General features: G+C 43.9%; 4 protein-coding genes, 1 long non-coding RNA gene and 2 other non-coding genes across 12 annotated transcripts; 5 read left to right on the top strand and 2 right to left on the bottom strand.

Annotated features, from left to right (window-relative positions):
* Positions 1–9,762: 9,762 nt before the first annotated feature.
* On the top strand, positions 9,763–32,509 carry LOC101175895 (transmembrane protein 180-like). The gene is made up of 4 exons (XM_004087392.2): positions 9,763–10,059; positions 24,253–24,407; positions 27,667–27,750; positions 32,224–32,509. Exons 1-4 carry the CDS (start codon positions 9,967–9,969, stop codon positions 32,348–32,350), a joined length of 459 nt encoding a protein of 152 aa, XP_004087440.1. The 5' UTR covers positions 9,763–9,966; the 3' UTR covers positions 32,351–32,509.
* Positions 32,510–76,071: 43,562 nt separating this feature from the next.
* LOC105739461 lies at positions 76,072–85,130 on the bottom strand. Its single transcript, XR_001115384.2, has 3 exons — positions 84,413–85,130; positions 83,395–83,518; positions 76,072–76,547 (listed from the first exon to the last, which is right to left on the bottom strand). It is a non-coding gene; the product is annotated as an uncharacterized LOC105739461 (long non-coding RNA).
* A 90-nt stretch (positions 85,131–85,220) lies between these two features.
* On the top strand, positions 85,221–144,202 carry METTL9 (methyltransferase like 9). 2 transcript variants are annotated; one of them, XM_030799813.1, is made up of 5 exons: positions 85,221–85,643; positions 98,979–99,169; positions 104,210–104,419; positions 111,252–111,436; positions 141,976–144,202. In XM_030799813.1, the coding sequence occupies exons 1-5, from the start codon at positions 85,479–85,481 to the stop codon at positions 142,176–142,178; spliced, it is 954 nt and encodes a 317-aa protein (XP_030655673.1). In that variant the 5' UTR covers positions 85,221–85,478; the 3' UTR covers positions 142,179–144,202. The 2 variants fall into 2 exon arrangements, with proteins under 2 accessions (XP_030655673.1, XP_030655667.1); XM_030799807.1 differs by having other exon boundaries at positions 141,973–144,202.
* On the bottom strand, positions 126,321–139,963 carry IGSF6 (immunoglobulin superfamily member 6). 2 transcript variants are annotated; one of them, XM_030799828.1, is made up of 6 exons: positions 139,315–139,963; positions 133,931–134,290; positions 131,067–131,173; positions 130,321–130,371; positions 129,846–129,926; positions 126,321–128,362 (listed from the first exon to the last, which is right to left on the bottom strand). In XM_030799828.1, the coding sequence occupies exons 1-6, from the start codon at positions 139,379–139,381 to the stop codon at positions 128,303–128,305; spliced, it is 726 nt and encodes a 241-aa protein (XP_030655688.1). In that variant the 5' UTR covers positions 139,382–139,963; the 3' UTR covers positions 126,321–128,302. The 2 variants fall into 2 exon arrangements, with proteins under 2 accessions (XP_030655688.1, XP_030655685.1); XM_030799825.1 differs by lacking the exon at positions 126,321–128,362 and having other exon boundaries at positions 129,289–129,926.
* LOC115831765 lies at positions 128,825–128,931 on the top strand. The gene has a single exon (XR_004027260.1). It is a non-coding gene; the product is annotated as a U6 spliceosomal RNA (small nuclear RNA).
* On the top strand, positions 129,061–129,167 carry LOC115831771. Its single transcript, XR_004027267.1, has one exon. It is a non-coding gene; the product is annotated as a U6 spliceosomal RNA (small nuclear RNA).
* A 6,486-nt stretch (positions 144,203–150,688) lies between the features above and the next one.
* OTOA (otoancorin) lies at positions 150,689–253,425 on the top strand. 4 transcript variants are annotated; one of them, XM_030823134.1, is made up of 29 exons: positions 150,689–150,956; positions 165,111–165,205; positions 165,516–165,544; positions 165,637–165,667; positions 165,785–165,812; positions 168,361–168,448; positions 171,832–171,963; positions 174,623–174,858; positions 178,988–179,091; positions 185,237–185,337; positions 187,606–187,745; positions 197,567–197,690; positions 202,181–202,396; positions 207,120–207,287; positions 209,049–209,189; positions 211,264–211,322; positions 211,509–211,626; positions 214,980–215,053; positions 218,588–218,723; positions 220,285–220,475; positions 222,924–223,017; positions 228,564–228,693; positions 233,029–233,216; positions 237,219–237,374; positions 244,556–244,698; positions 244,974–245,110; positions 245,623–245,720; positions 249,749–249,944; positions 253,166–253,425. In XM_030823134.1, the coding sequence occupies exons 2-29, from the start codon at positions 165,115–165,117 to the stop codon at positions 253,234–253,236; spliced, it is 3,420 nt and encodes a 1,139-aa protein (XP_030678994.1). In that variant the 5' UTR covers positions 150,689–150,956; positions 165,111–165,114; the 3' UTR covers positions 253,237–253,425. The 4 variants fall into 4 exon arrangements, with proteins under 4 accessions (XP_030678994.1, XP_030678993.1, XP_030678995.1 ...); XM_030823133.1 differs by lacking the exon at positions 150,689–150,956 and having other exon boundaries at positions 165,114–165,205; positions 187,606–187,787; positions 253,166–253,244; XM_030823135.1 differs by lacking the exons at positions 150,689–150,956; positions 165,111–165,205; positions 165,516–165,544; ... (1 more) ...; positions 165,785–165,812; positions 168,361–168,448 and adding an exon at positions 171,059–171,176.
* Positions 253,426–264,522: the final 11,097 nt, after the last annotated feature.

Genomic DNA, 264,522 nt, shown 5'->3' with positions numbered 1-264,522 from the left:
TTAGCTGGGCGTGGTGGCACATGCCTGTAATCCCAACTACTTGGAAGGCTGAGGCAGGAGAATTGCTTGAAACCCGGGAGGTGGAGGTTGCAGTGAGCCGAGATCACGCCATTGCACTCCAGCCTGGGCAAAAACTGCGTCTCAAAAGAAAAAAAAAAGTTTTCCTAAGAGGAGGAGTGATTTGAGGCTGGGGACTTTGGCTTTTTGTTATAAAGCCTTCTGTAATCTTGCTTTTTTAGCTACTTGCACATTAAAAATAAGGGAAATTGTAGGGAAGGAATTATAGACTCAAGCTACTTTTGTCTTTCTGTATAAAAAAAGACTTGGGTAATTTGGAAGAGGGGAAAAACTCATCCTAAATAATTCTTGTGGGTAATAAAATTCAGGGTGTCTCTCTGCCTCCCATCTTTGCTCAAACCAGCGTAACCTAACCTCACGCTGATGCTGTATCAAACAGCACTTGACTTCAGGGTTACCTTACACATAGGCTGTAGGCTACTCTGGAGAAGTCTTGCCAAGGACAAGACCTCCCACTGTGGAGTTGTTGCCTGAAGTTTTACCCTTCAGTCCTTAAAGGAGACTGCTGAATAGAGTGGAAAGCACAAGGGACCTAGAGTGAGAAAACCTAGAGTTCTCGCTATACTCAGTACCAGCAGAGAAGCCTTGTAGCAAACAGTTTACAAGAAAGATGATTGTTTGCCTTGCTCACAGAGCTATCTGAATCAGAGAGACCCTGAAAGCAAGTATTTTGTGCTCATTTTAAATGTAGTAAGGCTGTGTGCTTGTGATGTATACTGTAGAAGTGCAGGTACCCTTGAGGACCAATTATGAGCATCACAATAAATAATCATAGTAATGGATTATGACCCATTGAATAAAAAAAGAAAGAATCCATGAGTCCATACTGATATAAATACATGGGAGAGAAAAGAAAACTCTTTCTTACAGTAGGATGCCAAGCAAAAAATGTAGAAGGAATAACACTGTTAGAAAATAATAATAATAATAAAAGAGGAATGGTAAACTCACAAATCCCTTTCTTCAAAAAGGCAAAATGTTACTGGCACACCTGTAGTCCCAGCTACTTGGGAGGCTGAGGTGAGAGAATTGCTTGAGTCCAGTAGTTCAAGGTTATGATGAGCTATGATAGGTGACAGCAGAGAAAGACCCTGTCTCAAAAAAAAAAAAAAAAAAAAAAAAAAGGCTGGGTGCAGTGGCTCATGCCATAATCCCAGCTCTTTGGGAGGCTGAGGTGGGTGGATCACCTGAGGTTGGGAGTTCAAGACCAGCCTGGCCAATAAGGTGGCCCATCTCTACTAAAAATACAAAAATTAGCCGGGAGTGGTGGTGCAAGCCTGTAATCCCAGCTACATGGGAGGCCAAGACACAAGAATCCTTTGAACCTCGGAGGCAGAGGTTGCAGTGATCCGAGACCGTGACACTGTACTCCAGCCTGGGCAATAGAGTGAGACTCTGTCTCAAAAGAAAGTGAGGTCCCCTGTAAAGCCTCTTCTACTGCCCTAGTTGTCCATCGAGATATTCAGAGTTCAAGTAAGATCACTTCAAACAAACTGTCTTAATCACTAAAGATAGAACCCTTTGGAAAGATAGCAAGTTGGATTTAGGAATTGCCAATGGTGATTTGTGGAAGCTAAAGGGCTAGAATCATGCAGGGGCATGATTTTTTTTTTTTTTTTTTTTTGAGACAGTCTCACGCTTGTCACCCAGGCTGGAGTGCCATGGCATGATCTTGGCTCACTGCAACCTCCACCTCCCGGGTTCAAGTGATTCTCCTGCCTCAGCCTCCCAAGTAGCTGGGATTAAAGGTGCCCACCACCACGCCTGGCTAATTTTTGAATTTTTAGTAGAGATGGGGTTTCACCATGTTGGCCAGGCTGGACTTGAACTCCTGACCTCAGGCAATCCACCAGCCTCAGCCTCCCAAAGTGCTAGGATTACAGGTGTGAGCCACCACGCATGGCCCCCTGCACGATTCTTATCACTGATCCGCAAGGTTGAAAGTGCCGGGTGTTTGCTCCATGGAAAACAGAAGCTCATTTTGACTTCAAATGCGTATTGAAATGTTCTTTAACAATTCTCCATTTTTTTTTTTCTTTTTCAGAGTCTCACCATGTGGCCCAGGCTGGAGTGCATTGGCACCATCTCAGCTCACTGTCACCTCCGCCTCCCTGGTTCAAGTGATTCTCATGCCTCAGCCTCCTGAGTAGCTGGAATTACAGGCATGTGCCACCACATTCGGCTAGTTTTTGTGTTTCAAGTAGAGTCAGGGTTTAGCCATGTTGGCCAAGCTGATCTCAAACTCCTGGCCTCAAGTGATCCACCTGCCTCAGCCTCCCAAAGTGCTAGGATTACAGGTGTGAGCCACCGCGCCCAGTCAACAATTCTCCTTTAAAAATGAAAAGAAAAGAAAGATATGGAGAATTAAAGTTATTGAGGGTCAGGCGTAGTGGCTCATGCCTGTAATCTCAGCACTTTGGGAGGCCTAGCTGGGCAGATCATGAGGTCAGGAGTTTGAGACCAGCCTGGCCAACATGGTGAAACCACGTCTCTACTAAAAATACAAAAATTAGCTGGGCGTGGTGGCGCGTGCCTGGAATCCCAGCTACTTGGGAGGCCAAGGCAGGAGAATCACTTGAACCTGGGAGGCGGAGGTTGCAGTGAGCCGAGATCATGCCACTGCACTCCAGCCTGGGCAACGGAGTGAGACTTCCTCTCAAAAAAAAAATAAATAAGTGAATAAATAAAGTTTTTGATAGTTTAAAAAAGCAAAAAACCCCACAAACTTTATGTCTTTTGGTGTGTTATTGGGTTGTTTTTAAGGACACTATTTAAGGAAACTTCTTTTCCCCTGGAAAATCTTGAACAAAAATTGCATTGAAAAACTGGTGTCAGTTTTCCATGCTAAATTTGGAGGAGTTTCCATTGTTCTTTTAGAGTCTACTTAGTCATAGTTTAGAAGCAATCATAAATAACCTCTTCAGCGACATTAATATTATTTGGTTTAGTAGGTTAGTAAATAACCACCCAAGTTGATTCCAAAAGGAGAATTTATGGTGTTCCTAATAATTCACCATTATTTAATGAACTTGCCCAGCCTAACTAACCATTGCACCACTTTGCTACTATTTAATTCTTTTTGTTTGTTTGTTTCTTCGTTTGTTTTTGAGACAAGATATCACTCTGTCACCCAGGCTGGAGTACAGTGGCGCTATCACAGGTCACTGAAGCTTCAACCTCCCAGGGCTCAGGTGATCCTCCTACCTCAGCCTCCCTGGTAGCTGGGACTACAGGCATGTGCTACCACACCTGGCTAATTTTTGTATTCTCTGTTGAGACAGGTTTTCACCATGTTGCCCAGGTTGGTCTTGAATTCCTGGGCTCAAACAATCTGCCTGTCTTGGCCTCCCAAAATGCTGGGATTACAGGCCTGAGTCACCATGCCTGGCCAACTTTTTAAGTTTTCTATATAAAATATTTTGTGATAAATAATATCAGATTCAGAAATCCTTTGTCTTTGGTTGTAAAGATAAAATGCTCTTGTTCTCCTGTGTTTTATTGCTATAGTAAAGTCATGTAAGGAGAGTTTTTAGGTAGCAATGGGGGCTTTAAAAAAATTGTAAGTGGTGATTTTCAGTTTGATACTTACAGAAATAAGTATTTACTATGATGACAGTAATCTATTTTTTAAGGAAAATTTGTATTATTTTAATTATTTTTATGTACAGAAAACTCAACAGTGTACATTTAACCCAGTTTAGTGGCAAGTTCTTTAGCCTTTGCCCTTTCAAGCTTGGCGATATGAGCCACAGACTTAGGACCTAGGACGTTGCCGCCCCAGTGACGGGGGATCTCATCGTATCTGTCGTTGTAATTGAGATGACAGTAATCTAAAGCAAAATATTAATGCCTTCTTTTGCAGAAGGAAATAAGAAAGATTTCTACTTCATGCAATATGTAAAAACAAAGAGAAGTTCAGAATGTAGACTTTTTTTAATTTTTAATTTTTTTTAATTTTATTATTATTTTGTTGAAACAGTGTCTCTGTTGCCCAGGCTAGAGCGCAGTGGCACGATCTTGGCTCACTGCAACCTCCACCTCTCAGGTTCAAGCATTCTCCTGCCTCAGCCTCCCGAGTAGCTGGGATTACCGGCACCTGCCACCACACCCGGCTAATTTTTGTATTTTTAGTAGAGATGGGATTCCACCATGTTGGCCAGGCTGGTCTCAAACTCTTGATCTCAAGTGATCTGCCCGCCTCGGCCTCCCAAAGTGCTGGGATTACAGGCGTGAGCCACCGTGCCTGGCCAAGAAGTTCAGACTGTAGAGTTTTTCATAATGCCATTGAAACCTTATATTCTTATGTTTCGGACAGGCTGGGTACTTAAATCTTTGAAAAAAAAATTGAATCCAACTCTCAGAAAGCTTATGGCCTTTTGCAGAATTGTAAGTTTACAAATACCTGCCATGCGACTTAATGATAGATCAGATTAGAAAGGTGCGTCATGCTTCTTGTTTTAGCATGCCTGAAATAAAACTAAGAAAAACAAGAGTCCCTAGGTTTTGGTAGGCTAAATTTGTGTCTTGGCTTTTGATTCTACTGTCTCCCTTGTTTTTGACTCTTTTAGTAACCAAGCAACCTCTAGCCTCAGTCTTCATTCTCAGGGATGAACTTCTTAGAGTGAAGTCTTCACTGGTAGTTCCCAGCATTTTGAAATCTGAGAATTACTTTTAAAGTAAAAAATGTTGGCTGGCCTCCACACAATAGTAGTTTTGAAGTGTTTGGGAACTGCATCATGACGAAAACAATCAGATTTGTATTTTTAATCATTATAGCAGAAGCTACAAACATTTTAAGAATACAAGTACACATGTGGACAAAACATTCTTTATTCTGTAGACAATGCTTGGTATGCATATGGGTTTGATAACCCATTTTTGATAATTCTAGGACCCTGCCACTCATAGAATTAGTCTTTTTTTTTTTTTTTTTAATTTGAGACAGGGTCTTGTTCTGTTGCTCAGGCTAAAGTGCAGTGGCAAGATCATAGCTCATTGCAGCCTCCAACTCCTGGGCTCAACCAATCCACCCGCCTCAGCCTCCTGAATAGCTAGGACTACAGATCTGCACCACCACACCCAGCTGAATTATAATCATTCTTGGGTCTACTTGGTGCAAAGTGAAGTGTAGAGACCTTAAATAATTTGGTCATTTGCGCCAAATGCCGACTTCCTCTGTCTGACTTGCCCTCTTTTTCCCTGAGAAATTTGGCAGTGTAGACCGAACTGTCCGCTTAATTCTGTTCCTGGATCTACAAAGTTAAAGCAGAGGCCCAAGGATTACTCAAGCAAGTAACATCCTTTGAGTTATCTGAATTTGTGTCTGTTTTCTGACTCAATAAGATGCCGAGACCTGGCTAAATACTCAAGTAAGCCAGGAATAGAACAGAAAGATCATGGTATTCTCTTTAAACTATAGTCAAGATTGAAAGGAAGATGAATCTATGCCTTCCTCTTGCTTGGTTAGCCTTTTCCTGTTTTCCACTTAAAAAACTCAAAGGGTAAGACAATAGGCTAGATTTAAGAGAGGCCCGCACAAGGATCTCAGCAAGCATCAGAATATGTTATTTCTGTACCCATTGTAGTGATGTCCTTGCGGTCAAAGCTACAGAAGATCAAGAATAAGTCTTCAAATGCAAGTCTGTACTACTGAATGAACAACTTTATACTAAGATGAGGGGCTTATTTTCTTTTTGACTTGAGCAAAAGGCTGTCACCTTGTTGTTCTGTTTCTGTTGCACCCTACCAAGTAAGGAGGATAATAATGGCATAAACATATCTCTTTGACACTAGTTAATCATGTCCAAGCTCTTGGATGAATCCCACTTTATTTTATATATTTTTTTGAGGTGGAGTCTTGCTCTGTTGCCCAGGCTGGACTGTAGTAGTGCCATCTCAGTTCACTGCAACCGCTGCTTCTGGTGTTCAAGCAATTCTCCTGCCTCAGCCTCCCGAGTAGCTGGGACTACAGGTGGCATGCCACCCCACACCCAGCTAATTTTTGTATTTTTGTGGAGATGAGGTTTTGCCCTGTTGGCCAGGCTGAAATCCCACTTTATAAGTTCGAAGAGATAGATAAAAATATAAGTGGAGTCATACTCTATGCAAACTAGGTTTCCTGGCGAGCATCTCAAAAAATATTGAGTGAATAGATAAGGAAATAAGGTGTTAAATCTGGTGACATACTCACAGCTCGTAGGTTTGAACTCTTATTTGACTAAAATAAATACTGGCCAGCAGTGTTTTGCGCCCCCATCCACTACTGTGTGCAGTGAATTTTAACCTTTTTTTTTTTTAAACAGAGGGAAGAAGACTTCCTCTGCATGGAAAACGACACTTGTAAATATCAAACCCATTGCTTGGGCATACTCTATGATGACATTAGGGACTGAAATGCTGAATTCTGTCTTTGGTTTCTACTATGTGAAACTTTTTCTACGTCTGTACAGGATTTCAGAAGTGGCCTTTTATCAAGCCCAGGTGAGATGGAATCTTTACTGTCCCTTCACATAGGACAGATCTCCTTCCTTTGAGGGAAAGAGAGATTTTTATTTTTTATTTTACTTTATTTTCTTTTATTTTTTTTTTTTTAAGACGGAGTCTTGCTCTGTTGCCCAGGCTGGAGTGCAGTGGCACGATCTCGGCTCACTGCAAGCTCCGCCTCCCGGGTTCACGCCATCCTCCTGCCTCAGCCTCTCGAGTAGCTGGGACTACAGGAACCCGCCACCACACCCGGCTAATTTTTTGTATTTTTTAGTAGAGACAGGGTTTCACCGTGTTAGCCAGGATGGTCTCAATCTCCTGACCTCATGGTCCGCCCGCCTCGGCCTCCCAAAGTGCTGGGATTACAGGTGTGAGCCACCATGTCCCGTCTTTTATTTTATTTTTTGAGACAGAGTTTTGCTCTGTCACCCAGGCTGGAGTGCAGTGCATGATCTCAGTTCACTACAACCTCCACCTCCCCAATTCAAGTGATTCTCCTGCCTCGGCCTCCCAAATGGCTGGGATTACAGGCCCATGCCACTGTGCCCAGCGAATTGTTGTATTTTTAATAGAGACAGGGTTTTGCCATGTTGTCCAGGCTGGTCTCAAACCCATGACTTCAGGTGATCTACCCACTTCGGCCTCCCAAAGTGCTGGGATTACAGGTGTGAGCCATCGCGCCCAGCCAGAAAGAGAGATTTTTAAAAGACTGCTATGTAAAACGTAAAGGCATTAGAATTTAAAGAGTAAGCTTAGGTTGTCTGGAAAATTAATTTATATGGAAAAATCAGTATTATTACTAAGATATCCAGTCTCTGTCCCTCTCTTTTTTTTTTTTTTCTGAGACTGCTCTGTTGCCCAGGCTGGTATGCAGTGGTGCAATCATAGCTTACTGCAGCCTTGGCCTCCCTAGAATCAAGCAATCCTCCTGGCTCAGCTTCCTGAGTAGGATGACAGGTGTGAGCCACTACATCTGGCTATTTTTTTTTTTTTTTTAAAGAAATAGGGGTCTCAGTATGTTGTCCAGGCTGGTCTCAAACTCCTGGGCTCAAGCAATCCTCCTGCCTCAGCCTCCCAAACTGTTGGGATTACAGGCATGAGCCACTGTGCCCAGTCCTAAAATATTCTGTTTTGAAAAGGCCCACAGTATTCACAAATTGTATTGTAACTCATTACCAATTAGGTGGTCAGGCTGGAAGAGTTCATGGTTTTAAAACCCTTATATTTTATAATGTTACTCATTTATTACCAGTAATAACATACTAATTAGATTTAATTTGAAATGCCAAACATTGATATTTTAACCTTTCCTAAAGAAATTACGTAAAACTATGCCTTGGTGTAAACAGGCCGTCAGCCTTTGCAGGAGCATGGCCCTGTGTGCTGTTGTTGGAAGGCAGTCTAGCACAAGATTGAAAGCACATGCTGTGGGTTCGTCTACCTTGGGTTAGACCCTGGCTCTGTTGTTTATTAGCTAGGCAAGTTCCTTAACTTCTCTGGCTCTCAGTTTTCACATTTGTAAAATCAGAGTAATAATAGTACTTGCCTCAAAGGTTTTTTTTTTGTTTGTGTGTTTGTTTGTGATGGGAGTCTTGCTCTGTCACGCAGACTGCAGTGCAGTGGTATGATCATGGTTCACTGCACCTTGACCTCCTAGGCTCAAGCAGTCCTCTTACCTCAGTCTCCAAGTAGCTGGGACTACAGGTGCACACCACCATGCCCAGCTAATTAAATAAAAAAAAACTTTTGGCTGAGCATGGTGGCTCACACCTGTAATCTCAGCACTTTGGGAGGCTGAGGCGGGTGGATCACCTAAGGTCAGGATTTGGAGACCAGCCTGGCCGACATGGCGAAACCCCATCTCTACTAAAAATACAAAAATTAGCCAGGCGTGGTGGCATGCGCTTGTAATCCCAGCTACCCAGGAGGCTGAGGCAGGAGAATCACTGGAACCCTGGTGGTAGAGGCTGCAGTGAGCTGAGATTGTGCCACTGCACTCCAGCCTGGGCAACAGAGCAAGACTCTGTCTCAAAAAAAGAGAATTTTTTTTTTAAATTTTAGAGATAGGGCCTCGCTATGTTGCCCAGCCTGGTCTTGAACTCCTGGGCTCAAGCAATTCTCCTGCCTTGGCCTCCCAAAGTGCTGGGATTATAGACATAAGCCACTGTACTCGGCTAGGGTTTTTAAGGATTTGATAAAATAATGCACGTAAACACTTATACAATGCCTGAATACAAAGTGAATGCAAGCCGGGTGCACTGGCTCACGCCTGTAATCCCAGCACTTTTGGAGGCCGAAGCGGGCAGATCACGAGGTCAAGAGATCGAGATCATCCTGGCCAACATGGTGAAACCCTGTCTCTACTAAAACTACAAAAATTATCTGGGCGTGGTGGTGCGTGCCTGTAGTCCCAGCTACTTGGGAGGCTGAGGCAGGAGAATCACTTGAATCTGGGTAGGCGGAGGTTGCAGTGAGCCGAGATTGTGCCACTGCACTCCAGCCTGGCAACAGAGCAAGACTCTGTCTAAAAAAAAAAAAAAAAAAAAAAAAACAAAGTGAATGCACATTGGCTTTTGAGTAGTATTTGCTGTTATTAAATTTTTTAGTGGTTCTGAAAACAGTGAGCTTTTCTACTGATCACCTTTGGTTACTTCACATAAGTTAAAAAAAAAAATCAGGGGTCATTTTTGTCTTATGCTGAGGGCAGTAGTTTGTTCTGCTACACTGAAACAATCCTGTGTGATTTTTTTCTTCCTAAATAATTTTAATTTATGGAATTAAAATTATGGAATTGTTCTTAATGACCTGACTGGATATTTTCCCAACAACTCTAAGGCCGAATGCTGTTCAAGTTGTCATATTTCTGTCTTGTACTGTGTCCCTTTCTATGCAGCAGCCTTCCTGCTCCCGTGGTTCCCTTGGAAATACTATCAAGAAGGTGACTGGCTTAGTCGACTTCACCTGGTGGTATCATTATGTGCTTTTGATAGCATGCTCACCTGTGTCCAACAAGCCCAATGTAAATTGTTTGCAGAGATTTTCACTAGACATGAAAGTCGGCTTCAGCTTATTAAAATTAACCAAGTGGCATCACTTGTGGGCTCTACCAGTATCCTTTTCTGTGGCCTGATCTCTAATAACATGGAAAATTTTGCCCCATTTCCAGGCTGTTTCCATCGTCATTGCTTTCCTTGCTGCTGCCAGCCTTTACGCTGGGATGTATCACGTGAGGCGTTTCAAACCTAAAAGAAGCCCCGAAGAGAACCTCCTCTTGGAATCTGAACAGGATCTCGCCTGGACTCCTGTCATTTTATCCATGAGACAGATCTTGCCCCAGAAGTACTTTTACCTTTTTCTGATCATGAATTTCTTTCAAGTCTTTAATTTAACCTCTTCAGCAACTTCATGATGATCTTTGCAGATATTCTTATTCCCAGAGATGTACTATCTTCTTCTATAAGGAGCATTATGTATGGGGCAGGCTTTATTTGCCCACAGGTATGTAATAGTTCTTTATGTTATTTATGATTATTATAATTATGTTCTCTATGATTTATAATTTGTGATAATTTTTCCTGCAGGGATTAGAGATTTAACTCTTAGCTGGGTGATGATATTAGAAACCTGATTTCATCAGTAGTTTGAAAAAGTGACACAGTTTTTTGTTTGTTTGAGACGGAGTCTTGCTCTGTCGTCCAAGATGGAGTGCAGTGGTGTGATCTCTGCTCACTGCAACCCTCGCCCTCCCGGGTTCAAGCAGTTCTCCTGCTTCAGCCTCCTGAGTAGCTGGGATTACAGGTGCCCGCCACCAAGCCCGGCTAATTTTTGTATTTTTAGTAGAGACAAGGTTTCACTATGTTGGCCAGGCTGGTCTCGAACTCCTGACCTCTAGTGATCCACCCGCCTCAGCCTCCCAGAGTGCTGGGATTATAGGCATGAGCCACCGCACCCGGCAGACACACAATTATTAAAACACCCAAAGATTCAGAGCTCTAGATAACATACAAGATTCGGTAGAAACATAATGGAAAAAAGAGACAAGGTCGAGCCCAGTGGCCAATGCCTATAATCCCAGCACTTTGGGAGGCTGAGGCGGGTGGATCACTAGAGGTCAGGAGTTCGAGACCAGCCTGGCCAACATGTGAAACCTTGTCTCTACTAAAAATACAAAAATTAGCCGGGCTTGGTGGTGGGCACCTGTAATCCCAGCTACTCAGGAGGCTGAGGCAGGAGAATCGCTTGAACCCAGGAGGCGGAGGTTGCAGTGAGCCGAGATTGCACCACCATACTCCAGTACTCTAGCCTGGGTGACAGAGCAAGACTCCGTCTCAAAAAAAAAAAAAAAAAAAAAAAGAGACAAAAGGAAAAAAGGAAAGAGACCCCAATGAGAACCAAACAATGTGATATTTTAAACATTTTTTGCTGTGGAATTTTGTTCCTCTCAGCTTTCTCCTTTAAGCCTCAGCAGAACTATGGAAGAAAACAGCTTCCTGTGAGCATGTCATTTTGCTTTATTTGGGTGTTTAAGATTTCTGTGACCATCACATGGAAGAAGAGTTAGTTGATCAAGTTTCAAAACACTTGGCTAAAAGCCTGAGTCCTGGAATCTCAGAGCACTATTAAAATTCCATGGTCATGACCATTATTGTAGAGGTCATGTCCTCTTCAAAAAATATACTGGTCTGCTGCTTATTATACCATTTGGAGAGCTGATATGTTGTTCCCCTTAACCTAAATATGTCCTCTAAAAATATGACTTTACCTCGCCTGTGATACAGGTTTTTCCTATTTTCACAAATGATAAGCAAAACATCTCAGCAATACTCTTCAGGGAACAGGTTATTCTAGATAGACTAGTTTTTACTGTTTACCAGCTTTCAAAAATCATTAAGCCATTTGGGATAGAAATAGTTCTAAAATGTTTTAAGTGTTGCCACAATTTATTTATTTATTTATTTATTATTTAGAGATGGAGTCTCACTCTGTCGCCCAGGCTGGAGTGCAGTGGCACGATCTCCGCTCACTGCAAGCTCCACCCCCCAGGTTCATGCCATTCTCCTGCCTCAGCCTCCCGAGTAGCTGGGACTACAGGCACCCGCCACCATGCCCGGCTAATTTTTTTGTATTTTTAGTAGAGATGGGGTTTCACCGTGTTTGCCAGGATGGTCTCGATCTCCTGACCTCGTGATCTGCCTGGCTCGGCCTCCCAAAAACTGCTGGGATTACAGGCGTGAGCCACGGTGCCCAGCCTATCTTTTTATTTTTTTAGAGGCAGTGTCATGCTCTGTCACCCAGGCTGGAGTGCAGTGGCACAATCATGGCTCACTGCAGCCTCGATCTCCTGGGCTCAAGCTTGCCTCCTGCCTCAGCCTCCTGAGTAGCTGGGACCACAGGCATGCACCACCATGCCCAGCTAAGTTTTTTTATTTTTTGTAGAGACAGTGTTTTTCAAGACCAGCCATGTTGCCCAGGTTGGTCTTGAACTCCTGGGGTCAAGCAGTCCTCCCACCTTGGCTTCCCAAAGTGTTGGGATTGCAGGCATGAGCCACCGTGTCCGGCCCACCACAATTTCTTAAGCAAAGTATATAGAATAGAATTTGCCTGTCTGCTATTATCCCAAGGTCTTTATAATTACCGTACGTGCCATAATAATGGTAACCCACAGTTTTGAGTATTTACCATGTGCCATGGACCATTGCCAAGTGCATTGTGTACATTACTTGACGTGATCCTCATAACAATCTTGGAGGAAGAGATTCTTATTCTTACAGACGAGAAAAGGGAGGTGGTAACTTTAGAGCTGTGTACTTTAAGATTCTGTCTCTAAAATGTACTGTGCTTACATCATTTATTTAGCAGAGTATATCAAATGGAATTTCATGTCTGGCTTATCAATATAGTCGAGGTACTGTGTGTGCATGATAAAATGATGTTCTCCTTTCAAAGCAACTTGAAGTTTGTCAGGCTGTTTCCTCCTCTGTTTAACCACCCAGAATGGGAAGCTGTTTGAGTTCCTGTCTCTGCTTATTATTTGCTATCATATTCTAGGCTATATATACTTTCTTACTTTAAATCATGTATAATACCTGCCTATAGTTTTTCCTCTTCACCAGGTTAAAAAAAAATTGTTAAATTCTTATGTAAACCTGGGCGTGGTGGCTCACGCCTGTAATCCTGGCTCTTTGGGAGGACGAGGCAGGCAGATTGCTTAAGCCCAGGAGCTCAAGACTAGCCTGGGCAACATGGCAAAACCCTGTCTCTACAAAATATACAAAAATTAGCCAGACGTGGTGGTGTGCTCCTGTAGTCCCAGCTATTCAGGAGGCTGAGGTAGGAGGATCACCTAAGCCTGGGGAGGACAAGGCTGCATTGAGCCGAAATCACAGTTCTACACTCCAACACAGGCAACAGAGTGAGACCCTGTTTGTCTCAAAACCAACAAACAAAAACTCGTGTATAAATAAAGAGTAGGCTGGGCGCAGTGGCTCACGCCTGTAATCCCAGCACTTTGGGAGGCTGAGGTGGGCGGATCACGAGGTCAGAAGATTGAGACCATCCTGGCTAACATGGTGAAACTCCGTCTCTACTAAAAATACAAAAAATTAGCCGAGCATAGTGGTGGGCGCCTGTAATCCCAGCTACTCGGGAGGCTGAGGCAGGAGAATGGCATGAACCTGGGAGGTGGAGCTTGCAGTGAACGGAGATCGTGCCACTGCACTCCAGCCTGGGTGACAGAGCGAGATCTCTGTCTCAAAAAAAAAAAAAAAAAAAAAAAAAAAAGTAGATTTTTTTTTTTCTTAACTCAGCTCAAGGACATCCAGGAAAGGTAGATTTTTAAAAACAGTTTTGTTGAAATGATTCACATACCATACAATGCCTCATTTAAAACATACAATTCAACATATGTAATATATTCATGGAGTTGAGCAACCAGCACTACAATCACTTTTAGAACATTTTTATCATTCTGAAAAGAACTAGTCAATTTTTGAGGGGTTGAAATTCTTGAAAGTACAATCCCATTGCACTTTCCCCTCATCCCTTGGTTACCATCAGTCTACCTTTTGTCTCTAGGGATTTGCTTGTTCTAGACTTTCATATAAATTGAGTCATATAATATGTGGTCTTTTGTGACCAGCTTCCTTCACTTAGCATTTTTTTACACTAGATGTAATTTGATGTACACTTAGCATGTTTTTAAGATTGTAGTATGAGTACTTCATTCTTTTAATGACTTAATAAGTCATCGTATGGATATAACACATTTTGTTTATCCACTCATCAGTTGATGATCATTTGGGTTGTTTCTGCTTTTTGACTATTAACAACTAATGCTGCCATGAACATTAATGTACAGGTGTTTTGCACAGATATATATTTTCATTTCTTTTGGGCATATATCCAGGAGTGGAATAGTTGTGTCACATAGTAACTCCATGTTTCACATTTTGCGATACCAACAGATCATTTTCCACAATGGGTGCACTATTTTACATTCCTACCAATAATGTACAATGGTTCCAGTTTTTCCAAATCCTAACCAATACTTGTTATTATCTGTGTTTTTGATTATAGCCATCCTGGCGTGTGTGAATGACATCTCATTGTGGTTTTGATTTGCATTTGCCTGATAGTTAATGATGTTGTGCATCTTTTTATATGCTGTTGGTCATTTGTATATGTTCTTTAGAGAAATGTCTATTCAGGCCAGGCGCGGTGGCTCATGCCTGTAATCTCAGGACTTTGGGAGACTGAGGCGGGTGGATCACTGGAGGTCAGGAGTTCAAGACCAGCCTGGCCAACATGGTGAAACCCCATCTCTACTAAAAAATACAAAAATTAGCCGAGCATGGTGGTGGGCTCCTGTAATCCCAGCTACTCGGGAGGCTGAGGCGGGGAGAATTGCTTGAACCCTGGAGGTGGAAGTTGCAGTGAGCCGAGATCATGCCACTGCACTCCAGCCTGGGCGACAGAGCAAGACTCTGTCTCAAAAAATAAATAAATAAATAAAATAAAAGAGAGAAATGTCTATTCAGCCCATTTGCCCAGTTTTTAATAATTAGGTTGTCTTTTTATTTAGTTTACTAATACTCTTGAGTTGTAATAGTTCTTCATATTAATATACGTTTGATGCAATCTGTTATCAGATATTGTTTGCAAAATTTTTCTCCTGTTCTGTGGGTTGTCTTCTCTCTTTCTTGATGAGATTGAGAAGTATGAGTGTTCCTACTTTGTTCTTCTTTTTCTTTTTTATTTAATTTAATTTTTTTTTGAAACAAGAGTTTCAGTCTGTTGCCCAGGATGGAGTTCAGTGTAGCCTTGACCTACACTGCTCACTGTAGCCTCGACATCCTCAGCTAAACCAATCCTCCCACCTCAGCCTCCTGAGTAGCTGGGACTACAGGCACACGCCAGCACTCCCAGCTAATTTTTAAAAATTATTTTTTGTACAACAGGTGCTGGAGAGGATGTGGAGAAATAGGAACACTTTTACACTGTTGTTGGGACTGTAAACTAGTTCAACCATTGTGGAAGTCAATGTGGCAATTCCTCAGGGACCTAGAACTACAAATACCATTTGACCCAGCCATCCCATTACTGGGTATATACCCAAAGGATTATAAATCATGCTGCTATAAAGACACATGCACACGTATGTTTATAGCGGCACTATTCACAATAGCAAAGACTTGGAATCAACCTAAATGTCCAACAATGATAGACTGGATTAAGAAAATGTGGCACATATACACCATGGAATACTATGCAGCTATAAAAAATGATGAGTTCATGTCCTTTGTAGGGACATGGATGAAACTGGAAACCATCATTCTCAGCAAACTATCGCAAGGACAAAAAACCAAACACCATATGTTCTCACTCATAAGTGGGAATTGAACAATGAGAGCACATGGACACAGGAAGGGGAACATCACACTCTGGGGACTGTTGTGGGGTGGGGGGAGGCGGGAGGGATAGCATTAGGAGATAATACCTAATGCTAAATGATGAGTTAATGGGTGTAGCACACCAACATGGCACACGTATACATATGTAACAAACCTGCACATTGTGCACATGTACCCTAAAACTTAAAGTATAATAATAATAAAATTTTAAAAAAATTATTTTTTGTAGAGACGGGGCATCACTATGTTGCCCAGGTTGACCTCAAACTCCTGGTCTCAAGTGATCCTCCTGTCTTGGCCTCCCAAAGTGGTAGGATTCTAGTTGTGAACCACTGCACCCAGCCTCGTTCTTCTTTTTCAAGATTGACTTGGCTATTCTGAGTCTCTTGCAAATCTATATACATTTTAGAATTAGTTTGTCAATTTCTACAAATAAGTCAGCTGGAATACTGATAGGGATTGCACTGAATTTGTAGATCAGCTTGAGTAGTATTGCCATATTAATGATGTTAAATCTTCTGATCCATGAACATGGGATGTTTTTCTATCTATTTAGATTTTTAGAAATTTCTTTCAATATTTTATAATTTTCCCCTTCTTTTGTTAAATTTATTCCCAAGTATTTATTTGTTCATTTATTATTGATTTATTGAGATGGCGTCTCACTCTGTCTCCCAGGGTGGAGTGCAGTGGCGTGATCTCGGCTCACTGCAACCTCCGCCTCCCAGGTTCAAGCGATTCTCCTACCTCAGCCTCCCAAGTAGCTGGGACTACAGGCATGCACCACCAAGCCCAGCTAATTTTTGTAGTTTTAGTAGATATGGGCTTTCACCATGTTGGCCAGGCTGGTCTCGAACTCTTGACCTCAAGTGATCCACCTGCCTTGGCCTCCCAAAGTGCTGAGATTACAGGTGTGAGCCACCATGCCTGGCCCTTTTTTTTTTTTTTTTAATCTTTTAGAGACAAGGTCTCACTTTGTCCCCCAGGCTAGAGTGCAGTGGCATGATCACAGCTCACTGCAGCCTCAAACTCCTGGGCTCAAGGAATCCTCCCGCCTCAGGTTACTGAGTAGCTAGGATTACAGGCATACACCACCATGCCTGGCTGACTTAATTTCTTGGTAGAGATGGAGTCTCGGTATATTGCTCAGGCTGGTTTTGAACTCCTGGTCTCAAGCAATCTTCCTGCCTCAGCCTCCCAAAGTGCTGGGATTACAGGTATGAGCCACTGTGCCTGGTCATTAACAGGTTTTAATATAAGCTCCTGTTTTTGTTTTTCATGCTTTATTTGATATTTGGAAACATTTAAGAGTTGAAAGAAAGGCAGGATTTTTCTTGTAGCTTTATTGTAGTATGATTGACCTACAAAAAAAACTGCATATATTTAAACTGTATAGTTTGATACATTCCAGCGTATGTACACACCATGAAACCATCACCACAATTGAGATGGTTAACGTATCTATCATTCCCCAAAGTGTCTTTCTGCTTCTTTGTTAATCCCTTCCTTCTGCCCTTCCCTAACCTCCCTAATTCTCAGGCAACTGTCGAGCTACTTTCTATCACTATAGATTTGTTTGAATTTTATAGGTTTTTATATAAATGGAATCATACAGTAATGTACTATTTTTTGGTCTGGATTCTTTCAGTCATGTTGTGAGTATCCATATTTAATTCCTTTTTATTGCCAAGTAGTATTCTATTATGTGGGTATACCATAATTTGCTTATTTTTTTCTGTTTTTTTTTAATAATTCCTCCCCCCCACATTTTTTATCATTTCAACTTTTATTTTAGATTCAGGGAGTATATGTGCAGGTTTGTTATGGGGGCGCATTGTGTGATGTTAAGGTCTGGGGTATGATTGATCCCGTCACTCAGGTAGTGAACATAGTACCCAATAGTTAGTTTTTTAACCCTTGCCCCCTGCCTTTCTAGTAGTCCCCAGTGTCTGTTGTTGCCATCTTTTTGCCATGAGTACCCAATGCATATCTCCCACTTATAAGAGAGAACATATGGTATTTGTTTGTCTGTTCCTGTGTTCATTTGCTTTGGATAATGGCCTCCAGCTGCATCCATATTGCTGCAAAGGACATGATTTCATTCTTTTTATGGCTATGGGATAGTCCATGGTGTATATGTGCCATATTTTGTTTACCCAGTCCACCGTTGGTGGGCACCTAGGCTGATTCCATGTCTTCACTATTGTAAATAGTGCTACAATGAACAGGAGAGTGTATGTGTCTTTTTGGTAGAGCAATTTGTTTCCTTTTGGATATAAACCCCGTAATGGGATTGCTGGGTCAAGTGGTAGTTCTGTATTAGGTAGTTTGAGAAATCTCCAAACTGCTTTCCACAGTGGTTGAACTAATTTACATTGCCATCAACAGTGTATAAGTGTTCCCTTTTCTCTGCAGTCTATCTCTGTTGTTTTTTTTTTTTACTTTTAGCAGTAGCCATTCTGATTGGTGTGAGATGGTATCTCATTGTGGTTTTGATTTGCAGTTCTCTGATGATTAGTGATGTTGAGCATTTTTTCATGTTTGGCTGCTTATATGTCTTTTTTTGAGATGTATCTGTTCATGTCTTTTGCCCACTTTTTAATGCAGTTGTTTGTTTATTACTTGTTCAATTGCTTAGGTTCCTTATAGATTCTGGATATTAGACCTTTGTCAGGTGCATAGTTTGCAAGTATTTTCTCCCATTCTATAGGTTGTCTGCCTACTCTGTTGATAATTTCTTTTGCTGTGCATAAGCTCTTTGGTTTAATTAGGTCCCACTTGTCAATTGTTGTTTTTGTTGCAATTGCTTCTAAGGATTTAGCAATAAAGTATTTCCCAAGGTTGATGTCCAGAATGGTGTTTCCTAGGTTTTCTTTTAGGATTCTTATAGTTTGAAGTCTTACATTCAAATCTTTAATCCATCTTGAGTTAATTTTTGTGTGTGGTGAAAGGTGCAGTTTCAGTCTTCTGCATATGGCTAGCCAGCTATCCCAGCACCATATTTTGAATAAGGAATCCTTTCCCCATTGCTTATTTTTGTTGATTTTATTGAAGATCAGATGGCTGCAAGAGTACAGCTTTATTTCTCAGTTCTCTGTTCTGTTCCATTGGTCTATATGGCTGTTTTTGTACCAGTACCATGCTGTTTTGGTTACTGTAGCCTTATAGTATGATTTGAAGTCAGGTAATGTTCCTGGCTTTGTTCTCTTTGCTTAGGAGTGCTTTGCTGTTTGGGATCTTTTTGGTTCCATATGAAATTGCAAATAGTTTATTCTAACTCTGAAAAATGATGTTGGTAGTTTGATAGGAATAGCATTGAATCTGTAGATTGCTGTGGGCAGTATGGACATTGTAACAATATTGATTCTTCCAATCCATGAGCATGGAATCTTTTTCCATTTGTGTCATATATGATTTTTTTCAGCAGTGTTTTATAGTTCTCCTTGTAGAGATCTTTCATCTCCTTGGTGAGATGAATTCCTAGGTATGTTAATTTTTTCTGTGGCTACTGTAAATAGGATCGCATTCTTGATTTGGTTCTCAGCTTGAACATTATTCATGTATAGAAATGCCACAGATTTTTGTACATTGATTTTGTATCCTGAAACTTTACTGAAGTCATTTATCAGTTCCAGGAGTCCTTTGGTAGAGTCTTTAGGGTTTTCCATGTATAGAATCATATTGTCACCAAAGAGAGAGATAGTTTGACTTCTTCTCTTCCTATTTGGATGCAATTTATTTCTTTCTTTTGCTTGATTGCTCTGGCCAGGACTTCCTTCTTTCATCTCTTGATGGACATTTGGGTTGGATCTGGTTTTTGGCTGTTACAAATAAAGCTATGAACATTTTTTGTCTTTGTATGGATATATGCTTTCCTTGCTCTTGAGTAAATACCTAGGAGTAGAATGGCTGGGTTGTATGGAAGGTATATGTTTACCTTTCTTTTTATTTTTTTTTTCCTGTTTTTTTTTTTGAGACAAAGTCTCATTCTGTCACCCAGGCTGGAGTGCAATGGCGCAATCTCGGCTCACTGCAAGCTCCGCCTCCCGGGTTCACGCCATTCTCCTGCCTCGGCCTCTCGAGTAGCTGGGACTACAGGCGCCCGCCACCACGCCTGGCTAATATTTTTTTGTATTTTTAGTAGAGACGGGGTTTCACCGTGTTAGCCAGGATGGTCTCAATCTCCTGACTTCGTGATCCGCCCGCCTCAGCCTCCCAAAGTGCTGGGATTACAGGCATGAGCCACCGCACCTGGCCGGTATGTAGTATCTTATTGTGGTTTTGATTTACATTTTCCTAATGACTACTAATGATGTTGAGCATCTTTTCATATGCTTACTTGCCATCCATATATCTTTTTGGTTATTTATTCAAATAATGTGTCTTTTTAAATTGAGTAATTAGTCTTCATAGTATTGAGTTGTAGGAGTTCTTTGTATATTCTAGGCACATGTCTTTTGTCAGAGATATATGATCAGTAAATACTTTCTCTTAGTCTCTCTTGGTTACTAGTTGTTAAGAGAAGTATGGCCAAAAGATTTTAACAGTCATTTTTCTTAAGCCCTCACAAAACACAGGTCTTTCTATTGATCTCAATAAAAAATTATTATAAAATGGAAATCCAGGTCGGGCCCAATGGCTAACACCTGTAATTCCAGCATTTTGGGAGGCTGAGGCAGGAGGATTGCTTGAGGCCAGGAGTTTGGGACCAGCCTGGGCAACACAGCGAAATCCTGTCTCTACAAAAAATAAAACAAAATCCAAAGTTGCTTTAAATTTATTCTTAATTTCTAGAGAATTAACACATGTAAATTATTGTGGTAAAAAATCACAGCTTAGCCGGGCGTAGTGGCTCACGCCTGTAATCCCAGCACTTTGAGAGGCCTAGGTGGGTGGATCATTAGGTCAGGAGTTCAAGACCAGCCTGGCCAAGATGGTGAAACACTGTCTCTACTAAAAATACAAAAAATTAGCTGGGCATGGTGGTGGGTGCCAGTAATCCCAGCTACTTGGGAGGCTGAGGCGGAGAATTACTTGAACCTGGGAGGCGGAGGTTGCAGTTAGCTGAGATGGTGCCACTGCACTCCAGCCTGGGTGACAGACTCTGCCTCAGAAAAAAAAAAAAAAAATGACAGCTCATTGGAATCTATTGTTCTTGTTATTCATTTGGCTAAGTCTCTTTAACACTTTATTGGATAAAATAATGAAGGGTGAGCACTATGTTTTCATTTTCTCTTTCTCTCTCCATCCTTCCTCCCTCCCTTTCTCCCTCCTTCCTCTTCCTCTCTTTCTTTCTTTCTTTCTTTCTTGCTTTCTTGCTTTCTTGCTTTCTTTCTTTTCTTTCTTCTTTCTTTCTTTCTTTCTTGCTCTCTCTCTCTTTTTCTTGAGACAGTCTCTCTCTCTCTCTCTTTTTCTAGAGACAGTCTTGCTCTGTCACCCAGGCTGGAGTGCAGTGGCATGGTCTCAGCTCACTGCAATCTCTGCCTCCCAGATTCAAGCAATTCTCCTGCCTCAACCTCCCAAGTAGCTGGGATTACAGGCATGTGCCACCATGCCCGGCTAATTTTTGTATTTTTAGTAGAAATGGGATTTCACCATGTTGGCCAGGCTTGTCTCCCAACTACTGACCTCAAGTGATCCGCCTGCCTCGGCCTTCCAAAGTGCTGGGATTACAGGCATAAGCCACTGCACCCAGCCCTCAGGCTGGTTTTCTTTTTGAGGAATTGAATAAATAAAGGAGAAAAGGATGAATAAATGCTCTGTCTCCCTAATAACTGTTGGTATAGGTCTGTCACTCTTCCACATTACACTCCCCAGAGAGGCAAAGGAGTAACTGGGTTAAGAGCATGGATCTGCAGTCGGCCCAGGAGGAGCCTGGCTCTCCACTTACTAGCTGTGCAATCCTGGGTAAGTTACTCAACCTCTCTGTGCCTCAGTTTCCTCATCTGTAAAATGAGGATCAAAATAGTACCTACTGGTCTGGGCACAATGGCTCCCAGTACTTTGGGAGGCCAAGGTGGGAGGGTTGCTTGAGCCCAGGAGTTTAAGACCACCCTGGGCAACATAGTGAGACCCTGTCTGCATAAAAAATTTAAAAAATTAGCCAGACATAGTGGCACACACCTGGAGTCCCAGCTACTTGGGAGGCTGAGGTGGAAGAATCGCTTGAGCCCAGGAGGTCAAAGCTGCAGGGAGCCGTGATTGTGCCACTGAACTCCAACCTGGGTGACAGAGCAAGACCCTGTCTCAAAAAACAAACAACAGCCGGGCGCGGTGGCTCATGCCTGTAATCCCAGCACTTTGGGAGGCCGAGGCGGGTGGATCACGAGGTCAGGAAGTCGAGACCATCCTGGCTAATACGATGAAACCCCGTCTCTACTAAAAATACAAAAAAATTAGCCGGGCGTGGTGGCAGGCGCCTGTAGTCCCAGCTACTCGGGAGGCTGAGGCAGGAGAATGGCGTGAACCCGGAAGGCGGAGCTTGCAGTGAGCCAAGATTGCGCCACTGCACTCCAGCCTGGGTGACAGAGTGAGACTCCGTCTCAAAAAAAAAAAAAAAAAAAAAGAACAACAACAACAAAATAGTGCCTACCTAAGGAAATTATTATGAGGGTTAAATGAATTACAACATCCAAAGTACTTAAAACGGTTCCTAGCACAAAATAAACCGTCTAGAAATGTTAGCTCTTACTACGTACGGCCAACTCAACGCAGCAGGTATCTATTAGACTTTCACTGTGAGCACGGCACTGCCTTTATCCCTCTGTTTTGATGTAGGCTCCTTTGGCATAGGTTTGCCAACACTTATGTTGGAACACACTGTTGAATGGGGAGCCAAAATCTTTCGTCTGTAGAAGGCTTTTAGTTAAAAAAAAAAAAGGCAATCTTTCTCTTTTCTTTCATGATTTTTGTAATACTACTCATCATTGGCTTATATCTTTTTATATATTGGACACAAGAAAAATAGCTACCAATTATTAAGTGCCTTATATGTTGAGTATGGTGCTAGGTAAGAGAAGAGAAATGGAAAAGAGCGAGAGTGAGAGAGAGAGAGAAAGTTTGTCTTGGTGGGGGAGATGCCTCTTAGGTAAAGTAACTTGTCTGTGAAGAAATAGCTGGTAAAAGTAGCAAAGCTGGAATTTAAATCTAGGGACATGTGATTTCAAAATCTTTCACTTTTTAGCCAGGCATGGTGGTGCATGCCTGTGGTCAGCTACTTGGGATGATCGCTTGAGCCCAGGAATTTGAGACCAGGCTGGGCAGCATAGTGAGACCTTGTCTCTAAAAAAAATCTTACACATTCCACTCTACCACATATTTCTTACATTATTAACTTCATGTATTTTGTATGTTTATGTACTAGAGATGGAGAAACAGCAGCTGCATTTCAATATGTGGAAATGTGTTACTTTATAATATTATAATAATATTTAAGAATATAATTGGACTTGTTGGGGTGTTTTCCGTACTTCCTCCTACAGAACTCTAAGAAATGCCTTGGACCACATCAATCACTGATCCACTGTTTTTTAGTATCCGGAAAATGAACTCTTGCTCCTTGAAAGAAGAAAAGTAAGTCAAAAAATCAGTCAGGGGAAAAAAACCCTTATGTTTGTTAAAGAACATCTGTATTCTACTTACATCATTCAAAATTCTCTTCTAATTATAATGCACATACTTTTGGTTAGTGAAAACTTTTCAGGGATAAACAATGTGTGCTTTTTTATTGAAAACAAAGTATCTTCTGATCTTTGTTAATGTATGTATGTATATTTAGCATAAACTTTTTAGTCTAGAACAATGAACTTTTTCACTGATAGCAAGAAATGCAAAAAATCTAAGTCTGAGCTCTTAAAATGAATCTGTTATAATGATAAAAATATATAAAGTTAGGCAGGACACAGTAACCAGGAATGCTAACTCTTGTTTACCTCTGATGCTTGATTTTAGGGTAAAAAGTACATTTCAGGCAAGATGTGGTGGCTTACGCCTGTAATCCTAACATTTTGGGAGGCCGAGGCAGACAGACCACTTAAGCCCAGGAGTTTGAGACAAGCCTGGCCAACACGGTGAAACGCTGTCTCTACTAAAAATACAAAAGTTAGCCAGGCACAGTGGTGCTTGCCTGTAATCCCAGCTATTCAGGATGCTGAAGCATGAGAATAGCTTGAACCTGGGAGGCAAAGGTTGCAGTAAGCCAAGATCACACCACTGCACTTCAGCCTGGATGACAGATTTGAGACTGTCTCAAAAAAAAGAAAAGTTACTATTCATAATCAATTTTTGATATATATGGATAATAATGGCATTTCTAAGCAAGATAGTTTTAGTTGTGTGTTTCAATTGATACTATAATTCAGAAGCAAATTTATTTATTTATTACATATTTTTTGAGACAGGGTCTTGCTCTGTCACTCAGGTTGGGGTGCAGTGGGTGTGATCATAGATCATTATAGCCTCAACCTCCTGGGCTGAAGCAATCCTCCCACCTGAGCCTCCCTAGTAGCTGGGACTACAGCTGTACATCACCACACCTAGCTAATTTTTGTATTATTTGTAGAGATAGAATTTCACCATGTTGCCCAGGCTGGTCATGAACTCCTGGGCTCAAGCGATCCTCCTACCTTGGCCTTCCAAAGTGTTGGGATTATAGGCACGAGCCACCACACCTGGCCAGCAATTTATTTTGCAATAAGGTTTATTTTGTCATTAGCAAGAGTAAGTAAGCTTAATAATGCATGGAGTTCCATCTTAACACAGTGCCATTCTGTTTCCATTTCAGTGCCTCGTACTTATCAGTCAGTCCTGGCTGAAAAAGTTTGATTACTATAAGATCATCTTAATTTCTTTCTATGTAGAAGGAACAGCCTCTATTGTCATGTTACTCCTGAGAAAGCAATACTACTACTGTTTGGCTCTTTATCTCACTATTATCATGTAAGTAAATGCTGGTTCCAGTCTCAAAATTACACTAAATTTTACCATTTGCCCTTTCAAGCAGTGAAACATTTTTGATCCGGACTGAGTTTAATGTTCATTTCTAGGCAAGGTCATTGTACCTTTCTGACAAATTGTATGAATGTTAATGGCTTGTTTTTTGAAGGAATTTCATACATTAAATTTTGTAGTAAACTTACTTTTTTCAACCTATTAAAAAATTTACTTGGAAGGCTAAGGTTGGAGGATTGCTTAAGGGCAAGAGTTTGAGACTAGCCTGGGCAACAGAGTAAGACCCCGTCTCTAGAAAACATTTTAAAATTTTTTGGTGGCACATGCCTGTAGTCCCAGCTACTCTAGTGGCTGAGGCAGGAGGATCATACTTGAGCCCACGAATTCAAGTCATAGTGAACTATGACTGCACCACTGCACTCCATCCAGCCTAGGTGACAGTGAGACCCTGTCTCAAAAATACAGCATTTAGTAAATACTGCTGCCACGTATAAAAGAGGCTGAGCTTCTATTTCTCCTTCAACTCTTCCTCCTATTTCTGCAACCTCTCCTCCTCCCCCAAGCACCCACTTTGCCTCCATCACAGGCATCTCAAATTCCGCAGGTCCAAATCAAGGATCTTGCTGCCAGATCTGCTCTTTTGCCATTATTTGCCATCTGGGGAAATGGCTCTGCCATCTATCTGTTTGCCCAAGTCAGAGACTGAGAAGTTGTCTTTGCCTTTTCTCTCTTCTTTGACCCCTAGGTCCAACACACTGTTAATTGTTAGCAGTTTTATCTCCCTAATGTGCCCTGAATATGTCTCTTTTCAGTTCCACTGACATTCCTATAGCTCATTTCTCACACGGAATAGGATACAGTCTTCCCTTATGACCCCCTAGTTTATAGTCTCCAGTTTCTCCAACTCCCTCTCTCATATTGCTTCTAGAATAACATGCTCTTCCTTTGCTTAATAATCTTTTTTTTTTTTTTTTTTTTTTTTTGAGATGGAATCTCGCTCTGTCGCCCAGGCTGGAGTGCAGTGGCGCGATCTCGGCTCACTGCAAGCTCCGCCTCCCGGGTTCACACCATTCTCCTGCCTCAGCCTCCCAAGTACCTTTAATAATCTTAAGTGGCTTCTTATTGCTTTCAGGGTATTTCAAAATGATGATGTGATGTCTTGTTATATAGTCCCTCTTTATCTTTTCGTCTTCATTTCTTTCTTTTTTTTTTTTTTTTTCTGAGACAGGGTCTTGCTCTGTTGCCCAGGCTAGAGTACAGTGGCACAAATATGGCCCACTATAACCTCCACCTCCCAGGCTCAGGCGATCCTCCCACCTCAGCCTCCTAAGTAGCTGGGACTACAGATGTGCACTACCATGCCCAGCTTAATTTTTATTTTTTGTAGAGATAGGTTTTTGCCATGTTGCCCAGGCTGGTGTTGAACTCCTGGGCTCAAGCGATCTGCTCACCTTGGCATCCCAAAGTGCTAGGATTACAGGTGTGAGCCACTGTGCCCAGCCTTCATCTTCATTTCTTGTTACTCCTCAACCTACACTGTACTCTCTGACATACAGAAATACTTTGCAGTTCCTGGTCGAGATACCTTTGTGTCTAGAAGATGCAGTTCCCTGTGCCTGGAAAGCTCTTCTCCATTTCTTGCTTGGCCCTGTCCTCATGTGTCTTAGGCCACAGCTCGGGTACGTGCTTCTCTGGGAAGCCTTCCCTGATTTCCTCATCTGGATTAGGTGGCCCTCCTATATGGCTCCAGTGCCCTATGCTTACTTCTGCTGTGGTGCTTTTCCCTCTACCTGCGACTATCTGTGGTCCCCTCTGGATTGAGTTTATTGTGAATAGGGTCTAGTCTCTTATCACTGCGGCCCATTACCTACTGCAGTTCCTGTAAATAGCTGGTCCTTAGAAAATGTGTTTTAGGCCAGGCGCAGTGGCTCATGCCTATACTTCCAGCACTTTGGGAGGCTGAGGTGGGAGGATCACTTGAGCCCAGGAGTTCAAGACCAGCCTGGGCAACATGGCAAAACCCTGTCTCTACACAAAATAAAAATTTAGCCAGCTGTGGTGGTGCACTCCTGTAGTTTCAGATATTCAGCAGGCTGAAGTGGGAGGATTACCTGAGCACAAGAGGTGGAGGCTGCAGTGAGCTGAAATCACGCTACTGCACTCCAGCCTGGGCAACAGAGTGAGTCCCTGTCTCAAAAAAGAAAAATAAAAAAAGAAAAGAAAAGATAATGTTTTTGTTTTTGTTTTTTGTTTTATTTGAGATGGAGTCTCATTCTGTTGCCCAGGAGTGCAGTGGCGTGATCTCAGCTCACTGCAACCTCCACTTCCCAGGTTCAAGCGATTCTCCTGCCTCAGCCTCCCGAGTAGCTGGGACTACAGGCCCCAGCCACCCTGCCCGGCTACTTTTTGTATTTTTAGTAGAGACAGGGTTTCACCATGTTGGCCAGGCTGGTCTTGAACCCTGACTTCAAGTGATCCACCCACCTCGGTCTCCCAAAGTGTAGGATTACAGGCGTAAGCCACTCATTTTGAGTGAATGAATTAGTACATTCTATTCCAGGTCCCTGCTGGAACAACTTGAGAAAATTTTCATGAAGACATATTTGCATTTTGAACAAACTGGTACTGGAGACTGTAATAATTGACTCAAATGATTGAATCCCTATGAAACTTCAAGACGTTAGAACCCCATGCAGATAACTATTCTATAAGTCTGTAAGGGTGGCCCCGGCTGTACAATATGTAAAATGATATTTTATAGTAATTTTTAGAATGAAAATTTTTGTTTGTTTTTTTCACTTAAACCATCCCCCTCATTTTTATTCTTCTATCATAATTAAAATGCTATATGTCCTTTCTCAGTTCTTAACGTATCCTATTTCTGATATCAAGAGAAAGATGTCTGTGTGATTAATTTCCCTGGCATGTCCTATCCTTTAGAATCTATTAATAATTTAAGCAGATCAAATGAGTTTAGTCATTTGCAATGAGGAAGAAGCATAAAAATCATTTTTAAAATTCCCAAGTGAAAGTCATTATTTCATTTTTAAAAGAGAATTACATATTCATAGATATATAATATTTGGGAGGATAGAAGGGTTTGCCTAATATAGCTTTACTTTTATACTATATCATTTCCTTTTATCTTCTTGCAAATCAAATGCCAACTTTCATTTTATTCTTTTTTAACGAAAGCTGTGCCTCCTAGTTGTAAAATTTTCATATGTGTTTTAACATTTCTTTCTAGGGTTATCGTGCAAGCTTCGGTTTCCTTGTTTACCCTGCCACTAGCTGACGTGGTCGATGCAGATTTACTGAAGTTTAATCAGCAGTGGTATATTTATTCAAATGTTAGCTACAAAAATATCACATGTAGGCAGGACCTATCAGAGTCTCCATATCTCAGTTATATTGCCACTACAAATCACATATCTGAAAGACAATCATAACAGGCATCGCTAGGAACCAGGGGGCAGAATATAATCAGATATATTCATGCTTGCTTGCCCTGGGCAACTTTTCCCCATTTCTGAAATGACATCACAGTTTTTCATTTCTCAGGTTCACATAGCCAATATTACAACAGGGTTAAATATCAGAAAGCAAAGTGAAATCTCAGTTAGCTGTATGTTCTACATATGGCAATATGCCTTATTACAAGGGACGATTAGGCAAAATGACCTTTACTCTGTGACATTGCAAGAATTAAAATTAAAAATCAAGGTCCATCTTATCCTTTCTTACTTGAAAAAGCCTAAGCTGATGATGAGAGGTTCTGTTCTTTGGTATGATTGTAAGCACTTTAGATCAGCTATAAAATGTACTTGATTGGCAAATATTTTCTCATACGTATCCTATTTTGCAGATTAGAGAGGAATGTATTATTTTAAGACAGAGGCACATTCTTTTTTTTTTTTTTAGATGGAGTCTTGCTCTGTTGCCCAGGCTGGAGTACAGTGGTCAATCTTGGCTGACTGCCACCTCTGCCTCCCAGGTTCAAGCGATTGAGTAGCTGGGATTACAGGCATGCGCCACCATGCCTGGCTAATTTTTTTGTATTTTTAGTAGAGACAGGGTTTCATCATGTTGGTCAGGCTGGTCTCAAATTCCTGACCTGATGATCTGCCCACCTTGGCCTCCCAAAGTGCTGGGATTACAGGCATGAGCTACTGTGCCCGGCCAGACAGAGGCACATTCTTTATTAGTTCTGTCAAAACATGTATACTGCAAATCCTCTTCTGTTTATTTGTTTTCAAGACAGGGTCTTACTCTGTTGCTCAGGCTGAAGTGTGGTGGTATGATCATAGCTCATTTCAGCCTCAAACTCCTGGGCTCAGGGGATCCTCCAGCCTCAGTCTCCTGAGTAGCTAGGACTATATAGGTGCACACTACCAGGCCCAGCTAATTTTTAAATATATATATATGTTGTAGAGATGAGGATCTCATGTTGCCTGGGCTGGTCCTGAACTCCTGGTCTCAATCGATCCTCCTGCTTGGCCTCCCAAAAGTGCTGGGATTATGGATGTGAACCACTGCGCCCAGCCCCCTCTTTTATTTTTAATGCAAATTAAATTGAGGAAAGATTTGCCAGCTACCTGGATTTCTGTTTGTATAATTCCTTTCCTGTTGCAGGGTTTTGTTGCTAAGTTCATATTTGGGGTGATAGGCAAGGTGGTGAGCTCCTTACAGTCCAGGGTCCTGTCTTCACTTTTGTCTCCTTTGTACCTGGAAAACTGACTGGCTCAAAACTCCTTCTGTTGAATGAATACGTAAACAAGCAACAACTTCAGTAAACAGTTTTCACCTTTCAAATTCCTTTTGAATTAGATAGGTTACAAATAAATAAAATATCTTGAACAGTGAGAAAGGGAAAGGCATTAACATTTACCAAATGCCAGTGTCCAAATGAGCTTGTATGACTGTTTGCTCATTCAGGTCTTGCAGCAGCCTTGAGTGTTAGATATTATTGACTTGACAAATATTTATCGATTTATTCCTTTGTGTCAGGCAATGTGGTAAATGCTGAGGATTCAATACAGTGGGTCTTGTAATGAACTCTCCAAGTTATCTGATGCTCTTCCTTCTCTCTAAAATGGGGGTCTCCAACCCCTAGGCTACAGACCAGTGCCGGTCTGTAATAATATTAGAAATAAAGTACATAATAAATATAATGCACTTGAATCATTTCAAAACCAACCCCCCTGGTCCGTGGAAAAATTGTCTTCCATGAAACTGGTCCCTGGTGCCAAAATGGTTGGAGGCCATTGCTCTAAAATTACTTATTCACATGTGTGCAGTAGGTTTGTGACCAAATGGCTACTCTTGAGGACACCTATACTTTTCTACTGCCATGATTCAGGGTATCATTACCAAGGCTCAGTGTTTTTTAATTCAAATCTATTAATGTCAGATGTACTTGTTACTGTAATTCCAAAATTTAATTGTACTTATATTTTACAAACTTAGGAAATATATATGTGAAATGAAAGTTACTTTTATGAAAATTAAGTTGAATGCTTTAGAAAGACTCAATATTGAGTTGTAGGGTCAAGCATTGTGGCTCACACCTGTAATCCCAGCACTTTGAGAGGCTGGGGCAGGAGGACTGCTCAAGGCCAGAAGTTTGAGCCAGCCTAGGCAACATACAAAAGAAGAAGAAGGAGAAGGAGAAGAGAAAAAATTGAGTTGTAAACAATTACTATCACATTTGATGCAGTGGAAACTAAATGTTTTGAGGGGAAAGTCATAGAAGTCTAAAGATATTTCGTACTCAGTTTGCTTCATGAGTGACTTCAGGTTCTCTTTATAACTGATAGTAGAAACTGTCTCTCATGTAATATGGATCCTGTTTATACAAGAAAGATGGCCCAGCACTTTTTTTTTTTTTTTTTGAGATGGAGTCTTGCTCTGTGGCCCAGGCTGGAGTGCAGTGGCATGATCTCAGCTCACTGCAAGCTCCGCCTCCTGGGTTCACACCATTCTCCTGCCTCAGCCTCCCGAGTAGCTGGGACTACAGGCTCCCGCCACCACGCCTGGCTAATTTTTTGTATTTTTAGTACAGACAGGGTTTCACCATGTTAGCCAGGATGTTCTCGATCTCCTGACCTCGTGATCCACCTGCCTCGGCCTCCCAAAGTGCTGGGATTACAGGCGTGAGCCACTGTGCCCGGCCAGCCCAGCACTTTCATCAGTGGACCTATACTCAATGGAAAACCCAGAGAAAAGATTTATGAATGAGTATAGTTAAAATGGAATGGTTACTGTCTCTTCTTTTAAAAATGATTTTTTTGCTTGAGCCAACTGTCTCACGAATCACGTCAGAGAAGACAAAAACCAGTGAGCAAAACCGGACATAACCTCTGCTCTTGTGGTACTTACAGTCTAGTTGGGGAGATAGACAGCAACTGTATTGTCAGACAATCAAAGTTATCCCCATTTTCATGAAACTAAGACCTTGCAGAAATTAATGTTCCCATGTTCTGGTTAATGTAACCAGCAGACTGAAGAACAGACAATTAAACCCAAGCTCTTACCATCAAATTAAACTTCCTCTCATTCTCAGACCTTGTCTCTCTTTTATTTTTTTCCCTCCCTTTCTTCTTTTTTCTCCTTCCCATTTTCTTTTTTCTCCTCCTGAGTTGCAAGGTTTCCATCATTAGTTGAAATGTGACAAGATTTCAGTTTATTCAGTCAATGCACTTGATTTATTTTATATGACCTGATTATTTAAAAAAGTTATATGGAGGATTCTTATCAGGAATACATTAAAGTAGTCCTTAATAAAACTTGGTCAGAAAAACTTAGGCATGAATCCCAGTTTTACCATTTACTAGCTGTGTGACTGTGGATGAGTTAATCTGCTTTCCCATCTCTAAAACATAGCTGGTAATATCTCACTCATGGGATTGTCGTGGGATTTAGATGAAATAGTAAGAGCCTATAACAGAGTACAGGGCACAAACAGCACTCACTTAACAGGCCTGTAAGAGACGAGCTGTGTCTTCCCTTTGGATCTTAGTTTCTTCATCTAAGACACCATCTGAGACACCTTCACTGCTAGGTACGGTGTCTCACACCTATAATCCCAACATTTTGGGAGGCCAGGGTGGGAGGATTGTTTGAGTCCAGGAGATCGAGACCAGCCTGGGAAACATAGAGAGACCCCATCCCCCTCAAAAATACAAAAATTAGCCAGGCGTGGTGGCGCATGCCAGCAGTCCCAGCTGAAGCTGAGGTGGGAGGATTGCTTGGGCCTGGAAGTTCAAGGCTGCAGCAAGCCGAGATTGTGCTACTGCACTCTAGCCTGGGAGAAAATGTGAGACCCTGTCTTAAAAAAAAAAAAGTTAGGTTCTGGCCGGGCACCGTGGCTCATGACTATAATCCCAGTACTTTTGGGAGGCCAAGTTGGGAGGATGGCTTGAGGCCAAGAGTTCAAGACCAACTTGGGCAACATGGCAAGACCCTGCCTCTAAAAAAAAAAGTTAAGTTTTTCCCACCATGGCACATGTATACCTACGTAACAAACCTGCATGTTCAGCACATGTATCCCAGAACTTAAAGTAAAATAAAAAAAAAATTTCAAAAAAGAGTTAGGTTTTTCTAGTTTTATAATCCTTTATAACTAAAAGGTTAATATTTTATGATACTATACTTTTTTTTATTGTCTACTTAGGATCAAGGAAGACTCCATACACAAAGAAATTCCTGATTCAAATTGTATATATGGATATATATATATATACACACACACACACACATGTAATTTGTATGTGATATAGACCCATGCTATTTTTGTCTGTTCCAGGTCACCCCTTCCCTCAGTGGTTTTTGGCATTAATGCTTTGTTTACCAAACCTGCCCAGTCTTTAGCGCCCATGGTGATACTCTCTAGGCTAAACCAGTATGAATATGGAAACACAAATAGCAGGTAAAGTAAAAAAAAAAAAAAGGCTCTTGAAATAATGTAAAAGAAACATGAAAGCAAACATAGCCTTTAACGTTAATTACTAAGCAATTATCTTGACCTTTGTATATTATTAGTCACTAACTTGTATCATGAGTAAGGTATAATAAAAAGTATTAGTATCAAATGGACTTTCATAGGAGTATCTTTAAGTATCTTCTTTAAATTATGTACATGCTAAATGTCTTCACACTAAGCTACATATTAATTACTTTATCTGAGTTATTCATTCATTTACTATTTCATTTTACAAATGCTTTCAAGTGCCTGCGATTATAGTCCAGGTACAAAGGTCCTTTGAATACAGGATGAATACAAACCTTCTAAGGGGCCATACAGATTACACAAAACTGATAAGGGACCACCAGAAGTATAATGGGACTGCGGTAATTCAGAGAAGAGATTCCTACCTCGTCTGCCTACGGTCAGCGTGTACTTCACAGAAGAGGGTTTCTTCAGCTGAGTTTTGGAGGCTGAGCGGGATTTTTCTCCTGAACATGGAGGAATGTCATTCCAAGTAAAGATGTCATTCCAAGCACAGCAAATGGAGGAATGTCATTCCAAGCACAGCAAATATTTGGAAGCATGCATGAACTTGCCATAAGCTATTCATTTATTCATCCAATAAATATGGAGATCCTACCAAGTGCTGAGCTCTGTGATATGGCAGTGAGGTGTAGCAGTAAACAAAGCAGCAAAAATCTCTGCCCTCACAGAGCTTACATTCTAATGGGAGGGAGGCAGACCAAGAAATGAAATAAGTAAAATATATAGTATGTTAGATGGTTATGAACTCTCGGCAAGAAAGAAAATAGGAAGGGTTGGCGGAAGCTGCATTTGTTTTTTTTTTAAATTTAGAGACAGGGTCTCACTCCGTCGCCCAGGCTGGTGTGTAGTGGTATGATCATAGCTCACTGCAACCTCAAACTCCCAGGCTGAAGTGTAGCGGTGTGATCATAGCTCACTGCAGCCTCGAACTCCCAGGCTGAAGTGATTTCCTGCCTCAGCCTCCTAAGTAGCTGGGACTACAAGCACGTGCCTCCATGCCCTGCTAATTTTTAAAAGTTTTTAGGAGAGGTGTGGTCTTGCTGTGTTGCCCAGGCTTGTCTTGAACTCCTGGACTCAAGCGATCCTCCTGCCTTGGCCTCCCAAAGCACTAGGATTACAGGTGTGAGCCACTGTGCACAGCTAAAGCTGCATTTTTAATTAGAGTGATGGGGAAGGCCTCACAAAGAAGGTGACGTTTGAATAAAGACCTGAAGGAAGATGGCAGGGAACCAAGGATGCTCTCTCAGGGAAGAATGTTCCTGAGAGAGAACACAGCAAGTGCAAAGGCCCAGAGGTGCAGTGTGCCTGGCATTCTAGCTGGCAAGGAGGCCAGCATGGCTGGAGCAGAGTAAGCAGGAGGGAGGGAGGCAGGAATGGGGAGGGAGGCCAGATTGCATAGGGCCTTGCAGCCCTGTTTGTTACTTTGATTTCACTGTAAGGTGAAGGAGATGGTGAAATAGTGAAGGATTAATTGACTGACCTAATAGAGTTTGTTTTTCAAAGCAGTCTTAGATTCACAACAAAACTGAGAAGAAAGTATAGTTTCCATATACCCCTGTCCCCACACATGCACAGCTTCCCCCATCATCAACATCCCCCACCAGAGTGTTACCTTTGTTACAATCGAAGAACCTACACTGACACATTATTAGAACCCAAATTCCATAGTTCACATTAGGGTTCATTCTTTGTGTTGTGCATTCTGTGGGTTTGGGCAAATGTATAATGACATGCATCTATGATTGTAGTATCATAAGGAATAGTTTCACTGCCCAAAATGTCCCCTGTGCTCTACCTATTCATCCTTCCCTCCCCACTGACCCCTGGCAACCAGTGATCTTTTTACTGTCTCCATAGTTTTGCCTTTTCTAGAATGTTATCTAGTTGAAATCATATAGTATGTTATCTTTTCAGATAGGCTTCTTGCACTTAATAATATGCAATTTAAGTTTCTGATATGTCTTTTTATGCCTTGATAGCTCATTTCTTTTTAGTGATGAATAATATTCCATTGTCTGGATGACCCACAGTTTATCCATTCACCTACTGAAGGGCATCTTGGTTGCTTCCAAATTTTGGCAGTTATGAATAAATCTGCTGTAAACATCTATGTACAGGTTTTTGTGTAGACATAAGTTTTCATTTCATTTAGGTAAATGCCAAGGAGCATGATGGCTGGATCACATGGTAAAAGTATGTTTACTTTGGTAGGAAACTGCCAAACTGTCTTCCAAAGTGGCTATACCATTTTGCATTCCCACCATCAATGAATGAGAGTTCCTGTTGCTCCATATTTATGCCAGTATTTGATGTTGTCAATCTTTTGGGTTTGGGCCCATCTAATAGGTGTGTAGTCGTATGTCATTGTTTTAAATTTGTAATTCTCTGATGACATATAAGCATCTTTTCATACACTTATTTGCTATCTGTATATCTTCTTTGGTAAGGTGTCTATTCAGGTCTTTTGCCCATTTTTAAACCAAGTTGTTTGTTTTCTTCTTGTTGAACTTTAAGAATTTTTAGTATATTTTGGATAATAGTCCTTTATCATATCCTGCTTTTGCAAATAGTTTTTCCCGTCTGTGGCTTGTCTTCTCGTTCTCTTGACAGTATCTTTCACAGAGCAGCAGTTATTTTAAGTTTAGCTTATCAGTTCTTTCTTTCATTGACCATGCCTTTTGTGCTGTATCTAAAAAGCCATCACCATACCCAAGGTCACCTAGATTTTCTCCTGTGTTATTTTCTAGGAGTTTTCTAGTTTTGCATTTTATGTTTAGGTCTGTAATCCATTTTGACTTAATTTTTGTGAAGGGTATATGGTTTGGGTCTAGATTCATTTTTTTGGCATTTAGATATTCATTATTCCTGCACTCTTTGTTGGAGACTATCTTTTCTTCATTGTATTGCCTTTGCTCCTTTGTCAAAGATCAGCTGACTATATTTTTATGGGTCTATTTTGAACAATGGAACTAAGTAGTCCTACTGTTCTGTTCTTTCATCAACACCACACTTCTTGATTATTGTAACTTTATAATAAGTCTTGAAGTTGGGTGGTGTCAGTCTTCTGACTTTGTTCTTGTCTTTCGATATTGTCTTGGCTATTCTGGGTCTTTTGCCTCTCCATATAAACTGTAGAACAAGTTTGTCAGTATCCAAAAAATAACTTACAGGGATTTTGACAGGGATTGCATTGAATATATAGATCAAAGAAGAGCTGATACATTACAATATTGAGTCTTCTTATTCATGAACATGGATTATCTTTCCATTTATTTTGTTCTTCTTTGATTTCTTTGATTTTTTTTCTTTTTTTTTTTTTTAGATGGAGCTTCACTCTTGTCGCCCAGGCTGGAGTGCAATGGCACGATCTCGGCTCACCGCAACCTCTGCCTCCCGGGTTCAAGCAATTCTCCTGCCTCAGCCTCCCAAGTAGCTAGGACTACAGGCATGTGCCACCACGCCTGGCTAATTTTTGTATTTTTAATAGAGACGGGGTTTCACCATCTTAGCCAGGCTGGTCTTGAACTCCTGACTTCATGATCCACCCACCTTGGCCTCCCAAAGTGCTGGGATTACAGGCGTGAGCCACTGCACCTGGCCTGATTTCTCTGATTGATTGATTGATTGATTTTCAGAGATAGGGCCTCATTCTATTGCCCACGCTGGAGTGCACTGGTATGATCATAGCTTACTGCAACCTCAAGCTCCTGGGCTCAAGTGATCCTCCCACCTCAGCCTCCCAAGTAGCTGGGACCACAGGTGTGCACCACCATGCCCAGCTAAACTTTTTTTAGAGATGGGGTCTTGCTATGTTGCCTAGGCTGGTCTCAGACTCCTGGCCTCAAGTGTTCCTCCCACCTGAGCCTCCCAAAGCACTGGGATTACAAGCATGAGCCATGCCCAGGCTGATTTCTTTAATTAGAATTTGTAGCTTTCCTTATATAGATCTTGTACTTATTTTGTTAGACTTATACTGAACTATTTCATTTTTGGAGGGTGCTAATGTAAATGGTATTGTGTTTTTACTTTAAAATCCACTTGTTTATGGCTTGCATATAAGAAATAGATTGACTTTTGTATGTTAATCTTGTATTTTGCAACCTTATTATAATTGCTTATTAGTTCCAGGAGAAAGTTTTTTTTGTTTATTATTTTGGGTTTTCTACATAGAAAAGGATATTTTTTGTTTGTTTTTGAGACAGAGTCTTGCACTGTCACCCAGGTTGGAGTGCAGTGGTGTGATCTCAGCTCTGTACAACCTCTGCCTCCTGGGTTCAAGAGATTCTCTTGCCTCAGCCTCCCAAGTAGCTGGAATTACAGGTGCCTGCCACTACACCCAGCTAATTTTTGTATTTTTAGTAAAGATGGGGTTTCACCATGTTGGCCAGGCTGATCTCAAACTCGTGACCTCAGGTGAGGTAATCTGCCCATCTCAGCCTCTCAAAGTGCTGGGATTACAGGTGTGAGCCACTGCATCAAGCCAGATTTTTTTTTTAAGCTTTTCTTACAACCTTTCCTCCATTCTTTTATTTATGAACATTTTCTTTTCTTTTCTTTCTTTTCTTTCTTTCTTTCTTTCTTTCTTTTTTTTTTTTTTTTTTGAGACCGAGTTTTGCTTTTGTTGCCCAGGCTGGAGTGCAATGGCGCGATCTCGGCTCACCACAACCTGCACCTCCCAGGTTCAAGCAATTCTCCTGCCTCAGCCTCCCGAGTAGCTGGGATTACAGGCATGTGCCACCACATCTGGCTAATTTTGTATTTTTAATAGAGACGGGGTTTCTCCATGTTGGTCCGGCTGGTCTCCAACTCACGACCTCAGGTGATCCACCCACCTTGGCCTCCCAAAGTGCTGGGACTACAGGCGTGAGCCACCATGCTGGGCCAAACATTTTCAAATATACAAAAAAGTTTTAAAAGTTGCACAGTAATCTACATTCAACTATTTATAACCTACTGTATTAATTTTATCATGTATTAATTAATGTATCCATCCTTCTGTCAATTAAACCATCTGATTTTCCTCACAACTTTTTATTATAAAATTTTCCAAATATCAAAAAAGTTTAAAGAAAATTACAGAGAAAATACATGCATATACCCACTTCTTAGATTCATCAATTGCTGACATTTTACCATATTTGGTTTATCTGTATCTCTGTGTGTATGCATATTCTGTTCTCTGGACTATTTATTTTTATTTTCTATTTTTATTTTTAGAGATGGGATTCTGCTTTGTCACCCAGGCTGAGAGTGAAGTGGTACAATCATAGCTCATTGCAGCCTCAAACTTATTTATTTATTTTTTTAGAGATGGGGTCTTGCTGTGTTGTTCAGGCTGATCTCCAACTCTTGGCCTCAAGTGATCCTCCCACCTCAGTCTCCCTAGTTGCTGGGATTACAGGTGTGAGCCACTGTGCCCAGCCACTTTATATGTTGAAGTTTGTGTCATGTCATGACATAAGGTGCTTTCTCATTCTTCTTTTTTTTTTTTTTTTGAGACAGAGTCTTTCTCTGTCGCCCAGGCTGGAGTGCAGTGGCGTGATCTCATCACACTGCAAACTCCGCCTCCTGGGTTCAAGGGATTCTCGTGTCTCAGCCTCCTGAGTAGCTAATTTTTGTATTTTTAGTAAAGACAGGGTTTCACCACATTGGCCAGGCTGGTCTCAAACTCCTGACCTCAAGTGATCTGCTTGCCTTGGCCTCCCAAAATGCTGGAGCTGGATTACAGGTATGAGCCATCACACCTAGCCTATATATTTTTTTTTTTTGGAGACAGGGTCTTGCTGTGTCTCCCAGGCTGAGTATGGTGGCGCAATAATAGCTCATTGCAGCTTTGAACTCTTGTGCTCAAGGGATCCTTCTGACTCAGCCTCCCTAGTAGCTGGGACTGCAGGTGCATGACACTGTGCCTGGCTAATTTTTAAAAATTTCTGTAGAGACAAGGTCTCACTAGATTGCCCAGGCTAGTTTGAAACTCCTGGGCTCAAGTGATCCTTCCTCCTTAGCCTCCCAAAGTGCTGGGATTACAGGCATGAACCACCACACACCGTGCCCAGCCTTGACTTACTTTTTAACAGCATCTCTTGGGGTGCTGTGTAACGAATAGACTGAAAGGAGTTAGGAGAAGTCACATGGAAGAACCTGTTGATTAGTGGCATGAATTACAGCACAATCAATGGCAGCTAGAGGGGGTGAGGTTGAAAAGGCAATCAGGGCTGATGATGTGAAGGATCTGTACACTGGATTTAGAAGATGTATGGGCTTTTAATCCTATACATTAGGGTTTCACAAATATGATGGATTCTTGACATTTGTTATATGAGTACTCTATGTACTAATATTTACTCAATATTTTTCTTTAAATTTATTTTAAATCACTAACTTAAAACAAATCTTTTTTTTTTTTTTTTTTTTTTTTTTTTTTTTTGTGAGACGGAGTCTCGCTCTGTCACCCAGGCTGGAGTGCAGTGGCGCAATCTCGGCTCACTGCAAGCTCCGCCTCCCGGGTTCACGCCATTCTCCTGCCTCAGCGTCTCCGAGTAGCTGGGACTACAGGCGCCCGCCACCACGCCCGGCTAATTTTTTTTTTTTTTTTGTATTTTTTTTTTTTTTTTTTTTTTTAGTAGAGACAGGGTTTCACCGTGGTCTCGATCTCCTGACCTCGTGATCCGCCCGCCTCGGCCTCCCAAAGTGCTGGGATTACAAGCGTGAGCCACTGCGCCCGGCCTAACTTAAAACAAATCTTAAGTGCCATAAGAAAAAGCATCCATAAAATCATTCATTTGGTAGATTCTAATTTTTCTAATGCCAGTAAAATAAAAAGAAATGGCCGGTGGCTCACTCCTGTAATTCTAGCACTTTGGGAGGCCAAGGCGTGATCACCTGAGGTCAGGAGTTCGAGACCAGCCTGACCAACATGGTGAACCCCCATCTCTACTAAAAATACAAAAGTTAGCCAGGTGTGGTGGTGGGTGCCTGTAGTCCCAGCTACTCGGGAGGCTTAGGTATGAGAATCGCTTGAACCCAGGAGGTGGGGGTTGCAGTAAGCCAAGATTGCGCCACTGCACTCCAGCCTGGGCGACAAGAGTGAAACTCCATCTCAAAAAATAAAAAGAACTATTATGTATCATGTAAAAATTATCATGTGTGCCAGCAGGGGTCCAGATGCTGTACTTTGGGAAAGACCACCTTAGGTAAAGGGAAATCACTGAAGATTTGAATGCATGAGACAAACATCATCTGGGCCAGGCATAGTGGTTCACACCTGTAACCCAGCACTTTGAGGCTGAGGCAGGTGGATTGCTTGAGGCCAGGAGTTCAAGACCGGCCTAGCCATCGTGGCAAAACTCCATCTCTACTAAAAATACAAAAATTAGCTGGGCGTGGTGGCACGCGCCTGTAGTCCCAGGTACTCGGGAGGCTGAGGCACAAGAATCGATTGAACCAGAGAGGCAGAGGTTGCAGTGAGCTGAGATGGTGCCATTGTACTCCAGCCTGGGCAACAAAGCAAGACTCTGTTTCAAAAATAAAAAAGAAAGAAAGAAAAACATGATCTGAATTTTGTTTTAGAACAATCTGTTTATGGTGTAAAAGAAGCACTGAAGGCTTAATTATTAAATGGAAAAATGAAGGCTTAATTACTAGTTGCCTACTATACCATAAGTGCTCAGAATATGAAGATAAATAAAATAGGTTGCTGCCACCAGCTGTCTACAATCTAGTAAAGGAGACAGACATGAGAGATTTTTGCAGCACAAAATGGTAGATACTATGATTAGAAGTATATATAAGATATAATGGTGGCTAAAAGGTGGGCATGATCATCACTGTTTCGGGAACCAAGTCCAGGAAGGCTTCACAGAGAAAAAATGCTTCAGCCAGGTTTCAGTGGAGGCATAAATACTGTGCATGGGGCCGGGTGCCATTGCTGATGCCTGTAATCCCAGTGCTTTGGGAGGCTGACGCAGGAGGATCCCTTGAGGCCAGGAGTTTGAAACCAGCCTAGGAAACATAATAAGATCCCATCTTTACAAAAAATTGAAAAATTTGCCAAGTGTGGTGGTGCACAGCTGTAATCCTAGCTACTTGCTAGGCTGAGGTGGGAGGGTTGCTTGGGCCTGGGAGTTGGAGGCTGTAGTGAGCTATGATCGTGCCACTGCACTCCAGCCTGTGTGACAGAGCAGGATCCTGTCTCAATAATAATAATTATAATAATAATATGTGCATGGAGATTGGATGTACCCAGTGAAGAGAAACAGCATAGACATATGTGCAACGCATAGATGTGTAAAATGATACAGCATCCATTCAACAAATATTAACACCTACTATGTACCAGGTCCTGTGCTAAACCCAAAGGAAAAAGAGGCAAAAGATGCAGCCCCCACTCTGAATAAGCTCACAGTCAATTATAGTGAGAATCTTAATGTTGGGTGCTAGGTGCTATTACAGATGTAAGTGTGGGCTGTTGAGGGAGTGCCCACTGGCTTAGCGTACAATTCAGACTGAGGAGAAAAGAAATGATCTCTCTAATGAATTTTGAAAATTCACAGTAGCAGGGAGTCTGTGCAAGCACAGAAAGGCATGAGGTTGTAGGACATGATTGGAGGAATGGCTGATGGTTTAGTAGTAGAGCTTGAGAAGCATAGACCTGATCCTAAAAGGAAAGGAGCATTATAATTATTAAGCCAAGATGTAATAATATCAGATTTGCCTTTTAAAAGATAACCCCGGGCTGGGCATGATGGCTCACGCCTATAATCTCAGCATGTTGGGAGGCCGAGGTGGGTAGATCTCTTGATCTCAGGAGTTCAAGACTAGCCTGGGCAACATGGCAAAAACCCATCTCCACAAAAAATGCAAACACTAACTGCGCATGGTGGCACGCACCTGAAGTCCCAGCCACTTGGGAGGCTGAGGCAGGATAATTGCTCGAACCCGGGAGGTGGAGGTTGTAGTGAGCCGAGATCGCGCCACTGCATTCCAGCCTGGACGACAGAGCCAGACCCTGTCTCAAAAAATAAATAAGTAAAAATAAAAGATTACCCTGAAGTGTGTTTTGAAGGGATGTTAGCTGGATTGCAAAGAACAGTTAGAAGGCTAACAAAGTGATTTTATATGAGGAGTGCTGGTTCCACTGGTTAATATTGTGCATGGGGCCAGTGTGGTGGCTCACGCATGTAATCCAAGCCTTAAAGCAGTGGAAGACAGAAGGCAAGAGGAGACTGACATGGGAGATTACGGAGTCAGAATTGCAGAACTCAGTGGTATTTCATTATAGAGGCATGGCTCAAAATTGGGTAATTGTGGCTAAGAAATGAGTATCTGAATGAAGCAAGTGAATGTGGACTGTCCTGGACCACATTTCTTCTGTAGAATGTGAAGGAATTCTTCCTCAGACTCATCTTCTCCATCTTCGAGGTGACTGTTTTCCACCTGAACTGGGGACATTGCTTGAAATCCAAGTAGCAGTAAAAGCCTCAAGCAATATTGTAGTAGAAAACCCTGGTGACAGTCAAGTGTGGTGGCTCTCATCTGTAGCTCTCATCTTCCAGCACTTTGGAAGGCCAGAGCAGGAGGATCACTTGAGACCAGGAGTTTGAGACCAGTCTGGGCAACATAGCAAGACCCCATCCCTACAAAAAAAATTGTTTTAAATTACCTGGCAGTGGCCGGGTGCAGTGGCTCACGCCTGCAATCCCAGCACTTTAGGAGGCCGAGGCGGGCAGATCATGAGGTCAGGAGATCGAGACCATCCTGTCTAACACAGTGAAACCCCATCTCTACTAAAAATACAAAAAAAATTAGCCGGGCATGGTGGCAGGTGCCTGTAGTCCCAGCTACTCGGGAGGCTGAGTCAGGAGAATGGCGTGAACCTGGGAGACACAGCTTGCAGTGAGCCAAGATCGCGCCACTGCACTCCAGCCTGGGTGACAGAGTGAGACTCTGTCTCAAAAAAAAAAAAAAAAAAAATTAGCCAGAAGTGGTGGCACATGCCCATAGTCCCAGGTACTTGGGAGGCTGAGGTAGGAGTATCACTTGAGCCCAGGAGTTCGAGGCTGTAGTGAGCTATGATCTCACTACTGTACTCCAGCCTGGGCAACAGAGTGAGACCCTGTCTCACAATCAATCAGTCAATCAGTCATTAGGCTGGGATCCATGGCTCATGTCTGTAATCCCAGAACTTTGGGAGGCTGAGGCAGGCAGATTACCTGAGGTCAGGAGTTTGAGACCACCCTGGCCAACATGGTGGAACCCCGTCTCTACTAAAAATACAAAAATTAGCCGGGAGAGGTGGTGCGTGCCTATAATCCCAGCTACTCAGCAGGCTGAGGCAAGAGAATTGTTGGAACCCGGGAGGCAGAAGTCACAGTGAGCCAAGATCATGCCACTGCACTCCAGCCTGGGCAATAGAGCGAAACTCTGTCTCAAATAAATAAATAAATAAATAAAATTAAAACCCTGGTGGCTAAAAGAAGACAGGAACAGAATCTGGAATAGAAAAGACCCAAAGCCCTGTATTTCCTGTTATAGCTTATTTGCTGATAGATGTTAGAGCAATGGAGGAATGGCGAGTGTGGTTTTAACCTATCTCTCTGAATTTTCTTTGTATTCTCAAAGAACATGAAGGCCCTAAAGCAATAGTTCTTAACCTTGTTGCACATTAGAATCGCTTGGAGCTTGAAAAAGTCCTGATACCCAGACCATACCCTAGACCCGTTAAATCAGAATGTCTGGGGGGTGAGATCCAGGCATAAGTATTTTTTTAAAATATAAAGCAATACTTCATTTCCTTTATTACCTAGTTGTATGGTTAAAAGAAGAACAAATACAGTGGAATGGAATACTTCATATGACTTCATGTGAAAAGTACTTCATTATACAATAAACAACCCTCATGCATTTCAACACTGCCACCAGTAACACTGAAGACTCCCAGTTCTATTCATGTCTGATCATCACTGCCCTACACCCCACCCCCAGCTCCTGCAAGCTTCAACAGGCATCAGTATTTTTCATAGCCCCTGGCTTATTCCATTGTGCAGCCAATGTGGGAATCTAGAGATTGACTTCCTTGGAAACAGAGGCTCTAGAGACTAATTCTTGTTGGCTCAGCTATAGACACGTTGGCAACCAGACACGTTGGCACACTAGTCTCATGGTACTATAAGCATTTTTAGAGGTATAAACTCAAACAGCACACTCAAGTGTCATTTATCTTTGAGTGGTAATTTAACAGTTGGCATTTGGTGGCCTCACATAGCTAATGCTAATCTGAAAGTGTCCGACTGAAGTCCACAGGTTAATTGCACACTTAGCAGGATATGGTGTGATGATGAGAGAATTCTTTGAGATTCGCCAGTGTAAAAAATTTAGCAAAAATGTGGCTGGGCATGGTGGCTGTCACCTGTCATTGGATCCCTTGAGTCCAGGAGTTCAAGGCCAGACTGGGCAACATGGTAAGACCCTGTCTCTACAAAAAATACACAAATTAGCCAATTGTGGTGGTGCACACCTGTAGTTCCGGCTACTCAGGAGGCTGAGGCAAGAGAATTTCTTGAGCCTGGGAGGTCAATGCTGCAGTGAGCTGTGATCGCAGCACTGTAGTCCAGCCTGGGTGACACAGTGAGATCTTGTCTCAAAAAAAAAAAAAGTATTCAGCAAAATATATATTTGACATAAATTTCATACCTACGAGTAAGTTTTCTAATATCCAATTATGATTTTAATGTTAACATACTCAGAACTGTATCACTCAGGGGTATGATTCTTCCCACTGCCATTTTCAAAAGATGGTCTATGATTCCTTGATACAGTTACAGAAATGTTGGTTCTGCAGGGAAGATTATTTTACTACATTTTATAGATTTATTTATTTAATAGTGACCCAAAGATATACTATCCAGCAGCCAGTGAATGTAATGGTTAAGTTTGTTGTTAATGGAGATCTATAACTGGGGTAATTAACTGGGCAAGCAAACCAACATATAATCTCTTCTAATTATCTGGGATAAGGTACTTCATGTAGTAAAGTTAAAAATGGGTTGTCTTAATTGTTTTATACATCCAACTCATATTAAAATTTGTGGCTGTGTGCAGTGGCTCATGCCCGTAATTCCAGCACTTTGGGAGGCCTAGGTGGGCAGATGACTTGAGCCCAGGAGTTCGAGACCAGCCTGGGCAACATGGTGAGACCCCATCTCTACAAAAATACAAAAATTAGCCAGGCGCACACCTGTAGTCCCAGCTACTCAGGAGGCTGAGGCTGGAAAATCACAAGCCCAGGAAGCAGAGGTTGCGATGAGTCAAGATCATGTCACTATGCCCCAGGCTGGGTGACAGTGAGACCTTGTCTCAAAAAAAAACAAAAAAAAACTTGCAACACAAGTCCACATTTTGCACAAAGAAGAAACAATGACAATGAAGTTCTAGTATATGAAAGGAAATGGGCTGTTCCTTCCACTCGGCCCACTAAGCATGCTTGCATTCTTTCTTCAGCAAACATTTTTGAGTGCCTACTGGTATTAGCACTGAGCTGAGAACTGGGATACAAAGAGTCCTAATACTTTTTTTTTTTTTTAAGAGGCTTGCTGTATCACCCAGGTTGGAATGCACTGGCATGATCATACCTCACTGCAGTCTCTTGGGCTCAAGCGATCCTCCCACTTCAGTCTCCCAGGTAGCTAGGACACAGGTGCATACCACCATGCCTGGCTAATTTTTTTTTTTTTTTTTGAGATGGAGTCTCACTCTGTCACTCAGGCTGGAGTGCAGTGGCATGATCTTGGCTCACTGCAACCTCCACCTCCTGGGTTCAAGCAATTCTCCTGCCTCAGCCTCCTGAGTAGCTGGGATTACAGGTGCGTGCCACCACGCCCAGCTAATTTTTGTATTTTTTGTAGAGACAGGATCTCACCATGTTGCCCAGGCTGGTCTTGAACTCCTGGGCTCAAGTCATCCGCCAGCCTCAGCCTCCCAAAGTGCTGGGATTACAGGCATGAGGTACCCCACCTGGCTCTTAAAACTAATTTTAAAATTGCTTTTTGAAAACAAGTGCTTTCCATATTTACTAAAGCAACAATCTGGAAATTCTCAGGCAAGAACTGGCTCCTGCTTGTTTAATGACCTCTTTTCATATTAGGACTAAATTGGTGGTTTTATGCCATGTTAAAGATTAGGCTACTTAGGGAGAAATGAGCTAATCTTATGTATTATGCTTGGGGCTGGTGGACTTTGTTCTTTCAAAATATCAATTCTGTATCATACTCTTGATTCTGCTGTAGCTTTGAAATGCTCCCTTGTAAGTTTCTTATTCTTTTCGCTTGTTTGTTTTTTCTTTTTAAAGGCATGGTCTCACTGTGTTGCCCAGGCTAGAGTGCAGTGTCAGGATTATAGCTCACTGCAGCCATGACTTCCGGGGCTCAAGCAATCCTCTCCTCTTAGCCTACTGAGTAGCTGGGACTATAGGAACATGCCACCATTTCCAGTTAATTATTATTATTATTATTATTTTTTGGTAGAGAAAGGTCTCACTATGTTGCCCAGGCTGGTCTGAAACTCATGGGTTCAAGCAATCCTCCCTCCTTGGCCTCCCAAAGTGTTGGGATTGTAGGCGTGAACCACTATGCCCAGCTGTAAATTTTTGTATTAATGTTTTTACATATTATTGACCTATAAAGCCATTGAAGCATAATGCCTTGAAAGAAAAGCAAAATAATAATAATAATAATAATTTAAAAAACCATCCTCTGAATTGCTCATGCAGCCTACTATTGGGTCAACTAGAAGAGCGAGGAATAGCCAGCAGTTAGAACATTCCACATATTCTGAGTGTCAAATTTTATTACTTTGGTAAGACATGACTTCCCCCTTTCAACGCTATGGATTTTTTGTTTGTTTGTTTTCAAGATGAAGCCTTGCTCTGTCACCCAGGCTGCAGTGCAGTGATGCAATGTTGGCTCACTGCAACCTCTACCTCCCAGGTTCAAGTGATTCTCCTGCCTCAGCCTCGCGAGTAACAGAGATTGCAGGTGCGCACCACCACACCCAGCTAATTTTTGTATTTTAGTTAAGACGGGGTTTCACCATGTTGGCCAGGCTGGTCTCAAACTCCTAACCTCAAGTGATCTGCCTGCTTCAGCCTCCCAAAGTGCTGGGATTATAGGCATTAGCCACGGTGCCCAGCCAGCACTATGTATTTTAGAAGACAATATTAAAAAACATGCACAAATTACAACTCCAAAAAATTGTGTACATATAATCATATTCATTTGTTGGGATTGCTGAAATGAACATTGGGATAATCACTGTGTCTTTGACAAGGTTCTTTAAATTAAGTCCAGTTGCTAACTGTAATGAACATGAGTACTTTTGGCATTCTAAATTATTAAGAATATTTGGCCCAAAAGATTATGGCTCATGCCTGTAATCCCAGCACTTTGGGAGGCTAAGGCAGGAGAGTCGCTTGAGCCCAGGGGTTTGAGACCAGCCTGGGAAACATTTTTTGTAGAAACAAGGTCTCACAGTTGCCCAGGCAGGTCTTGAACTATTAGATACTTGATGGGATTTGTCAAAGGCGATCCCTTCCAGTTGAGAGTGTCTTAACTCATTTCTAAAACATATGACCATCTTCTTAGAAACTGAGGTTTTTCCTTCTGATAAATTTGTATTAGAGACACCATTTTATTTATTTTTATTTTATTTTATTTTATTTTTGAGACAGAATCTCGCTCTTTCACCCAGGCTAGAGTGCAGTGGTGTGATCTCAGTTCGCTGCAGCCTCCGCCTCCTGGGTTCAAGTGATTCTCCTGCCTCAGCCTCCCAAGTAGCTGGGACTACATGCACGAGCCTCAACACCCAGCTAATTTTTTTTTTTGTACTTTTAGTAGAGACAGAGTTTCACCATGTTGGCCAGGCTGGTCTCAAACTCCTGACCTCAAGTAATACGCCTGCCTTGGCCTCCCAAAGTGCTGGGATTACAGGCATGAGCCACAGCGCCCCACCACCATTTGATCTTGAAGAGATTTTTAGTTCATATCTAAGTAAAAAAAACCTCAGCTCCAAACTCACTAGCTGTGTAACTTTGGGCAATTTAATTAACCTGTCTAAGCCTCAGTGTCTTCTTCAGGGGTGTTGTGAAATTAGTAGCAATGAGGGAAATATTCCAACAGGGTGCTATGGATTAAATTTTGTCTCCCTAAAATTCATATGTTGAAGCCCTAAACCCTAAAGAGATGCTATTTTGAGATGAGGCCTTTGGAGGTGATTAGGTTTAGTTGAGGTGATGAGGGTGGGCCTGCATGATGGGATTAGTGTCCTCATAAGAAGAGACATGAGGCTGAGCGCAGTGGCTCATGCCTGTAATCCCAGTGCTTTGGAAGGCTGAGGCGGGTAGGTCACAAGGTCAGGAGATGGAGACCATCCTGGCCAACATGGTGAAAGCCCGGGTCTACTAAAAGCACAAAAATTAGCTAGGTGTGGTGGCGTGTGCCTGTAGTCCCAGCTACTCAGCAGGCTGAGGCAGGAGAATATCTTGAACCCGGGAGGTGGAGGTTGCAGTGAGCTGAGATCTCACCACTGCACTTCAGCCTGGGCAGCAGAGCGAGACGTCTCAAACAAAAAAAAGAAGAGACATGAGAGAGCTCTCTTTCTCTTTCTCTCTCCCCCCATTCCCCCTCCTTCTCCCTCCCTCTCCCCCATCCTCTTCCCTCCTTTTCTCTCTCCCATACAAGAAGATAGTTTCCCCTCTACAAGCCAGAAAGACAGTCCTCACTAGAATCCAACCATGCTGACACCCTGATCTCAGACTTCCCGGCCTTCACAGCTGTGAGAAATAAATGTCTGTTGTTTAAGCCACCTAGGCCGGGTCTTGGGGCTCACAATATAATCCTGGCAGTTTGGAAGGCCAAGGTGGGAGGAGGCTGAAGCCCAGAGTTCAAGACCAGCCTGGGCAACGGTGACATCTTGTTTCTACAAAAAATGTTTAAAAAAATTAGCAGGGCTTGGTGGTGTGTGCTTGTAGTCCTAGCTGTTTGGGAGGCTGAGATGGAAGGATCACTTGAGTCTGGGAGATTGAGACTACAGTGAGCTATGATGGGTCTACTGCACTCTAGCCTGGGTGACAGAGCAAGGCCCTCTTAATAAATAAATAAATAAATAAATAAATAGCTACCCAACCTGTGCTATGATATTTTGTTATGGCAGCCCAAGCTAAGACATAGGGCCAGGCAAATAGTAAGCCTGCGATGCATCTCACACCATTATTCTTAAAAGGGACATGTCAGGCTGACCCCAGAAAGGAGAAATTCCCTCTCTATTCTTGAAGTAGCAACAGTTTATAGGGACTCAAGTTTTCTTGACACGAATTCAAAAGAAACTATACGGACATATTCACGTTACTGACGTTTTTCTGGCCTTGTCCATTCTGAGCTCCTCTTTTTTCTGCAGAGGTGCTCACTGATACTGACTTGGTGTCCTTGAAAGGATTCTCTCTATTTCTCTCTTTTTTTAAAAAAAAAATAGAGATAGGGTCAGTCTTGCCATGTTTACCAGGCTGGTCTAAAATGCTTGGCCTCAAGTGACCCACCTGCCTCAGCCTCCCAAAGTGCTGGGATTACAGGTATGGGCCACTGTGCTGGGCCAGGGTTGTCTGTTTTTATATGAATGACCATAAAGTTATTTCACTGATGCCATCAGGAAGCAACCTTATTAATTTTATTTATTTTTGAGCTGATGTTGATAGCAGAAGAGTGGAAAGGAGCCAGACTTTGCTTTAGTCTCGTGATGTAGAAGATCCTAAAGATAGGATTCAAGGTGAGAGTATGATCATTTATATGGCTCTCTTCATCTCACAGAAATGAATTTACCAATAATTTGGCAGGTATAAGCTAGGAAAATGAAGTAAAGGGCTCCAGACAGTAATATTTTAGAATTCTGTTACCTGCGGGTGGATATTTTTTTTCCTTTGAGAATAGAAGATTAGGCTGGGTGCAGTGGCTCATGCCTGTAATCCCAGCACCTTAGAAGGCTGAGGCAGGCAGATCACTTGAGTCTAGGAGTTTGAGACCAGCCTGGGCATCATAGCAAGACCCCGTCTCTACTAAAAATACAAAAAAAAAAAAAAGTAGCTGGTTGTGGTGGTGTGTGCCTGTAATACCAACTACTCAGGAGGCTGAGGTAAGAGAATCACTTGAACCCAGGAGTTGGAGGTTGCAGTAAGCCAAGATTGTGCCACTGCACTCCAGCCTGAGCGACAGAGCAAGACTCTGTCAGAAAAAAGAAAGAAAAGAGAGAGAGAGAAAGGAAGAGAGGAAGGGAAGGGAAGGGAAGGAAGGAAAGGAAGGAAGGAAGGAAGAGAGGAAGGAAGGAAGGAAGGAAGGAAGGAAGGAAGAGAGGAAGGAAGGAAGGAAGGAAGGAAGGAAGGAAGGAAGGAAGGAAGGAAGGAAATAGAAGATTAGTTGGGCATAGTGGCTCAGCGCCTGTAATCCCAGCACTTTGGGAGGCAGAGGTAGGCAGATCACTTGAGCCTAGGAGTTCAAGACCAGCCTGGGCAACATGGCAAAATCCCATCTCTACAAAAAATACAAAAATTAGCTGGGCATTGTGGCATGCGCCTGTAGTCCCAGCCACTTGTGGGGCTGATGTGGGAGGGTCACTTGAGCCAGGAGGCAGAGGTTGCAGTGAAGTATGATTATGCCACTGCACTCCAGCCTAGGTGACAGAGTGAGACTCTGTCTCAAAAAAACAAAAAAGAAGATTGTGAGCAAAAATTGAATGCAATTTTTTTCATAAGCAGAGGTGTAATGGTTATTATTACAAAAGATGATATTAAATATATTTATTTATCTCTTTGCCTCCACCAGAATGTAAGCTTTGTTGAAGGCAAGGATCATTGTTGATTTATTTACTCTGTATCCCAGGCATCTAAAACAGTAAGTGTGCAATAAATATTTGTTGAATGAATCAAAGCATAAGCAAGGCTTCAGATTCATTTTTCTATCAGAGATTCATTTAAAAATGTTAAGGAAATGAGAGGTAAAGACATCCTAAAGGTGTAATACTCAAAGTAGTCAGTAGGTTCATTGATACCCCAGAGGAAAATATATAATATTATAGAGGAAAAGAAATTCTCTGAAATCATGGCATCTCTCCTAGCTTGGAATAGCATTTTAGCAGAAAGACCAAAGAACTCTTCCAAGAAACATCAAGTGATTCAATGAAGTAGTAGAAAAATCACCAGTACTTTAAAGTAGATGAAGCCATTAAAATAGTTGCAGCTTCAGTAATCATCATGTAAGCCTGTAAGTGGTGGGTCTTAGACCACAACATCGTAGTTATCAAATTGCTTTATTCATCAAAATGTTCATTCTCCTGGCTGCCCTTGAACTTCCCGCCTAAATCTCTCTGCAGGGTTGTCATCATGCTCATGCAAGGCTTTGCCTCTGCAGATTATCAGAGGTGTACTCCATGCCCCTCTCACCAAGAAAAAAGGGAGAAAAAGACAATTCCGTCTCAGAGATAGAAAATCTCCCAGAGAGAACCCCTGGCAGCTGGAATCCATTTTTTTTTTCCCTGAAGCTGGAATCTGTTATAACTACAGAACACTGAAGGATAATGGGGTCCTGCTGCTAAGCAAATGCTGGGACAAAAAGCACAGAGGTGCTGCAGCCAGGCAGAGACGGGGCTTTTCATGAAACCCTGTGTCTCTGAGCACATATTATAATAATTCTGTGACTAGCCGCTCGTGGCCATGGCTCCGTGGCTTTTTACCCTGTTTAAAGGTCTTGATCAGGCCACTTCCGTTTTTAATGTTTGAGAAATGTCTGATTTATGCTGCTTCAAAGTGGAACTTGGGTTTCTATTACCTTTTTGGCACCTTGCACCCATTGTTGGCCTAGTTCTGCTGTCTCGTCTGTCTTGTGGTTCCAATCAGTAAACAAAGTCCAGGAGAGGCGTCATGCTTGTGAACACCTCCAACATCAAGTTCAAAAGTACAATTGTGACCTTGTCCTGTCGTTCTCGGAATCTGGGCTCAGCTGTTTCAAACCTCCTGTGTCTTCACTGGTAGTGGTCAATTAGAAATCACTGAATCCTTTCCCTAGAGTGGTCAGAGGCAGCCAGTTTGTGGTAATTTGGGCACAAGTGCCAATTGGAAAGGTGCATTATTCAAACCACTTTGGCTACAAGTGACAGAAATTCAATGCAGGTTAGCTTAAATAAAAAAGGAATTTGGGCCGGGGACAGTGGCTCATGCCTATAATCCCAGCATTTTGGGAGGCCGAGGCGGGTGGATTACCTAAGGTCAGGAGTTCTAAACCAGCCTGGCCAACACGGTGATACCCTGCCTCTACTATAGATACAAAAAAGTTAGCCAGGCATGGTAGTGCACGCCTGTAGTCCCAGCTACTCGGGAGGCTGAGGCAGAAGAATCACTTGAACCTGGGAGGTGGAGGTTGCAGTGAGCCAAGATCGCGCCACTGTACTCCAGCCTGGGTAACAGTGAGACTCTGTCTCAAACAAACAAACAAACAAACAAAAAAAAAAAAAAGGGAATTTATCAGCTCCTGTAGCTGAAAAGTCAGGCAGAGTTGGATCTCAAATTATGTCATTAACTGGTTTCTCTGACTTACCCTTTGTGTTGTGTATAAGCTTTTCATCGCATGGCAGCAAGATACCCCCATGTTCACATGGGGCTAGCAGCCCAAGGTGGTGAGGAAACATGCACTTTTGTTCCAGTAGCACAGAAAAAGTCCCCAGATGGACGCTAATGGGCACTGTATGTATAAGTCAAGTGCTCATTGCTGAGGCAGTAGTTGTACCTTGACACATGGAGTCCTCTGACCAGATCTGGGCATGTACCTGACCTTGGGGATGGAAGTGAGGCAGTCCAGCTCCACCAACTCGTAAGGACTGAGACAAGTTTACTAGGGAAGAGGGGAAAGGGTGTTTCTTACAGGAAGAAATGCGGGCAGACAAAACACCATATGCCCCTTAACTTAGGTTTTCCATAGATAATTGAGGTGGAGCAGAAGTGTAACCACATTTTGACAGCATCATCAGTATGTGGTGAGTGGCCCAGCCTTTGACCCTAGCCTCTGTGGTCATCTCAGAGCCCCAAAAGTAGCAGCAGAAGAGCAGAGCGTGGGTAGGTAACCATCAGTTCTTGGATAAGTGAAGGGTGATCTTGAGGAGCAGTGGGTGGGAGGGATGGCCAGGCCTAACAAATGCCATCCAGTTCAGAGCACCAAGGACATTCCCAGCTATGACTTTTATCTTTTATCTTCTTCTTCTTCTTCTGGTTTTGCTCTGTCACCCAGGCTGGAGTGTAGTGGCATGATCTCGGCTCACTGCAACCTCTGCCTCCCAGGTTCAAGCAATCCTCCCACCTCGGCCCCCCGAGTAGCTGGGACTGCAGCTGAACGCAACTACACCCAGCAAATTTTTGTATGTTTTGTAGAGATGGGGTTTCACCATGTTGATCATGCTGGTCTTGAAGTCCTAGGCTCAAGCAATCTGCCTGCCTTGGCCTCCCACAATGTTGGGATTACAGGCATGAGCCACCGTGCCTGGCTCCAGCTATGGCTTTTAGAGGAGGAGGTAGTGGTGGCTGGAGGTTTTGCACATGATTCTAGGCAGAAGCCTCCTAGTTAATGCCTACTTGTCCTTTAGAACTCAGCTCAAATATCTCCTCTGGGGAACATTCTCTGGCCTCCACTTGCCCAGCATGAGCCAGACCCTCTAACAATGAGCTCTCATTTAATACCTTGTTTTTCTATCATAGCACTTTCTACAGTCATCTTATATAATCATGTGTAAATCAAACTTATGACTATTTAAATAAGATCTATCTCCCACACTAGGAGGTAGGTAGGCTCCATGAAGATAGAGACTTTAGCAGTTTCACCTACCATTGAATACCCAGTATTTAGTCCAGTGCCTAGCACATTAATAATCGCATGGGACCTATTTTTTTTTTAGATGAATAAGTTATATATAGAGGTTCTGGTAATAGCCATTGGTTCTAGTATGAAAATGTAACAAACTGCCTCCTCTTCTTCTATCATATAGTTTGACTTTTTCACATCTTTCCTCAATTGGTAGAATAAAGTGCTATTTTAGATAACCCATGTCACCAAAAAGAAGCTGCAGACTGGACAATCAGCCTCTAAGTAATCAAAAGCCCCCTTTTACTGTGCATGATTTAAATGAAAAAATACAATCTATCTGGAATGTAACTGAGAACCATAGGAATCTTTGGGCTTTGTGAAAGTTCTCAGCAGAAAATCAGGCCATGTCACCTCTGAATAATATTATTAACCCTGGTTTCCTCTTGTAACCTCTAAGTGTGTTGAATGGAAGTAAGTTTAGTACTAGAAAGGAATGCACAGATCCTACCACTTTGTTTAAAACCTGTTGGATGGGCCAGATGCAGTGACTCACCCCTGTCATCCCAGCACTTTGAGAGGCGAAGGCGGGGGAATTGCTTGAGGCCACGAGTTTAAGACCAGCCTGGGCAACATAGCAAGACCCTGTCTCTACAAAAAATTAAAAAATTAGCTGGGTGTGGTGGCACGTGCCTGTAGTCCTAGCTATTTGGGAAGCTGAGGTGGGAGGATCACTGGAGCCCAGGAGTTCAAGGCTGCAGTGAGCCATGATTGTGCCACTGCACTCCAGCCTGGGCAACAGAGAAAGACTCAGACTCTAAAAAATAAAAATAAAAACCTGTTGGATGGTAATTTCAAGACTAAAGTATTACAAGTACACACATGTATGTGCCTATCCTTTGTGCCCTTATCCCCATCCTTGGTCCTCTGTTGTAGCTGTTGCATTTTTCACCAGGCATTGTGATCACAGGTTGACATGTCAGCTTCCTCTGGTATGAGCAACTGGAAGGTATGGATGACTCAGCTATCCATAATTTGAAAGAATCAAAATTGTTTGACAAAATATCTTACTTTTTTTTTTTTTTTTTGAGACTGAGTCTTACTCTGTCACCTAGGCTAGAGTGCAGTGGCACAATCTTGGCTCACTGCAACCTCTACCTCCCAGGTTCAAGCAATTCTCCTGCCTCAGCCTCTGGAGTAGCTGGGATTACAGGTGCTGCCACCACACCCGGCTAATTTTGTATTTTTAGTAGAGATGGGGTTTTACCATGTTGCCCAGGCTGGTCTCAAACTCCTGACCTCAAGTGATCCATCCACCTTGGCCTCCCAAAGTGTTGGGATTACAGGCATAAGCCACTGTGCCTGGCCAAAATCTCTTATTTTTTAAATGGTTTCATAGGTAAAACTTCTCCGAATCCTTTGTTAAACAAATTTGAATTAATAAGAAGCCATTGGAGAAACTATGTTCTCTATCTTTTTTCCCCCCTAGTGCACTTTCAGATCTTCATGATGCTATGTTTAGTTTGATTTGCCTGGTCCCACTGGGCATTGCAATAACTCAGATTCTGGCGTGGAGCCCATTTTCAGTCAGAAACAAGACAGACTACATGGGGACTCTTTAAGGCCAACACCGGCTGTTACAGGATTCAAACAAAACTTCAAGTGTTTGTTCTTATAGTGTTTACATCGTGCCAGAAGGCAAAACTGTTCATTTTAACCTTTAATTTGTTTAGAAAACAAAGCAAATAAAACAGAGAAGAAATCCTACAAGTTTTAGAGCTTTTTGACTCTCTAATTAGAAAGTTAAATATCAGGTGTAAGGCCTGTCTGTTGACTGTTTCCAAGTGGTCTTGTAGCTTGGACACAGCTGTAACTCTTCATCAATGAATTTCCATATGTGGATTGGTTTGGGTTTCCCAGAGCCCGCTGGGAAAATCAACCACATGGGCTGTGCATGCCACTTCCTTTTATTTTATTTATTTATTATTATTTATTTATTTTGAGACAGAGTTTCACGCTTGTGGCCCAGGCTGGAGTACAATGGCGCGATCTCGGCTCACTTCAACCTCTGCCTCCCAGGTTCAAGCAATTCTTCTGTCTCAGCCTCCCGAGTAGCTGGGATTACAGGTGCCAGCCACCACGCCTGGCTAACTTTTGTATTTTTAGTAGAGACGGGGTTTCACCATGTTGGCCAGGCTGGTTTTGAACTCCTGACCTCAGGTGATCCACCCACCTCGGCCTCTCAAAGTGCTGCGATTACAGGCATGAGCCACTGCACCCAGCCTATTTTTTATTTTTTTGAGAAAGAGTCTTGCTCTGTCACCCAGGCTAGAGTGCAGTGGCACAATCTTGGCTCACTGCAACCTCTGCCTCTCAGATTGAAGCAATTCTCATGCCTCAGCCTCCTGAGTAGCTGGGACCACATGGGTGTGCCACCACAACTGGCTAATTTTTTTAAATTATTTTTCTATTTTTAAAATTTTTATTTTATTTATTTATTTTTCAGAGACAAGGTCTCGTGCTGTTGCCCAGGCTGGAGTGCAGTGGTGCGATCACAGCTCACTGCAGCCTCAATTTCCCGGGTTCAAGAGATCCTCCCACCTCAGCATCACAAAGTGCTGGCATTATAGGCATGAGCCACCATGCCCATCCCCTTTCATTTTTTTAAACCTCATGCTGCTTCTCTGACCAATTTTATAAGTGAGACAACAGCTTTTTGTTTTTCATTAATACTGCATCATCATCATCTGTAGATTCACCTGTGATTTTATAGTGGAGAAGATCACCACACAACGTGATTTCAAAATAAATTATAAACTATTGTAATCAAGACAGCATGGTGCTGACATAAAAACAGACCAGTGGGCTGGGCACTGTGGTTCACACCTATAATCCCAACACTTTGGGAGGCCGAGGTGGGTGGATCACCTGAGGTCAGGAGTTTGAGACCAGCCTGGCCAGCGTGGTGAAACCCCATCTCTACTAAAAATACAAAAAATTAGCCAGACGTGGTGGTGCATGCCTGTAATCCCAGCTACTGGGGAGGCTGAGGCAGGAGAATCGCTTGAACCTGGGAGATGGAGGTTGCAGTGAGCAGAGATCGCACCATTGCACTCCAGCATGGGCAACAAGAGCGAAAATGCCATCTCAAAAAAACAAAAAAACAAAAACAAAACAAACAACAACAACAACAACAACAACAAAACCCCAGACCAATGGAACAGGATAGAAAACCCAGAAAAAAACACAGGCATTTACAGTCAATTGATTTTCAACAAAGGTGCCATGAACACACAAGAGGGAAAGGACAGTCTTTTCAATAAATGGTGATGGGAAAACTGGATATCCACATCCAGAATGAAATTGGACCCTTTGGCCAGGCGCGGTGGCTCATGCCTGTAATCCTAACACTTTGGGAGGCCGAGGCAGGCAGATCATGAGGTCAAGAGATCGAGAGCATCCTGGCCAACATGGTGAAACCTCGTCTCTACTAAAAATACAAAAATTAGCTGGGTGTGGTGGTGCGTGTCTGTAGTCCCAGCTACTCAGGAGGCTGAGGCAGGAGAATGACTTGAACCCGGGAGGCAGAGGCTGCAGTGAGCCAAGATCATGCTACTGCACTCCAGCCTGGTGACAGACGGAGACTCCGTCTCAAACAAACAAACAAACAAACAAAACCCCCCAGAAATTAGACCCTTACCTCTCACCGTATATAAAAATCAACTCAAAATGAAGTAACAACTTAAACATAAGGCCTGAAACTGTAAAACTACCAGAAAAAAAACAAAAGAGAAAGCTGCAGGACATTGGTCTGGTCAATTATTTCTTGGGTAGGACTCCCAAAGCATAAGCAGCTAAAGCAAAAATAGACAAAAGGGATTAGGTCAAACTAAAAAGCTTCTGCACAGCAAAGGAAATAATTAACAAAGTGAAGAGACAATCCACAGATTAGGGTAAAATATTTGCAAACTATATATCTGACAAGGGGCTAATATCCACAATATATAAGGAACTCAAAACAACTCAATAGTGAGAAAACATGACTAAAAAATGAGCAAAGGATGTGAACAGATTTTCTATTTCTCAACAGAAGACATATGAATGGCCAACAGATATATGAAAAAAATGTTCCACATCTCTAATTATCAAGGAAATGCAAATTAAACCACAATGAAGGCCAGGTGTGGTGGCTCATGCCTATAATCCCAGGACTTTGGGAGGCTGAGGGCAGGCGGATCAACTGAGGTCAGGAGTTCTAGACCAGCCTGGCCAATGTGGTGAAACCCTCATGTCTACTAAAAATATAAAAATTAGCCAGGCATGGTGGCGGGCGCCTGTAATCCCAGCTACTCAGGAGGCTGAGGCAGGAGAATCACTTAAACTTGGGAGGTGGAGGTTGCAGTGAGCCGAGATCATGCCATTGTACTCCAGCCTGGGTGACAGAGCAAGACTCCATCTCAAAAATAAATAAATAAGTCCACAATGAGGTATCACCTCACACCTATTAGAATGGCTATTTTGGCTGGGCACAGTGGCTCACGCCTGTAATCCCAACACTTTGGGAGGCTGAGGCAGGCGGATCATGAGGTCAGGAGATCGAGACCATCCTGGCCAACATAGTGAAACCCTGTCTCTACTAACATACAAAAAATTAGCTGGGCGTAGTGGCGGGCGCCTGTAATCCCAGCTACTCAGGAGGCTGAGGCAGAGGAATCTCTTGAAGCAAGGAGGCAGAGATTGCAGTGAGCTGAGCTCATGCCACTGCACTCCAGCCTAGGCGACAGAGCAAGACTCCGTCTTAAAAAAAAAATGGCTATTATCAAAAAAAAAGAGGTCAGCATGGTGCCTACGCCTGTAATTTCAGCACTGGAAGGCTGAGGCGGGCAAATCTGCTTGAGCCCAGGAGTTCGAGACCAGCCTGGGCAAAATTATGAAACCCAGTCTCTACAAAATGAAATAATAATACAAAAAATTGGCCAGGCATGGTGGTCCATGCCTGTAATCCCAGCTACTCAAGAGGGTGAGGTGGGAGGATCACCCAAACCCAGGAGTTCGAGGCTGCAGTGAGCTGTGATCAAGCCACTGCACTCTAGCCTGGGCCACAGAGTGAGACTTCTACCATGGTCAGTTTCAAGATATCAATGTGATATCACTGAACACAAATTTGGAAATTGATGAGTAGTCACATACCATTATAAAGTATTTCCACCACGCTGTCTCAAAAGAAAAAAAAAAATGACAGGCCGGACGCGATGGCCCATGTCTATAATCCCAGCACTTTGGGAGGCCAAGGTGGGTAGATCACTTGAGGTCAGGAGTTCAAGACCAGCCTGGCTCACACCTGTAATCCCAGCATTTTGGGGGGCCAAGGTGGGAGGATCACTTGAACTCAGGAGTTCAAGATCTCAGCCTGGGCAACGTGGTGAAACTCCATCTGTACAAAAAATACAAAAATTGGCCAGGCACGGTGGTTCATGCCTGCAATCCTAGCACTTTGGGAGGCCAAGGTAGGTGGATTGCCTGAGCTCGGGAGTTCGAAACCAGCCTGGACAACAGTGTGAAACCTCATCTCTGCTAAAAACACAAAAAATTAGCCAGGCGTGGTGGCGGGCGCCTGTAATCCCAGTTACTCAGGAGGCTGAGGCAGGAGAATTGCTTGAACCTGGGAGGCAGAGGTTGTGGTGAGCCAAGATCATGCCATTGCACTCCAGCCTGGGCAACAAGAGTGAAACTCCATCTCAAAAAAAAAAAAAAAATTTAGCCGGGCATGGTAGTGCACACCTGTAGTCCCAGCTACTCTGGAAGCTGAGGCAGGAGGATTGCTTGAATCCAGGAGACTGAAGTTGCAGTGAGTGGAGATCACGCCACTGCACCCTAGCCTGGGCAAGTGAGACTCCGTCTCAAAAAAAAAAAAAAAGAAAAGAAAAAGATCAGATTATTTGGGAAATTCAAGACCAGAATTAGAGAATAACCCAGATTTATATGGCACACTCTTAGGGTCAAAAAAAAGGGAATTCAATTTCAGTGATTTTAAAGAGGTTTTTTGGAAGTATATAGTAGGCAAACTCATAGGCATCCAGGAACAGGAAATCACGGTTAAGCTATACAAGGACTGGAGTGGGAAAGCAGGGACTGAGGTGACTTTTGCTGTTTCTGACACCTCTGCTTCATTTCTCTGTCTTTCTTTTTCTTCTTCTCCCATTTTTTTTCTTTTTTTTTTTTTAGATAGAGTCTCACTCTATTGCCCAGGCTGGATGAAGTGGCATAATCTAGGCTCACGGCAACCTCTGCCTCCTGGGTTCAAGCCATTCTCCCACCTTAGCCTCCCAAGTAGCTGGGATACATGTGTGCAACTGACCACACCCAGCTAATTCTTTTGTATCTTTAGCAGAGATGGGGCTTCACCATGCTGTCCAGGCTGGTCTCGAACTCCTGACCTCTAATGATCCACCCACCTCACCCTCCCAAAGTGTTGGGATTACAGGCATGAGCCACTGCACCTGGACCCTTCCCCCACCCCCCCCAACACATGAGTTCAGTTGCCCACCTTCATCTAACTGATTCAGATTCTCTGTGTCTGTTCAGATTTTCTTAGCCAAGAGTGATCATCAGCTCAGATGAGACATGTGTAGACATTGGTGTGCTAGAAATGCTTAAAACTGACTCTTTGAAAAAAAAATTATGCATTCTATACATATGTAACTTACTATAAATTTTACGAATCAACAGAGTCACAAAATCCAGACTGTGAATAAATGCTTGATTACTATTCAAGTCACTCCTGTCATTGACCAAGGAGTGTAGTTCCAACCTAAATGTTGTTTTATATTTTTGTTTATCTTAATGAGTAAGACAAAAGTGAAACAATGAAGACCTACTTCAGAACTTCACTTTGTCACTAGTGATGTGAGCAACTTCTTTGCTGAATTAAATGATAGGTTTTGAATACTGGGAAGAATATTTCCTTAATTTGTTGTGCATTTGCAGTGTAATGGCTAAAGAAATGACAGTTTTGGGTTCAATCTTTACAAGCATCTTTTTTACTACTTTCTTAAGTCTAGACCCGGGGTAGGCAAACTATAGCCTGTGGGCCAAATCCAACCTATGGCCTGTTTTTTTGTACAGCCTGAGATCTAACCACCAAAGAAGCAGAGACTGTACGTGCCTCACAAAGCCTAAAATATTATCTGGCTCTTTATAGAAAAGGTTTGCTGACCCCCTTGTTCAGTCAATTAATAAACCAACACAATAATTTATACTGATTTCCATTGTATAAATACTTCTACCATGGCCAGTTTCAAGATATCAATGTGATATCACTGAACACAAATTTGGAAATTGATGAACAGTCACATACCATTATAAAATATTTCCACCAGGCTGGGCATGGTGGCTCATGCTTGTAATCAAGGAGTTCAAGACCAGCCTGGGCAGCATAGTGAGAACTCTACAAATAAATACATAAATAAAAAATAGCAGGGTGTGGTGGCATGCACCTGTAGTCCCAGCTACTTGGGAGGCTGAGGCAGGAGGACTGCTTGAGTCAGGAGTTCAAAGTTGCAATAAGCTGTGATCACACCACTGCACTTCAACATATATATATCAGATATTAATAACGTTTAAGAGCATAAATAGGCCGGCACAGTGGCTCATGCCTGTCTATAATCCCAGCACTTTGGGAGGCTGAGGTGGGTGGATCACTTGAGGTCAGGAGTTCAAGATCAGCCTGACCAATATGGTGAAACCTCATCTCTACTAAAAAAAATACAAACATTAGCCAGGTGTTGTGGCAGGCGCCTGTAATCCCAGCTACTTGGGAGGCTGAGGCAGGAGAATCGCTTGAACCCGGGAGGCGGCGGTTGCAATGAGCTGAGATCGCACCACTGCACTCTAGCCAGGGTGACAGAACAAGACTCCGTCTCAAAAAAAAAAAAAAAAAAAAAAGATATAGACATGTTGGCCGGGCATGATGGCTCATGCCTGTAGTCCCAGCACTTTGGGAGGACAAGGTGGGCGAATCACTTGAGGTCAGGAGTTCCAGACCAGCCTGGCCAACATAGTGAAACCCCCATCTCTACTAAAAATACAAAAATTAGCCAGGCGTGGTGGCAGGCAACTGTAGTCCCAGCTACTCGAGAGGCTGAGGCAGGAGAGTTGCTTCAACCCAGGAGGTAGAGGTTGCAGTAAGCCAAGAGCATGCCACTGCACTCCAGCCTGGGTGACAGAGCAAGACTCCGTCTCAAAAAAAAAAAAAAAAAAAAAAGAAAGAAAGAAAGAAAGAAAAATATAGACATGTTATCAGGCACAGTGGCTCATACCTGTAATCCCAGCATTTAGGGAGGCGGAGGTGAGAGGATTACTTGAGCCCAGGGGTTGGGGACCTGCCTGGGCAACATAGCAGGACCCTGTTCTCCCAAAAGGAAAAAAAAAAATAAAGATATAGATATGTTAAAAGTAAAAAGACTTTTTTACTTTTTTAGGTTGGGTCCAGTGGCTCATGCCTGTAATCCCAGCACATTGGGAGGCCAAGGTGGGCAGATCACTTGAGGTCAGGAGTTTGAGACCAGCCTGGCCAACATGGTAAAACCTCATCTCTACTAAAAATACAAAAACTAGCCGGGTATGATGGCAAGCCCCTGTAATCCCAGCTACTCGGGAGGCTGAGGCAGGAGAATTGCTTGAACCTGGGAGGCAGAGGTGCAGTGAGCCGAGATCACGTCACTGAACTCTAGCCTGGGCGATAGAGTGAGACTCAGTCTCAAAAAAAAAAAAAAAAAAAGTGAAAAGACTTTAAAAAAATAACAGGCAAGGCCGGGCGCGGTGGCTCACGCCTGTAATCCCAGCACTTTGGGAGGCCGAGGCGGGCCTATCACAGGAGTTCGAGACCAGCCTGGCCAGTTGGTGAAACCCCATCTCTAATAAAAAGACAAAAATTAGCCGGGCACGGTGGCAGGCACCTATAGTCCCAGCTACTCCAGAGGCTGAGGCGGGAGAATCGCTTGGACCTGGGAGGCAGAGGTTGTAGCGAGCTGAGATCATGCCACTACACTCCAGCCTCGTGACAGAGCGAGACTCTGTCTAAAAAAAACAAACAAACAAAAAACAGGCAAACGCACTAAGCAAAGCTGCAGTAACTGTATTCATAGTAGACAAAGTGGACTTCAGAAGAAGGAATGTTATCAATGATAAAGAGGAAGGCCATATTATGAAAAATGGGTCAATTAATCAAGAAGATAAAATAATCCTAACCATGTATGTGCATAACAACAGAGCGTCAAAATTCATGAAGCAAAAGCTGATAGAAGAGAATGGAGAAATAGACAAATCCACAATTACAGGTGGAGATTTCAATACTTCTCTTTTAGAAATTAACAGAAAACACTGGGCAGGGTGGCTCACATCTGTAATCCCAGCACTTTGGGAGGCTGAGGTGGGGATGATAGTGTGAGCTCAAGTGTTAGAGACCAGCTAGGGCAACATAGTGAGATTCTGTCTCTACTAAAAACAACAACAACAGCAACAACAAATTAGTCAGACATGGTGGCAGGTGCCTATAGTCCCAGCTACTTCGGAGGCTGAGGCAAGAGAATCATTTGAGCCCAGGAGGTTGAGGCTGCAGTAAGCAGTGATCACGTCACTGCACTCCAGCCTGGGCAACAGAGCAAGACTGTGTCTCAAAAAAACACACACACACACACACACAAAACACCAAAATCAAACAAACAAAAAAATAAATCAATGGAACAAGTAGACAGAAAACCAATAAGTATATAGATGTAAGCAATACTCTAACAAAACTTGACCCAATTGACATTTATAGAACACACTGCCCAACCACAAGAGAATACATATTCTTTTTCAGCCAAATGGAACATTTACCAAGATAGATCATCTTCTGGGAAATAAAGCAAACCATAACAAATGTAAAAGAATAGTAACCATATAAATATCTCCTTTGATCACGATGGAATTGAATTAGAAACCAATAAGAAACATACTTGGGAAATTCTCAGATATCTAGAAGTTTTAAAATACACTTAGAAATAACTCATAAATCAAAGAGGAACTCACAAAGGAAATTAGAAAATGTTTTGAATTGAACAGAAGTTTTCACTTCTGTTCAAAATTTATGGGATGTAACAAAAACAGTGCACAGAGGGAAATGTTTGGCATAAAATGCTTATATTAGAAAAGGGTCTTGGCCAGGTGCAGTTGCTCATGCCTGTAATCCTAGCACTTTGGGAGGCTGAGGCAGGAGGATCACTTGAGCCCAGGAGTTTGAGACCAGCTTGGGAAACATGGTGAAACCACATCTCTACAAAAAATACAAAAATTAGCTGGACATGGCAGTGTGTGCCTGTAGTCTCAGCTACTTGGGAGACTGAGGTGGGAGGACCACCTGAGCCCGGGAAGGTCAAGGCTGCAGTGAGCTGTGATCACGCCACTGCACTGCAGCCTAGGTGACAGGCAAGACCCTGTGTAAAAAAAGAAAAAGAAAAAGAAAAACAAGAAGAAGGGGCTCAAATCAATGATCTATCCTTTTATTAAGAAGTTAGAAAAATGAGAAAAAGAGCAAATTAAACCCAATTTAAACAGAAGGAGGAAATAATAAAGATCAGAAACCAATAACATTTAAAAAACAAAATCAATTATGCCAAAGCTGTTTCTTTGAAAACACCAATAAAAGCGATAAACATCTTGCTAGACTAGTCAAGAAAAAAAGAAGACATGAATTTCCAGTATCAGAAATGAAAAAAGAGGCACCAGTCCAGATTCTGCAGATATATAAAGGGTAATAAGGAAATATTATGAAATCTTTATATCAATAAATCTGACAACTTAGATCTTTTCCAAGAAAACTCCAGACCCAGATGGTTTTACTGGTAAATTCTACCAAATATTTAAGAAAGAAATAATACCAATTTAACACAAACTCTTTCAGAAGATTGAAGAGAACGCTTCATAGTTCATCTTATCAGTATTACCCTGATACTTCAAAGACATAAGAAAACACAGACCAGTATTCTTCATGAATATAGATACAAAAGTCTTCAACAGAATATCAGCAAATCTAATCTAGCTAATATGAAAAGGAAAATAAATACAACTAAATGGGGCTAATTGTGGAATGCAGTGTTGATTCAACACTCAATGTTGAAATCAATCAGTGTAATTTACCATATCAACAGAAAAAGAATAAAAGCCCCAAGACCATCTTACGTGATGTAGGAAAAGCATTTGATGAAATGCAACATCCACTCATGCTAAAAACTGTCAGCCCACTAAGAGTAGAAGTGCAATTCCTCAACCTGACAAAGTCCTCTACGAAAAAATGTGTGGCTGATATCCTGCAGAGGTGATATTACTGAATGCTTTTTTCCTAAGATTGGGAAAAAGGCAAGGATGTTTGTTTTTTCTACTTCTATTCCAAATTATACTGGAGATCCTAGCCAGTAAAATAAGGCAAGAAAAATAGATTAAAGGCATACAAATTGGAAAGGAAGAAATAAAACTCTATTAGGAAATGTTTAGCAAAGTCACAAGATACAAGGTCAATATATAAAAATCAACTGTATTTCTATATACTGGGAATGAACAACTGGAAATTTATATTATTTATTTATTTATTTATTTGAGACGGCATTTTGCTCTTGTTGCCCAGGCAATGTCTGGGCAATTGTCGTGCAGTGGCGCGATCTCGGCTCACTGCAACCTCTGCCTCCCGAGTTCAAGCGATTCTCCTGCCTCAGCCTCCCAAGTAGCTGGGATTATAGGCATGTGCCACCACACCCGGCTAATTTGTATTTTTAGTAGAGATAGGGTTTCTCTATATTGATCAGCCTGGTCTCGAACTCCCTACCTCAGGCGATCTGCCCACCGAGACAGTATCTTGCTCTGCTACTCAGGCTGGAATGCAGTGGTGCAATCATAGCTCACTGCAGCCTCAATCTCCTGGGCTCAAGTAATCCTCCCACCTCAGCCTCATGAGTGGCTGGGATTACAGGTGCATGCCACCATACCCAGCTAATTAAAAAAACAAAAATTTTTTTTTTTTGTAGAAATGGAGTCTCACTATGTTGCCCAGGCTGGTCTCAAACTCCTCGCCTCTGGCCAGGCGCGGTGGCTCATACCTGTTAATCCCAACACTTTGGGAGGCCGAGGTGGGCGGATCATCTGAGACCAGGGGCTCAAGACCAGCCTGGCCAACATGGTGAAACTCTGTCTCTACTAAAAATACAAAAAAATTAGCAGGGAGTGTTGGTGCACGCCTGTATTCCCAGCTACTCAGGAGGCTGAGGCAGGAGAATTGCTTGAACCTGGGAGACTAAGGTTGCAGTGAGCCGAGATCACGCCACTGCACTCCAGCCTGGGCCACAGAAAGAGACTTAGTCCCTGCTCCCCCAAGAAAAGAACAAAAATGAATCTCAACCCATACCTTGCACCAATGATTTTAGACCTAAATGTAATATTTAAAACCATACATCTTTTAGAATAAAACATAAAAAAAAATCTTTGTGACTCTGGAATGAGAAAATTTTCTTAAATATGATACCCAATTGCAAACCGTAAGTGAAAAAGTTAGTAAGTTTGATTTCAAAATTTAAAACTTCTGATCTTTGAAATACATGGTTAAGAAAATGAAAAATGTGAACCACAGACTGGAAGAAAATATTTACAAAACAAAATGCCTATCTGATAAAAACTTCTATGTAGAATATGTGAAGAACTGTCACAATTCAATTATAAAATGACAATCAACCTAACTTAAAAAATGGCGGGCTGGGCACAGTGGCTCTTGCTTGTAGTCCCAGTACTTTGGGAGGCTGAGGTGGGAGGATCACTTGAGGCTCAGAGTTCAAGACCAGCCTGGGCAATGTAGGGCGACATCATCTCTACAAAAAATTAACAATTAGCTAGGTATTGTGGCATACACCTGTAATCCCAGTGACTCAGGACGCTGAGGTGGGAGGATTACCTGAGCCCAGGAGTTCAAGGTTGCAGTGAGCTATGATGATCATGTCACAGAACTCCAGCCTGGGTGACAGAGGAAGACCCAGTCAAAAAAATAATAATAATAAAAATAAAGGCAAAGTTTGTAATTAGGCTTTGTTTCCCTACCCAAATCTCATCTTGAATTGTAATCTCCATAATCCCCATGTGTCAAGGGTAGACTAGGTGGAGGTATTTGGATCATGAGGACAGTTTCCCCTATACTGTTCTCATGATAGTGAGTGAGTCTTAGGAGATCTGCTGGTTTTATAACCATCTGGCATTCCCTGTGCTTGCACTCACTCCACCCTGCTGCCCTGTGAAGAAGGTGCCTATTTCTCCTTTGCCTTCTGCCATGATTGTAAGTTTCCTAAGGCCTCCCCAGCAATGTGGAACTGTGAGTCAATTAAACTTTTTCCTTTATAAGTGACCCAGTCTCTGGTATTTCTTCATAGCAGTGTGAGACCCAGCTAATACAGTTTGTATTCCATGGATGACTTGAAAAAACAAAATTAAAATGGGCAAAGATTTGAACAGACAGATCTTCACCAAAGAAGATATACAAATGGAAAGTAAGTCCATGAAAAGATTCTCAACATTATTGGTCATTAGGAAAATGCAAATTAAAGCCATAATGAGTCACCCCTACATAACAATTAGAATAGCTAAAATAAAAACTGAATACCAAGTGCCGACAAAGGATGTGGAGCATCCAGAACTCTCATACATTCCTGGTAGGAATTAAAATGATACATCTACTTTGAAAAACAGTTTGGCAGTTTCTTTTAAAGTTAAATATACAGCTGACATATGATCCAGAAATCCCACTGCTAGCTTTTTTCCCAAGAGAAACAAAAACTTATGGCCGGGCATGGTGGCTTACGCCTGTATTCCCATTTGAGACCAGCCTGGCCAACATGGTGAAGCCTCACCTCTACCAAAAATACAAAAATTAGCTGGGCGTGGTGGTGGGCACCTGTAATCCCAGCTACTTGGGAGGCTGAGGCAGAAAACTGCTTGAACTTGGGAGGCGGAGGTTGCAGTGAGCCGAGATCGCGCCACTGCACTCCAGCCTGGGCCACAGAGCAAGACTCTGTCTCAAAAAAAAAAAAGAGAAAGAAGAACTTATATTCACACAAAACATGTGCACAAATGTTTATGGCAGCTTTATTCATAATCACCAAAAAATGAGAAACAACCCAAATGTCTTTCAACTGGTTAATGGGTAAACAAATTGTGGTACATCTACACCATAGAATGCTACATAGCAATAAAAAGACTCTTTACTGATACAACAGTATGGATAAATGTCAAGTGCATTGTGCTAAGTAAAAGAAGTCAGACTCAAAAGACTATCTACTGTATGATTCCATTTATATGATGTTCTGAAAAAGGAAAAACTATCAGCATAGAAAACATAACAGTGGTTGCCAGAGCCTAGAAGTGTAAGAAGGATTGATTATAAAGGGGCACAGGGAATTTTTTTAGGTAATGGGAACATTTTGTATCTTGATTTCAGTGGTGATTACACAATTATATATATTTGTCAAAACTCATAAATTGTACACTACAGAGGGTGAGTTACTTGACTTAAAAAAAATTTATAGATCATTGGTCAGGCATGGTGGCCCACACCTGTAATCCTAGCACTTTGGGAGGCTGAGGCGGGCGAATCGCTTGAGCCCTGGAGTTTGAGACCAGCCTGGGCAACATAGCAAAACCCCATCTCTACTAAAACTACAAAAACTGAAGTGGGAGGATTACTTGAGCTTGGGGAGGTCAAGGCTGTGGTGAACCATGATCGTGCCACTGCAATCCAGCCTGGCTTACAGAGTGAGACCCCGTCTCAACAACAACAAAAAATTTACAGATCGTAAACACTGTTTTCATTTCATTTTTAGAAGGTTGTCCCCAAATAATTCAAAAATTCCATTTAAGAAATGGAGCAGGCTGGGCGCGGTGGCTCACGCCTGTAATCCCAGCACTTTTGGAGGCTGAGGTAGGCAGATCACTTGTGGTCAGAGTTCGAGACCAGCCTGGCCAACACGGTGAAACCCTGTCTCTACTCAAAATACAAAAATTAGCCAGGCCTGGTGGTACATGCCTGTAGTCCCAGCTACTAGGGAGGCTGAGGCAGGAGAAAAGCTTGAACCTGCGAGGCAGAGGTTGCAGTGAGCCGAGATCGTGCCACTGCACTCCAGCCTGGGCGACAGAGTGAGACACCATCTCAAAAACAAACAAACAAACAAACAAACAAACAAAAACAAATGGAACAGAATAGAGAGTCCAGACATATATGAAAAATTAATATGAAATGTGACTTTCTTTTAGGTTATCTCAACATATTATTTAAAAATAATTACCTTTGGGAGGCTGAGGTGGGCAGACCACGAGTTCAAGAGATCAAGACCATCCTGGCCAACATGGTGAAACCCCGTCTCTACTAAAAAATACAAAAATTAGTTGGGCGTGGTGGTGTGCGCCCAGCTACTCTGAAGGCTGACGCAGGAGAATCGCTTGAACCCGGGAGGCGGAGGTTGCAGTGAGCTGAGATTGCGCCACTTCACTCCAGCCTGGCAACAGAGCGAGACTCTGTCTCTAAATAAATAAATAAATAGCTCATTAAAAATAATTTTAAGACGTTTAAGGCCGGGTGCAGTGGCTCACGCCTGTAATCCCAGCACTTTGGGAGGCCGAGGCGGGTGGATCACGAGGTCAGGAAATCGAGACCATCCTGGCTAGCACGGTGAAACCCTGTCTCTACCAAAAATACAAAAAAATTAGCCAGGCGTGGCAGCGGGCGCCTGTAGTCCCAGCTACTCAGGAGGCTGAGGCAGGAGAGTGGCGTGAACCTGGGAGGCGGAGCTTGCAGTGAGCCGAGATCGCGCCACTGCACTCCAGCCTGGGCGACAGAGCTAGATTCTGTCTCAAAAAAAAAAAAATTAAAAGATAAATAAATAAATAAATAATAAAAAAAGACGTTTAAGTACTTTTTAATTATATAAATTACATATTAGTTTTACCCGAAGATTCTGAATCAGTATACCTGAGATAGCCAAGGAAGCTGCATTTTAACCAGCAGCACAGGTGATCCTGACACTAGTGATCTGAGGCCTGTTTTATAAAACACTAAGGCGCTGGCCAATATGGCGAAATCCCGTCTCTACTAAAAATGCAAAAATTAGCTGGGTATGGTCGCGAGCGCCTCTAATCCCAGCTACTTGGGAGGCTGAGGCAGGAGAATAACTTGAACCCAGGAGGCAGAGGTTGCAGTGACCCGAGATGGTGCCACTGTACTCCAGCCTGGGTGACAAGAGCTAAACTCCATTTCAAACCAAACCAAACCAAATCAAACAAAACCAAAAGGCGGCTGGACACAAGAAGAATTGTCTTGGGCCACACATAGAATACACTAACACTTGCTGGGCATGGTGGCTGACGCCTGTAATCCCAGCACTTTGGGAGGCCGAGGTGAGCGGATCACCTGAGGTCGGGAGTTTGAGACCAGCCTGACCAACATGGAGAAACCCCGTCTCTACTAAAAATACAAAATTAGCCAGGCGTGGTGGTGCATCCCTGTAGTCCCTGCTACTCGGAGGCTGAGGCAGGAGAATTGCTTGAACCCAGGAGGCGGAGTTTGTGGTGAGCTGAGATCACATCATTGCACTGCAGCCTGGGCAACAAGAGCGAAACTCCATCTCCAAAACAAAACAAAACAAAACAAAACAAAAACCTCTAAGGCCAGGCGCAATGGCTCATGCCTGTAATCCTGATACTTTGGGAGGCTGAGGCAAAAGGATCCCTTGAGGCCAGGAGTTTGAGACCAGCCTGGGCAACGAGGCAAGACCATCTCTGCAAAAAAAATCTTTTTTTTTTTTTTTTTGAGATGGAGTTTCACTCTTGTTGCTCAGGGTGGAGTGCAATGGCACAATCTTGGCTCACTGCAACCTCCACCTCCTGGGTTCAAGTAATTCTCCTGCCTCAGCCTCCTGAGCAGCTGGGATTACAGGCATGCACGCGCCACCACGCCTGGCTAATTTTTTGTATTTTTAGTAGAGACGGGGTTTCACCATGTTGGCCAGTCTCGAACTCCTGACCTCAGGTTATCCACCCGCCTTGGCCTCCCAAAGTGCTAGGATTACAGGGGTGAGCCACTGTGCCCGGCCTGCAAAAAAATATTTTACAAAAGTAAATAAACACTAGGAGGCAGTAAAGCATTGTGGTGAAGAATGAGGGTTCTGCAACCCGACTGCCTAGTTTAAAATTCGGCTTCGGCCAGGTGCGATGCTGTAATTCCAGCACTTTGGGAGGCTGAGGTGGAAAGATCCCTTGAACCCAGGAGTTTGAGACCAGTCTGTGCAATGTAGCAAAACCCCGTCTCTACAAAAAATACAAAAATTAGCTGGGCATGCCTGGGTATGGGTGCGTGCCTGACATCCCAGCTGCTCAGGAGGCTGAGGTGGGAAGATCACTTGAGCCTGGGAGGTGGTGGTTGCAGGGAGCAGAGATCATGCCACTGCACTCCAGCCTGGGTGACAGAGAAAGACCCTGTCTCAAAAAAAAAAAAAAAAAAAAAAAATCCTGCCTCAACCACTTATTTATTTATTCACTGCAAAAGCAATGGAAGCTTTCTCTGCCTTGGATTATTGTCTATAAAAAGGTGGTAATAATAGTATCCACCTCATTTGATTGTTAGGAGGATTAAAAGAGATGGCAGGCCAGGCGTGCTGGCTCACGCCTGTAATCCCAGCACTTTGTGAGGTCAAGGCAGGTGGATCACTTGAGGTCAGGAGTTTGAGCCCAGCCTGGCCAACATGGTGAACCCCCGTCTCTGCTAAAAATGCAAAAGTTAACCAAGCGTGGTGGTGCACGCCTGTAATCCCAGCTACCCAGGAGGCTGAGGCAAGAGAATTGCTTGAACCTGGGAGGTGGAGGTTGCATGAGCCGAGATCGAGCCATTGTACTGCAGCCTGGGTGACAGAGTGAGATTCTGTCTCAAAAAAAAAAAAAACATAGATGGCATATGGAAAGCACTAGCACAACGTCTGGCACTTAGTGGTGCTGTCACTGTTCTAAGTGACATGCAGTACCCTTGCAGTGCTGTTGTAGGAGGCTTTCTTTCATGGAGAGTAGGCTGTGGCCCAGATCTAGAATGTCATGGAGTAAAAATATATCTATTTCCATTTCATTTCTAGAGTTTTTTTTTTTTTTTTTCCCCTCTCAGGTACTTCACAGTAGACCGGGCAAGCCTTACACTATGAAACAGAGCAGGGGTGTGTGTGTGTGTGTGATGAACATACAGGAGTAAGAAAGGCAAGGATTTTGATTTCAGGTCATACGAAGGTGATAATTTGTCAAGCACATAGTTCTCAAAAGAAAAGATCATCTCCATTTATAAATGTTGTCACAGGTATGGTACTGTTTATAATAAATTCTTGTTTTATGGAGGATTATGGGACTCTGAATTTGTGAGACTTGGTTTCTTAAAGAAAATTATACCACTTCTGTTGCATTACTAAGTACAGATGTATTTATATTAGAATGTGGAAAAAATTCACATAATTCATAATTCACCAAAGAAAGTAAGCAGGTGATGGTCCATATCTTTACGCATGGGTGGTCTTGATTGATTAGCATTTATTTACTTACTTTCTTTTTGTTTTTTGAGACAGTTTTGCTTTCTCACCCAGACTGGAGTGCAGTGGCGTGATCTCAGCTCACTGCAAACTCCCCTCCTGGGTTCAAGCGATTCTCCTGCCTCAGCCTCCCGAGTAGCTAGGACTACAGGTGCGTACCACCACATTCGGTTAATATTTGTATTTTTAGTAGAGACAGGGTTTCACCATGTTGGCCAGGCTGGTCTCGAACTCCTGACCTCAAGTGATCCACCCACTTCGGCCGCCCAAAGTGCTGGGATTATAGGTGTGAGCCACCACTTCTGGCCAATTGACTACTATTTTTAAAGACAAGGTAGTTGGGGTTATGTGATTTTTCCAAGATCACATGGAAAGTGTAAAGGAAGTAACTAGAATGTGGCCTTCCTGCCTCTTGATGTAAATCAAGCATGTCCAACCCATGGCCTGTGGGCCACATGCGGCCCGGGATGGCTTTGAATGCAGCCCCACACAAATTTGTAATCTTAAAACTTTATGAGATTTTGGCCCGGTGAGGTGGCTCACACCTGTAATCCTAGCACTTTGGGAGGGCGAGGTGGGCAGATCACCTGAGGTCAGGAGTTCCAACTCCTGACCAATATGACAAAACCCCATCTCTCCTAAAAATGCAGCGCATGGTGGTACGTGCCTGTAATCCCAGCTACTCGGGAGGTTGAGGCAGGAGAATCACTTAAGCCTGAGAGGTGGAAGGCAGAAGTTGCAGTGAGCCCTGATTGTGCCACTGCACTCCGCCTGGGCAATTGTCTCAAAACTGTCTCAAAACAAACAAAACCACATCATGAGTCTTTTGCAATTTTTTTTTTTTTTTTTTTTTTTTTTATGAGAAGGAGTCTCTGTCACCCAGGCTGGAGTGCAGTGGTATGATCTTGGCTCCCTGCAACCTCCACCTCCCAGGCTCAACCAATTCTCCTGCCTCGGCTTCTTGAGTAGCTGGGACTACAGGCGTGTGCCACCATGCCTGGCTAATTTTTGTATTTTTAATAGAGACAGGGTTTCACCATGTTGCCCAGGCTGCTCTTGAACTCCTGGCCTCATGTGATCCACCTGCCTCAGCCTCCCACAGTGCTGGGATTACAGGCATGAGCCACCATGCCCAGCAAGGGTTAGTATATTCTATGTGTGGCCCAAGATAATTCTTCTTCTTCCAATGTGGCCCAGGGAAGCCAAAAGATTGGATACCCCTGACCCCTGATGTAAATGTTTACTCCAATTTTGATGGTAAAGATAGAGCTGGTGGCCAGGCACAGTGGCTCACATCTGTAATCTCAGCACTGGGAGGCCAAAGTAGGCCGATTGCTTGAAACTAGGAGTGTGAGACCAGCCTGGGCAACATGGCAAGACTCCATCTCTATGAAAAAATACAAAAATCACCCAGGCATGGTGGCACGTGCCTGTGGTCCCAGCTACTCGGGAGGCTGAGGTGGGAGGATCACCTGAGCTTGGGGAGGTGGAGGCTGCAGTGGGCCAAGATCACACCATTGCACTCCAACTTGGGTGACAGAGTGAGAACCAGTCGTCTCAAAAAAAAAAAAAATACATACACACATACATATATATATATATATATCTCCCCATAAGTGTATATACACACCACATATATACGTCATGGAGCCATATATGTATACATACGTATATATGTGTGTATAATAAATTTGAGGGGCTAGGCGCAGTGGCTCACACCTGTAATCCCAGCACTTTGGGAGGCCGAGGCGGGGGGATCACCTGAGGTCGGGAGTTTGAGACCAGCCTGACCAACATGGAGAAACCCCATCTCTACTAAAAATACAAAATTAGCTGGGCATGGTGGCACATGCCTGTAATCCCAGCTACTTGGGAGGCTGAGGCAAGAGAATTGCTTGAACCTGGAAGGTGGAGGTTGTGGTGAGCCAAGATCATGCCATTGCACTCCAGCCTGGGCAACAAGAGCGAAACTCCGTCTCAAAAAAAAAAAAAAAAAAAGATTTGAGCAAAGACATGCAAAGTCACCTTTAAAAAAGACAGGTCCCCCAGCAGCCCATTTTTTTTTTTCCTCCCATCACATTTAAGTCATGTGTATGGGATCATGAAGGAGGTGACAATTTGGGATTTTGTCAGTGTATGTTTCCGAAAGTGAATGGTTCACAGCTGACGAGTATCCAACAGAACCAGTTACACAGAAGACTGAGGAGTGGCTGTCATGGCTGTGATCTCACATGATCTCACATGTGAGTGCATGATCTCACATGATCTCAAGTTTTCAGTCTGAGACCTCCTAAGGCAAAAAGAAAAAAAAAAAAAAAAGGCAGGCCTCAAGCCAAGACTTGACTTCAAATTGACTGAAGTATAACGTAATTGTAGAAATAACAGCTCATTGTGGTTGGAGGGTGAGGAGGAGGTTGGTCAGCCATAAAAACATAATTTTTGTAATTTTTTGTAGAGACAGGATTTTACCATATTGCTCAGGCTGGTCTCAAACTCCTGGGCCTAAGCAATCCACCTGTGTCGGCCTCCCAAAGTGCTAGGATTACAGGCATGAGCCACCATGCCCAGCCTATATGTATGTTTTAAAGTGTGGTTCTCAGGCAGCAATTTTATTTCTCTATTTCCAGAGATTTTTCAGGGCAATTTTATGATTAACTCCATATACAGCTTAATATGTCAAAAAGACCTGACTTAAATTTTTTTCTTGAAACAGCCTTTAACATATGTCAAAAATATAATATATTCCTGATACTTGTGTCCAAGCAGATATAAGTTCTAAATAGGGCAAAGGATCTAACGAATGCTTGATGTCCTCAAATATGCTATGATTTACCATCTGTCAAGATGAAAATACACTCATGTATATGCAGCTATTTAAAGTATCATAGGCTGGGTGCAGTGGCTCACACCTGTAATCCCAGTAATTTGGAGGCTGAGGTGGGTGGATCACTTGAGGTCAGGAGTTTGAGACCAGCCTGGCAAACATGGCAAAACTCCATCTCTACTAAAAATACAAAAATTAGCTGGGTGTGGTGGTACATGCCTGTAATCCCAGCTACTCGGGAGGCTTAGGCAGAATTGCCTTAACCCAGGAGGCGGAGGTTGCAGTGAGCCAAGATGGCACCACTGCACTCCAGCCTGGGAGACAGAGCAAGCAAGAAAGAAAAGAACGGAAATAAATAAAAGAAAGAAATAAAGGGAAGGAAGGAGGGAAGGAAGGAAGGAAAGAGAAGGAAGGAAGGAAGGAAAGAGAGAGAAAGAAAGAAAGAAAAGAAAGAATCATAATGGGGCCAGGCATGGTGGCTCATGCCTGTAATCCCAGCACTTTGGGAGACTTAGGTGGGTGGATCACGTGAGGTCAGGAGTTGGAGACCAGCCTGGCCAAAATGGTGAAACTCTGTCTCTACTAAAAATACAAAAATTAGCTGGGTGTGGTCGTGGGTGCCTGTAATCCCAGCTACTGGGCTGAGGCAGGAGAATTGCTTGAACCAGGAGGCGGAGGTTGTAGTGAGCCAAGATTGTGCCATTGCACTCCAGACTGGGTGACAAAGCAAGACTCCATCTCAAAAACGCAAAATAAATAAAATAAAGTATCATAATGGGCTGGGAATGGTGGCTCATGCCTGTAATCCCAGCACTTTGGGAGGTTGTGGTAGGAGTATCACTTGAGGACAGGAGTTAATGTTGTCCTGAAAAGGTGGGCTTCGGAGGGAATTGAAGGAGAGGAAGTTGAAGAGGAAGCACTAGTCCACATAGCAAGATCCCATCTCTGTGAGAAAAAAAAAAAAAAAAAGTACAATAATGGAGAAATTCCAGCACATGAATCAAACAGGATGTTGCAGATTCTAAACACGAATCCAATGTGCTGTCAAAACTGTACAAGGATAACTTAGATTTTTTTTCCTGAAGGCTTCCTTCATTGAATAATTATAATGAACATTGTAGATGTGGTAAAAATTATCTGTAAATATGTCTCCTTATGAAAGCAAAAACTGGATATAATGAACCTAAAGCAATTTGTTTAACTTGTAAGCTGTCTGTCCAAAAAGTAGCAAATTTGGCTCCACTGTCATTTATAGTTTTGGTTATAAAAATGGATTTATGTTGGACGGAGAACAGCATGCTCTATATTCACACATAACAAACTACACTTCATTGTGGTTCCTGAGCAAAGCCAGCTTCTCCATGCCCTCTGGGGTGGTGTGAGAGGGGGAAGCTGGAATCTGAATGGGAAAAATTCTTCATGGTGGGGGAGAGCTGCTAGCCTCTGATGCCTGCTGCTGTCACATCTCAAACTTCTCCAAAAGACTTGAGCATAGAAAGCTAATGAACTTAGGCTGAGCACGGTGGCTCACGCCTATAATCGCAGCACTTTGGGAGGCTGAGGCAGGCAGATCACTTGAGCTCAGGAGTTTGAGACCAGCCTGGGCAACGTGACGATACCCTATCTCTCAAAGAAATACAAAAATTAGCTGAGTGTGGTGGCATGTACCTGTAGTCCCAGCTACTCAGGAGGCTGAAGCAGGAGGATAGATTCAGCCCAGGGGGGCTGCAGTGAGCTGTGATCATACCATTGCACTCCAGCCTGGGAGCAGAACATTACACTGGTCTGAAAAAAGAAAAGAAAAGCTAATGAACTTAGAAATAAAATTTCTATTGTAGAAAAACTTAATAGCTGTTATCAGTATTGACTTTGTCAATTTCAGGAAACTGTATAGCACAAAGAATTCTTGGTAAGTGGAGACCATAAAGGGAAATGAAAACTGTAGTGGGAGTCTTACAATGCCACAGTTTTGGTGATCTGATAGCCAAATGCCTTTCCTCTGATTGAATGAGTTGTGCACACAATAAATTTGACGAAGATCCTGGGCTAACTTGTAAAACAAGCTCAGATTAGCTGTGGCTATTAAAAAATCAATCATAGTTTTCACCAGAGAAGGGAGATAGTTCTGTCTGACTTTCAGGTTGGTTGATTGCTCAAGTATCCTCTTTCATAAATGTATTCTTCCTCATTTTCTGATCAGTTTTGATTGTGCAAAAAGAAAACAGTGGTTTTATTTTACGCCAGCAGAGATGTGGTTATTTTGTAGTATGTTTTACAAACTCTTTAAGATCACTTATGTTTATGTATATACACATTTGGTCTATTGTAAAATATTTACATTTTAAGTTTTAAAAGATTTCTCATAATACAGTACTTTCCCCCATGTATTTTATATAAGCCATAAGTTTTAATGTTTCATATTTATAAAATAAGAAGCCTTTATAGTTTCAAAATAAATACCCACGGTGAATTTGGTGGAGAGGAAGCAGTCATTTAGAAGACCAAGCCCACATACATACAAGAGACAGCAATTAAGAGGCCAAGGACAGGGTTGTTTTGAAAGGATATTTAAAACTAGATGAAAGATATTTGGATCTTCAAAAACGCCCTAGAAACTGAATGAAAGCAACAGCCTTCTGTCTTTTATCAGAGCTCTGACTCATAGACCTGTTATTGGAAGGACATTATTTAGTTGAAATATATATTTAAAAATACTTGTATACCTTTAAGTAGCTTATACTGTATGTGAAGATGTCTTTTAAGGATTCAGAAGCACAAGCAGAAGGATCTGTATAAACACAGAAGTGGGCTGGGTGTGGTGGCTCACACCTGTAATCCCAGCACTTTGGGAGGCCGAGGCCGGGTGGATCACCTGAGGTCCGGAGTTCGAGACCAGCCTGATCTACATGGAGAAACCTCGTCTCTACTAAAAATACAAAAAAAATCAGCCATGCATGGTGGCGCATGCCTGTAATCCCAGCTACTCAGGAGGCTGAGGCAGGAGAATCGCTTGAACCTGGGAGGCAGAGGTTGCAGTGAGCTGAGATCCCGCCATTGCACTCCAGCCTGGGTAACAAGAGTGAAAGTCCGTCTTGAAAAAATAAAAATAAAAAAAAAGCACAACTTAGGTGGTACAAAACATGTGTATCAAAATGCCTAATTTAGAGGCCAGGCATGGTAGCTCATGCCTGTAATCCTCGCACTTTGGGAGGTCGAGGCAGGCAGATCACTTGAGTCCAGGAGTTCAAGACCAGCCTGGGCAACATGGCAAACTGTGTCTCTACAAGATAACACAAAAAACTAGCTGGGCATGGTGGTGTGTGCCTGTAGCCCCAGCTACTTGGGAGGCTGAGGTGGGAGGATCGCTTGAGCTAGGAGGCGGAGGATGCAGTGAGCTGAGATTGTACAACTGCACTCCAGCCTGGGCAACAGAGACCCTGTCTTAAAAAATAAAAATAAAATAAAATAAAATGCCTAATTCACATAGTTCTGTTGGAGAAACTGATTCGTTTGGTGGAGCCCAGGATTTAGGTTGAAAGACTCTCCCTAATTAATTTGTCTTATAGTAGACTAAGTTTAAAGTAGATGGCTGTTCATCTCTTGGACTGCTTAAATAACTTGTGCAAGGAGAGCAAGGTTTACATCTGCCTTATGATTCCATAATAACCACCACAACTACTATTTGAAAGATGACTATATATATATAGGGGATTGTGCTGACAGCTGTCCAGGCAACTCATTTCATTTTCTCCAGGATTCTGTGAGTGTATGTGAGGGACACTGGGATTCCTCACATTCTAGAAGGCTCTGATGAGCAGTCTGAGGTAGCAGGTGGGACTCTACTCCAGAGGTGGAGCTCGGACACTGGAGTGGACACTGGACCAGATTAAGAACTAGCCAAAACACGGCCTGGGCGAAAGTAGCTTTAATCAGACATGCTCACCAGTGTGCCATGTCGATTTACCACTGCCATGGCAACACTCGACAGTTACTGTCACTTTCCATGGCAGTGATCCAATGACCCAAGAGTTACTGCCCATTCCCTAGAAATTTCTGCATAAACAGCTCTTTAATCTACATGCAATTATTTATTTATTTATTTATTTATTTTTTGAGACAGAGTCTTGCTCTATTGCCCAGGCTGGAGTGCAGTGGCATGCGATCTTGGCTCACTGCAACCTCTGCCTCCCAGGTTCAAGCGACTCTCCTGCCCCAGCCTCCTGAGTAGCTGGGATCACAGGCGCCTGCCACCAAGCCTGGCTATTTTTTGTATGTTTAGTAGAGACGGGGTTTCACCATGTTGGCCAGGCTGGTCTCGAACCCCTGACTTCGTGATCCATCCACCTCAACCTCCCAAAGTGCAGGGATTATAGGCATGAACCACCGTGCCCAGCCTCCCACTTTTAGTTTCAAGTAGAGGCTGGGTATAGTGGCTCTCGCCTATAATCCCAGCACTTTGGGAGGTTGAGGCAGGCAGATCATGAGGTCGGGAATTTGAGACCAGCCTGGCCAACATGGTGAAACCCCGTCTCTACTCAACATAGAAAAATTAGTCGGACGTGGTGGCGCATGCCTGTAGTCCCAGCTACTCAGGAGGCTGAGGCAGGAGAGTCACTTGAACCCGGGAGGTGGAGGTTGCAGTGAGCTGAGATTGTGCCACTGCACTCCAGCCTGGCGACAGAGCGAGACTCCGTCTCAAAAACAAAAAAAAGTGGGTATAAATATGGCTGCAAAACTACCCTCAGCTGCTACTCTCTCCCTATGGGGTAGCCCTGCTCTGCAGGAGCAGTCATGGAGCTGTAACACAGCCTCTTCAATATAACTGTTTTCTTCTACCTCTGGCTTGCCTTTGAATTCCTTCCTGATAAAGCCAAGAACCCAGAGGGCTAAGCGCCACTTTGGGGCTTGCCTGTCCTGCATTATCTCCATTTCTGTTGTCACAATTATTGGGGATACCTGTAGTCCAGGAGGAACTTGGGAAATCTGGAAGCTTTCAAGTTTGGCAAGGGGATGTCAAAATGACCACAAAGCACATTTCCTCAGGGCAGCTTTCCCTGAACACTCTCTTTCCCTCATGCCCTCCACCCCTAATAAAGTCGGATCTCTCCAAGTTCTCGTAACAGTATACAAATCCTTTCTTGCTCTCAGCAGTTTGTAATTATGTATTCAGGTCTGTCTCCTTACTAGACGGTAAGCTCTATGAAGGTGAGACATTGTGTTTATTTTGCTTTCTATTCCCGTAAATCCAGGGCCTGGTATATTCCACGTACCCAATAAATATTTATTGCATATGTGAAAGTGGCATTTCTTTGTCTTTCTGTTAATATTCTTGACATAAACTCAAACAGATGTGAGACTGATGAAGGAGGAAATCATGGGAGTTCAGAAGGTTCTGTAAGCAGGTGAAATGCTCTGGCGGGTACTGACTGGGTAAATAGGTGAGCCAGCTGGAAAGAATTTTATATATCAGGGGGGAAAAGACTTTCCTACTAAAAAGACAGGCATCTTTGACAAGTAGGTAACTTGAGTTTACTCCCTGATTTTTATTTTATTTTTTGAGACATGGTCTTGTGCTGTCACCCAGGCTGGAGTGCAGTGCTGTGGTCATGGCTCACTGCAGCCTCGACCTCTCAGGCTCAGTTGATGCTCCTGCCTCAGCCTCCTGAGTAGCTGGGTGTACAGGCACACACCACCTCACCTGACTAATTTTTGTATTTTTTTTTTTTTTGGGGGGGGGACGGATAGACACAGGATTTTGTCATGTTGCCCAGGCTGGTGTGGAACTCCTGGGCTCAAGCCATCTGCCTGCCTCGGCCTCCCAAAGTGCTGGGATTGTAGACATGAGCCACTGCGCCCACCTGATTTTGCTTTTAGGTTTGAAATTTTTTTTTTTTATAGTTCTGTGTTTATTTGTTTTACTTTGTTTTTGGAGACAGACTTTTGCTCTGTCACCCAAGCTGGAGTGCAGTGGTGCGATCTCAGTTCATTGCAACCTCTGCCTCCTGGGTGCAAGTGATTCTCATGCCTCAGCCTCCCAAGTACCTATACAACCATGCCCAGCTAATTTTTGTATTTTTAGTAGAGATGGGGTTTCAACATGTTGTCCAGGCTGGTCTTGGATTCCTGGCCTCAAATGATCTTCCCACCTCGGCCTAGTTTTGTGTTTTATATTTTTTTCCCCATTCAGTTTGAAATGTCATGAGGATAGACACATGTGTGAAGACAGACACATTATTAAGAGATGCTGTCATCATGGGTTCTAAGAGAATGTTTTATGGAGAGTAGCTTTGCAGAGACCAAAGTCTCTGACAGATTATCAGACATTAGATTCTTAGAGGATGGCCACCTAGATCCCTCACGTGGGCATTTTACATTAGGACTGAGCATCTTTATTATGATAACTTTGGTTGATGTTTTACAGTTTAAAAAACTCTCAGATCATCTAATTCTCACAAATGTCTTGTGAAGCAGACAGCTCAGAACCATGGCTCTTAGTTTACAGATGAGGAAAGAGAGGCTCAGATGAGGTTGATTTACCCAAGTTAAAGTGAAAACAAATTAACATTTTTTGAGTGTTTACTAAATGTTGAGGCACTTATTAAGCCCTTTATATTGAGTATATAACATGATATTCACTGCATCCTTATGAAATAGGTAACCATTATTATTATTTCCATTTTACAGATGAGGAAACAGACATGTAGAGGTCAAGTAATTTGCCTCAAATTGCATAATCAAGAAGCATAGAGCCCAGCTTAAAACCCAGATAGTCTGGCTCAAAGTGCAGATGATAAACTACTATGCTAATGAGTAGCATTGGGAGTTCTCCAGTGAAGCACACGGTGTTACTTGTATTTGCTACTAACGTCTTTTTTTTTTGAGATGGAGTCTCACTCTGTCACCCAGGCTGGAGTGCAGTGGTGTGATCTCGGCTCACTGCATCTTCCGCCTCCCAGGTTCAAGCAATTCTCCTGAGTCAGCCTCATGAGTAGCTGGGATTGCAGGTGTGGGCCATCACCCCTGGCTAATTTTTTTTTGTATTTTTAGTAGAGACTGGGTTTCACCATATTGGCCAGGCTGGTCTCAAACTCCTGACCTCGTGATCCACACACCTCAACCTCCCAAAGTGCTGGCATTACAGATGTGAGCCACTGCACCTGGCCAACTACTAACATCTTCTAACCCCTGGTTCAATTCTGCTACTTGAGGCTCTGTTTTTTTTTTTTTTTTGAGATGGAGTTTCACTGTGTTGCCCGGGCTGGAGTACACTGGCATGATCTCGGCTCACTGCGGCCTCTGCCTCCTGGGTTCAAGCGATTCTCCTGCATCAGCCTCCTGAGTAGCTGGGATTACAAGCATGAGCCATGGTGCCTGGCCTAGGCTGCTAATTTTTTTTTTAAAACCTATCTGCAGTTTTGCCTGGTCACCCAAGCTGGCGTGCAGTGGCACAATCTCAGTTTACTGCAACCTCAGCCTCCTAGGCTCAGGTTGATCCTCCCACCTCAGCCTCCTGAGTAGATGGGTCTACAGGTGCATGTCACCATGACTGTCTTATTTTTGTATTTTTTGTAGACATGGGGTTTCACCATGTTGCCCAGGCTGGCCTTGAACTCCTGGGCTCAAGCCATCCACCTGCCTTGGCTTCCCAAAGTGCTGGGATTACAAGCATGAGCCACGCTGCCTGGCCTATGAGTTCTTTTTAAATCATTATCTCTTCAAGGAGATAACAATCATCAGTAGATTTTGTATAGATCCAAACTCTCTGCTTGTGGATTCTCTTAACATGATACTTTGTAATTGAAAAGAGAATATGAAAATGCCAAGCTTTGTAACTTCAAAGAACAACAATAACAAAAAGCCTTTGCCTAGAGATCTAGATAGGAAAGTGATCCCACCGAAATTTTGGGCTTGTGTACAGGGCTGTGACCCAAGTGGGACACCTGGGGTCAATGAGCAGAGTTCAGGGCAGAGGGTCATTTGTGTGTCTTTTGAATATCACTAACTGCATCTCAAGATCATGTTAGAACGAGTATTGGCTCCTATTTGGCTTTTTGTGTTATCTTGCCTCTTCCCGTCTCCATTATGGATAATTGAGGTTTTAATATATGGTAGTGACATTCTAGTAGATGAAGGAAGGGGGCTGTCCCCAATGGGCAATCTGAACTTCTGCTTCGTATATTTACTCTTGCTGTTTTCCTTCCTCCTCATTTGTAATTCAGGAGGCTCTCTGAGAAGAGACAGCAAAGCTTCTTAGATGGATCGAAAGACCACGAGCTGGGACACCAAGTTCTATGAAAAGGTCAGCTATTGAATTTGCTCTGCTACCTTCAGGCAAATCATTTGATCATCGGATGCTCTGGTTTCTTCCTGTGCCTGCTAAATGTAAATAGCATGGGTTTGAGTGTTTTGTGGTTATTATAGAGTATTTTAAATGTATGAGTGATTTATTTTTCCAGGCCAGCTGCTCAGATATAAAACAAAATCTGCTCCTTTGAGCTGTTAGGCTTTGTGGCAGTTAACTGACCCCAAAATCCTTCTGACTACAGCAGCCATCTATTTGCTTGTTCATCTGACAACATTTTGCAGTCTCTGAGCTACAGCTATGTGGTCTCACTCTATAGCTGGGGCATACCTTTTTGTCTCCTTTGTCTTCAGAAAGGAAATATGCCATTTTATGCACTCCTGCTGCTTTCACCCCCACTTTAAAAAGATGAAGGCTTCCTTTTGTGAGAGTTGCTTTGTCTGTTACACTGATCCTAAGAGACAGGAAGGAGAGGTGACATAGTAAATAAACAGTTATTGGACTTGCTACCGTAGTTCCTTTTTGATGATTTGGGCCAGGACCACTAGAGGTTTGAATTAGATTTAGTAAGGCTTGGGCTCTTCGGGGTTTTGGCAGGAAGCCGTCAGGGAATATATTGGAAAGAGAGAACACAAAATACCGGCCCCTACCCACCCTGTGCCTTTTTGTTTGTTGTTACAGCCTGTTACATTAGGCAACAAGATATCCTTGTTAGCCAAAGGTGTCAAGCTGAGATTCTCAGAAGCTAATAAAAGAGCTGTTGGGCCGGGCGCAGTGGCTCACGCCTGTAATCCCAGCACTTTGGGAGGCCAAGGCAGGCGGATCACGAGGTCAAGAGATGGAGACCATCCTGGCCAACATGGTGAAATCCCGTCTCTACGATAAACACAAAAATTAGCTGGGCATGGTGGCGCGCACCCGTAGGCCCAGCTGCTCGGGAGGCTGAGGCAGAAGAATTGCTTGAACCCGGGAGGCGGAGTTTGAAGTGAGCGGAGATCGAGCCACTGCACTCCAGCCTGGAGACAGAGCGAGACTCCACTCTGTTTCAAAAAAAAAAAAAAAAAAAAAGCTGTTAGGTAAGGAATGATTTTGTTCCCCATCTGTGGCTCACCACCCCACTGTTTCATAAATGAAAATCTCTGATGTGCAACATTGAATTAACTAAAAGGCTTACTTCTTTTGTTTTGAACTTAGACACATTTACATTATTTCTGGTGCAGTTAAATTAAAAGCACTTCCCAAACAAACCTAGGAAAGTATTAAAGTTAGGGACCCCCACGAAATGTTACTTAATTGTGGCTTGGATAATAGCAGGAAGAACTGCAGACAGGAACACAATGTAACTAACCCTTCAGTTCTGAAATGTTGCTAGGTCTCCTCGTGTTATAAATGATCAAATAAATATCCGGGTTAAACACTACTCCCAGAGCTGAGTTCACTCTAAGAGTGTTGGGTCCAACTTCCCTGTGCTAATTCAAGGAAACAAGGCAGGCAAGGAGTCTAACTTGAGGTCTTCATTCTTGGGCAGGGCCATCAATACATCTAAAACATTACTTGTGGGTACCCCAGCTGCGGTAGCTTCCCCAAAAGGCAGAATTTTCATTCATTCCTTACAGAAACACGCAGCCAGCAACTTCTCAGGCCTGGGGAACGGGGCAGGCGGGTCGTGGTGGTGGGGAGAGTAGAGGAGGGAGTCTGGTAGGTCGGTTCTAAATGTAAACTGGAAACTATGCATCCGAGCGGGTAACCAGCACTGGCAGCATTCGTCTCCGGGAAGAACCTGTGTGTGAGTGTCAGGATGCACGAAAGGAATGACTCCCCTCTTTGCGGCCCCGGGGTTAACTGCACGACCCTGTCAAAGTCCCGCCGTGGAGTGGGATGAGGGTCGAGAGGTAACGACTAACGCGAGGAAAGACTAGAGGTCCTTCCAGCACCACCTTGGAAGGGCAGGGAGGCTGCAGTTACCGCCTTCGGAAGTGAGCTCCTCAGCCCTCAAAAAAATTAAAAGCACCTCCGCCATTACTAGACGCCGAGGCAGGGCCGAGGCAGGGCCGGGACATGAGAACGCGCCCCGGGCGGATGCGCACTTCCTTTGTCCCGCCTCCCAGCGGCCCTCTCATTGGACGGAGGGAGGGCGCCGGGAGAGAAAGCGCCGCGGCCGCTAGTAAGTGCTCCGGCTGGAAACTGGTTCAGGGGGCAGCGGCGTTCCGCAGCGGGAAGGGAAGGGGGAGGTGCCGAGGCTGCGCGCCGGCTGCTCCTCCCCACCCCCAGCCTCTGCCCTGAAGGGGGCTGGATGGGCAAGTCGGACGCGATGGCTCGAGCTCGGGCGGTGGCGGCGGTGGCCGGAGGCGGTGGTGCCTCCTCCTCCTCGCCCCGGCGCCAGCGGTGATCCGAGCGAGCGGCCGCGGCCCCCGATGAGACTGCTGGCGGGCTGGCTGTGCCTGAGCCTGGCGTCCGTGTGGCTGGCGCGGAGGATGTGGACGCTGCGGAGCCCGCTCACCCGCTCCCTGTACGTGAACATGACGAGCGGCCCGGGCGGGCCGGCGGCGGCCGCGGGCAGCAGGAAGGAGAACCACCAGGTACTGGCGGGGGCCGGGGCCGGGGCCGGGGCGGGGGCGTGGCGGCCCGGCCTTCCCGCGCTGGGCCCGGCTATTGTGCGGGGCGGCTCCGCGAGGGGGCGGCCCGGCCCTCGCCCCTCCGCCTCGGCCCCTCGGAAAGTTTTCCCCGCGCCTTCCCCGCCGGGCGTCGACTCCGCCAGCCCCGGGCACCCGGCCGCGGCCCCGCGAGAGCCTTTTGTTCGCGGCGCAGGCGGGGCATGGCCTCCCGGGCCCGATCGTGAGCGGCCCGGAGCCCCGCATTGTTCCGGGGTCCCGGGCGGTGACTACGGACCCCCGGCGGCGGGACTGGGGAACTTTGGGGCCAGAGCGTGGCCCGCCTGGCACCGAGGCCTGAGACTGAAGAGACCCGGCCAGATCCATTACCCCCGAGAAACAAAACGAAAAGCCAGCCCCTCTTTTTGTCTCGTTGAATCCCAGAACGTACAAAGGGTCGTAAAGAAATGTAACTGTACATTGCGAGCCGTCGAACTCTCCAGGCTGATTGGGGTGACATTTCTCCCTAAGCTCTTAAAAAATGGGTTTGACAGGTTGTCGCTCCCATCCTACGGAACCTTCCCCTCCTTCCTAGCAGAGATCTCCTTTAAACTTGGATTTAGTCAGTCTGCTGGAAAGATTGTGTGTGATGAGGAGGAAGATTATGCAAGTTTTACAGGAAGGGTTTTTAAAACAGAACGGGACGGAAGGGAGTTTTAGTTATGCATCGTGAGCGTTGCGCTGCGACCTAGTAGGTAGGCTTTTCATTAGCTCAGTCTTGCGCCACTTAAACGTGTACAGGTTAACTGTGGAATTAAGTGAGATATTTCGTATATGACCTTAACATAGTTTGCAGTTAATGTTAAATTCATTGAAAAGAGGCTTTTGAACTCTGCCAGAGTGTTGGCTTGTCATATCTAGCATTTATAATACATTTTGCTTTTCCATAGAGCATTAACTATTCCCTATATCATCTTGTGTCTCATCATTTTCATATATTTCTAATTTTCCTACATTACTTTTTTATTATGCCAGGTGTTCAGATAATTTACACCCAGGTTGATTTCATGTGTTTTAATGAAGGTAGAGAATTGTTTAAGAAGGAGATAGAGCAATTTAGAAAAATAGGATTTAGTTTTTAGTAATATTTATATTGGGCTTTTTTCTATTTTTAAAGGAATCCTAAATTTCTGTAAATTTTTTTGAAAGCCTCCAGCCATCGCCGTTTGTTAGGTGCAATATCAGTATCATTGATTACTTGTATGATATGATTAGGAATGTATGTAAACTTAAATTGCAAAACCACATTTATTCCTATGGATTATTTACTTACACTAGTTCATTCTTATAGAGACAACTCAAAGTACTGTACCGTTAACTGTACAGTTATCAGAATGTCACATACGGAACAATGGTGTAGACAATGAACTAGAAATGTCATTTTTAACCAGTTGATAGAAATAAGGTCCTGGATAGGAGAAAAAGCGATTTATCTCCATTGATGTGTGGGATTATGGTTGAGTCTCTTAGCTATTGGTATTTATAACACTTACCATGATTACCCCACTGCAGCCACTTGATAGGTTTTCAGTGCTCATGAAAGAATTGCACTTATTTTAAAAATTGAAACACTATTTCAAGAAACACTGTGATTTGTATGGAGGCGGAATTGCAGCTGTAGACATAGCCTCAGAATATCTCCCAGCAGAGGATACTTTCTAATTGTGTACCTTTTAAAAGCTGAATCTGTTAAGATCTAATGAAAACTAATACTGGTTTCAGATACATTTATTTAAGATACCTTATTTATATTCTGCGTGTGTGTGTGTACCCCTTCACTAACAATTCAGCAGATAATTTCTTTAGGGTGAAGACTTAATATGGTGTTTTCTGAATATTTGGGGGACGGGTCAACTCTTTTCCTTAGAATAATGAATCCAGACATTATTGTGACATGAATACATTCATATTATGAAAATAATCGTCCATGAATAAAGATTAAAATGAACAGAAGAAAGGTGTGTAGAAACCACCATGAGATAAAGTAGGAAACTGTCCTTTCTGCACTGTGGCTGAGTTGATAATTTGTTTTCCACTTAATATTCCAGGATCCTGGGTTTGCCTTAATAACTTCGTTGCTTGTGAAGTAACTGTTTTTCCTCCTTCAGAGTAATAGTTTTATACAAGGTCTTCTAAGTGTTCAGTTGGGTGTGTGAGTTCCATAGCCAGCCACATCTGGTTCTTTTGGAGTTGCATAAAAGTAGGGTTGTGGATTTGATTGAACCATACTTAGCAGAAGGTTTCCTTCTGGTTATTTTATTAAGGAATTTTTTTTTTTTTGAGACAGAGTCTCGCTGTCGCCCAGGCTGGAGTGCAGTGGCACGATCTCGGCTCACTGCAGGCTCCGCCCCCCGGGGTTCACGCCATTCTCCTGCCTCAGCCTCCCGAGTAGCTGGGACTACAGGCACCCGCCACCTTGCCCGGCTAATTTTTTGTATTTTTAGTAGAGATGGGGTTTCACTCTGTTAGCCAGGATGGTCTCGATCACCTGACCTTGTGATCCGCCCGCCTCGGCCTCCCAAAGTGCTGGGATTACAGGCGTGAGCCACCGCGCCTGGCCTTTATTAAGGAATTATGATGGAGGATTCTGTGGTTAAAAGAGAGAACTTGGGCAATGTTTATTCGTTAAAAATGGCTATTTTGTTAGTATAGTTTGGAGAGGCAAGGCTCCTTTGGGCTAAAGCTGCTCTAAAACTGTAGTAGCAGTGCCATTTTAGTAACTTGGTTTGGTGTGCTAGCTTCAAAACTGGGATTATGTTTCACTTTGGGCAAGCAAGAAGCAGGGTTTCACTTAGAGCAGGGAAGTGGCTGGGAGGCCAGACTGGTCTCACAGACTTATTTTATAGCCTATGAAATAAGAATAGTTTTATATTTTTAAATGGTTACCAAGAAAATATCAAAATAACATTTTGTAATACATGAAGTTTCATTTATGAAATTCAAATTTATTTCAGTGTCCACAAATAAAGTTTTTTTTTTTTTTTTTGAGATGGAGTCTCGCTCTGTCACCCAGGCTGGAGTGCAGTGGCCCAATTTTGGTTCACTGCAACCTCTGCCTCTGAGGTTTAAGCAATTCTCACGTCTCAGCCTCCCGAGTAGCTGGGATTACAGGTGAATGCCACCACGCACAGATAATTTTTGTAGTTTTCAGTAGAGACGGGGTTTCACTATGTTGGTTAGGCTGGTCTCGAACTCCTGACCTCAAGTGATCCTTCTTCCTGGGCCTCCCAAAGTGCTGAGATTACAGGCGTGAGGTACTACACTCAGCCCACAAAAAAAGTTTTATTGAAAGAGAACTACCACATTCATTTACCTGTGGTCTGTGAGCTCCCTGGCTACAAAACAGCAGCATATTTGCTACTGTATGGCCTGCAAGCCTAAACCATTTACTACGTGGCTTCTTACAGAATAAAGAATTTTTCCAAGAGAAATTTCCAGCTTCCTTAACAAACAGCTTTTTTTTTGGAGACAGGGTCTCACTGTGTTACCCAGGCTGGAGTGTAGTGGCACAATCTCGGCTCACTGCAGCCTCGACCTCCTGGGTTCAAGCGGTTCTTGTGCCTCAGCCTCTCAGTAGCTGGGATTACAGGCATGTGCCAGCACACCCGGCTAATTTTTGTAGTTTTAGTAAAGACAGGGCTTCACCGTGTTGGCCAGGCTGGTCTTGAACTCCTGGCCTCAAGTGATCTACCCCCATCGGCTTCCCAAAGTGCTGGGATTACAAGAGTGAGCCACTGCACCCAGCCTCCAACAGCATATTCTTAATCACAGGTTGCAGGGTGGGTAGATTGACTCACTGGGAAGAAATAGAGGCAGGCAGTGAGAAACTAGTAGATACCGTCACTTTTCAATGTCGGCAGACTCAGAATTTAAAAAGACAACAACAAAAAACTTAGGATCTATTCTTTTTGATGCATTGTACCTAGTGCTTAAAGTTAATGCAACTATTATGGAGCTACTGAAACTTTGAAAGGACCCTTAGGCCCCAGGTTCTTGGTAATAATAGCCGTTCAGTAGCTTCTCAATTGATGGAGTGAAAAAATTGTTACAGAACTCGCTGAACCAAACCACAACGATTTCTCCAGGTGACATACTGCAAGGTTTTTTAAAAGCACAGATAACATTCAATATCCGGAATTATTAAGGTGTAACTTAAAATTGCAAGTATGTGTATATTTTTGTGACTTATTTTTTCACTTTTTTTTTTTTTTTTTTTTTTGAGGCGGAGTCTCGCTCTGTCGCTCAGGCTGGAGTGCAGTGGCGCGATCTCCGCTCACTGCAAGCTCCGCCTCCCGGGTTCACGCCATTCTCCTGCCTCAGCCTCTCCGAGTAGCTGGGACTACAGGCGCCCGCCACCACGCCCGGCTAATTTTTTTTGTATTTTTAGTAGAGACGGGGTTTCACTGTGGTCTCGATCTCCTGACCTCGTGATTCGCCCGCCTCGGCCTCCCAAAGTGCTGGGATTACAAGCGTGAGCCACCACGCCCGGCCTTCACTTTTCTTATATAAGCTCAGAACTGTGCTATGCCACAAGTGATGAAGAATTCAAGAAAGAATTAGAATCCTTTTTTCCCCCAAATGAAAAAATACTTGGACAGCATAGCCAGAGCCAAACACTGTGCTAAAGGACAGAGTGTTTCCTGTCCCTTTAGTCCTCACTTACCTTGTGGAGGCAGACTGGAGTCAGGCATGAGTTAACAATGCTTCAAGGATAGTCAGCCAGCTGAGCCGGACAGACACTGATGGATTGGCGTCCTTCTCTGAACTGCCTTCGAGAGTCCGGAGGCCTTTGCAGCTGAATACCAAAGAGACTTCAGAAAGGATTTTTTTCCTTCCTCATAATCTGTGTTGAAACCCCAAGTGTTTGCTTCAGTTTCCAGAACACTAGAATCTCTTTCTTGTGCTGGATATACCAGGAGTCTTTATGTTTCCATTTGAAGGTGACCTAGAAGACCCTAATAGCTTCCAGTAAAAAGCTCTGTTGTGTAGACCCTCTGAAGCTTTGTTAAAATTTTAGGATTATCCTGTCCTATGGGGAGTGAGTATTTAGTATTTGCAATGAGGATTGCCGGTAATTTGTTATTAAATCAAAGCTGAAGCAATTTAATCTGTTTTAATTGATTCCCCTCATGGATATGAGGGTGCCTGTCACTCTACACATTGAAGTCTGACATAAAGAGGTTATTGGGTTAGGTTTATATTGTTTGTGGGAAAATGGTGAATGGTCTGAATATTTACGCCTATGTTGTGCTTAAATGCAAGGTGTGCATGGTGAAATGTCTGGACTGAGTTGATTGCATTGTAAAATCTTAGAATGTGAATTTTGAATCCTTAGCTGTCAAGATCTGTTGATGGAGTTGGTCTGGCCAACTCAGAAAAGATTCTGTGTTCATAGACCCTGAGCAGTGGAGTTTTTCTGATTGTTTTTGGTAGCCCTGAATGCCTTGGGTCTTTGAATACCCATTTCTTTTGAGAATGGCTGGATGCCCAGACCTACAGTGTGGTTTTTAGGCATTCCCTTGAACTGTACTTCTCCTCTGACCAGCCCTTGCCTTGGAGAGAAAGGGGAAGGAAATATGAACAGCTACTGGCCTTCAGTTGTGTGCCAGGCACTTCAAATGTATTATCCCCAGTAGTCCACATAGAACTCTTGGAGGCTGGTGGTATCATCCGCACTTTACATACAGAAGAGTGAGGCTGAGAGAGAGAAGAGACTTGCTCACCAGCACAGAGTTAATGGATGATAGAGTTGGGCTTTGCACCCAGCTTTGGTTTCAAGGCAATGCATTTTCTACTGCTTTATGATGCCCCTCCTAGTAAACCTTGTGTTGTCTGAGGGATGGTAAAAATAGGCTTGCCTTCATTTTTTTTTTTTTTTTTTTTTTTGAGAAACAAGTTCTTGCTCTGTCACCCAAGTTGGAATGCAGTGGCCTGATCATATCTCACTGCAGCCTCAAACTCCTGGCCTCAGTACATCCTCCTGCCTTGGCCTCCTGAGTAGCTTCTAAATTTTTTGTAGAGGCAGGGTCTTGCCATGTTATCCAGGCTGGTCTCAAACTCCTGGCCTCAAGCAGTCCTCCTACCTCAGTCTACCAAAGTGCCGGGATTACAGGCGTGAGCCACTGCTCCTGGCCTAGGCTTGCCTTCTGAATAGGAAACTGCCCTCATTCTAGTGAGGCCTCTGTGTAGACACTGAAGTTAGGTAGCTGTGTGCACAATACTAGTCGAAGATTTTGCAGTTTGTGAAGTAGGTGAGAATAGGACAGCTGCTTGAAGTTCTGGCCTTTATCTGGTTTGTGCGTGCTTTTTTTAAGGCTTAAAGTAGAAAAAAGATTCTTACATGTATTGTCTTTTTTTCCTGACATCAGCCATTCTCGTAATTTTCCATCACCAATTGGGTGTTTAATTGTTCAATCCTGTTCTGACACTAACTACCTGGAGTTAGGGTCACGCTTTACAGAGTTAAGGGCTCAGTCCCACAAGACTGCCCTCACTTCAGAGGCCAGCTGCAAGTCCTGGGTCCCCAGGCTACCAGTGCTTTTGTCCACCTTGAACAAATTTGGGAGTTCCCACAGCTCTACCTTCACCCTACCCCACCCCACCCCACCCCACCCCATAATTTCCTATAATAGAATGACTCACAGAACTTAGGAAAACACTTAGGGGCCAGGCGTGGTGGCTCACACCTGTAATTCCGACACTTTGGGAGGCTGAGGCAGGTGGATCACGAGGTCAGGAGATCAAGACCATCCTAGCTAACATGGTGAAACCTGGTCTCTACTAAAAATACAAAAAAATTAGCTGGGCGTGGTGGCATGTGCCTGTAATCCCAGCTACTGGGGAGGCTGAGGCAGGAGAATCGCTTGAACCCTGGAGGCGGAGGTTGCAGTGAGCTGAGGTTGCGCCACTGCACTCCAGCCTGAGCGACAGAGCGAGACTCCGTCTCAAAATAATAATAATAAACCACCTAGGTTTACTGGTTTATTACAAAGGATACAATCGGGGAACGGCCAAGTGGAAGAGGTGCATAGAGTGAGGTGTGGGAGGTGGTGTAGAGTTTCTCTTTCCTCTGATGAGCCACCCAACCATCTATCAATGTCTTCAGCAACCTAAAAGCTCCCAGGACCCCATAGTTTAGGGGTGTCATTACATAGGCATGATTAGACTCAGTCTTCAACTCCTTTCTCATCCTTGGAGATTGGAAGGTGGGGCTGAAAGTTCGAACCTTATACCCACATCCTGGTCCCCATCCTGAAGCTGTCTGGGTCTCCCTCCCCTATCAGGAGTCATCCTGTTAGCATACAAAAGATACTTTTATCACCCTGAGATTCCCCAAGGGTTTTAGGAACACTCTATCAGGAACCTGGGACAAAGATCAAATATGTATTTTTTATTATACCACATTATCTAAAATCAGCCAGTTTTTAAAATTACTTTCTGACTGCTAGTGTGCTTAAATCCTTTGTATTTTGGGAATGTTGTATTTTGGATATGTTATATATCACATGTTTGATTAGTTGATAAACTCCAAAAATAATTTCAGAAAAACTTTTAACCATATTCTTTGGTCTGATTAGCAAATATAATTTTATAGGAAGATTGCATTCCTACTTTGAATGAGTGATTCATCAACCAAGGTTATATATAAATGTTAGGAGGAGTTCATGGGCTTAATGAGAAATTTTTTTTTTTTTTTTTGACAGTCTTGCTCTGTCACCCAGGCTGGAGTGCAGTGGCACAATCTGGGCTCACTACAACCTCCACCTCTCGGGTTCAAGTGATTCTTTTGCCTTAGCCTCCCAAGTAGCTGGGATTATAGGTGCCTGCCACCACGCCTGGCTAATTTTTGTATTTCTAGTAGAGATGGGGTTTCACCATGTTGGCCAGGCTGGTCTTGAACTCTTGACTTCAAGTGATCTGCCCACCTTGGCCTCCAAATTGCTGGGATTACAGGTGTGAGCCACTGTAGCCAGCCAGGAAATTTTTAAGACAGTACGACCTAATATTTAATCACTTCGGTTGGCGAATACTGTCAGACATGCATTCAAAATGCCTGGCAGCCACCTGATTTGGCTGTTTACTGCCTGGCCAATTATTAGTATCTTTGCAGTTATGTTGCCAGTAGGGAGAATATTGCTATTTACTGTAATTTTTAGATGTTATGTTTAGTTATCACATCCTGTTCTGTACTTGGCATCAGCAGATGACTGAATGGAATCATTCTCATTTGATTAGAGTTTGTCATTTAAAAGATTCCCTTGTTTATTTAGATCAAACAACATTTGAGTGAGCTTTAAAGGCAGATGCTAATAAGATGCTTTTTCAGACATGGTAGGCTCCAGCCAAGGAGTCCAGCCTCACAGTAGAGTGGGCGTGTAGTCCTGTCAGTGTGTGAATTTAACGAGCATAGTACTTTGTTCTTGCCTGTGCACCTTTGTCTCTGTAGTCTTTAAGGACCACACGTTTAAAGAACTCACCTGCGGCTGGGCGCGGCGGCTCAAGCCTGTAATCCCAGCACTTTGCGAGGCCGAGGCAGGCAGATCACCTGAGGTCAGGAGATCAAGACCAGCCTGGCCAACATGATGAAACCCCCCCCACCGTCTCTACTAAAAATACAAAAATTAGCCAGGCGGGGTGGTGGGTGCCTGTAATCCCAGCCGCTTGGGAGGCTGAGGTGAGAGAACCGCTTGAACCTGGCAGGCAGAGGTTGCAGAGAGCCTAGATCGCACCACTGCACTCCATCCTGGGCGACAGAGCAAGACTCCGTCTCAAAAAAAAAAACAAAAACAAAAACAAAGAACTCATCTGCTTGAAAGTACACAGGAGCCTACAGACAAGCCACCCAGTGTTGCTAGCTCAGCGTAGCCTTTTATCTAAGCTGGTTGTTTGGAGAGAGGTGAAACCAGGAGTCTTGCCCATTGGGTTAAAGGGGTTCCTGCAGATTTTCTCTCTCCTTGGTATTTCACCTTAAGGGCAAGGTGACTGCTCCTTTAAGGCTCTGAAGCTCCTCGCCAAGATCATAGTCACATTACTTGTTTCCCTTGGTTTCTGATTTTATTTTCACTCTGGAATGTAAGTTCTCTGAGGCCAGCGAGTCCATCTTTTAATTCAGTCAGCTGGAGTCCCTAGACCATAGTTAAGCTGGGATAGTGGGAAACACTACTGGAGAGTCAGTACAGTGACATTTTGTGGGTAAGTCCATGTATGGGTTCTCAAGCAGTGGCAGTTTTGCCTCCCAGGGGACATCTGGCAATGCCTGGGACATTTTGGGCTGTCATTTGGGGTAGTGCCACTGTAACCTGATGGGTAGCCACTAGGAATGCTGCTAAACATCCTACAATGTGCAGGTCAGCCCCTTTAACAAAGGATCATTCAACCCCAAATGTCAGTAGTGTGAAGGCTGAGAAACCTTGGCTTACAGGACTTTAGTTACTATCTAGACCAGATTATCTTTTCTCTACACACATGTATTTCAGTTTAATTGGCAGGATAGTCCTGCTTTCTTTTCTTTAGCAGACACACTGGGTAGAGTTAAGTGAAGAGAAGCTTCTTTGAAAGAAATGCTTATAAAACAACATGTACCTGGAGCAGGAGCTTGAATCAGCTGGAGCTGCTTGGGGACCCTATGCTTCCCATTTGTTCAGAAATTGCAAGGTGGTAAATGAAAGGTAAAGCACTTGGCTTGGTGCCTGGTGCATGATAGGTGCTCAGTTGGTGTCTTCCTTCATTGCTTGCTTCCTTGCTTGTGGTAATGCAGTTTTGTGGTGAGTGGGTAGCTTTAACCACTGTTTGCAAAATTAGGTTTAAGCAAGGCCTTGCGAGTTTGAGAAATTGACAGAAACCCCATGGCAGCAGTCTCTGTGGTTATCCTTATGTTTCCTCTAGGATTTTGTTAGAAACTCCAAATTATGTTTAGGCTGCCTGTTGATGAACATTTATTGTTTGTCTGTATCTGTGCCAGGTGCTGAAGCCATTTATTTTCTCTGCCTTTATGAAGCTCTCAGTCTACCTGGGAAGATAGACAGTGAACATGCGATTGTCTACAATTATTCAATTCAGAGACTGTAAATATTACCAAAGGGACAAATGGGGTGTATGAAAGGGTATTAGAACAGGGGGCCTAGCCTAGCCTTTCCTAGGTATATTTTCCTTCAAAAAGAAAATATACCTAGGAAATATTTAGGCTGAAGTTGAACGAACCAGGTGAAGAGAGAGTGGTTTAGGTGGTGGGAAATGTCGGGGGGCAGAGCAAATATCATGTGAGACAGCCACGGGAAAGGGGCCTTCCAGAAAAAAGAACGAAGGGGTGGAGCAGTGTGATGGAGTGAGGGTCCAGGGGTCATGGGTTGGTAGGGAAAGTCATGAGGTGAGGCTGCAGACACAGAATGAACAAAAATCATGCAGGGCCTTGTAAGCCATATTAAGCATTTTGGATGTTATCCTAAGATTCCTGTTAAGCAGGGTAGTGATGTGATCAGATTTGCATTTAAAATTTGCATTTTAAGAGGTTTGCTAGGTTACTTACGTTTTCAGGCCACTTTTAATATCTGGAAGATCTAACTGCCACCTACGTATTTAGGGAGGGGTGTGTGTGTGTGTGTTAAAAAAACAGCTTTATTGGGATATAATTCACATACCATGACATTTATCCTTTAAAGAGTACAATTCATTGATTTTTAGTATAATCACAGAATTGTGCAGCCATCACCAGTATTAATTTTGGAACATTTCATCACCCCATAAAGAAACCTCATGTCCATTAGCAGCCACTCCACATTGTCCCAGCTCCCCAGTCCCTGGCAGCCACAATCTACTATCTACTTTCTATCTCTGGATTTGCATATTCAAGACATTTCACGTAAGTGGAATTATACAGTATGTGGTCTTTTGTGACTGACTTATTTCACTTGGCATAATGTTGTCAAGGTTCATCCATGCTGGAGCATGAAGCAGTGCTTCATTCCTTTGTATGGCAGAATATGCTATTATTTTATATGAATCTATTATCACATCTTGCTTATCCACCATTTGATGGACATTTGACTTGTTTTCACTTTCTGACAATGCTGCTGTGAAATCAACATTTGTGTCATGCAAATGGTCAGAAAGGACATACGTTTCACCTTTCTTTTTTAAAGAGAAGAGCTTTGCTCTATTTTTGTTCTGTAGCACATTCTGTTCAATAAGCAGTTTCTTTCCTGAAAGACCTGTGTGACAGTAAGGGTTCAATCACACATGTTAATGTTGATGAATTGAGAAAAATGCTATTAAAAACTTGAGTTTTCCTCTTGGTGCTTGAAAGCACTATTTGCAGCTAATGGGTGCCAGTTCCTTCTTGGTTCTGGAAGTCAGAATCTATTGTTGTTCTAGTCCATTTACAAGTGGGTGCCAAGGAATTCTTAGCTCCTCTGTTTCACTTGAATGACTTCTCATCCACATTAATAGGATGTACCTGATTGCCTGTTATCAAGGTGATGGCTTTCATCTTGATTAGCCATTTCAGAGAATAAAAATAAATAAAAGTCAGAGTGGCCTCCATATTACAGAGTTCAGAACGTGCACCAGGAGGTCATGAGTATAATAAAAAACGGTTTATGACCTGCACTGGAGCATAACTTCAGGCACAAGAAATATTAAGAATTAGAAAATCATTAAGCAAGAACATTTTCAGACCAAGGGAAAAAAATGTAGGCAGTGAATGTAAAAAGCTTCATAGCTCGTCATATAGAGTAGGAAAAATAAAAATAGTTTTATGTATAAAGTCCAAGCAGTTTTGATAACTGCGATGAAATGGCAAATTAGCACAAATCAGTCCACAACTGGAAAGGCTTGGTTTACCCAGTTTAGGGAACAGAGTTTGTAAAATGATTAATCTCTGAAATTTAATGTGCCTGTTTGTGTTGATTTGTAACTAGTTCCTTTTAACGTTAGCATCAGGAATGTTACTTAAGATTTCACTGAACATTTAGTAAGTAAGCTTAGGATGACTGTAAAGCTGGTCCACCAATTGTGCAAGCACTTATGGGACGTCTACTGCTGATAAAAGGTCATATTTGTCAGGGGGAAGCAAATTACTCTTGGCCAATTGACTGGGAAAAATTTGTATTTCATGGCAGATAATGGGTTAATAATAACTGATATACTTTGTAGTTTCATCACTGTACTTAAGGGGCTTACTCTTATTTCTCAGGCTATGTTAGAGGAATCTCATTGCTATTATTATTGTAGGATTCTCACTACGTGCTTTGTATTATGTTGAGGGCTTGCCTACGTTATGTTGTTTAATCCTCATCGTACCCTACCAGGATATATAGACCCCAGTGACGTCTCTAGTCTACAAATGAATGGAGGCTCAGAAATTAAGTGATTTGTCTGAGCTCACATAGGAAGGGCAGAGCCGGGACTTGATTGTGGGGCTGTTGCTAAAGCTGAGGTACAGTCTGCTTCCCCACCTCTCTGGTATGCTAACTCATTTATTATGAAAGATTAAATTTCATCTACAGGTGAAGCTCTTTGAATTTTGTTCTAGAATGTGGATTCTGGGTAGAGCTGATTCCTGGAAATCTGGTTCTTAGCATGTTACTACTTGGTCTTCTCATTGATTGCACTATGACCTTAAGTAACTTCTTAATCTTTGTTGAGCACATGTTGCCTCTGTAAGAATGTCATATGACCTATTTGTAAAGCATACCTCAAGATTTCTAAAGATCTCTTTTACATAGCCCACAAGAAGAAAGGCAACTTAATCTGGTCACTGGAGTGTTAAATTCTGTTGCTTACTTTGCTATTTGGGTTTGTTTGGTGATTTTGAGTTAAGGCATTGGATTATGTGACTGTTTTCTTATCTAAAAACAAGGATACTGCTAGCTGTTTGCCTTCTGATGTTGAATCTCAGTGAAAGAGAGGCCAGCAGAGCTTTCTAAATCTCGGGTACAGTGACTGAAGCACTGGGCTGGGAGTCCGAGTGCCTGAGCTGTGGTCTGGTTCTGCTGCCTACTAAGCTGAGTGACCCAAAAGCCTCTCCACCCCTCCCTCACCCACTCTACCTACCTCGAGGGCTGTAAGAGAATTAAACGAGAAGTCATGTCTGAAGAAGTACTTTATAGGTTATATGAGTATACGAAATGGTTATTCTCAGAGTATCATGAGATGGTAATATTTGGAAATCTTAGATTTGATTTAGTCTTCTGGTTTTTTGTTTTTGGATTTCTTAGGTGACACTTCAGTTGTGTGTTTTAATTTTTGTTCTTCTTTTTTTTTTAGTGGTATGTGTGCAACAGAGAGAAATTATGCGAATCACTCCAGGCTGTCTTTGTTCAGAGTTACCTTGATCAAGGAACACAGATCTTCTTAAACAACAGCATTGAGAAATCGGGCTGGCTATTTATCCAATTATATCATTCTTTTGTGTCATCTGTTTTTAGCCTGTTTATGTCTAGAACATCTATCAATGGGTAAGTGAATCTTGGACATTTATTTTTTTCTTTATCCTTAGGTTTACAAAAGGAAAAACACGAAAAGTTATCTTGTTCAACATGTTGACTACCTGAGCTACAATACTTCTACTAGTCAGAACCTTGGCAGTTGGTCCAGCGTTCTATCTTTCTGTGGTTCTGCCCTTTAAATTCACCATAACATGACAGCCTCATTAGTATGTGTATTCATAGCGGGAGTTACTTAGGGTAGTGCTTCTTGGCTTTGATGTACATAGGAATCACTTGGGGGTCTTGTTAAAATGCAGATTATGAGTTAGTACGTCAGGGGCTAGGCCTGAGAGTCTGCTTTTTTTTTTTTTTTTAAGACAGTCCTGCTCTGTTTCCCAGACTGGAGTGCAGTGGCGTGATCTGGGCTCACTGCAGCCTCCGCCTCCTGGGTTTAAGTAATTCTCATGCCTCAGCCTCCCAAGTAGCTGGGATTACAGGTGTGCACCACCACACCTGGCTAATTTTTGTATTTTTGGTAGAGACGAGGTTTCTATGTTGGCCAGGCTGGTCTCTCACTGACCTCAAGTGATCCGTCCACCTTTGCCTCCCAAAGTGCTGGGGTTATGGGTGGGAGCCACTGCGCCTGGAGAGTCTGCATTTTTAACAAGCTCTTAGATGATGCCAGTAATGCTGAATGCTGCTGGTTCTTGACCACAAAGTAGCAAGACTCCTGGAACCAAGCCCTGAAGCTGAGGGCTTTACGCCCTTAGGCTGAAAAGTAAGATCTTTGCCTTAAACATACTTCGCAGTGGCAGATTTTTTTTGGGAGATCTAATTAGTCAGCCCAACAGTGGATGATGGCTTATTTTGAGTGAAGAGTCCTGCATCTGTTTTTAAATAATGTCTAGGTTCACCAGAATTTTATAAACTTACTATGGAATTCTCTGTCCCCAGAGTGGTTCCCTCATATAAATCCATAGAAAAAGCTTTAGGAGTTTTTTTTTTTTTTTTTTCAATCCTTTCTTGGCTGTATTTTCAAGCATTCCTAAGGACCTAGACTCTAAAATGCCAAAGAGAAAAGCAACAGGCTCAATGGTTAAAAAGCCTCATTGGACCACTCAAACCACTGGTTGGACCCACTTTTCTTTTCCCTTGAGGTTTGGAGCCAGTTTCTACTGACTGTCTGGATCCCCAGTGTATCATCTGGTCCTTAAATATGTTTTCAGGCACTGCAAGCCATTTCTCAAGATTTCTCAGTTGATTTTCTTCATTGTTTATGTGAAATTGCCATACTTTTGCTTTGGCAAACAGTTGTTATTTTTATATGGGTGGTTGAGTTGATACAACTTGGTCTGACATTTTGTTCCTTAAATTGGTTATATTGAATTTCTGTTCTATACCATTTATTCTTCCTTTGGAATTCAGATGAGTCACTATAGCAGAGATTCTTATCCTTTCTGGGGTCCTGTAGCTCTTTGAAAGTGATAAAAGGTAGGAATCCTCTCTTCAAAAAGTGCTTACATCTAACATTTTGTGTATGATTTTGGGGGTTTTAAACTTTTATTTCCCCTTTCCTCTACCCATAAGACCCTGGTTAAAATTCCCTGCTCTAGAATTTCACAGTTTGATCAAAGAGGCAATGCAGTTAATAAACCCCTTTTGGCTTCCCTTACTTAAAACTCTTCTGCTTTTTCCTTCTGATACCCACCCTGCTTTCAATCCTTCTTGCCTTGTGTCCCATTCTCAGCTAAAAACTAAATTTTAGGGCCCATCAGTACTTTCCAGTCATGGCAGTGGGAGATTATTACTACAGGTGGCCATCTCACAGAAATCATTACTGTGGTACTGTCTTGTATTACCTTAAGATACTTATCAAACTTCCTTTATTTTGGAAAGGAGAAGGCCAAGTAAGGAAAGACTTAATAGATGCTCCAGAGTTTATTTTATAAGGAAGAGGCACATCTCTCCGTAGACTCTTAAGTCTAGAGAGAACTTAGATTGTGACCAGGGAACCTAGGATGGTTATTAAACACTAAAGTTAAACCCAAATTAGAGGGTCATATCTCTTCATGGTTTGTGTTTATGGGAAACTTTGTATTGGGCTTGGTATTTTAGGTGAGACTGTTCTTCATTGTGCGAGACTGCCCGCCCCCCTACCCACTGCAGGAAGTCTAACTTTTCTGGCCTTGCCCACTAAATGGCAGTAGTACCCCCAGGTCCTTGTGATTACTGGAAACTCTCCTGTCTACTCCCATTGCCCCCTAGAGGGCAAAATCAATCTTGGTTGAAAAACACTGGGCTTGATGGATTTTGATTTATTTTTTGACAGTGTTAATCTTTTTGTAGAGCCCCTGTTGCTAATGTTCTTTGGAAATAGGACAATGCTTCCCCTCTCTCTCTAGTGCCTTCTTTCTTTCTTTTTTGGAGACAGGGTGTCGCTCTGTTGCCTAGGCTGGAGTGCAGTGTCACAGTCATGGCTCACTGCAGTCTTGACCTCCTCAGGCTCAGGCAATCCTCCTGCCTCAGTCTCCCAGGTAGCTGGGACTAGAGGCTCATGCCACCGTGCCTGGCTAATTTTTGAATTTTTTGTAGAGATGGAGTTTCACCATGTTGCCCAGGCTGGTCTCAAACTCCTGGGTTCAAGAGATCCTCCCACCTTGGCCTCCCAAAATGGTGGGATTACAGATGTGAGCCACCATGCCCAGCCTCTAGTGCCTTTAAATGTAGACCAGTCAGATGAACTTGTGAGCTCTGAGCTCAGGTGACCTCTTGTTCTAGAATTTTATAATTATCATGTCAAGATTCCTCACATCCCAAGAAGATGGCTTGGGAAGCATGCTCTGAGAAAATTTAAGCAAAATAACTATTTTGTGACTTACTTTTGGTCCTGTGGCAAGTCAGCATCAGTATTTGAAATTCGCCTCCCCTCAGCCATGCTGCCAGTAGCCTCTTTCTGCTGTGACTGGTTTCTGTGTTAAATTTTGTACAGCTACTTCAGCAAGTTCAGATTTGCTTATTTTCTTACTGTAATATATGAACAATTGAGGATTAAAACAACTTGTCTTTTATGAGACGTGATTTTCTTTGGTAAGCAGTTGTAGTCGGTAGCATCACGTTTAGTGGTCTCTGAGGTCTTTCTCCAATTTTTTAGCATTTCTGTGGGGCAGAAGATTTACTGTGAACTTGGTTAAACTCTCCTATGGCCTTAATGGGAAAAGGAAGGGGGACTTTGTTACATGAACTCCATTATTTGTGTTTTTTCCTAAAACTGGTCTTACCTTGGGCACCATGTTGCATGCGTCTTTCCAGTCACTGTATAGCAGCAAACATTCTGTACCTTATGATTGTTTCCAGAGAGCAGCAGTACAGAACAGGTTTCCCAGCCACTTCCTAGACCAGTGGTCCCCAAACTGTTTTCTAGGGTCTGAGGAGGAAGTGCCTCAGGAACTGCTTCAGGCTGCAGAGAAAGGCCTGGGAGTGGGCTGGCCACAGCTCCTGGGCTCCCAACCTCATTCGAACAGCAGCAGCTCTCTTAGGATCTTATGTTGTCTGTGAGTTTCACTTCATTTAAAGAAAGGGTTCTGCTGCTTAAAGGAGGGTTGAGAATCCCTGTCCTAGATAAACTAGAATTTCAGAGCTAGAAAACAAGTCCCAAATAGGGATTGCGTTTTATTTCCCAGGGTGATGCTTCCATGAGACTTGGCTGGACCTGTAGTTGCTTTTCTGAGGGTTCTCTTCAATCTCCATTTAAACTCCCCTCAGTCTCTTTTTTCAAAGGCATCACTATAGTTTTGAGTGTTTTCTAGGACCTTTAGAAATAATAGGACCCAGACAGTTGTAACCATATAAACTGACATAAGTATGAACCTACTTTAATGCATATTAACCAACATCACAAGGACCACTCTTTTCCCTCTTTTATCTAGTGTCTCTTAAAAATCTATTATACTAAAGCTCTTTTTTCCTGATCCATGGTTTAGTTCCATATTTGAAATCACTTTTTTTTCCTATTTGGTTTCTCTGCTACTGTGGTCTGGCTGTGTTAGCTTGTCATCTTTTTCAACTGATAAACATGTTTTCTGTTATTCCTTCCACTTTTCCTTCCTATTTTGACTTAAGTTCTTCACATTCATCTCTTACTTATTTCTTCTTCCTTCCCCTGTCATCCTTTCCACTTTCCACCTTTTATTTCCCTCCTCCCACCTTTTATTTCCCTCCTCCCATGCTTTTTTGGGGCATTATTTGCAGCTCCAAAGACAAATGGTATCTGGAAGCATTTTCTTATTTTATTAACTTTGTCTTCCAATCATAGAAATGATATAAAAGATAATATCTTTGCTGGGCACGGTGGCTCATGCCTGTAATCCCAGCACTTTGGAGGCAGAGGCGGGTGGATCACGAGGTCAGGAGATCAAGACCATCCTGGTTAACATGGTGAAACCCCATCTCTACTAAAAATACAAAAAATTAGCTGGGTGTGGTGGCGGGCGCCTGTAGTCCCAGCTACTTGGGAGGCTGAGGCAGGAGAACGGCATGAACCTGGGAGGTGGAGCTTGCAGTGAGCGGAGATCGTGCCACTGCACTCCAGTCTGGGCGACGGCAGAGCGAGACTCTGTCTCAAAAAAAAAAAGAAAAAAAAAATTAGGCCAGGCGCAGTGGTCCATGCCTGTAATCCCAGCACTTTGGGAGGCCGAGGCGGGTGGATCACCTGAGGTCAGGAGTTCGAGACCAGCCTGGCCGACATGGTGAAACCCTGTCTCCACTAAAAATACAAAAAATAAGCCGGGTGTGATGGTGCACGCCTGTAATCCCAGCTACTCGGGAGGCTGGGACAGGAGAATCGCTTGAACCCAGGAGGCGAAGGTTACAGTGAGCCGAGATCATGCCACTGAACTCCAGCCTGAGCGACAGAGGGAGACCTTGTCTAAAAAAAAAAAAAAAAAAATCTTAACCATGTAATAAGTGATTATGGTTGTTGGTGCTGAGTCACTCTATTCACTTTGTGTGTGTATGGTGAGGGGTGTTTAATTTGCATAGACACTTCCATTTTTGTCCTTTTTTTTTTTTCAGGTTGCTAGGAAGAGGCTCAATGTTTGTGTTTTCACCAGATCAGTTTCAGAGACTGCTTAAAATTAATCCAGACTGGAAAACCCACAGACTTCTTGATTTAGGTGCTGGAGATGGAGAAGTCACAAAAATCATGAGCCCTCATTTTGAAGAAATCTATGCCACTGAGCTTTCTGAAACTATGATATGGCAGCTTCAGAAAAAGAAATACAGGTATAATTTTCTTGGTTTTAGATGCATTTCTTCTTGAAAGTACATTATTTAAAGGATATGAATCAAAAATGATCTTCCATGATTAGAAATTTAAGAAATCATTTCATACATAATTAACTGGAAATGTAGAGAAATAATCTTCTGGTAGCAGTATTTTTCTGGAGCAGAGGGGTTGGCACTATAGGGAAGAAAAGGACTAGCGAGAGACAGCTTGGAAAAGGCAGATGAGAAGAAGGGACTTCTTCCCTAATCAGAATCTGGCATTCTCAAAAAAAATTTTTTTAAGTAGTGGTAAAATATACGTAGCATAGAATTTACTATTGTAACTATTTTTAAGTGTACAGTTCAGTGGTATTAAGTACATTTACATTGTTGTACAATCATCACCACTATTCATCTCCAGAACTTTTTTATCTTCTGAAACGGAAACTCTGTACCCAATAAAGAGTAACTCCCCATTTTTCCCTCCTCGTAACTCCTGACAACCACCATTCTACTTTGTCTATGAATTTTGACTATTCTGGGTACTTTGTATAAGAGGAATTACATACATTAGCGCCTTGTGACTGGCTTATTGCATGTAGCATAATGTCTTCAAGGTTTACTCATGTTGTACCATGGGCCAAAATTTTCTTTTCTTTTCTTTCTTTTTTTTTTGAGACGGAGTCTTGCTCTGTCACCCAGGCTGGAGTGCAGTGGCACGATCTTGGCTCACTACAACCTCTACCTCTCAGGTTCAAGCAATTCTGCCTCAGCCTCCCAAGTAGCTGGGATTACAAGCGTATGCCACCATGCCTGGCTAATTTTTTTGTATTTTTAGTAGGGATAGGGTTTCACTATTTGGCCAGGCTGGTCTCGAACTCCTGACCTCAGGTATTCCAGAGTGCTGGGATTACAGGTGTGAGCCACTGCTCCCGGCCCAAAATTTTCTTTAAGGATGAATAATAATTTGCTGCATGCATGTACCACATTTTGTTTACCCATTTATCTGTCAGTGGATACTTCGGTTGTTTCTACAATTTGGCTGTTGTGAATAATGCTATGAACATGGGTGTACAGATACCTACTTGAGCCCCTACTTTTACTTCTTTTGGGTATAGACCCAGAAGTGGTGTTGCTGGATCACATGGCTAAGTCTGGGTTTAATTTTTTGAGGAATTGTAATACTTTTCCATTGCTGCCGCACCATTTTACGTTCCCACCAGCAATGTAGTACAAGGGTTCCAGTTTCTCCACTCCTTGACAATACTTGCTATTTTCTGTTTTGTTTTGCTTTTAATGTATAGTCGTCAGTGTTAATCTTGGTTTTAAGGTCATCTGGAGCTTGAAAGACTAGGAAGAAGGGCCTTTTTTTTTTTCCTGGAGACGAAGTTTCACTTGCCCAAGCTGGAGTGCAGTGGCGTGATCTCAGTTCACTGAAACCTCCACCTCCTGGATTCAAGCAATTCTACTGCCTCAGCCTCCTGAGTAGGTGGGACTACAGGCACATGCCACTATGCCTGGCTAATTTTTTTTTTTGTATTTTTAGTAGAGACAGGGTTTCACTATGTTGGCCAGGCTGGTCTCAAACTGCTGACCTCGTGATCTGCCTCGGCCTCCCAAAGTGTTGGGATTACAGGTGTGAGCCACTGCACCCGGCCGGAAGAAGGGTATTCTTATTTCAGTATGATTTATTGATTGGGAGATTTCTATATATTGACTCAGTGCAGAATCAGGGAGGTAGAGCTGGAGTCAGCCTCCTTCTCTGGTATTTTTGGAAGTCTGGTTAGCCTTAGAAAGAAAGGAGAAAGAATTATGTAATCACTCACTTTCCTATCCACATGTTTCTACTTTTACAGATTAATCCTAGAGATAGAGCATCAGTGTAGCTTTTGGAGCAGGACCGGTTTGAGCATTTGTAAAACATGGAAATTTTTAGCCTGGAGAAGGGAAGATTTCTGTGAACAGATACTCTGTGGGATTTTTATATGGAAGGAAAGGAATAGGTATAGTCTCTGATATAACAGGCACAGCTACGCCTTAGAAGTTGAGTTACAGCTTAAGGAGATCGACCTTCCTAGCTTGAACTATCTAAGTCCTTATCACTGTCAGTGTTTAAATTGCTGTTAGGGTTGTTATAGGAAGAGACATAAGGAAGATGTGAGTTTGAACTGAGTGATTGGAAAGCCCCTTAGCTTTAGCAGTCTGTCTCAGATAAGGTTCTGGTGGGTCTGCATGGTAATAATGGACATGTTTTCCTTCAGTTAGAAATTAATTCGGCATTTCAAAACTTGGCATGCTTTGACCTTTTTTATAACAGTGGCTTAAGTCAGGCTGAATTCCTAATCTGATTCCACTTCCCCCCACTTAAAAAAATCCATGCTTTGAAGTGGGTCGAAGAGGAAGGTGTTAAACCCATCTTCAGATGATTGACCACCCCAGCCTTCTTCTGCTTTGATGCTAAGTGCCTAAATGGAATTTTCAGTGAAACTTCAGATGTTTGAATTAGTAATATATCTGGAATGTACATGGTATGTAAAGATATCTACTACATAAAAAATACTTGGTTTAATTTTTTCCCTAATATACAGCACATAAGCCAAAAATCTGCAGTTTGACCTGCATGGGAAATTCATACTGATTGGCATTCCTTTCATAATATTAGTATGAAGTGAAAACATTTTCACAAAAGTGGTAAATTTTGTGACTATTGGTGCAGTTTGAGGTTTTAATGAGGAAGTAGTATCTTTATTTCCTAAGTTTAGAGGTCTCCAAATCCAAGATAGCAAGGCAGACTTTCAGCTTAATTTTACGTTTTTTTCTTCCTTTTGAGATTAGAGCTATTTTCTGTTTCTCTTCAATATCTGGGCCATGAAAAACAGGCTTTTTATTAATTAATATATATATTTTCAGAGACGGGTCTCTCTCTGTCACCTGGGCTAGAGCATGTGACATGATTATAGCTCACTGCAGCCTTAAACTTCTGGGATCAAGTGATCCTCTCACCTCAGCCTCCTCAGTAGCTGGGACTACAGGTGCCTGCTACTATATCTGGCTAATTTGAGAGAGAGAGAGTGTGAGTGTGTGTTTTTGTGTGTTGTGTGTGTAGAGACAGGAGTTTCACTATGTTGACCAGGCCAGTCTTGAACTCCTGGCCTCAAACAGTCCTCTTCCCTTGGCCTCCCAGAGTGCGGAGATTACAGGCGTGAGCAAAACACACCTTTTTAAATAAAGGTTCTGTAATTTTTTTTTTTTTGAGACAAAGTCTCGCTCCATCACCCAGGCTGGAGTGCAGTGGCACAATCTCAGCTCACTGCAACCTCTGCCTCCCGGGTTCAAGTGATTCGCCTGCCTCAGCCTCCCAAGTAGCTGGGATTACAGGCGCATGCCGCCGCACCCAGCTAAATTTTTTTATATTTTAGCAGAGATAAGATTTCACCGTGTTGCCCAGGCTGGTCTCGAACTCCTGAGCTCAGGCAATTTGCCCGCCTTGGCCTCCCAAAGTGCTGGGATTACAGGCGTGAGCCACTGCACCCAGCCAAAGTTTCTGCATTTTAAAAATAGGTCAATAAACAGAAAATGGCCAAGTTTTTCCTTTGTATTCCTAAGTTGTCATTGTTTATGCCAGAAAACCCAATTGTAAAACTAAAGGATGTGGTTGTGATTTTTACAGCAAGTCAGTAAGTTTTCTTTATGTTGTTAGTGTTTCATTTTTTATTTAGGATTTATCAAAATACTGATTGCTTATTTCCTAAGTTTAGAGCTCTCCCAACCCGAGATGGCAAGGCATCTTTTCTTTTTTTTTGGGAGACGGACTCTCGCCCTGTTGCCCAGGCTGGAGTGCAGTGGCGCCATCTCGGCTTACTATGCAGCCTCTGCCTCCTGGGTTCAAGCAGTTCTCCTGCCTCAGCCTCCTGAGTAGCTGGGACTACAGGCGCACGCTGCCACGCCCAGCTAAGTTTTTGTATTTTAGTAGAGATGGGGTTTCACTGTGTTGCCCAGCTGGTCTTGAACTCCTGAGCTCAGGCAGTCTGCCCGCTTTGGCCTCCCAAAGTGCTAGGATTACAGGTGTGAGCCACCGTGCCTGGCCTTTTTTTTTTTTGAGACAGGATCTTGCTTTGTCGTCCAGGCTGGAGTGCAGTGACACAATCATAGCTCACTGTAACCTCAAACTCTTGTGTTCAAGCCATCCTCCTGCCTCAGCTGCCCAAGTAGCTTAGCTAGGACTACAGGCATGTGCCACTATCCTTGGCTATTTTTAATTTTTTATAGAGATATGGGGTCTTGTGTTGCCCCAGCTGGTCTCAAACTCCTAGGCTCAAGCGATCCTCCCAAAGTGCTGGAATTACAGATGTTAGCTACCGCACCTGACTGCTTTATCATTCTCTAAGGAGAAATATATTTTACATCCTTCTGGAAGTATTAACTCATTTTCTTGAAAATAATAATCCCCTGAATAGATACCCTCATTCTAGGTTTAGAAATACTGTTTTAGAAAAAGGAAAATTCTGACAACTTGTTAGGATTCCTGGGCTAATACGCAGTTTTAGTGGGGCTAAGCAATTTGTCTTCATCAATGGAACTGAGTGAGTTTACAAATAAAAATCACAAAACAGAAGTAAGAATGCACTTGAGCTTCTATAGGTATAGATTTAACTGTCTTAGTGTCAGTCATCGTTTCCTGTTATGAGCATATATTTCTCTTCCAAAATTACCAACACAGACGCTACCTATCTGAAACTCATTCTGAGGTAGATTTAGTGAGATTATTCTAGATTAGAACATGCTGATGATGTTTGGCTTCTGCTTCATTGCAGATAGACATGAGATTTTTTTGTTGTTTTGTTTTTAAAAATCAAATAATGTAATTTGTGTTTTACAATTTGTGTCTTTAAATTGGCTGCTTAGCTAAGGCATTAATATATACAAATAGTCCTTTATTCATTTCAATTTTTTAGAATGGGAATTGATGACATTTTTGTTCTGAAAGTAGTCTTAGTAATGTTTGGAAACTCTTGGAATGAGCTAAATTGAGTTTCCAAAATTACTATTACAGTTGACTTAGTACAACAAAGTGATTTTAAAGCCCGAATGCCCTACTTATTTCAAACAGTATTTAGCGCAATGAAACACCTGCACCAGTAAGGAATCTGACTAGTCCCTGGAAGTTTGTTAGCCTGCTATTTGGAAGAGGCTTTAGTTTGACAAAAATGTAGATTGAAAAGAAAATGCAGCTAAGTGCTTTGTGTTTTTAAAATTCTGCTATTCAGAAATGCTATAAATATCATTATGCTAATGAGGTTTTCAAAACAACCCTCATTATACTTTTAGAATTTTCTGAGCTATCTTACTGTATCTGCTCAACATTACTGAAGACTTGTTTACCAAAGATCCTTTTTTTTATGTTTCCTTTTTTACCTGTCTCTATCATAACATGTCTCACCTACCACATTCTGATTGGTATAACCAAGCAGGAGTAAGTAATTTGTAAAATTGCCTAATTGTGTGGCTAACAAAGACTCTTGATATAAAAACTCCCTGTTTCTAGAGATAACAACATTGTAGAGGACTGAAAATGTTCTCTGTGTTCTGTGTGTGTGGATGAAAGTGAGAGATTGTGGGTCGAGAGTGGTTTTTTTTAAACCATGCTCTTAGTGTTAATAGGATGTCCTGGGCTTTATCTTTTCTGTATAGTTTTTGTTTTGTTTTGTTTTGAGACGGAGTCTGGCTCTGTCCTCAGGCTGGAGTGCAGTGATGTGATCTCGGCTCACTGCAGCCTCCGCCTCCCTGATTCAAGTGATTCTCCTACCTCAGCCTCCCAGGTAGCTGGGATTACAGGCACATGCCACCACACCCAGCTGATTTTTGTATTTTTAGTAGAGACAGTGTTTCACCATGTTGGCCCGGATGGTCTCAATCTCCTGACCTCATGATCCACCTGCCTCGGCCTCCCAAATTGCTAGGATTATAGGCGTGAGCCACCGTGCCCGGTCCTTTTCTGTATAGTTATTCAGATAGGAAGATTCTCAAGTATGAAATATGTCTTTCCTGGGAACGGAAATGTACTCAAAGGTCATAAGTTATCAATGGAAATTATTTTATACCACTCCCAGCCATTTTTAAGAATAGAAGGGATCCTAGGAATAGAAAACATTAATTATATGATGTATTTTTTGATTAAGTTCCAATGAATGGTAAAAAGCAGGACTCTTGTTCATTAACTGATATTCAAGAATTTGATGTTTTAGTTTCATAACTGTATCAGGGTACATCTTCATACTTATTAAACATGATTAGTTCTTGTAAAGGAAACTTCGTATGTGTTGAGATTTGGAAATAGGTGAAATGCTAAATTTAAAGAAATATGGGCCAGGCGTGGTAGCTCACGCCTGTAATCCCAGCACTTTGGGAGGCCGAGGCAGTCAGATCGCTTGAGGTTAGGAGTTCAAGATCAGCTTAGCCAACATGGTGAAACCCCGTCTCTACTAAAAACACAAAAATTAGCTGGGCATGGTGGCACCTGCCCATAATCTCAGCTACTGGGGAGGCGGAGGCAGGAGTATGAACCTGGGAGGCGGAGGTTGCCATGAGCCGAGATTGCTCCACTGTACTCCAGCCTGGGCAACAGAGTGAGGCTCTGTCTCAAAAAAAAAAAATTAATTAAAAAAAAAAAGAAATATGGTTGCTATTTTTCTCTTCCTTGGCCATGTCATTATTGCAAACATAAATTATAACAGAATATTTTGAACTTAATTTAGAAGACAAAGTTAAAGCCTTTATTGTCATCTCAGTTATTTTTAAAGATGTCTTTAGAGGGACTTTATGTTAATGCAGTTATTTCCGATTTTTCTAGAGTCCTTGGTATAAATGAATGGCAGAATACAGGGTTCCAGTATGATGTCATCAGCTGCTTGAACTTGCTGGACCGCTGTGATCAACCCCTGACTTTGTTAAAAGATATCAGAAGTGTCTTGGAGCCAACTAGAGGCAGGGTCATCCTTGCCTTGGTCCTCCCCTTTCATCCCTATGTGGAAAACGGTAAGTGTGGTCAGTCAGGCTAGCTCTTACTGAGGATAGCTGTTTATTGGTATTTGTGATTTTGTGCTGTGTACAATTAAACATTGTCTAGTATTTCTTATAATAGTCTGCAGTTTAAAGTAATCCAGTTAATCCATGTAAAACACCATCTTGGTTAATGTTCACCTTAAGGTGGACTTTATAGGGATCTAGCATTCCCCTTGCAGTGGTAATAATTAATATTTAGCTGGGTCTGACTGCTTGAGATTGAAAGCCAAAAATGCTTCTGTATCTCTGGTTTTAAATGGAGCTTGAACCATTTATTTATTAGCTTTACAACTGAATCGAGCAATAAGCAGTGCCTTTAAATCTGGTCATATATACTTGCTGAATGTCATGGCTGTTTTGTTTTCTGTTTTGCATCTCTTGTGCCAGACTCTAAAAATGATAAATGCTCTTACCTGTTTTTTTCTCTTTTGAAGACCATGTGTGTTGCAGCATGTGTCATTTCTTTCTGTAATATTTGATTTTTTGATTGCATGGTCTTGCTCTTCAGCAATATTGAATGAAGAATATGTTAGAAGAAACGGGTTGATTTCATATCACTTCATAGTTACTGTGACTTCTGGCCTTTCTGACTTAATGCCACATTAATTTATAGTTTTAGTTTATGTGGTTTGCATTTTAGGTCATCTTGAAAGTTACGATTTTAAGTCTCCTGCATTTTCATAAGTTAATGTACATTAATATAAGATTATTTATTTTATGAATAATACAAGTTACTATTTAAAAATCTTTAGTATTTCTTTTTTTTTTTTCTTTTTGAGACAGAGCCTCTCTCTGTTGCCCAGGCTGGAGTGCAGTGGCGCAATCTCGGCTCACTGCAACCTCTACCTCGTGGGTTCAGGCAATTCTCTGGCCTCAGCCTCCTCAGTCCCAAGTAACTGGGACTACAGGCACATGCCACTATGCCTGGCTAATTTTTGTATTTTCAGTAGAGATGGGGTTTCACCATGTTGACCAGGCTGGTCTCTTAACTCCTGATCTCAGGTGATCCTCCCATCTCTGCCTCCCAAAATGCTGCGATTACAGGTGCGAGCCACCATGCCTGGCTGAAAAATCTTTAGATTTTCTATTTTACTGCCTCGATTGACCTTGACTTCAGAAACTCTTAAGAGCTCGCAGACATTTTGAAGAAATCTATTAGGATTTTGCAAATGTCATCATTATCAAATAGGAAAATCTATATCTTAAGCAATAATGCCCGTTTCATATAACCATTGGATTCTGTGTGGATTTGTGGTGTCACAAATTAATTTAATTTCTTGTCTGTTATTTTTTCTCCCCAGATCTTAGTGCCTTCAGATTTAATGCTTGTCTTAATATTTACCAAATGGTTTCAGATTTGTGTTGATAATGGGGAAAATGGGGAATTCTTTCGATATAGAAGGGTGTGGAAAAGAGCAGAGAGAACAGATCTCCCCTTTCTCATCTTAGATCTCCATTTTTATGTTCCTGTTGTCGAGTGGTTTGTCATGGTAAAGAAAAAATGCTTTTAAATGTGAGTGTACATATATCATCTATATGTTGCAAAATGTCCTCCTTCGTGATTCAGCAACCTGATCTTAATTCAGTGCTACTCCTTCCTGTGTAATTAAGCCTTAGCTCCAGCTCTCTGCATTGCGCTCACTAGTCATCAGGTTGGAAGGTCCTGGGTTCCTGTGTCCTGTTGGGCAACCACATGATAGAACTTTAATGTTACTTCCTGGCATAGCAGGAGATGAAAGAGCAGGGGGAAAGAAACATCAGTCTAACCACGAATTTTATTTCCTTGTGTTTCTGATGCTAAAAATGGAGAGGAAGTCGAACTAGACAAGAGGGAAGTCTCCATGAAGTGTGGAAAACAAGCTCCTTGATTGTGGATGTGCAGAGCTGCCTGTTGAGTCTGAGGAGTCTGGCACGTGACACACTGCAGACCTGAGACAAGAAGCCTTGTTGCTATGGGTGACTTTTAGTGACCTATAAATTTTGCAGGCGCACCACGGCACTCTATTATTGCTTTCTTTCTCTGAGTCACTAATTAGATCCTGATGATTTCCATGTGAAACCGTGAGGACTGGGAGATGCAAAATGGTCTTGCTGTGTAGATTCATGAATGCTGAACTGTTGGAGGATATCTGAGTGTGCTTTGCATGCTTGGCTTAATTTGTTTTTTTTTTTTTAACTAAAAGTAATTGTAGGTGAAATGATTACTTAGGTAATTGTTTTGGTAAATGGCTTGAAGTTGAACCATAGCAGTTTTGCTATTTGGAAAAAAAAAATGAAAAAAATATCATTCTAATTTCAGTTTATTTGGTTTACTGACCCAGTTTTGGCTAGGGGTTATTGAATCTAGTGAGAAATATTTTAAGCACCCCCCCAAAGAAGGAAAGATATGAAGTCAGGAGAAGGATAATTATATTGTAAAAATAAAAATTTAATGACGTTTAATTTTTCAAAATTGTAATTTTTATTAAAAAGTAATTCAGTAATTAAAAAAAATACTTCAAGCAACTTACTAGAGGGTTTACAATAAAAAGTTTCTTGGCGGCCGGGCGCGGTGGCTCATGCTTGTAATCCCAGCACTTTGGGAGGCCGAGGCGGGCAGATCACGAGGTCAGGAGATCGAGACCATCCTGAGTAACAAGGTAAAACCCCGTCTCTGCTAAAAATATAAAAACAAAATTAGCCGGGCATGGTGGTGGGCGCCTGTAGTTCCAGCTACTGGGGAGGCTGAGGTGGGAGAATGGCGTGAACCCAGGAGGCGGAGCTTGCAGTGAGCCAAGATTGCGCCACTGCACTCCAGCCTGGGTGACAGAGCCAGACTCCGTCTCAAAAAATAAACAAAACAAAGTTTCTCATCCAGTCCAGTTCCACAATCTTGTTCAGGTTTCTTGAATATTCTTTAAAAGATAGTCTATGCAAATGTAAGTATGTATGTACGTTAAAAAAATTATACAGGCAGTACCCAATTATAAATAACTTCTGTTGCCTTTTTCCACTTAAGTGTATCTAGGAAAGTAGTTCTTACCAGCACATATGTCTCCACATGGTTGTCTAGATTTAAGCTGTAGATGTTGGAGCTGGCGTGGACTGGTTCATGAGAGCTGATTGTTGTTTTGGTAGGAATTTAAGTGAACTGGTTGTTAAACATGGCCATTATTGAAATTGACCATGATAGGAGTATTTACACTGTAGAAATTGGCAAACACTGCAAATAGCCATTTTATTCTCCAAGCTGGTAGTTACACATTTACCAGCACACCACTAGATGTATAACTTTACTAGAGGAGGTCTCTAGATAGCAGTTTGCTTTGTAATGTTTAAAAACAAAACACCCTCCCCTGCCCTCCCCCACTTTTTTCTTTTTCTTTTTTTCTTTTTCTTTCTTTTCTGAAAGGGACTTGCTCTGTTTCCCAGACTGGAGTGCAGTGGTGCTATCACAGCTTACTGCAGCCTTGACCTCCTGGGCTCAAGCTATTCTCCCACCTCAGCCTCCTGAGTAGCTGGGACTACAGGTGCATGCCATCACACCCATCTAACTTTTGTATTTTTTTGGTAGAGAGGGGGTCTGGTGGCGTTGCCCAGGCTGGTCTTGAACTCCTGGAATCAAGTGATTGGCCTGCCTTGGCCTCCCAATGTGTTGGGATTATAGGTGTGAGCCACTGCACCAGGCCTTTTTTCTAACTTTAATGAAAATATTTCTACTTTAAATATGATGCTAATTTTTTTTTTTTTTTTTACTTGAACTTGCTGTTGTTTGGCTTGAGATGGTTTTTTTTTTTTTTTTTTGGAGATGGAGTCTTACTCTGTCACCGAGGCTGGAATGTGGTGGCATGATCTTGGCTCACTCACTGCAACCTCCGCCTCCTAGGTTCAAGTGATTTTCCTGACTCGGCCTACTGAGTAGCTGGGGTTGTAGATGTGTGCCACCACTCCCGGCTCATTTTTGTATTTTTAGTAGAGACAGGGTTTCGCTATGTTGGCCAGGCTGATCTTGAACTCCTGACCTCAAGTGATGCCCCCACCTCAGTCTTCCAAAGTGCTGTGATTACATTTCCCTCTTAAAGTTGTGTTATAGACTGCGTGTTTGTGTTCCTCCCAGATACATATTTTGAGGCCCCCACCCCCCATTGTGATGGTATTAGGAAGTGGGGTCTTTGGGGAGGTGATTAGGATTAGATGAGATCGTGAGAGTAGAGCCCTCCTGAATGGGATGAATGCCCTTTTAAGAGTTCTGAGAGACCTTGCTTCTCTCTGCCTTCTGCCATGCAAGGATACAACAAGAGGTCAGCAGCCTGTACCTAGAAAGAGGGTCCTCACCAGAACTCAAGGACGCTGGCACCTTTATCTCAGACTTCCAGCCTCCAGAACTGAGAGAAGTAAATTTCTATTGTTCTGTGTCTGGAATTGGTGGGTTCTTTGTCTCACTGACTTCAAGAATGAAGCTGCAGACCTTTGCGGTGAGTGTTACAGTTCATAAAGGCAGCGCGTCTGGAGTTGTTTGTTCCTTCTGGTGGGTGCATGGTCTTGCTGGCCTCAGGAGTGAAGCTGCAGACCTTTGCGGTGAGTGTTACAGCTCTTAAAGGTGGCACAGACCCAAAGCATGAGCAACAGTAAGATTTATTGCGAAGAGCGAAAGAACAAAGCTTCCTCAGCATGGAAGGGGACCCAGCAGGTTGCTGCTGCTGGCTCTGGTGGCCTGCTTTTATTCCCTTGTCTGGCCCCACTCACATCCTGCTGATTGGTCCATTTTACAGAGAGCTGATTGGTCCGTTTTATAGAGAGCTGATTGGTCTGTTTTGACAGAGCACTGATTGGTGCGTTTATAAACCTTTAGTTAGACACAGAGTGCTGATTGGTGTGTCTGCAATCCCTTAGCTAGACACAAAAGTTCTCCAAGCCCCCTACCCGATTAGCTAGACACAGAACACTGATTGGTGCATTTACAAACCATTAGCTAGACACAGAGCGCTGATTGGTGTGTTTACAAACTTTTAGGTAGACACAGAGTGCTGATTGGTACATTTACAAACCTTTAGCTAGACAGAAAAGTTCTCCAGGTTCCCACCCGACCCAGAAGCCCAGCTGGCTTCACCTCTCAATGGCACTGGCTGCGGGACTTTGCAGCATCTAGCCTGAGCACTCCGACAGCCCAGTGGGAGCTCATCCCCTGATCAAGCCTAGCAGGCGCCGGCTGGTGGCGCCAAGTGCGGGGCCTGCCAAGCCTGCGCCCACCGGGAGCCCGCGCCCCCTCCCGCCTGTGCCTCTCCCTCCACACCTCCCTGCGAGCAGAGGGAGCTGGCCCCGGCCTTGGCCAGCCCCAGAGAGGAGGCCCCTACAGTGCAGCCATGGGCTGAAGGGCTCCTTGAGCACGGCCAGAGCCGATGCCATGGCCGAGGAGGCGCCTAGAGCGAGCAAGGGCTGCTAGCACGTTGTCACCTCTCAATCCCCCCTCTAAACAGGATACCCCCAAATGCTGTTGGGAATTTGGCCGATGACCGCTCTAGCTACTTCCTGCTGGATAGGGGCGAAGAAGGGGCCCTGCAATTGTAGCGTCCTCCAGAGGGGAACTCTTTAGGCCAGTGGAAGGGCCAGCGGGTTGGTCCAGGGGTCTTCGGTAGAAGTTGTTAGTTGAGCTCATTTGGGGTTCCATTTGTAAGACCATCTATAGCTTGATGGCCTCCATTCTAGAGGAAACAAATTTGACAAGAAGGTTAAAATTACAGGGCCCAAAGGTGAGTAACAGCAAGATGGCTGCCACAGGACCTAGAAACGGGAGAAGCCATGTTGCCCAACTCCAGAGGTTGGTATAAGAGTTTGAAAGGTGGTGTCTGATTTCAGAAGCCTTTTCCTGTAAACGCTGTGCGGCATCTCATACTATCCCTGACTGGTTAGTGTAAAAACAACACTCTTCCCCTAAGAAGGTGCAGAGTCCTCCCTTCTCAGCAGTGAGGAGGTCTAGGCCTCAGCGGTTTTGGAGAGTCACTGTTGCCAGAGAGTCTATTTGGGATTGTAGAGTATGGATAGATTTTGTTATTTCTTGCAAACTATCTGAGAAATCCTTTGATAGTGTGTAATAGTAGGATAATGAAGTAGATAAACTGGCTATTCTGGTTCCTGTAGCAGTAGCCATTCCTAACCCTATAAGTAGGGGTATTAGTTGTATGGCTCTGTGTTGACGGACTTGAGCTTTGAAGAGTACTGATGGGGTCTGATTTCCACAAGATTAGAAGTTAGGATAATATATGTTTACACTGTTAACTTTTAGCAAACTTTACTTTTGTTGAAAACCTTGTAAGTTTGGGATTTCAATTATTCTTTGCTGTTAATAAGACCTCGTTTAGTCTATATTAACTTAGAATTGGTATAGATGGTTCCTTCCTGATTCTGTAAGTACTTTAAGGTTTAGCTGAGTGCAAACAGCTCGCAAGTTTGAGCAGACCAATTCTTAGGCAATTTTCCTAACTCTGTTTCTACAAGAGTTTCCTTATCATTTACTGAATACTCATTGTATCTTTTTTCCGTAATCGCCCGGGAGGAACCATCTGTCGTCCTGTCCTGAAGGGAGTTCCTTCTATGTCTGGTCTTGTTAGGTAGCATGGGCACAGTAAGATGGCGCCGGTTCCGGGTTCTTCACCCCCGGTTCCCGGTTCTCCACCCCGCGAGCCTGCCAAGAGAAGGCCTATCAGGGAAGAACACCTCCTGCCTTTTACTCAAACCCCACCCCTAAGCCAATCACCGATGCCCACGTGGCCCCACTGAGTATAAAAACCTGGCACCTAAGCAGCTCGCCCCTTCTTCCTTCCTTCTCCTCCTCCATGTGGTGTCACCTTGGTGCCTCCAATAAAATCTCTTGACCGCGACCAGCGTGTCTTTGGTTTGAGCCCGATCGGGTCCGACTCTTTCAGGTCAGACCTTTGTATGGTGATTAATTAAGATTTAGAGCCCCTGTTAGGAAACCTGCTGGATTAAGGATTTTTGATAGGAAGGCTATGGGTTGTCAGTGGCCTCAGTGCTTTCAGGCTATGCCCTTGTTTACACTGACAACAAGGTGGTATTGGAGTGTTATAGGGTTACAGAGAAGACCTTCAATTATCAATTATAGGTTTTAACTTTACCCTGGCTTTTAAAGGAATAGGGTACACTGTTTTTTCTTTACTACTTCCATCTCTCTTTCTCTTTGACTTTTTCTCTCTCTCTCTGACTCCCTCTTTGTCTCTGTCTCTTCCCTTCTCTGTCTCTTTGACTTTGTCTCTTTCTTTCTCTCTGACTCCCTCTGTCTCTTCCTCTCTTCCCTTTCTGCTGGTCTTTCCCTGCCTCTGCCAGCCACTTATCCTACTGTTCTCCCCTCTCCTTCCCCTTTTGATGGCTTTGGCAGTGTAAGACTGCCACCTCCTTGGGTTTTTGCACTGCATGCAATAACTCCATAATTGCCTTGTGGTATTTAATGGGGGTTCCCCCAGAGGTTAGGAACTCCCTTTCTTTCCATATTGCAGCATGGGCATGTAGGATTACGTAAGCATACTTGCTATCTGTATACACATTTATTCTTTTCCCCTTTTCCAGTTCTAAGGCTCGGGTAAGTGCCGCTAGTTCTGCTAACTGGGCACTGGTCCCTGGAGGAAGAGGCTTACTTTCAAGTACAGTGGCATAACCTGCCCTTTGTATTCCATTCTCCACAAATGAACTTCATCGGTATATAGGTTAAGGTCAGGATTAGCTAGGGGGCCTTCTAAGAGATCACCTCAGGCGGCATAAGTCTGGACTATAATTTGCTGGCAGTCATGCTCGTTTGGTTCCCCATCCTCTGGGAGAAAAATGGCAGGGTTGAGGGCCACGCATGTACGTATTTGAAGCACTGGTCCCTCAAGGAGTAGCGCCTGGTATCTAAGCAGGTGGTTGTCCGATAGCCATAAACTTCCTTTGGAACCTAGTATGCCACTTACATCATGAGTAGTCCAGACAGTGAGATCCTTTCCTTGTATTATTTTGATAGCCTCTGACACTAAGATGGCCACTGCCGCAACTACCCGTAAACAGTGAGGCCAGCCTTTTGCTACTACATCAGTTTCCTTACTTAGTTATGCCTCTGGTTGTGGCATTGTCCCACAAGTCTGAGTAAGGACTCCAAGAGCTATCCCTGCTCTCTCTATGATGTATAAAGAGAAGTTTTGTTGTGTGGGAAGGTTAAAATCAGAGCTTGTACTAGGGCCTGCTTTAAGGTTTTGAAGGCTGTTTCTGCCTCTGGTTCCCATTCTACTAGATGAGTATTTCTCTCTGGGTCTCCTTGATTAGAGTATAGAGGGGCCTGGCTATCTTGCTATATCCGGGGATCCATAGTCGGCAAAAGCCCGTGATTCCAAGGAACCCCCGCAACTGTTTTAATGTCTTAGGGCGAGGACAAGCCAGTATAGGCTGTATTCGTTCCTTGCTAAGGGCCCTGGTCCCTCTGGCTAAGATCAGGCCTAGATATTTGACCTGCTGTAGGCAAAGCTGGGCCTTTGACCTTGACACCTTGTACCCTTGATTAGCTGGAACGTTCAAGAGCTCTAGAGTAGCCTGCTGGCACAAGGCTTCTGAACTGGTAGCCAAAAGTAAATCATCCACATACTGAAGGACGAGAGTGCCTGGACTTGAGAAGTGGCCTAGATCTTGGGCCAGTGCCTGACCAAACAGGTGAGGGCTGTCCCTAAACCCTTGGGGCAAGACCGTCCATGTAAGTTGGGATGTGTGGTCTGTGGGATCCTCAAAGGCAAAGAGAAACTGGGAGTCAGAGTGCAGGGGATACAGAAGAAGGCATCCTTGAGGTCCAGAACAGTGCACCATTCTGCTTCCTCTGGTATTTGAGAGAGCAGGGTATAGGGGTTCAGTACGACTGGATATAGAGGAATTACTGCCTCACTGATGAGTCTAAGATCTTGCACTAGTCTTCACTGACCATTTGGTTTTTGTACTCCTAGAATTGGTGTGTTGCAGGGACTGCTGCATTTCCATACTAAGCCTTGAGCTTTTAAATGTTTCACAGTATCCTGTAATCCTTTATGAGCTTTAGGCCTTAAGGGATAGTGCCTTTGATAAGGAAAAGTGGTGGGGTCTTTTAGCCTGATTTGGACTGGGCAGGCATTTTTTTGCCCTTCCAAATTGCCCTTCCAATGCCCAGACTTCAGGGTTGATTCTCTCCTCAAGTAGGGGACAACAAATGGGTAACTTGTTGCCCATATTCATGTAGATAATAGCTCCAGCTTTGGCTAATATATCCCTCCCTAATAAGGGTGTGGGACTTTTAGGCTTAACGAGAAAGGCATGTGAAAAGAGCAAGGTCTCCCAGTTACAACTGAGAAGATGGGAGAAATACCTGGTTACAGGCTGTCCCAGGATTCCTCGGATGGTAACAGACCTTGAGGACAGTCGTCCAGAAGGAGATTAACACTGAGAAGACCACGCCAGTGTCCATGAGGAAGTCAATTTCCTGGCACTCAATGGTTAAGCGTAGCTGGGGCTCAGTAAGGATGATGACGAGCTGGCGCTTGCCCCGGGCACCCTCAGTCCTGTTGTTGGATCATCCAGTTGGGGGCTTCTGACCCAGAGAACCTTTGTCTTCTGGGGCAGTGCACCTTCCAGTGATTGCCTCAGTATAGTGGACATGGACAAGGGGGCGGCTTGTTTCTCATTGCACAATCTTTCTTAAAGTGTCCTTGTAACCCACATTGATAACAAGCCCTACCGGGTGATTGGCCTGCCCCATTTTCTGTCCTCTCTGAACCACCAAGGTTTGTTTGTCTGAAGGCCATGACTAAGGCTGTGGCCTTTCTCTGATCTCACTTTTCCTTTTGGGCCTTTTCCTCTTGGTCCCTATTATAGAACACTGAGGTTGCCAGGTTTAATAATGCCTCCAGATTTTGTTCAGGGCCCAGGACTTGCTTTTGGAGCTTTCTCCTGATATCTGCAGCCAATTGGGTAATAAACTTAACTTTTAGGATCAATTGACCCTTGAGTGATTTGGGTGACAGGGGAGTATATTTTCTTAAGGCCTCCCGGAGCTGCTCAAGGAAGGCAGAAGGATTTTCTTCCTTTCCCTGAGTTATGGTGTACGTCATTGAATAATTCATGGGCTTTTTCCTAATTCTCCTTAGTCCTTCTAGAACGCAGGTCAACAGATGTTTACGACACCAGTCCCCATGATCTGCGTCAAGATCCCAGTGGGGATCCGTACTGGGGACAGCTGGCTGACCAGTAGGGAATTTATCCCTTTCTTCAGCTGTCATTCTATCATTTACTTGACTAAGATACCAGGTATCTCCAAACTCTCGGGCTGCAGCTAAAGCCATATTCTTTTCATTAAAGGCCAGGGTTTGATCTAACAGTAGCATGACATCTCTCCAAGCGAGGTCAAAGGTTTGCCCTAGACCCTGTAGGACATCTATGTACCTATCAGGATCATCTGAAAACTTCCCCAGGTCTGCCTTGATCTGCTTTAAATCAGAGAGGGAGAAGGGGACATGTACCCGGGTTGGGCCAAATTCCCCTCCCCTTACAGCTTGAAGGGGACATAACCGGTAGCCGGTAGCCTGGGGGGGTTTGTGGTCCTTTGGAGATTTCTTTGCTTATTTCCTTCTGGGCAGGGGAGATTAGAGGAGGATTATCATTGATAGGAAGGGGAGCTATAGGGAGTCTAGGATATGGGGGTAAGCTGAGAGGTCCTCCTGTGGGATGTAAATTGCAAGCTTTGTATAGTTGTGTATTCTCCTTCAATGAAAAAAAAGCTTGGACATAAGGTATTTCCCTCCATTTGCCCTCCCTCTTACAGAAAAGGTCAAGCTGCAGGATAGTACTGTAATTTATACTTCCCTCAGGTGGCCATTTTTCCCCATCAGAGAATATTGGGGCTAGGCCATAGTGCAGAAAAAAATGAGCTGCTTCTTTTTCAGGGTTTGCAGGTCAAATTGGTCCCAATGGCTTAGGATGCATTTCAAGGGTGAGCCTGTTGATGCCGGTTTCCCATCTGAAAGACAAAACCGCCTGTGGTTTTGGTTTGTTTTGTTTCTCCCGCTGCCCAAGAACCTGCAGTGGTCCCTGGACCCTGCTGATCAGAATAGTTGTGCTCACTGAAGCAGCAGTAGAAACACTAGTTTTCCTCCCAGACCACAAGGAGGACCGAGGAAGGCCGGATTTAGTGGCCCTTACTGATGCATTCTCGAAAACCTGCACCCTTGCCTGTCCTCCTAGACCACAAAGAAGACCGAGAAAAATTGGATTTAGTGGCCTTTACTGATGCACTCTCGAAAACCTGTTAGAGTCCTAAGCATTCTCCTGTTAGTATTGGGACCTTACCTGTGTCCTATAAAGATATTGTGCCCCAAAAATGAAGTGGAGGGCCATACCCTGAGGGAGGGAAGGGATCTCCAGGGTTGGAAGAGTGACACCTTTTGTCCTCACTTACATGAATAGGAAGGATACAATTTCTGAGGCTCCCCATATCCTAGCTTCAGGAATAGCATTTGTTAGGCCTGCTTGTCTAAGGAGGGATCCTAAAATTCCAGAGTTCCCCCTATGACGGGGCTTTGGGCAAAAATTATGTCTTTCTGATTGGTGAGCCCAGGTGCCTAAAGAAGGGAATAGACTCCTGGAGTTTATACTAGAAATCATTCTCAAAGGAGAAACTGGAAAAGCACCAGAGACAGGGAGTGATTTTTAGAAGCAGGACTAGCCTCAGAGACTCTGAGAGGTGAGAGGAAGTTTGTCTAACAGGCATTAGGACCCAGGAGGCAAGGGTCAGGGTAGATAGAATAGATGGGCGAGTCTCGCTTGGGCGACATGACTTTGAGAGTTCTGCTCATGGCCGCAGGGCCAACCAACTTGTTGTCGGGACCCCAGAGCTGAATGGCTTTCCTCTCTGTTGACCCTCGGCTCAGCCCAGAAGTACAGGAAAAGTGGAAGCTGGTTCCAGGCCAACCAACGCTCCCAACTCTGAAGAGTCAGGGGTTGTTAGCCCTTTGCCAGAAAGCCTGACACCCATGTCTTTAGCCCGGCAGCCACGCTAGTCACTCTTAACTGGCCGACAGGTGCCCGGTATTTAGCCCCCGAATTCCAAGGAAAAATAGGACAGAATAGCAAGTGAAAAGGGTCCGATAATTCTCACCACTTGGCGATAGACGATAGTCACACCGCTTGGCAATAGGCGATAGTCCCATCTGGGTCGCCAAAATATGTCTGGAATTGGTGGATTCTTGGTCTCGCTGACTTCAAGAATGAAGCTGCAGACCTTTGCGGTGCTACAGTTCATAAAGGCGGCATGTCTGGAGTTGTTTGTTCCTTCTGGCTGGTTCGTGGTCTTGCTGGCCTCAGGAGTGAAGCTGCAGACCTCTGCAATGCGTGTTACAGCTCTTAAAGGCGGCACGGACCCAAAGAGTGAGCAGCAGCAAGAATTATTGCGAAGAGTGAAAGAACAAAGCTTCCACAGCATGGAAGGGGACCCGAGCGGGTTGCCGCTGCTGGCTTGGGTGGCCTGCTTTTATTCCCTTGTCTGGCCCCACCAACATCCTGCTGATTGGTCCCTTTTGCAGAGAGCTGATTGGTCTGTTTTGACAGAGCACCGATTTGTACATTTACAAACCTTTAGCTAGGCACAGAGTGCTGATTGGTGCGTTTAGAATCCTTTAGCTAGACACAAAAGTTCTCCAAGTCCGCTACCCGGCTAGCAGGACACAGCGCTGATTGGTGCATTTATAAACCATTAGCTAGACACAGAGCACTGATTGGTGCATTTACAAACCTTTAGGTAGACACAGAGTGCTGATTGGTGCATTTACAAACCTTTAGCTAGACAGAAAAGTTCTCCAGGTCCCCACCCGACCCAGAAGCCCAGCCAGCTTTTCTCAATGGCACTGGCTGTGGGACTTTGCGGCACCTAGCCTGGGCACTCCGGCAGCCCAGAGGGAGCTCGTCCCCCAATCAAGCCCAGCAGGTCACAGCCAGCGGCACCGAGTCCTGGGCCTGCCGAGCCCACACCCACCTGAACCTGCGCTGGCCCACGAGTGCTGCGCGCAGCCCCCGCTCCTGCCCGCGCCTCTCCCTCAACACCTCCCCGCGAGCAGAGAGAGCTGGCTCCGGCCTCGGCCAACCCCAGAGAGGGGTCCCCACAGCACAGCAGCGGGGTGAAATGCTCCTTGAGTGCGGCCAGAGCAGACACCGAGGCCGAGGAGGCGCCAAGAGCGAGTGAGGGCTGCTAGCACATTGTCACCTCTCAATAAGCCACTCAGTCTGTGGTAATTTGTTTTTTCAGCTCTAAGTAAAACAAGTTGTTTCAGTATTAATTCTTTTTTAATTGTCATAGGAAACCCAAATCTAAACAGAAAGTTACAGCTTAGGCTGGGTGTGGTGGCTTATGCCTGTAATCCTAGCATTTTGGGAGGCCAAGGTGGGCAGATCACCTGAGGTCAGGAGTTTGAGACCAGCCTGACCGATATAGTGAAACCCCATCTCTACTAAAAATACAAAAATTAGCCAGGCGTGGTGGCGGGTGCCTGTAATCCCAGCTACTCAGGAGGCCGAAGCAGGAGAATCACTTGAACCCTGGAGGCAGAGGTTTCAGTGAGCCGAGATCACGCCATTGTACTCCAGCCTGAGTGTCAAAAGCAAAACTCCATCTCAAGAAGAAAAAAAAAAGTTACAGCTTAATCCTTTTCTGGATGCTCAGATAGCAGGACAATACTGTTGGGGTTTGTTGAATGGTCTATATGGAAAGGGGTGAAGCTTCATGGTGAGGGACTGAAGTATACCACATATCTCAATTTAAATGCTGAAGGAACATTTTTCTATAGAAACATTGTTCAATTGCATTTATAGAAAGGCATTTGAGGGCCTACCGTGTACCAAGTGGAAATACGAAGATAAATGAGAATCACGCTTTCGCTCTTAAAACACAGAATAGTACACAATATAGATAGAAACAGATAATGGCAGGAAATTGTGGTAAGAAATATGTTAAAGTAAGTACTGAAGAATCAGAGACGAATAGATATGTTAGCCTGTGGGTGAGTTAGGGAAGGTTTCATGTTGAGGTGAGCTGTGTTTATAGTCTGAAGCATTTTACCAGGCTGAGGGGAACAGCATGTGCAAAAGCATGAAGGTGTGAGTAAGGTTCGTGTGGGGGTGGAGCAAGTTCAGTATGACCCACGGATAGTTTGCAAAGAGGCCTTTGATTGTATAGTGTAGCACTCAGTAAATATTGTTGGCACCTGAAATCAATGACTGTACATTCCAAACTGATCTCAAAGCTATTTCCTTTTGGTGTGGGTTTGGTTTTGTTGTTAATTTTGAAATATACTTTTGAACACTGAAATCTCTGAAACTGCTAGATCTCTAGAAGTGTAATTGGGAAAGAAACTTGCTTGTAGCTTTAACAAAATAAGAAACTCTTCCCAAATAAAACTTATTTTGAAGTTTGAAAATAAATACTGTTGGTGAGATAGATGGATAAATGAATGAATACTGTGTATACACCAGATAGTCTTATATATGACCTAGAGGAATGGAACTCTGCGAAAGTATATTCCATATTTCAGCTTCAAAATCAATCTTTGAAACACGGTCCTTGCTTACATGGGAAAGGCATATTGTGAGTCAAATACTAGTTTATCGTAGGATTTTGTCTCCTGGTTAGACAATGAGCAGTGTATTTTCAGTCCTGGAATTCAGTACCAAAATGTAATGACTCCCAGAAATGAAAAGTAAATGATCGAATTCAACACTTTTGTTCATTTCGATGATATTAGTGCTTGCCCTTTTTTTGCAGTCTGGCTTAGAAGCTTATTACTTTACCTGAGCTAGTGGTCTCAGAGTGGGGAAGTACACACTGCAGAGTACACAAGACAGTTTATTTTTGAATATGGCAGGAAAATATTAGCATTTTTTATTTATATTGCTGCTTATGCCATTGTTTAATTTGTTTTTGTGTATAAGGTACAAACGTACATATTCATGCATATACTGTATACAAAACACATGTGGCCCCACACATATACACATGTGCACTCACATGTATACACAGATACACACAAAAAAATGAGGTTCCATGCCACCTCCTTTCCCCTGCCCATTTTTCTGGGCACATATGATCAGGAAAGTTTGATATCACTGATTTAAACCATCAATGCAAAAACACTTTCGAAGGAATCTTAAAATATTTAACAATTCTAAGTTTTATAAAGAATGCACCTTAGGCAATACCAGTTTAAAAGAAACACTTTATTTTATTTATTTATTTATTTTTTTTTTTTGAGACAGAGTCTTGCTCTGTCACCCAGGCTGGGGTGCAGTGGCGTGATCTCAGCTCACTGCAACCTCCGCCTCCTGGGTTCAAGCGATCTCCTGCCTCAGCCTCCCAAGTAGCTGGGATTACAGGTGTGTGCCACCACACCCTGCTAATTTTTTTTTGTATTTTTAGTAGAGACGGGTTTCATCACGTTGGTCAGGCTGGTCTCGAACTCCTGATCTCGTGATTCACCCGCCTTGGCCTCCCAAAGTGCTGGGATTACAGGCATGAGCCACCACACCCGGCCTAAAAGAGACACTTTAATGAAATAAACATAGTAGGTTGTAAGGTTGTAATTTGTGTCTAATAATGAATGCATACTTATGGGCACTTTAGATTTTTTTGTACCAAAGTAGCTTTCAGAGGACAATTTATATCATGTTTTCTTAGTGAAGTGGTAATGAATTCCATAAATATCCTTGTACCATGCCTCTTATCTGACATTTCCCTCCTAAATTGGTTAAAAATCAGTATTATAGACTGGGTGTGGTGGCTCATGCCTGTAATCCCAGCACTTTGGGAGGCCATTGCAGGCAGATCATCTGAGGTCACGAGTTTGAGACCAGCCTGGCCAACATGACGAAACTCCGTCTCTACTAAAAATACAAAAAAAAAAAAAAATTAGCCGGGTGTGGTGGTGCGCACCTGTAATCCCAGCTACTTGGGAAACTGAGGCAGAAGAATGGCATGAACCCGGGAGTTGGAGGTTGTAGTGAGCCGAGATTGCACCACTGCATTCCAGCCTGGGCGACAGAACGAGACTCTGTCTCAAAAAAAAAAAAAAAAAGAAAAAATCAGTACTACAAATGTGCTTGTAAAGTAGATGTGTTGCCCACATCTTCCCTGGTGCTGTTATTTGGCACAACACTGACATCTAGAGTCAGTTGTGGCTTATTTGTTCTGAAGTTTCCTCTGTTTAACCTTCAGCTTTGGATTTTCTGTATTTTGGCTTTTATGGTCTTACTCTAGCCACTGTTCTATTCTCATTTTGCTGATAGCATGATGTAAGTTACTTTGCATACCCTGGCAGGCAAATGTGCATTACCCCATTGCCCCATTACAACATCAGAGGAAATAACTTTACTAAGGTGCTTTTCAGAATGAATGTCTCTAACTCAAATTTTGTCACGTTGTCCCTCCCAACTTACTTGAATTGTGCCATGATTTCCACAAACCATAAAGGTGATTCTTCCACTCAAGACTGAGGCACATGGTTTGGTTTCAGATCTTCAGGATGGCAGTCATCGCACATCTCATGTTGAATGAAACAAACTCAGGATACATGTTTAAAATAGAATTTTTTTTTCTTGGCAAATTTGGAAGGTATTTTTCAGTTGCATTTTGTTGGGTTTTAACATTTTGGTAATGACTATTAGTTATAGTTTCCTTACATTCTGGCATCCTTCTTTATAGCCAGTTGTCTTTTCTGTTTACCTTTATTTTTTTTTAAGACCTGATGATATATGTTCATTAACACTGCCATAGCTCCTGGAGTTGGATTTTCAGTGACTTAATTGCAAATTAAAACCTTTCTATGGTCTTTCATAGTTGGAAAGTACTCTTCTGTTTTCATAAGTGTTGTTATCTTTCTCCTGCAATAATAAATAAATAGAAAGCCATGTTTAAGGTTATGTAACCAATGAAGCCAACTGCCAAGGAACATGCAAACCACTGGGCCATCTTGGATTCTGGGTCCTAAGTGCCCATACGGTAATCTTAAAGGCCAGGTTACCATTTTCCCCACCGTATTTAGAGCAGGATGTGGGAACTGAAAAATCCTTTTTTTTTTTGTTTGGATGCTATTGTCAAAATTGTGGCCGGGAGCTTTACAATTCTTACTTCTAAGACTGCCTTCAGGCCACATACCTTGGCCTTGTTGTTGAAAACGTGTCCCAGCCTCAGAAAGAAAAATGATTTATAATTACTCAGCATGGCATCTCAGTAATTAGACCACCTATCATCTTTAGGTATTCATATATACACTGGAGGATGAAATGACTACTTAGACAATATTCTTTCCTTGGCAAAAATCCTTTGTGAAAGTTAGATTTTTAGCGCTTGCTTTGGCAGCACATACACTAAAATTGGAACAATATAGAGAAGATCAGCATGGCCCCTGGGCAAGGACGACACACAAGTTCGTGAAGTGTTCCATATTTTTTTAAAAAGAAAACAAAGTAAAAGTTGGACTTTAAAACATCGCCTTATTTCAGTCTCCTGATGCATTTGCCCTCTTGGCTGCTGTTTAAGAGGAAAATATCTTTACTAGTTTATCAGTTCAGCTTATTTTGTGCTCGCTTTGGCAGCACTTACACTAAAATTGGAATGATACAGAGAAGATTGGCATGGCCCCTACACAAAGATGACATGCAAATTTGTGAAGCATTCCATAAATTTTAAAAAATAAATAAAAATAAATTAACCTTATTTTGTATACATTTTAGCTTATTTGAGCTATCTCATCATGCATCATGGAAACAAAGTATCTGTTCTATTGGCATTAAGATAACATTTTGTTTGAAGAACCTGTTTTATATAGACTTTAAAGAAATACTTTCAGGATGTATTATAGATATACATGTATTCTTCTTTTCAGTTCAACTCCAGACACCGGAGAAATACTTGTTTTTTAGTATCATTAGCTGCCTCTTTTCTAATGTGAATTTATTTTTGCCTTATAAGTAACAAGTAATTTTTTTCATAATTTGACCCACAAATGTTTGCAGTATCTACTGAACGCCTACCACTGCATGCAGGATACTGTACAGAGTAGCTTTTAATCCATCCTTTTAAAGTATCATTGTCTGTATTGAAAACATTGCTCGTGTCTAATGTGTTTCTGAAAGTTTCCATGTCACTAAGATGCCAGCCTGGGGCGATTTAATATTGTATCAGATGTCTTTTGTTATGTATTTATTAAAACAGGTTCTATATAAAAATACATTTCTTGTGAAAGTTCTCTTTCAGACTCTTCTGAAGGAAAACATGGTTCTTGACAGCTCCTTGGCAGCTTTGTTTTTTCAAACATGCTTTATATCTGTATTTACATTTTTTTTTTTGACATTTTACACTTACAGATTGCTGATTTGTTTCCACATGTCTCTTATGGTATAGTTCTTGAGCAATTTCCTGAAAAATACGCCGAGCACTCTTCTTCTATAAAGACAAGTGAGAAAAAAAAAATTCTCTTTTGGGAATATAAGCGATGATAACGACACATCATCAGAACTTTTCTTGCTCTATTGCCACCGGTCCCAAAAACTAACCCCTCCCCCAACACATCTGTGCTTACAGTTAACTCTTTTGTATTTGAGAACTTTAAATAGAATTTATGGTTGAGAACTGTCCAATTTAAGTCACAGTTTACCCCTTGAGATTATTTTGTCATTGAGTTTCTCAACAATAGGAAACAGTGTCTGTAGTTGAAAGTTACCTTGATATTCTGTTTAAACTTAACATTTAAATATTTAAAAGCTAAAAAATATTTCAGTTTTGAAATAGTTACAATCAGCCACAATTTAAAAAATATTTTGCAAGTGTTGGTCTGTACCTTTTGTGAGTCTTCTTTTATTTCTTTGTTTCTTAGAGGGTTGGATTTTGACTGCCAAGAAGAGAAGGAAAGTCTATGAAACATTTTATGTACTCATAACAATGGTGGCAGGTATCTCATGCCCTAATAAGATTAAACCAACTTAATATTTAAGTGATATACAATGAGAGTTAATTTTTACATCATTTTTGAGATACTTTTACTCCATTAAAAACTAATTGAACAAACTGATGTTGATCGTAGGATTTCTAGTAATCCTAACATAATGGTATATACATCTCTCTTCTTATACGCATAGCCAAAAGGTATTCTTTTTCAATAACTTTAGCCCTTTTTGAAGATTTTAAGGCGGCTTTTAGTCTCTTCATCAACCCATTTTTGTTCTTAAAGACTGTTCTTAAGGCTTTCGTAGATAACAGTAATATCTCGCCCTCCACCTGCCCACACCTCACCCCTACAGCAGAAAGATAGTATAGTGGATGGCTCTCTTCTTAATCCCATGCTACTGGGCTTTAAAGAGAAAACACTGCAAATTATGTCCCCTGGCTAATAATTTCAGTGATGAGAATGTATGATGCCTTCTTCGAAAGACCTCTTCTGCAGGTGGTGTTCCCTGCAGATGCACAGGAAAATATTAATTAGGGAGCTCTGGCTGAGGCCCATAACTTGTGGAGAGATAGAAATTATTTTTCTTTTGATAATATTCAAGGATATAGGGACATTCCATGCAAGAAGATTTGACTTACTTTGGAGAGGAGTATGAAGGCCACGCATACACCAGTCACATAGACAGAGAGCAGTGATACAAGAGCTGTCAGGAAGCTCCGCAGTTCCTTGCTGAGCAGCTTAATTTCTTAATGACAAAAACAGAAAGAAGCACATTCATTATTAAAGCCTATTCTTTCAAATACATGTATAAAGTATCCTTGACACTGCATGTTAGAGGTGAAATGTGAACTTGCTCTGCTTGCCTATTCATATAAAAACTAGACCTCAAAAGGTACTCAAGTATGTGATAGTTAAAGCCAGTTCATCAGTTCTTTAAATCTGTTAAACCAAAAATGTTACTCGTTTTTAAACATTAAAAAAATTCAACCAACCATTTGTCATATTGCTAAGCATCACTTTTTAGATAAAGGATTATTTGAAGTTAGATAAACATTTCCAGACAGTTTGTTCAAGGGCATCTAAAATCTCTTTTGGTAGAAACAGTTTGCCAGCATCATCAAGAGTCTGCCTATGTGGTTAAGATATTTTCATATGTATTTGTTAAGGGTGATATTTATAGCCTTGGAACTAGTATACATAGCTGAAGAGTCCATCTGTGAAAGAACCTGGGAAGGCCATACATTGAGGAGCGCAGTGCTCACTGCATGCTTGAAAGACAGGCACTTTTGCCGAATGTGCTCTTCTTTCTGTATGATAAAATTCTGGAAATAGTTATTGAATCCATTTTCACGTTTGGAATTTCTCTCTCCTTGCAGAGATCGTCTTGTGCTCTGGGTAGGGATTAAGTAACATGCCATGTCTTCAATTACCTGACTATTTGGAGTACAAAATACAATTAGATTTGTACTTACTGTCTGAATAGCCTGTACGTTCCAACTAAATATCCCATAGAGGAGACTGGGTGTGATGGCTCATGCCTGTAATCCCAGCACTTTGGGAGGCCGAGGTGGGCAGATCACTTGAGGTCAGGAGTTTGAGACCAGCCTGGCCAACATGGTGAAACCCATCTCTACATCTCTACTAAAAATACAAAAATTAGCCGGGCATGGTGGCGCATGCCTGTAATCTCAGTTACTCAGGAGGTTGAGGCAGGAGAATTGCTTGAACCCAGAAGGTGGAGGTTGGTTACAGTGAGCTGAGATCACACCACTGCAGTCCAGCCCGGGCGACAGAGCAAGACTCTTGTCTTAAAAAAAAAAAAAAGAGAGAAAGAAAAATCCCATAGATGCTTATCCTGTGAATGCAGTTTATGCAGCATACATTTTTATTTGTGAAACTAACAAATTAACCACATCTATACAACTTAAATAAAAAAGCTTCCGTGCGAAAATAGGAGTTCTGTAGAAGAGACGGGAAGTTGCCATATCTGCCTTAACACTTTCAATTCTGCCTTTCACTTTCACTTCACTTTATATAAGCCTTGCAGTTTTGAGACCTTCATGCTTTTACAAGCCATTTTCCATTTGACTAACATGTTTTTAGAAGGCTAATGCAGTGGGACATACAAATCTCTAAAGCTGTGTGTGTTTTCATATCAGTAGCTAACATTTGTTATTTGCTATATGCCAGGCACTATTAAAAATGCTTTAAGTGCCTTAACTTATTTATAATTTAGCTGACAGATGAGAATAAACTAAGGTTAAATGACGTTTGAATATCAAAAGCCCATTAGAACCCTAGTAGTTTAAAAGCACGGGTTATAATACTGGATGATCTCCCTTCCTCAGAGTCCTATTTTGAAATCGAAGGGCTGGTTGATTTTGAGTTCATGTTTTAACAATCTCAGTGCTCATCATACCAGGGTCCTTCCTAAGGGAAGAGACCCCAACAGGATGAGAAGTTGCTGCTGTTCTCTTTTTTCCTTCAGAATAATGTAAAGCTTTTTCTCTGAAATTCCCTTTTTTTTTTTCTTGGAAATTTCTTAATCTCAGTCTACTCAAGGGAATGACTTGGTGAAATTACTGATAGGATTTAGCTATGTTTGATGTCCTCGCTCGGGTGAGGAATTGTCATGGGTTTTATCAAATCTCAGGAAGTGAGAGTCATCACTTTCTGTTCACTGATGTCCAGGCAGAATGGGAAGGGTCAGGGATCTCTGAGTAGCTTCTCTCCAAATCTGTGCTTATTCTCCATGTTGCATAGTTTCTCTGGGTCCAATTTATTGATCTTTTACACTTCTCTAGTGCTTTGTTCTAGGTGGTGCATTACCAGACTAGTTCCTGAGAAAGTTGATAGTTACTCACCACAAGGTTCCCTTTGGACATGGTACTTTACACTAAATCACTGTAATATACAAAAGGGATGAACATGGTTGGTTAAACGCCACTATGGAGGGAGCATAGAGCACCCAGCAAATCACTGACTTTGTGTTAGTGGGTGTTCGAGATGGATTGGAGTAGTTCTTTTGTTTTGTTTTTCTGAGACGGAGTCTTGCTCTGTTGCCCAGGCTGGAGTGCAGTAGTGCGATCTCGGCTCACTAAAACCTTCGCCTCCTGGGTTACAAGCGATTCTCCTGCCTCAACCTCCCAAGTAGCTGGGACTACAGGTGCATGCCACCATGCTCAGCTAATTTTTGTATTTTGAGTAGAGATGGGGTTTCACCATGTTGGCCAGGCTGGTGTTGAACTCCTGACCTCAAGTGATTCGTCCACCTCAGCCTCCCAAAGTGCTGGGATTACAGGTGTGAGCCACCACGCCCAGCCAGTTGGAGTAGTTCTTTAGTCCAAACCTCATGGTGACTTGTGTTCAGATCACACCCTTCACTGGCTAGGGTATTAACTTAGCAAATTTATCTCCTGATTTCTACATGTGAGTGAGGTAATGATTTTACAGGCCTGAACAAGATGCAATGACGCACTGAAATAAAGCCTCGCTGACTGACCTCTTACCACCAGTGTGGTCCCTCCTCCCGTCTGTTTAGCTCTCGCTTCCGGCACACTGGGGAATGCTATTCCACAGATGTAAATTGCACTGTCATTTGAAGTCACTCTGTTTACAGTGAGGGAAACTTGGTTTTCTTTGAGGGCCTCCCTCACTGTGAACTTGTCTGCCTCACTTTTGCACCCGTCCAAGCATAGGTTCTCAGGCTGGTGAGCGCCGTAGCGAAACCACAGGCGTGTTGGTTGCTCAGAAGGGCATCCAGTTGCAGAGAAGTTACACTTTATGGTGACAGCCTCATGAGTGTAGTCCACTTCTAGGTACCACGGTTGTGTGACAGAGACAGTACAGGTGCCCACAGCACCTGCGGGAGGAAGGAGATGAGTGGGTTAATGTGCCTGTCGCCTCACTTTGACTGTGTTTTTATTTTGCTTATATTTTTGAGGTAGGAAACCCAGCCATTCTGTTATTTTCTTACCTTAATCCCAATATAAATAAGACTAAAACACCAGTGGTCCTCACTTGTCCCAACTCCTCCTGTTTTCTGATCTTGACCTGCTGGGTCACATGACGTCTGTTCACTGAAGGCCAGCCCTGGAGAGGCTTCAGGGGAACAGAGTCCTGCACAGAGGTGGCACTGTATTGGAGTCAGAAGTTTGGGGTCCATCTGTGATTCTTGCTCCTTACAAGCTTTCCTTCGATCCAGTCACTTAATCTCCCGCCTGCTTTCTGTCCGCACCCTGGTCTCCCTAGAGTGCTGTGTTCAGTGTGGTGACCTGTGTCCCCAGACGAACGCTGCTGCCGCTAATGGAGCCTATGAGCAGCAGCGATGTTTGTGCTTTGTGGGAGTTGAGATCGCCAGGAATTCATGGCCATTCACAATTGTTCCTTTGTGAGCCTGGTGTCCCTTTGGGAATATGATAAAAGGCAAGATGTACACCTGTGGAAATGCAGCCCTGGCTTAGCCTACCATGTCTTTGATTACTGAGCAGGGACCAAATGAGCTCGCCAGGCCATAGCTAAGCAGATTTGGTTTCTTCCTGGCGTGTGTGCTGCTTTGTAGGCCCTTGTATCATTTATCGTATTTAATTAACTATTGTGATAAAGAGCACAGACTTGAGTTCAGATCCTAGCTCTGCCTGTTCCCAGCATTATAATCTCAGTATCTCAGTTTCCTCATTAGAAAATGGGGATAGTATTGTTGACCTCATGCAGTTAGTGTGACTTTCAAGATGATGCCTAGGAAGTGTTTACCTGCCTAAGCTATAGTAAGTATTAAATACAAGGGAGCGATTGCTGCTGCAGCCGCCACTGCTACTGTTCCCACAGTATCAGATAGTTGTTGGCGAGATGGTTGTGGACGTCTATCCACGAGGTTTTCACAGAGTTGGGATTAGTCACCCACTCCAGTGCACTGTCCACCATGTGGTGCTCTTCCAAGTTATGAGGATTGAGTCCCCCACCTTGGCCTTTATATCCCAGGCATGTGAAGCTGGAAAGCCACTGGAGTGCACAAATGGAAAGACCCGCCCTAAACCCTTCTCGCGGCAGGGGAGGCCATAGGTAAAATAGTATTGGTTGAGACAAATTGGAATTTGTCAAGTTTTTGGTCTGACTTCCGCCTGGTCATATATTCCTAAATGGTCCTATTTGTGTGAGTTTGTCCTTTGCTACTGTAAATGAAATTGAAAAGTCATCCAAGTGGTCTGATGCTTAATTTTCAGACAGGGGCTTTTTTCTCTTAGCATTTCTCTTATGGATCCCCATTCATAACAGCAGAGGAATTAAAGTTAGAATCATGGCGTTTGTGATGCGAGCCTCTTCTCACCATGTTTTTTTGTTTTTGTTTTCGTTTTTATTACTGTTTTTGGACAGAGTCTCTGTCTCCCAGGCTGGAGTGCAATGGCGCAATCACGGCTCACTGCAACCCTGACCTCCCAGGTTCAAGCCATCATCCTGCCTTAGCTTCTCAAAAGTAGCTGGGACTACAGGCCTGCAGCACTCTGCCTAACTAATTTTTGTATTTTTAGTAGAGACGGGGTCTCACCTTGTTGCCCAGGCTGGTCTTGCACCCCTAAACTCAAGCGACCCGCTTGCCTCAGCCTTCCAAAGTGCTGGGATTACAGATGTGAGCCACTGCGCCTGGCTTTCTTCTCACCATGTTATATTTTAGTATTTGTGCAACGTGAGATGAGCTGGGAGCTCTGTGGTGACCTGATAAATGCAAACTAGACAAGAGGGTGCAGTCACCTGGAGGAGGCCTGCAAGCTTTTCAGAGCTTCATGTCTGCGGGAGGCCCAGCTTAGCTCCATCTCCAGCCAAGGGGATTGGATTCTCTCTCAAGTCTGAGAAATACAACCTCATGTCTCCTGCCCAGACTCAAGCACTTTACAAGTACAGCGAAACATTTTATAGTATATACTGAGTGGAAATTTAAAGTGGAATTGGGTCTGCCAAAACTTAGCAAGGTTAAGCACTGTCTCAGTCTCAAGTCATCTTTCAGATAATGTTTTTATTTTTATTTGTAAAATTATTTTTAAAAAGTGGATGATTCCATTATTTACACATTTTTATTTTTGAGATAGGGTCCCACTGTGTCACTCAAACTGGAATGCAGTGGTGTGATCTCGGCTTACTGTAGCCTTTGTCCTCTGGGCTCAAGCAATCCTCTCACCGCAGCCTCTGGAATAGCTGAGACTACAGGTGTGCACCACCACGCCTGGCTAGTTTTTTTATTTTTAGTAGAGACAAGGTTTTGCGATGTTGGCCAGCCTGGTCTTAAACTCCTGGGCTCAAGCAATCTACTCACCTTAGCCTTCCAAATCGGGTAGTGTTTTAAAAGGGAAGCCAAAGAGCTAGGCGAGGTGGTGTGGCCATTAGTCACAGCTACTCAGGAGGCTGAGACTGGAGGCTGATTGAGCCCAGGAATTCCAGGCTGCAGTGAGCTGTGATGGCACCACTGCACTCCAGCCTGGGCAACATTGTGAGTCCCTGTCTCTATAAAAGGAATAGAGGCTGGATGTGCACTCCAGCCTGGGCAGCATTGTGAGACCCTGTCTCTATCAAAGGAATAGAGGCTGGGCATGGTTGCTCACGCCTGTAGTCCCAGCACTTTGGGATGCTGAGGCAGGCAGATCACCTGAGGTCAGGAGTTCCAGACTAGCCTGGCCAACATGGTAAAACCCCGTCTTTACTAAAAATACAAAAAATTAGCCAATTTTTTGTGGTGGTGGACACCTGTAACCCCAGCTACTTGGGAATCTGAAGCAGGAGAATTGCTTGAACGTGGGAGGTGGAGGTTGCGGTGAGCTGAGATTGTGCCATTGCACTCCAGCCTGGGTGACAGAGTGAGACTCTTGTCTCAAAAAAAAAAAAAAAAAAGGTTGGGGTGGCGGGGGTACCTGACTTTTAACACTTTTCTTTAAAATCTAGTAGTATAGGATAAAAACAGGTATTTGTAACTTTGGAATTTCATATCTCTACTTATTTCCACCTTCTTCCCAATTAGTCTATGTGTGGGAGAAAACCAATTGTAATGATTTCATATGTGAGCAGGGACTTGTGATGAAACTGTGGTTCCCTCCCCCAACCAGTTAGGCAACCTATTAACAAAAAAGAGAAGTTTGGATGTGTCACACCACAGCCTGCTTCTGTGAACGATTTCTTTTAAGAATCCTCATATTCTAGGAATTGTTTTTTAAACACAGTATCCAATGAAAAGGTTGAAGATTTATTTCCTCCGTGGAGGGAATAGAAAGATTATTATTATTATTATTTTAAAAAACCATATTGAGGCTGGGCATGGTGGCTCATGCCTGTAATCCCAGCACTTTGGGAGGCTGAGGTGGGGGATCACGAGGTGAGGAGATCAAGACCATCCTGGCTAACACGGTGAAACCCTGTCTCTACTAAAAACACAAAAAATTAGCCGGGCGTGGTGACGGGCGCCTGTAGTCCCAGCTACTCGGGAGGCTGAGGCAGGAGAATGGCGTGAACCCGGGAGGCGGAGCTTGCCGTGAGCCGAGATCTCGCCACTGCACTCCAGCCTGGGTGACAGAGCGAGACTCCATCTCAAACAAACAAACAAACAAACAAAAAAGCCATATTGAAAGTAAGTAGAGAACTAATTCTTGACATTTAAACAAAGCTGTCTCTCTAGTAAGTAAGAAGTAAGTAAATGTCTTGCTCTGCTGCCCAGGCTGGAGTGCAGTGGTACAATCACAGCTCCCTGTAGCCTCAAAGTCCTGGGCTCAAGTGATCCTTCCTACCTCCCAAGTAGGTGGGACTGTAGGTGCATGCCATCACGCCCAGCTATTTTTTTTATTGTGTAGAAATGGGAGTCTCATTATGTTGTTCATGCTGGTCTTGAACTCCTGGGCTCAAGCGATCCTCTCACCTTGGCCCCCAAAGTGCTGGGATTACAGGCGTGAACCACACGCCCAGCCCAAAGCTTTGTTTATTATATTAGATTTCAAATTTCTAACATATCAAAGTAGCAAAGTAGTACAGTCAACACCCTGCCATCACATGGCTTCAACCCAATCTTGTTTCTTTTCTCCTCCCACCTACTCCCTCACTCCCATATTATTTTAGAGCAAATCCCAGCCATTTTATCTGCATATATTTCAGAATATATCTCTAAAAGACAAGAATTCTTCTTTAAAATAATGCTAATTAAAATAGTCTATGAAAGTAATATATATACTTATTAGCAAAAAACAGATTATTAAAAGTAGAAGCAAAAAGTCACCCATAGTCCTTTTGCCTGAAATAACTCCCATTAACATTTTGATGTATTTCTTCACAGATGAGAAAAAATTAAGAACTTTTCCCCCTTCCCTGCCTTATAATCCAAATTGTGTGGGCAAATCTGAGATTATTAGATGCACTGGAAATACTTTCGTAGATAAAAAAACAGGGGTAGGCAGAATTTTAAAAATAGCTATATTATGGGATGGCTATTCTCTATAGGAGGAGTCATGGCAGTTTTTTTTTTTCTTAAATGAAAAGTACTTTTATATAAATTGTTCTTTGAAAATATTCAGCAAATAATTGTTTATTGCTTTCTATGTGCAGATCAAGTTTGTATGATAATTAAATTGCTGATGACTTATACCTACGATTTTAAGAATATTTTCAACCCTTTGGTCAGATTGTCTCCAATTACCATAATAGCAAAGAGACTTTTCAACGTTAATATGAAACTTTTTCTCAGCTTTTTTTTATTATCTATTTCTCAGGGGGAAAAGGAAACTTATCCTCTTAGGCAGTTTCCATAATGTTATACATTTAAAAATTAATGTGAAGGAGCTTAAAATATAAATGCATTAGGTGAAAAATAGCAACTGATTTAAATAAAATGAAGGAGGAGAAGTAAAAGAACCTTACCGACACAATATAGAATGAGATTGGTTTGCAGATGGCGAGCGATATTGCTTCTGCTCACAGTCCCCATTTCTGTGTATGCCTGGGCGGGTTAGGGTGTGTGTGTATTTGAAAGGAAAGTTGGCTTTCTTTTTTCAGAAGGGAAGAGCTGAAGAGAGGAACCTCTTATGAAGGAACCATAATCAGGAACTTTTTGAAATTGTGCAAGGATGGCTTCACCATTTAACGTTGAGATTTTGGCCTGGAGCACATTTAGAAATTTGTGTATCATTTTTTTTCATGGATTTTACAGTCCTCATAGGTGTTAGATGTTTTTGGGTGAGATTTTGATTTTCACCTAGCGCATATTCCCAGGAAGAAGGAGTATTGTTTGACAGATAATGTGTACTTGGATTTTTCAGAACAGTTCAGTCACTGTCCAGGGTACCTGCTGTGGGTACCACTCTGGGCCAGTAACTGCTGGGAACAAAGAAACAGCAGAAGGAGAAGTGGCTTTGTGTAGAGACGAGAAAAGTTGGTAAACAACACATTCTAGTGCAGCGAATAAATACATTGTCTGTTATTAACTTTTTGTACTCCAGTTTTGAATCCAAAGACACCTGCCTTCCCCCCTTTTTTGACAGGGTCTCTATCACCCAGGCTGGAGTGCAATGGCAAGATTGCAGCTCATTGCAGCCTCAGCTTCCTGAGTAGCTGGGACTACAGGCATGCACCACCACCCCTGGCTAATTTTTTATTTTTTTGTAGATTCTATGTTGTCTAGGCTAGTCCTGGCCTCAAGCGATCCCCCTGCCTTGGCCTCCCAAAGTGTTAGGATTACAGGTGTGAGCCACTGTGCCTGGCCCAAAGACCCCCTTTTAATGTGTTGAGAAACAAATATGTGAGCCCTCTGTCCTCTGTGTCCTCTCCCCCAGCACTTAGTGGTGATTCAGTAAGGGTCTTCTTTGTAAAGCAGCAGAAACAGACTCAGGCTGACTTAAAAGGAAATTTACACAAGCATTTGAAGGTTAGTCACTGGGAGGGCTAGTGAATCTTGTGTGGGGTCCACAGCTGGGAAGAATGCCTCAAATCACACTGTAATCAGGTCTGAAGAGGATGCTGCTGCCACTGCCAAACACTAGGTGCCATCAGCCCTGTTGTCAGCATCCCTCAACCACTGCCCCAGCCCCTTGGTCTCACTGCCATTGCTCCACCCCCAGAGAAGGAGAAGCTCACATCCCCACTACTCTGGGTCACTGGCTTTCCATTCCAGGGCATGGGCAAGTGTGCCTGGCTCAGGCTGCGTGCCAGTGCCTCAGCTGCACGGCAGACCAGGAAAGCGGCTCCCAGGCCTTGCCTCTCTCCCAGACTCTGGACAGGCAATTCCCCAGACATGGGAAGAGTATCATCTGCACCACTGAAAATTATGAAAAATCTCCCCACCATGATATGATGTCTGTGCCCTTGGCATCTGCTCATGATATATTTTCTCATTAACAGAAAGTTATTCTCAATCTTTTTTTTTTTTTTTTTGAGACAGTCTCGCTCTGTCACCCAGGCTGGAGTGTAGTGGTGTGATCTTGGCTCACTGCAAGCTCCGCCTCCTGGGTTCACACCATTCTTCTGCCTCAGCCTCCCAAGTAGTTGGGACTACAGGTGCATGTTGCCATGCCCAGCTAATTTTTTTGTATTTTTTTTTAGTAGAGACGGGGTTTCACTGTGTTAGTCAGGATGGTCTTGATCTCCTGACCTTGTGATCCGCCCACCTCAGCCTCCCAAAGTGCTGGGATTACAGGCGTGAGCCACCACGCCCGGCCTCAATCTGGTTTTAACACTTCAACAGATGTATGTAGTTTTTGTATCACCATAGCACCTAAAAAGTACCCCCAAAGTTAAATATACTGTCATCTCTGTGTGTTTGTCTGTAGTCAGTGCCAGGTTTGTATGTGAATTTGAGGACCTTCCCTAGTCCCCTTGTCCCCCAGGCATCTCCTACGCATAAGTTTGGAAATGACTGATAGAGGCTTCATCTCTAATCCAGGAAATGCCGGACGGTGTATCCATCCTATTGTTCCACCTCTCTCTGGTCCTGGAGCTTAATGTTTATAAAATTGTTCTGAAAAGGCAAAGAATGAGTCAACTTCCCTTGAAAAACTCCCCAATGATCTGTTTTTCTAAATTAAAATCCTTCATGAGCCTGTTTTTATTTTCAGCCTAATAAATCTCTCTAGGTAGTAAGTTGCATAAGTTTACTACACCAGTGGTATTTTCTTTGTCCAAAACTGTCTTTCAAATATTACATGTTACTCTCTGTTTAAGTATTCCACCAGTTTTCCAAACCCATTAACCATTACACCCTGCAGTCAGTCTATTGGCAGATACTACCCGAAACTGTCAGAGAAGATAACAGTGTGGGCCTTGGATCCAGACAAACCTGGGCTTACATTTCCGTACTGACACTCATTAACCTTGCAAGCGTGGGCAAATTCTTCAGCCCTTCTGAGTCTGTTCTTTATCTGCCCACCTGTCTCAAAGAGTACCTGGGAAGTACAAAAGAGGTAACTCATGAAGCCCTCAGGCCTGGAACATACCAAGTCCTTGGTAGATATGGCTCTTCCCTGCTTCCCTCTTTAAATCACTTGTTTGTTCAAGAATTTAACTGAATGTTCTTATTTGTATTAGTAGGTGGCAAGTGGGAGAAACCATCAGAAATTTTGGAAATCAAGGGACAGAACTGGGAAGAACAAGTGAATAGTCTGCCTGAAGTTTTCAGAAAAGCCGGTTTTGTTATCGAAGCTTTCACCAGACTGCCATACCTGTGTGAAGGCGACATGTATAATGACTACTACGTTCTGGATGACGCTGTCTTTGTTCTCAAACCAGTATAAACACGTGGAGGTCGAAGTCTTCAGAGTCCGCACCCTCTGGGATGTGCCCTTGGAAGAGGGTCTGTGTTCACAATTATGTGAAGGGAGGACCCTTGGGGACCGCCATTCTAAATATCATGTAGGAATTTAAAAAGCCAAAATACTAATTATTTCTTTGTAGTGTGTAAAGGAATGTTTTTAAAAGACAAAAACCCAACTCTTTGTGGATTTTTATCAACTCTTTACTCAGAGCCACTTTCCAATGCAGGTCACACTCCAATTATGATGGAAGATATTTTTTATACTTAATTGCAGTAGGGACTCATTCCTAGACAAAGCAATAGTCACGACTTCATGGAACCAATCAATGGATTGTTTTTTGAAGACTGGCAATAAAGTTGTTCATTCCATTCCAAATACTGGTTTTAAGGTATAGCCGCTGATATGCTTTCATGTTTAGAAATTCTTTCTGTTATTATTCAAGAAAATGTTTTTAATCATGCTAATAAACTTTTTTGGAGATGACTTTGGCATCATGTTTGAATTCATATAAGGCTCCCCTAGCATTTTTTATTGGTTTGGCTTCAGGAGTACCCAAATAGTAGCATTATGTGAATGACGCAGACAATTTGAATTGCGGGGAAGGAAGGCTTCAGACTGGGGGGAAGGGGAGATGATTGCAAATTGCAGTGAACACTGAGGCAGTAAAAAACAAACAAAAACCCAGCCTCATTCAGATATAGAACTTCAGGGACCCCCCTGCCCCCACTTAATGCTGCTGTGAAAAATGCAAAATAACCTGGTTCTGACTTTGTGATTACTCATGTCCCATACACTGAACTTTGTTTTTTTCTGGACAATCTCAGGTTCTCAGAATTGAAACATTCAGTTTTGTCTACTGACAAAATGCAACTAAAAATGTTTTAATTCAACTTCTTACTCTACACTTAATATACCTCTCTCCCAGAGCTTGGCTCTTCCCTGAAATCCTTAAAGGAGTTTATTATTTGCCAAGAATATGGTTTGATGAAGACTGTGTCACACTCATGCATTCTGGAATCCGTGAGTGCCTCCAACCATAAACCCAGAAATGCTGCAATAGAGGAACCCATTAGCAAGATCAATAACCATCGTGGATATTCCAAAGAGCAGAGCACTTAACCCAGAAATCTGAAATCTCAGTAATAACAGAAATGTCGATATGAGATTGTGGTTATTAACAATATGTTATTCTCACAGCTTTATTTCTTTTTTCATCCAGGTGTTTCATTAAGTATTCTCATTTATATGCTCATAGAAGTCATCAGATCAACACATTCACTCCAACACCTGGGTATAAAGGCAAATTAAAACCTGAAGAATTACTTTATTATTCATGAAGAACTGCATTGCCACATCCTCACACCAATATCTTCCACTGTTACTGTGCAGTCACAATAAGAGTTGGGTTATGTGATTTATGCAAAATTGTTATTGGTGTGTTCTAATGATTTTTTTCCAGGAATTCAAATAAGTGAAGTACAAATATTTAGCACCATAGATTGTAAAAATAGAAAGAGGAAATGAGAAAACTTAATGTCGTTCTTGTACAGTTGAGTTTTGCTTCTTTATAAACTGTCTGTCAAAATCAGGAGTTGCTGTTAGACTGTCAAGCAGAAGTGATGGATGTTCAAAGAGGCAGGTTGCCCCAAAGTGTTTTCTAACTTTGAAGTAGAGAATTTTATGGTCTAATAAGAAAAATACAACTCATTCTTAACCACCCCCCAAAACAGAGAAAACACATACATTTATGCATTTTAAAGATAAAAGTAGTTTCTCAAAAAAATCAAGTTCTCGGAAAACCAGCTTATTAAAAGTGCTGTTTTGTGGTGAAAATTGAAACCAAATCCACTCACATTTCCTATCGGGTCTTGAAATTCTTGGTGGTGTGTCACCATTCCACTAGATGGCAGTGTTGCTTACTGAGTGTCAATGGCTTTTTTTCCCCCTAAATGGAATCATGTTTTTCTCCCCCAAAGTACAATAAAGCTGCCTTGTCTGCACCATTCCTCGTGTAAGTGCTTCATATCAAGTTAAGACTGTACTAGAGAAATTAAGAACAGCTTTATTTGTGGTAAAAGCAAGCTAACCAATTGACCTTAAAGGTTGAAATGCAAGCCACACCTCTGATTCCTAGCTCCCTGCACCTGCATTTTAAGCTCCTAAAGTGCTCAGACCACTGATCTCAGAAAAGGCGAGGAAAGGAGGTACAATGCCCTTAGTCATTTATCCCTTGTACAGAGTAGTTAAAAGCAATACTGTATTTTCTGCCATCCAGTGTGACCTGTCATCAGTTTTTACATGGTTGGCTTTTAACAGAAAAAAGTTGAGTTGGAAAATAAAGTGTAGATGTTTCAAGTCTTTCTGAGCAAAGCTTTGTTTTCACTTGGTTCTGAGTATAGTATTAATAGGCTATACTGCGTATGTTATTTACAGTATTAATGAAGCAAGATGTTTTCATTAATTGCTTCCCACTACTTGGTTACTGATGGAGGTGTTCTGTGATCCTTTTTCTCTAGCAATGTCAGTATAGTATCATGGGCTTCCAGTGACTAAAGTGACCTACCATGTTAGTGCAGATGCTTAAGCACCCCCCAGTTACCTTATATCCAGTGCTTCCGCCGGCTGGAAGATAGTGCATGGAATCAGGGTAGCCTGGACTGAGTTGTACTGTCTAGGAGTGCACTGAGCACAAAACTGGGCTCATGAGTAACTTGAGACAAATCAGGACTATGTTGCCTAGGCTGGTCTTAAACTCCTGGCCTCAAGTGATCCTTCCACCTTGGCCTCCCAAAGTGTTGGGACTGCAGGTGTGAGCCACTGCCCCTGGCCTAGCACTCCCTTTATCTTGCAAAACTGAAACTATGTTCATAAACAAGAACTCTATTCTGTCCACCCCACCCTCTAGCAAATATTCTACTTTCTGTCTCTTTGACTAGGTAGCCACGATCCGCCCCATGATCCAGTCACCTCCCATATAATTGGAATTACACAGTATTTGCCTTTTTGTGACCGGCTTATTTCTTCTTCTTTTTTTTTTTTTTTTTTTTTTCTGAGACAGAGTCTCACTCTGTTGCCCAGGCTGCAGTGCAGTGACGCAATCTCAGCTCACTTCAACCTTTGCCTCCCGGGTTCAAGCAATCCTGCCTTAGCCTCCTGAGTAGCTAGGATTACAGGCGTGCACCACCACTCCTGGCTAATTTTTGTATTTTTAGTAGAGATGGGGTTTCACCATGTTGGCCAGTTTGGTCTCGAACTCCTGACCTTGTGATCTGCCTACGCTGGCCTCCTAAAGTGCCAGGATTACAGGCGTGAGCCACCTCGCCCGGCCCATGACTGGCTTATTTCACTTAGCACAGTGCCCTCAGGGTTCACCGATGTTGTAGAGTGTGTCAGAGTTTCCTTCCTCTTCTTTTTTTTTTGAGGCGGAGTCTCTCTGTCCCCCAGGCTGGAGTTCAGTGGCGCAATCTCTGCTCACTGCAACCTCCGCCTGCTGGGTTCAAGCCATTCTCCTGCCTCAGCCTCCTGAGTAGCTGAGATTACAGGTGCCTGCCACCATGCCCGGCTAATTTTTGTATTTTTAGTAGAGACAGGGTTATACCGTTTTGGCCAGGCTGGTCTCAAACTCCTGACCTCAGGTGATCTACTCGCCTCAGCCTCCCAAAGTGCTGGGATTACAGGTGTGAGCCACCGCACCCGGCCAGAATTTCCTTCCTTTTTAAGGCTGAATAATCTATCCATTAGTCTGTTGATGAACTCTTGGGTTGCTACTCCCTTTTAGCTGTTCTGAATAACCCTGCTGTGAACATGAGTGTACAAGTATCTTGTGACCCTGCTTTTAATTCTTGTGGGTATATAACCAGAAGTGAAATTACTGGATCATGTGGTAATTCTATTTTTAATTATTTGAGGAACCACAATGATGTTTTCTGCACCATTTAACATTTTTGCCAATAGTTCACAACTGTTTCAATGCCTCCACATCTTCACCAACATTATCTTGTTTTGTTTTGAGATGGAGTCTTGCTCTGTCACCCAGGCTGGAGTGCAGGGCATGATCTCGGCTCACTGTAACCTGCATCTCTCGGGTTCAAGTGATTCTCCTGCCTCAGCCTCCCGAGTAGCTGGGATTACAGGCACCTACCACTACACTTGGCTACTTTTTATATTTTTAGTGGAGATGGGGTTTTGGGGTTTCGCCATGTTGGCCAGGCTGGTCTTGAACTCCTGACCTCAGGTGATCTGCCTGACTTGACCTCCTAAAGTGCTGGGATTACAGGTGTGAGCCACCATGTCCAGCCTATTTTGTTTTTTTTAGTAGTAGCCATCCTAATCGGTGTAAGGTGGTAGCTTGTGGTTTTGATTTGCATTTCCCTAATGACTAGTTTATCATTTGTTTTTATAATACAACTTGTATGGCATTTGGCTTCATTTACTAGTAAATTGTGCTTTGTAGCTTGCTATCTATATCAGTATCACTGAATTGGAGTCAGTATTCAGTGATAACAAAATACTTCTTTTTCACTATGAAATTTTATACTTTTGGAGAACCGGGAGAATATTATTACATAACTGAACTTAAGAATTCCCTCTGGATTTGGGTCAGTATGCTGTATTCACATGAATTAAATAATATGCTTTTGTTAGAAAGTCACTTTAAAATCACTTTCGATACATGTAAAATGAAAAGTCAGTATTTTTTCTCTCAAGTAAATGACCATGTAAATTGGGATGTCTTATATACCTGTACTTCTTAAGTTCTGGAAAATAAGAACAGATAGAATGCCCAAATGCTATTTTCTTATATCCTGTTTAGGAGTGAACACAGAACATTGGTTTTAAACAACTGTGAACTCTCAACACTTTTCCAAAGGCCAAAGTTCAAGTGAATACATTGGCAAATTTTTTTTTTTTTTTTTTTTTTTTTTTTTTGAGATGGAGCCTTCCTCCGTCGCCCAGGCTGGAGTGCAGTGGCGCAATCTCGGCTCACTGCAACCTCCACCTCCCGGGTTCAAGTAATTCTCCTGCCTCAACCTCCCTAGTAGCTGGGATTACAGGCATGTGCCACCATGCCCCGCTAATTTTTGTATTTTTAGTAGAGGTGGGGTTTTGCCATGTTGGTCAGGCTGATCTCAGACTCCTGACCTCAGGTGATCCACCCGCCTTGGCCTCCCAAAGTGCTGGGATTATAGGTGTGAGCCACCTTGCCCAGCCTCCATCTTGTTTTTATTATTTATAGGGTGGCCATGACTGATCGTAAAGCCGTACTGGTTTTTCCATTATAAGTAACACGTTTGTATCAGTCCTTTCTCACACTGCTATAAAGATATACTTGAGACTGGGTAATTTATAAAGAAAAGAGGTTTAATTGGCTCATGGTTCTGCAGGGTGTGTAGGCTTCTGCTTCTAGGGAGGCCTCAGGAAACTCATAATCATGGTGGAAAGTGAAGGGGAAGCCAGCATGTCTTACATGGTGGAAGCAGGACTAAGAGAACCAGGGAGAAGGTACCACACACTTAAACAAGCGAGCACTCACTCACTATCACGAAAGCAGTATTGAGGGGGAAGTCAGCCCCATAATCCAATCACCTCCCACCAGGCCCCTCCTCCAGCACTGGGGATTACAATTCCACACGAGATTTGGGTGGGGACGCAAAGCCAAACCATATCAACGTTCATCGCAGAAAAAGTATAAAATGAAAATTAACTTTACTTACCCCATAACCTTGAGAGAACCACTACTGACAATTTGGTTTATGCCCTCCAGACTTTTTTTTTCTGTGCATGTATATATACACACATTTATAAATATTTAAACATTAAAATATGTAAAAATGAAAAGGTCCTTTTATTTTTCTGAGACAAGTCATGTGAAACTCCTAGACACCTATATTCTAAATCAAAAATTGACAAAGGATGGAAGCCATTTCCTGTCATTTAAAGCTTGAGGTTAAGCTTTTTTTTTTTTGAGAAAGAGTCTCGCTCTGTCACCCAGGCTGGAGTACAGTGGCATGATCTTGGCTCACTGCAAGCTCTTTCTCCCAGGTTCATACCATTCTCTTGCCTCAGCCTCCTGAGTAGCTGGGACTACAGGCGCCCGTCACCATGCCTGGCTAATTTTTTGTATTTTTAGTAGAGACAGGGTTTCACCATATTAGCCAGGATGGTCTAGATCTCCTGACCTCGTGATCTGCCCGTCTCAGCCTCCCAAAGTGCTGGGATTACAGGCGTGAGCCACCGCGCCCGGCCGAGGTTAAGCTTTTTACTTAAAGGATTAAACAAAGACCCTGGGGATAAAAGGATGTTTTTGAGGATGCTGGACATTAGCATTATATAACTTACTATCAGGGGCAGCAGAATGCTACAGTTGGTCATTTCTGAAGATAATGTTTTAATTGTGCCACTGACAAACTAATGTTAGCATTGGGCATTTCAATAATTACTTTGAAATATTATGGGTATTAGACATGTTTCATTAAATGTGAAGGATTGCAAGGAAACCTCTTGAGTCCACAATTATATTTTCATTAGGAAAGATGCAAAATAGTTATGCATAATCCTATCATGCAAAGCTAATATTTTAATGCATTGCCTTCCAGATTTTTTTTTATTTTATTTTTTTGAGGCAGAGTCTCACTCTGTTGCCCAGGCTGGAGTGCAGTGGCATGATCTCGGCTCACTGCAACCTCTGGCCCTTGGGTTCAAGTTCTCCTGCCTCAGCCTTCTGAGTAGCTGGGATTACAGGGCATGCGCCACCATGCAAGCTCGTTTTTGTATTTTTAGTGGAGATGGGGTTTTGCCGTGTTGGCCAGGCTGGTCTCGAACTCTTGACCTCAAGTGATCCACCCACCTCAGCCTCCCAAAGTGTTGGAATTACAGGTCTGAGCCACCCCACCTGGCCTTGCCTTCTAGTTTTTTGTTTTGTTTTGTTTTGTTTTTGAGATGGAGTCTTGCTCTGTTGTCCAGGTGGGAGGGCAGTGGTGCCATCTCAGATCACGACAACCACCGCCTCCCCAGCTCATGCAATTCTCCTCCCTCAGCCTTCCAAGTAACGGGGATTACAGGCGCCCACCACCATGCCTGGCTAATTTTTGTACTTTTAGTAGAGACGAGGTTTCACCATGTTGGCCAGACTGGTCTCAAACTCTTGACCTCAAGTGATCAGCCTGCCTTGGCCTCCCAAAGTGCTGGGATTACAGGTGTGAGGCTCCGCGCCCAGCCCCTAGCTTCTAGTTTTAATAGAAGTTCAAATACATGTATTTCTTAACATTGGCTTTTTTGTTTTGGATATAAAATTGTTTCCTTGTGCTAATTATGTGGTCTTTGTTAAGAACAATTTTAATGACTGTGTAATCCACAGCGTTTATGTATCCATTTATTTAAACATTTCCTTATTGGTGGACATTTAGGATGAATTTTTTTCTACCACTCCGTGTATGTATACATCTATTATAGGTCATACTATTAATTATTTTTATTATGGAAAATTCCAAGTACATAAGAAAGAAAGGTAATAATGAATCCTCCCCAACCAGTCTCAGCAATTATCAACACGTGGCCCACCTTGTTTCATCCCTACTCCCACGACTCCTTGGTTCCACTATTGCCGAGGATATCCCAGATGTATCGTTTCAGTTTTGTAAATATATAACTGTAAAAGATAATCACTCTGAAAAGATAGCCACATTACAATTATTCATTAAGAAACCCGGCTGGGTGCGATGGCTCACGCCTGTAGTCCCAGCACTTTGGGAGGCTGAGGCCGACAGATCACCTGAGGTCACGAGTTTGAGACCAGCCTAGCCAACATGGAGAAACCCGGCCTCTGCTAAAAATACAAAAAATTAGCGGGGCATGGTCGTGGGCGCTTGTAATCCTCGTTACTTGGGAGGCTGAAGCAGGAGAATCGCTTGAACCCGGGGGCGGAGGTTCCAGTGAGCTGAGATCACGCCATTGCATTCCAGCCTGGGGGACAGAGCGAGACTGTGTCTCAAAAAAAAAGAAAAAAGAAACAAAAGAAAGAAACCCAGTCATTAAATACCCAGCGACCACATTGCTCCAATTTTCTTTTTATATATATATACATATATATATATATATTTTTTTTTTTGAGACGGAGTCTTGCTCTGTCGCCCAGGCTGGAGTGCAATGGCACGATCTCGGCTCACTGCAACCTCCCCCTCCCGGGTTCAAGCGATTCTCCAGCCTCAGCCTCCCAAGTAGTTGGGATTACAGGCGCCCGCCACCGCGCCTGACTAATCTTTGTATTTTTAGTAGAGCCGAGGTTTCGCCCTGTTGGCTAGGCTAGTCTCGAACTCCTGGCCTCAAGTGATCCGCCCGCCTTGGCTTCCCAAAAGTGCTGGGATTACAGGCGTGAGCCACCATGCCCGTCCTATAACTTCTTTTAACGGTTTGAATTCAGATCTAAATAAAGTTCCCATGTAGCGATTGGTGGATAGCTCTCTAGCGCTCCCCATCCTCGCTTCCTCGCTGCCGCCCCCAAGAGTGGCTGGGGAGCAGGCATTTGTGCGTCTTGCACGCTTTGGGTCCAGATAGGAAGCCCCAGGCGGGGACTGTGACCCCCGCTGCTGCCCTGGCTGAGTTCCCACCTGGGCCGCTGCAGGGAGGAGGTCGCAGGGCTGCCGGCTAGCGCCGCCCCTCTGCTCCCCTGCCTGCCCGCGCCCCGCGTGAGCCCCGCGGCCCCGCCCTGCGCCACCCGCCCGCCCGTGGGACTCAGTGCGGCCGAGCCGGGCTCCGCAGGTGAGGCGCGCGCGGGGGCCTGGGCGGAGGACCTACGGGGCAAAGCGCTGGGGGAGCGGGTGGGCGCCCACCGCTGGGCCTCCCTAGGGAAGGGGTGCAGGTGATGGATGGCGTGGGGGACAGACCGAGAGAAAGAGGGTGGGCAAAGTGTGGGTGCAGCGGCTTTAAGGGCTCCTGGGATTGGAGGGCACTTGGGGGGGATGATGAAACTTCGAGAAAAGGGATCCAAAACTACTTAGTAATATAATAGCGATGACAACTATTGCAATAACTATCACAATTATTATTTGTTATAATAATATAGCAGCAGTAAAAACAATAGCATTAGTAATAATAATAGCTACGATTCATTGCATTCTTATATGTGCCAGTGCTGGGCTTAGTTCTTTATGTATTTTATGTATAGAGTAATGCCTACCTCATAGCAGTTGTGAGGAAGAAATGGAAAAATGCAGGTAAAGGCTGGGGCTCACACCTGTAATCCCAGCAGTTTGGGAGGCCGAGGCAGGCGAATCACTTGAGGCCAGGAGTTCCAGACCAGCCTGGCCAACGTGGTGAAACTCCATCTCTACTAAAAATACAAATATTAGCCAGGTGCGGTGGCAGGCGCCTGTAATCCCAGCTACTCCGGAGGCTGAGGCAGGAGAATCGCATGAATCCGGGAGGCGGAGGTTGCAGTGAGACGAGATCAGGCCACTGCCCTCCATCCTGGGTGACAGAGGGAGACTCTGTCTCATGAATAAATAAATAAATAAAGTTGATAGTTTTTTGCAAGAGAGGTATGGGTGCCATGCCTATTATGCAGAGGAGGAAATGCAAGCCTATAGAGGTTAAGGAATTTGCCCAATAGCACACAGCTAGTTAAGGTTTTAAGGTTTGGTTCAGGTTAAAGCTGGGGTCTTATCCCTGGGGTGGCACCTGCCACCTGCAGTTTTAGGTTCAGGGCTGCTGAGCTGAGACTGCAGAGCAAAGCCAGTAAGCATTGGAATAATTTAGCTCTGGGTTTGCCACCTGGCTGTGCATGCATAGCTGTGTGACCTTGGGCAGGTCACTTGACCTCTCACAACCCATTTGCTCATCTGTGAAGTAGAGATAATGGTAATGCTTGCCTCAAAGATTCTGCAAGAATTAAGCGAGACAATGTATGTTAGGGGGGCGTGTACTTAGTTCTCTCTCATTAAATGACTGCTGGGATTAAGGTTACTAGGGAGCCCAGCAGCCCTGCATCATAACCCCCTCCCTGCCATTCGCTTGCTGTGTGATCGTTCATGTGCACTGAACTCATCTGTGAAACTGAGTATGGTAAACCTTCAAGGCTGGTGGAAAGAGTAAATGGCGGGGAGGAGGGTTTGGTGTGATGCCCGGCTCACAGAGGATGCTCAGTGATACCAGTTTCTTCCTTTCTTTTCCTTCTTTTCCTCATTGAATCCAAAGCCATTTGTTCTCCAGGGACTTAAGAGAGAAGAAGGGGAATAGCTGTGCCTAAAATCTAACTATTAGGGGCAGGGCTGGGACAGGAACTCAAGCCTGGGCATCTCTAGTCCACCAAGCTCCCCTTGACTGCTTTAATTTTTTTTTTTTTTTTTTTCAGCCAGGGTTTTGCTCTGTTGCCCAGGCTGGAATGTAGTGACATGTGATCGCAGCTCACTGTGGCCTCGACCTCCCAGGCTCAGGCAATTCTCCTGCCTCAGCCTCCTGAGTAGCTAGGGCTACAAGCATTCACCACCACACCCGGCTAATTTTTAAATTATTTGTAGAAATGGAGTCTCCCTGTGTTGCCCAGGCTGGTCTTGAACTTCTGGACTCAAGTGATCCTCCCGCCTTGGCCTCCCAAAGTGCTGGGGTTACAGGCGTGAGCCACCAAGCCTGGCCCTACTGGACTTCTACAACCACTGTGAGCTGGGCCATTCCAACACCAAGCATTTGTAATCAGGCTGGTATTCTACAAGCCAGACACATTTGCCTATTTTGGATTAATAGTCATGAAATGGCATTTTTTTTTTTTTTTTTTTTTTTTTTGTGAAAAATCTCCCAGCTAGTGTCAGTATGCCTAGAGTTATGTGTTCACGACCCAGAGCTTAAATGGAGCAGCCTTGCGGACAGTGAAACTCCATGTAATTGTGAATTAATGGTTTGTGTCTGGGCTGGGGTGTCCCAGCAGGAGGGGAACCTCCTAGCATCTTTGCAAATTTCACAGAAGATGAAGTGACTCTGATCCATGGGTTGACCAACTCCTCCCGGTTTGCCTGTGACTTTCTGCTTTTAAAACGGAAAGTTTTGAGTCCTGGGAAACCTTTTGGTCCCAGGCAACTGGGAGAGTTGATCACCCTGCACATCCAAACGTTCATAGTTTCTCAGGAAATTGTCTTCAGGTTTGTGGTTATTGTTGCTGTTTTCGAGTAGTTTTCACCACAGGGATCCTTGCCTGACTGATTCCTCCAGTCTGCAGCGGGGGAATCTTTCGGTGGGGAAGGGGTATGGCCCATAGAGAAAGCTATCGACCTCCAAATCACCATCGCCCTACCCAGTCCTTCCAGTCCTTTTGACCAATCTGCTAAAAAAAGTGACCCAAAGGGCCTTTAATGAAAACCAAATCCTGATGGGCTGCAGTTTCTTGCTGGAAAAAGGACATTATGCACAGCAGAAAGCAAGGCGTCTGTTTCAGTAACCTTAAACCTCTCTGTAGGGTTAATAGAGGGGCCGGAGCAAAGAGCACAAGAAGCCACATTGTCTGGGAAACTGGAGAATTGTGAATGGGGCCAATGCCCCAGGGCAACTGCCCAAAGGGAAGGGAGAAAAAAGGGCCAAAGGTTCCCCAAAGCCCCAAATGACCTAAACCAGGAAGACTTCTAACTGGAGTTGAGCATTCCAGTTACAGGATGGTGATGGCGGGCCAAAACACCTACAAAGTGCTTTGGGATCAGGTTTGCTCAAAACCTGTTAGAATGCTTGGCTTTTGGTGTCTGGGAACTTCAAAAGTTTTCTGTTTTTGTCCTGGGCAGTAAAATAAGCATAATTGTTTTCAAAGCTGGTTGTGGAGGTCCCCTTGGGGGAAAAATAATCCATTTGCATAACAAGTTAGACAATACAAGGGAAATCTGTATTAAAGAATGCTGGGATGGCGGCTGGGCGCGGTGGCTCATGCCTGTAATCCCAGCACTTTGGGAGGCCGAGGCGGGCAGATCACAAGATCAGGAGATCGAGACCATCCTGGCTAACACGGTGAAACCCCGTCTCTACTAAAAATACAAAAAATTAGCCGGGCGTAGTGGTGGGCGCCTATAGTCCCAGCTACTTGTGAGGCTGAGGCATGGTAACCCCAGCGTGGGTAACAGAGAGAGACTCTGTCTTAAAAAAAAAAAAAAAAATTAAATAAATACATAAAATAAAAAAAGGGCTGGCAAACTTTTTCAGTAAGGGAACATGGAATACATATTTTGAGCTTTGGAGGCCATGTGGTCCCTGTCCCAAGTACTCAACTCTCCTATGGTAGCAGGAAGCTGCCATGGACAATAGGCCAATGAATGGGCATGGACATGTGCCAATAAAACTTTATTTATAGACACTGAAATTTAAATTTCACACAGGAAATTTTCATATGTCAGTAAACATTATTCTTTTGGTTTTAAAAAACTATTTAAACAACCTAAAAAATCATTTTAAGGTCATGAGCCACGCAAAATCAGGCAGCCATTTCCATTTGGCCCGTGGGTGGTACTTTACTAACCCCTCCTTGAAACAATAAGGACTCCTTTAAAAATATAACCACGGTTTCATTATCAAACTTAAAACTATTAACAATTAATTCTTTAAAATCTTCAAGTATCTAATCAGGGGTTCAAATTTCCTCAATTGTCTCACAATTTTTTGGGTTTTTTTGAGACAGGATCTTGTTCTGTCACTCAGGCTGGAGTGCTGTGGCATGATCATAGCTCACTGCAGCCTCAAATTCCGGAGCTCAAGAGATCCTCCCATCTCAGCCTCCTGAGTGGCCGGGACTACAGGTGTGCATCACCACGCCGGGCTAAATTTTAAATGTTTTTATAGAGACGGAGTCATGCTATGTTGCCCAGGCTGATCTCAAACTCCTGGCCTCAAACAATCCTCCTGCCTTGGCCTCCCAAAGCACTGAGATTAGGTGTGAGCCACTGTGCCTGGCCTAATTTTTTATTTTATTTTATGGTGTTTTTTGTTTGTTTGCTTTGTTTCTTTTCTTTTTTTTGAGACAGAGTTTCACTCTTGTCACCCAGGCTGGAGTGCAATGGGATGATCTCGGGTCACTGCAACCTCTGCCTCCCGGGTTCAAGCGATTCTCCTGCCTCAGCCTCCCAAGTAGCTGGGATTACTAGCATGCGCCACCATGCCCAGCTAAGTTTTTGTATTTTTAGTACAGATAGGGTTTCACCATGTTGGCCAGGCTGGTCTCAAACTCCTGATCTCAAGTGATCTGCCCGCCTCGGCCTCCCAAAGTGCTGGGATTACAGGTGTGAGCCACTGTGCCCAGACATGACATGTTTGAATCAGGATCCAAGTAAAGTCTAGATTCTACAAGTGGTCAACCTTTTAAGTTGTTTTCGAGTTCATAGGTTCTCTCTCTCTCTGTAATATATTGGCTAAAGAAAACTAGGTTGTTTGTTTTGGGGAGTTTTCCACAGTCTTGATTTCTCTGGCTGCACTTAGTCTACTCAACATCTTGGCAATGGGGGTGCCATGGGTCTCAGTCCTTAAAACTCACCTAATTTCTCCGTAAATTTACTTTCTTGGTGATGTCATTCAGGGTTTAAATACATGCTGACTATCTGGGGCTGGGTGCAGTGGCTCATGCCTGTAATCCCAGCACTTGGGGAGCCCGTGGCGGGTGGATCCCTTGAGGTCAGGGGTTTGAGACCAGCCTGGCCAACATGGTGAAACCCCGTCTCTACTAAAAATACAAAAATTAGCCTGGTGTGGTAGCACAAGCCTGTAATCCCAGCTACTCGGGAGATTGAGGCATGAGAATCGCTTGAACCTGGGAGGCAGAGGTTGCAGTGAGCTGAGATGGCGCCACTGCGCTCCAGCGTGGGGGACAGAGCGAGACTCTCCCCCCCCCAAAAAAAAACCCAAAAACAAAAGAACAAACAAACAAAAAAACAAACAAAAAAACCCACTGACTATCTCTGTTTAGATAGCTGCTTCTGACAGCACCTCTCCACTAACCTGCAGGCTCAAACATCAAACTGCCTACTTGCAATGCTGTCTGCACTCTAAAAGGCTTCTCAAGCTTAGTATGTCCAAAACTGAGCTCCAGGGATCCTCCCCTAAACTTAGAACTCCTATGGTTTTCCCATCTCCCTCTCTAAATGCTCAGGCCAAATCCTTGGCGTTGTCTTTGGGCTGTCTATTTTTTTTATTCCCTACATTTGATCTTTTGGTTCCGCCTTCCAAATACCTCCAAAATCCAACCACTTCTCACCACCTTCACTGCTATCAATGACCAAGTTACTGTCATCTCTTTCCTAGACTGGTCTGCCTGCTACAGCCATTGTTCCACTCCAGGGTATTCTCAACACAGCCATCAATGTGCTTGATCCAGTTAAAATAAAAGTCAGGGCCAGGCACAGTGGCTCACACCTGTAATCCCAGCGCTTTGGGAGGCTGAGATGGGTGGATCACTTGAGGTCAGGAGTTCAAGACCAGCCTGGCCAACAGGGTGAAACCCCGTCTCTACCAAATATACAAAAATTAGCTGGGTGTGGTGGTGGGCAGCTATAATCCCAGCTACTTGAGAGGCTGAGGCAGGAGAATCACTTGAGCTGGGGAGGCAGAGGTTGCAGTGAGCTGAGATTGTGCCACTGCACTCCAGCCTGGGCGACAGAGTGAGACACCATCTCAAACAAAACAAAACAAAAAACAAAAACAAGTCAGAGCATCCATCCTGGCTAATATCCCTTCAGTGGCTCCCACCTCCCTCCAAGTAAAAGTCAGAGTGCTCACAATGGCCTGAAAGACCCTACTCACTCTGGCCCTCCTGATACCTCTCCAACCCCATGTCCTACGGTTATATCCTCTTCATGCAATTTACTGAAGAACAAGCAAATTATGCTCCTAATGTCAAAGCCTTTGCACTGTCATTTTCTTTTCTTGCTGGAACTTTCTTTCTCCAGATATTCCCATGATTCATTCCTTCACTTCCTGAGGTCTCTGCTTAAATGTCACCTCCTCAGGTCTTCCCTGACCAAACTGTCTACAATAGTACCTACTCCTTCTTTGGCTCCTTTTTCCTACCCTGTTGTATTTTTCTCCATGGAACTCATCACTCCCTGACATAATACAGTTATTTGATTATCTATTTATTTTCTGCCTGGTTCATTCCAACACACCAGCAGGGAGTTAGTTTTGTAAACTGCTGTATTCTCAGAGCATAGAATAATGCCTGGCTCACAGCAGTACTCAACAAATATTTGAAGAATGAAAGCATGAAATAATTACACAAACATAAATATGTATTATAGCTGTGCTTGGTGCTATAAAAGAGAAGTATTGGCTTTTTCTTCTGGCTAATTGCTTTGGCCTGGTCAGAGAATTCAGGGAAGGCTTCATTGAAGACTTGAAATTTACAATGAATTGACATTAGCTGGGCAAAGAGGAAGGGGAATCCTCTGGGCCAAGGAACAGCCTGTGAGAGGGTCTTAATTTGGGGAGGATAGCACCTTGGAGGGACAGACAGATGGCCCCAGCAGGAACCTTGGGGAATGAGGGGCGGGTGATACAGCCACTGAAAAAGCTTTGGGCTTTATCTTGAGGGTAATGGGGAGAGGAGGAGGGTGACATGAGTTTATTGAGATGATGTTTTTCAAAACAGCATCTGTTTGAAAACAGCAATCTGTTTTATTTGCTTATTTAATAAACTTGTATACAGAGCTGACTTTGTGTCAAGCCCTGTTTGAAGTGATTCACTATTAACAACTCATTTTACCCTCATAGGACACAATGATGCTGGTACCATCATTAATCTCATTTTACAGACGAGAAAATTTGAGTGCAGAGAGATTAAGAAACTTGTCAAAGGCCGGGCGCAGTGGCTCAAGCCTGTAATCTCAGCACTTTGGGAGGCCAAAGCGGGTGGATCACTTGAGGTCAGGAGTTCGAGACCAGCCTGGCCAACATTGTGGGAGCCCGTCTCTACTAAAAATAAAAAAATTAGCCTGGTGTGGTGGTGGGTACCTGTAATCCTGGCTACTCAGGAGGCTGAGACAGGAGAATCACTTGAACCTGGGAAGCAGAGGTTGCAGTGAGCCTATAACTGCACTCCAGCTTGGGCAAGAGAGTAAGACTCCGTATCAAAAAAAAAAAAAAGAAATATGTCCAACATCGTACAGCTAGTGAGTGGTGGAGATGTGATTCAGAATAGGTGACTGGCTTCACAGTCCATGCTTTTCCATTTCTGCTTGATACTGACTTTTGTGAGGTATAAATTTACATGCAATACAATGCACACTAAGTGTACAGTTCAGTGAGATCTGATAAATATATGTATCTGTGTGACAACCACCACAATCAAGATACAGAAAATGGGGGCTAGGTGCAATGGCATCCACCTGTAATCTCAGGACTTTGGGAAGCTTGAAGGGAAGATTGCTTGAAACCAGGAGTTTGAGACCAGCTTGGGCAATATAGTGAGACCCTATCTCTACAAAAAAAATTTTCCATCACCCCAAGAAGTTCCCTTGTGCCCTGTTGCAATAAACTTTTCCCATTGCACCCTAATAATGCCCCAGACCATTCCTAATTTGTTTCCTGTCACTAAAGATTATTCTGCATAACCTAGAGTTTCACAGAAATGGAATCATATGTTATGTGGTCTTTTTTGACTGGCTTCTTTTGCTCAGCATAAGCATATGTTTCTGAGGTTCATCTGTGTTCTTGCCTATATCAGTAGTGTGTTCCTTTTCCTATGCATATAATATGGGTTTTTTCCCTTTGGGTGCTTAAAAATTTATTATTTATTTAAAAAAATTGACATATATGCCAGGCACAGTGGCTCACGCCTGTAATCCCAGCACTTTGGAAGGCCGAAGCAGGCTGATAACCAGAGGTCAGGAGTTCCAGACCAGCTTGACCAACGTGGTGAAACCCTGTCTCTACTAAAAATACAAAAATTAGCTGGGTGTGGTGGCGCATGCCTGTAATCCCAGCTACTCGGGAGGCTGAGACAGGAGAATCGCTTGCACCTGGGAGGCGGAGGTTGCAGTGAGCCGAGATTGTGCCACTACACTCCAGCCTGGGTGACAGTGTGAGACTCCATCTCAAAAAAAAAATTGACATATAGTAATTGTACATATTTATGGGGTACATAATGATGTTTTGATGTGTATAATGTATGGTGATCAGATCAGGGTAATTAGCATGTCTACAATCTCAAACATTTCTCATTTCTTTCTATTCAATATCCTCCTTCTAGCTATTTGAAACTATATATTATTGTTAACTCTTGTCATCCTACAGTGGTACAGAATACTATAACTAAATAAAAAAAAATTGTGTGGCCAGAGATGGTGGCTCATGCCAGTATTCCTAGCACTTTGGGAGGCTGAGGTGGGAGGATTGCTTGAGGCCAGCAGTTTGAGATCAGCCTGGGAAACATAGCAAGAACCCATTTCTACAAGAACTAAAAAAGTTAGCTGGGCATGGTAGTGCATGCCTGTAGTCTCAGCTTCTCAGGAGGCTGAGGCTAGAGGATCGCTTGAACACAGGAGTTCAAGGCTGCAGTGAGCCATGATCGTGCCACTGCACTGCAGGCTGGGTGACAGAGAAAGACTCTGTCTCTCGAAAAAATAAAAGAGAATTTGAAATAATTACAGATTCATAGGAAGTTGCAAAAGAAATATCCTGTGTACTCTTCACCCAGTTTCCCCCATTGGTTACATGTTATGTAACAATAGTACCATATAAAATTCAGGAAATCATGGTACAAATTCAGGGCTTATTCAGATTTCACTAGTTTTACATGCACTTCTTTGCGTGTATATTTTATATCGTTTTCTTCAATTTTGTGACATGTGTAGATTAATGTAACAGCTACCCTAATCAGGACCCAGAACTCTGCTGGTAATCATAAGCCTCCTTCATGCATCCCTTGATAGCCTTATCTCCCTCTCCCCATGGCAAATACTAATCTGTTCTGCATTTCTATAATTTTATTTCAAGAATGTTTTACAATGGGAATCATTAGTATATAACTTTCAGTGATTGGCTTTCTTCCCTCAGCATAATTCCCTTTAGGTCCATCAAAGTTGTTGCCTGTATCAATAGTTCATTACTTTTCATTGCCGAGCAGTACTCAATGGCATGGACATACCACAGTTAGTTTAACCATTCACCTATGGAATGACATTTAGATTGGTTCAATTTTTCAGCTACTATGAATAAAGATGCTATGGACATTTGTGTACAGGTTTTGTTTGTTTGTTTGTTTGTTTTTTGAGTTGGAGTCTCGCACTGTCACCCAGGCTGGAGTGCAGTGGCGCGATCTTGGCTCACTGCATCACTGCAAGCTCTGTCTCCTGGGTTCATGCCATTCTCTTGCCTCAGCCTCCCAAGTAGCTAGGACTACAGGTGCCCACCACCACACCTAGCTAATTTTTTGTATTTTTAGTAGAGATGGGGTTTCACCATGTTAGCCAGGATGGTCTTGATCTCCTGACCTCGTGATCCACCCGCCTCGGCCTCCCAAAGTGCTGGGATTACAGGCGTGAGCCACTACGCCCAGCCTGTGTACAGGTTTTTATGTGAACATAAATTTTCATTTTTCTGGGATAAATGCCCAAGAGTGCAATTGTTGGGCTGTATGTTAAGTACACATTTAATTTTATAAGAAACAACGAAACTATTTTCCAGAATAGCTGTACCACCTTATATTTTCATCAGCAATGTGTGAGTGATCCAGTTTCTCCTCATTCTTTCCAGTTAATGGCATTATGATTGTATTTATTTGTTGATTTTTGAGTTGAAGTCTCACTCTGTTGCCCAGGCTGGAGTGCAGTGGCGCGATCTTGGCTCACTGCAACCTCTGCCTCCCAGTCACTGCAACCTCTGCCTTTGCGGTTCAAGCAATTCTTCTGCCTCAGCCTCCTGAGTAGCTGGGACTACAGGCATGAGCCACCACGCCCGGCTAATTTTTGTATTTTTAGTAGAGATGGGGTTTCACCATGTTGGCCAGGCTGGTCTCGAACTCCTGATCTCAGGTGATTCACCCACCTCGGCCTTCTAAAGTGCTGGAATTACAGGCATGATTCACTGTGCCTGGCTTCATTATGGTTTTTTTTTTATTTTAGCCATGTGATAGGTCTATAATTATATTGTAGTTTCAATGGTCATTTTCCTAATGGCTAACAATGCTGAGTATCTTCCCATGTGTTTATTTGCTATCTGTATATATACTTTGATGATATATCTGTTCATGTCTTCTGCTCATTTTCTGATTGGATTGCTTACTTATTTTTTAGTTTTGAGAGTTTTTTCAATATAGTCTAAATGAAACTTTTTGTTGGATTTTTTAAAAAATCTTTTTTTTTTTTTTTTTTTTTTTAGCAATTTGATTATTATATGCCTTGGCGTGGCCTTCTTCATGATTCCTCTGCTTGGGGTTGGTTGAGCTTCTTGGATCTACGGATCTGTAGTTCTATCAAACTTTACACAAATTTGGTCATGAGGTCATGTTTTCTTTCTCTTTCTCTTTCTCTCTCTTCTTTTCTTTCTTTCTTTCTTCTTTCTTTCTTTCTTTCTTTCTTTCTTTCTTTCTTTCTTTCTTCTTTTCTTTTTCTTTCTTTCTCTCTCTCTCTTTTTTTTTTTCAGTCTCGCTCTGTCACCCAGGCTGGAGTGCAGTGGTGCAATCTTGGCTCACTACAACTTCCGCCTCCCGGGTTCAAGTGATTCTTGTGCCCCAGCCTCCTGAGTAGCGGGGATTACAGCCACCACACCTGGCTAATTTTTTTTTTTTTTTGATAGAGATGGGGTTTCACCATGTTGGCCAGGCTGGTTTTGAACTCCTGGGCTCAAGTGATTTGCCTGCCTCAACCTTCCAAAGTGCTGGGATTACAGGCATGAGCCACTGTGCCCCGCTAATGATTTATTCAGATATTTTTCTGCCACCCCCTCCTTTCCTGGGACTCCAATTGCACATATTTCAAATAGTTTCATATTGCTCCAGAGCCCTCTTAATTTTTTCAGTCTTTTTGCCCCTGCATTTTACTTTGGATAATTTATTTTGCTATGACTTCAAGTTCACTAAGTTTTCTTCTGCAATGTCTAATATGCTGTTAACTCTATCCAGTGTGTTTTTCATTTCAGATATTGTATTTTTATCTCTAGAAGTTCCTCTTGGGGTTTATTTCGTACCTACCATGTCTCTACCTTTAACATGCTCGCAGTTTTCTCTACTTTCTTGAACTTACAGGGTATATTTATAATAAACATCCTTGTCCATTAATTGGATCTTCTATGTCATTTCTGGATCTGTTCTATTGACTGGATTTTTCTCCCAATAGCCATATTTTCCTGCTTCCTAGTATGCCTGGTAATTTTTATTTATTTATTAAAAAATTTCTTTGAGACAGGGTCTTGCTCTGTCACCCTGGCTGGAGTGCAGTAGCATAATCATGGCTCACTGCAGCCTCAACTTTCCAGGCTTCAGTGATCCTCTCACCTCAGCCTCCTGAGTAGTTGGGCACCTGCCACATCCCTGGCAAATTTTTGCATTTTTGGTAAAGACAGAGTTTCACCATGTTGCCCAGGCTGGTCGAAAACTCCTGAGCTCAGGCAATTCACCCTCCTTGGCCTCCCAAAAGGCTGGGATTATAGGCATGAGCCACTGTACCTGGCTTGCCTGGTAATTTTTGATTGGATGCTGGACACTTTGGATTTTACATTGCTGGATTTTTTTTTCTTTTTTTTCTTGCCCCATCTTCTGGTTTTCTAAAGTTTCTGGGTTTTATGATACTGCTTTAAATATTGTTGGGTTTTGTTCTGGAATGCAATTCAGTTACTTGGAATCAATTAGATTCTTCGAAGACTAGCTTTTGAGCTTTGTTAGGGCAGATCTGGAATAAACTTTAGCCTAGGGCTAATTTGGCCTATCATGGAGGCAATTATTCTTTGATGATTGACCCTGATGCCCAATGTATTTGGAGGTTTTTCCATTGCAGCTTGTAGGAGCTACTCTCATTCCCCTGTGAGGTCCAAGGATTGTTCTGCCTACTGGTCCTTCATTCTTCAGCCTCAGGCGGTTTCTTACATGCATAGGTAGATAAATATTCAGCCAAAGTCTCAAAAGACCCTTCTTCAGATCTCCAGAACTTTCTCTCTGTGCAACTTCCTCCTCTACAAGTGTTCTTCTTATGGATTCTAGCTGCCTTGATTTCCCTGAAGTTCCACTCTGTCTCTTCTGCTCAGTGAGACCTGTAGGCTCTGTTTGGATTCTCCCTCCTTGCGCTATGGGGTGGAGACTCCAGGCAGTGAGCAGGAGCAATTATAGAGCTCAGCTTGTTTGCTTTCCTTGCTCAGGGATCTCAGTCTTGTGCTACCTGCTGCCCAATGGCTGAAAAACATTTGCGTCCACATATTTCAGCCAGCTTTTTAATTGTTTAAGGCAGGAAGGTTTACCCATTGCCGATTACTCCATCATAGCTAGAATAAAATTATAACAAATTTCTTTTTATTGTTATTACTGAATAGTATCCCACTGAATGGAGATACCATGTTTAACCTTTCACCTGTTATTGGATATGTGATTGTTTCCAATATCTGGCTACTATGAATGAAGCTATACAAATCTTTGTGTAGACATGTTTTCATTTCTCTTGCTTAAATACCTAGGGGTGGCATTTCTTGATCATAGGGTATTGTATATTTAACTCTGTAATACACTGTCAAACAGTTTTCCCAAGCAGCTGTATCAGAGTTCCTGTTGTTCCATATCATCACCAACATTTGATAGTCAGTCTTTGAAATTTTTGCCCATTCTAGTGACTTTGTAGTGGTCTTGTTGTGGGTTTAATTTGATAGTTCTTGTTAGCTAATGTTGTGATAATCATTTGTGTGCTTATCGGCCATTTTTACATCTGTTTTTATGAAGTTTAACTTCATATCTTTTTTTTTTGAGACGGAGTCTTGCTCTGTCATCCAGGCTGGAGTGCTGTGGCACGATCTCGGCTCACTGCAAGCTCTGCCCCCTGGGTTCACACCATTCTCCTGCCTCAGCCTCCCGAGTAACTGGGACTACAGGTGCGTGCCACCACACTCATCTAATTTTTTTGTATTTTTATTAGAGACGGGGTTTCGCCGTGTTAGCCAGGATGGTCTGGATCGCCTGACCTTGTGATCCGCCCACTTCAGCCTCCCAAAGTGCCGGGATTACAGGTGTGAGCCACCGTGCCTAGCCAACTTCATATCTTTTTAACATTTTTTCCCCTTGGCTTGTATATCTTCTTATTGAATTATAAGAGTACCTTTTATATTCTGGATATAAATTTCTTGCAGATAAAATAGAGTCTATACTTTTTTTTTTCAGACAGAGTCTCGCTCTGTTGCCCAGGCTGGAGTGCAGTGGCACAATCTTGGCTCACTGCAACCTCTATCTCACAGATTCAGGCACTTCTCCTGTCTCAGCCTCCCAAGTAGCTGGGACTACAGACATGTGCCACCATACCCAGTTAATTTTTTATTTTTAGTAGAGACAGGGTTTCACTATGTTGGCCAGGCTGGTCTTGAACTCCTGACCTCAAGTGATCTACCCACCTTGGCCTCCCAAAGTGCTGGGATTACAGGTGTGAGCCATCATGCTTGGCCCAGAGTCTACTTTTGACTATACCTTTTTGCTGGATTGAGAGGAGTCGGGGGTAGTGGTAAGATAAACAGGCCATTGTAGTCACCAAGGAGAGAGATGATAGTGTCTTAGACTAGAATGGGGATTTAGATGGAGGAAAGTAGGTGAGTTTTAAAATTATTTTTTAAAAAGACTTCAAGGGATTCTGGGTCTACTTGGTTTTTCCTTTCGTCTGCTGAATGTCCATATATATATATATGTTTATATACATGTATATATATATATGTGTGTGTATGTGCATATATATATATATTAAAAAACATGAATCACTTCTATGCTTAAATTAACTACAGGAGAATGTCTCAGGAACCTACGACATACTCCCTTTTCCTATTCCTTTTTCTGAGCCATGGAGTGTCGAGTTATACAGTGCCAAATTCCAGGCAGGGTAAGTCCTGAGGGAAGAATCACCCTTTGTGGTTTCCACACAGTTTAGGGAATGAGGTGGGATAGATACATTAGGTACATGATGCTGTAAGTTGTTTTTGGGGGGGTGTGTGTGTGCGTGTATGATTTTTCAGGATTATTCTAAGAGGATTTTTCAAGCCACGGTTTTCTCAGAGTGGACAGTTATAATTAAAATTCACTAAAAATTTCCTTCATGAGTGGCTTTCTGGGGCTTTTCCTCTAACCCATATTTGTAGTTTTGAAGGTCACACAATTCAATTCTAGTTATACATTCAATGGCTTTCTTACAGATTTGCATCCATTGTTGCAAAAAATGGCGGTGAGTATTCTATTTTCTGTTAATCAGAGTCCCCTCTACTGGAATTGCCAACTTTTGGATGTTATACTTGATGTTATCTCTTTGCCTTTTAGGAAGAAATAATAGATGGAAGCTATCTGAATGGTAATGTGCCCCCTTGATCTCCACTTGCTTCTTCTAAGAATTTCAAACAGAATGCAGCTGTGATCTCTCTGGAATGATTCCTTTTAAAGATGTCTTTTCATTTTATTCCCATTGTAGCACTGCTGGATCTCATACAGTTTCAAAGGTAACCTGCCCTAGAGGAAAGGGGAAGGGATGGTATAGATTTTTAATAAAAATTCTTAATGGAAGTCTCTTAATTGTAAAAAGTAATATGTGCTCATTGCAAAAAATGTCAATCAAAGCACAGTGTTTTAAAAGTGAACACCCTTGCTCCACGGACATCATTCCTCCTCACTCTAGAGTAAGAGCCAATTTTTTTTTTTTTTTTTTTTGGACGGAGTTTCGCTCTTGTTGCCCAGGCTGGAGTGCAGTGGTGCTATCTTGGCCCACTACTGCAACCTCTGGCTCCGGGGTTCAAGCAATTTTCCTGCCTCAGCCTCCTGAGTAGCTGGGATTCCAGGCACCCGTCACCACGCCCGGCTAATTTTTGTATTTTTAGTAGAGATGGGTTTTCACCTGTTGGCCAGGCTGGTCTCAAACTCCTGACCTCAGGTGATCTGCCCGCCTCGGCCTCCTAAAGTGCTAGGATTACAGGCATTAGCTACCGCACCTGGCCTAAGAGCAGAAATTTATTGCGTGCTTTCTATGTAGTGGGTATTCTACTAAGTGCTTGGTATAGAAACAATCTAATCCTCACAAGTGCCACACAAGGTAGCTCCTGTTGTTATCCCATTGCACACAATGGTGAAACTGAGGTCCAGGAAGGGTAAATCAAGGACACACAACTGGGATGTGAACCAGTGGCCTGGCTCCAGGATCCATTCCCTTTACTGTTGCACTATAAGCTGCATACAGAGAGATACCAGGCACATGGGGCAGGGAACTAGGTAGTGTGGAAATGCCAATATTAATAAACAATTATAATACGATGAGTCCTATGATGGATAAGAAATAGGGGTCTTGGGGCCCCATGTCAGGGATACCCAGTTATGTTAAAGTGAAAGATCCCCATAACCACTCCTTTGCCTAAGATAACACCAATGGGTACTTTTGGATATATTCTTTCAGTCTAAGTATTTTATTTATTTATTAATTTATCCATCCATCCATCCATCCACCCATCTCTTTATAAGATTACAGGCCAGGCATGGTGGCTCATGCCTGTAATTCCAGCACTTTGGGAGGCCGAGGTGGGCGGATCACGAGGTCAGGAGTTCGGGACCAGCCTGGCCAACATAGTGAAACCCTGTCTCTACTAAAAGTACAAAAAAATTAGCCAGGCATGGTGGTGCATGCCTGTAGTCCCAGCTACTCGGGAGGCTGAGGCAGGAGAATCACTTGAACCCGGGAGGCAGAGGTTGTGATAAGCCAAGATTGAGCCACTGCGCTCCAGCCTCGGCAACAGAGCGAGACTCTGTCTCAAAACAAACAAACAAACAAACAAATAAACAAACGTAAGATTGCAGAAGGCTTTTCATAGGCTGGGCATGGTGGCTCATCCCTGTAATCCCAGCACTTTGGGAGGCCAAGGTGGGAGGATCGCTTAAGGCCAGGAGTTCCAGCCCAGCCCGGCCAACATGGCAAAACTCAGTCTCTACTAAAAATAGAAAAATGAGCTGAGTGTGGTGGTGCACACCTGTAATTCCAGCTACTTGGAAGGCTGAGGCAGGAGAATCGCTTGAACCTGGGAGGCAGAGGTTGCAGTGAGCTAAGATTGCACCACTGCACTCCAGCCTGGGTGACAGAGTGAGACTCTGTCTCAAAAAAAAAAAAAAACAAAAAACGAGAAAAGGCTATTCATGGGCATTTACTGTGTGTTGGGCGCTGTCTTATGCAATTTTCATGTGTGAACAAATTTTAATCTCACAGTTTTAGCCATATTTCATATAAAGGGAAACTGAGGCACTAGAAAATTTTAGCTAATTGTCTCAAGCCATACAGCTAAGTGATGGAACTAGGATTCATAACCAGTTTGGAGCCCACACTCCTAACTATGCCATTTCAGCCTCGCATGGTATACCTAACATCTGCTTTTTAAATGTACATCTTTCTAACGCAATCAGTTTGGATTGTAGTCAATCTAAGTAGGTTGTTACGGGAATTAGAATATTGCATACAGCTTAGAAATTTGGGAATTGGCTTTGAGAGAATGGGATCCAGGCAGATTCCTAGAATTGGAAACTCTCCTATCACTGTGCCTGGTTAAGAAATTTTTTACTTCAGGCTGGGTGCGGCGGCTCACTCCTGTAATCCCAGCACTTTGGGAGGCAGAGGTGGGAGGATTGCTTGAGCCCAGAAGTTTGAGACAAGCCTGGGCAACATAGTGAGACCCCATCTCTACAAAAAATAAACAAAATTAGCTGGGTGTGGTGGCATGCACCTGTGATCCCAGCTGCTTGGGTGGCTGAGGTTGGAAGATCGCTTGGGCTGGGGAGATTGAGGCTGCAGTGAGCCGTGATCGCACAACAGAGCAAGAGCCTGTTTCAAAAAAAAAAAAAAAAAGAAAGAAAAGAAACAAGGAAAGAAAAGAAAAGAGAAACCTCCCACTTCCAAGCACAAAGTTCTAACACCCCTGGTCCATCCCTACCTGTCCCCTGGGCACTTAGCTAGTATAGCAGTGCTTGTAGGAGAATCTGTCATTGTGATCTTTTCCTGTCTGTCTTCAACTGAAGCTCCCACATGTGGACGGATGACCTCTCCCACAGAGTCCTGGCCTATCTGAATTCCCGGAATGTTGCCTTCACCATCCCCAGCCTGCAGGTGTGTACCTGAGACCTATCTATATGTTCCCATCTCAGTGCTCAGGGATTGCAAACTCAGGGGCCAGGTAAGTTGGAGAAGTGGGCTGGATGTAGAGATAGTCTTTACTTCTGCAAGGAAAAGGGTTCTGTCCAGTTTTTCTTGAAACATGATATGAGGTATTTTGTCTTTCTTTCATTTTCCCACCTTTGATGGAGACATGGTATATTAGGGTATAGGCTGAGCTGCTATAACAAAAAGACCTCCAGATGACAGCAGCTCAAACAATTTAGTTTATTTCTTTCTCGTATAATAGTCCAGAGCTAAGTGGGAAAGCCACAAAGAAAAGGCAGCTGTATTCCATGAGGTTATCCAAGGACCCAGGTTCCTTTTGTCTTTTTGCTTTGTCATCTCCTGGGGAGTTATTGCCCATGTGGTGGAAACACCACATCCCTTCTTTAATCCAGGGGAGGGGCGGGAAGAAGAAAACAAGGGTAAGCATCTTCTCTTCTGAGGATATGATGCAAGTTACACAATTCCCTCTGCACACATTAGATTGGCTCACATACCATAGTCACATCTTACTGCAAAGGAGCCATGTACCCAACTAAAAGTTGAAGGGTTCAATTGATGAAAAGCAGTGAGAGAGTGGATATTTGGATATAATGATCAGTCTTTCTACCATGGGTCCAAAAAATGTACTTTTTCCTCTTTTAACTCTACTGTAATGAAAACAATAGCACAAGCGTGTTGATAGGTGGCAAAGGATATTTGCCTTAAGGGGCAATAGGGCTCATGCCTGTGGTGGTGACTGCAGTGAACTGCACAGCACCTGCCCAACTGTTAGCCTAGTGTGGCATGTTGTGTCTTTATCATCACACTGTGGATAACACAGAAAATTGGAGAAAAATTCTTTCAGTATTGAGAAACAATTATTCAGTTTAGCAAACGGCCATTTATGTTATTAATTAATGAATAAAGTTCTGACATATGTCTTCATTGCTTCCATTTTTACTTATGTCTTAATGAAAATGGAAACATCAACCAACATTGATATCACAAATATACTCAGAGAGCTTGTTGTCTGCCAGGTCTTAAGACAGCCGCTAGCTGGAGGTGGCTGTTGGCCCCACATGGCATCTGCTTTTCTTTTCTTCTTCATCAGTCAGGGAAACTGAAAGAGAAGCAATTGCTTCCCCCTTTTCTCTCTAGCAGTAATGGATACTCATGAGATGTATCTACTTTAATCTGATACGTCTCTTCCTGTGTATATACCATATTTATTTATTCATTCAATATCTACTGAGTTAACATCTGCTTTCTGCCAGGCATAGCTCCAGACACTGAGGACTCAGTAGAGAACAAGACAGTCATGATACTACCCACAAGGACCTTTCATTTTAGGGGTGAGGCTTTAAGTAAGCCATTATTCACCTTGGTCAAGATAGAGAATAATAGCTAGCACTATTGAGCACCTAATGTGTGCTAGCCACTATTGAAAACACTTTACACACACAATCCTTATAATAACTCTATGTGGTAAGTCCTCTTATTGCCTCCATTTTGCGGATAAGAAAACTGAGGCCCAGAAGTGTTGCTGATTTAGCAAATAAAAATACAGATGTGGCTCTGTGTGGTGGCTCATGCCTGTAATCCCAGCACTTTGAGAGGCATAGGTGGGAGGATTGCTTGATATCAGGAGTTGGAGACAAGCCCTGCCAACATAGCGAGACCCTGTCTCTACAAAAACAAACAACAAACAAAAAATTAGCTGAGTGTGGTGGTGTGGCCTGTAGTCCCAGCTACTTGGAAGGCTGAGGCAGGAGGATTGCTTGAGCCCAGGAGTTTGAGGTTACAGTGAGCTATGATCATACCACTACATTCCAGCCTGGGCAACAGAGCAAGACCCCATCTCTAAAACAAAAGCAAAAAACAGATGTCCAATTTCGTTTGAATTTCAGATAAATAATGAGTGATTTTTTTTTTTTTGAGACAGAGTCTCACTCTGTTGCCCAGGCTGGAGTGCAGTGGTGCCACCTCAGCTCACCACAACCTCCACCTCCCAGGTTCAAGCGATTCTCCTGTCTCAGCCTCCTGAGTAGCTGGGACTACAGGTGCAAGCCACCATGCCTGGCTAAGTCTTGTATTTTTAGTAGAGATGGAGTTTCACTATGTTGGCCAGGCTGGTCTCAAACTCCTGACCTCATGATCCGCCTGTCTCGGCCTCCCAAAGTGCTGGGATTACAGGTGTGAGCCACTGCGCCCGGCAAGCAATGAGTGATTTTTTAAGTTAGGTATGTCCTATGCAACATTTGAGACATACTTATACTAAAAAAAAAAGTGTAATTTTTCCCAAAATTCAAATTTAACTGAGCATCCTGTATTTTACCCAGCAACCCTAGTTAAGTAACGTGTCCAAGCCACACAGCTAGTAAGTGTCAAGGCAGGGATTTGCATGTGGCTTGTCTGGGTCTAGAGTTCACCTCTTGCCCATGACATCACACTGGGCATGTCTGTTCAAGGGAGGTTTAGAGAACAGTTCCCCAGACGGCAGAGGAAATCTCTTTCAGGAGAGGCTGATGGCTTCTGCTCCTTGCCCTGTAGGGGGCGCCACAGTTTGTTCATTTCGCCTGTATTTTGCTCCTGCGCTGGTAGCTTGGGTTTGGGCACAGTGCCATCTGGGGTTCTAAACTTCCTGGACAAAGGCCAGCTGCTGCAGATGGGAAACTCAATCACCTACAGGGACCAGGCAGGCCATGGAATGGGGGAATCGAGGTGGCTGGGCCTGAGAGTTACTCCAATAAGCAGCTGTCCCTTCCTTGGCTTGCTAATTATTACCAAAAAGGGTATGTGCGCCTCGTGTTGCCAAACCTTTACATTTTTCAAGAGAAGTTGGAAATCTTGATCTTGTGAGGAATCCCCTTATTATTATTATTATTATTTTTTAGATGGAGTCTTGCTCTGTCACCAGGCTGGAGTGCAGTGGTGTGATCTCGGCTCACTGCAACCTCTGCCTCCAGGGTTTAAGCGATTCTCCTGCCTCAGCCTCCCGAGTAGCTGGGACTACAGTCATGCGCCACCATGCCCAGCTAATTTTTGTATTTTTAGTAGAGACGGGGTTTCACCATGTTGGCCAGGATGGTCTTGATGTCTTGACCTCGTGACCCACCCGCCTCGGCCTCCCAAAGTGCTGGGATTACAGGCATGAGCCACCGCGCCCGGCCCCTCATTTTTAAATGTTGGCGGCTAATGAGGAAATTTGGAGGTGGCCAAACCAGACTGCTGGCCACTGGTTGTGGTCTCTGCAGGGAATGAGGTGGCCGTGCCAGGCCGCTGGCCATGGTGTTGACCATGTGCTCCTGCTCTTTCTGTTCTCACTGACTCTCCCAACACCCCAAATACAGGCAGCCGTGGAAAACCACCTGGAGCAGCGTCTGCACCAGCCCCAGAAGCTGCTGGAGGACCTGAGGAAGACAGACGCCCAGCAGTTCCGTACTGCCATGAAATGCCTCTTAGAAGACAAGAAGGACCGCTTGGTGAGGCGCCCTTGGCATCCCAGGGATAGAGGAAGTCCAGCACCACGTGGTGTTTGTTGAATTGAATAAAATGGAGCCTGACTTAGGCCTTGGCCCTTCATTGTCTCTTCCTGTCTCCTTCTGCCTCCTCCAACCCCCTGGGAGCTTTAGGATCTAAGTTTTCTCACTTACTTTCTCCAAAGTTAAAATGAAGAGCCTTACAATTTTTTATTTTATTTTTGTTTTAGACAGAATCTCATTCTGTCACTCAGGCTGGAGTGCAGTGGCACAATCTCAGCTCACTGTAACTTCTGCCTCCTGGGTTTAAGTGATTCTTGTGCCTCAGCCTCCCAAGTAGCTGGGATTACAAGTGTGTGCCACCATGACTGGCTAATTTTTGTATTTTTAGTAGAGATGAGATTTTGCCAGGTTGGTCTCAAACTCCTGGCCTCAAGTGATTTGCCCACCTCGGCCTCCCAAACTGCTGGGATTACAGGTGTGAGCCACTGTGCCTGGCCTAATTCATATTTTTGTCAGTACTAAGAAATGAGGGGTCCTAATTGAGGATCTGAGGATCTCCTGATTGTTTGGGTCAATAAACATCCACCAATAAAAATTACTATGCACAGTGGACACAGAGATCCTCCTGCACTCAAGGAGCTCACAGTCTGGAGGGGAGACAAAAAACAGAAACAGGTGCCGGGCGCGGTGGCTCACGCTTGTAATCCCAGCACTTTGGGAGGCCGAGGCGGGCGGATCACGAGGTCAGGAGATCGAGACCACGGTGAAACCCCGTCTCTACTAAAATACAAAAAAAATTAGCCGGGCATGGTGGCGGGTGCCTGTAGTTCCAGCTACTCGGAGAGGCTGAGGCAGGAGAATGGCGTGAACCCGGGAGGCGGAGCTTGCAGTGAGCCGAGATTGCGCCACTGCACTCCAGCCTGGGCGACAGAGCAAGACTCAGTCTCAAAAAAAAAAACAAAAACCAAAAAACAGAAACAGTTAATTTCCACAAAATGAGGTTAGTGATCCAAGAATACCACAAAGCAAGGCCTCTGAGACCTTAAAAACTGGGACTTAAAAAAGGTAAGTCATTTGCTCAGGACACACAGATAATGGAGGCCCTGGGATTGGAAACTGGGAATGCCTGACCCTAGTACCCATGGGGCTTAATCTGTAGGACTGTCATGAGAATTAATCAGGTGATGCATGTTTGCTCCAAGCTTGACACAGTAGAGTCAATGCTCAGTAAAATGGAGGCTTTTTTTTTTTTTCTTAGAGACAGGGGCTTGTTCTGTCATCCAGGCTGGAGTGCAGTGGTGTAATTATAGCTCACTGCAGGCTTGATATCCTGAGCCCAAGTGATCCTCCCACCTCAGCCTCTTAAGCAGCTAGGACTACAGGTGTGCACTAGCACACCCAGCTAATTTTAAAAATTTTATTTTGTAGGGATGGGGTCTCCCTATGTTGCCCAGGCTTGTCTCAAACTCCTGGGCTCAAGCGATCAACCTGCCTCGGCCTCCCGATGTGCTGGGGTTATAGATGTGAGCCACTGCGCCAGGCCAATCAGTCCTTTTCAAAAGCTCCCCAGATGGGCTGGGCATGGTGGTTCATACCTGTAACCCTAGCACTTTGGGAGGTTGTGGGCAGATTGCCTGAGCCCAGTAGTTTGAGACCAGCCTGGACAACATGGCAAAACTCCATCTCTACAAAAAACAGCTGAACGTGGTGGCGTGTGCCTGTAGTCCCAGCTACTTGGGAGGCTGAGGTGGGAGGATTGCTGAATCCCAGGAGGTTGAGGCTGCAGTGAGCTATAATCACACCACTGCACTGCAGCCTGGGTGACAGAGCGAGACCCTGTCTCAAAAATAAAATAAAACTTTAAAAAAGCACCCCAGGTGATTCTGATGTGCACCCAGAGGTGAGAACCATGGGCTTGGAGGAAAGACACATGAGTCCCTTTAAAGCATTATAGAGTTTGGTTCAAGATGCCCTGGGGGCACATAAGGGAGGGAAATCTGATCTGAAGTAGGAAGTTGGAGGGATCAGAGACTTCACCAAGGAGATGGCAATGGAGCCCAGCCTTAAAGGATGAGCTAGATTTCGCCAGAAAAAGGAGAGATGCAGGCCGGGCGCGGTGGCTCATGCTTGTAATCCCAGCACTTTGGGAGGCCGAGGCGGGCAGATCATGAAGTCAGGAGATCGAGACCACGGTGAAACCACGTCTCTACTAAAAATACAAAAAATTAGCCGGGCGTGGTGGCGGGCGCCTGTAGTCCCAGCTACTCGGAGAGGCTGAGGCAGGAGAATGGCGTGAACCCGGGAGGCGGAGCTTGCAGTGAGCTGAGATCACGCCACTGCACTCCAGCCTGGGTGACAGAGTGAGACTCTGTCTCAAAAAAAAAAAAAAGAGAGAGATGCAGAATTCCAGGTAGACCAAGGGCCTGAGGTATGCTGGTCAGGTGTATCTGGAGAGTGGGAAGGCTCCAGAGTGAGTGGAGCAGGTAAAGGCCTTGACTTTGTTCTGCAGGGAATGGAAAGTTCTAGAAGTTTCAATATAGCAGTATGGTGTTAAACAGTGATCCTGACTTTCCCCACTGTTGCAATGTGTGGTCCCTCCCAGGGCTTCCAAATTGAGAGGCAGCTCTCAAGCTGACCCTGGCTTCTCTCATTGCTTTAGGACCTGAAAGACATCATCATTGACTTAGGAGAGATTCGAGAACGAGCCTTGCAGAGCCCTGGTGTGAACCGCAGCCTGTTTCTCATCACACTGGAGAGGTGTTTCCAGGTGCTGCACTCCCTGGAGTGTGTGGAGATCCTGGGCAAGGTGCTGAGGGGGTCCTCAGGCAGCTTTCTCCAGCCAGACATCACAGAGCGGCTCCCTCGGGACCTGCGCGAGGATGCCTTTAAGAACCTGTGAGTGGTTCCTCCGACTTTTTTTTTTTTTTTTTGAGATGGAGTTTCACTCTGTTGCCCAGGTTGGAGTGCAGTGGCGCAGTCTCGGCTAACTGCAACCTCCGCCTCCCAGGTTCAAGTGATTCTCCTGCCTCAATTCCAAGTAGCTGGGACTACAGGGGCACCTACCACACTCGACTAATTTTTGTATTTTTGTACAGATGGAGTTTCACCATGTTGGCCAGGCTGATTTTGAACTCCTGACCTCAAGTGATCCACCTGCCTTGGCCTCCCAAAGTGCTTGGATTACAGGCGTGAGCCACTGCACCCAGCCACTTCCACCTTCTTAACTCATCACACTATCCTTCAGGGGCTGTCATGAGAATTCAAAGAGATATCACCTGGCAGCAGGGAGAAGACAGGTGGGGACAGGTTGATATGCACGTTTTGGAGGAAAAGCTTAACATCTGTAGAGTTAGGCTGGGTGTGGTAGCTCACACCTGTGATCCCAGCACTTTGGGAAGCAGAGGTGGGTGGATCATGAGGTCAGCAGTTCGAGACCAGCCTGGCCAACATGGCGAAACCACGTCTCTACTAAAAATACAAAAATTAGCTGGGCATGGTGGTGGGCGCCTATAATCTCAGCTACTTGGGAGGCTTGAGGCAGGAGAATCGCTTGAACCTGGGAGGTGAAGGTTGCAGTGAGCCAGGATCATGCCACTGCACTCCAGCCTAGGCAACAAAGTGAGACTCCATCTCAAAAACAAAAACAAACAAACAAAAAACAAAAAACAAAAACAACAAAAAAACTCACATAAATAAATACAGTGGGAAAAAAAAGTAAATCCTAGCTAGATATGTTGCTTGCTTAAGTGTGTTAGTCAGATTGGCCTGCTATAACAAAAATACCATAGACTGTGTGGCTGATGAACAACAAGTGTTTATTTCTCATGGTTCTGGAGGCTGGGAAGTCCAAGATCAAGGTGCTGGCAGACTTGGTGTCTGGTGAGGACTCGCTTTCTGGTTTATAGGTGGCACCTTCTTGCTGTGTTCCCTTGTGGTGGAAAGGGTGAGCGAGCCCTCTGGGATCTCTTTTATAAGGGCACTAATCCCATTCATAAGGTATCCAGCCTCATGACCTAATCACCTCCTCAAAACTCCACCTCTTAATACCTTCATGTTGGGAGTTAGAATTTCAACACATGAAATTTGGGGAAATGCAAACATTCAGTCCACAGCACAAAGGCTCTGAGCCTGGGTCTTGTTCTATTGATTTAAAAACAATCTGAGTGTGTTTTAAAGATTCACTGGCACTAAACTGAGACTTTCTTCTTGAGGGATAGCAGAAGGAGCGACAGAGCACTGAAAAAGAAGGACTTTTCTCCTTTTGAGATACCATGCCAGCTTATGTTGGTTACACCTAGCCCTGCATCAAATTGCACTTTGATGTAAACCAAATTCGAGGATTGTGCCTAGGACTTGAAGGGCCATAGGCATTGCAACCACCGCCAACTCCCTCCTTTTACTAATCATAGCACTTTATGGCCATAAAACACTCTTTCTAAATCTAAAAATGATTTAGAAGAAGGAAAAGACCAATATGATGATAACAATGTGGGAGATTCCTTTTATCTTTTGCAGGCAAAGGACAGTAGGGGAAATAGTATGCTGACCTCATCGTTTCTCTAGGTTGTCAGTTTTTTCACTAAGATGTATATACATGAAACCCTTTTGCTCTGCAGGCTATTACACTATTCCTTTTAAATTCAGCATCTCCTCCCTCCTCATTCAGGTTGTGGAAGAGAACATCATTGGGAGAGAGAGTTTATTGGTTACTGCTCACCTGAGTAAGCAGTAAACCCAAGTGGCAGAAAAACCCATTCAAACTGGCTTGAAGCAAAAAGGGAATTATTGGAATATGTGATTGAATAGTTTTAGGTGTAGGACTGACTTCAGACACAGCTGGATCCAGAGACTCAAATGATGCCATCAGGAACATCTTTGGCTCTTTATCTTATATGCTGAAAACCACTGAATTGCGTACTTTATTTATTTTATTATTTTTTTGAGATGGAGTTTCACTCTTGTTGCCCAGGCTGGAATGCAATGGCACCATCTTGGCTCACCGCAACCTCTGCCTCCCAGGTTCAAGTGATTCTCCCGTCTCAGCCTCCCAAGTAGCTGGGATTACAGGTGCATGCCACCACGCCTGGCTACTTTTTGTATTTTTAGTAAAGACAGAGTTTCATCATATTGGTCAGGCAGGTCTCAAACTCCTGACCTCAGGTGATCTGCCTGCCTTGGCCTCCCAAAGTGCTGGGATTACCGGTCTGAGCCACCACACCCGGCCCAATTGTGTACTTTAAATGGGTGCATTGTAAGGCGTGTGAATTATATCTCAACAGAGCTCTCCCCCACTTCCCCAAAAAAGAACCAAGAGGTGAGGAAGTGGAGACAATATGTATGGAATATTCTTTGGAAGGTGTTTAGCTGTGAAGGGGAAGAGGAAAATGGGAAAAATAGTTACATATAGCTAAGGAGTGTGGGGGGGTATTTTTTATTTTTAAGTTCTGGGGTACACGTGCAGGATGCGCAGGTTTGTTACATAGGTAAACGTGTGCCATGATGGTTTACTGTACCTATCAACCCATCACCTAGGTATTAAGCCCAGCATGCATTAGATATTTTTCCTAATACTCTCCCTTCTCCCATCCCACCCCCTAACAGGCCCCAGTGTGTGTTGTTCCCCTCCCTGTGTCCATGTGATCTCATTGTTCAGCTTCCACTTGTGAGAACATGGGGTGTTTCATTTTCTGTTCCTGCATTAGTTTGCTGAGGATAATGGCTTCCAGGTCCATTCATGTCCCTGCAAAAGACAAAATCTTGTTCATTTTTATGGCTGCAAAGTATTCCATGGTATATATGTACCACATTTTCTTTATCCAGTCTATTATTGATGGGCATTTGGGTTGACTGCATGTCTTTACTCTTGTGAATAGTGCTGCAATGAACATGTGTGCATTTATCTTTGTGACAGAATGATTTATATTTTTTTGGGTATATACCCGGTAATGGGATTGCTGGGTTAAATGGTATTTCTAGTTCTAGATCTTTGAGGAATCGGTACACTGTCTTCCACAATGGTTGAACTAATTTACATTCAGGAAAGAGAAGGTTTTTTTTTTTTTTTTTTTTTTTTTTTTTTTGACGGATCTTGCTCTTCACCAGCTGGAGTGCAGTGCCGATCTCGCTCACTCAAGCTCCACCCCCGTCACCCATTCCCCCCCCTCCGAGTAGGAACAGGCGCCACAGCCGGCTATTTTTTTTTTTAGTAGACGGTTTCACGTTCTCGATCCTGACCTGTCCCCCCTCGCCCCAAGTGCTGGATACAGCGTGGCCACCGCCCGGCTTTTAATATACTTTAAGTTCTAGGGTACATGTGCACAATGCGCAGGTTTGATATATAGGTATACATGTGCCATATTGGTTTGCTGCACCCATCAACTCATCATTTACATTAGGTATGTCTCCTAATGCTATCCCTCCCCCTTCCCCCCACCCTCCGACAGGCCCTGGTGTGTGATGTTCCCCTTCCTGTGCCCAAGTGATCTCATTGTTCAATTCCCACCTATGAGTGAGAACATGCGGTGTTTGGTTTTTTGTCCTTGTGATAGTTTGCTGACAATGATGGTTTCCAGCTTCATCCATGTCCCTGCAAAGGACATGAACTCATCCTTTTTTATGGCTGCATAGTATTCCATGGTGTATATGTGCCACATTTTCTTAATCCATTTGGGTTGGTTTCAAGTCTTTGCTATTGTGAATAGTGCCGCAATAAACATACGTGTGCATGTGTCTTTATAGTAGCATGGTTTATAATCCTTTGGGTACATACCCAGTAATGGGATTGCTGGGTCAAATGGTAATTCTAGTTCTAGATCCTTGAGGAATCGCCACACTGTCTTCCACAATCGTTGAATCAATTTACACTCCAATCAACAGTGTAAAAGCGTTCCTATTTCTCCACATCCAGGAGAGGGAAGAGTTTTAACACAAGACAGCTTTGGGTCACATTTGCTGTTGTTACTCCCTCTTTAAAGCAACCTCCACCTGCTTCTTATTAATTGATGCCTGTGTTTGTGTCATTTAGATCTGCAGTGTTCAAAGATCTCTACGACAAAACCTCGGCTCATTCCCAGAGAGCTCTCTATTCCTGGATGACTGGAATATTGAAGACATCCTCCAATGCCACTGGTGAGCCTGTACTTGGAGGTGGGGTCACTTTTGGGGGAAGAATATCTTCAAAAGAGGTGCTTCATCTCCGAAAACATGGATTTGATGTTGTTCTCTTCTGATTTTTACCACCTCCCACCACTTCGAAAAACAGTTTGATGTGGCTTATGGAGTAAAACACATACCCCATTTCGTCAATGCAATTCGCACATGTGGAAGTCTCTGAAATAATGATGTGTTCGTATTTCACAATCCATGTTGTGTCCTAGTTTTTCAGTGGAATATAAATAATGATGGTAATTTAGATTCAATGTGAACCTTGAGTAGGGTTACAAGTTCAAAATCTGTATAAAAAAATCTATATTAAAATGAGAGAAGAGGCTGGGCGTGGTGGCTCACGCCTGTAATCCCAGCACTTTGGGAGGCCGAGGTGGGAGGATTGCCTGAGGTCAGGAGTTTGAGACCAGCCTGGCCAACATGGTGAAACCCCATCTCTACTAAAAATACAAAAATTAACCGGGCGTGGTGGCGGGCACCTGTAATCCCAGCTACTCAGGAGGCTGAGGCAGGAGAATCGCTTCAACCAGGGAGGCAGAGATTGCAGTGAGCTGAGATTGCGCCACTGCACTCCAGCCTGGGTGACAGAGCGAGACTCCGTCTCAAAAAAAAATAAAAAAAAAAAAACAGAGAGAGAGAGAAGAGAATTTTGTTAGGAAATCTAGGCAATAAAGCACAGAAATTTAACTCTGAACGTCCTGGCAACCAAAGCAGATAGGTCAGGATTTATTTATTTGATGGATGTTGATTAAAAGCCTCCTTGTGTCCTAGAGCAGTCAAATTCATAGAGACAGAAATTAGAGTGGTGGTAGAGTTTCGATTTTGCAAGGTGCAAAAATTTCTCGATGTGGCTGGTGGTGATGGTTGCACAATAATGTGAATGTGAATCTACTTACTACTGCTCAACTGTACACTTAAAAATGGGGCCAGGTGGGCCGGGCACGGTGGCTCATGCCTGCAATCCCGGAACTTTGGGAGGCTGAGGCAGGCAGATCAACTGAGGTCAGGAGTTCAAGACCAGCCTGGCCAACATGGTGAACCCCCTTCTCTACTGAAAATACAAAAAATTAGCCTGGCGTGGTGGTGCGTGTCTGTAATCCCAGCTACTTGGGAGGCTGAGGCAGGAGAATTGCTTGAACCCAGGAGGCAGAGGTTGCAGTGAGCTGAGATCACACAATTGCACTGCATCTTGGGTGACAGAGAAAGACTCTGTCTCAAAACAAAAAAAAAAAGAAAAGAAAAGAAAAGAAGAGAAAAGAAAAGAAAATTGGGGCCGAGTGCGGTGGCTCACACCTGTAATCCCAGCACTTTGGGAGGCTGAGATGGGCGGATCACTTGAGGTTAGGAGTTTGAGACCAGCCTGGCCAACATGGTGAAACTCTGTCTTTAACAAAAAAATACAAAAAAAAAAAAAAAAAAAGCCAGGTGTGGTGGCGTGCACCTGTGGTCCCAGCTACTCAGGAGGCTGAGGTGGGAGAATTGCTTGAACCCGGGAGGCAGCAGTTGCAGTGAGCTGGGATTGTGCCACTGCACTCCAGCCTGAGTGATGGAGTGAGACCCTGTCTCAAAACAAACTAACAAACAAAACAAAACAGAGATAGAAAAGAATGGCTATATAGATTAGCAATACAAACAATTTCTCAGATAGCTTCAATTTGTTAAAACTTTAATGTCAGTAATATAAACAGAATAAACTTTTTAAAAGCCCATTGTGTATCAATAGCTGAAGATAGAGAAGGAAACAAAGTCTCTCTCTTACGGCCCTATTGTTTTATTGTGGGAGGGTTGGTGGAGAAAATTTTTTTAAACATGTAAGTAAATAAACAGAGAGAGAGAGAACTTAGAAATTTAGATACTTGTAGCTGCTATGAAGAAAATAAAATAGTTTGTTGAGACGGAATCTTCTCTGTCCCCCAGGCTGGAGTGCAGTGGCACAATCTCAGCTCACTGCAACCTCTGCCTCCCGGGTTCAAGTGATTCTCTTGTCTCAGCTCCCGAATAGCTGAGATTATAATTAGCCACCATAGCCAGCTAATTTTTGTATTTTTAGTAGAGACGTGATTCCTCCATGTTGGCCAGGCTGGTCTCGAACTCCTGACCTCAAATGATCCACCCGGCTTGCCTCCCAAAGTGCTGGGATTACAGGCATGAGCCACTGCACCCAGCCAGAAAGGATTATTACAGGTACTTTAGACTAGAAGAGCGCTTGGCAAAAGTTTTCTGTAAAGGACCAGGTGAATATTTTAGGCTTTGTAAGCCTACCATCTCTGCCTCAACTATTCAGCTCTGACATTGCAGCGTGAAAACAGCTGTAGACAATAGATGAATGAGCATGCCTGTGTCCCAGTAAAGCTTTATTAATGGATGCTGAAATTTGAAATTTGTATAATTTTCATGTGTCACCAAATAGGATTCTTCTTTTGATTTTCCTTTCAGCTATTAAAAAAGGTAAAAAGCAGGCAGGGTGCAGTGGCTCATGCTTGTAATCCCAGCACTTTGGGAGTCCCAGGCAGGAGGATTGCTTGAAGCCAAAAGTTCAAGACCAGCCTGGGCAACATAGCAAGACCCCATTTCTTAAAAAATTTTTTAAAAAATAGCCAGTGTCCTGGTACATGCCTGTAGTCCCAGCTATCTGGAGGCTGAGGCGGGGAGGATCCCTTGAACCTAGGAGTTTGAGGCTGCAGTGAGCCGTGATGGCGCCACTGGACTCCAGCCTGGTTGACAGAGTGAGACCTTTTCTCTAAAAAAAAGTCCAAAATAATAAATGTAAAAACCACTTTTGGCTCACGGGCTGTATAAAAACAGGTGGTGGGCTGAGTTTGCCCCATGGATTGTAGTTTGCCAACTCTTGGACTAAGGAATCAGGGAAGACCTCTCAAGTGGGTGACATTTAATCAAGATCAAAATGAAGAGATGGAACCAGGCATGTAAGGCTCTGGAGAAAGGGCATCCCAGAGAGAGATCCTGGGAAACACAAAGGCCCTGAGATGGGAATGAGCTCGGTGTGGAGAAAACATAAGGAAAGCAGATGGGGCTGGAGGATGGGGAATGCCAATCAATCTTTTCCTGGAATTCAGCTCTGAGATTTGTGCATAATGTACATTAAACAACATCATAATCAAAGTCTCAAATGCATAGTAGAATTCCCTCTGCCTAGTGCATAATTATGGTCTCCAGGAATCAGAGTCTCACACTGGGTAACCGTGAGAAAGCCGCTCAACCTTCAGACTTCTCTGCCTTTATTGCCAGAGTTTAATTAGGCACAGACTTGCCTTTTAAAATTCTTACACGGTGTGCTTCATTATTAAACTACAGCAAGTTAAAATTAATTGTTTGGACTTAAATCTTTTTTTCATGAAGGCCCTTGAGGGAACTGGAAATACGTTGGCTGTCAAAAACATCCCAACCTTGCTGGCCAGGCGTGGTCACTTAAACACCTGTAATCCTAGCATTTTGGAAGGCTGAGGAAGGAGGATTGCTTGAAGCCAGGAGTTCAAGGCCAGCCTGGGCAATGTAGTGAGACCCCTCTCTATACAAAAAAATTAAAAGATTAGCCTGATGTGGTGATGTGTGCCTGTAGTCCTAGCTACTAGGGAGGCTGAGGCAGGAGTTTGAGGCTTCAGTGAGCTATGATCATCCCACTGCACTCCAGCCTGGACAACAGAGGAAAAAAAAAATCCCAAGCTTGGGGATGATTGATCTGTGGAAATACAGTTCACGCTTAGTAATGAGTTAAAAAATAAACAACTAAGCTTGGTTCTTTGTGAATGTGTGGTTCTAGCCTCAAAATTTTCCAGCCCTCTATATAGGCAAGGCAAATGTTCAGGGTCCCCATCTAGAAGATCTTAGGAGTCTGCCTGTGTCACCCCAACATCTTTGATTCCTGGTTTGGGGGAGGCACTCCATATTTTCTTGTGAATCAGTCCATATAAAAGTTGATTTCTCCATCTCTTTTGGGCATCTGTCATTGCCCACGGCTTCTGCAAATAGCTCTTGGTGTTAGAGTCACTGCACCCTGTAAATGCTCCCCACTTCTTTCATTTTCCCCAAATGCCTCCAATACAATGTCGTTGTGTGTAAATGTCTTTTGCTAAAGAACTGGGGAGCATTGGCAGCCACTTCCAGCTCAGTGAAACTTGAAGTCTGATCCTAGACTTGATATATATATATATATATATATATATATATATATATATATATATATATAATATATATATATTTTTTTTTTTTTTCTGAGATGGAGTCTAGCTCTGTCACTCAGGCTGGAGTGCAGTGGTATGATTTCAGCTCACTGCAACTTCTGCCTCCTGGGTTCAAGCGATTCTCCTGCCTCAGCTTCCTGAGTAGCTGGGACTACAGGCGTGTGCTACCATGCCTGGCTAATTTTTGTAGTTTTAGTAAAGATGGGGTTTTGCCATGTTGACCAGTATGGTCTCGATCTCCTGACCTTGTGTTCCACCTGCCTCGGTCTCACAAAGTTCTGGGATTACAGGCGTGAGCCACTGCACCTGGCTGACTTGATGGTTTTTAAAATTCCACTGACATCTCAGTGATGGGGAATTTCAAAAGCCAGAACAGGGTGTCAGAGAGAGTCCTCTGGGAATTCAGTGGAGGGAGAAAGTACTTCTCATGAAGGAGATAAGAGAAGGCTTTAAGGGAGAAGAAAATTTGAGCTTGATCTTAAAGTAGGATTTGGATGCAGAAGGGTTAAGGAAAAGCATTGTAGGTGGTGAGTAGGGCCAAGGCCAGCCAAGATTTGGAGAACGTTTGGGGAGGTACAAGTAGTTTGCTTTGGTTCAAGTATAGTAACATGGTGATAATCAGTGAGGATGATCATTATTAGCGGTAGTGATGCAAGAGAGTCAAACATATTTCATGTTGCCAGATTATTATTATTATTAGACAGAGTCTCACTCTGTCGCCCAGGCTGGAATGCAGTGATGTGATCCCGGCTCACTGCAACCTCCACCTCCCGGGCTCAAGAGATTCTCCTGCCTCAGCCTCCCAAGTAGCTGGGATTACAGGCGCCACTACATTCGGCTAATTTTTCTTTGTATTTTTAGTAGAGATGGGATTTCGTGATTACAGGTGTGAGCCACCACACCTGGCCTCATGTTTCCAGATTATTTAGTAACTAACTGAATGAAAAAATAAAACTACATTTTGTGGGTTTTAAGTATTAAAAATAATCTGCATTTCTTATTTATTTTTAATTGTTATTTTTTTTTTAAAGAGACAGGGTCTCACTCTGTTGCCCAGGCTGGAGTGCAGTAGAGTGAGCGCATAGCTCACTGTAGCCTCAAATTCCTGGTTTCAAGCGATCCTCCCTTCTCAGTTTCCTGAGTAGCTGGGACTACAGGTGCATGTCACTGCAGCTGGCTTTTTTTTTTTTTTTTTGTAGCGATGAGGGTCTTGATCTATTGCTCAGGCTGGTCTCAAACTCCTGGCCTCAAACAATCCTCCTGCCTCAGCCTCCCAAAGTGCTGAGATTACAGGTGCCTGGCCAGAAAGAATAATCTGCATTTCTAACAAGTGGCCAGGTGACACTGATGTTGCAATTCCAAAGACCACACTATTGAGTAACAAGCTCTGAGGTGGTGCAAATCTGTGGTCACATCCTACGTGTGATCTCACAGGTAGGCCCTATGTATATGGTTGTTGAATGAGTTAATAATAAATTAATGTGGCTGGGCATGGTGGCTCACACCTGTAATCCCAGCACTTGGGGAGGCGGAGGCGGGCAGATCACCTGAGGTCAGGAGTTTGAGACCAGCCTGGCCAACATGGTGAAACCCTGTCTCTACTAAAAATACAAAAATTAGCCGGGCATGGTGGTGGGTGCCTGTAATCCCAGCTACTTGGGAGACTGAGGCAGGAGAATCACTTGAACCGGGAGGCGGAGGTTGCAATGAGCTGAGATCACACCACTGCACTCCAACCTAGGCAACAGAGCGAGATTCCGTCTCAAAAAACCCCAAAAAACAAAATAACGAATTAATAAATGCAAGAAGGAGGTCTTGACAGCAAAGATGCTGTTGACTATCACATACCAGTGTAAAGGCTTTTATTTATTTATGTACTCATTTATTCATTTCTTTATTTGTTGTAGATGACTCTGCTTCATGGGTCAGTGCGGAACACTTATGGGTTTTGGGCAGATACATGGTTCACCTATCATTTGAAGAAATTATGAAAATTAGTCCTATAGAAGTAAGTTGGAAAAGTACATTTATATGTCACCATTACTAATACACTTGGGGTAAGGTGTATTTTCAAACTCTAATGTTCATCCAGCCAGTCAAGGTGCCTTGGAAATTGTATACCCTCCTCAGCCCAATAGAGCTTGGGCCTCTGAAGAAAACTATTGGAACAAAGTTTCAAGTGGGCAGTCATGGGATTGTTTTAGTGTGGAAGGGCTAAGAAAAGAAAAAGAATTGTGGACAATTAAGATCATATCTCTGATGTGAGCAAACATGATTTAAAGGGATTGTTGGCTATGAACCAAAAATCATTTAAGGGTATTTTTGTACTGGAGAAGGCCAAGGACAAAAGATATAAAGTTTCCCGTCCTTGGGAGCATGAACTCAAAGCAAAAGCAAAATGGATTAATAGCTACTTCTATTTATAGCTACTTCTGTTAATAGCTACTTGAGCATGAGCAATGGTTAGATTTTAATTCTAGAGTTTACAGTGGAGGAATATACATTCTAGGGTTACTTAATTCACTAGTTAACCTGTCCCTCTCCTTTTGATGTTGACCCAATGACACTAAAATCTCTTGGGCATCATGATTCTTGAATGCGGTCTCCGAAGAATGCTGCCAACACAAAGGGATTCATGAAGAGACTGTGGGCCTTGCTTCCAATTTTTCTTCTTCCTCTTCCTCCTCCTCCTCCTCCTCCTCCTCCTCCTTCCTCTCCTCCTCCTCCTTCCTTCCTTCTTTCTTCTTCTTCTTTTTTTAAATGATATGTGCCCTGACTCTTCTGGCCAGTGAGAGGTGTTTGCATCAAATGACTGGCGTGTTCAAGGACCCATTGACCCAGCAATGTCTGCTTATTATGAAACCAGAGGCAGAACGAGGTTTCTGTCTTTTACCTAGGGGGCTGGGAGTATTTCAAGTGTCTTCCGATTTTTTTAACCCACAGTCCTAGAATTAACCCCCCACCCCACTGCCATTTACTCTCTCAATGTAGAGTTGCTTTGAGTAGGTAACAGCTTAAATTCTTAGAAAGCTGGGCCCCCTAGAGGAAATTTCTAAGATCAAACACTCATTTGCAACTTTTTATTCTCTAAAAATATAGAGAAGTGAGAAGTCAAGAATAACATTGCTAAAAGGGAATTTTGTTTTATTTTATTTTATTTTTATTTGTTTATTTATGAGACAGAGTCTCGTTCTGTCATCCAGGCTAAAGTGCAGTGGCGTGATCTTGGCTCACTGCAACCTCCTTCTCCCAGATTCAATTGATTCTCCTGCCTCAGCCTCTTGAGTAGCTGGGATTACAGGCACGTGCCACCACACCTGGCTAATTTTTGTATTTTTAGTAGAGACGAGGTTTCACCATGTTGGCCAGGCTGGCCTTGAACTCTTGACCTCAGGTGATCTGCCTTGCCTCAGCCTCCCAAAGTGCTGGTATTACAGGTGTGAGCCACCGCACCCAGCCTAAAAAGGAATTTTATATGGACAAAGAGTACAATCCACAAAGGAGAGACAACTTTATGAGACCCTTTGAGCACAGCATAATAGTGCCTCAAAATATAGAATGTGCCGGCTGCCGTGGCCCATGCTGGTAATTCCAGCACTTAGGGACGCCAAGGCGGGAGGATCACTTGAGCCCAGAAGTGCAAGACCAGCCTGGGCAACATAGTGAAACCTCATCTCTCCAAAAAATATTTAAAAATAAGCCAGGCGTAGTGGTGTGTGCCTATAGTATCAGCTACTTGGGAGGCTGAGGTGGGAGGATCACTTGAGCCCAGGAGGTCGAGGCTGCAATAAACCATGATCACACCACTGCACCCAAGCCTGGGTAAAAGAGTGAGACCGTGTCTTGGCCGGGCATGGTGGCTCACGCCTGTACTCCCAGCACTTTGGGAGGCTGAGGTAGGTGGATCATGTGAGGTCAGGTGTTCGAGACCAGCCTGGCCAACATGGTGAATCCCCGTCTCTACTAAAAATACAAATATTAGCCAAGCGTGGTGGTGGGCACCTGTAGTCCCAGCTACTCCGGAGGCTGAGGCAGGAGAACTGCTTGAACTCAGGAGGTGGAGGTTGTAGTGAGCTGAGTGCCATTGCACTCCAGCCTGGGCGACAGAGTGAGACTCCGTCTCAAAAAAAAAAAAAAAAAAGACATCAATCACAATGAGAACCAGGAGGTGTATCCAAGTGTCCATGATGGGGCACAGTGCAGACCACCAGGGTGGGGCCACACTGGGCCACTTCCACCCTCCTCACTGACATTCTCGTCCTTGTCCACCAACCAGATTGGGCTGTTTATCAGCTATGACAACGCCACCAAGCAGCTGGACACGGTCTATGACATCACACCTGAGCTGGCCCAGGCGTTTCTGGAGAGGATCAGCTCCTCCAACTTTAACATGAGGAATACCTCCACCATCCACAGGCAAGGGCATGGGCTCTGGGCCTTGGAGCTCTTTCCCAAGATGTGATCTAAGCATCAGAGTTCTCTGAGCAGCAAAACACCCAGGGAGGGAAGGGAGGTGGCTAGTGCGTCTCTTTGAATAGTCCCATGTTTCTCTGTGCATGTGAGGAGAGGTGTCTGCAACGTTTTTTATGAAGAGGTTATGAAGCAGGGTGAAAGGGTAAATGCTTTCTGAGCATCTCCTGTGTGCCAGGCATTTTATGCAACCTTATCAAGTGCTAATTCTGGCTCTCGGCACAGAAATGAAACATTTTAAATACTCAGGACTGGGTCCTGTTCCAAAGTGAATGTGTGATTTCCGTTTAAGTTGAGTCAAGTGTTGGAAATAACTCATGGGTCCCCATATTTGAGAACCGCTTGTTATCAGACTCTTAGCTGGGGAGCCCCTGGATGAGATCAGCTCTAGAATTTAGTGACTGTAATGTGATCTTCCCTAAAACCATTCCCAGCAGGGGAGGAGGGACAGGAACTCTACATTCCAGGGGTGTCAGGAAGGGAGTGGGCAATGGGAACGAGGTGGTGAGTACAGCTCAATACTCCCTCCTTTTCCTTTTATTTATTTATTTATTTTTTTGAGACACAGTCTTGTCCTGTCACCCAGGCTGGAGTGCAGTGACGTGATCTTGGCTCACTGTAACCTCTGCCTCCTGAGTTCAAGCAATCCTCACGCCTCAGCCTCCAGAGTAGCTGGGACTACAGATGTGTGCCACCATGCCCAGCTAATTTTTTTGTATTTTTAGTAGAGATGGGGTTTTGCCATGTTGGTCAGGCTGGTCTCAAACTCCTGACCTCTTGAACTCCTGACCTCAGGTGGTCTGCCTGCCTTGGCCTCCCAAAGTGCTGGGATAACAGGCATGAGCCACCACACCTGGCCCATTCAATCCTCTTTTTTTTTTTTTTTTTTTTTGAGACAGAGTCTCACTTTGTTGTCCAGGCTGGAGGGCAGTGGTGCAATATCAGCTCACTACAACCTCCACCTCCGGGTTCAAGAGATTCTCCTGCCTCAGCCTCCCAAGTAGCTGGGATTACAGGCGCGTGTGCCACCACACCCAGCTAATTTTTGTATTTTTAGTGGAGGCTGGGTTTCGCCATGTTGGCCAGGCTGTTCTCAAACTCCTAACCTCAAGTGATCCACCCATCTTGGACTTCCAAAGTGCTGAGATTACAGGCGTGAGCCACTGTGCTGGGCCATCATTCAATCCTCTTCTGTCCGTCTCTGAAGGTCTTATTGCCACACTGCTCCCATCCCATATTACCTTAAGGTTTTTCAAATGAGCCACTCTTAGGGAATGTACTCATAGGAAACAATTATATCTGTTTCACCTACCTTTAGTAATTTTCACTTATTAGCATGTGTCCCATTTTTCTATGGTTTCACACACACAAAAATAGCCTCATGATTAAGAACATGGGACCTCAAGCCAGACTTCGTGGCTTAATCCTGGCCCTGCTGCTTACTAATGGTGTGATCTTTGCTATTTTTATATCACCTCTCTATGCTTCTGCTTCCCTGTCCGTAAAATGGGAGATAAACATATGCCTACTGCATTAAGGTCTTTGGGATTTGCACACTTGACACATAGTAAGTGTTCAATAAATAATACTTTTTCTTCTTTTTATTTATTTATTTTTTGAGATGGAGTCTCACTCTGTCGCCAGGCTGGAGTGCAGTAGCACAATCTTGGCTCACTGCAACCTCTGCCTCCTGGGTTCAAGTGATTCTCCTGCCTCAGCCTCCCGAGTAGCTGGGACTACAGGCACACGACACCACACCCAGCTAATTTTTGTATGTTTAGTAGAGACAGGGTTTCACCATGTTGGCCAGGATGGTCTTGATCTCTTGAACTTGTGATCCGCCTGCCTCAGCCTCCCAAAGTGCTGGGATTACAGGCGTGAACCACCGCGCCCAGCCTATTTTTTCTTTTATAATTTTTTTTTTAAATTGGTAAATAAAAATTATATCTATGGTGTGCAACATGATGTTTTGAGATACATATTCATTGTGGAATGCCTAAATCAAGCTAATTAAGTTATCATTACCTCACACAGTTTTTTTGCTGTGAGAACACTTAAAATCTACTCTTAGCAATTTTTGAGTATATAATACATTGTTATTAACTGTAGTCAGCATGTACAATAGATCTCCAGAACCTATTTTCCTATTTAACTGAAACATTGTATCCTTTGTCCAAGTCTCTCCAACTCCCTTCCCACCTCCAGCCCCCGGTAACAACCATTCTAAGTCTCTGCTTCCATGAGTATGACGTTTGTTTATTTGTTTGTTTTTCAGATTCATAATACAAATGAGGTCATACAGTATTTGTCTTTCTGTGCCTGGCTTATTGCACTTAGCATAAGATCCTCCAAGTTCATCCATGGGGTCCCATATGATGGAATTTCCTTCTTTTTCAAAGCTGAAGATCATTCCATTGTGTATCCACCAAATTAAAAAAAAAATCCATTCATCCACTGACGTATCGGACACTTAGGATGATTCCATGTCTTGGCTATTGTGAATAGTTATTCTCAACATTGTTATTAACACTCAGCCCTCGCTTCCCCTGAGTCTTCTTTTCTCGAAGTTAAGCAGATCTCTTTTCCTTGTGAGACACACTTTCAAATCTTTTCCCTGGACCTGGCAGATCTCCTGTGGGCATGTCTGAATATGTCAATACCGCTCTGACAGGGTGGAGCCAGGCTGACTGTGATCAACTAGGTAGTCTTCATTCTAACTCTAAGAGCATTCATTAATGAAAGAGTGCTTGGTATCCACCAGGAAGTATGCAAATCAGTTGGTATACCACTTGTCATTTAACTTTCACAGTCATCCTCTTTCTTTCACTCATATTTATTATGATGTGCTACGATGAACAAAGAAAACCTCCCATTTATTAGAAGCTCAGAGAGGGAGAGGCACCCTGTCTCTGTACAGTACAGGAGTACAGAGTGTGCACTGCAGAACTGTGTATAGCAGCCTCACAGACAAGTTAAGTAACTTGGCGGAGATCAAACATCTCACAGAGCTGGGCTTCAGACTGCAGTAGGCCTGAAACAATGCTCTTAATGATTAGACACACTGCTCTCAGTTATACTAGGGTTCCAATCTCACTTCTGCCCTTTTGAAAGGTATGCCGGCAAACTCAAACCACACCGAGTACGGCCAAGAGATCTTTATTGGAGAGGTTGAGGTCAGGTCGCGCAGGGTAGAGAGAGAGAGCTGTTGGGTGGAGTAATTTATAGCCCCCAGGGCTATATGGGCACTGATGATTGGATGGGGGGCGGGCCTGACGGGAGGAGTAGGAGGTGCCTTCTTTTATTGGGTCTCATTTGGCGGGCCCATGTAGTGCTGGGTGAAGAAGAACCTGGAACCAGCGCCATCTTTTGGTGCCTTGCGTCACCTAACATTCCTCCCTTTTGTTTCTCTTAGAGGTAGGTGGAGGGGCGTCGTATCTCATCTGGCTACTTCCTGCTGAGTGGGGGCATTGAGGGGGAGTAAAGGGAGGACTGTTAGGGGCATCTATCAGTAGAATAAGCCCGAGTAGTGTGGTGGCGTATGTAAACACCTCTTGGGGTGTGAAGTCCGTGAAGGTTCCTTGAAGGTATAAATATCAATTCGAAGGGTAGCGATGGATTGGCTATGAGCCAGCTGTCGGCGCGGAGATCGTTGAGAAATTTGTGGAATCGGTTGGCGGTTGTCATGACTGGCTTGGGTTAGCAGGTTGTGAGCCCGTCTGTGGAATCTGTCCCGTCCTCGCTGGTGGCTAAAAGTTGGTAGTTTCTGAGGAGAAGCTGGTTAAATGTTTGGTTAGATATGGAAGAGATTTGGTTTTTCATAAACTTAATGAGGCAGGAGAGTAGTGCACAGAAAGCGAGGATCCAAGCTAAGAGGGGGGTTTTGAGGGTTTCCCAAAGGGAGGGAGTAGTGCTAGCATTCATTAGTTTACGTTTTATCTGATGTAGGTTTTTAATGCTAGTTTCGATTACTTGGGACTCATTAATGTAATAACAACAGTTCTCCTGTAAGAAGATGCAAGTACCGCCTTTTTTGGCTGTGAGTAGGTCGACGGCGCGGTGGTTTTGAAGGGTGACACCAGCTAGAGATGTGATTTGTCATTGGAGGGCGGCTAGAGACTGAGCCGTTTCCTCAATGGCTGTCTGAAAATTGGGATACGCTGTATACCTATGAGAGAGGTTGTTAGAGAGATTCCAAGCATGATAGGTAGGAAGATTGCTTTTTTTTTCCGATGGTCCTCAGGAGAGTTGGGTTTAGGGTGATTAAACTGATAGGCTTGAAGGCCTTCAGAGAAGGAGAGCAATGTGAGTTGAGGGACTAGTGTGGTGGGTATGCAGGGGACAGGGATAGAGGAATTAATGGCCGTTACACCAAAAAAAAAAAAAAAAAGCTGTCTGGAGCTGGAAAGTTGAGGGGGGTGACAGTTTGTTTGCATGTTACATTGTGGGGCGATGGGGGGTGGTAGCTGGTGTTGTAACAGGTAGGAATAGGGACGCTGAGGTTGGCAAGGAGGGGGACATGGGAGATTACAAAGCCGGTGGTCGGCGGGGAGGAATTGCTTGTGTTTATGGAGCTAGATAGTGGAACCGCAGCAAGAGGGGGTTTGTTGATGTTTGCGCATAAGAAACAATCGGAAGTAGGGACCTGAGAGGTGTTTAATAATATATGAATGGGGTCTGTCTGTCTGTTTTTTTTGGTGATTTAATTAATAACACAGCTGGTCCAGGGACACCCATAGTTTTGGGGCCATTCAGTTTTACAGGCGCTGCGGGATTGTTGGTGTGGAAAGCAAATGGCACTATTTATTATGGTGAGTTTAGGGAGGGGAAGGTTTACTGAGGATGCATCGATGGAGCATCGGGTGTAACTGATGACATTGGTGTGTGACCTCCGGTTAGTGTTGTAGGTTTCTTTGAGGGTGAAGAGGTAGTAGGGTTGTGAAGGGGGCCTGTTGGCAGAGGAGGGTCCGTAGAAGAAGATGTAAGAGGCGGAGAGCCAGAAGAGCGGGCTCGGAGCAGGCATGAGGGCGGCAGCTTATGCCTTAGGAATAGTAGGAAGGAAGGGCGTTTTAGGAATGCAAACTTTGAGAGGGTTGTGGGGTACGGGCGTGCCTGGCTTTAGAGGGGTTTGTGGGTTCGTGTTTAAGGAGAGACAGGCAGGAGGGTGGCGGGATTGAGGGGTGCACATGTTTGGAAAGTTACAGCAGAATCGTGCAGGAAGGAAACTAGGAGAGACAGTACGCGGCAAGGGGGAAGGGTTTGTAGACTTTTGTAGGTCAGGAGTTCCTTGAGTTGATGGGGGGAGGTAATGACAACAGCTGCCCTAAACGTTAATTTCTTTGACTCTTGAAGTAGTAGGTAGGCTGCAGCCAGGGCCCAAAGGCAGGGGGCCCACCCTCGCATGGTGGGGTCTAGTCGGCCAGTAGGGATGCAGAGCCTCCCATGGTGAGAGAGGAAGGGGTATATGTATATGGCGGCTGGCTGAACAGGGCGTCCCCTATTAGCCGATGGCCGTGTTGCGAGTCAGAACCTTCAAGCCGGTCGTCACTGAAACGAAAGAACTGATGGGCCTCTGTAAGGCCGAGGGCCGTGGGTTACCTGGTACCAGGATTTTTTGAGCGAGAGAAGGGAGGAAACCCAGGCCGGACGAGTGAGTGAGAAGGGAAAGGAGAAAACTCAGTTCCCTGCGGGCCGAGTTCGCTCTCAGAATTGTTTGGATAGGTTTGCAACTGCCACAAAGGTGGGTCTGTGCATCTGACCTAGGACTCCAAGAGCCAAGCCATTGTGCTCATGTACATATAGAATGAAAGGTTGTTGTAAGTCTGGAAGATGTAGGGCTGGGGCTTTGAGTAGTGCCTGTTGAAGCGACAGGAAGGGCTGCTTGACTGTGGCCTCTACAGGCTCGGATGGGGTACCTCGGGAGAGATCATCCTTTGAGTCATGGGCAAGGAGGACTCCTAGACAGGTGATTTGAGTGAGGGAGAGCTGGACCTTTTGGGGGGATACTCGGTAGCCTCGGTCAGCAAGGAAGTTGAGAAGAGAGGTGGTGTCAGTTTGTGTGTGGCACTAGGAGGAATAGAGGATAAGAGAGTATAGGGGTTGGGGACTATGGGATGAATGGGCTTGACAGCCTTGTTAATGAGTCTGAGGTCTTGGACGAGGCGGAACGTACCATTGGGTTTTTTTACTGCTAGAATAGGGGTGTTAAATGCAGAATGGGTTGGCCTGAGGAACCCTTTTAAGAGGTCTAAAATAATTGGTTGTAATCCTTTCAGGCTGGAGACGGGGAGAGGATATTGGGGTTGGCTGGGGAAGTGGTGTGGGTTTTTAAGGAAGATTTGTATGGGAGTACATTGTGCCAATGAGGGGGTGGTGGTATCTCAAACCAAGGGGTTGACGCATAGTAGGAGTGGAGGCGGAACGGGAGCGGAAGTCTGGTCGATGGAACTAGCTACCAGAGCAATGAGGGATGTGGAGTTTGAGGAAGTTATAGGGTGGAAGGTGATTGAAGTTTTGAACTTGGAGAGGATGTCCCTTCCCAATAAAGGGAGGGGGCATTGAGGCACGACAAGGAAACTGTGAGAAAAAATGTGGCCTGAGAGGGAGCAAGATAAGGGAGGAGTGGCTCTGGGGCGAATGGTTTGACCTCCAACCCCGACTATAGGAGATCCAAAAAGGGAAGTGGCACCCCAAAACTCTCGCAAGACCGAGAAAGTAGCCCCGGTATCAAGGAGGAAGATGATGGGACGCCCATCCACCATTAGAGAGACCCTGGGCTCCTGTGAAGTGATGATCTGAGTCAGGAAAGGAGTCCCAAGGCCCCATCAGTCTTCAATGGCCAGTCCTAGAAGATCAGGGTTTGGGCTGAGGGTGGACCCGGCCCCCCTTTGGGGACCAGGGCAATCCACGGCCCAATGGCCAGGCTGGTGGCATTTTGGACAGGGCTGGCTGGGGGGCCTGGGATTTGGGCACTCTCAGACCCAATGTCTTTCCTTACCGCATTTAAAACAGGGCCCAGGTGGCTGACGTTGAGGGTGGGCGGAGGGCGGAGGGTGATTTACGGCCGTGTGACCCTGTGGCAGACCAAGGAAAGGCTTGGAGAGCTTGGGCCAACATTTGGTACTTTTGCCTCCTGGCCTTCTCATCTCGGTTGTGATAAACCTTGAATGCCATTGCTAAGATCTCGGTCTGTGGAGTAAAGGGGCCTCTGTCTAACTTTTTAAGTTTGGCCCTGATGTCAGGAAAGCTCTGTGCAAAAAAATGAGACATGAGGAGCTACCTGCCATCGGGGCCTCTGGGTCTACGTTGGTGTATTGTTGGAGCACCCGTGTAAGGCAGTCAAGGAAGGCAGATGGGTTTCCATGTTTTTCTTGTACTATTTCATGGAGTTTTTCAAAATTAACAGCCTTTTGGGCTGCCTTGCGCAGTCCAGTTATTAGGCAGGTGGCGAACTGGTCTCTGGTGGCAATGCCGTTTGGGGTGTTATAGTCCCAATTAGGCTCTCGTTCGGGGACTGCCTGTGCACCTAGTGGTATGGCGGGGGTTGTCTGATGGACCTCATCTGCATAGGTGCGGGCCTGCTCCCAGACCCGTCGGCACTCTTCAGGGAGAAGGGTGCTAGAGAGGATCATGTAGATATTGTGGAAAGTGAGACTATAAGCTTGTAGGAGATATTGAAACTCTTTGATGTAGGAGGCGGAGTTAGAGGTATTAGAGCCTAAGCGTTTTTCAATTTGAGACAAATCGGCCATAGAGAAAGGAACATGGACACGGACAATGCCCTCTGCCCCCGCAACCTCCCTGAGGGGGGCAAGGACGGGAAGGTGTGACCTGGAACAGGTAGTGGGAGGGCTAAAAGATGGGGAGGAAGAGGTTGAGGGTGAAGGCAATGGGTGGGGGGAGGTACCGGAAGAGGGGTCGGGGCGTGGGGGGGTTGGGCAGCTACAGGTTGAGCGGCGACCGGAAGATGAGGTGGAGGGTGGTGGTATGGTGGGGGGGGTCGTCGGCCGGATCAAAGTTGGGAGCGGAAGGAGAGGTTGGTAGCTTGAGAGCAGCGATAAGTTGTTGTGGCTTGCAAGGGAGGCAAAGGTTGGGTTTGTCCCGTAGGAGAAAGAAGCCGTGGATATATGGGATCTCTAACCATTTTCCTGTTCGCTGGCAATAATTGTAGAGATCCTGGAGAATGTTAGGATCGAGAGACCCATAAGTGGGCCATTTGCTTTGGTTGTCTAGGGGATATGTGGGCCAGTTTTGCTATTTGGGGTCTACCGTGGCCTTAGGGGCTTGAGGCGAAGCGCTTCGTGGGGTCTCTTGCCTGCCTAGAGAGGTAGACCCCGGAGGGGAAGACTTACAGAGACGAGGCCAGTGTTGGGCGAACAGCTTGGTGAACAGGAGAATGGGTGAAGGCTGGTCGGGGGTTTGGGTTGAGTCTAAGAAGAGATCGGGATCCCACTAAAAGTGGGGAGTCCCGATCCGAGTCACGGCACCAAATGAAAGGGATGCCGGCAAACTCAAACCACACCAAGTACGGCCAAGAGATCTTTATTGGAGAGGTTGAGGTCAGGTCGCGCAGGGTAGAGAGAGAGAGAGAGAGAGCTGTTGGGTGGAGTAATTTATAGCCCCCAGGGCTATATGGGCACTGATGATTGGATGGGGGGCGGGCCTGAAGGGAGGAGTAGGAGGTGCCTTCTTTTATTGGGTCTCATTTGGCGGGCCGACGTAGTGCTGGGTGAAGAAGAACCCGGAACCAGCGCCATCTTTTGGCGCCTTGCGTCACCTAACAGTTTTCTTCCAGTCTTTTTTGTTTTCCTTCTGAAATCTTTGCATCATCTGGGTGGGTACCAGAAGGCATCCCAGAAACAGATCTCTGCCTCAGAGAATCCCTCACGGTGAGATCAGCTCTAGAATTTAGTGATTGTAATGTGGAAAATGGGGAGTTTTCTGTGGCTACTGGCACCTTTCTTTCCTTATTCCCTTTATTCATCTCAGGTGGAGAGATGGCATAGGTGGATGGATCTACATTTAAGTCCCAGCTCCACCGACTTGCCTTGGACAAATCAAATCTCAGTTTCCCCATCTGTGAAATGGGGCTAATGAGAGCACCTGCCTTGTAGGGTTGCTGTGATGAGATAATGCAGGTAAACGGCTGAGCGCAAGACCTGATAAGTGGTAGCTGCTATTAATATAATCAGGACCCCATTGGATTGGACTGGGGAGGGGGTGTCGTTGTGTCTGCCAGCTCTCAGCCCTCTGTTATGGAACCAAACTGGGTCTGTTTGCCCATGCACAATGGAAAACCAAACACTGAAGCACCAGGTTTTTGTAGAGAGAAATGTTTACTGTGAATCAACTGCCAAGGAGACAGAAGGCAGTGCTCAAATCTGTGTCTCTGAGCTGGGGACTGGGGCAGGTTTTACAGGCAGAGGGTAACGAGACTTGATCTGATTGAGTCTTGCTATGAGGTGATGCTGGGAGGTGTGATCTGATTGGATCATGCCATGAGGTGATGCCAGGGCTCAATCTGATTGGATCATGGACCATGCCATGTGGTGTCCACTTCATAATTCAGCCCCCATTCCTCGGTCCTGTCTGAGCACTTAGGTTCCACCTGTGGTTGCACATTTGGTTCATCTGAGGATGTTCAGGTTATGTGACCTTCAACCTGGGAGTCCGTGGCAACTGAAAAACAACTCACCATTACACAAAATTGAACCAGAATGGGCCGGTTCTGTGGTTACACCTCCACCACCATCCCTCCTCTTCTCACACAGGCTGGGGCTGCTGGTTTGTTTCTACAATGACCTGGAATTGCTGGATGCCACTGTGGCTCAAGTCCTGCTTCACCAGATGATCAAGTGCAGCCACCTGAGGGGCTTCCAGGCTGGCGTCCAGAAGGTACAGCTGGGGTGCAAGGCCCTGAGGCCTCTGCCTCAGTTTCACTAGCCAGAGAAATGGGGAGAACAGCCTAGCTTAGCCTTTGAGAGGAAACACACAGCACTAGTTGGGATTTAAGTCCAGTCACAGCAGATGGCATCTCAAATACTGAGGTAAGTGTAACATTGAAGCCCAGACAGAAAATAGCAAAGGAACAGACCCTGGGGAGATCAAAATTTAATCAGAACAGCTGTCTCAGCCAGGCGCGGTGGCTCATGCCTGTAATCCCAACACTTTGGGAGGCCAAGGTGGGAGGATCATTTGAGGCCAGGAGTTTGATACCAGCCTGGTCAACATCATGAGACCTTTGTCTCTGCAAAACATACAAAAAAATGGCTGGGCACGGTGGTTCACACCTGTAATCCCAGCACTTTGGGAGGCCAAGGTGGGCAGATCACCTGAGGTCAGTTTGAGACCAGCATGGCCAACATGGTGAAACCCTGTCTCTACTAAAAATACAAAAATTAGCCAGGCGTGGTGGCATGCGCCTGTAATCCCAGCTACTCAGGAGGCTAAGGCAGGAGAATTGCTTGAGCCTGGGAGGCAGAGGTTGTGGCGAGCTGAGATCGTGCCACTGCACTCCAGCCTGGGTGACAGAGTGAGACTCTGTCTCAAAAGAAAAAAAAAAAAGCCATGTGCCTATAGTGCCAGCTACTTGGGAGGCTGAGGTAGGAGGATGGCTTGAGCCCAGGAGTGCCAGCCTGCAGTGAGCTATGATAGTGACTTTGCACTCCAGCTGGATGACAGAGCAAGACCCTATCTAAACAAAGAGAAGAAAAGAAAAAAGAAAAGAAAAGAAAGAGACAGCTACCTCGAACTTAAATATGCATACAGATCACCTGGGGATCTTAAATGCAGATTCTGATTCAGGAGCTCTTGGTTGAGGCGCAGGACTCCCATCTTCCTCTTCTTCCTCCTTCTTCCCTTGGCCTCCCAAAGTGTTGGGATTACAGGTGTGAGCCATTGTGCCCAGCTGATGCTGCACTTCCAACAAGCTTCCGGGTGATTCTGGAACCGCTGCTCTGGTGAGCATGCCTGGAGCGGCAGGAGATAAAGCAGTGGTTCTCAAACCCGCCTCTAGATTAATAACATCCCTGCCAGGTGCCACCCCCAGAGAATCTCATGTTATTGTTCTGGGGTGTGGCCTGAGGTATGGCCTGACTTTAATGCTTCTCAGGTGATTTCAATGAGGCCAGGATTGAGAACACTGACTTGCAGGGTGGTTATGAGTTCCCAAGACCAGATGAGCAAACACCCTCTCTCTCATTTTCCTTCCTCTCCATCTCCCTCTTCTTCCTTCTAGTCAAGTCTCAATTCTACCCCCTTCCATTCCACTTTTTGTGGCCCTTTTCAATTTGCTTAAAATCGAAAAGATGACATGAAAATAATATTAAATGAAATTTTGATAAAGTCATCAATAATTTCACAGCAGTTTTCCACACATCATCATAAAGTCCCCAGACACATTTGACATTTGAGAGTGTGGTCATCTGTTTTGGTCAGTGCATTTTTTTTTTGAGACTTATTTTTTTGAGTTTCATTCTGTCACCCAGGCTGGAATGCAGTGGCATAATCTCAGCTCACTGCAACCTCCGCCTTCCGGGTTCAAGTGGCACAATCTCAGCTCATTGCAACCTTTGCCTTGCCTCAGCCTCCAGAGGTGGTGCATGCCACCATGCCTGGCTGATTTTTTGTATTTTTAGTAGAGATGGGGTTTCACCATGTTGACCAGGCTGGTTTTGAACTCCTGGCCTCAAGTGATCCACCTGCCTTGGCCTCCCAAAGTGCTGGGATTACAGGCGTGAGCCACTGAGCCTGGCCTGTGAATGCATATTTTTGTTTCCAAGGAAAAGAATCCCTCCCAAGCAAGCTCAAGCAAAAATAAGAAGATAAATGTATTTTAAGGCCCAGGGGTCTCAACATGTGGCAACCCTGACCAAGGCATACAATTAGATATGAGGGAGCCCTTTGGGATCATCTAGCTCAGTCGTTCTCAAACTGGAGAGTGCATCTAAATCACAGGGAGGGCCTGTTAAAATACAGCTTGTGGCAGTGGTCCAGTTTTGCGGAAGACAATTTTTTGGCACCAGGGACCGGTTTTATGGAAGACAATTTTTTCCATGAACTGGGGCCGGGGGATTGTTTCAGGATGATTCAAGTGCATTACATTTATTGTGCTTTTCCTTCCTTCCCTCTCTCTCTCTCTCTTTCTTTCTTTCTTTCTCTTCTTTTCTCTTTCTCGCTCTCTCTTTTTCTTTCTTTCCTCCTTCCCTCCCTCCCTCCCTCCCCCTTCCCTCCCCCTCCCCCTCCCCCTTCCCTCCCCTCCCCCATCCCCTTCCCCTTCCTCTCTCCTCTCCTTTCTTGATGGAGTCTCACTCTGTTGCCAGGCTGGAGTACAGTAGCACGATCTTGGCTCACTGCAACCTCTGCCTCCCAGGTTCAAGCAATTCTCTGCCTCAGCCTCCCGAGTAACTGGGACTACAGGTGCACACCACCACGCCCAGCTATTTTTTGTATTTGTTGTAGAGATGGGGTTTCACCATGTGGCCAGAATGATCTCATTCTCTTGACCTCGTGATCCGCCTGCCATGGCCTCTTAAAGTACTGGGACTACAGGCGTGAGCCACCACGCCCAGTCTGTGCACTTTATTTCTATTATTACATTGTAATATATAATGAAATAACTATACAACTCACCATAATGTGGAATCAGTGGGAGCTCTGAGTTTGTTTTCCTGCAACTAGATGGTCCCATCTGGGGGTGATGAGAGACAGTGACAGATCATCAGGCATTAGATTCTCATAAGGAGTGCACAGACTAGGTCCCTTGCATGCACAGTTCACAATAGGGTTTGCTCTTATGAGGATCTAATGCCGCCTCTGATCTGACAGGAGGCCAGAGCTCAGGCAGTAATGCTCACTGGCCTGCTGCTCACCTCCTGCTGTGGCTGGTTCCTAACACGCCAGGGTCCCGGTGGTCCCCATCTGTGACCCGGGGGCTGGGGATCCCCGGATTTCGGAGCCCTACCCAGTCTCTGATTCAGGAGGTCCGGGAGCAGCCTGGCAATCTGCATTTCCAACAAGTTCCCAGGTGTTGCAGATGCCGCGGGGTGTGCTCCACACTTTGAGAGCTGCCACTGTAGTCCACCCCTTCGTTTTACAGATGTGAAAACTGATTTCTAGGGAAGGCAGTTGCTGAACTTAGAGAACCCAGGCGCTGTGACAGTTGTTTCTTCTACTTAACTCTGCTGCCCCCCAGTGGCTATTTCAATATTGCCAGAAACCCGTTTTGCGCACCTGTCTGAAATGACTACGTTATTACGTAAATTCAGGCGTTAAAATATGAACCATTCTTGTTTTTTGTTACAGAGCTCATTGCATAGTAGGTGACTTTATCACATTCCTTACTGAAAGCAGTTGTAATGCACACTTTACTATCATTAGGCAGGCATATTGCAATAAAATAATTATTAAAATGATCATAGAAACGTGCAAACAGGTGCAAGAGATAATTTTAAGGAGAAATATAGAAGAGCAAATTGTGCTTCTGTTCATATTACAACTCTGTAAAAACTACGTAGTGTCTCTATATTTATAAAGGTATAAGAAATCTTGGAAGCATATACACCCAATTGCTAATCATGGTTATTTTTATGAGGTAGGATGTTCAGGAGACTTTTACTTTCTTGTACTGTGAAGAGTTATTTTTGGCCAGGTGTGGTGGCTCATGCCTGTAATCCCAGCACTTTGGGAGGCTGAGGCAGGCGGATCACATGAGGTCAGGAGTTTGAGACCAGCCTGGCCAACATGGTGAAACCCCGTCTCTACTAAAAATACAAAAATTAGCCTGGTGTGGTGGTGGGTGCCTGTAATCCCAGCTACTCAGAAGACTGATGCAGGAGAATCGCTTGAACCTGGAAGGTGGAGGTTGCAGTGTTGCAGTGAGCCGAGACCGCGCTATTGTACTCCAGTCTGGGTGACAAGAGCAAAACTCTGTCTTAAGAAAAAAAAAAGTTATTTTTACACAGATTATAAATTATCGTGAAAAGGCCCCTGGCTATTTCATGAAAGGAAAACAGCCTATATATATGGATATAGAGTTCAAGGTCACCAGAGGACAATAGATGCTATAAGAGTGTGGTGGAGTTGTAAAGGGAACATTTCTTTCTGACATGGATTAAGGTTGATTTAATAACAAATTAATATTTAAATGAAGTACAAAGGGAATTGTTGGCACACGAAAGGCAAGGCCAGAGGAGGTGTCCTCCGTGTGATGTCTCACTGTCTGGGCATGGCAGGAGTCCCTTTCCTTCCTCATTTCTGGGCCCAGAAGCTTTGATGGGACAGGGTCAAGGGAGGGTGCTGTGGAGTCCTAATAGCCCTGGATGTGGTCAGAGGGAGTCACCACCCTGCTTCCTGTCAACACTCATTCCAGTTTGCTCTCCTTCCAGCTCAAAGCAGAACTCCTGGATATTGCCATGGAGAACCAGACCCTCAATGAGACCCTGGGTTCCTTGTCGGATGCGGTTGTAGGTTTGACCTACAGCCAACTGGAATCCCTCTCCCCTGAGGCTGTGCACGGAGCCATCTCCACCCTCAACCAGGTCTCAGGTTGGGCCAAGAGCCAGGCCATCATCTTGTCTGCCAAATACTTGGCCCATGAGAAGGTCAGCTGGAGTTTTAAACTCTTCTTTATTTCCCTGAGATGACCTAAATGTATTAGTCCTCCCAGGCTGCCATAACAATATACCGTAGATTGAGTGGCATAAACAACATAAATTTATTTCTCATAGTTGCGGAGACTGGGAAGTCCAACATCAAGGTGTCAGAAAGGTAGGTTTTATTCTGAGGCCTCTTCTCTTGGCCTGTAGGTGGCCGCCATCTTGCTGTGTGCTCACCTGACCACATGAGAGCAAGCTCTCTGGTGTTTCCTCTTACAAGGAAACTAATCCCATTGGATCAGGGCCCCACCTGACCCTCATTATCTCATGACCTCATCTAACCCTTAAAGGCCTCTTAAAGGCCCCACCTCCCCATACCATCACATTAAGGGTTAGGACTTTGACATATGAATTCTTGGGAGACACAAATATTTAATCCATAACAGTCAGCTATACACACACAGCAGGGGCAACCAATCAGTAACAAGATGATGCTGAGGAGGACTGCCTGGGTTCAAATCCTTGCTCTGCCATTTACTACCTGTGTGACACTAGGCAATTTGCTTACTTTCACTTTGCCTCAGTTTCTCTATTTGTAAAATGTGGACAACAATAGCACTTACTGCTGGGCAAGGTGGCTCACACCTGCAATCCCAGCACTTTGGGAGGCTGAGGTGGGAGGATCACCTGAGGCCAGGAGTTTGGGACCAGCCTGATCAACGTGGTGAAATCCCGTCTCTACTAAAAATACAAAAATTAGCTGGGTGTGGTGGTGCACGTCTGTAATCCCAGCTACCTACTGCTGAGGCAGGAGGATGGCTTGAACCTGGGAGGCAGAGGTTGCAGTGAGCAGAGATTGTGCCACTGCACTCCAGCCTGGGCGACAGAGCAAGACTCTGTCTCAAAAAATTAAACAACAACAACAAATCAATAGCACTTATCCTTTAGCATTGCTGCGAATATTATGTGAGTTGGTACACATGAAGAAGCTAGACCACCAGGTGACACCACAGAGTATGAGCTCAAGGGGCGTTAGCCATCCCTGAGTGGGATCAACGTGTGGGACTCATCCCAGGATTTTCCTGCCTGCTGTTGAGCTGCTATTAGGTTGAGGCAAAAAGTAATTGCGTTTTTTGCCATTACTTTGGGATTAGGGATGATGCTATTTTATTCCAATCTTGGGCTGCAGAGAGGGAACTGTCAGGCACACAGTCCTCTTTGGTTGGGACAGGAGTCTTAATCTGTGTTCTAGCTGCTCCTGGGGTGGAAAATGGACATTCTTTTGGGGACAGTTCGTATCCCTGGGTTAGGTCCAGTCCAGAGGGCTCCAAATCTGAGAGACTTGAGTTCTAAGCATTTTGGTGTCATCTTTTTTTTTTTTTTGAGACGTAGTCTTGCTCTTGTCACCCACACTGGAGTGCAATGGCACAGTCTCAGCTCACTGCAACCTCCGCCTCCCGGGTTCAAGCAATTCTCCTGCCTCAGCCTTCCGAGTAGCTGGGATTACAGGCACCCACCATCATGGCCAGATAATTTTTGTATTTTTAGTAGAGACGAGGGTTCACCATGCTGGCCAGGCTGGTCTCGAACTCCTGACCTTGTAATCTGCCCGACTCAGCCTCCCAAAGTGCTGGGATTACAGGCGTGAGCCGCCATGCCTGGCCTTTGATGTCCTTCTCATTTAGTCCACACTCACGGCCACTTCCCAGGATGCAAACTGGCTCACAAGGATTGGATTAGGACCCATTCCAATCAAATAATTATAACAAACATTTATTTATTTTTGGCTTCTGGATATTAATTTTAATTACTTTGAAAAAACATAATTTACTACCAGATGTTTAACAAGCACCCATTATAATTGCTAAACTGTGAATTCAGTTTTAACTGTGTCTGACCAACTATACAAAACTCATCAATTTTTGTTTTGACAAAAGGTAGTAGGCTGGGCGTGGTGGCTTATGCCTGTAATCCCAGCACTTTGGGAGGCCAAGATGAATGGATCACTTGAGACTAGGAGTTCGAGACCAGCCTGGACAACATGGTGAAACCCTGTCTCTACTAAAAATAGAAAAATTAGCTGGGCATGATGGTGCACGCCTGTAATTCCAGCTACTTGGAAGGCCGAAGTGGGAGAATTGCTTGAACCCAGGAGGTGGAGGAGGTTGCAGTGAGCTGAGATCGTGCCACTGTTCTCTAGACTGGGCTGGACTACAGAGCAAGACTCTGTCTTAAAAAAAAAAAAAAAAAAAAAAAAAAAAAAAAAAAAGTAGTAGAAATCCCAAAGAATAAAGGAGAGACTACTCCTTAAAGGTCATGTTTACTAACCTAGCACCATAATTCCAGTGTTAGTACCTCCCGTGCAGCTCGAAGGAGGATATGGGAAGAGGTGAAGATGTTGAAAATGTAAGGGGCCCCATTTTTCTTGCTCTAAAGCAAAATACCACAGTGTCTCACAAAGAAGAAAATCACTAGGCCAGGCGTGGTGGCTCACGCCTGTAATCCCAGCACTTTGGGAGGCCAAGACAGGCGGATCACAAGGTCAGGAGATCAAGACCATCCTGGCTAACACAGTGAAACCCTGTCTCTACTAAAAATTAAAAAAAAAAAAAAAAATAGCTGGGCGTGGTGGCGGGTGCCTATAGTCCCAGCTACTCGGGAGGCTGAGGCAGGAGAATGGCATGAACCTAGGAGGCAGTGCTTGCAGTGAGCCGAGATCGCATCACTGAGGTTGGAAATGAAAACAAAAGCTTTTGATTCAGGTGGTAAAGGGGTTTAAGAGTTATAGAGTAGAATCCATGCATCCAGAAGGCAGTGCTGGAGTCGGCCTCAGGAACTGGGGGGTTTCTTCTTCTTTTTTTGTTTTTTGAGACAGGGTCTCACTATGTTGCCCAGGCTCGAGTGCAGTGATCTGATCTTGGCTCACTTCAGCCTTGACCCCCCAGGCTCAGGTGATCTTCCCACCTCAGCCTCCTGAGTAGCTGGGACCACAGGCACATGCCACTACGCCAGGCTGATTTTTGTATTTTTTTGTAGAGATGGGATTTTGCAATGTTGCCCAGGCAGATCTCAAACTCCTGGGCTCAAGCAATCTACTCGCCTTGGCCTCCCAGAGAGCAGGAGTAGGGGATTTCTTCTTGGCATCCAAGTCTTTTGAAATTTCTTCAAGTTTTTAATGCTAGGTTTGGTATGTCATGGTTCTGAGCCAGATATATTCTAACCACATTTCCCAAAGTAAATCCAAGTGGGAACTGGAGCAGGATATCGGTAGGGAGGGCGAGGGAGGGATGAAGGGCAGCTGCAGCTCCGAGGGCTGGTCCTATCCTGCTTCCTTCATCACGGGGCCAAGGGAGGGGGGATGTGGAATGACAAACATTTACTGAACACTTACTATGTGCCAGGCTGTGTTCTAAGTGAGTTAATCATTTAATCCAACGATCCTCTGAAGTCAGTAGTGCTATAGTCTTCATTTTCCAGTTCATTCATATGAGGTACCCAGTGTGTAAGGGAACTGGAAAAGGCCACGTGAAAGTTACACAGCTGGGACTGAACCCAGGGCACCTGGCCTCAGAGCCGTCTTGTTTAACTCCTGTGCTCATTGTTCCATCATGGCACCATGACCAATGCCCACCCAGTCCCACTTTCTGACTCAGGTACCAGGCCAGCCCATTCATCTGGTCTCTTCTAGCCTTATGGTGACTTTATGTTGAAGGCTTCGAATCCTTGTTTCTGGACTTGATTGGGGCTCCATGGGTCCACCTTGACAGTCCTCTCTGAATTTGATTTTAGGGAGTTGAGGGAGACTGTTTCGTTCCCTCCCAGCCCAGGACAAAGTAGTTTGTCTCTTTCCTAATATCCAGCTCTTCCTACTGAGGAGCGAGGCCACTTTTACTCAGAAGGCAAGAGGTAAAAAGGTCTTGCCTTCTTTGAAGACAGCATGAGATCACCCATTATACACAGAATAACTAAAGGAGCCCACTCAGCTGTCTTTTCATAGAACCAAAGCATGTCCTTGATTATATGGAAAACTATCTAGCATCTTCACTCTAAAGGAAGGAAAAAAAACCCAAGTATAATTTCCCTCTTTCTTTCCTTCCTTCCTTCCTTCCTTCCTTCCTTCCTTCCTTCCTTCCTTCCTTCCTTCCTTCTTTCTTTCTCTCTCTCTCTCTCTCTTTCTCTCTTTCTTTCTTTCTTTCTTTCTTTCTTTCTTTCTTTCTTTCTTTCTTTCTTTCTTTCTTTCTCTCTCTCTTTCTTTCTTTCTTTCTTTTTTTTGAGACAGAGTTTTGCTCTTGTTGCCCAGTCTGGAGTGCAATGGCACAATCTCAGCTCACTGCAACCTCCGCCTCCTGGGTTCAAGCAATTCTCCTGCCTCAGCCTCCCAAGTAGCTGGGATTACAGGAACCTGCTACCACGCCTGGCTAGTTTTTGTATTTTTAGTAGAGATGGGGTTGCACCATGTTGGCCAGGCTGGTCTCCAACTCCTGACCTCAGGTTATCCACCCGCCTTGGCCTCTCAAAGTGCTGGGATTACAGGCATGAGCCACCATGCCCAGCCAACTCTCTTTCTTGATAGAAGGAAGGAAGGCCTGTGGAGGCAGCATCTGTCTGGCTCACTGCTGTGCCCCTAAGGTGTCACCCATCCCTATACTTGGCACATAGATGGGCTGAGTGCACTTTGGAGAGGGAAAGGCGGGAGCAGAGCCTGACTGCGTGGCCGCTCCTCTTCCAGGTGCTGTCTTTCTACAATGTCAGCCAGATGGGTGTGCTGCTGGCTGGGGTCAGCACCCAGGCCTTCTGTAGCATGAACCGCAAGGACCTCTCGCAGGTCCTGAGAAGTGCCGTCTCCCAGTATGTATCTGACTTGTCACCTGCCCAGCAGCAAGGTATCCTCAGCAAGGTGAGAGGAAGATGTCTGGTGCTCAGCCACATGTCACAGGGGGTGTGTTTTTGGGGTTTGGTGAGTGGGCTGTGACTTTGGGCCATGAAGCCCGGGCTGGGGTTGTCTCTGCCGTTGGTGTCTGGGTGGCTCTGCCTTCTCCTGGTGGCACACCTTCCTTCCTTTCCAGACAGAGCCCTTCGGTCATGCTGTCATTCTTCCCAGACCCCTTTGTTCTCCCAGACAGTCTAATCTGGAAGCCTTTTCTTAAATCAGGTTTTCTGATCTTATAACACTTCAAGTTCAAGTTTTTTTTTTTTTTTTTTTGAGACAGTCTTTCTGTGTTGCCCAGGCTGGAGTACAGTGGTATGATCATAGCTCACCACAGTCTCCTGGGATCAAGCAATCCTCCTGCCTCAACCTCCTGAGTAGCTGGGACCACAGGCATACATCACCATGCCTGGCTAATTTTTTTAACTTTTTGCAGAAACATGGTCTTGCTATGTTGTCCAGGCTAGTCTCGAACTCCTGGCCTCAAGCCACCATGTCTGGCTAATTTATTAATTTTTTGTAGAGATGGAGTATTGCTATATTGCCCAGGTTGGTCTCCAACTCCTGGCCTCAAATAATCCTTCTGCTTCGGCCTCCCAAAGTGCTGGGATTACAGGTGTGAGCCACCGTGCCTGGCCTAAAATTTGTTTTTCAAATCTAAAAATAAATCCCAAAGTTCTAGGGTGCATCTGAAAGCCCTTTTCATGGTCCACAGCCATGTCCGTATTCTGCTTTTTTGTTTGTTTGTTTAGATAGGGTCTTCCTCTATTACCCTAGTCAGCATGCAGTGGCATGATCTTGGTTGGCTGCAGCCTCGACCTCCGGGGCTCAAGTGATCCTCCCACCTCAGCCTCCCAAGTAGCTGGGACTACAGACCTGTGCCGCTTACTAATTTTTGTTTTTCTAGAGATGGGGTCTTGCCATGGTGCCTAGGCTGGTCTCAAACTCCTGGGCTTAAGTGATCCACCCGCCTCAGCCTCCTACAGTGCTGGGATTACAGGCGTGAGCCACCATGCCTGGCCCCTTTTTTACTTGTCAGGGAGTCTTTTCACATCTTGCTCTATCAGGTCTGTTCTGTCCAATGGCAAAATCTGTTAAGAAACCAAAACTTGGCCAGGTGAGGTGGCTCATGCCTGTAATCCCAGCACTTTGGGAGGCCAAGGTGGGCGGATCACAAGGTTAGGAGATCGAGACCAGCCTGGCCAACGTGGTGAAACCCCTGTCTCTACTAAAAATACAAAAAATTAGCCGGGTGTGGTGGTGCACTCCTGTAGTCCCAGCTACTCGGGAGGCTGAGGCAGGGAAATTGCTTGAACCCAGGAGGCGGAGATTGCAGTGAGCCAAGATCGTGCCACTGAACTCCAGCCTGGTGACAGAGGGAGACTCCCATCTCAAAAAAAAAAGAAAAAAACCCTAAAACCTAAGGGGTTTGGCCTAAAACACCAATACCTTGCAGATAGCAAGTAGCCCATACAGTTAAAATGAAGAAATAAGGAGCACAGGTTTTGGAATCAGACAGACTTGGGCTTGAATCTCACTTACTGACTTTCAACTCATCACACTTTAAGTCTCTGTTTCCTCACTGTGAGATGGGGATGATGCTACTCTCCACTTCCTAGGCTTGCTGAGCAGGTTTGATAGATTTTATTGCCTGTGATGTAGTGCCCAGCCCTTCCTCAAAGCTCAATGCATTTTTTACAGTGTTGTTTTGTTGCTTCTCACTTTTGGCAGATGGTCCAAGTGGAAGACACTGCCTCAGGCATCGTGGAGATACAAGGGGCTTTCTTTAAGGAAGTGTCTCTCTTTGATTTAAGGAGGCAAGCTGGATTCAACTCTACAGTCCTGAAGGATAAGGAACTTGGAAGGAGCCAGGTATTACCACAAAGCACAGATCGATCCTGTATTTCTGACTGTCTGTCTTGTGAGAATGAATGGTCTGTTTTAAGGTTAATTTGATAAAAGAAATTTATTTCTGTGTGATTAGTATAGGAGGCAGAATAGTATAGTGTTAAGAAGTTGGACAGGCTGAGGCAGGAGGATCGCTTGACGCCAGGAGTTTGAGATCAGCCTGGGCAACATAGCAAGATCCTGTCTCTACAAAAAGTTAAAAAATTAGCCAGGCATGGTGATGCATGTCTGTGGTCCCAGCTACTCAGGAGGCTGAGGCAAGAGGATCACGTGAGCCTGGGAGTTCCACAATGCAGTGAGCTATGGTCATGCTACTGCACTCCAGTCTGGGCAACAGAGCAAGACCCTGTCTCTTAAAAAAAAAGTTAGACAAGACCTGAGCATGAATTCTGGCTCCCACTTATTTATTAGCTTTGGAGAAGTTCCTTATATGGCCTCAGTTTTCTCATGTGCAAAATGGGGATAATTTTGATAATAAAATGAGGGTCACTGATATATGCCACCTGGGCCATGTGCTGTAAATATTCGTGACTATTATGTATATTATTAAATGCTGTGAGCATTGAGGCCACTTGGGGGGATGGTGCTGTTGAAGTGGATGCTCTGCCTTAGTACCATCGTTGACTACCCTTGTATTCAGTCAGTCTTCATTACATGCACCCAGCAAACGTTTATCAAGCGCCACCCAACAATGCGCCAGGCGCTGCTCACAGTGCTGAGTGCGCAAAAGTGAATGAAACAGACACAAATCCCTGTCTGTTCCAGGGGCTCTTGCTCAGGGTCTCTCATGAGGCTGGATGATGTCCCGCTGATCTATTGCTGTGTCACAAACCACCTCTAAATTTAGTGACAGTGGCAACTGTTTTATTTTGTTTTATTTTTTGAGACAGAGTCTCTCGGTCACCCAGGCTGGAGTGCAGTGGCACAATCTTGGCTCACTGTAACCTCCTCCTCCCGAGTTCAAGCAATCCTCATGGCTCTGCCTCCTGAGTAGCTGGTATTACAGGCACACACCGTCATGCCTGGCTAATTTTTGTATTTTTTATAGAGACAGGGTTTCACCATGTTGGCCAGGCTGGTGTTGAACTCTTGACCTCAAGTGACCTGCCCGTCTTGGCCTCCCAAAGTCCTGGGATTACAGGCGTGAACCAGGGCACCTGGCCAATAGTTTTATTTTGGAAAATACATCCTTCCGCCGAAGACTTCAAGATGCTTTTGTCTCGGCCATCGAGCTGATGGGATTGCCATTTCCTGAGATGGGGAAGACCGTGGGAGGGTCCCAGAATTTGACCCTGAGCCCAGGGAAATCTCTGGGGCCACAAACAGTGTCCAGAACTTCCCTCCATCACCCACTCCTTTTGCCTGGGCTTTTGTGCTGCTTTCTGGCTGTCAGCTACCATGTCTAACACTAGCTCATAATTTATTCTGTTTGGGGAATGATGCTCAAAGTTTCAGAGTCTATAAAACAGACAAATGTAGTACTTGATTGCATCTGCAAGTTAGGGATTCTGTAAAATTATGTTCCTTAAAACAAATGACTCCCCTGTCTACTTGGCATTGTTCTAGAGTGCTCATCGGGGGGTGGTTTGAAGGGAGTGCATGCCGCTAACTGCAGGTACTTTATTACTGGTGCTTTCTAGCCCATCCAGGTCTATTCTGGGATGCCTGGTGTTCAGGACCTGGCAGGTGCACATGAGAACTTCAAGCCACAGGGAGTTCTCAACTGTCAGCAGCTTCCTAAAGCACAGGAAGTTAAACTCCACCCCTGCCACCAATGTCTTTGCCTCTCATCTGCCTCATGGGGTGTAGAGAATCACCTGGAGTGTGAGAGCGGGGCTCTGGAATTACCTTGACATTGGTTCAAATCCAGGCACTGACACTTAGCAGTGGTCTAGACCTAGGTAACTCACATAGCCTGTTAAGCCTCCATTTCCCCATCTGTAAAATGGGATTGTGGAGCACCTTCTTGATAGGGCCTCACAGTGTTGGGCACACGCTGAGTGTGCCATGAGTGCTAACGATCATTCTCTTCTCGCAGGCTCTGTTCCTGTATGAGCTTCTGTTAAAGACCACCAGAAGGCCTGAGGAGCTTTTGAGGTAGGAAAATGTAACTCGGCCTGGGTGCCGAACAGGCCTTTCAGAGCCTTCTGCCAGAGCAGCCTACTTTCCCAGGAGGGAGAGTTAGGCAGTCACGTCTATAGCTTGTATCGATCATATCTGCCTTCTCTTGCTCTTTCTTTCCTCTCCTCCTCACCTCCTTCCTCTCCTTGTTTTGTTTTTTAGTGCTGGGCAGCTGGTCAAAGGCGCGACCTGCTCACACATTGATGCCATGAGCACTGACTTCTTTCTGGCCCATTTCCAGGATTTTCAGAGCAACTTCGCCCTGCTTTCACCCTATCAGGTACCGTTAAAGCATTTTCCAGCTTCTAATTCTCTCTCCCTACCCCAGTCACTGGGCCTGGATTGGCTGTGGTGCCTAAAGATCTTCATGCCAGAATTATTCAGACGCAAGTGATGACTTAGGGCCAAAGATTGAGCCAGGTTTTTCCAGTTTCTTTTTAAACAGCTCCAAATACCCACATCTCTACAGTCAAAGTATCAACAGATTGGTTATTCCATACTCAAACTTGAGCCTTAAAATATATTCATAAGGGATAGTATTTTGTGTGTTCGTAATTATGTTCCCGTGGGATGGAAGGTACTCCTTCAGCTAATATTCCAACACTTTCCAGGAGTAGCTGTGAATGCAAACAGTACTCTGAGAACATTTTCTTTCTCACTTAAAACTTCATTTTCCAAAAGGTTATGGAGACTGTTTAACCCTTTGGGGAGACTAGAAGCAGTAACTGATTTTTTTTTTTTTTTTGAGACACGGTCTTGCCCTGTCGCCCAGTCTGGAGTACAGTGGCATGATCATGGTTCATTGCAGCCTCAACCTCCTGGGCTCAAGAGATCCTTCCATCTCAACTTCTTGAGTAGCTGGGACTAAAGGCACACACCACCATGCCTGGCTAATTTATTTATTTTTTGCAGAGATAGGGTCTTGATATATTGCCCAGGCTGGTCTCAAATTCCTGGGCTCAAGTGATCCTCCTGCCTCAGCCTCTTAAAGTGCTGGGATGGCAGGCATGAGCCACTGCACCCAGCCAGTGACTGATTTTTCACAGTGTCTAAGCTAGTAAACACAGGCCTTGTAGCATTTGAACTTTTGGTGTGAACCGTTGGCTTACAGACTCCTGTAATGGATATTAAAAAGCACCTTCTCAACTCTGGCCTTGTGTTTCAGACCAGAATGAAGAATTTCCAGAGTAAATTATCTCCCAGAAAACCAGGAAGCATAGAGTGCTTGGTGTATAATCCTTTAAGATCATTAGAGGAATATGCAAAGTTTTAATGAAGCTCTCTCATTCCCTTGCACTGTTAATTCTGTTAGTGATTCTCAAAGTTGAGCTTGCATCAGCATTGTGTGGAAGGCTGTAAAAACACAAATTGGGGGCCCCACTCCCAGAGTTTTACATATAGTAGGTAAGGGGTGAGGCCTGAGACTTTGCATTTCTAATCAGTTTGCTGGTACAAACCACTGAATTATCATAAAGACCTGCCCAGGTGGGCAAGCCAATAACTGAGCAAATGGATGGAAGCCAGACCTGCTTTGAGGAAGACCTACATGTTCGAGCAGGAAGAGTTGCCCCAACGAAGGTGCTTTCCTAGGCTTCCAGCTCTCAGAGCCTTCAGATACCAGTTAATTGGAAAATTTGCCTTTCTCATTTATGTTTTTACTAAAACACATTATTATTATTATTATTGAGACAGGACCTTGCTCTGTTGCCCAGGCTGGAATGCAGTGGTTCAATCTCGGCTCACTGTAACCTCCACCCCTGGGTTCAAGTGATTCTCCTGCCTCAGTCTCCTGAATAGCTGGGATTCTAGGTGTCCACCACCACACCTGGCTAATTTTTGTATTTTTAGTAGGGTCAGGGTTTCATCATGTTGGCCAGGCTGGTCTCGAACTCCTGACCTCCAGTGATCCACCAGCCTCAGCCTCCTAAAGTGCTGGGATTACAGGCATGAGCCACCACGCCCATCCTGAAAACACATAATTATTACACACACACACACACACACACACAAACAACCAATACGGAGAAAGTAAAATTTCCCCAAATTTTCCCCAGAGCAGTTGTTCTCAATAGAGTACTGTTTTGCCCTGTTAGGGGACTTTCGGCCATGTCTGCAAACACTTCCGGTTGTCACAACCAGAGCAGAGCTACTGGCTTCTAGTGGGTAGAGGCCAGGGGTGCAGCTCAACATCCTACAATGTGTAGGACAGCACCACTACACTGAGGTATCTGGTCCAAAATGTCAATAATACTGAGGTGAGCAACCGTGTTTCAGAGGTAACTATAAAAAACAGTTTGCTATCACTTTTGAGAGTTTTCTTTTATATATAAAATATAGGCCGGGCACAATGACTCATGCCTGTAATTCTAGTACTTTGGGAGGCTGAGGTGGGAGGTTTGTTTGAAGACAGGACTTTGAAACCAGCCTGAGAAACATATAGCAAGACTCTAACTCTACAAAAAAATACAAAAACTAGCCAAATATGGTGGCACGTGCCTGTAGTCCTAGCTACTTGGGAAACTGAGGCAGGAGGATCACTTGAACCCAGGAGTTCAAGGCGGCAGTGAGCTATGATCAAGTCACTGCATTTCAGCCTGGGTAACAGAGTGAGACTCTATCTCTAAACCAAATTTTAAAAAAGTATCTATTTACATGTAATATAAAAACCACAAGTGGGCTGGGCACAGTGGCACACACCGGTATTCTTAGCGCTTTAGGAGGCCGAGATATGTGGATCACTTGAGGTTAGGAGTTCGAAACCAGCCTGGCCAACCTAAAAAATTAAAAAAAATACAAAAAAATACTAAAAATACAAAAAAAAATTAGCTGTGCATGATGGCAGGTGCCTGTAATCCCAGCTACTCAGGAGGCTGACACAGGAGAATTGCTTGAACCTGGAAGGCGGTGGTTGCAGTGAGCTGAGATTACACCACTGTACTACAGCCTAGGTGACAGAGTGAGACTCTGTCTCTCAAAAAAAAAAAAAAAAACAAAACCACAAGTGAGCTCATACTATACATGCTGTTCTGTTTATACATATAGCTAAGATATATATATATATATAAAACTATATATATAGTTAAGCTATATATAACTATGTATAATTAAATATAACTATATATAGTTAAATATAACTGTATAACTATGTATATAGCTAAGCTATATATATAGTTTAACAGAATTGTGTGTACAATATGAGCTCATTTGTGGTTTTTATATTATATATAACTATATATATATGCACATGCATAAAATAGCACAGACATCATTTAGTGTTAATATATATATAAATCTACCTTATTAAAGTAAGTACACTATTCCATTGTGTGTATATACCATAATTTACTTAACCAATCCCCTGCTGAGGAACATTAAAATTATATCTCCCTTTCTTGCAGATATAAGCAAAATTGCAATGAGCATTCTCACACTTAAATGTCTGTGTTCATGTTTGTTATTGCCTCAATGTTCTCATCCATAAACTGGGCACAGTAGTGGTACCTACATCATAGGGTGCTCTATTGCATAAGTGAACACGTATGAAGCACTTAGAATAGTACCTGGCACACGGAAAGCACTGTGTTTGTTCTTCTTCTTACTGCATTAAATCCCCAGAACTGCTTAATCTTTCAGGTTAATTGTTTGGCGTGGAAATACTGGGAAGTTTCCAGGTTGTCTATGCCACCTTTCCTCTTGGCTGCACTCCCGTAAGTGAACATCAGCCCCCACCTTCTGGCTCAGCAGTGAGATCGGTGGGAATGACTGAAGTCAAAATGATTCTCTCCCCACTGGGTTTTCTTGAGGAACCAGAGGCAGAGTGGAACGTGCCTTAGACAGTTAAGCCCTTGAGATCCAGGATTTCAATTCTGAGTATCACACAGACATTTGAGACAGACCTTGCTTTTCTTGTTATGTAAAAACCAAGCCAAAGCAACCCAAGCCTGAATGAGTGTCAGTGAGGCAGGTCCCATCTGGCCTGGCTTTGCGGCTGTGCCAGGCTCCAGGGGAATCAGGGCTGAGGGGAGCAGTAGGCATTTCTCCTGGCATGTGTGAGCTTTCAGGCCTGCAGGGTAGCCCTGCTTTTCAAACATGATCTGGACATTGTTTCTCTCCTTCTCTCCTTCTTTATTTCCCTCTACCTTCTTTTGCTCTTATTGTCTTCATTCATTCATTCAAAAAAAAAGTTCATTGAGTACTTGCTATGTTGCTAGTTCCCAGATAGCTAAATTTTCTATCTGAAAATTTAGAAATTCCTATTAATTTATAAGACCTTATAATCTCATGGTGGGAGAGGGAATACACAAGCATGGAGCCAATTATAATATCAGGTTCATATTTGGTTGAAAGCAACAGAACTGAAACTGAAACTGGCTTATGCAATAAAAGGGAATTTTTGGTTCAGGTAACTGGAAAGTTCAGAGAGGGACTTCAGGCATGGCTGGATCTAGGGGTACAAATGATGTCATTTGTCTCTTGTCCCAGCCTTTCTCTGTTGGCTTCACTATCAGGCAAGTTCTTTCTCTGTGGGAACCCTGGCAGATCTAAGGTTAAATTTTCCCAGCTTCATATTCAGGGAAAAGAGAAAAACATTCTCTTTCCATCCTTCTCAATACATGTCTTGGGTTTGACTCTCATTGACCTTAATTGGGCGAATTTGTTTTCGTTGAACCAATCAGTGAGGTTGGGAGGATGGGTAACTTTGACTGACTTCAATCTGTATTGCACCCCTGGAGCTGGAGAGAAACCACAAGGACTTAGAGTGAGGGAGATGGTTTTCCAAGAAAAACTGGGTGCTTTCCAAGAAAGCCAGGTGCTGTTACACACCTCTGTTAGCACAGAGGTGGAAGAACATGTTTGGGGGAAGATGTTGAATCTGGTTTTTGAACAGTCAAGTGGTGGGGTTGAGTAGGCCACATGGGTTTCATGCAGCCTTTCTTAACTTTTTTATTGCCTTCCAAAGGAGAGGCAAAGGGGAGGGATAATGAGCACTGGACATAGAGAAGGGAATATCACCCATAGACTGGAGAGACAGGGGAGACCGAACTAATGCTGGATAGAGAGTTTAAGATGGACATTCCAGGCAGTGGAATGGGGATGTCCGGTTCAGCAGTGGGTGAGAAAAGCAAATCACTCTGGGAACACATGGGGGTATATCTGCAGAGTAGATAGGGGAGAGAAGGCCAGAGAGTTAAGGGACATGAGATCATGGGGGCTTTGTGAAGTGAGGTGTTTCACTCATATTCTGTGTGCAGCCATCAGAATTATATTTCAGAAAGATCATAGCCACTACCCACATACAGGATAGAATGCAGGGAGGCTGAATGGAAAGAAGGGAGACAGCTGAAGATTATTTCAGTAACCCAGATCTTGGCATGGCGCTTCTACCACTCATTCATGTCTCAGCTCAAATGGAACTGCCTTAGAAGGGGCTTGTTTGATTATCCCCATTGTCATTCTCTTTTACAGAGCCATTTTATTTTCTTCCTTACATTAATTAATTAATTAATTAATTTTTGAGACAGAGTCTCCCTCTGTCACCCAGGCTGGAGTGCAGTGGTGTAATCTTGGCTCATTGCAACCTCCGCCACCCGGGTTCAAGAGATTCTCCTACCTCAGCCTCCCCAGTAGCTGGGATTACAGGTGTGCGCCACCATGCCTGGCTAATTTTTGTATTTTTTCGTAGAGACAGGGTTTTGCCATGATGGCCAGGCTGGTCTCAAACTCCTGACCTCAGATGATCTGCTTGCCTCGGCCTCCCAGAGTGCTGGGATTACAGGCATGAGCCACCATGCCGGCCTTCTTCCTTACATTTATTAATAGCTGAAATGACTTGTTTTATTCACTGGTTTCTGTGTTTCTTCTCTCTGCTAGAATTAAGGACCACTTGTATCTTGTTCATTGTTATATTTGGTGCCTAGAACAGTGCCTGGCTTACTGTAGATGCTTTGTAGATATTTGCTGGATGAATGAAGAAATAAATAAGACAGTGGTACTGGGAATGGAGAAGTTAGAATAGATTTTTTGTTGTTGTTGTTTTGAGACAGGATCTCATTCTGTCACCCAGGTTGGAGTGCAGTGGTGCCATCTCAGCTCACTGCAACCTCTGTCTCCCAGGTTCAAGTGATTCTTCCACTTCAGCCTCTAGAGTAGTTGAAACCCCAGGTGTGCGTGCCACCATGCCCAGCTAATTTTTTGTATTTTTGGTAGAGATGGGATTTCCCCATGTTGCTCAGGCTGGTCTCAAACTCCTGATCTCAGGTGACCCACCTTAGCCTCCCAAAGTGCTGGGATTACAGGTGTGAGCCACCACACCTGGCCAGAAGTAAGAACAGATTGGGATAATACTAAGGAGATAGCAATGACAGGCTTGGGATAAAGAAAAAAAAGAGTGTGGGATAGCACAGAAGTGGACGAACATGTTTGGGGGAAGATGTTGTATCTGGTTTTGGAACAGTCGAGTGGTAGGGTTGAGTAGGCTGGATGGGTTTCATGCAGCCTTTCTCAACTTTTATTATTGCCTTCCAAAGGAGAAAATTTTAATTTCTCCTGAATGAAAGAAATTATACACTGAGGAAAAATATTTTGAGTAGGAATGAGCTTCAGTGGGTCACAGATCATTGTCGTAACAGTCTTTTCTATCCCCCATCCAAACCAGTTTCTCCTTCTTGAGGGTGACTTTGACCCTGTTGAGAGTACATTGTCAAGAGCTGAAGGATCAGGAGCTGAAGGCAGAGTTCTGGACTGGAGATGACAAGAATTTCTCCTTCCACTCTTTTTCTTATCTTTCTCACTTTCTAGTTATTCTCTCTCCTTTTTGTCTCTTTTTTCATCTACTTTTTCCTTTCTTTTTCATCTCCCCTCAACCAGTCCACCAATCAACATGTTTATTTATGGAGAACCCATTCTCTGATCAATGCTCTGGGGCATAGAAGAGGAGCATGATGGGAAGTTTGTTCCCACCCACAGAAGAGGGTCATGATGGGAAGTTTGTTCCCACCCATAGAAGAGCATGATGGGAAGTTTGTTGCCCATCATAGAAGAGGAGCATGATGGGAAGTTAATAGAAGGAGCATGATGGGTGGGAAGCTTGCTACCTGCTGCAGGGAGCCAAAGCATCACTGGGGAGAATAAACATTTAAAGAACGTCTTTGGGATGAGCTCTTGGGCATATGGACCCTGATTTTAGGGGCCAACAGGAGCAGCCACGTGTTCCTCCTCTTGTTCTCCCCATCTCTCTCCAGGGCCCGCTACCTGGCTTCTGTCCCAGCCTCCCAGTGTGTGCCCTTTCTGATCAGCCTGGGGAAGAGCTGGTTGGACTCCTTGGTTTTAGATTCCCACAAAAAGACTTCAGTCCTCAGGAAAGTGCAGCAGTGCCTGGTAAGAAAACTCTCCCCGGGTGTCCCCTCCCTCTGGGTATCTGTGGCCATCTTGGGGAGCCCTGTGAGGGATCTGGCTGTGATCTTGAGCCTGCTCTGATGGCCAGAAGTCTGACTGGTGGGTCTTGAAGCTTACTCTAAAGCTGCTGGTTGGAACAATCTTTTCCACTGGTTCTGGAGACTTCTGCCCCAGGGCCCAAAGGAGGGGAGGCTACTCTGGAGGAATGGAAAGAGCACAGTACCCAGAGACTGGGTGCCAGTGATTGGTTATGTGGCTTTGGGTGAATCACCTTTCCTCCCTGAGCCTCAGTCTTCTCATCTGTAAGGTGGGGGTAGTAGCACATCTCCCATAGACTATTTTTTTTTTTTTTTGGGACAGAGTCTCACTCTGTCACCCAGGCTGGAGTGCAGTAGTGCGATCTCAGCTCACTGCAACCTCTGCCTCCCAGGTTCAAGTGATTCTCCTTCCTCAGCCTCCCAAGTAGGTGGGACTACAGGTGCGTACCACTACACCCGGCTATTTTTTGTATTTTTAGTAGAGACAGGGTTTCACCATGTTGGCCAGGATGGTCTCAAACTCCTGACATCAGGTGATCCATCCACCTTGGCCTCCCAAAGTGTTGGGATTACAGACATGAGCCATGATACCCAGCCTCCTCATAGATTATTGAGAGCATGACATGGGCAATGTATTATTTAATGTAAAGGCTCAAAGGCTAGACTGTCTGGGTGTGAATCCTAGCCTTGTCACTAGCTGGCAGTTTCTTTTTCTTTAAAAAATGGATAATAGTAGTACTTACTTCTTACAGTTACTTTGAAGATGACTAGATTGAGACCCATAGATAATGAAGACAGTGCCCGCACATAGGAAACACACAATAAATGTCAACTATTTTTGTCATTTTGCGAAAGTGCAAAAGAGCTTTGAAGGCTTTCTAGTGGCATACAAACTTTGAAGTGCTGTTTTCATTGTTGTGGTGCTAATAGTATAAGGGTGGTTGAACTCTGGAATATTCTCAGAGCAACAACAGTGACAGTAGCGCTCAATTACTGAGTGCTCCTGGTGTGCCAAGCCAGGGTTTTCCAGATTTCTGAGGCCTGCATCCCTGGGGAAGATCAGGTCCTGTTCCATCTCTAGGAATCCATGGCAGGGTAGGCAATTCAGATCCTGGAATCTTTAAGAAGTTTGGGATTGGAACTTTTTTTTTTTTTGAGACAGAGTTTTCCTCTGTCACCCAGGCTGGAGTGCAATGGCATGATCATCTAGGCTCACTGCAACCTCCGCCTCCCAGATTCAAGCGATTCTTGTGCCTCAGCCTCCTGAGTAGCTGGGACTACAGGCATGCACCATGATGCCTGGCTAATTTTTGTATTTTTAGTATAGATGGGGTTTCACCATGTTGGCCAGGCTGATTTTGAACTCCTGGCCTCAAATGATCTGCCTGCCAGAGTGCTGGGATTATAGGCGTGAGCCACAGTGCCCACCCCACAGGATGTGTTTCTACTGGCTCATGATCTTATGCTCTGCTGGAATTGCCCATTGGCTCCACTTTTGGGTTCAGGACAACTCCATTGCTGATGAGTACACTGTGGACATCATGGGGAACCTGCTGTGTCACTTGCCGGCAGCCATCATCGACAGGGGGATCTCCCCCAGGGCCTGGGTGACTGCTCTACACGGCCTCAGAGACTGCCCAGACCTCAACCCCAAGCAAAAGGCTGCAGTGAGGCTCAAGCTCCTGGGACAGTACGGGTGAGGAGCAGCCGGGCTTGGCTTTTGGGGGTGTGGTATGCTCTGTGGAGGGACACTCAACTTTGGCTCTCCTGCTCTGCAAACAGAGTCTCTGGTTTAGGATGAGATAAAATTCTTATGCTTATTTTGGAAATGTGACCTTTCTTCTTTTGGCTTCAGATTTCTTTCTTTCTTTCTTTCTTTCTTTCTTTCTTTCTTTCTTTCTTTTTTTTTTGAGACAGAGTCTCGCTCTGTGGCCAGGCTGGAGTGCAGTGGCGTGACCTCGGCTCACTGCAACCTCTGACTCCCTGGTTCAAGTGATTCTCCTGCCTCAGCCTCCTGAATAGCTGGGATTACAGGCATGTGCCACCACACCCAGCTAATTTTTGTATTTTTAGTAGAGACGGGGTTTCACCATGTTGGCCAGGATGGTCTTGTCTCCTGACCTCATGATACACCCGCCTCGGCCTCCCAAAGTGCTGGGATGACAGGCATGAGCCACTGCGCTTGGCCTTGGCTTCAGATTTGCTGTAAAGTGGAATCAATAGTAGCTGCCCTACAAATCTCAAAGAGTTGTTACTTACACAGCTCGGCATATGAAGGGGAAATTTGGAAAAGGTGGCCTTTTACAGATGCAAGGTAGTGGTATTATTATTAGTTTAAAGACTATTTTTTTTTGAAATGGGGTCTTGCTCTGTCACCCAGGCTGGAGTGCTGTGGCACAGTAATGGCTCACTGCAGCCTCAACCTCCCTGGGCTCAGGTGATCCTCCCACCCAAGCCTCCCAAGTAGCTGGGACCACAGGTACACATCACTGTACCCAGCTAATTTTTGTATTTTTTTTAAAGGATGGAATTTCACCATGTTGCCTAGGTGGGTCTCGAACTCCTGGGCTCAAGGGATTCACCCACCTAAGCCTCCCACAGTGTTGGGATTATAGGTATGGGCCACCATGCCTGACCCTAGAGATTATTTTTAAGACTAGTTTTAGGTTCTCAGAAAAATGGACAGGATAGAGATTTCCCATATCCCTCTGACCCCATATATGCATAAGCTCCCCATGATCAATATTCCCCACCAAAGTTGTGCATTTATTAGAACTGATGAACCTATGTTGACATTATTGTCACTGGATTCTCATTATCATCCAAAGTCCATATTTTATATTAGGATTCACTCTTGGTGCTTTACATTCTGTGGGTTCAGCCAAGTATATAATAACATGTATTCACCATTGTAGTATCATATGGAGTATTTTCACTGCCCTAAAAATCCTTCCGGGCTTTGCCTGTTCATTCCTCCCTCACTCCTAATTCCTGGCAACCACTGATACTTTTGCCTTTTCTAGAATATCATATATTTGGAATCATACAGTAGATAGCCTTTTCAGATAGACTTCTTTCACTCAGTAATATGCACTTAAGTTTTCTCCAGGTCTTTTTTTTGGCTTGATAGCTCATTTCTTTCTAGTGCTGAATAATATTTCATTGTCTTAATGAACCACAGTTTATTTAGCCATTCACCTACAGAAGGACATTTGGTTGCTTCCAAGTTTTGGCAATTATGGATAAAGCTGCTATAAATATCCATATACAGGTTTTCACGTAGACATAAGTTTTTAACTCCTTTGCATAAATACCAAAGAGTGTGTTTGCTGGGTTATATGGCAAAAACATGTTTGCTTTTGTAAGAAACCACCAAAAGGTCTTCCAAAGTGGCCGTATGATTTTGCATTCCCACCAGCTGTCACTGCTAATTGGGCAGACCTCCTTTAGAGATGTCACCAAAGATAGTGTAATGCTCTTGACTGTAGGCATTTATGATCTATATAAGAATAACAGTGGATTCTGGGTCAGTGCTTTTATTTTATCCTGCCAAGTTCAAGGGAAAGTTTCTTTCTTATTCTAAGAGAAGACTGTTATGGTAAATTAAAAGGAAGAAATATATAATTACTCTTCTGTTGAGGAGGGGGAAGAAGGAAACACTGTGATGTAAATGGCAGAAGTTCAATAATGTAATTCAAACTAAAGAGAATGGGAATGTATTGCATTCAGGAATGGAATGTAATGGGAAACTCCACTGGTGGTCTTCAGGTGTGGCTGAACCAGTGTCTCAAATGATATCATCAGGAATACATTCCTCCCATCCCTCAGCTCTGTGTTCCTTGGTGTGGTCTTTACTTTTTCCACTTGGTAATATGAATGTCCTCCAATATCCTCCCCTACTGCCAGAGATACCAGAGAAAGGAGAGCTTCTCTGATAGTTCCATCAAAATTCCCAGGGATGACTCTGATTGGTCAGCCTGCATCACATGCCAATTTTCTTGGTCAAGGAAGTGGGACCATGTGATTGACAGTTTCTCTGAGTATAAGACAATCTGTTCCTGAAAGAAAAGGGTGCTGGGGGAAAAGGCAACAGATGTCCACCACAGCATGTTTTTTCACTTTACTGGTTATTATCTCTTTTTAGACTCCCTCAGCACTGGACAGCCGAGACCACAAAGGACTTGGGACCCTTTCTAGTACTTTTCTCAGGAGATGAATTAAGCTCTATAGCCACAAAGGTAATGTTGTGCTCCATCTTAAGAAGGCTGAAGGAGTTTGAAGGGGAGAGAAAGTGTGGTCAATTATACAGCATTGGGTTTACTGCTGTCTATGGTTCTGGAAGCTTCCTCCCTGCCTCAAAGGGCTAAGATGTTTCCAGCTCCATTCCAGGATGTGCAAGGTTCTGGAAAAGGGAGTGAGGCCACAGCTAAATGAACTCAGGCCCTTTTGTGTGGCCCTCCAGGCAGATGTAGTGTATGCAATCACATGTGCAAACACATTTAATCCAATAACAAGTCTTTATTGATCATTACATTTGGGCATGACACTTTTCTTGGAGTAAGGCTCCAGAAGTTAGACAGTCTAGGCCAAGGGACATGCAAAATAGGCATGAATTAGTCATTTTTGCTGCATAACAAAGCCACACAATCTCAAGGGCATAGAACAATTCGCATATGTTTCTTGCTGCCTGATTTGTGGGTCACTGGGGCAGCCCTGCTCTAGAACTTGTTCTTCTCACCATGAAGGTGTGAAACTACCAAAAAGGGAAGGGATAAGTACAATTCTCCTTAAGTCCTAGGCTGGAAATTGGCACGCTATCACTTCTGCCACACTCCAGTGGCCAAAGTAAGTTACATGACCAAAACCAACTTAAATGGGGCAGGAAGGAGTCTCCTTCCATGGAGGTGGAGGATAGGAAAGGAGTGAATGTTTGGTGAACGACAATCAGATCCCCCACAAAGCACATCCACACACTCTCATACCTGCACTTGCAGGCACAAGGTGCACATGGTCACACATGCTCAGCAGGGCCTGAGCACACAGAACATTACCTAGGATCACACGCAGCACACATTCTGAAGTCCAGTCACAGTAAAATCATATTCTGGATGTCTGAATATATAGTTATAAGCAGTTGATGCACAAATGTTTATTTTTATTTTATTATTTTATTTTATTTTGAGATGGAGTCTCCCTCTGTTGCCCAGGCTGGAGTGTAGTGATGCAATCTCGGCTCACTGCAACCTCCGCCTCCTGGGTTCAAGTGATTCTCCTGCCTCAGCTTCCTGAGTAGCTGGGATTACAGGCAACTGCCACTATGCCCGGCTAATTTTTATATTTTTAGTAGATACCAGGTTTCACCGTGTTGGCCAGCCTGGTCTTGAACTCCTGACCTCAAGTGATTCGCCCGCCTCGGCCTCCCGAGTGCTGGGATTACAGGTGTGAGCCACCATGCCCGGCCCTGATGCACAAATGTTATATATCCATCTATGTTTTTTCCTTCCTTGTTTTTCTTATGTTTAGATGTTTATTATTATTGTTTTTATTTTTCCATAAGTTATTGAGGTACAGGTGGTATTTGGTTACATGAGTGAGTTCTTTAGTGGTGATTTGTGAGATTTTGGTGCACCCATCACCTGAGCAGTATACACTGCACCATATTTGTAGTCTTTTATCCCTTGCTCCCCTCCCACTCTTCCATCCAAGTCCCCAAAGTCCATTGTATCATTCTTATGCCTTTGGGTCCTCATAGTTTAGCTCCCACATATCAGTGAGGACATCCGTATATCTATCTAAGCTTAAAAAAATCAACTTCTGAAATTGAAAAAGTCTTGTATCAACACTGTGAAATCTCAAAAACACAGTGTAGAGTTAAAAAAAAAAAACCCAGGTTGCAAAAGAATATCTATGGTAGGATATGAAGTAAATAAATAAATACTAGCTGAATTAATTTAAAGCAAATGTAAACCAAGTTTATATGTAAGAGAAGTGTAAAAGTGAATGCCAAATTCAGAGTGACAGTTACTTCTGGGGAAGGAGGAATGCAAAGAGTGAAGGAGGGACTTATTATTTATATTGTGATGTTTTATTTCTTAAGCTGGGTTGTGAGGACATGGGTGTTTTGTTGTATTATGCTGTATACTCTTTTTTTAAATACTGGAAATGTTTAATAAAACAAGTAATACATGCTCCTGGTTAACAAATCCCAATCGCACCAAAGGTGATAGGATGAGAGGCAAGTCTCCTTCCCGCCCCAGACTTCTAGTGCCCTAGCCTCCCTCTTCAGAGGCAATTGCTGTCCCCAATCTCTTCTGCATCCTTTCAGAAAAATCCCGACTACCTATACAACAAATTTTACATAGGTGTAAAAATATCTATATAAAAAGCCTCGCCAACATGGTGAAACCCTGTCTCTACTAAAAACACAAGAGCATATACACACTCTTCTTTAAAAAATACAAAATGAAAAATACCATTCACTCCACTATGCACATTGCTTTCTAAAAGTTAACTGTCTTAGAGCAGTTGCTTTCAGCCTTAGCTGCACATTAGAATCACCTGGGGAGATTCCAAGATGGACCAATCCATGGTATCCAGCCCAGACCAACTGAGTCAGAATCTTTAGGGGCTGGCTCTGGGTGTCCCAGGTGACTCTTACGTACAGCCAGGGTTGAGAACTGCTGGCCTAGACTGTGACTCTAATTCTGAAGATGAGACTGGAAAGGGGAGCTACATAGGCTGAGAGGCTTTCTCTCTGGGTGAGCTGGGACCCAGTGAGGCATAGCTGTTTGTAGAGCTTGATGAATTCTCTGGGCCCACGGACAGGCCTCCTAATAATATCCCAAGTTGGCGGACGCAGTGGCTCACGCCTGTAATCCCAGCACTTTGGGAGGACAAGACGGGCAGATCATGAGGTCAGAAGATCGAGACCATCCTGGCTAACATGGTGAAACCCTGTCTCTACTAAAAATACAAAAAATTAGCCGGGCGTGTTGGCAGGTGCCTGTAGTCCCAGCTACTCAGGAGGCTGAGGCAGGAGAATGGCGTGAACCCAGGAGGCAGAGCTTGCAGTGAGCCGAGATTGCGCCACTGTACTCCAGCCTGGGCGACAGAACGAGACTCCGTCAAAAAAAAGAAAAAAAAAAAAACCCAAGTCTTGACAAAGTGCATTCATTCTAGATGAGAAATGGCACTTTCTCCAAGGCAACCCAAAGTCCCCTAAGTCCTCTTATTGCTAGTCTCCACCTAGAATGTTGAGACAACCCTTCTTCACCTCCTTTTCATAATAAATGTTGTGTTAGGCAATTCTTTCTTTCTTTTTTCTTTTCTTTCTTTCTTTTTTTTTTTTTTTAGATGGAGTCTCACTCTGTTGCCCAGGCTGGAGTGCAGTGGCATGATCTCAGCTCACTGCAACCTCCGCCTCCTGGGTTCAAGTGATTCTCCTGCCTCAGCCTTCTGAGTAGCTGGGATTACAGGCATACACCACCAAGCCCAGCTAATTTTTGTACTTTTTGTAGAGACAGGGTTTTACCATGTTGGCCAGGCTGGTCTCGAACCCCTGACATCAGGTGATCTGCCCACTTGGGCCTCCCAAAGTGCTAGGATTACAGGTGTGAGCCACCACACCTGATCTGTGTTAGGCAATTCTTGCATTGCTTTAAAGAAATACCTGAGACTGGGTAATTTATAAAGAAAGGAGGTTTACATGGAATACTATGTGGCCATAAAAAAGAATGAGATCATGTTCTTTGCAGGGACATGGATGGAGCTGGAGGCCATCATCCTTAGCAAACTAATGCAGGAACAGAAAACCAAATACCGCATGTCCTCACTTATAAGTGGGAGCTAAATGATGAGAACACATTGTCACATAGAATGGAAGAGCAGATACTGGGGCCTATTGGAGAGTGAAGGGTGGGAGGAGGCAGAAGATCAGGAAAAATAACTGATGGGTATTAGGCTTAATACCTGGGTGATTAAATAATTTGTACAACAAACCTCCATGACACAAGCTTACCTATATAACAAACCTGCCATGTACCCCTGAACTTAAAATAAAAGTTAAATTAAAAAAAAAGGGCTGGGTGTGGTGGCTCATGCCTGTAATCCCAGCACTTTGGGAGGCCAAGGCAGGTGGATCATGAGGTCAGGAGATCCAGACCATCCTGGCTAACATGGTGAAACCCCGTCTCTACTAAAAAATACAAAAAATTAGCCAGGCGTGGTGGCGGGTACCTGTAGTCCCAGCTACTTGGGAGGCTGAGGCAGGAGAATGGCATGAACCCAGGAGGTGGAGCTTGCATTGAGCCGAGATCGAGCCACTGTGCTCCAGCCTGGGTGACACAGCAAGACTCTGTCTCAAAAAAAGAAAAAAAAAAAAAGGCTAGGCACAGTGGCTCACACCTATAATCCCAGCACTTTGGGAGGCCGAGGTGGGTGAATCACTTGAGGCCAGGAGTTTGAGACCAGCCAGGCCAAGATAGTGAAACTCTGTCTACACTAAAAATAATAAAAAAAATTAGCCTGGCTTGGTGTTGCATGCCTGTAATCCCAGCTACTCAGGAGGCTCAGGCACGAGAATTACTTGAGCCTGGGAGGTGGAGGTTGCAGTGAGTGGAGATCACACCACTGTACTCCAGCTTGAGCGACAGAGTGAGACTCTGTTTGAAAAAAAAAAAAAGACAAGAAAAGAGGATCGATTGGCTCATGGCTCTGCAGACTGTACAGGAAGCATGATGCTGGCATCTGCCCAGCTTCTGGGAAGGCCTCAGGAAACTTACAATCATGGTGGAAAGTGAAGGGGTAGCAGGCACGTCTTACTTGGCTGATGCAGGAGCAAGAGAGTGATGGGGGAAGTGCTACATGCATTTAAACAACAAGATCTCGAGAGAACGCACTCACTATTGTGAGGACAGTACCCAGGGGATTGTATTTAACTATTCATGAGAAGTCTGCCCCCATGATCCAATCACCTCTCACTGGGCCCCACCTCCAACACTGGGGATTACATTTCAATATGAGATTTGGTGGGGTACACATCCACACTATATCAAATATAAAATTTAGTAAAAACTTTGAAATAGCACCAAACCAAAAAAGGGGTAGGCACACACACTTTTTTTTTTTGTTTTTTTTCTGAGACACGGTTTTACTCCCATTGCCCAGGCTGGAGTGCAGTGGCATGCTCTCGACTCACTACAACCTCCGCCTCTGGGGCTCAAGTGGTCCTTCTGCCTCAGCCTCCTAAGTAGCTGGGATGACAGGCTCATGCCACCATGCCTGGCTAATTTTTGTATTTTTAGTAGAGATGGGGTTTCACCATGTTGGCCTGGCCAGTCTTGAGCTCCTGACCTCAAGTGATTTGCCCGCCTCGACCTCCCAAAATGCTGGTACAGGTATGAGCCACCACACCTGGCCTAACCGACATTTTTTGTTGATATTACCAGATTGCTCTGTTAATAGTGCACAATTTGACAGCCCCACAGGAAAATGAATGTGCCCAGCATTAAGTATTAGCACTTTATTTTATTTTTGACAATCTGACTGGGGAAAAGTGATGTACTTATGTTTTTTAGACTTCATTGGATTTTTATTGAAGTTGAGTATCATTTTATAGGATTCTTTATAGAGACCACATTAGTGGGACTAGAGATTAGATTTATATGAGAAGTTGCTATAACAAAGAATGAAGGCAGTAAATAGTGTGACAGTTTCAACTCTGATTTCAATCTGTATTTAAGGGGTTTTAATTATTATTCCTCTTCTTTCATCTTCTGTCACACAGTTTCCTGAGATCCTTCTACAAGCAGCTTCCAAGATGGCCAGGACCCTGCCCCCTAAAGAATTCCTCTGGGCTGTTTTTCAATCTGTTTGGAACAGCAGTGATAAGATCCCCAGCTCTGACCCTATGCCTGGTGAGTGTTTCCGGGGTATCTGAGCCAGTGCTGGTGTAGTAATGTTTTGGGCAGGGTCCCTGACATCAAGAGGCCTCCTTATGTAGGGAACTGGATGAAATGTCTGCAAAGCAATAGAATGACAAAATCTATAGGCAAAAGAATTACACTTTTGGGTAAGGTGTGATGGCTGAAGCCTGTAATCCTAGCACTTTGTGAGGTTGACGCAGGCAGATCACTTGAGGTCAGGAGTTTGAGACCAGCCTGGCCAACGTGGCGAAACCCTGTCTCTACTAAAAACACAAAAATTAGCTGGGCATGGTGGTGTGTACCTGTAGTCCCAGCTACTCAGGAGGCTGAGGCACGAGGATTGCTTGAACCCAGGAGGCGAAGATTGCAGTGAGCTGAGATGGCACCACTGCACTCCAGCCTGGGTGACAGCGAGACTCTGTCTCACAAAAAAAAAAAAAAAAAAAAGAGTTACACTTTTATAAAGTGACCTGGAATCATGTCCCAGGCCAGTAGGTTTAATGCGTGAATATGTGTAACAAACATTTCAGTAGGATTGACTTAAAGGACCAACATGGATTAGTGGTTTAACATGGCAGTGACAGGGCCGGGCTGGCTAGATTTCACTCCTGAGTCTGCCACTTACTGGCTGTGTGGCTTTGGGTAAGCTCTTTAACCTCTGTGTGTCTCAGTTTTCATCCTTTATCAAATGGGGATAATGAAAGTCTCTACCTCACTAGGTTATTGTGAGAATTAATGGGTTTAAACCCAGAAACATGTTTACAGGAATGCCTGGCATGTAGCAGATCCTTAATAAGTATTAGATATTTTTAAAATTTGATTTTTTTTTATTTTTTGAGATGGAGTCTCACTGTGTCACCCAGGCTGGAGTACAGTGGCATGATCTTGGCCCACTGCAACCTCCGCCTCCCAGATTCCAGCAACTCTCCTGTCTCAGCCTCCTGACTAGCTGGGATTATAGGCATGTGCAACCACGCCTGGCTAAGTTTTGTATTATTAGTAAAGACAGGCTTTCACCATGTTGGCCAGGCTGGTCTTGAACTCTGGCCTCAGGTGATCCACCGCCTTGGCCTCCCAAAGTGCTTGGATTACAGGCATGAGCCACCATGCCCAGCCTAAAATCTGATTTTACAGAGGCAGGGCCTCGCTCTGTCATCTGGGCTGGAGTGCAGTGGTGCAATCATGGCTCACTACAGCCTTGACCTCCTGGACTCAAGAGATCCTCCCACCTCAGCTTCACAAGTAGCTGGGACTACAGGCATGCACCACCACATCTGGATAATTTTTTAGTTTTTGTATAGATAGCGTCTTTCTATGTTGCCCATGCTGATCTTGAACTCTGAGCCTCAACTGATCCTCCTGCCTTGGTCTCCCATAGTGCTGGGAATATAGATGTGAGCCACCATGCCTGTCCAAGTGTTAGATATATTATTATCATTACTGTGCACCTACTAAGTGCAGACTGGGGCCAGGCATGAGGAGACAAAGTTAATCAGACCCAATGATAGTAGTTGACAGTCAGTGCTTGCTTTCATCTACCCAACAAATATTCATTAAGCACCAATTTTGTGAACAAAGAGCTTACTTTCAAGTGGAGGGTAGCAAGACAATAAATTTCATACATAAGTAAAATATATGGTATATTGTATGAAAAGTGCCAAGAAGGAAAATAAAGCAAGGGAATGGGCCACGAGTGTTGGGAGGGGGACTGTCATGTGAAAAGAGAATCATGAAGGAACGTCTCATTGAGAAGGTGACATTTGAATGAAGACCCAAGGGACAGTGGGCCATGTGGATATTTTCAATTAGAGTCTTCCCAGCAGGGAGTGCGACAGGATCACTTCCATGAGTGGGAGGTAAGGGCCAGTGTGTTTGGAGGGGAGTGAGAGACAAGGCCAGCCATGTAGGGACTGATAAAGAAAACCCTAATGACTTTGGCTTTTACTCTGGGTGGAGGCATCGTGTGACATTGAGCAAAGAAGTGTCACAATTGGATTTATGTCTACCTTGGGTGATTATTTCTCCATGCATTATCTTGTTCTCCTGTTTTTTTTTTTCCCTTGGTGAATGTGGGGATTTTATTGGGTAATGGAGGTGGCTCTTGGTGGGATGGATGGGGAGCTAGAAAGGGGATGGAGTGGGAAGATGATCTTCCCCTGGAGTTTGGCTGTCCTGTGGCCAATCTCCTCTCCGACTGTCCCCAGCCGAACTCTTCTTGGCATTCAGATGCTCTTTTCTCTGCCATGCTGCTCTTCTGCTCCTCTTCTCTTCTATTCATCTGCTCATCTGCTTGTATGCTCATGGAGCCTGGGGTTTGGGGTTTATATGGGTACAGGATAGTGGGATGTGACAGGCCAAAACCTAACATTTGGGTGTGAAAACAGGAATGCCTATTCCCATTTAGAGCTGCAGATTTCCAGGCTTGGGTGTTCTCTTGTTTTTTAAATGAAGGAAACTGGGGCTTAGGAGACTAAGGGACTTGTCTAAAGTCACAGAGTTAGTAAATGGCAGTTCTTAGATTTGTACCCAAAGCTGGTGGTGACCACCACTGGCTCCCACTGCCCTCAAGATCCAGCAGTCCAAGTCATCATATTGCAGAGCTCTTACTGTGTGCATGTGGTACACAAAAGTAAGGCTTTCCATGCTCATGGGAAGGAAGCTCTGGTATCAGTGCATAGTTTGAGTGTTTTTTAGTTGGTTCTGGGTATTAATTGCTGCTATGCTTTAGTGATTAATGGATTAGCAGAATTACTGCTTGGTTTTATATTAATTTGTGTGTGTGTGTTCACTCACTCCACAGATATTTGCCGAACACCTACTATGTAGCAGGCTCTATTCTAAGCCCTGGACAGACACAGTGATAAGACCAAGTCCCTGATGTACTAGTCAACCATTCTGCCCTCTCTAGTTCTGTGCTATCACTGATGTTGTTTTCACTAGAGGGTGGGGTGGGGGTTGGCCTAGGGAGGGATAGGTCTTTAGTCCTCTCCAAGTGGCTTGTGATAAAGATGTTTGAGGACCACAACTGGCATCTTTGATCTGGTCTACTTTTGCCTCTTGATTGGAATGCAGTGAATTTCCATTGAAGGTGCAATGAGAAGAGAGAGGCCATGGGGCTGGGGAAATGCCCTGGCTTCGGGTGGGGTTGGTGCATCTGTCAGCATCAACGGTGGTCTGCTGCTAAGACAAGAAATCCAGAGTTGCTCTTAAGGATCCTAGAGTTTTCTCCCAGGTTGGGCACATCAGATCCAGCAAAGACAATATCTCATTTGCATGTTGATTGGTAACTGGTTTGAGTAGGTAAGGTTCACGTTATTCAAAGACTGAAATGGATGTTTTTCCTGTTGCCAAGGGAAATGCAGTGGGCTCATTTCTCTTTTCTCTAGGGATGGGAAAGCCACAACCCCCACTATGATTTTCATGGACAGCAACTCATCTTCCTAGTTTTTATTTTTTATTTTATTGTGACACAGGGTCTCATTGTTACCCAGGCTGGAGAGTAGTGGTGTGATCATGGCTCACTGCAGTCTTGACCTCCCAGGCTCAGGCAATCCTCCCACTGCAGCCTCCTGGGTAGCTGGGACTAAAGGCATGTGCCACCAGGCCCAGCTAATATTTTGTAGTTTTTTTTTTTTAGAGGTGAGGTCTTGCCATGCTGCCCAGGCTGGTCTTGAACTCCTGGGCTCAAGTGATCCTTCTGCCTTGGCCTCCCAAAGTGCTGGGATTAAAGACATGTGCCACCACGCAGCCCATCTTCCCATTTTTATAGGAAGGCTCCTTCATAATTTTGGAACCTTTATGCTGGGTTGCAAACTCAAAGGCATAGGGGGTGAGGTAGGCAACAGAAATTGTGTATTGAGTGCTTACTGTATGCGTGGCACTGTTCTAAGTTCTTTATATATAACACATTTAGTTTTCACAACCATCCTATGAGGTGATTTTATTTCCATTTTATAGACAAGAAAACTGAAATACAGAGAGGCTAAATGGCCTTGAATTTGAATCAAAACTCAGGACTGTTCACCACCAGCTCTTACTGCCCTCAAGGAATTTGTAGTTTAATTGTAATGTTGCACCGCTCCTAGTTTGTGCATGTGGATATGCAAAAAGCTGGCATTTCCATGACTTTGTTACCCAGTAATTAGCAAGAAATGGCAGAAGTGGGATTCTAACTGGTCCCTGGGCTCCTGCTCTCCGCTTTTACTCTGTAGTCCCTTCCATGCATAAATCTGACTGGTGAAGAATGTTACTCATTTCAATACACCGACTAACATTTCTTGAAATTCTCTTTCCTTTTCTCCTTCCGTGCATCTCCCCTTTCTTCAGGTTGCCATGGAGTCATGGCCCCCTCTTCCGATGACATCTTCAAGTTGGCCGAAGCCAACGCCTGCTGGGCCCTGGAGGACCTGCGGTGCATGGAGGAAGACACATTCATCAAGACTGTGGAACTGCTGGGAGCTGTCCAGGGTTTCAGCCGGCCTCAGCTGATGACCCTGAAGGAGAAAGCAATACAGGTGAAGCCCACTTCAGGGAGGAAACGTTAAACAGAGGAAAAAAGAAAAACACCAAAACCAGTGCAGCATTTCTGCACATAGAGCCCTCCTCAAGGAGTTTTCACATACATCATCTTGAAATTTTACTGCATCAGCTCAGTGATATTGTGATCTTCCTATCTGAGAAAGGAGGAAATTTCCAGTTCCTCCCTCTTAGGGCTGTGGCAGAGAATGGGATGAGATGTGTCTTGGCACCTAGCAGATGCTCAGTGAATCAAGTTCTGTGGATGTCCCCATGCCTCTGACCAAGGTGGTTTGCAGGAATTAGGCCTTTTATTCCTTCATCTGGAGAGCCCCAGCTGCTGCTCACAGCAGTTTTTCTCGGAATCATTTGCAAATTTGTCTGAAAATATAACAGAAAGGAGTAAAAAGAGGACTGGAAGTAGCTTTCCATTTTTAAAAAGGTCCCTTTGTTGGCTGAGTGCAGTGGCTTATGCCTATAATCCCAACACTTTGGGAGGCTGAGGCGAGCGGATCACGGGAGGTCAGGAGTTCGAGACCAGGCTGGCCAACATGGTGAAACCCCGTCTCTACTCAAAATGCAAAAATTAGCCAGGTGTGGTGGCATGTGCCTGTAGTTCCAGCTACTCAGGAGGCTGAGGCAGGAGAATGGCTTGAACCCGGGAGTTGGAGGTAGCAGTAAGCCAAGACTGCGCCAGTGCACTCTAGCCTGGGTGTCAGAGCTGAGACTTTGTCTCAAAAATAAATAAAAATAGGCTGGGTGCAGTGGCTCATGCCTGTAATCCCAGCACTTTGGGAGGTGGATCACGAGGTCAAGAGATCGAGACCAGCCTGGCCAACATGGTGAAACCCCATCTCTACTCAAAATGCAAAAATCAGCTGGGTGTGGTGGCATGCACCTGTAGTTCCAGCAACTTGGGAGGCTGAGGCAGGAGGATTGCTTGAACCCGGGAGGTAGAGGTTGCCGTGAGCCGAGATTGCGTCACTACACTCCAGCCTGGTGATAGAGCGAGAGTCTGTCTCAAATAAATAAATAAATAAATATAAGAAAAAGGTCCCTTTGTGGCCTGTTTTAGCTTTTCTTTCTTTTTTTTTTTTCTTTTAAGACAGAGCCTTGCTCTGTCACACAGGCTGGAGTGCAGCAGCGTGATCTGTGGTTCACTGCAAACTCTGCCTCCCGGGTTCAAGTGATTCTTGTGTCTCAGCCACCTGAGTAGCTGGGACTACAGGCACAAGCCACCACGCCTGGCTAATAATTGTATTTTAGTAGAGATGGGGTTTGTTTGGCCAGGCTTGTCTCGAACCCCTAGCCTCAAGAGATCTGCTCACCTTGGCCTCCTACAGTGCTGGGATTATAGGCATGAGCCACCGCACCCAGTCCTGTTTTAGCTCTTTACATGGTTGTGGAATATCTAGTTACCCTCAAGGGTTAAACAATTCAATTTCCTAAAATTATAAATATAACTCTTTATGTATTATATGAGTGCTTCAAGTTTATTATAGAAAAGTCAGAAAATAATAAAGAAGAAAATCAGTGATAATTTTTTACTCACTGTTGATATTTTGATAAGCACTGACCAGCAGATAAGCACGGTTGATATTTTGGTATATTCACTTGAAGCTTACCAGACTCCAAAACTATGTATATAAAAAATATTATTTTATATATTTCATACATATATCTCATGTTTTACAAAAATGATATTACACTTACCTACTATTCAATAACTTGCTTTCTACACCCAACAGTACAGACTGCATATTTTTTCATATCCAAAATGTAAATCTATGTCAGTATTTTATTTATTTATTTATTTTTTGAGGTGGAGTTTTGTTCTTGTTGCCCAGGCTGGAGTACAATAGTGTGGTCTTGGCTTACTGCAACTTCCCCCTCCTAGGTTCAAGCAGTTCTCCTGCCTCATCCTCCCAAGTAGCTGAGAGTACAGGCATCTGCCACCACGTTTGTCTAATTTTTGTATTTTTAGTAGAGATGGGGTTTCACAATGTTGGCTAGGCTGGTCTTGAACTCCTGACCTCAAATGATCTGTCTGCCTTGGCCTCCCAAAGTGTTGGGATTACAGGCATGAGCCACTGCATCTAGCCTATATCAGTATTTTAAATAGCTTTGTAGTACAATTAGCCTTCCATATCAATGTGTTCCACATCTGCAGATTCCACCAACCTCAGGTAGAATGTATTTAGAAAAAACGCTCCAAATAACAATATAAAAATAAAAAAACACATAAAAATACAGTAGCATTTTTGACATAACATTTTGTACATATTTACATAGCACTTACATTGCATCAGGTATTATAAGTAATCTACAGATGATTTAAAGTATACAGGAGGATGTGCATAGATTATATGCAAATACTACACTATTTTACATAAGGGACTTGAATATCCATGGATTTTGGTATCTTTAAGGAGTCCTGGAACCAATCCTTCGTGGAGGTATCCACAGGGGCAACTTCATTTTATTTATGGTTAGTTCTTATTTATTTAGCTAATTGTTAGACTTTCAGGTTGCATTAAAAAAATGCCTCAATGTATGCCTTTATACATATACTGTTGGGTACTTGTCTCATTTACTCAGGCTAAATTCCCAGAGGTAGACTTTCTGGGTCAAAGAATATAAATACTTTAAAAGCTTTTGATACAGATAGCCAAACTGCCCTCTCAACAGCATGTACCAATTTATATTCTCAACTACAACAAATGAGGGTATCCCTTACCTTGTATCTTTCCAGTATCCTAAATGATGATAATTCTTTTTACTTCTTGTCATGTGATGAATCAACATGGTCTTCTCTGATTGTTTTTAACGTATATTTCTTTAATTATGACTGAGAATAAACTTTTCCCCATACATTTAATTTTTCTTTTGCGAATTCCTTGTTGATGTCTTTTGTCTATCTTTTTTTAAAACAAATAAAGTCATCTTTTTATTATTAATTTAAAAGAGAGCTTTATATTAAGATTTACCCTGTGTCTTTTTAATTTTTAATTTTTATTTATTTTTTATTAAGGGATAGTTGACAAATACAAATTATACATATTTATGGTGTATACGTATATACAATATGATGTTTTGATATATGTATACATTGGGGAATGGTTAAAGCAAGCTAACATGTCAATCACCTTTCATACTTGTCTGTTGTCAGTTTTTATTGTGAGAATATTTAACATCTACTCTCTTCACAATTTTTAAGCATTCGACACATTATTATCAACAATGGTCACCATGCTGCACAATAGATTTCCCTATGTCTGTTTTATTTTTATTTCTTTGAGACAGGGTCTCGCTCTGTCACTCAGGCTGGAGTACAGTGGCACCATCTTGGCTAACTGCAACTTCTGCAAGTGAGTCTTGTGCCTCAGCCACCCAAGTGGCTGGGATTACAGGTGTGCGCCACCATGCACAGCTGATTTTTTTTTTGTATTTTTAGTAGAGGCAGGGTTTCATTATGTTGGCCAGGCTGGTCTTGAACTCCTGGCCTCATGTGATCTGCATGCCTTGGACTCCAAAAATGCTGAGATTCCAAGTGTGAGCCACTGCACCTGGCCTCCTTATGTCTGTTTTAGATACTGTCTTTGTCCATTCAGGCTGCTATAACAAAATATCATAGACTGGTAACTTAGAAATTTATTTCTCACAGTTCTGGGGGGTGAGAAATCAAAAATTGAAGCATTGGCAGATCCAATATCTGGTAAGGACTTGTTTTTCATAGATGGTGCTTTCTCACTGTGTCCTCACATGATGGAAAGGGACTGGCTTGTAGCTAGCTCTCTGGGGTCTCTTTTACAAGGGCACTAATCCCACTCATGAGGGCTCCACCCTTATGACCTAATCATCTCCCAAGGCCCAACCTTCCAATACTATCACATTGGAGATTAGGTTTTAACATATGCATTTTAGGGGGGCACAAACATTCAAATCATAGTAAATACCATCACCAGTGTTCAGTCTAATCTGTTTTCTTTTTTTGCCTAAAGGTTTGGGACATGCCATCTTACTGGAGAGAACACCATATCGTCTCCCTGGGGCGCATTGCTCTGGCTCTTAATGAGAGTGAGCTGGAGCAGCTGGACCTCAGCTCCATAGATGCTGTGGCTTCTCTAAGCCGGCAAACAGAATGGACCCCGGGACAGGTGGGTGGATGTTTCTGGGTCTTTTAACTATTCCATATTTATAAAAGCTGCCTTCATATCCTTACTGTTAATTTCATCATCACAGTCATTTTTGAGTCTGTTTCTGTTGACTGATTTTTCTCTTAGTTATGGGTCATATTTTCTTTTTTTGTTTGCAAACATAGCAATTTTGATTGTGTGATGAGCATTGTGGATTTTACATTGTTGAATATTTGATTTAGTTGTATTTCTTTGAAGAGTATTGGTCTTTGTTATGTCATACACTTAAGTTACTTTCAAATCAGCTTGATCCTTTTGATGCTTCCTTTTGAGTTTGTTAGGGCAAATCCAGAGTGACCTTTATTCTGTTGTTAATTTATCATCATTACTGTGACACGATTCCTTTGAGGATGCTACCTAATGCTCCATGTATTTCAAGACCTTTTTTACTTTGGCTGGTGAGAATGTGAACTATTTCCAGCTCCACATGAGCTCTGGAAGTTGCTCAGCCTAATCCTTTCTGATTACTGATGACTCTTTTCCTGCCTGTGTGGAGTTTCATTCTTTGCATGTGCAAATTAGCAGTCAGTACTAGACATCTCTGCAGCTTTCTGGAACTCTCTGCAGTTTCCTCCTCTCCAATACCTTGCCCCACAAGTGATAAGTGCCCTGGCCTCTCTGAACTTGGATCTCTGTATCCTCAACTCAACTGGGCCACTGGGCTTGTTTTGGTTCCTCTTCCTGATCCATGTCCTGGAAACTGCTTTTTGGCAGTAAGTGAGGGTAATTTTAGGGCTCATCTTGTTTGTTTTTCTTCTTCTGGGATTATGATTCTGTTGTTCCACATCCGGATGCAGTTGTCTGATATATTTTGTTAAATTTTCTAGTTGTTTATGGTGGGTGGACAATTCCTACGTTAATTAATCCTTCATGGGCTAAAGAATAAGTTCTTCCCAGAATTTTAATTGTTTTGATTGGGAGAGAAATTTAGGGTGTCTAATCCACTGTACTGCTGGAAAGGGAAGTATTAGCCCTTCCATGTTATCTTCATTCTTAGGCAGCTCTCTCAGTGGTCATTTTCAGCACTAGGCTTGTATACAACCTAATTAACAAGCCCATAAAAATGTGCCTCTTCTTTATTAGTTTTTGGAAAAGCCCCAGCATTGATTCCACTCATGTAGTTGCCCGCCCCTGAGCAACCACTCTGGTCAGGGGTTGAATATGTTGGTTGGCAAGGCCTGCATCATGGAGCAGAGTCCATCTTATCACCATCTTATGACCATGTGAGCTGAGTGGGGAAGGATATGTGGTAGGCTGATTAAGGTCCCCCAAATATGTCCATGTCTGAACCCCTGGAAGCTGTGAATATGTTAACTTATGGAGCAGAAGGGACTTTGAAGATGTGATTAAGGATCTTGAGATGGGGAGGTTATCTTGGATTATTTGGGTGGGCCCCTTTTAAGAAGGAGCAAGGAGGGTCATAGATAGAGAAGGTGACATGATAATGGAAGCAGAGGGACCTAGAAAGAGATCTGAAGGTGCTCTGCTGCTGATTTTGGAAATGGAGGATGGGGCTATGAGCCAAGGAAATGCGGGTGGCCTCTTGAAGCTAGAAAAAGCAAGAAAATGAATTCTTCTTAGAACTCCCAGAAGGAACCCATCCTTCTAGTCCATTTTAGGATGTACAGTCTCCAGAACTATAAGAGAATAAATGTGTATTTTTTTTTTTTTTTTGAGACGGAGTCTCGCTCTGTCGCCCAGGCTGGAGTGCAGTGGCGCAATCTTGGCTCACTGCAAGCTCTGCTTCCCGGGTTCATGCCATTCTCCTGCCTCAGCCTCTCTGAGTAGCTGGGACTACAGGCACCCGCCACCATGCCCAGCTAATTTTTTGTATTTTTAGTAGAGATGGGATTTCACCATGGTCTCGATCTCCTGACCTCATGATCCGCCCACCTCGGCCTCCCAAAGTGCTGGGATTACAAGCGTGAGCCACCGCGCCCGGCCATAAATGTGTATTTTTAAAGCCACTATGTTTGTGGTAATTTGGTAGAGTAGCAATAGGAAGCTAATAGAGGGTAATTTTCCAAAGAAAAAGTGTGGATGCTGAGCAGCCAAAACCAATGAATGTCCCCCTACTCTTATGAGCTTTTTGTAATCATGATTGCCATGTTTCGTAACTCTGAGTGGCACCATTCAAACAGAATACCGTGTGAATGGTGCACCCCCGGAGCTGGGCAACATGCAGATTCTGGCCATGAAGATTACATGAGTTAATACTTGAAAACATTTTGAACAATGTCTGGTACATAGTAGTCAATAAAAATTAGCTGTTTTCATGTTGATATTGACATCATTGCATTGTCATTATCAATATTATCATCATCATTACAGCCCCTTTCTCTGGGTTAGTCTCCTCTTTTGCAAGATGAGAGAGTTAGCCCCAACAATCTGAGGTTCCTTCCAGTCTGATATTCTATAATCCCATGGTTCTTTGACTCTAAAACTGGTTTTGACTAGTTTGAGAAGTGCCACATCACACTGTGCTATTAAAATCATTCTATTTGCAGTCTGGGAGAAACAGAAAAATACATCCAGAAACTAGGGTATCTCTTTCCATTTGCACCAATTTTAATTCTCATGGATGGCAGTGAGATTTATCAATATGTTTGAAGAGGATATGAAAACCTAACATTTGCATGTATCATTTGTAGTCAGTTCTTCAACTTTAGCTCCCAATCAACCTTAAATGCATGTTTCTAGATTAATAGTCAGACCTGACGGAACTACATTAACAGATAGTTCAGCTCAAAAACCAATATAAGGAAAAAAACTATTATAGAAGCCAGAGGGATGAACAGAGAGATTGAAATCTTAAAGCTATTCATTTTTCAACAGTTAATATTGCCTAAAAGTGTTGGTATTAATTGTCTTGGAATCATTACATATACGCTGGTCTAGTCACTCAAGGAAATTTATTTTAACTTATCACCTTGCAGGCTGAGCTTGCATTTTCCAGGTTTCAGTGGCAAGGACAATTTAATACCATATCTTCAAAGTAATTTCATTTAAATTGTATTTTTGCACTTTCATTTTAAAGTGAGCATGCCTGATAGTTGAGGAGCCCAAATTGCTCTGCGTCAACTAGTGAAACCTGATTGTGAAGACTTAATAAGAAAAATTTGAAAGCTAACTTGAATCTCCATCTTTTCTCCACAGCCAAACACCTTCACTGGCTAAGAGTATAGGCCCTGGAATCGGACTGCCTGGGTTTTGATCCTAGAACTATCATTTTCTTTTTTCTTTCTTTTTTTTTTTTTTTTTAAGAACGAGTTTTGCTCTTGTTACTCAGGCTGGAGTGTAATCTCCACTCACTGCAACCTCTGCCTTCCGGGTTCAAGTGATTCTCCTGCCTCAGCCTCCTGAGTAGCTGGGATTACAGGCATGCACCATCACACCCGGCTTATTTTGTATTTTTAGTAGAGACGGGGTTTCTCCATGTTGGTCAGGCTGGTCTCAAACTCCCGACCTCAGGTGATCCACCCGCCTTGGTCTCCCAAAGTGCTGGGATTACAGGCAGGACCCACCGTGCCTGGCCAGAACGATCATTTTCTAGCTGTGTGATCTTGGCCTAGTTACTTAACCTCCCCTTGCCTCAGTTTGCTCATCTGCAAACTAGGGATACTATTAATACTTACCTCATAGGGTTATTTAGGAGGATTAGATAAGATAGTATGTGTAAAGTGGTCAAAGTAGTGCTAGCACACAGTATGCACTCAAGAAATGTTAGCTACAATAAATGTTAGCTATTACCACTTTGGATATACAGTCCCATTAAGTCAAAGACATATAAGTCTAAGCATGGTGTTACTGAATCCCCCACCCCCATAGTAGTTGTGAGCTTCGTAATCATGGAGGACAACTTGATGAGGACACTGACCAGTCCGATTTTCAGAAACATGAAAAATCTTCCTGAAGCCAGTCTATTACATGAAGGCAGCAAAATGAAGCATGTCAAATAATATATACTGCCCATGACTTCTGTAAGTCACTCACTCGGATGCTGTTTCATTCATTCATTCATTCATTTACTCAAGAAGTACTTATTGAACTCCTACTGTGTGGCAGGCATTATGCTAGGTGCTGGGGACTCATTGGTAAACTACCTGGATATGGTCCTTTTCTTTTGGGAGCCTACTTGGTGACACAGACAAAAAAGTGAGTAATCAAAGTGAAAAATTTGAAAAATCATGATAAGTGATGCGGAAAATGGACAAGGTGCTCATGGGAATAGTGGGAAGAAGGGCTGTTTGAGATGGAAGAGTCCAGAGGGCAGTCTTCTCTGAGTAGGTAGCATTTAAACAGACCTGAGAGGTGGGAAGCACCAGCCCATGAAGATGGAATTTCATTGCAACATTTCACAATCTTCCTCAACACTTTCTCTCAACACCTTAATGATCTATATTGTGTGATGGGGATGACTAACATTAAACGGATATGGGGGCCGGGCATGGTGGCTCACGTCTGTGATCCCAGCACTTTGGGAGGCTGAGGTGGGTAGATCACTTGAGGCTAGGAGTTTGAGACCAGCCTGGCCAAAATGGTGAAACCCTGTCTCTACTAAAAACACAAAAAATTAGCTGGGTGTGGTGGGGTGCCTGTAATCCCAGCTACTCGGGAGTCAGAGGCATAAGAATTACTTGAACCCCAGGGGATGGAGGTTGCAGTGAGCCAAGATCATGTCACTGCACTCCAGCCTGGGTGACACAGTGAGACTCTGTCTCAAAAAAAAAAAAAAAAGGGGATGGGAAGATTGACTATAGCATGTGATTTTCACTTCCACTTAGATATCTGTCCTTGGATGTCTCCTCATCTTTGCCTTGTGAGGTCTTATAATCTCTTTTACTTGCTCTCATGAGCACTGAAGGAACCAGACTTTATTTTGTGAGACAGAGTCTCACTCTGTCACCCAGGCTGGAGTGCAGTGGTGCAATCTTGGATCACTGCAACTTCCACCTCCCAGGCCCAAGCAATCCTCCCACCTCAGCCTCCCAAGTAGCTGGGACCACAGGCACATGTCACCACGCCTGGCTAATTTTTGTATTTTTTGGTAGAGACAGGCTTTCACCATGTTGGCCAGGCTGGTCTCAAACTCCTGACTTTAAGTGATCCTCCTGCCTCGGCTTCCCAAAGTGCTGGGATTACAGGTGTGAGCCACCGTGCCCAGCCCAGACTTTATTTTATAGCTGATCTTCATAGGATTGGCTTGGATGCTTCCTCAGGTCCTACATAGGTAGATCAAATGAATCAGCACATGTTTAGTTACAAGTGGCAGAAAACCCAACACAAACTGGCTTGAACAAATAAAGGGGATGGTGCAGTGTGCAGTGGCTCACACCTGTAATCCTAGAACTTTGGGAGGCTGATACGGGCAGATCACTTGAGGTCAGGAGTTTGAGACCAGCCTGGCCAACAGTGAAACTACTTCTCTACTAAAAATACAAAAATTAGCCAGGCATGTTCACGCCTGCCTGTAATCCCAGCTACTGGGGAGGCTGAGGCATGAGAATCGCTTGAACCCGGGAGAGGGAGGTTGCAGTGAGCAGAGATCATGCCACTGCACTCCAGGCTGGGTGACAGAGTGAGACCTTGTCTCAAAAAAAAAAAAATGAATTTATTGACTCCCATTACTGGAAAGTTCAGGGGTAGTGTTCAGGTACAGCTGGATCCAGGATCTTCAACACTCTTGGTGGGAATCTGTCTCTTATCATGTTTTTGAACTTTGCTTTTCTTTGTGTTGGCTTCATTGAGAGACAGGCTGTATGCCTACATGTGGTAGGTTCCAGCAGATCCTTGTGTATATCCTTCTAAGTTCAAGTCCAGAGTAAAGAAAGCTTTTCTCCTAATGCCCCACTCAAAGTTCTGGTTGACTCTGGTTAAATCATGTGTCCAATCCAGAACCAGTGACTGCAGCTAGGCTAAGGTATGAATTGAAGTTCATCACTCCTGGAACTTGGCGCAGTTAGCTTTGACTGAACCACATGAAGTAGGAATACAAGAGAGGTGGTTCTCCAGAGGAAGTTATGAATGATGAAGAGCCACTGTGCTAGAATTATGGAGACCTATGTGTCAGCCCTCTTAAATCAAGGCTTAGTTTAAAATAGTTTAACACCAAAGCATTTTGTGTGCTACTCTTGGAATTGAAGAGTAAACATTGGAATTGAAGGGGTAAACATATTTCTGTAGGACCACAGACGAAGAAAAAATCATTAAGGGGTAAACATATTTCTGTAGGACCATAGAGGAAGAAAAAATCACTCTGGCTGAAACATCATGAAGAAGGTGACATTTGAGTTGAGCCAAAAAAAAAAAAAAAAAGAATGGCTGCACTTGGAAGTGCAGAAGGGCATTTCAGATGAAAGGACTGGTTTGAACAAAGGCAAAGAGACAGGAAATTATAAGGTTTTGTTGTGAGGTTGTGGAAAGGCTGGGTGCAGTGGCTCATGCCTATAATCCCAGCACTTTGGGAGGCTGAGGTGGGTGGATCCCTTGAGGTCAGGAGTTTGATACCAGCCTGGGCAACATGGTGAAACCCCATCTGTACAAAAAATACAAAAAGCCAGATGTAGTGATGTGCACCTGTAATTCTAGCTACTTGGGTGGCTAAAACACGAGAATTGCTTGAACCTGGGGAGGTGGAGGTTGCAGTGAGCTGACTGTGCCACTGCACTCCAGCCTGGGTGACAGAGCAAGACTCCATCTCCAAATAAGAAAAAAAAAAAAGGAAAAGAAACGTTGTGGAAAAAGATGCTGGAAAAGTTTGGATCCTGATGCAGAAGAAGTTGTATGTACAAAATGTCTGAAGGTCGTAAGAGTGACTGAAGGAAACAAGCAGCAGACACACAGGACACAAGTGCCTTTAATATTGGTGAAGGATATAAGAGATTTGTTGCCTGAAGACACCTCCATAGATTAGGGGACATACTCAGTTGAAGTAGCATCTTAAGGACATTAACTTGGATGCAGAGGCCAGGATGGTTTGGAGTGGGGATTCCAGAGGAGTAGGATGGGAGATCAGTCAGGAGACTACAGCAACAGCTTATTTATGCCCTCAGGCCTGGGGACCTTGATCATTCCTGGATGGTTTATCTTTTGACCTTGATCATTCCTGGATGGTTTATCTTTTATTCTTACTATTTTTTTAGGCTGAATCCATTTTGCAAGGGTACCTGGATGATTCAGGATACAGTATCCAGGATCTGAAGAGCTTTCATTTGGTAGGACTTGGTGCAACCCTGTGTGCTATAAACATCACTGAAATCCCACTTATAAAGATCTCAGAATTCAGGTAACTAAAATATTAATGTGCAAAATGGCAAATGGGTCCATCCATCCATCCATCCATCTGTCCGTCCGTCCATCCATTCAGATATTCCACCTCCTGACACTTGGCACCTTTCTGGGCTAAAATCCCACTGGGCTAATGGGATAAGCTGGATCTGCTGTCCCTGCTGAGCCTACTGCACAGTGTGTGTGTGTGTGTGTGTGTGTGTGCGCGTTTGTTTGTTTTTGGCTGAAGAGTCCAAGCTCATATTATATCCCTCCCTCTCTAACCACTACCAGGGTGGTAGTGGCCAGAATTGGGACCCTGCTCTGCAGCACACATGTCTTGGCTGAGTTTAAGAGGAAGGCTGAAGTCGTGTTTGGGGATCCCACTGAGTGGACCAGTTCTGTCTTGCAGGAGCTTGGGACCATTGCAGGTAAGACTCACCCTGAGCATGCCTTTCTCTCTCTTTCCAAACTTAAATGTGGGGACACAAAATAAAACATGATCCTTGGCCACGTGTAGCAAACATCAGTGGTGTTAGAGTAAAACCTACATTTCACTTGCAGAGGGTGAGTCTGCAAATCTGCTTTTAAAACAAGCTCTCTTGGAGATTCTTGTGTACACTAAAGTTTGGAAAACCACTAGTTTAGAATGTGATTTAATTGGCCCCTAAGTAGGTTTATACAAAATTTGAAAGTGTGTAAATTGAAGTTCCTTCTGGGCATGCGTTTCACTGTAGGAGGCCAATCAGGGCTAATGTGACCCACATTTTTTTTTTCTGAGTTGATGAAGGAACTTGATTCCCCAGTGTGATTTCCAGGGCCTTTTGTAAGGAATGATGCTTGCCTAGAACACTCAGATCTGAGCATTATGCAGCACCATTAATAAAACAAGCGGAGTTCTGATGGCTTGAACTAAACCCCCATGATTACTTTTTCTCCCCAGCTGGATTAACTAAGGCAGAGCTCCGGATGCTTGACAAGGATTTGATGCCATATTTCCAGCCATCAGCAATAAAATGCCTTCCTGATGAGATATTCAAAGTAGGTGCTCAGTTCTTCAAGGAGAAATGGGAGCTTGACCCCATTTCAGATCACACAGGGAAACAGGTGATGGGCCTTGGAATTCAGAGGGTTGTGACCAGGTTTGGCTGATGGGGTCAGAGGAGATCTGTATGAGTCTAGGTGTTCTTAAAAAACATTTTTTTCTTAAAATTACAATATGTAGTTTAATTATATTTATTTTTATGGTCATCGTCTCTTCTTCTAGCAGGTGGTACTGATTTTCTACTTATGGTGGTATGACAGGTTCATAAACCCTTACGAAAATCCTTGGGGACAGATATAGTTCAGAATTCAGAATTTCTCAGATTTTGAAAAGATCACCCTGTACATTTACTGTATGTAACTTCATACCCCCAGCAGTGTCTGGGGAAGCACCTTGTAAGCAAACACATTAATATTTCTGTGAAGAAATCTGTGACAAGCCACACTACTTGGAATAAATAGAGACTATAAATAAATAGCCTCACATCACTTCAGGTCAAGTTTTGCTGATAAATAAGTTTGACTTAAACTTTGGGGGAAAACTTGCAGTTTTCAGATTATTTTTGGACTTCAGAATTGCAGATGAGGGATTATGGACCTTTGTAACATTTCCTTTTAAAATATAATTAAATAAAAATATTTTAGTTGATTTAGGTCAGGCATGGTGGCTCACACCTGTAATTCCAACATTTTGGGAGGCTAAGACAGGCCAATCACCTGAGGTCAGGAGTTCGAGACCAGCCTGGCCAACATGGTGAAACCCTATCTCTATGAAAAATACAAGATTAGCTGGGCACGGTGGTGGATGCCTGTAATCCCAGCTACTTGGGAGGATGAGGCAGGAGAATCACTTGAACCCAGGAGACAGAGGTTGCAATGAGCCAAGACCACACCATTGCACTCCAGCCTGGGCAACAAGAGCGAAACCATCTCTCTCTCTCTCTCTCTCTCTCTCTCTCTCTCTCTCTCTATATATATATATATAATATATATATATATATATATATTTCTCTCTGTATATATTTTTAGTTGATTTAAAGAAAAGTATTAGGAAAATCACAAGAGGACAGGTGAAAAACTGCTATGGAAAAAATTGAGAGGGTGAAATTGGGTCAATTGAAGTAAGGGAAGCAGGGTATCTAATGACAGGTCCTTTTTTTTTCTGTCTGTGTACAAGATTAGGGGAGTGTTTGGTGGGAATAGTCTGCTCTGATGAGGAGGCAGTGACCCTGGTGTTCCTGTTTGCTGGGTACTGTGGGAACACATTTTGTCCACCACTTCTGGATAAAACACACAAACCAGGCTCGACAAACTCCCCTGGTGCCACATCACTTGTTCATTTCAAGAAAGATAGCCGAGGCCAGGTGCAGTGGCTCACACCTGTAATCCCAGCACTTTGGGAGGCTGAGGAGGGTGGATCATGAGGTCAGGAGATTGAGACCATCATGGCTAACATGGTGAAACCCTGTCTCTACTAAAAATACAAAAAAATTAGCTGGGGTGGTCACGTGTGCCTGTAGTCCCAGCTACTTGGGAGGCTGAGGCAGGAGAATGGCGTGAACCCGGGAGGCGGAGCTTGCAGTGAGCCAAGATTGCTCCACTACACTCTAGCCTAGGCAACAGAGCGAGACTCCGTCTCAAAAAAAGAAAGAAAGCCAACCTTCAATCACTTTAGCACCCCGGACAGTTCCGAGCACATTGCAGGCATAATAGCTGTTTGAGGGCAATAAATAGCAGTCCTCAAAGCCATTGAGCAAATACCTGCTTCCCCTCTGGGGCACTCTGCATGGGACAAGCAACTTGGTCTTGAATGCTGGCATTTTGCTGAGCACTTTCTCTTGGTCTTGTTTGGAGTGCTGTTGTGCTGCTTCCTTGTACAGGTAGTTATCGATTCCAGAAATCCCTACCGATCACCTACATTGTGGCAGGCTCCAGGGTAGGTGCACCTAAGGATGCATAGGTGAAGGGGTTATCACACGGTACCTTCAGGGGCCTGAAAGGTAACATAAGGTGCAGTAGGCTGGGTGGAGACTGAAGTGAACTGAAGAGCCCTGTCTAAATCTGGAGGCTGCTTCTCAACCCTAGCACATTCATGCAGTGTGGCCATGTGGGCCCAGGATTGCTGAATTTTCCTTTTTACTTTTTTCGAGAAGAAGTCAGAAATCTTCATTTTCATATGGAATTGCTTGATAATTAAATGTTGGCAGCCAATCTGAATTTATTTTTGAAAACACAGTGCTGCAGGCCTAGAGATTCAATCTGGCCTGTGGGTCGCAAGTCAGCAACATTGATAAAAGAGATAATTTTTAGAATACAGACTCTGTGTTAATGGTATATGGAAGCCAAAAAAGTACCTATGTGCCCACCCCACCGTGTGTGTGTGTGTGTGTGTGTGTGTGTGTGTGTGTGTAGTGAGAGGAGAGGAGGTGATGCTGAATTTTAATTTTTTTGAGACAAAGTCTCACTCTGTTGCCCAAGAGAGTGCAGTGGCACAATGATGGCTCACTGCACCCTTGACCCCCTGGGCTCAAGCAATCCTCTCACGTCAGCTTAAGTAACTAGGACTACACACTTGGCTAATTAAAAAAACTTTTTGTAGAGATGGGGGGTTTCACTGTGTTGCCCAGGCTGGTCTTGAACTCCTGGGCTCCGTTAATCATTCTGCCTCAGCCTCCTAAAGTGCTGAGATTGTAAGCATGAGCCATGGCGCTTGACTGACCAGATGCTGAATCTTGGAGGACAGCTGGCGATGAAGAAGAAACAGTGTTCCAGGAAGAAGGAGGTGCACAGAAAGATGCTGCCTCTAGGGAACTGTAAATATTGGCACCCACTCTCCTGGAGTGAAGAATGCCAGGTGTGAGGCTGGAGAGGTAGGCAGTTTTTTCCAGGAGCCTGAACTGTGTTCTGGAGTGGGGTGCCTGGAAGGGCTTTACACAGAGGGATATGATTCCAGGGAAGTATCTACCTGGACAAAAGAGGAGGAGAGGGTGACTGACAGGAGAGGAAGGGATGAGGGAGCATAAGCGTCTTTCCCAGATTCTTCAGGGCCTTTAGAAAATAAACATGATGATGTAGAGTCCCCTTTACAAGAGCAGCATCCTGCCATCCCTTCGTATTCCAGTCCCATTGGAACGAGTCACCAAGTCCTTTGATCTGGAAGTGACTTCAAAAGACACCTTGTTCACAGTCCTTGAAGACATAGTCTGGCCGGCAGAATTTCCAACTCATGTTGTCCATAGCAGATATCACCAATAGATGACTGCATTTTCCCTCCGTGGAGCCCTCACAGAGCTCATCACATGGTGCTCAGGCAGTCAAACCAAAGGATCAGAATCAGTCAGCAGAGGAGATGAGTTCTCTATGCCGTCTCACATTTATCCCCAAAGCCCAGGGAGGCTGTGTAATTTGTCCAAGGTGACACAGCAAGCATGTGGCAGAGCAGGGGCTCGAATTCAGGCCTCTGGTCTTTAGGGCCTGTGTTTCCCCCTCCACATCAGTGTTTCAGGAGGTGGAAGACTTGAAGCGCTGGGAAGCTGTCTTGCATTGCATTAAACAACGTTGCCACATAGAGAGGAAATCATGCCTCCCTTTTCAACTCTCCATTAGTACTTCTAATTACCTCAAGGAGAAAGTGTCAATTTAACACCTATATAGTACATTTTATATTCTCTCTCTGTCTCTTTTTTTTTTAAGGGGCCGGGGTTCAGATATTTTTGGCGGACAAATCTAGCTAGGATTCAACAATATTGTTTTATTTTTATTTTGCGGCTCCTATTTAATGCTTGCTTATGGCAAGTCTGCCGGCTTTCCATTTTTGGAAATTTCCATTTTAAATTTTCTATTTTTAAATGCATTTATTTTGGTAGTGCAAGAGTGATCTAATTTTAAGGAAATATCTTAAAGAGGACCACACATGATACACACAAGGGGATGGCAAAGTTGTGCGCATCCTGTGCGGACGCCCGAGGTGTGGGAAATCCGGGGAGGGGCCCCGTGTGAGGGTGCTGCCCCTTTGCCTCCCGCAGGAGCTGTCCGCGGAGCAGATCGCCTCCCTGGGTCCGGAGAACGCCGCGGCGGTGACCCACGCCCAGCGCCGGCGGCTCAGTCCACTGCAGCTGCAGAGCCTCCAGCAGGCGCTAGATGGTGCCAAGACTCACTCCTGGCAGGACGCGCCCGCTAGCGCCGGTCCCACCAGGACCTCATCCTCGCGTTCTCCCGCAGGTGAGCAGAGCCGCCCTCTGCCCCGTGTCCCAGCCCCACTCTCCTTCCCTGTCCTCCCTGTCAGGCCTGGGGTGGGGGGATTCTTAAGATTCAGAGCGAGGTCTCTTGACAGTCACTGGGGATTCTGCCCTCAGTGAAAAACCCAAAGTCCCTATTAAGCTTCCCTACCAAGCTTCCCTACCAAGCTTCCCTACCAAGCTTCAGGATTAGTGATTCTCAACTATGGCTGCACTTGGGTGGGGGACATTAAAAATCTTCCAGTTCTCCCGCCCCTATCCAGAACGCATAACATCAGAATCTCAGGACTAAATTCATTTTAGCTGCTCCTTTGCAAACTTCTTCCTCACTATCCACTAATAATGAACTTTTATTATTATTATTATTTTGACTCAGAGTCTCGCCCTGTCGCCCAGGGTGGAGTGCAATGCCGCGATCTCGGCTCACTGCAACCTCCACCTCCCAGGCTCAAGCGATCCTCCCACCTCAGCCTCCCAAGTAGCTAGGATCACAGGTGTGTGCTACCACAGCTGGTTAATTTTTGTATTTTTAGTAAAGATGGGGTTTCACCGTGCTGGCCAGGCTGGTCTTGAACTCCTGACCTCAGGTGATCTGCCCACCACAGCCTCCCAAAGTGTTGGGATTACAGGCGTGAGCCGCCAAGCCTGGCCTGTCCAGTATTAATTAATTCAACCCATGTTTACTGGGCACCTACTATGTTCCAAGTCTGCAGTAGGGGCTGGGAATACAGAGGTGAGCAAGATAGATAAGGCCCTCTTGTAAATGAAGAAGATATTTCAAATCTGACAAGACCAGGGAGGGTGATAGTGACTGAGGGCTGAGCTAAGATAGAGAAGCCTCCCCAGGGAGTGGCATTGGATCCTGGGAACATGACCTTCTTTCCTTTTTCTCCCCCATGCCTTTCTTACAGCTCTCCTCCTTTCCCCTTCACTTTCTCACTTCTGTGTGATGCCTTCTGTTCTTAAAACCACATTTGGACCATGCTCTGGGGAGATAGCTTCTAACAAGCCAGAGATGTTCCCTGCCCTCACTGAGCTCTCAGTGCAGCCTGGCAGGGAGGGAAGACATGTACCCTGGTGAGCATGAGGCAGGTGCAGGGTGTTGAGATGGGAAACACACAGGCAACACACATGGGTCAGGAAACCTCCTAAAGTCAGTGATGTCTCAGGTGAGACACAAGGTGAGAAGAAGATGGGCTTAGCGAGGTAGACAATGTCTCAGGAGTAGGTACTGGCATGGGCAAGTGCCCAGAGAAGTCAGAGGACTTGGTGCTTGACTAAAACCTCCACTCCATCTTTTCCTGAATTGAATGTCTCCCTACCCTACCTTCACATAGGGATGGTGAATTGGAGTATTCCCCATTTCTGCAGCCACAAGTGGCCAGAGGTGGCACTTGAAAACATAAATCATGCCTTTTGATGTATTATATTATTACTTTAAAACACTTTTCATTGAGGCTGGGTACATTGGCTCATGACTGTGACCAAGCACTTTGGCAGGCCGAGGTGGGCGGATCACCTGAGGTCAGGAGTTTTGAGACCAGCCTGGCCAACATGGTGAAACCCCGTCTCTACTAAAAATACAAAAATCAGCTGGGTGTGGTGGTGGGCACCTGTAATCCCAGCTATTCAGGAGGCTAAGGCAGGAGAATTGCTTGAACACTGGGGGCAGAGGTTGCAGTGAGCTGAGATCATGCCAGTTCACTCCAGCCTGGGCAAAAGAGCAAAACTCCATCACAAACAAACAAACAACAACAACAAAAACTTTCCATTGAAATATGATATGCATATATTTAAAAGTTATTTGTAAATGTTATAGCGTTTTGCACGAATAGATAACATGTGCAATAGATAATGCACAGGGTTCCAAATATATAAAGTCTGAAAGTCGTGGTGAAAGCTTTTCCTCCATCCCCTGTCTCCCAGCCACCCAGTTCCTTCCCCAGAGGCAACCAATGTTACCAGCTTCTTGTGTATTTGTCCAGAGATATTCCATGCATACACAACAAATCAAATATAGATGATCTCTGTACTTCTCACAAAAGCTTATTATACACCTTATTCTGCACCTTGTATTTTTCACTTAACAATATACTTTGGTGGGAGTTCTGTATCTGTGCACAGGAGCTGTGCCATTGTTGGTTTTATGGCTATGCCCTAACTGTATTCAACCAGAGGTCTGTAGATGGACCTTGCAGTTGTTTCTATTTTTTTTTTTTTTTTGCTGTTACGAACAATGCTGCAGTTCCTGACCTGATATAATTTGCATCTGTGCAAGTATGTCTGTAGGATAAACTCTTCAAAGTGAGATTGCTAGATCACAGGGTCTGCATTTATAATTTTGATGGATGTTGGTTGGGTGTGGCAGCTCATGCCTGTAATCCCAGCACTTTGGGAGGCCAAGGCAGGTGGATCACTTGGGGTTAGAAGTTTGAGATGAGCCTGGCCAACATGGTGAAACCCCATTTCTACTAAAAATGCAAAAATTAGCCAGGTGTGGTGGCATGTGCCTTAGTCCCAGTTACTAGGGAAGCTGAGGCAGGGGAATCGCTTGAACCTGGGAGGCGGAGGCTACAGTGAGCCGAGATGGCGCCATTGCACTCCATCCTGGGTGACAGAGCGAGACTCTGTCTTAAATTTTTTTTTTTAAATGGATGTTGTCAAATCCCCTGCAGAAAGGTGTGACCAGTTTTCCCTTGAAACAGCAGTGTTAGAAAGTGATGAGGGCACCTTAAAAAGATGTTCCCTGCATGTCCCTGGCTGGGCAAGATCCTGGATGCCCCTCCTTCATTCACCCCAAGGGCCTAAGTGAGGGCTGCCATTGGGTGAACCCTTCCTGTGGACCAGAGCCCAATCTTTTGTTTCCTAAAGTTGCTTAATTATCAGAATCACCTGGGAGAGATGCTTAAAATACAAATTCCCGGGTCCCCTGGCAGACTTGCTAAATCAGAATCTCCAGGGGATCCTGGAATTGGTGTTTCTAACAAGCTCCCTAGTACATGCTGACTGACACAATCTCATTTAATTCTCACTCCCCAACCTCTCCTCCTCTTTGGGGGTCATTGTTCCCATTTAAGAGATGAACAAATCAAGGCTCTGCATCAAGTGGTCCCAGAGAGAGACTCGGGGAGTTGGACATGACGTATTCACCTTCTGCTTGCTGCCGGAACTTCACGTGTACTCTTATTTTGTATTTGCTTTTAGGAGCTCTCCAGTCGTGGGGTCTTTGGCTTGGTTGTCCCCTGCTGGTTCTAATGGCCAAGCTCCTGTGGTGAGTGGCCTGAGCGCATCGTGCTGTGTTGCCCCAAGCAGCTGGCCAACGTGTGTAGAGACAGGATGCTCCAGATGGTGGGACACCCTTCCCTGGATCCAGACCCTCATCTAGGGCAGGGAGACCCTGGGGTCTTGATGGTGAAAATGCACCCCAAATGAAAAACAATTATTAAAAATGATCTTGCAAATTATTTTTAATTTTTTTAAATTTTAATTTTCATTAGTACATAGTAGGTATATATATTTATGGGGTACGTGAGATGTTTTGATACAGGCATGCGATGTGTAATAATCACATCATGTAAAATGGGGTATCCATCACCTCAAGCCTTTATCCTTTGTGTTACAAACAATCCAATTATACTCTTTTGGTTATTTTAAAATGTACAATTAAATTACTATTGACTATAGGGTCGGGTGCAGTGGCTCACGCCTGTAATCCCAGCACTGTGGGAGGCTGAAGCGGGTGGATCGCCTGAGGTCAGGAGTTTAAGACCAGCCTGGCCAACATGGTGAAACCCCATCTCTATAAAAATACAAAAATTAGCTGGACATGCTGGTGTGTGCCTGTAATTCCAGCTACTTGGGAGGCCGAGGCAGGAGAATCGCTTAAACTGGGGAGGCAGAAGTTGCAGTGGCAGACACCATGCCACTGCCCTCCAGCCTGGGTGACAGAGTGACTTTATCTAAAAAAAAAAAAAAAAATTACTGTTGACTATAGTCATCCTGTTGTGCTATGGAAGAGTAGGTCTTACTCATCTTTCTGTGTTTTTGTACCCGTTAACCATCTGCCTCCTCCCCACCAACTCTCCCATTACCCTTCCCAGCCTCTGTTCACTCTCCTTCTACTCTATCTCCATGCGTTTGTTTTGATTTTTGATCTTGCAAATTCTTAAGCCCACTCATCTCCTCAGCAGGAAGCCCTTCTCTGTCCCATTGCAGCCTCTTTTGTTTTCCAGCTTGGAGACAGAGCTTCTTCTGTGGGGAAGAAGGGTGTTTTCTGTTAACAGCATGAGACCCTTACAATCAAGTTGCTGCCCTCACTTTAGAGAGATACCAGAGAGAGGCAGTGCAAGAAAAGGCACCATTTTAGCCAGGGCCTCATCTAGTTTCTACTTGGGCTTAATTTCACTTTCTTGAAACTACAGGCTACATTGGATTTCTCCTCTATGATATTTAGCAGAGCTGAAATAAATGAATCCCTGAGCAGAAGCCAATATTCTTGCCTGATTGCTGGGACTAAATGATGTTTTGGTGGGCATTGCATTGGTTGGAAATTAGAACATTTAACATGGCTCAACGTTATATCAATTTAAAAATACATCTTTCAGATGTCTTCCATTTCCTTGGGACTCAGCTGAAATGGATGGCTGTGAAGTTATCATTAAACTCTCAAAATATTCCCTGTTTTTGGTGGAGATGGTGGTGGCTCTTCTGGTTTTAAGTTGCTCTGGGCTTTGGGGAATTGGTTGAAATAAAAAATAAAAGTATGTTGGGTAAGTCAGTCACTGATGTGATCCTGGCGCCGCTGAGAAAACTCCACCCACTGGCTCGATCCTGCTAGAACAAAGTTACTTCGGGGAATTGCCAGGATGCTTTTAGCCTTAGGTTTAGGAAGTCAGAGTTCAGGGAAGGGGGGCAGCAGTGGTGTTTGCAAACACCTTCTCGAAGACAGCATCACAGCTGCTTGGCAGGGCGTTTCTCTGGTGGCATCCTAGGCACTTCTGTTCTGCCACCAGCACACCTTGGGTTCTCCTCCTAGTCACCCATTCACAGTAGACGTCTCATCTGGAGATAAGAAAACCCTGTGTGTTTCCGAAAATCTTGGTGTCCCTAAAAGGTGGTGGATTTTACAAAGCATCATGAGTAGGTGTTGCAGAGGCTGGAGTGTTTTTTCAGAGGTCACGTGGTTTTATAGAAAACTAAGACTGCAGTGTGAAAGGTTTGATCCTACACGTGTTATTTAATGTCTGATTTGGTTTTCCTTCATCCTGGCAGGGAAGTGGCAGCAAATGGTGCCCCTCAGGTACAGAACATTAATTTTTTTTTGTTTTTGTTTTTGAAATGGAGCCTCACTCTGTCACCCTGGCTGGAGTGCAGTGGCATGATCTTGGTTCACCACAACATCCACCTCCCCGGTTCAAGTGATTCTCCTGCCTCAGCCTCCTGAGTAGCTGGGATTACAGGCATGTGCCACCACGCCTGGCTAAGTTTTGCATTTTTGGTGGAGACTGGATTTCTCCATGTTGGCTAGGCTGGTCTTGAACTCCTGGCCTCAAGTGATCCGCCTGCTTTGGCCTCCTGAAGTGCTGAGATTATAGGCATGAGCCACTGTGCCTGACCCAGAACATTAATTTTCTTACAAACAGCAGCCCCCAGTTTAGCTGGGCTGGACCAGCTGCTTGGAGAGGGGTGCTTGATGAGAACGTGTCTGCACAGACTCCCATGAGGATGTCCTTGGATCTCAACCGGTGTTCTCACTTTCTGCCGATCTTGGATTATCCTGCACAAGAAAAAGCAAACAGTAACAAAATCCACTCTACTGTGAGTCAGGCTTCACACTGCCAACTTCATGTAGCTTTTGTATTTCATCTCTCTTTCTGGTCATTTGTTTCTGATCTAATTCCTGTTTCTTTCCTCCCATCTTGAATAATGACTCCCATTACAGAGGGCTGACTCTGGGTCAGGCTGTCTAAGGGCTTTCACTGTGTCATTAGCTCATTTCATTCTGGCCATGCTCCTGCCAGGTAGGCACTGTTAGGATTCCCATTTTCCAGATGAGGGGACTGAGCCTGAGAGAAGTTAAGGAGCTCTTGTCTAAGCTGCCCAGATAGGATGAATTTGAATCCTGACTTCTTTATTTCTGCACTGTGCTGCCTCCTGGACGGGTGTCCTTTAACTTCTCTAATAAGTCAGATCAGAGAGAGATTCTGTAAATCCCTTCACCTTCTCCTCTGGCGGGAGGCAAGTTTGCCTCACAGCACATATAATTGGTGATTGCCCCAGGCAGGAAGACAAATCTAGCTGATGCCCTGCAGGAACCCCAGGGTCTCGGGTTGAAATGCGCAGTCCTTTGCATGCAGGAAAGCAGCAGCTCACGCTGGCAGGTGCTGCTCCCGTTCACCTTTCAATGTCAGCTCTCCTGATGGATTTCTAGCCTCCATCCTCCACAGCCCTCCTCAGCTGGAGGCAGGGATCACTGGCACTTCTATGTAGATCACAGCGTATTGGCTTTGATTCTTATCGGTCAGGACCTATGCCATTCTGGCTTCTAAATTTTTTGAATATCACCCCAGTTAGATCCTTTTGCAGAATCTCCACCTTCAGGACCGCTCCAGACACCAAGCCAGGCTTGATGGGAGCTGCAACTTCAGCCTAACATCCAGTGGAACTTAGAATGAACTTATCTTCCCTAGTCCTGGTACCCAGGGGTTCAGCCACAGCTGCTTGTGATGGGCTGTACTACCAAACAGAGGTTACTGTGTCTTGGGGTGTGTGTGTGTTTACTCTGTTTTACTGAAGTCATGGAAGAGAGTTACAACACAGCAAACAACTTAATATTCAATACTGGGCATTTTTTTGTCCTTAAAAGTCCTTTGCCCACTTTTGCCTCTTGAGGGGCCTTTAAAAATATTGGGCCAGGCATGGTGGCTCATACCTATAATCTTAGCACTTTGGGAGGCTGAGGCAGGAGGATCACTTGAGGCCAGGAGTTTGTGTCCAGCATGGGCAACATAGGGAAATCCCGTCCCTACCAAAAAAAAAAAAAAAAAAAAAAAAAAAAAAAAAAAGGCCAGGGGCAGTGGGTGGGTCACTCCTGTAATCCCAGTACTTTAGGAGGCTGAGGCGGGCAGATATCTGGGCTCAGGAGTTCAAGACCAGCCTGGGCAACATGGTGAAACCCCGTCTCTACTAAAATACAAAAAATTAGCTGGGAGTGGTGGCACGTGCCTGTAGTCCCAGCTACTTGGGAGGCTAAGCAGGAGAATTGCTTGCACCTGGGAGGCGGAGGTTGCAGTGAGTCGAGATTGCACCACTGCATCTGAGTCTGGGCAACAGAGTGAGACTCTGTCTCCAAAAAAAGAAAAATTAGCCCCCGCCTGGTGGCACACGCCTGTAGTCCCAGCCACTCAGGAGGCTGAAGTGGGAGGATCGGTTGAGCCCAGAAATTTGAGGCTGCAATGAACTATGATTGTTCCACTGCACTCCAGCCTGGGTGTTGGAATGATCTATATCTATGTCTATATCTATATCTATATCTATATCTATATCTATATCTATATCTATCTGTATATGAGCTATATAGCTCTCATAGATATAAGATATGAGAGCTATTTATCTCATATATAAGAATATAATATATATGAGATACATATAACTCATGTATATTATGTCTTATATATAAGATAATATATGAGATATATATCATATATAAGATTATATTTAGATATATAAGATATCTATATTACATATAGGTATATAAGAAATATATATCTTATATGTGATATATATGATATATATGAGATAGATATCTCTTATATATCATACATACGAGATATATATCTCTTACATATATGAGATATGTATCTCGTATATATGATATATATTTCTTATAAACATAATATAACATTTATAATTTCTTATAAATATAATATAATATAATTGAAAAAGAGTAAACATTGCAGAATTCCCAGGCTACACAGTGTCTAGTTGGGACATCTACAAAGTGTTTGTCTTAAAGTAGTCTTGAACTGAGTACCCTCTTCAAATTCATTCAAGACCTCCAACGATTCCTGGGATTCTTCCAGTACCATAGGTAGTTTGTATTACGCTTTTCTGCTGTCACTCCCTGATTACTGATTGTTTCAGAAAGAGACATGGGCTTGGCTGATCCATGGAGATATCTGCAGCTTGCCAGCAGCTGAAGTCTTTATTTGCCTTTATCTCCGTTGTGGCCTCTAATGAGCCAGACTACAGAGATGATGATGAAATCTGGGAAGCAATGGGGGAGGCTGTAGTTTCCCAGGAGAACTCTGGCCCTGGGGAATTCCTTCCAGTCTCTGAGTCCCTGTGGCACATCTCTGTGTGTGGCGAACTAGGTGATTGTTCCTAGTGATTCAGCTTAGTTCCTTTGTTAGAATTATAAGCTTTTTGCCATGTGACTTTGTAGTACATCTCAATAGGTAGAGTCTAATTCCTTGCCCTTCTATCTTTGGGCTTTGGTCATTGGAATGTGAGCAGACACAACAATTTCCCCCAGCAGAAGTTTTAAATGTGCTGCATGATTTGGCTTGACCTCTTGGTAACTGCTTCTCATGTGAAGGGACATGTGGAGCAGACCTGAACTCAACCCAAACCTTGGAGCCAAGCTGAGTTCAGCAGAACCTAGCTGAGCTCAGCCAAGCCAAACCCAGTGTAATCACAGCCAACCTGAAGACTCAGAAGCAAGAAACAAATATTTGTTATAGGGATCCTTTGGGATTTGAGAGTTATTTCTCTTTTTTTAAGTTATTATTTTTTTTTGAGATGGAGTCTTGCTTTGTCACCCAGGCTGGAGTGCAGTGGAGTGATCTCAGCTCACTGCAACCTCTGCCTCCTGGGTTCAAGCGCTTCTAGTGCCTCAGCCTCCCGAGTATCTGGGATTACAGGCATGTGCCACCTTGCTTGGCTAATTTTTGTATTTTTTGGTAGAGACAGGGTTTCACCATGATGGCCAGGCTGGTCTCGAACTCCTGACCTCAGGTAATCCACCCTCCTTAGCCTCCCAAAGTGCTGGGGTTACAGGCATGAGCCACTGTGCCAGGCCTAGGGAGTTCTTTGTTATTGTAGCAAAAGCTGTCTTATATATCATGTCATTAACATGCCCACCTTACACAGTGCTGGTCCCATTCTGGTGATAGGAAGATGATACATTTTATCCTTTACCCTTACCATCATTTACTGTGTACACTATGCCCATTTGTCAAGCTCTTCTGCCTCCAAAAAGTGCTATGGTACTTGATACCTGATAATGGTCTTTAACTTCTGTCATGCACCCATTTATTTCCCATCTCCAAGACCAGGGGTTGTAGAAATCACAGGAAAGCTGGGGTTAGAGCTTATACTCATAACGTGGTTGTTCCACCTACTTTGCCATGGCCGACTTTGTATCTCATGGCTCACTTAACTACTTCACCTCGAGCACTTACTGTTCTAACACTCATTTCCCCCAAATCTATAACTTAGCTTCTCTCCCTGGTGCAAACAAGGCCCTTTTACCTGGAGTCTCCCAGAAGGATTTTCAGGTCATGTGCTATATTAGCTCATCCTTAGGGAAGAATGTTCAAATTGAAGAAGCCATCTGACTCTCCCCCAGGTGTGTGGTCATCTTCTCTGCTCATGCTGGAAGAAGGAAGATCCTTTGAAGTAACTTAGTTCAACAAGTCTGCCCTTAAGTTGTCTTCCCCCTGGGGATCTGCCCCATCTTCGTCTTCTCCCTGCCACACCAGGTTCATTGAGAGCCCACTCTCCACTGTGGTCCTGTCTCACGCTCCCTGCATCTTGCAGCAGGGAACTTGAGATGCTGATGGGCAGTTGGGTGGATTCTCAGTGGTGGCCAGTCCAGCTCCAAGACCTGCCATACTGGAAAGGGTTTGGGGTTTGGGGTTGGAGGAATTGACATGACAACTCACCAGCCTGTATTCCACCCGAATGTAAGCTTCTGTGGGCAGGAGGCTCATCTGTCTTGTTCGCTGCCATGTTGCTACTGCCAAGCAGTCCCCAGTAGGCTGGTCATGGCTGGTGTCCATTACATATTTGTGCAGAACATACACACATCCTTTCTCAAACAAAACTGAACTCAGTAGGACATTCACTCAGGCAAAGATTGGGAAACTTTAGATCCATTCTGGAGGAGCGGGAAGATAGAATCGGAATATATTTATTTAACAAACACTTATGGAGAACCTACTTTTTTGACAGACCCTGTGCTACAGAAACAACAGTACACAAAGCCTTGCTTTCATGAAGCTTACAGTCTACTGGGGGCTGGGAGAGGCAGACCATAAACACACACATGCACACACATACAACTTCACATCCACACACCCTTATATCAGATAGTGATAAATATTATGGAGCAAAGGAAATCTGGAGGAAAGGATTGAGAGCTCCAGATGGTGATGGTAGGGATAGGGGTGGTGGAGAACAAGCTTTAATAAAACATTAGGTGGTCAGGAAAGGCTCTGCCCTCAAGAGGGATACAATCGCTTCTTAAAGGTCCCACCTCTCAATGCTGCCACATTTGGGATTCAGTTTCAACATGAGTTTTGGGGGGGTCATTTGAATCATAGCACATGGTGTCCACCATCAGCTCTAAGTTTACAGCCTAACACTTCCACAATAACGAGAGAGAGAGAGAGAGATCTTTCCTAGTTACTTCAGCAAAAGTCCCCAGGTTAGGTCTGATTGGGCTTGCTTGACGCAGGTGCCCATTTCTGATCTGACCACTGTGGCCCAGAAAATGGTTACACCAATTGGCCAAGGCTAGGTCTGATTACTCTAAATCCTACCACAAATAACATTGACTGAGCAGGAAAGGACTGATTCCAGAAGAGATCAATTACTAAAATGTGGTAGGCAGAATTCTGAGATGGCCCCCAAGATCCCTGCTCCCTGGTGTGCACACTCTGTGCAATCTCCTCCTCTCCAGTGCTGCACAACTAGAGGATGTGATGGAATAGCCCTGCCCTGACTGGGCTACTAGTTAGTCTATTCTGAGTTAATCAAAAGGGAGAGCATCTGGGTGGGCCTGACCTAATGGGGTGCACCTTTAAAAGGGGCTAGGCCCTTCCTGAAGTCAGAGATGCTCAAAGTGTGAGAAAGCCTATGGAGAGGCCACAGGGCAAGGACCTAGGGTGGTCTTTAGGAGGTAAGAGAGGCCTTTGGTCGATAGCCAGCAAGAAAACAAGACCTCAGTCATATTGATGCAGGGTAGATGAACTCCAAACTGGGGCTTAGCCTGTGAGGGTTCTTGGCCTTGCCCAGGAAAGAACTCAAGGGCAAGCTGGAGGTAGAAGAAAACAGCTTTACTGAAGCGGTGGTGTTACAGCTCCTGCAGTGTTACAGCTCCATGATGGCTCCTGCAGAGCAGGGCTACCCCATAAACAGAGAGTAGCAGCTCAGGGCAGTTTTGCAGTCACATTTACACCTGCTTTTAATTATATGCAGATTCAAGGGTGGTTTCTGCAGAAATTTCTAGGGAAGGGGTAGTAACTTTAGGTCATCAGGTCATTGCCATGGAAAGGGGTGGTAACTCCCAGGTATTGCCGTGTCAACGGTAAACTGACCTGGCACACTGGTGGGTGTGTCTTAGGGGAAGCTGCTTCCCTCCCAGCTCTGTTTTAGTTAGTCCTGAACTCGGTCCGGTGTCCAAGCCCCACCTCCAGAGCCAAGTCCTGCCTCCTATCTCAAGATAATCAGAAGGAATGGAAGTCTGAGAACAACCAGTCATCCTGGAAGAAGACCCTGAGCTTTAGATAAGACTGCAGCTCCAGCTGACACCTTGATTTCAGCCCCATGAGACCCTGAGCAGAGAATCTGGTTGAGCCATGCTTGGATTTTGACCTATAGAACTGTGAGATAATACATTTATGTTGCTTTAGTTGATGCACTTCTGTCAATTCGTTACACAGCAATGAGAACTGAATAAGGGAGAAACAAATGCCGGGTAGACAAAAGCGATGGATGTGCGTGACGAGCTGAGACAGACAGCTGCCTGGAATTGAGCCTTACTTAGCCTGGAAGGTATGACTATGTCTCTGAATCCTCACTGGAAGAAGTTTTACTGGTCAGGCATCCTGTTCCATGTCAGCCTCTCCCTCTAGGATCTTTTGCTTCCTGCAAGGAGTGGGGCCTGGTATGTTTATCTTTTGCATTTGTCATTTATAGTGACTCAGCATCAATTCATCCTTTCCCACAGTATTGTGAATTTCCTTTGGGGAAGCACACTTTTGGTACTCTCCAGTGGATTAGGTGGCTTTAGCCCCACCTTCACTCCAGTGTTGGGCCCTGATTCCCTTAAGTCAATTAGCATACTCCATTCCCCAGGCCATAATGACTGATTCAGGGATGGACCAAAGAGAGCCAGGCTTTGAATTTTTTATTCAACTGTCAGAGTAAAGAGAAAGAATTTCTCTTTCCTTTGCACATGAATTGGGCAGCCATCTTGAAATAGTAAGAGAAGCTTTATAAAGGAATGAAATTAAGAATTGAGTGAGAAGAATGGGGTTAAGAAATGGTGTGAGGTCAGGCACGGTGGCTGACACTTGTAATCCCAGAACTTTGGGAGGCTTAGGTGGGAAGGAGGATCACTTGAGCCCAGGAATTTGAGACCAGCCCTGGCAACATAGTGAGACTCCCTGTTTCTATAAATAATAAAAAGAATTAGCTGGGCATTGTGGTGCATGCCTGTGGTCCTAGCCACTCAGGAGGCTGAGGTGGGAGGATTGCTTGAGCCTGGGAGGTTGAGGCTATAGTGAGCTGAGATTGCACCATCGCACTCCAGCCTGGGTGACAGAGTGAGATCCTGTTTAAAAAAAAAAAAAGAAAAAGAAAGAAAGAAGGAAAGAAAAAAAAAGAAAGAAAGAAGGAAAGAAAAAAAGAAAAAAGAAAGGGTGTGAGAAACACTGGGTCCTGGCAAAAGATTTTGACACCTAAATCAAACCATACCTGCAGGTTTGCCCTGGACTTTTCAGTTATATGAACAAATTTGGGTTGGATTTCCTGATACTTACAAGTAGTTAGGTTGCTTTCTTTTTTCCTGTTTATTTTTCTTGCTCATGGGATGCGCACAAATTGTTTTTTATTATGGGTATAAGTGATCACAAAGTGCCCATTTTCTCTATAACCTGAACAGAGAGAGTATGGTCATCTCAGCTTCACTGGGCCACAGCATCATTCTTTACCCTGAATTCAGCTTTGATGCACCTGAGTGCCTGATGAGCTACAGGGATCCTGTTTTTGAAAACTTTATGTGGGTGACAAAATAGCAAAATAGTGTGTGAGGCTTTTGCCTTGAGGCCTGGGTTTGTTCCGGAGACAACTCTAATTGGAGGAGAGAGATTTGCTCCTCCCACTCTCCTCACTGACATTTGGCCTCAGGGGACTGAGTCATACCCGACGGACTCCATGTATCTAAGTTTGAATGGCAGTCTGCTAGTCCAACCAGGTGATGCTTCCTGTCCCCTGAGGGTAGCCAATATCATCTCCTGATTTAGCATCACTCAGGGCAGGAATTCTGGGCTGGAGGAGAGGGACCTATAGTTCTCTTCTATGGTCTGAGTTTGCTCACACAGCAACCTGCTCTTATCTAGTCTGATTTTTTTCAGCAGCATCCTGTTGTACCTTGTCATCTGGCTCTGTGGACAGGCCTTTCTGGTCTTCACACTGATGCAGGTTTGTTAGTTTTTTTTCCTCCTTGTTAATTTATAGTCAGGAATTTAACATCCTTGACTGTCCTCATCATCGGACACCCTCACTAGTCTTGTCAAGTACTTAGCTATACAAATGAAAGCATGGAAGCTTGGAGGTGATATGTCATGATGCTGAATCCTAGGACTGAGCCCTGTGAATATGCTGTCAAGGTTCTTCAATCCCCACTTCCCTTCTGGGCCTGCCGCTCTTGCAACATCCTTGTGTCATGCTCAAAGACCTTTGCAGTGCCCAGTTCTGCGTTTGCCAACAGCGTCTTTGTTTTGGGTGCATTCTTTGATATTGGATGCTTGAAATGGACTAATCAGGTCCTGGCAGGCAATGGATGCACATTAAAATCAATTACTTGAGGACAGTTTAGCAAAGAGAGTATTTACAGAAGCATGGACTGGGTTAAATGAAACAAAGGATGTGAGGTACTCTGGAATTGTCAACAGCACAGAGCCCTTACCAACCAGGTCTAAAAGGGAAGGGGAGAGAGACTCCTGGAATCCAGAAAGAACTGTAGTGTAATTACTCAACCTTCCTACCCACTGCATAGACAAAACCAGTTTGCTGAGACTGTGGTATTGCAGTGAAGAAAGAGTTTAATTAACCTGAGGCTGGCCATGTGGAAGAATTAGAGTTATCACTCAAATCAGTCTCCCCAAAAACTTGGAGGTTGTGGTTTTTCTTTTCTTTTTTTTTTTTTTTTGAGGTGGAGTTTTGCTCTTGTTGCCTAGGCTGGTGTGCAATGGTGTGCTCTTGGCTCACCGCAACCTTCGCTTCCCGGGTTCAAGTGATTCTCCTGCTTCAGCCTCCCAAGTAGATGGGATTAC

The sequence above is a fragment of the Nomascus leucogenys genome, chromosome 2 (genome assembly GCF_006542625.1).
Source record: "Nomascus leucogenys isolate Asia chromosome 2, Asia_NLE_v1, whole genome shotgun sequence".
In the NCBI taxonomy this organism is placed as follows: Eukaryota; Metazoa; Chordata; class Mammalia; order Primates; family Hylobatidae; genus Nomascus; species Nomascus leucogenys.
The sequence above is the reverse complement of the archived record's forward strand: the minus strand, read 5'-3'. Positions and strand labels throughout refer to the sequence as shown.

Bases quoted from the DNA above. Each gene is read 5' to 3' on its own strand.
- METTL9 (XM_030799807.1), top strand. From the start codon at position 85,479: ATGAGACTGCTGGCGGGCTGGCTGTGCCTGAGCCTGGCGTCCGTGTGG. The intron at 99,170-104,209 runs GTAAGTGAATCT...TTTTTTTTTCAG, and splicing joins TCTAGAACATCTATCAATGG to GTTGCTAGGAAGAGGCTCAA. The intron at 104,420-111,251 runs GTATAATTTTCT...CGATTTTTCTAG, and splicing joins CTTCAGAAAAAGAAATACAG to AGTCCTTGGTATAAATGAAT.
- OTOA (XM_030823133.1), top strand. From the start codon at position 165,115: ATGTCTCAGGAACCTACGACATACTCCCTTTTCCTATTCCTTTTTCTG. The intron at 220,476-222,923 runs GTGAGGAGCAGC...ATCTCTTTTTAG, and splicing joins AAGCTCCTGGGACAGTACGG to ACTCCCTCAGCACTGGACAG. The intron at 249,945-253,165 runs GTGAGCAGAGCC...ATTTGCTTTTAG, and splicing joins ATCCTCGCGTTCTCCCGCAG to GAGCTCTCCAGTCGTGGGGT.
- IGSF6 (XM_030799825.1), bottom strand. From the start codon at position 139,381: ATGGGGACTGTGAGCAGAAGCAATATCGCTCGCCATCTGCAAACCAAT. The intron at 134,291-139,314 runs GTAAGGTTCTTT...TTCCTCCCGCAG, and splicing joins TCTCATTCTATATTGTGTCG to GTGCTGTGGGCACCTGTACT. The intron at 131,174-133,930 runs GTCAGTCAGCGA...TTTGTCATTAAG, and splicing joins GACCACACTGGTGGTAAGAG to AAATTAAGCTGCTCAGCAAG.
- LOC101175895 (XM_004087392.2), top strand. From the start codon at position 9,967: ATGATGATCTTTGCAGATATTCTTATTCCCAGAGATGTACTATCTTCT. The intron at 24,408-27,666 runs GTAAGTAAATGC...ATTTCTTTCTAG, and splicing joins CTTTATCTCACTATTATCAT to GGTTATCGTGCAAGCTTCGG. The intron at 27,751-32,223 runs GTGGTATATTTA...TGTCTGTTCCAG, and splicing joins TTACTGAAGTTTAATCAGCA to GTCACCCCTTCCCTCAGTGG.